This window comes from Nesoenas mayeri, assembly GCF_963082525.1.
Source record: "Nesoenas mayeri genome assembly, chromosome: 6".
NCBI classification, from domain to species: Eukaryota; Metazoa; Chordata; class Aves; order Columbiformes; family Columbidae; genus Nesoenas; species Nesoenas mayeri.
Genome location: NC_137545.1, coordinates 32,374,162 through 32,662,519, shown reverse-complemented (window position 1 = coordinate 32,662,519; position 288,358 = coordinate 32,374,162). Strand labels below are relative to the sequence as shown.

General features: G+C 43.2%; 1 protein-coding gene across 1 annotated transcript; it reads left to right on the top strand.

Annotated features, from left to right (window-relative positions):
• Window positions 1–139,350: 139,350 nt before the first annotated feature.
• Window positions 139,351–272,376, top strand: SEMA5B (semaphorin 5B; the record flags this gene model as incomplete). Its single annotated transcript, XM_080346504.1, has 21 exons — window positions 139,351–139,504; window positions 153,808–153,907; window positions 168,991–169,036; window positions 193,372–193,434; window positions 203,028–203,126; window positions 203,875–204,088; window positions 206,516–206,801; window positions 210,997–211,132; window positions 215,197–215,404; window positions 217,558–217,765; window positions 231,889–232,006; window positions 238,057–238,238; window positions 241,322–241,465; window positions 242,941–243,088; window positions 244,447–244,672; window positions 245,325–245,543; window positions 247,473–247,643; window positions 248,519–248,668; window positions 249,562–249,606; window positions 252,794–252,999; window positions 270,916–272,376. 21 exons carry the CDS (start codon window positions 139,351–139,353, stop codon window positions 271,069–271,071), a joined length of 3,279 nt encoding a protein of 1,092 aa, XP_080202630.1. The 3' UTR covers window positions 271,072–272,376.
• Window positions 272,377–288,358: the final 15,982 nt, after the last annotated feature.

The following is a 288,358-nucleotide window of genomic DNA, read 5'->3' as shown; positions in this document are numbered from 1 at the left end:
TGTGATGTCTGATGTGCCAAACAACAAGTCTTTAAATTATAACTTAATTGTAAAGGTATCTATAGTCTCCAGAGAAAAAAATCCCACTTGTATTTACAAAGGAAGTTTTCAGTCCCTCAGGTAAGATGTATCTAGGAGCACCATAAAGGTGTTCAGTGCTTGGGTTTATATTCCAGTCTCAAGGCAGAAGTAATTTCCAATAAACACAGCCTCTAGGCTCAGAGCTTGAGTTAGAGGAGCAGGGAAAGCAGTTTCTGATATAGTATCAAAACTCCTAATGGTGTTGTTGAAAACTAATTTTTCACTGCTCATTTTATTTGCCAACAAATAGGTGACTACCAGGTGCTGTGTATCTTACCTCTGTGTGGATGCTTACTGGGCAACAAGAAGTGTCTCAGCTTAAGATTCCTTCCCTCCTGGTGTATCACAGAGTTAACACAACTTTTATGTTTCATAATTCTTTGTCTGCAAACAGGGAACTTTCTACTTCTGTGAGACTCAGTGGGTATACTCAGGCCTGCCTCTATTAAGTCTGATGACATCTGCTGACTTTGTCGAGTGACATATGAAAACTGGCAATTAATAGTACCTGGCTTCAGGGGGAGAAACAATTGTATATCACTTGTCTGTAGGCAGCAGAGGCTTCAGATGTAATTCTCGGAAAATAAAGCAGTTGTTCCAATTTAAACTCATTTCATTTCTTCCCCCAAAAAGTGAAATACAGTCGCTCTGGTGATAGTGTCAAGTCATTCCTCTGTATTATTCTATTTGTTCCATCACAGCCTCTTCTCTCCAGGGAGCTCATTTGTGTTCCCTTGCTTTCAGGTCATCTGACTCTTACTTCATGTCATGGATTTAACTTTGCCTTCTCTTTACTATAAATTAAAATGTTACTGTTGCCACCAGACTGAGCCCGGAAACCACAACTGTGACTATTTAGCAACCTATTTTAAACTCAAGAAAAAGCCTATGTCCCTAAATATTTTATGGCTAATTTCCATTTGGCTTCAGATCTAGATCTCAGCATTCAGGATAATGCTTACTATCACCATAGCTGCATGCCAATGCTTTTGAGTATTTGCTGATATTGTATTTAGAAAAGCATTTTTTCCCTTTGAGAAAACATTGCACCATATAGAAGGGCAGTTTGGTATCCACTTGACTCACTCACCTGCATCAGCATAAAGATGTTCTGCTGCCTATATTTTGACTGTTTTCATCAGGGCAACCCTGCTTCTCCCCTTGCAGCAGTACAGGGAAATAAAAACTTGAAGCAGGCTTGTGTGGTTATTGGCTGAACATATGTACCCAGCTCTAAATTTAAACATAATTTAAAATTTTTGCCACTGATATGTGCACTTTCCCTTTCTCTCAGTCTATGTGAAGTGGTCTGGACATTTACAGCAAAATTACTTTTCTAATGAGACTGCTACTACTGTGGAATGGTGGTGGAGAAATCAAGCATGGGTGAATGTTGTCGCCCTGCCTCCAGGCGATGAGGCCAGAGTCAAGATTTTCCTCCAGATCTCCCCCTAAGACATCTACCAGTAAAGTTTAACTGAATGCCTAGAAAAAGCTCAAGTTCGAGCAGGTCTGCTTAGACAGTTCAGTCATGAACAGATTGATTTGCTGTGTGAAATGCAGGCTAACGCAGCCTACTCTGGTAAGGCTGCAAAACACGACACTAGCTGCGATTTGGGGTCCTGTCTTTGGATGACTTGACTCACCAAAAGCCTAGGTCCGATCTCTTCTTACCCCATAGACCTCTGTTCTACAATTGCATGTCCTTGTCCCCACCAGCACCCAGCAGTACCTGTTATCCTGCCTTCTTATGGCCTATAGGCGGAAGTCCTTCCATCCTCTGAGTTTTTTTCCTCCTCCCCGCAACTTGATCTCTGCTCTGTTAAACCCTTCCCCGTCCCTCAGTGATGTGCGCCGCTGTGTTTCAAGGCACCCAAGGTGGCCTCTTTCCTCTGTAAGCAGCGGCATTCATTCCCACCTGCACAGGCACTGGGAGCACTGGGTTCTGCCCCTACTCGGTCCACTCTCTGCTCCTCCAGCCAGCTCCCCGGCGCAGCGCTGCCAGACCTCCTGCAGCCTCAGCCGCCGGCGGGCCACGCAGCCTGCTCACCCGTGTGCTACACCGTGTGCCGGCACCCCCGTGGATCGTTTCGCCCGACTAACGGGGTACTCTCCTGGCCCCGGGTCACCCTGCGGGTGGGGTGGCTCCGTGCCGGCCCGAGCCGGGCTGTGCGGGCCCGGCCCGCTTGCGTTCGGTGCCGGCTCTTCTGCACTCGGTAGCGGCCCTCCTGCCCTCGGTACCGGCCCGCCTGCGCTGGGTGCTGCTCCCGGGCGCACCGGGAGGCACTAGCAGCACCTAGTGGTAAAAGCCGGCCTGAGCGGCGGGGAGGGCGCAGCGGGGACGACGGGGCCCCGCCAAACATCCCTTTGTTGAAACTGCACTTTGCGGTGGCTAGAAACGACCCCGAGGGGGAAAGAGGGAAATTGCGTCTCTTCTTCATGCGGGACGGGGTGACAAGCCAAGAGAAAAGCAGAGTAACAGGCCTTTCTCCAGCAGAGGCGGCTCCGGACAGAGGTGCAGTTCAACGCCTCTGCGAACAACTGTGATAAGGTCACAGTTTCTGCCAAGCCCAGAACAGGAACCTGGTACATACTCTCCCTAGCGAGGCTTAGGATTTGGAGACCGAAAACAAGTTTGTTTTTTTTTTTTTTATATAGATGACTTCTCTTGCAATACCCTCACTTTTCCCATGGCATTTCTCTCTTTTTCAACTAATCTGAACTGTACAGCTTTGCGTCACAAGCCCTTTACTAAAAGGATTTGAGTAGTTTCCCTGTCTGGCCAGTGATTTTGGAGATCTCATGCTGTGTAATGGTGTTAAAGCATCAGGACCTGAGTGTCCAATGAAACATTACAGGACTTTAATTTATATGCACCTTTATTCATGGGTCTCTGAGCAATGCAGGTGATCAACAGAAGTACTGCTAGTTTTGGGAAGAAAACAGCAAAATAGAAGGAAAATGCTTAATATACTCAAGCTTTAATAGAAAAGTGTTACCCATTAGGTCTTTAAATGTTGACAGATACTGGAAAAAAACTTAGTTTATATGGTGTCATGCTACTAGATCAGTGCCTCATCTGAAGGTCTCAGGCAGAGGAAAGGTTGAGCTGAGTCTTCAGGAAATTACAGTGGCCCCAGCAGTGCAGAACACAGCACAGGGCTGTTCCACTTCAAACACCCAGGCTGCTGTACACCATTATTTAAAATTTAATTTACTAAATTGAAAGATATCATGCTGCATATTAGGGAAATGTAGGAGCTTGACAGTTATTTACTATTCACGTGCAAATTAAGACAGTACCCTAAGAAGATGCTATCACAACAAATCAGCTAGAGTTTTTTTCTGTAGGTTTTCAGATGAGATGAGGGTGGAAAAAGAGGGGTAGATGCAATGCCACTGTGCACGGGGCAGTCCACTCAGCAGCTTCCATGCTATGCCTGACTTGAGGCTTATCCCAGAGTTTGAGTTTTGAGCAGAATACATAGTCTCATTGCAATTATTTTGTTCCCATTACCTGTCCTAAACTTTCCAGTGAGACTTTTAAAATGGAAATGCTATACATATAAATAATGTATTGAAAGTTTCATACAAGCTGTATCCAAAAATGCACTACTGCATGAACAGATGCAGTGATATAGCTACCCGATTAAGGAAGAACTGATACATTAAGAACAGGCAAATAATTACGTACTGCATAATGATTATTGCAGTGGATGTATGCTGTTACTTCTCTGAGACGTGAATTGGGAGAACACCCACTGCCACCACAATGCGCTGTCATAGCATTCATGTGCCATCATACAATTACACTGTTGTTATATAGCTGTAACGTACTGTCAACATGAATGAGTGGATCAGTCTACAGAAGAAAAAAATCCCAGCCTCATTATGTACATACACATACATATGCAACAGCACCAGTGCAAGCCATTCTGTCTTGGGATTCAGTTGATAAACAACTGAGGCTCTTATCTTGCGATTTTTAAATGTCACAAAACTATCCCAGATGTATTTTTATGCTTTTTCTTCTTGTCCATCAGCAGAAACCCTCCTACAGCTGTATGCGGTAGCCACTGAAGGTGCTCTGGCATGGTGCATCCCCGTAGGGACACGGCGGCACATCAGCCACTTGAAAAACACGATTGATACAGCCGTCCCTCGCAACACACTCCCAGCGATTCCCCGCGGGCGGTCCCGGCCGGCAGTGCCGGGGAGGGCGCGGGGCTGCGGGCGCTGCCGACCGGCCCCGGGGCTCTGTGGGCCGCAAAGCGGTCGGCGCTGCCGCCGGGCAGCGCACAGCGGCGCTGCTTCTCTCTTGCGCTACGCGCAGCCTACGCGCCTCGCCGCGGATTCTCCGCCGCCGCCGTTTCCGCTTCGCCGTGAGAAAACTTTGACGCTTCCCTCCCCGAGGTTCATTTTGACCCCGTTCCTCCCCGGCGAGCAGGGGGACATGGCCACGGCGAGATGCAGCCTCAGTCCGGGCCCCGGATGAGGGGAGCAGCCGCGGGCAGGGGACTCGCTGCCAAGACGGTCCGCACGACAGCCCCGCGACGCGACTCCAAGCCCCAGCCCGGTATCTCCGTTGTGCCCCGCTCCCATCCCATCCTCAGCCACAGTAACGCTGCCGGCCCTGCCCCTTCCAGGAGGGAGGGAAGAGGGTGGATTTAGAAACAAACACCGCTCCGCCGCAGGCTTTTATCCTCGTTCTCGGCTGGTGCCTCTGCTCCACCCTCGGCTCTCCTCACGCCGGCAGCACTTGAACCTGCCCGCCCGAAGGGGAGTGCGCCATCCCCCCATCGCCGACCCCCCGGGCTGGCCCCGCCGGCCCCCCTCCGCAGCGAGCCCAGCCGCGGAGCGCCACAGTGCTTTGCGGACCCCCTCGCCGGCCCAGGGCGGCCGGCTGCGAGCAGTGGGGAGAGCGGCGAGCGCGATTCGCCTGCCAAGAAATGCCCTGTTGAACTTTGAATATATTAGTTGACATCAGTGCGAGTTGGGGCTGCCAGCCCCTAGCTCCCTCCTCCTTTCTTACCTCCTCCTCCGCCTCCTCCCCCTCCTCCTCCTCCTCCCGGTCTCCAATGGAAAGAGTTGAAGCCGTGCTGATAGGAGCCGCCTGGAAGAAACAGCGGAGCGAAGGGGAGGACTTCGGTCCCAACTCCGGCTGCGCTGCGGGGACGCTGCCCGCAGCCGCTCGCATGGCCCGAGGCGGCGCGCCCTAAGCGCCGGGCTGGGAACAGCCGCCGCTCCGCTTCCCTGCTCGCCCCGCGCCGAACGCAGCCCAGCCGAGCCGCGCTGCGGCTGCCCCCGCTCCTGCGGCAGCTGGAGCCCGATGTGCCGGTGAGCCCCGCTCCGGGACCTGGGGGCCACCCCGTAAGCGCAGCGCGGCGGCGGGTCAGGAGGCGGGCGGCGGGCCGGGGCGGGGGGCGCGCAAACTTCCCAACTTGGAGGGGGGCCGGGGCGAGCGGGCGGCGCTGGGATGGGGATCCCAGGGCCGGGGAGAGTGCAGGGCTGCTGCGCGGCTCCGCTGTCCCCCTGCGCAGCCCTGCGGCGGGGTGATGGAGAGGCCGGGGGCACCCTGCGCGGCGTGGGTGTCTGTTTGTGCACGGCACCCGGTGCGCCGTCCTCCTGCCTCCCGCGGGCTGTGGAGCGAAAGGGGCTTTTTGCTTGCCTTTTTTTTTTTTTTGTCGCTGTTTCTGGGTCCGGCAGTGCTGGAGAGGACATTAGCTAGGAGGTGGCAGCGGAGGTGGTTTTCTTTACTCTCTCTCTCCCCCACACCTTCCTAGCTCTCCCTAAACCCGCTGAGCGGGGCTGTAGCGAGAGGGAAGGGGGTGCAGTAGTGGGAAGCCGGATAGCCTAGACGGAGAGATATTAATGGTATTTTCTTTTTTCAGATGGTAATTTGTCTTTGTGGTAGGGGGGGTGGCCCATTAAATTTCAGCTCACGTCCTGATGGAGATCAAAAGCGAAGGGGAGAGGGAAGCAGAGAGCCTTGTGCGGCTCCTTAGCTTCGTGTATTGTTAGAAACTTACGGGGCGGGGGGGTGTTGGGGATTCCCAGAAACAACCTTTGTCGATCCAGCTCCAACACCCACACCAAAAGTTGGGAGATCTGTATTTTCCAGCACTACCATCTGCTCCTCCGTGCTACGCAGGAGCACGCTTACTGTTACGCCTCAGAGGAAACAAACAAAAGGTGTGCTTGCCAAGTCGATGCTGAACCTGTCTGTTCATGGGCTTCTAGGTGGAGTGTAAGTATAGAGGAGTATCTATGTCCTAAAGGTTCACTTTCCTCTGTTGGCTCAGTTTAGACTCTTAGATAATTTCCTGTCCTTAAAAAAGGTCTCCAAAACATGGTAGATGCCAGGTCCTGCATGGATTTTTTTTTTTTGGTTGTTTTGTTTTTATTTTTTTTTTTCCCCCCCTTCTTTTTCCTTGAAGTATTTATGCATGGGTATATCTGTTTGGGACCATAGTGAAGTTTCATTTTTTGTTGTGCAAATGTTCCCTCTCATTACAGAAAATACTTCTTTTCCTAAATTATAGCCTAAGTGGCAAGAGGTTAGCTCCCTTTGCCTCTGGCTGGGTTCAGTGGTAGGCTGAGACCCCAAGCCGACAGCACTGTGAACAAAATAGAAACCAACTAAGCTAAAAGTGATAATGGGCTTTGATTCTTTGATTCTTACTGCTGTTTGAGATCAGGACAGATCGCGGGTGAGTGAAGGCAAGGAGGAAGAGTGAGAGTACCTCCTCATACAGAAAAGTGCTCTCTTGATTATATGTGTGATTTGTAAGCATCCAAGGGAGAAAACTGGTCGTAAACTGCAGAGAGGAAGGTAATGGGAAAAAGAAAAATCCTGCTGATATTTAACCAGGTTTTTAAATAGAGTTTTCATTTTTAAACAACCACTTGAATCATCTATATATTTTCTCATTTTTTTTCTCCCTTTTAGACTAAAACTTCCCTGTTTGGATTGGATTGAATGATAAGTAGGCTCTGCACTAGGCAGTCTACAGTAGGGAATCTCTGTATTTTATGTCCCTTGCATTTTCAGTGAAGTGGAGGCAATTTCTCTCTCTCTCTTTTTTTTTTTTTTTTTTTAATTTTCCTTTTTCCCTCTCTTTATTTATTTATTTATTTATTTATTTATTAAAAAAATTTTAGCTCCCTATCTTGCTCTCTTTCCTTGGAGAGATTAAGTTTTTGTCCTCTCCTGTCAGGGACATGTCAATCTTGAAGTCATGGGAGGGGGGGAGATCCCACTATTCAGAATATATATATTTGCTTTGTTCATCCTCCCAGCCCGTTAGGCTGATGGAATTGGCAGCGGCTGCCCTCTGTGACCTCCCTCCCTTCCTGCAAAGAGCTGGGGCAAACAGGGAGGAGAAAATGTGTAAACTCCAGTGAGTGAAAAAGCACAACCCCAGAAGACAAAAGGCTTGAACAGAGAGATGTAGGGGTGAGAATCTGTGCAGAATAACTTGCAACAAGGTGGCTCAAATCAGTCATATAGACTCGAAAAGATGGCACAGGGATGTGTTCAGTAGGAATGTGTGTAGTGTGACAGAAACTCGATACGTAAGTGGTGCCATGGGATTTTAGTTCCTTTGCAGTAAGATGAAACAAGTGCCCGAACAAAATAGCTTGAGTCATCCAGTGTGATTGTCCTTTATTCTCCAGGCAGACAACTGACTTTGGGGAACATCCACCCAGACTTTATAGTCTTTGCTTCTTACTTAGTAGTCAGTTGTAAAAGTCCTGCTTGACTTGGGCTGAGACATGGTGGGTCTTTGTTTGAGGAAACGTTCTTGGAGAATGGTCTCATTCTGTGATATTAAACATGGCTTGAACAATGGGTTTTCTATTTTAACCAGGATTAGTAATCATGTGAGCAGTCATGCTAGGGTTAAATAAGACCATCTGCATGGGTATGTTTTTCCTGAAACATATACATGACATGAAAAGTTTCTGTGAAGTCTAGGCTGTTGACTTGCTGTTTGGCGAAAGGGGGCAGTATCAAACAACACCACAAAGCATCCGCCGTGCGGCTGCCTTTCTGCCTTGAGCACTGACGTGTGCTGCATCTACTGGGATTTGGGAATTTAGGGTGCTATCCGGTAGCTCTTATTCAGGTGATTCTTTGTAAAGACATCAGGGAGGTTTACTGGCTGCATAAAAGATGCAGGATCAAAGCTGTCATTGTTTTACTTCGTGGTTGCATCACTTCCATATGCCAGTTAGACCAGTGAAAGCTTGGAAATTAAGGACAATGCTGTATGATTGCAAAGCTTCTTTTGCTCGCATTAAGTAGGCTTATAGTGGTAACCTTACCCAGCCCTTACTCCACTGATTTTAGGGAGAGTGTGATGAAGCCCTAGTTTTGGATTGCTGCTCATATAAATGACCAGCAAGGAACTGTCATCACTATTTTCTGTACTAGGAAAACCAAACATTTTATTTTTTGAATTTAACTTTCTTTGAGAACTCACTTGTTTCTAGCCTAGAGAAACCTATTGATATGTCTTATAAAATATTGGTTTTAGAATGCATTTTAAAAGCCTTTTTACCTTTTATTTATCTATATGCCTGGAATCATTAGATTAGCATTTGTTAGCTCATTTTTTACTGAGAGCCATGGGTAATTTTGCTGAGAGTCTGTCAACGGAAAGCGATGCACTGGATTGCAGCTTGGTCAGGTCTCCCAAGTGTTGCTCACCGACTGCTCCCATGGCAAGAGCTGCAGCGGTAAGTGCAGAGCAGCCCCAAGAGAGAGGGGGAATGGTGAGGAGTAAGGAGACTGTCATAGTAATGTGAAGATGTTCCGCTGCTGGGACAGTGCCAAGACTTAAGAGTTCAGGTGAGGTCCAGTGTGAAGTCTGCAATTTGGTTTGCCTCGCTTCAGACCATGCCCAACTTGATAATTTTTGGTGTAAAGCTGAAAAAGGGAAATGTAATCATCTGCAGAGAGTGCTGGAGGCAATTCAGAATGGTTCTCTAGGGGTGACATTCACTGGTGCTCGCTGTGCAGCAGATATGTGGTATCAAGTCATGCTGAGATTGCAAAGTCAGTCTTAAATGATGGACTTACCTTTTACAGACTGAATACTGTGCAGGTGAACTGAACACTATTTTAGGTTGAATCCTTGTGATTTAGGCCAGGAGACAAACCATGGAGTACTACAGCACCATCCCTGCTGTGCGTTGAAATGGGCTGTGTCCGAATATGATGTTGTTGACTTTGAGGATCAAGTCAATAGCTCTTTGTTATGGTTCTGTTGCCTTATTTTCTTTTCAGGGAGGAAAAAAAACCCCAACCTCTCTGAAGGGAGCATGTCAGCTAGTCTTATTGTAGGGATAATTTCTGTTCTTTTTACACTTTGAGCTGCTGTCTCTTCCAGCATGTCCAGTACCAGGTCTCTTCTATGTCTGTCCATGGTGGCAATTTTCATTGGTTTCAGTGGGAACTGTGTGAGTGTGAGATAAAAGACTTCCACAGGTATTTGAGCTTGCAACTTGTGTGGACAGTACCTCGCTTGCTGGAAATTACTCTTCAAGTACAGTTAGCTTTAGTATTTATTTCACCTCTTTTCTCTTTGTTGTTCAAAAAAATACTGCATGACAGCAGTCATTCCTTACCCCAGACTCAAGTGTGTGAGCAAAGTGCAGCACAACTCCAACTGTGACTTTCAGTATGCAAGATCTCCTTGACTACAGCGCTGCGACTCCCAAAGTTACCTCTGCTTCAGCACTCATATAAAGCACAAATTTTTAAGGTCCACACAAAATCACTCAAAGTGATTTTCTGATGATGAGTGTATGGGTAGTGATATTCTGGAAGTATTACTGTTATCAAATATTTATCTACAAACCCAACGGGTTTGTTTTGTTTCGGAATGTGGTAAGTCTGAGAGGTAATTTGCATGTGAAGGATGTTACCAAGTTACAGAGTATGACTCTGAATTGGTGACAGGGCTATTCATGTGCTTATAATTAAGCATATACCAAAGCACTGTGCTGGTTAAGGATTGGTGTGTCTTTATTTACTTTTTAGTGAGCTTTAAATGAGATCATAGGTAAACATGCTGATTACTAGTCATAATCCGCAAATCAATTGTGAACACATCGGGAGTTTATAAAGCATCTGTGTAATTTCATTGTTTTTCAGTAAGGGGTCATTTGTGGAGAGAGCACAGGATATTTTCTTCCCAGAAGCTGCTGTGAATGAGCTTGGTCTTACAAGGTGCTACATGTTCGTTGTTCTTGTTAATGTGTCTCTGGGAAACAGCACCCTGCATGATCAGGACCTGATAAATACAAACCATAGCAGTGTCTGACCTCTGTGGGTCACCTGCTTTGTTGAGCAGGCTAAATACTTATGGGCTTGCTAGTCTCAATATATAACATACTCCCTATTAGGCTGCTGCTGGAAACCAAATAAATTGCAGAGTGCCAGTTTCAAAGGTTTAACTTTATCCATTGTGCAGCAACACGTGACCAGCCGGGACGTGGCAACCTGCAGAGAAGAACTGTAGTCATCAGTTTTATCTCTGCCAAATATTGTGCTGCACTCAAAAGCTTAATTGTAACTTCAAACTCATGAGGCAGCCTCCATGATTGGGAATAGCATCTGAGGATCTGGTGATGCCAAATGGATCCTCCTGTAGCCTTGAACCCTCTTTGCTGTTGAGGACATACCCTGATGCTGGATATGCTCAGAAGTTAAGCAGAGATGCTGTCTGCAGTCCTGCAGAACAGACAGGCTCTTACATAGATGATATATAAGCCATTTGCAGTTTAAGGGTTTGTGGCTTCTGAAGTTTGTGTATTTCACAGATTGCTTGTGCCATAGTCTTCAAAAACTGTTAGCTTTCAAGACAAGCAGATGGCTTTAACAAAATATATTTGTTGGCACCTGGAACAGGTGGATCTGGAATCAATTTATGCAGTGTAATTTTTTCCACACCCCTTTTGGAATAATTTTATACCATGGAGCTACCTAAGATGCTTATTATGTAGCCAATAGGGAACAGCTTCTGTCTGACTATATAAGATTTTACACATCTTTTATAGCTAATGCCTAGATTGAAATGCAAAATTTAGTGCTGGGAGTGCATGTGAATTTGTGCAACTCTCTGGAGAAAATGTGGGTGCTTCTATCAGTAAATGAATTACATTCCTCCATAGAACGAGAGGACTTTTTTTTAGTGGTAATGAATGTCCTGTGTTCAGTGTTTGTCATTTTAAAAGTAGTATTTTTCATTTCAAGTGCAACCTTGTGCAGATTACTGATGTAGAGTAAAAATGAAAAAATAGCTTTAACTTTATGTGAAAGGATAACAGAATGTGGTATGAAAGTGCCCTGACGCAGAGATCGAATTGGTGCTTCCAAAATATGGCTGTGACAACTGTGGCTAGTTATATGAGAAAGGAGAAGATCCTGCCTGTCTTCTTGAGGGGCAGGAAACAAACTCCAATGAGATCTTAGCCACATCCTCGTTCTTGCAACAGAATCGGGACCAAGAAGCTTACCATAGTAACTTCAAAGAGGTTTTGAGTGGGTGCTGGGACCATCGGCACAACTCAGAGGTAGGATTAGCAACTAAAGTTGGGAACACTTTAGGGCCAGCCTCTTAAGTGAAGAGAATGCTGGCTATGGATGGCCCATTGGGCAGGCTTAATTGCTTTGCTGTGTTGCCTGGCCACGTGGAAGTTGTTTAGCCTACTGTTTCAGCTAAAGGTTCCTTATTTGTCTCCTATGATGCTGATTTACAGTAGATCAAAGATTAGGGGAAAAAAATAGGAAAGCAAAGGGTAGGAAGGTCACTCTGGCTAAGTCCATTTGACAGGATATTGTACTAAATTCAAGAATGTAGAAAGAGATGTCTTTTGGAGCCTGTATATTTAGTGCAGAGAAGGAAAAATTGGCTATGTCTCAAAAGTTTGTTAGAGTGATTACAGATCCCCCTGCCCAGCCTCATGTTCCTTTCTCTGCTCTTTCTTCCTGATTGAAGATGATTGTCTGCCAGAAGGAGATTTTCAAACACATGGTTTGGACAAAGCAATCAGTCTATATTTATAAACCACTTAATATTTCACTCTCTGACCTTTTGGGGTCAGGTCCACATATGAAGGGCATTTTCATTAAAAATACAAACCTGAGGCTCCATTTCTGCCTGTGTTCAAGGTGCTCCTCCAGTCAAGGAGCGCTTAGCTTTTAGTTGGAATTGCAGCTAGTAACCACCTCCTTAAAAGACAATAATAATAGTAATAATATAATTAGTGGCTTGTGGTAGGATAAAGATACATTATTAAAGGTGAGCGAAATAGGACTGTGCACTTTATCTATGCACTGTTCCAATACTGTTGAAAGATGATGTCAAGTAACACATAATACAAATTATGAAGAATTCCACAGTTCCTGCTTTGTGAGGACAATCAAGTGATATAATAGTACAACATACCCTTATTTCTGTTTTGACAACCATGCTCAGCAGTCAGAAGTAATAATAATCAGAGAGTGAAACTGAGGCATAAAAGGACTATGGACTGGAGAATTCTGTGCTCATCTGTTAAAGATATCATGAAACATAATGATGCAGACAGGCGCCAAGTGGGGTTGCCAGCAGCTGAAATCAGTACGAATTAGACTTTGAGGTCTGTAAAAAGTCTCATCTTATGTGACTCGCTCAAGGTCATAGAGTGCATTAGTGGCAGAGGCAAGGTTACAACCCCTGAAAACACTTATTCATGTACTTAATCCTAAATATGTAATTAAATCCTATGAATGAAATGTTTCTTCTCATTGCTTTCCTGCATCAGAGTCCTGAACTTGTGCTTTACAAGACTATGCATTTGTCTCGTTGCCAGTAGGTAACTTGATTGTGCAAATCCTTTACTCACCTAGGCAGTTCAGTTTGAGTTAGTGGGACTACAGTCTGAGGAAAAAAAATACCCTGATCACAAATGCACAATTGGTCCTGACATTTTGAAGATGAACTAGGGATCTTTCCTATGTTTTGTATTTTTATATGCACACCAGACCTGCATCTATATGGACTGAATTAAAACAAAAGCAAATGATTAACATCTTTAAAATTTAATGTTTTCCCCCCTTAACCAACAGAAATTGTTCCTGAGAGAGTAATTTACTAGATACCTTCTGTATTTGTCTAGGACTGTACACCAGGAATACAAACCATGATATTGCTAATGCTATGTATTCCTTCTAACAGGTCTTTGAAATATTAAACCAACTTATATTTGGAATGAGCTTTGTGCATCTCCTTGTCTATGGTTGCTTTGCAAATCCAGGCTTCACTGCTTTGCCTCGGAGAATTATGAGTTTATTATACTCCTGGAATGCTAATAGCACTTCGTTTTTTTCCCTAAATTTCTTCTCATATTTATTTATTGATTCTTCATTTGAGCACAGATTCACAGATAATGATGGTACTACTGAGAATAGCTGGTGTGAGTTAATTTAAGAAGGTTGAAGTTACAATGCCATCCTTCTTTGCCAAGAATCTCTCTGTAAAGTTCATAAGCTAAGGCATCCAAAATGGTAAATTAGTTAAGACGACTGGATAAGATTACTCCCAGTGTTATATTTCATTCCTAGTTTCATAAAGACTAAGTGTATCAAGGCTGACAAACCTAAATGTAATTTTTCATTGAAAACTCATTGGCAGATTTGCAGCTGATGTACTTTAGGGAAGCAGGCTTTTCTGTGGTTACTTGGTCTTAAATGAAGTGCATTAACTTGTGAGAGAATATATGCGAACTGCGTTTTTAGCATTTCACCCTTTGGTTAGCATTTTACTTTTGATTCCTGGGATTCTTCCCCCTCTAGTCCCTCCTCCCACAGTGATGGATGGTAACTCCAGAAAGGTGCTTTCAGTCATTTTGTCTGTCTTCCCTGAAGGCACAGAATTTCCCTGAGCTGATTCATGTTTGAGCTGGTCAACTATTCTAAACAAGCATTCAATTTCGGTTTAAATATTTCTGAAGGAAGAAAACATCTTGGTTAGATGTTTAAAATTCAGCAGCCTTTGTGATTATGTTGCCTCTTAGTTTCTCAGTTACAAGGTTCTTGGTTCTCTTACGCTCTCATCTTTAGAGCATCACTTTTTCTTGCTGTGGAAGTACTTATGAACTGCAGTCAGGTCATCTCTTAATTTCTCTGTGATATTTCAGTATGGTACTGGATTCTTCTGTGTTTTTTTCAGTCCTTATTGCCTGATGGCTGTTCTCTGCATGCTTCCTAAGGATGCTACTGGCTAAAGAAGACAGTAACGCTGACAGCTGACAGGTTTGGGAGAACTGGAACAGCAGAGATTGCAGAGCAGAACTGAGTGGATAGATAGCAGGGAAGAAGGACTATAAAGTCATAAGGCAGAAAATAGGGATAGTGATATAGGAAGCTCTTGGCATGCAGAACCTGGTGCGATATGTGCCTGGTGAGGAACTGTAGTAGCTGTAGTGGTAAAAGGCAACAGCAGGTTTGTAGTGGCAGAGGAGGGCGGCTGGGAGGTGGGCAGGGACTGCAGCAGCACTGCTTGGAAATCAGAGCAGCGCTGGATCAGAGGAACTCTCTGCAGGGAAATGTCAAAACATCTGTCTCTGCTTTACCTGGGCACAACCAGACTGTCTTTCGCTCAGGAGATCTGCGATGTTGGCAAAGAGAAAAGACACACTTTAAACTAAGGGCAGAGTTCAGGTTGAATTTCTGGTGCGGAAACCGTTCCGTTCTTGCAAGTGTAAGATCTGAGTTTGTAGAATAAAACTCACTTTTGTAATCTGTAGAAATGCATGAAGTGTTACTCATTTCACTGAAATGACCTGTGGGTGAGAATTTACCAGCCTGAGTTCTTGATTGCTAACAGAAGGCAAGCACTCTTAAACTATTTCCAAACATTATACTAGTGTATGGTTGGGCTGCACTAACCTTAACTGTGATACTTGTGGTCTGAGAGGACTAGAACCTTCCCATAAGTAATACCATTTCTGTTTTTAGTTTGGAAAGATGTTATCATTTAATGAAAACTCTTTGTTTTCTGGCAGCCTACTCTGCTATCCATTTACAAAGCTCTCAAAGGACTTGGACATCCGTGAAAAGTGCAAGAGCCTAATTCTACTCACAGATACACTAGTGCAGCCTCATTGAAGAGCTGCGGTTTTCCTTAACTGAGGACTATAAGTACGAGGCCCAAAGCTCAAAGACAAGTTTGTACCTATGGGAAAAGGTTGCATAGGGATGGTATTTTTCCAGAATTAGGTCTGCAAGATTGTATTGTTTCAAAACCCAGCATCAAGAGGAACATTCCAAGTTTAAATTTTTTAAAAAGCCCAAACAACAAGATCGCTATTTCTAGTGAATTTTAGGCTTCCCAAATGTTTGAGCATGGGCTGCAGATGCAATTGATTAGAAACAGAAATAAAATAATGAGGTTTGCCTTTTTTTTCCTTTCTCAAGCTGATTCAACTCAGGAAGGAAAAAAAAACCCCAAACCTCTGAAGTTTTTACTTGGCTCGAGTAAGACTTTTCTCCACAAATAGACCAAATGAACTACTGAAGTGCTCCAGTGAAGTTATCGCAAGGACCTGAGCCGGTGGGATTATTTGCATGGCAGACTTCTACCTGGTAGAATCGGGGATTTGAATTAATAGTATAAAGGATTGGAAATAATCTGATGTCTGCAGTTCTAGTGGTCTAAGATATTTCCAGAAGAGATAAGGGCCTGATCCTGCACCAAGGGACACCAGTAGCAAAAGTTCCATTTATGTAAGCTAAAATCGGATTTTTCATTAAAAACGAACAAACGAACAAAAACCCCAAAAGTTCATGTCTTGCAGTTTTTATCCAAGGACGATTTGCTTTTGAAATTGGCAGATTACCTGAGTCTGGGCTGCGGGAGTTGGCCCCAGGTTTTCCACCTGACAGTACCTCTTTAAAATACAGCAGTGTAATTTAGGCATCTCTTATTTGTTTTGAATAGCAGAACTAACATGTCTGTCAGTTACAATGACTTGATAGACATGATTAAAAGGCAGGAGATCAGGAAAAATGTGTGCTTATCACAGCCAACCCTCCTAGATGAAAAAGTAAGTGGCTCAGTGGCATATTTGTAATTGAGGTATAACTGAAAGCGTTTTTGGAAATGTGCTTTGTAGACTGCTTTGAAATGGTGTTTTCTATTATGACCAGTTTCTGGAACAGATTATCATGATTGTAGGAAGCACTTCAAAGCAGATTGATGTAGGAAGATCTTTCCCCGAAAACTTTGGCTTCTCTGTAAGACAGAAAGCTACAAATGTGTCTGCAATCTGTGTTGTTTCAGCTACAACAGCATTTATTTGATAAAACCGGGCTGCTATTAATTTCCAAAATGCTACAAAGCTCTTTGTATTTTGCTGGCCCCTCTGTTTCACAGAGGGTTTCAAAGGTTGTGTTTCCTTTCTCCCATATCCTTCTAGATTTCTGGCTTGTATTTTTTTTAAGAGCTGAGATTTAAACTTTGTAATGAAATATTGAGCTGCATCTGATAAACAGCCAGACACTAATTTAATATATCAGTAGCCAGACTTCCTAGAACAAATCTTGACACATTATCTAGTCCATTCCCCAACCTGAGCATCAACTATACCATCAGCATTCAGCTGAACACAGGCTCAGCTGAATTCTGCAATAGCTAAATCTTGGTAGGGGCTGGAGATTTGCTTAAAATATATTCACCTCTGAATTTTCACCCGCAAGACTAGATATATTCCATGTCAACAAGATTCCTAAGAACTTTACTTGTAGGCTGTATCTTCAAGAACTTCAGTCTTTTACATACTTGCAAACACAGATGCAAATGGGAAAAGCCAGCTTTCTGATTGATATGGAACCAGGTGGTAACAGCACATTGAAGAGTGGTGGGATGCCAGTAAATTTTTAATGTTTTTTAAGCATATTGAAAAAGGAGAAAGCTTCTGCAGAAAATGAAAGGCAGCAGTAAGAAGAAAGACAAGAATCAACTAGAACCGTATTGCTCCTCTATATTTAGTAGCACATGTAGAGGACAGGAAGAAGAATTTACAGAAAAGTTGTCATATTTTTTTGTGCCTTATCCAGCTGTAATATATCAAACCCATTGCATCATCCTTTATGATTCCTAAGTGAAAAAAATTCTGAGGTAAAGAGAAGTTGGGGTCCTTGCCTAAGCCCGTAGAGGGAGGCAGTGAATGAGAGCCCTGCAGTCAGTTGCTTTTTCTTGTTTGACAGCAAAAGTATGATGAATTCTTCATGTTAAAGCAGAAGGGCCTTGAAATAGTCCCTGCCCTTTCTGGGAAATTATTTTTTCCTATAAAACAAGGCCAAATGCTGCTGATGGATACCTTATGAATACTAATGGTAACTGTTAAAAAAGATGTTTTTTAAAAGTCCACAGTATCATCAAATGAACAATTCTGACAAATAACTTTGATACTGAAATGTTTTCTTGCTTTTCTCTATCAGCTCTTTCAATAACTAAAGCAATACACTCGGTACACAATAATCCGTGGATTCAGTTCAAAGTTGCCATCTTGCTGTGTGAAGCCCCACCAGCACCTTCTCTGCAGAGTTGTGCTCAAGCGTTTGTCACCTTCCGGAGACCGGGAGTCTGTCCTGTTTATTAAAGGAAACAGCTGTTGGTAGAGAGACTCTTCCACACAACTCATGTTGTAGTTTGCCTCTTGCTTTCCTGTAGTCACTCCATGGCTGGTGTTCACTATAGAATGTGGGAATAGAGGCTGAATGTGCTGCAGGTTCAAGTATCATCAAACACTCTTCAGCCCTGGCCCCTGTAAGGGCTCTCCTTGTAATTCTGCTTTGTGGTGCTTCTTTAACCTGGTCGTCCTCACTCAAACATCATGTTGTTGTTTAAAAACCTGCTTTGTTCCTTGCTCAAGCTGCTTCACTTCTTTCTTGCTCTGGTATTTAATTCCATAAAATCTATTCTTTTAGTCTAGAATACAATTTATTTTTAAAATGCGGTGAGTAAATGAAGTTATCTTATGCAAAGGAGTTATTCTGATTCTTTCTGAAATTAATGCAGATCACTTTTAAATAAGCTTCTAAAGCAGACAGCTCTGTGAACTCTTTCTTACCCTTTCTTTTCTCCAACATAGAAGATTAATAGCCAAGCACCAATTTTGCCTGTAATTTTAGTGAGCATACATTAATCTACTTAATATGTAGTATGCTTCTTGCATCTACACGTAATTAAATCATATTTGTTCTTAGAAACTATTCATCTAGTATAAACCTGCTTCCTGAGTAAATATTCCTTTAATTAGTAGAACAAATAGATTGCGGGATTTGGAGTTGATTATCACAGCATTCCTTTCCCTGATGTCTGCTTCAGATCTGCACAGCAGAGGGGTCTGCTAAATACAGCCAGGGAACGCAGCAGCAAGCTTTTTGCAGTTTGAAAATAAATACATCTTATGAATACTTCACACCTACGGAACCCTTCATTTGGGGATTACAAAGTGCTTTGCATGCTGTGTGGGTATTATTTATTTCCAGTTTAGAGGAGGATAAAGTAAAGCAGAGGGAGATTAAGGCCAATACGCAACATCCCCATATTGCATTAATAGGCGTAGCTGTACTAAGATGTGTGTGGTTGTATGCTGCTTGTGTAGAACAGCAGAAGACATGGCTTTTTATACAGGCTAATGAAGTACAGCCTTCATTTTTGGATGCCTGGTTGTGCATTTCTGGTCTCAGTGCTCCTGAAAGCTCAAAGCAGATGACAGTTACGGACACTTAGAGACATGGGGGATCTCAGAGCTGTGCCTCTTTTCAGATTTGACCACTGGTGTTTAGTGGCTCAGGACTGGGGTGTGTGGTCAGTGGCAAAGCTGGGGTAGGAGTGCAGGTGTCCTGCTGCCTGGCCGTTCTGTGCCAGAGCAGAATTTAGTCACAGATGCATATCCCTGTCTTCATTGCACAACCCATCTAAGAGGCTGGAAGGTCCATCTGAACATGCATGATAACAAAGCCATGTGCATGTCCTCAGTGTTTCTGCACTCGCCTCTGGGAAGGTGTGTGTGTATGTGGGTGTCACTGTTTCCCAGGATTTTTTTATGTTGAGACTGTATAGGAGTAATTCCCTAGAAGTTATGGGAGAAATACATTTTCTGTGGGAGGAATGTTGAAGAGTTGTCAGCAGCTTCATGTTTCCTAACTGCAGGGTAAGGAGTTTCTGATAGAGGAGGGTAGATATGGAGCTCTAACTTTCTCCTGCTGAGTTAATTAGCTGGAGTTTAAAGCACTTCCTCTCCTCAGCTGCAGTTTCTTATGTGTGAAAGTGAGGTAAGAGGCCATAGCCAAATGAGAGCCCAATTAAGGATACAGGTGAATGGGGTTTGTAAATGGCTGTCTTCAGTCTGAGCAGAAGACCGTGTCTGCCAGTGAAATACTGTTTGGACATATCCTTAATGAAAAGAAAGGGTTTACTGTGGAGTGAGCAGCCAAAACATCCTTTCTGCTGTTAAAGAGCAGTATGCCACACATGCTGTGCATCCTCCTGGCTTTGCTTCAGGTTTGTGGGCAATGGAGGTGGCATTTGGAGGAGACTTGGGAATGTTAGAGCTGAGAAGGCACCTGGATGCTGTGTGCTACCACGTTAATGGGGACAGCTCTTCGCATCTCATTCTCTTTGGATGAGTTAAATTCATAAAGCCATCCCCACTCACACACATACTGACTTAAAAAAATCCTCTCTTCTTACAGTTGCTATTTTCTTTTTTTTTTTTTTTCCCTCATTGGACCTATTAGATGTAGCTGAACCTGGTCAGATCATGGACTGTGAAAGAAAGAATATGTTGCTTAAACAAAAACATCTTTAGCAGCTAACAGGTTTAGAGTTTGTTTTTTTTCTCTATGTGCTTCAGCTCTGAAAGCCCAAGGGTTGTTCCTCTATGGCTCTGACAGCTTTATTTTAAAAGCAAAGGTGTCACCTCCCCAAGTAAGTACCCAGGATGTTGGTAGTGGTAATGCATCATCAGCCAGTGCAGGTGTGCTGACCTGTGCAGAGGTTGCATCTTCTGCCTGTGGTGGAATGATAACTAGAGAGTGCCTTTATGTGGTCTAGTGTAATTCTCTTAACCACAAGAAGATGTTCTACCGGTATAATACAGTATCTGCTTGGGGAGTTAGCAGGAAATACCTATTGCAATTTAGATTTACATCCTGGATTACTGGGCAATAATTTCATTTTTGCAGGAACTTATAACTCACGCAGAGGTCAGATGGTGCAGGGACAGGAAGTTTAAAACAACTCCAAGAGGATGTCTGATGAGCGCTCTCTGAGTATGAGAGTACGTGTAATTTGTTTTGTTCGTTGAGATGAAAAGTTCTTTTGGAATGAGAAGTTACTCCATGGATAGCAACTTGTGCCATGCCACTCATGTGGAACCTCTACCTGTCTCTTTAACACAAATAGCACTGGGAATCCATCTGAAATCCAAGTGCCTTGTGGTTTAAATGCTTTCTCTTTGTTTTCAGATAACAGTCTCTTTAGCTCTTTGAGGCATTTAATGAAAATTGTTTCCGCAGGACTGCAGTATCTTAGAGAGCATTGTGTGTGTTTTTGTGTAGTTCAGAGTTGAAATCATACAGTACAGCTGGAGCTGTAGTGTTTTACTGTGCTGTGACAGGTGGCATTGATTTTACAGTTAGGTGAGACTGATTTCAAATGTTCCTTATTGAGTTTATTGGCACCTACAACTAACAGTGTTAAAAGGTTAAATGGTATGCACATTACACTGCACACAGCCTAAAAATTTGTTTAGAAAACCAAACCAGTAGTGTGTTGTGACTGGTCTCTTCACCCTACAAAATTTCTGTGTGTGGAAATCTAGCTTTGATGAGGTTGTTCAAGATCACTGGACGTGATCTTCTTCTCGCTGAAGACTGAACTGAAGGGGCAGAATGGGCTGTTGGGCTGAACACAGGTTGGAGATGCAGAGTGTTCCTGAAATATCTGTGAACAACCTGCCATCCAAGGCTAGCAACAAGTCCTGTTACAAGCTTACTGTGTGAACATAAGTGTGTCCCCTAAACACCCCATGCTTCGTTACTCAGCTCTGTCACAAAGCAAATAGTTCACAGAGATGTTGTGAGGCTGTGGTCACTGGGATTTGTGAAGCTCTGGGAACACTTAGTCTGGGTCAGATACAGAATTACAAGTGTTAATATTGCTTGGAATCAAGTAATCCTGTATAGATGTTACCTGCTTTGGTCTGTGTTAATTGTTAGAAAGGGACATGAATTGACTTAGAAAGAGAGACATGTGCTGTGATTGCTTAAATACAAACCTGGGAATTGCCAAGTTTTAACTTCTAAACTCCTCCCTACCAGCAGCTCACTCATGGCCTTGGGCAAACAATGGGATGTCAGCGTCAGGTTTCTCAGTTGAAGTAATACTGCATAAGAGGAAAAAAAAAGACAGCAATTTCTAGAGTTGTGAGAATTAATCAGATATTATTTTAAAGGATTGCCTGAAAAATGCTTTATATTTTAAATGCTTTCCCATCTCTGCATATTAGTCGTACACATAGGAAAAAATCATCCTGAAGCACAGCTCGCATTTGGTGATTTCCATTTGAAATGACCCTTTCTTTCATCAAAACAACAGAAAGGACAGATGTGTGCTATTAAAAACAAGATGTTCAAACTGGCAGCATTATCTCTGAAACCCACCCTGCTGGAGCAGTGCTTGAAGAAAAACTAGATTCCCACCAGTTAGCTGCTGCTAACTCTTCCACTCCATTCCCCAAATTACTTGCAGAGCAGCTGGTGTTAGCCACCCTTATTTCCTTTGATGTAAGAAGTTTGCATTTCCCCTTCTTAGATTCGGCCACACCTGAGCTTCCAGTAACAAGCAGGGATCAGTGGTGAGTCACTTGACACACTGTGTGTCTAGTCTTGGCTTTGCTCCTAGTGACATGTGCCAGCCTGGGCAGAGAGAAAAAGAAATTAAAAACCCATAGACCCTAAAGGCATGATAACTGGAATTATTTCCCTTCAGCCTTTCCCTTCCTGAAGTGGAAATCCAGCTTGCGTACGGAGTTCATGAACTGGAAACAAGCTGCTGACTCTGTGGCTGCTGTTGGCTATGATCCTCCAAACCTCAGCATTCATATTGAAAGCCAGACCTCTCTGGTGCATTAAGGCTTGCACACTAGTTTTAATTGTTAAGCTTCCTTCTTAGGACCAAGAGATAATAAAAGAGTTGCCAAGGCTCTCTTGTCAGTGGTCCATGTTCCCATGATACCCTAGCAAACTTGACTTTGAAGTGGGCTGCAAATGAAGATGCTCCCCATTCTCTCCTCTACAAGAGCACATTGCAGGGGTCCAGCTGTCACTGAAGCTCCCATCAACTTGATTATTTGGCAGAAGCTTTGATGTGGACTGAAACGCAGAGAGCAAATTGTCTCTTGAGAACAGTTACTCTAAAAGTTACGAAAGAAGTTACTGTATTTGTTCCTCCTGAATTTAAAGCCTATGAATTGGCTCTGAGCCTCCTGCTATGGACCTGATCCAAAGATCACTGAAATAAAAGTGGGAGGGTGTCTTAAAATTCCTTCCATCAGCTTTGGGTTAGGCTGTCTTTTAAAGGTACTTGTCTTCTCTTCTAATCTGAACCAAGTATTCTTGAGGACTGTGCATATCTTTTCTGTTTCAGAAGTTTTTGCATTTTGCTCCTACTGGCATGCCCAGTTCACAGTTCCTCTCATTTAGTATGACTCGTGGGCTGTAGAAGCAGGTTGGTTCTCATTACTGCGTCAGACATGGATAGCTACCAAGATTGTATTTTAGCAGAAGGTGGAATATATCAATGTTGTACAACTGAAGTTAGAGCCAAAAGCATATTTTACCTTTAAACTAGTGAGTCTACCAAAGCCAGTATTTTTTTTTAAGCTGAATGGGGACTGTGCATCTGTTGCGGTACAGCTGGAACACACGTCGTTAAGGGCAGAGTGTCCTCTCCAGGGGCTGGGTGTAGTGCTTTATGTGCTGTCCACCTGCAATGGACTGTTTTCACTTGGCTGCGCTGAACTGTGGTCATGGTTGAAAATAAACAGATTTGTTATTTAATACCTTTGGCAGTCTGACAGGGAGTTATAGTAAAAAATCTAGAGCGCGCTTGGTTGGCATCCTGTTCCCGTCAGGAAGGGCTTGTGTAACAACAGATCCCCATGCTTGTTGTCTTCTGCTGGGACTGTTGTATCTGCTGGAGAGAGAAGGACCTCTGGGGCATTGCTGTTCATTGACACCAGTCTGCAAAGGATAATTGTAGTACCACTGCTGCTCAGAAAGAGCCTTCTGGCCTTGGCTGCCCTCTTTGGCAAGGGGGTTGGAGACTGTTTTGCAGCCTGGAGTTCATGGATTCCTGATGCAGGGAAGTGCTGCTGTGTTCAGTTGTCCTTAGAGGTCATGGATCTGCTGTGCTGAATGCAGGAGGGCAGGTCTCTTCTGTTCTCTGTCAGCGATCGCCCCAACGGCAAGAGCAAACTTCAGCCGAATTGCTTCTCTTACAGACTGGTAAATTATGTGGCTTTTTTGGCTGGAAATGGGCTGAGCTCCAGCCTTTCTCATGCTGTTTGCCCTGTAACCTCTGTTCCTTTCCCGATTCCCATCCACATTGTCAGAAATGGGCAAGCTCCTGTCTGCCGCTGCCGGGCTGCTGCTGACCCGGCTGCTGCCCTGCTGGTGGGACGGGGCTGTCCTGGCCCCGCACGAGGTGCTGGCAGCTCCTGTCCCTCCCTCTGCCCAGTCCCTGCAGGCTGCCGTGCTTGGATGTCGTCCTTTGCTTTCATCCTCATAACCATACCTAATCCAGTGATTACAGCTGTTTGTGCTTCACCACAAAACCTCCGCATCTGCCTGATGGGCTGCTTGGGGTGGTAAAGGAAAGATGAGTTTTCAGCCACTCCAACCTTGGGCTGAACTACACTGACTTTTAATGACATTTTCAATGGAATGCTAGCAGTAGCTGTTTATGAAGCCAAGAATGTGTCTCTTCATGCCACTTGAACACTTTACTGAGGGCGAGGGCACGATTAGTCATTCAGCAGGCAAACATCTGGTGCTTTTGCGTGCCCCGCAGCTCTAGTTAGCAGGGCTCATCTCGGCATGGCTAAGCTGGGAATGTGTTAGTGCAGGCATTTTAATTTTATGCTTTTAACCACCACCATAAATGGGCAGGGGGTAAAACTTGGTTGCTTATGTGGTCTTTTCCAGTTCTGTATCCTTGTGTTTCTAGATACCAGCTCATTCTGGACAATAATTTATCTCTCTAGCAATATGCGATAGATGAAAGAAATAGGATTTTCAGAGGATTTCTAACCCATTAACTCCATCCTTTCAGGAAGAATAGGAGTCAAAAAAACAGGGAAAATAAAAAATGCCCTTATGCAATCTTTGCTCCTTTTTTCCCGTGCTTGGCTTCCCTTCTGAATCTCAGTGTCACCCTTTGAAAAAGGGCCATTCATAGCTGACAGCTGAATCCTTGCAAAACTTCCTTTTGTTCGTTTTCCCTGCCCTTGTTTCCTTTATGTCTGGCAACCCACCTAGTCTTTTAATTCGAGAATGACAACGTTTCTTTGTTTTCCACACTTCAGGGAAAAGCCATTTTCCAAATGCTTCTCTTTGTAGCCCACCTGCAATAACTGGCTTCTTCCAACTCTTAGCACATCTTTTGTCCCATCTGAACATAAAACTACTCATTTTGTCCTTTGTTTGTCTCGTGTCTTCTTCCAGAACTGGTATGAGATGTGTGATGGGCTGCTAGTCCACCTAGTCTATGGCTGATGCAAAGTCTCTTGAATTTTGGAGCCTGAGCTGAAAGTGCATTACAGCTGCTAGGAATGCAAACAGTATTTGTAGACAGAGCCCTGAATTGCTTCAGGTATCTCAATAGATCTTAATCACAACCTGTTTGGTTTTGGGTTTTTTTTGTTTGTTTGTTTGTTTTAATCCAGGCATAGCTTTCGGGCACACTCAGTCTCAGAGAGACATGGTGCAACTGCACTGTTGTTTTGCAAAGTGCAAGAGGACGTTATTGTTAAAATGACCCTCAGCATCATTTAGAAAGTAAAATCTCCGTGGTGAAAAGAGTTTGCACAACATTTCAGTACCTGTAAGGTGACAGATACAGCATATTGTACAGGGAAAACTTGTGCTCTCTGTCTGTTGTGTAATATATATATTTAAGGAGACTAGTAAACAGAATTGTGGAGGGTCTTATGACCTTATGAACCAAAGAAGAATTATTAGTAAGTCATAAGCTAATTAGAATTGGAAAAGGGCTGACAGCCTATCCAGTTCATCCCTTGCTAATGTGGGACTGTTCCCTTGCAATACATTTTCCCCTGTTGGCTACAAATAACTAAATATCTATTGCTTCCCTTGGTAAAGTGTGCTATTCACCAGTAGTGAACTCCATCTAACAGCTAGCCTAAATTTCCCTTATTTTCCCTCTCCCAACTAAGTCTTTTTAGATTTTTACACTTTTCCAGTATTTCTAGATAGCTCTGTTGTTACCATATGTCATGTCAGTGATCAAGGATCAGTGTAAGCTTCATTCTTATAAATTGCTGTTTATGCTGCATCATGTTTAACTCTGGAGATGTACATCTTCTGGTGCCACTAATTAATGCCCAGCTGAAATTCCAACGTGTCCTTTGATAAACACACTTGTGCATCTTATGTGCTCTGAATAAAACTGCATTTCTGGATACCTCTGAAAATATGGCACCACAGGCTTGGAGCAAGATGACTCCATGCAGTGAGAAGCCACTAACCTCCTTTTTCAATGTGATGCTAACATGTGTTCATGTGGTAGCCTTAAGAAAGTGATTTTACTTGTCAGGATAAGTCAGGACAGCTTCTGAATGGAGGCTTGTGTATGAGAGGCACAGATTGCTTTCCCCAAAAAAGCAAAACAGGGGCATAGGGGAGATATATTCTGCAAATGAACTGAGATACCTCAGCCTTCCCAGCTGTGAGTTAGGGGTAATAGCACTTGTAGATGCTATAGTAAAACCTTCAGAAAGCGAATGCTAATCACGACTGTGTCAAATGGTGCCTCATCTTTAAAATAAGCTCACCTACCACCAAATCCTAGATGAGCCCTTCCTTTTGTCTGTATCAGGTCTGAACCTGGACACAGAGCAAAAGGGTTTCAGAGGAAAATACTCCTTTTTGGACTACCCTTGCCATCATTCAGTTTGATGATTAGGCTATCATTTTCTTTCATTTCAGCTCAACAACCAAGCAGCAATCTGGAATTATACATCAACCCTGTTTCATACATTTTATGATTCATTGTAAATTAAAAAGGATCCTTTTTTGGAAGTCTGAAGTTTTACCAGTGGCCAAAGATCCAGAAAATCCATTTAGAGGAAAAATACTAGTAAAAGTAACAGAAGATAAAAAGCATCACTGGCTGTGTCTTTTGGTGTAAATCACATTCATCTCATAGAAGTCTTGAACACATCCCTTAAACTTTAATGCCTGAATTTCAAGCCCAGCAGTCAGTGGAGTTTTTAGCACCAGCCAGAGAGTACTCATAGTTGGCAGGCAGATGGTCCTTTCCCCTCTTTTACATTCTTTTAACGCACTAACACTGCCAGTTGGGCATTTGAAAGCCTCATTAATTTTCCTCGCTGTTTGGCAATAAGACCTTGCTTGTTCCTTGCTGTCTTCCATTACTGAAACCTGTGCAGTTTTCAGGTTGCTCCTACTTGTTGCTTTGATGTGGGGCTGGATTATTTGCCTTGCTCACAAACCAAACGGTGGAGGTGTTGAGTGACATAGAAACACGCTGGGATATGATGTCAAAAGCACAAGTGGTTAGAGTGGGAAGAGGAGAAATTCGGTGTGTGGGTGCAAGAAGGAATTAGAAATGAAAGGGAAAGGGTCATGTCAAGACAATGTTGGTGTTAGATCCAGCAAACTCAGAGGAGACTGTAACTTTCTCTGGCTAAATTAGCTGTGTTTTGATGTGGAGTAACCAGCGATGTTTCCCTCTACCTTCTGTAGAAGTCTCAGGTTTCTGTGGAGCTCTGGCAGTATGTGATGCTTCTAAAAATACTGGTTTTGCATAACTTCACCCCCCCAAAAAAGGGAAAAGCTTTACAATGGAGCTCTGCTTAATAAAGGGAATCTGCAGAAGTGGCAGTGTGGAGCTGCATGTTGAGTGGTTTTGAATGGCTCCATATCTCATTATCCAAGCTACAGGATGGATTTTTTGGCTGCCTGGCCTGCAAACTCATTTTGAGACAGGTGTGTTAAAAATGCATGTGTCCTTGGTTACCTGGAGAGAGCAGAGGTGCTTTGTAGCTCTGAGGTAAGTTAAACGGATAAAGCCTGTATTATTCATCAAGACAAAATCATTTTCTGAATCTGAAAAAAAGAAACTGTCTTGTCTTTGAAAATCATTTATCTAGCCTTGATTTTCCGGAGGGCACCAAGTAGAAGTCAAGTTTAAAGCAGAGACTAAAACTCTTTTTCTGTGGGATCAAGAAAAGTAAATTGCCAGCAGAACCACTTGTGATCGAATGAGTGTCTGCTGCAGGAACTGACTGTGCTGCCTGCGCAGCACAATGTTACGGTGATCGTCTGCTGCTCAGTCAGTTAGCATTGCTTTGTGTGCTTCCTCTTGGTGTGCCTGGCAAATTGAGAAAGATGGATGTGTAAAAGGTTTTGTCTTTCTCATGTGGACTTCTCGAAGGTAAAGAGTTCGCTGATAGATCAAGAGTAGTTGCATCTGTCAGCACGTGTACAGAGAAGGCACTGGCGCCAGGAATTCATGGTAACAGCCCCTCTGCTGATGGTGTGGAAGAGCATTGCTTGTCATGTCACAGCTTAAAGAGGACGTGACCAGCATTCCACAGATCTCGACCTGGGTCTGGATTCTCACAAGTTGAGAAGTCTCAGATACAACCAGATCTTTGGTGCAGAATTAAGGGAGATAATTGTGATTCATGTGCTAAGTTCCTCTGCCAAAGGATAGGATGTTGCTGGGGTCATTATCTTTAAGGTAAGAAGTAATTCTGATATCCAGACTGTCTTATCATGGTCAGTATCCATCCATTTCATACCTCAGCGCACTTTGCTTTTGAGCCCCTGAGTCTTGAACAGATTGCAAATTGGAGCAATTTATATTCTTGCTGCCATGGTGAGTTACAGAGGAGAATAAATCTCCAGAGAAAGGTGTGTTGGGCTTCTGTGTGAGTAGGCACTAAGCAATGTCACCAAGGGGACCAAGCCACAGCTGGGGAGAATGTATGTGTGGAAAATAACAAAAGTAATATATTGATTGATTTTCTTGAGCTTTTACACTAAGAGAGAGGGTCTGTTGAGAAATTTATCCATACAGAGAATTAGGATTGATGAGTTTGGAGAATATGGATCCATATTCCCTTTTGGCCTATCAACTAACTCCCCTCTTCTAAATTACCCTCCTCAGAGTTGTAACAAGCAAGCTCACCAGCCAGCCAGTAAAGCAAAGCAAAAAATGATATATATTTTCTGCCCTAAAAATACAATCAGTCCTTTTTAATCCTTGATGCCAATGGTATTGTTATAATTTTTTTACTGATTCTCTCCTACCATAGTGGTAGGTAGTAAGGTAAAACCTGAACAAGATACAAGGAATATTTAGGCTCCTTTCTGGGAGGAATTGTTCCAGATGTTCCCTATACAAAGAATGTTCAAGACATCCCATATTGTGTCTGCATGTAATTCTCTGTAGCATTTCAAGTGTCTATAGTATTCTTTACCTTCTTTCCTAAAACATTTGTGCATCTGCATGACATGCTGTTTCCCACTCCAGATGTGACTGTATTGCTGGACAGTGTGGAATGTCTTCTAAGGATAGTTCACAAAATACTTCCTCGCTCTAAGCATGAGATAACTCTACCAGTAACAGTACATATCTTGCCTCCTTAATAAATCTCAGACTTATTTTCTTTAAAAGGTTTAAACAAAATCTACCATTTTTCTTACACTTGTAAACTGTATTAGTTTTCACCCAGATTCTTGCAATAGTAGTTTGGCTGTTTTCTCCTCTCCATTATACAGCAGAACTTAATTGAACTGAATGAACTATACATGAACATCAAGTGACGATTACTCAGCCCTGCTCCTGTTAATTCACAAATGTAATTTAACAATTTAAAAAACAATCTTAACTTCACTCAGTAGTTTTAGAGCATCGATCACTAAATTAATTAGAGCTTTCTAAATATGTCAGGCAAATAATGCATTACACCCCCAAATATATATACCGTATAGAATTTACAAGTGTCAGGGAAGGCTCGTTGCTGCAGCTGCCTGCAGTGTGCTGGTGTGACTGCCCACATCATGGGACCACAGTGTAATGACTTGCTCTTTGGTGGCTGATTCTCTGTGCAGTGGACGCTGCAATCAAATGTGTTGTTGGAGTTGAGCTGCAGTTAGATGTTATCACTCCAGCTGCTCATCTCCACAATCTTGCTGGAGGTTGTTTTGTTTAGGTTAACGTGCTTCGCTTCTCATTTGCAATGGCCTAGGAGCACCCATAGAGTCAATGTTTGTGTTCATCTGACAACAGGTATCATGCTACCACAAGGTTTACTTTTTTTTTTTTTTAATTGCCTTAGCCCAGTTATTCCTTAGATTGTAGTTGTTGTAGGTTTTTATTCGTCCTGTATTAACACTCTGGGTTTTGAAGTATTTTCTTCCTCAGCTTCTACTCCCCTCCAGTTCTTCTCAATTCCTGTAGTCTTGACTTAAATTTTGGCCAAATTGTTTTATTAATTTTTAAGTAAGAGTCTCTTTGAATCTGTCAGGTAAGACAAGACACAGAAAAACTACAGTATAGTAAGAGTCCATCATTTTGTGATGAGTGCATGTGTAGTGCCAAGCACAGTGGGACCCTGGTGCCTCACCAGGGCTGTGGAGTCTCAAGTACCTCACAGAGATGCAGGACTCGGATGACATCTCAGGAATATTCTCTGCTCCCTGGTCTTGGAAGATGGTATGTTGTAGAGCCCTTAATAAATCTAGCAAGAGCCTTTTTTAAAGCACGTGGGTATCCTGCCCCCACTATTCTCATTGGAAAACTGTTAAAGAAACTCAGTCCTCTGGTCAGAAATATTTTCCAAGGTCTATACTAATTCTATTCAGAGATAGTTTATATTATTTGGTTTTGTGCATGAACACTTTCTTTTAACCTAAAAAGCTCTTTTATACCTGATATATTTATAGTCAGTAATCATCTCACCTCTCAGCTTTTGTTTTACTAGGCTAAACAGTCTAAGTTCATGAGATTCATAAAGTGTCTGATAGCATAAGTAGCTTTTCTCTGGATCTACTCAAGTTTGAATTCCTCTTTGGATATGAGAGAGAACTGTACTGTACAGCTCCATTAATGCTTTCCCACCATTGCCAGAAAAATGTGTTTTAATACAGTGATGTAGTTTAGTTTGTCCTTTTAGCGACTGTGTCCTGTTAATGGTTCATGCGCTCGTGAATACAGCTATAAACCCAAGTCTTTATTTTCCTCTTTCTAGACAGTGATATCCACAATATTCCTGCTGTTTTCTAAATACGTGATCTTGCCCTTTGTGTTATTGAACAGCTTGTGCCATACCTCTTGTGTCATGTATGATACCACTGTTCTCTTCTGTATCAGCCATTTTTTTTGAACTGTGAATAAGCATCACCTTTCATGAGAAAATGCCAACAAATTTAAAGCATGTGAAATGTAGAATTCAGGCTGCAAGTTGCTTGTGTAGCTCTTGCTAAGTGTCTGCCTCATCTTCAGGGACTTGGGCTGTAATGAAGCTACAGAAGTTGCAGTCAGAAACTTTTCATCTTTCAGCTCATGGTAGCAGGCCATACATCTAACACTAAATGTCTTTAGTTAAATCCCTAACGTACTTGTCATGTTGGTTTCCACAGTGTTGTGAGATCTTGTGCTGTGCTGAACTATTTCAGTGTGTGCACACTTCATCAAGGTTCTCAGCATTTGCTGAGATAAAGCTGCTTTGCTCAGGACAGCTTTTTGACAAATGTTTCAAAAGGTACATTTCTAGATGTGCCCATGCAGAATTCTTTGCAGGACTGTAGCCTTTCAGTTTGATTATGATAGAGGTGCAGTCTATGTCAGGCTGCATATGGGTATTTATGCTTCCCTGTGTGTGTAGGATTCAGAGGCTGCCTGCTGTGACCCATTATTTTTCCATTAATGAAAATGGAGCAAGCATTATTTACTTCAAAGCAGTGGGACTCTATATGAACAAAATATATGTCTATGTGGAGCTCCTTACTGGAGCAGAATATACTAATCTAGACATCGATTGGAAATTCCACTTACAGGCAAAACGTGAAGCAGGTCAAATTCCATCTTCAAATTGTCTTTTGCAGGATCCCACTGACCTACTCAGTGATTCAAGCGAGGTTACACCAGGGATGAGTCTGGCCAGTTAATTTACCCTTGATGACAGCAGTTGTGCTGCTGATCTACACAATCGGATTGTGTTTTGGCATTGGAGGGACTCTGGGGAATCTCACGTGATCTGCACTGTGAAATTAATTTGATAATGCACCATTGTTTTCCCTGAGCTTGAGCATTCATTCCCTGCTGAAGCTAAGGCCCTCTGGATTGGATTCATCATGTTTAGAAACCAGCTACAGCTTTCCATTTACAGGATGTCAAAATCCCTGTGTGGTCTTTCTCTTAAAAACCCCAAGCACAGCGCTGCGTGCAAAAAGAGGCCTGACGGAGGTTTCTGCCAGTGAGGAGCACATTATCATCCCTCAAGCTTTACAATTTATTAGGAGCACTGTAATCCATAATCATTGCCCCCTGAAAAGCTGGCATTGAGTTTCTTTAGAGCTGATCATGGGTGAATCTGCAGGTGCTTATTCATGGAGGAACTGATGCAATCCATTCTGATGAACATGCATCCCAACAGGTTCAGGGGGAAGCATCCAGTCTCTCCAGGCTGCCGTCTTTCTGTATCACGCCTACAGATTTTAGCTGTGCCAGCTAGAGGCATTGGGCCAACTCTAGCCTTGGTGTAAATACATTAGCATCAGTGGAGTTGCCTGCACCTACATAGGGCTAACTTTGGCCCACTGTGGTTAAACTTCTGTCAGTATTTCCGCTAAGCCCTTTTCTTTATTCATGGGTTTAGAAGCTGGCTGTAAAAACGTGCTCCATGCTGACATTTGGCATACAGCACCTCCTCATTCTGGGAGCACCGATTTTCTTCCTCTGTAAAACAAAACAAAACAAATAGAAAACCTAAACCCCATTGAGGAATTTTACCCTGATTTCCTGGATTAGAAATAAGTAGGAGTTTGTTTCAAATTCTTTCCTATTCACCTGTGTCTCGGGAGTGGATTTGTGTTAAAGATTATCATAGGCATCTGTATGTACATCCAGAGAATCTGTTCTTACGTGTGATGTCAGCTCATATTGCCTACTTTGGTAGTCGGGGCAAGATGACCCTTCTAGGAAATAAAATGTATTGCTTAGACCCCTGTGTCCATAAATCAGTGGGTTGTGCTAAGAGGTACCTTCTTTGAGGTTCTGTATCCCTTATATAAATCACAGCAACTACTTTCAGTAAATATAGCTCTGTTTTTGTCTTCACAAAAGGATTTGAGTCTTGATAAATTTATTTCTTACTCAAAATAACGTACACTTAGACTTTTAAGCAGGCAAGTTTCAGTTTTAGAGTTGCTTGAGAGGAATTCATTGTGGTTTTGCATAGCCATAGTCTGTTGGTGGCCAATGGTGTAGCGTAGACAAGTCCCATGCAAGTCTGTCGAACATCAGAGTGAATGGCAAAGTGTTCAGTAAGCGAGGGGGGGGCTTTAATGAGTCAGTTGTCCAGACTCTCATGTCAAAGCGCATTTACATGAGCATTCATGAAACTGCTAGGACTTCCTCTGTGATTTATTTATTTATTTATTTATTGATTGCAAATGCAGTCTATTTATGGACAACAATAAAATCAGCCTCACAGCTGTTTGTAGACAAAAATGCAGTGTTTGTCAAGAGGAACTTGCTGGGGGGAGTTCAGCTGAACAGGGAACCTGCCTGGTGCTGCTGCCAACACCCAAAGGAGAGATACTGGCTGAGAAGTGGGTGCAGTACAGGAAGACTTTGGTTACTGCCCTCAGGTCTGTCCTGGATCCCTTATGGCTACAGCAGACCACACAAGGGTAATTAAGAAATCTAGGTGTGGGAGGGGTGTATCTATTAGCATATTTATCTGTTTCACAAGGATACAGCAAATTTTGAGAGATAGTCATGCCCATGCCTTTTAAACAGCTGTACTGATTTAGGTTGTTAGTGTCTCTCAGCTGTTCATTATCTGCTGCTCAGCTGACTGATCATGTAAGTATTCCTAATTTGTTTCAGTACAAAGTGAAACAGTTCATTTAATGAAGCTTTTAATTAAGCTGATAGCAAGAAGGCCAGATCTTAAAGCACCATTGCTTTCAGAAATGAAGATAGGATGATGGCCGCAATATTTGCAAAAGCCCGTGAAGGTGCAGAGGTAGTTCAGTTGTTCAGTTCATATCCTTAATATATGTCTTACCCTAAATCTATAGGATATACTGTTTCTAAAACACTTTATGTACTGCTTTCTGTGCTCTGTATCAAAATACAAAGGCCTGGAAAACAGAGCCAAAGAAAACTGGAAAAGAAAGTTACGTTCATATAAGTGCGGGCTTACTGGAAGTTAAATCCAGGCATCACAGGAGAGCTGTAGATTCGGACATAACAATACTCATGTTCTTATTGCAGCCGAGTTTATATGGCCAGCAATGGAAAAATCCCAACATTCACAGATCCTCTTTTTTAAACTAGAACACCTTTATAGTTTTATCCAGTGCATTGCCTTTTTTAGCACGTAAAGCATCGGTCCTGGGGAAGCATATGTTCGGGGGCCTGTGAGCAGTAGGACCTTGTCTGGTTCTTCATAATGACAATATTGCAGCCCATCTGCTTTCCCAGTTGTGGAGCTGTCCTGGTTGGTGTCTCACTGGCAGACTAGGGGCAGGGAGCACTAGATAGATACACATTAAGTATTAATTTAATGTACTCTATACAATCTAGTACATTTTCACTCACTCCTTTGATAACCCTTATGTTTTAGTTTTCAGTGCTTCTGGGGCTGGGGAAAAATCCGGCCCTGAGGCCATGCTGGCTCTGCTTTTGAAGACTCTGAGCTTCAGACGAAGCTAATGGAAGCTGTGGGTGCTCAGGAGTTCTTACAGCTAAGCCACAGGTTGTACTGTATTTGCTCATGCAGAATTAGTATCTCATCTACAAATAGTTCTGCACTTGCTTCAAAGCAGTCATGAATCGAAGAAGGCATTACTAGTAGGAGTGAGCTTCAGAGCCAGATGACTGGAATCATTAGGATAAAGGAGCAGGAGCCTCCCAGGAATGCTCAGCTCCTTTTGAACTGGTCGGTCCAAGGGTGTCCTGGATCCTGCTGGGACTGACATTTCTGCGTACAGCTGACTTGCACCAGCTGAAGATCTGTGGGCTGCATGAAGACCTATTGTTGCATTGTGTTATTGTTTACAAAACAGAATGTAAAACCAATGTTACCATTATCTTTTCCATATATTTTTTGGTTTAGACCAAAACCTCAAAGCTAGTTTTGCTTTTATCTTAAATCAATTTCCCTTTCCACCTCTGTGTTTTCTTCTTTATGGTCTTCTCTCTGCACTCTTGGAATGATTTTTAGGTATTTGCACAAAACCAAAAACAAGTGGAACTGTTTCTAGGAGTCTTCCTTGTAAAGAAAAGCTTGATATTGTTATAATTGTTGGATGAATAACAAGTTTATCCTTTAACTTTGAAAGCACTTTGTGATGCTCACCGTGTCATAGAATGTATATTTGTTAAAACAATACAGCATTTTTCATGGCCTCTGGCTTTTACTGCTCTACCCTCTGTACATCCTTTACTGAGCCTCTGATCATTTTGGTACCTGAGCACAATTGGGGATTGATGCATTAGAGTATTATGGATTTGTTTCTCTGCTGCCTATTAAGTACGTGCCCTAGTTCAACCTGAAATGATGGCCAAAATGCAGGAATTACAGGTGGTATTCTATAGCCAGGGTAATTCAGGAAGTCATAATGGCTTAATCTGGCTGTAAAATATAATAATTTGTCTAGACCTTTGCATGTAGCTTAAAGTACTGCAAGGTGCAAAATATTCCTAACAGAGTGAAAAAACATCATTAGAGAGGAAACGAAAATAGCCTGGTTTGCTTATCCCAGCAAGGCTGAGGTGGAAAGTGGATATGAGTGCCCATAAATATATCATGAGTGTTAATACCAGGGAAGGAAAAGAACGATTGGAGCTTAAAGACTAAGTTGGCACAGGATTAGATACATATGCGTTGGTTGTGAGTAAGTTCAAACTGGAAACTGTAATGTTCCGGCCACTAGAGAAGTGAGGGGCAGGGTTCAGTCACAGCTTTTGAAAAGGGGAATGTGTTTAATGTGGATCATGGTTGTTCATGAAAGGGATCAATGGTGTGGTTGTGTGCGAGAGGAAGAGACTGGATGACCCAGCAGAGTTCAATAGAAGAGCACAAACAGCTCAACTTTTGTTGTATGCGTGTTTAAGTGTCCAATTCAAATCAACATCAGCAAACCCCAGCAATCTCACAGTTCGAATCGTCCTTACTTTACCCCATGGCACATATTTCCATGTCTTTGTAAGGGGTGAGATCTGGATATTATGTGTAAACTCTTGCATAAAGTAAAACTTGACATACTCACGATGGCCAGCAGACTGCACGGTAGGAAAAGAAGTATGTTCGCCTGCTTGTCACTACTCTATTTAGACATGACTGGCTATAATAAATCTCTTGAGTTATCTTCCATATGCAGTATTCTGTATCTTATGAATCCCTTGAGTGAAGTTTAATGAGAAAGCAAGGTCACAGAGCAGTAAGGCAAAATTGCCGTTTCCAGCTATGAAGACAAAAAGATTGATCCGGTCAATAGTCATTCAAGGCAGAGGAAACCTTTTCATTGATTTCAATGGAAACTGGATCAGAGCCTTAATGAGTAAATTATTGTCTGGTCTCAGCACCGTGTCTGTCTAGTATCGTGATATAACACAATTGTATCTGTGAAGACATTTTACTCTGTGTCTGTACTGTAAGGCATAAGAAATAAAAGAAATAGTGATCCCAGTTGGAGCATTCTCCACAACGCAAAGGTCATTAATTTTTATCTGGAGCTGTGAAATATAATTCAGAATCCTATTGAAAATGCACATTGGCATTTGTGATCTCTTCTTTAGGAACAGTCATTTCCCTTCTCAAAAAAAGAGCAGATAATCACTTTTCTTTGATCAGTAAGGATTGCTCTGTACGTCAATGGTTTCAATCAAATGCTGAATTTTCTTTCTTGGTGATTTAAACTAAAGATGAGTCCAAGATGAAATGTCCCAAGACTCTGGGACAGATTTCAAGATTTACAGCTGGGTTACTCTGGCAGGGGAGTGACTGTCTCAGCTGGCTTGTTATTCTTGTTAGTCTAGCAAAAAGTTGAATCCAGAGTAAGATCCACGGAGTGGTATTGTTAGAGTTGCCCTAAATTATTAGTACCCTCTAGAACTATCTGTAGCACATGCACAAATCATGTTGCTGAAGACCTGCTATGAAATCAATTTTGGAACTCCATTTTCAAGGTGATGACCAGGGGCTGAGACTGAGGGACTGAGCAGGTATCAGAGGCAGAATCAGTATTGAACCTGGATTGTCTACATTGCCATATTTAATCACAGAGACTGTCCTTCAGGTTGCTGAGCTGCATTTTAAGTTTTCAGCTTGCTCTAAGGTCAAAGGGCTCCCATGTCTTGTGAGTTACATGTGTGGAGAAAATGGCATTTTTCAGAAAAGCCTCATTAACCCTGAACATTTTTAGAATATGGTGTATGTTGGGGGTTGCCAACAGAAATTTCTTTTTCATCTCTTGTATTGTCAGAAAACAGAACAAAGCCAAGCAAAGGAAAAAGATGTGGAAAACTGCATGACAAGTGAAACCAGATTGCAATTCTGAACGTTTTAGGTATGCTGGTTCATTTTCCAATTATTCAGACACGACTGTCCCTGTATCTTCTGCTATATAAATTGAACTAACAGGTCTTCAGGGATGGGACCCCCTCATTAGAACACTGTTTGGTGTGTTAGTATTTTGTTTCAGAGCCATCCACAGAGAATAATTGAATCTGACTATCATGTTTGTCTGTGCAAATAGACACCTCATGCTTTCTGTTCAGTAGCACTGCAAAGCCTCCACTTAGTATGCACATGCTGCAACGGCAGCTTAGCCTGCCCTCCTCTGCATGGAATATGTATGTATCCTGGATGCATTTGCATGCGCTTATATCAAGCTGTGCTGGTAGTTTTTCATTTTGCACCATCACTGTGGGCTTTCCAGGCCACACAGAGATGGCTCTGTGAATGAAGGAAAGCTGATATTCTTTCTACTTCGTAGCAGGTCCTTAGATATGTTTAACCATTGCTAATTTGGAGATGCAAAAATTTTAGGTGCTGTGTACTTGGACCAGTATGGAGTGTGGACTGTACTGGTCACATTGATACTGGCTGGGCATGTACAGAGAGCTCCCTTAGTCCCTGAGAGCCATCTGCCCTCCGCTTGCTGTGGAGCTGTCACCGCTGTCCCCTTCCTTTGATGAGCCCCTGCTGCAGGTGCAGCTGGGCGGTGGGTCCTTCAGCTTCCCACGGGCTGTGCCTGGAGCAGGGGGTCAGCACAGTGCTGCACCCCGGCATAGGTGAGTGCTTCCCAAAGGCCTCCAGAGCTTTTTCCTGGTGCGTGGTCCATTGTGTCAGGCATATCCCCTGTGTTAACTGCTGGAAAGAAAACAAGAAGTCTTCAAGTGCCAAAGTTAGAGGCACGTTCTGTCATATCGCTCAGAAATGTAGAGGACATTCCCGCAGTACTGCTGCTTCCCATCTTACACCCTCCTGAGACATTTCAGAAAATACAAAGCTGTCTTCACCATTTTCATTATGTTCTTTCCAGCTTGTAAATGTCAAATCTGTGTTCCCATGTTCTCTTTGGGCTGTAGTGGTGCTGGGGTTACTGCCCTCTTAGGTCAGCTGCTCATTAGGTGGAGGAAAGCTCCTGCTGGTTTAGTGCAGATGAACTGGGATAGGGTATATACTATTTCAACTCAAGTTAAATGACTTTTCTGCTTCAGCTCTGCTCTTGTTGTTGATGTAAGGCTTTGCATTGGAAACTCATGTTGAGTTGCTTGCTTGCTCTGACTCCCTAAATCCTTTCCTGGAAAGCTGTGGCTCTGTAAGCAGTTCTTTAGCCTTCAGGTGTGGACTGCATTGTTGTCTCTAGGTGAGTGATCTCCCCATTTGACTAAATTAATTGTATTTTTTTTGAGTGGAACCAGCATATAAAGAAGTCTGGAGCACATTGTACACTTGCCTAGACCGTGGAGAGCAACTGAATACATCCCTTCTTAAAGGCAGCTCCTATTTTCCTACCTAGCTAGGTTCATTTTTTGACTTTGGTCCCAATCTGTTCCTCAAGAACTGGGAAGATGATCAAATTCAAACAGTATCTGTGGACCTAAGTGTTACTATTCCAGGTAAGGGCCTAAGCTCTATGTGCCAGGGTCCTCTTTGGCATATCTTATCTCTGCAGATATTCTCTCTTGTCATTCTTTGTCAGATGTCACTTGTCACCCCGATCAGCTCTGGGCTGTTGGGGTCAGACAGCTCACATGCTGTGAGGAGAGCAGAGCTCAAATGCTGCAGTGGTCAAGAGTGCATCTTTGAGATGGGCAGAATCAAAACCGTCAGGGAAAAAGAGACCTGATGAGTGTTTAGATTTGGGAGACGTCTGTCTCCTCTCTCCATATTGACAACTTTAGCTCTAAATTCTGCAGCTCTGATGTGTCTCTGGCATTTTCACAGTGTGACAACAAAGTTGGTAAGGTAGGAGTTGGAGGTGAATAGTATTCCTTTGCCCAGCTGGCACTGAGCATACTCAGCAGAGATAACTCACAGGAGCCTTGCTGTTAATGTGACCAGAACTGGAACAGATAGGACATATTTGCCAATCAATTCCTGACTTCCCCATGCATGTCCTTATCCCCTGCCAGCTCAGCAGTGTGGTGGAAGCAGATAGTATCCTGCAGCTTTTTTCTGCTTTCTGTCTAGCATGAACCATGCAGGATATTATAGGCATCAAATCGGAAAAGCATACTAGCATATTTTACGCACAAGCTAGCCTGCGTACTCTCTCCGAGTAGGAGTTATTTAAAATAAACCCAGCCCATTCAGAAACACTAATGCAGCACTTGAAGGGAGTTGACCATAGCAGCTTCCTGAGAGACAAGTGTAGCTTAGCGTATTTGGCTTTGGCCTGGGACTGGGGAGCTGAGGGACTATTTCTGGTTCTGCTATCAGTTTTTCCTGTGCGCTTTTTCCCATTTTGTAAATACAGGCACTTATCTCCTTCAGGAGAGCTGTAAAACCAGTTGAGGAAAGTTGTTGGAGAGGTGTAGGAATGAAGAACCCCTTGGCACTGGAAAGAATCTGTAATTTTTAATTTTTGTGCTAATATCTAAGCAGGTTCCTGTTCTGCCTGTCAGTAACACTGAGAGGCCTCTGTGAGGAGTGTGGCTTCAGCATATGGGATGCTTTTCAAACACGCAATGTAGGTCAGACCCAGCCCTGAACAGATGGCAAAGTGCTCTGTACAGCTAAACCTTGTGCCCTGTTGCAGCGAATGCGACACTGCAGTTACAGGCAGCTTGGGGGATAGATGCCTAATTCAAGAGAAGAGGCAACAAGTGAGCATCACAGTAATGGGGAAATGAGGAGGTAACTGGAGTAAGTGGGAGTGGTGGAGCAGTCTAGATTGCACACAACTGGATTTCAACTTCTGGTTTCACTTAGAAAAATTCAGCTCTCTACGCGTGCGCTTCTGCTTCCATTTAAAACTAAAACTATTTTTTTAAACTCTGTTTATCTTCAGAAACCTGTTTCTGCCTGTTTTCATTTTGTTTTTAGAAATTACTAGTTTAACCCAGTAAGACTTAGCATAGATTTTCTTGAGAGGAAGAAATGGATTCTGCAATTTCAAGCCAATAATGATCTGTCCATGTGCAACATGAAAAAAAGAAATCGAAGGAATTTTTTGACAAGGAACAGACGTCTCTGTAAACTAATCTTTTCTAAGCCAACTGTGGAGAGCTTTAGCTTTCTGGTGTTTCCCATGAAAGCATACATAACTCAGGGCTGTTCAGCAATTTCAGGTCACTTGATGGGATGTAATTAGCATTCTGTAATGAGCTGGCGAGCCCACTGATGGTCTTGCCAGGGAAATGTTTAGGAGTCTGCAAAATGTACTTTGTACATCACATGCAATTGTTTGATCCATTAAGACATTTCTCCTCAGCTCACAAGGTGCATTGGATGCATAAATAGAGATGTGCTGTGTATATGGGGTATGATGTGGCTGCTTAGAAATGTGACCATATCAAAATCAGTGGTTCACCAACAATTTGGTTTTTGTGAGCTGCAAGTATTGTTCCTGTTGATGACCTAGAAAGGAGAAGCTGACAGTTTGGGATGGAAAGGAGAGAACCTGGTGTATAGAAGAGCTGTGTGTGTGTGTGTGTGTGTGGCATAAAGCCTGAGATAAGTGATATAAACCCACTGTGAGCACACAGGGAATGCCTGATTTCTGCCCAGCATTAGAGGGAGATGCTCCATGGGAGAGCAGATGTCTTCTCCAGAGCTAGTCACTGGAGCTGGGAAAGGATCTCAGGGAAATCTGCTTGAGACTTGGAAAGCAGTGGGGAGCATATGTGTTCTGAAATACTTTCTGACTGTGCGTGTTCAGCACTAGCAATAATTTAGGCCCCAATCCAATACCCACAGAAGCTAATGGGTGTCTTTCTGTTAACTTATTTTTAATAGACCAGGCCCATAAAGAGAAGGCAAGCGCATTTTTAAGAACCTGCTAATCTGTGGAGCATGTGTTACTTTGAGTGAAATCCCCTAGCACGCTGCAAATGGAAGAATAAAAAAAAAAAAAAAGGAAAAGAGTAAATATCCATATCCATTTGTGGAAGCTGAGAAACTGTAATGGCTGAGAAAGGAAAGCTCAGCTGCATTCCAGGCTAAAGACTGAAGATCTTCATGGTTATGAATGTGCTTTTTCCATCTGTGAGAGTTTTGCCTTTATATTAATTGTATGAGGAAGAAATTAATAATAACAAGAAATCCACCCAAACAAATCCCAAACCTTCTCACTTTACCCCAAAATAAATTAAATGAGTGTAAGGAATGAGGGAGCCAACCTCCTTACAGACAAAAAGAAAGGAGGTCTTACCTACTGTTTCATAATCAACACATCTTTTGTAGTAAAAATATATTCTAAATGTCGAAAAATTATTTGATTAGTGGCATTATTATATTTCATGTTTGTATAACTGTTTCTTATTGTTTGTATAACTCTATTTCATATTTATTTTTAAAGCCAGAACAGCCTATAAGCATCTAGCCTGATTTTCTGTTAAACTACAGAACACAGAATTTCACCTGCTAATTCCAGCATTAAATCCAATAATGTATGACTGTGCTGGAACTTATCTATAGTAGGAAGAAATTCAAACTTAGAACATGCAAGAAATGGACAATCTATGACATTCCAGGTTGAAGGGCTAGGTGAACAGTAAAAAGTCTGCTTTTTCCAGTTTGTTTGTCTAATTTAAGCTTCTAGTGTTTTGATCTTGTTATACCTTTGTCTGCCGGATTAAAGAACCACCTAGGATCAGATATTGTATAGGTACTTACAGACTGTGATGAAATCTCCTCTTCACCTGCTCTTTCATAAGCTAACAAGATTGAATACTCTGAATCTCCCACAGAAAAGTGTGTCTTCCAGACTGTGACTCATTCTTGGCCATTTGATTGATACTGGTGCACCGGTGTGAAATTGGAGGTGTCCAGTGGAGAATCAAGCTCTGTTGCTTTATTTATTTTGTAGAGGATCTTGTTCTTTGAAAAAATATTAGGCTTTAGATATCTTCTAAAATGTGACCAGCTCTGTACTGTATTTTTGCCAAAGAAAAACAGACATTAGTCTAGAAGCATCTCCTCTTCTTGTGTAAACTCAAAATTTTAAGTATTTGCATACTGGTAAATGTTTCTTTAGCACTTCAGAGAGGCAGTGATGGTGAAGAAATGATCACCAATCCCCAAATAGTGCTTGAAAGCTTCTGAAAGAACCAGGAAATGTTGTGCTTGAGACCAATGTGAGAGCAACGCCAATATCAAGTTTTTATCAGCTAGGTAACTGGATTGTCTGCCTTCATGATCCTGTTGCCGCTGGAATCAGCAGGGAGTCCTCCCCAGGCTCCCGTGAAAGCGCAAAAGTGCCTAAGCATGGTCATCTCCTTGGAGGCTGTACCTGCCCAATCCAGTCTTCTCTTTTCTGTGGCCACTGCATTTCTTGGGATATCTGAGCATTACAGTAAAACTGTTCTGCAAGTAAGTAATGACTTTCAGCTGAGATCTGGCTGCAGATTTTGCTGGCCCAGAAGGAAGGCCCTTGTGTATTTGTTCAGTAAAGAAGGAAAGTTGGCTGTCGGCTGCAGTGACACGGGGTAAAAACTGACAGGCATCAGAGCCATCAGAGTTTAGAAGTTCTCCGTGTCATTCACTAGACCTATCAATCACACTGAAGCCGCATTTCTCCTGATGTCTGCCTTTGACAGCAGACAGCTGCAGATGCTTATGGTGGAACCCATGGAGCATTCAGTGCATCAGTATATAGAGAATTCATCCCTACAAAGCTCTCCCTGCATCCAGGGCTGACATCTTCTTTAATATTCCTAACTTATCCATTTTAAAGCTATATCATTTGAGTCCATCTTCCCCAGAACATAAATCCAAATTTCCTAGCTCATGCCAGTCTTAGATTTAGGAATACAGGTCTGTCCAAGCTACCCATAGAGAAGTAGGTTAAAATTTTAACTCGTTTTTGTCTAAACTCAGTGCCATTGGTGTGTGGTTTGGAAGCTTATGCGTTCTGAGTGAGGAGAGGGATTAATGGCTTATGGTTTAGCCAGCAAAACACAGTATGTCTGCTTCCAAGTATGTTAGGTGGAAAATAGCTTCTGAAAGGAAACTCAGATCCCCTATCTGATTCAATAAAGTCAAAGTACAGTGTACAAAATTGTGCTTGTGATTTCCTTGTTGCAAAGAGGAATCATTCAGCTAGTGTCAGGGAAGTCATACCTGATTGTGAACTGAGTAAACGACAGTAAAAGCTAGCTGAGGACCTCCTTCTCCTCCGGACCTGTTACCTAGAGGCCTTTCTTGAAAATCTTCCAGGGACTAGCAGTCTGTGAGAGCTGAAGGCATTCATCATGTTAAAACGTATGTTATATGAGCATGAAGAGTTTGGTCAAGCCCTTAAGATACAGCATAATTATCTGTGCTAAAGAAGTTTAAATTTTCTCCCTGTAGGCAGGAACCTGTGGTGCATAACACGTGCGTGAACATTGTCAAAATCCAGCTATTACAATTAGTACAACTGTAGTTGAAGTTGTATTGATCCTGAATGAAGAATATCTGGTTATGGCTGGCAGAGGCAGCTTGCCTGCAGGATTCACTGGGGTTGGCACATTAAGCATTGTTCAGCCTAAACGCATGAACTTCAGCCTCCTTTGCTCCGCTTAGGTCTGCTTATATTTCAGATAAACCGCCAGCAGTTTGATGTTTATAGTGGAATGCAATCTGAAAATCAATGTTCCCTTGTCTGCTTTCGCCATTGTGCTCCATTGCTCTTTGTGGTCTTATGTTATTAAAATTACATCAGGTGTGTAGCCGTATTGTATGATTTGGTAGTTGGAACGCAGATAACACTTGGATTATTGGGTCAGATGTATTTATTATCCATTCAGAGAGGATGAATATCTGATGTGAATTTCTGGAAGTGTCTGAGTCGATTTTGTAAGCTGAGAACAGCTTCCCCATCATTGGCTGCTGTGTGCAGACAGTCCTCTGGCTGCCGCTTACCTTTCCTTTATTGTATGCTCCACTGGAGCGTAATGAGCACGTACATTGGAAATTGCTCGTTGTGTGTGTGCTGAGAGGAAAAAACCTGTAGATGGAATCCAGCATCCGCTGATTCCCTGGCAAAGGGAGAGGGGAGTGAGTGTTTCTTGATCCTTTGTACATGCTGTGAGGGGCTAGCACTTGGCTTTGGGGTCAGACGCTTCTCTGCGGCTGTCCTTGAGTGGGTGTCACGGTTCAGGGAGATGCATGTGTGGACAGAGGAGAATAGCTCTGGTGAGCAAGACAGTTGTGAGCACTGAGTGACTGGGTGTGTTATGACTCCTTACTACAACTAACTGTCTTACTGTTGCCTTTTTGCCATCTTCGAGTTGTACTCAGTGTCTCTGGATGCTGCCTGTCTTCCTGCTGGGTGTGTGGATTGGGGTGGGTGGGATAGCACGTACACCTCTGCCTGCACTTCTGTTACGAGTTTGGAGCTGTGGGCAGGAGCAGGTAGCACGTTACACCACACTTACGTGTTGCAGAGCAGTGTTTCTCATAAATGCCCACGTGAGCCCCTGAGGTGCTTGTTTAGCAATCTAGAGCCAGGTGATGACACTAGTATGATGCCTTTTTGGGTTAATTAGTCTTTCTTGGAAGCAGGTTGCATTAGGTTGGCAGAGTGGTTAAGTTACTTGCAAGTGCCAAAAAAGATGTGGTTATGTTGCTCTCGAGGCTCAGCCTGGCATGTTGAGAGCTGTCTTGGGGGTCTGCCCAGCAATGCACTCCAGACACCTACTCTTGGGGATGGAGGCAGGTTTAAACAGACTTGTCCTTGTGTGGTGAAGAGAAGGGAATCATCCAAACCAGCTCCACAGCACATGGCTGGGCTTGTGCGAAGAAGAAGTCAAAGTCAGGATGAGCAATCTGGCCTCACTTGGAAGCTGAATAATTGAGAAATACATCTGCCTGTGGTGGCCCAGAACATAGCAGCCAGCACATAAAAAAATCCCTAGCCCCTACCCTCTCTGCAGTCCTCAGTTCTTAGGCACAACTGTGCCTGTTTGGTTTAGAGAGACTGCAAGTGAGTGAATCCCCTGCAAACTCCCATTCAATCGCCTTCCCCTCCCTGAGAGCCAGTTCCCTGCCCAGCCTTTCCTTGTAGAAAGACTCAGGGTTGTCCTGCACCTCAGTTCCTTCACTCAGGTGCCTACAAGCTGAAGAGGAGAGGTTCAGTGCCCTTCAAGTGAGTTGTGCTCAGCCAGCAGCTGCTGAACTTCCCTATCAGGAGCTGGAACTCGTGGACATAAATTGTTGAACCCAGGTTCATCTGAAGTCTTGAGAATATTTTACAAAGCTATATGCATATTACTCAATAAAGCAGATTGCACCTGGCCAGCCCTTGCAGCTGTACATCAAAGGGATGCACGCACAGAGGAGGGGAGGGAGGAAGGGAACAGAGGAGAGATTTCTCATTAGATTGTTATCTAGGAGATGATGTTTGGCTCAGCAAGCCTGTTTCTTCCAAGATTATAGTTGAGAGTTTATTTTCTTCCTGCCATCATAAATAGCTTCAGGCTCCTGAGTCTGACTTGTCAGATCTTCTCCCTAGGATCAAGTATGGTCTTTGTCATACACTTATCTGGCTCTTCTCTGGTAAGGTCCAATTTGCAGAGCAGCTCTTTTTGTCTGAGTCAGTTCATCAGGAGGGACTTAGCTTCCTAAGGGTCTCATTTGTAGGGAGCTGTCAAAATCAACTGCGCTCAATCCATTCTTCGGCATCTAGTCTGCCTGGCACTTTGTGGTCCTTCATATGCTTCGTTCAGGATTTTGTTTCCTTTCTAATTTGGCCTGTGTACAAATTGTTACTGATTCTTTCCTTCTGTGGTAGTTCAGCTGAGTTCTCCTCAAAACCGGTTTGGTAAAACCATGAAGCTCTTGGTGCCCTGTGGCGTTAGCACTCATCCCTGGGCAGCTGCAGAGCTGGGTGCCCATGGCAGCTCTCAGTGTCGGGGAGAAAGCTTGGGCTCCCATATCCCTGTCTGCAAGCACCCGTGGTACTGACAAAAGGAGGCTTACACATGTCTGGGGAGAGTCTGGATGCTGCAGAGGGGATGACTGGCAATAGTGTGCCATACGCTTCCATGGACTTTTCTGTAAGCAGCAGTGCCTAAATTCATTTTGATCTACCTTGGTTCTGGATTAAGCTTTTGCAGAGTCCCAGTTTTCTTCTTTCTCTGAATCCAGATTTCCAAAGCAAAGGGAGCACTTGGAGTTGAAGATACTGCAGCTGTCAGAGATGGAGGCTATAAAGTGATGTGATACCTTATTTTTCTCAGTATGGGGTTCATCAGCAGCTACACATCCAGGTATTTATTTTAAACTATTAAAACATAATGTTGATTTGCAGCACTATTTTCAGTGTATATATTTTAGAAAATATTGAAATTTAACAGAGCTCTATATTCCTTGTTACAGAATAGTTAAACCTATGATGGCAGTTTCTTTCTTTATCAAATCGTGTAGAATCCTATTAGCTGCTGAGCTATAAAATCCCATCAGCCTTTTTCCCGTAAGATCAGCTGAGAAGATGCGATATAAATTCAAAATATTAGCGCAGACTTTAGCCTAGGGCAAACACTGTTCTCTGCAAGGATATAGGGCCTTCACTGTACTTACACTAATATTTGTGACATACCCTTTACCCTCAGTTTGAAACTTTGCTTTCCCAATCAACAAACCTGTCCGCTTGAGACTTATTTGATGAGGCAGTTCATACATCCTGCTGGGAAAGTAAGCACAGCATTCAAGGGTCATTTGAAGTCCAGCTGCCCAAGTCCTTTCTTTAATACCACTTGAAGAGGGGGTAAAAATTGGAAGAAAACTCTCTGAAGAGGAACTTTGCACCGAATGAGCAGTTTGGATGAGAATGTTATGCAGCCCCATGAAGCCGTGGGAAGAGCTGACCACACAAGGTTAATTGCATCTACCAAGTGTTTCCAGATTTAAATAAGAAAAATGTTAAATCCTTCACATTTTCTTGTCTGCCCAGTCCATGAGTAAGCTTCTTAAACTAGCATGTAGCTCTGTGGATTTTTTTCAGGCCATAAGCATGTTACAGGTAGTGTGGCCCAGAAGACACTTGGGTTTCCCATGGGAGACGGGGATGTGCTGTGACCACCACACTGATTGTGGGGTCAGCGATGGCTCTGGCACAGCTGGATGTCATAAACATAGCTGGGGCTGGGTCCAAACCACTGGGAGAGCAGCCCCAGGCTCCAGCAGGATTTGCTCAGGTGCAGCGTGGAGCCTGAGCACATAACCTCTAAGCCTGGTGAGAGCTGGGGAGCTGCTCAGATCAGGCAGGGCTTTTCAGCTTTGTCTCAGAGCCGGCCATGCTGGATCTGTGCTGACTCACTGTAGCGAGGTGTCTCTTTACTATTTGCATTGTCTTTTTTTTTTTGTTTGTTTGTTTTATGTTACCTGGGATATTCTGATTTCTCATTACTTTGGATAGCAAAGCATGGATGGTATATGTGGTCTGTTTTATTTCACTTAACTAGAACATAGGAGTTTAGCACACGCCTTATAATTGGCATCTGTAATACCACTAAAAACATCAATTAACCTGTTACCCTTGTCTGAAGTTGACAAAACAAGGAAGAAAGTTGAATACAAATGAAAGTTGTTGCCCAGCAAAATGACATCTTTTTCTCTCTCTCAGTAATAGGAAAGTTTCAAAGGCAATTCACTGAGAACAAAAGAAAAACTAACCATCCAGGGGGCTTGTGCCAAGTAACCTGAGAACACCTTTATTGCTTTATTGTTAAAAATCTTTTCATTACGTTATGATGTAGACTAAATATGTAAAACCAGGCTGAATTGCTAAGCTTCTTACTCAGTGAGTTCAGTAGCATAAACATGGCTCAGTACCTCATGCTCTACACAAGGTTTGGTATTTCTCTGGTTGTACGCACTTGTTGGAAGCGATGTGGCAATCAGAGCTGGTTCTTGTAGGAGATTGTTACTTCTTTGGCAGGATGTGAGTCAGCAACAGGTAACGTCTACAAAGACATGACTGGAGGGGTGAGTTGGGCCATTTTGAGATACCAGTAGGACAGAAAGCCTCACCTATCAGCAGCACACAGTCACAGCTTCGGGCACATTATGCTCTTGACAGATCTTCTATAGGAAATAACGCTTGAACGGGATGGTCCTAAAGAAAGACCCTTAGGGTTGACAGATGGTGACTTGAACAAGAGAGTTGTTCCTCCTGATTCGGTCAGGCATGGTGTCACTAGCCCTTCAGGAAAGATATTAAATGAAGTTTCTGACATTCGAAATCATTAATTATCACTTGGCACTTTTCAGAAGTGAAGAGTGCCAGTTCCATTTTGCATGGTTATTTCTCAACAGATTTAATAGAACAAGAAGTCATGTAGGATTTTCTGCTCTGTACCCTTAAACAGCACCTGTGTGCATTAAGCAGTGGCCACAGTGACCTCTAGCCCCAATCCTCCTAAAATTCATCCCCTTTTTCATACATGAAGCCTGAACAAACTCAGTGAAGCATTGTGGCCATAGTGTGTAAGACACCATTATTTTCTCCCAAGAAGAAAAGTACTATAGAAATTCAAGACCAGCAATTTAAACCACCATTCAGGTCTAGACTATTGCCTTAAACACTATCAGAAAATAAGCAGAAGTGCCAGACGCTGCCTGTTTCACCCTGCTGCTGGCCCCCTTCCTTCAGAGCAGATTAGGAACAAATGTGGAACTCACTGGCTTGCTTAAGCACTCCAATGAGTGCTTTGAGAGAGTTTGCTTTAAAAGCAAACATGATGATAAAAAATCAACAGCCTTTTCATCAAGTTTTAACTCTCTCTGACTCATTAGTAACAATGGAAAAGTATTGCATAAAATAGAAATAATTTCTTCATGCTTTTATTAAAACTCTTTGTGATATTTCTTTGTAGTTAGTAAAAGAGTAATAGGATAATTGAGGGGAACTACTCACATATTGTTGGAGGAGGTGAACAAACTTTTTTCCTCATTGCTATTTCCTCCTGTGAGAGAAAACACATTCCTTCTCTGATGATGTTGTGACTTTTGTCATGCTCTGCTTCTGAGTGTGATTGTTAATTGGCACCTCTCAGATGAGCCTGTCTGTCAAAATCACATGTAGCACCTGGATGCGTAATGTAACAAAATACTCTCAATATTTGAAAGGAATTCAGATTTAATATCACATTCTATAAATAAAGTCTTCTTGTTGATGTGAGATTGATGTGATATGCCTTTAATCATAAAAATGAAGTCTTCTGTGCCTTTGCTTTTCAATGCTGAAGCTTTTAGATTCCAAATCAAGACATAACTTAGGCCTTGAAGTTGGTGACCCTTAGGCAAATGCTTAAATTTGAACACATGCTTCTTAAATGCTGCACAAAGTCAGACCCCTCTTTTCTTAAAATCAATCCTATTTTCTTCTCAGACTTAATTGATGCTTTCATTTCTGTGGATCTGGGAATGTTGCTAAGAATGGCGATAGACTATTTGGTTTCTGTAATATTGCTTTGGCCACAGTCCTGCAGCCAGATCCAGAAGAGTGCAAGCTATTATCATAGCAACAGAGGTTTCCTGTATTCTGTGCAAGTTTATAATCCCCTTTCTTTACTGCTAGGAAGCTAAACTTACATCCAAGGACAAATGGTGATCATGCAACTAAGTTCATGGAAAAGATCACTGACATTGAAACAAGGGATCTCTATTAGCATGTTAAGTTTCCCAAGTGAATTACATTGTCTCTCCTCATGTGCTGTGTTCCACATTACCAGCTTTGCAGGTTGCAAGGTATACTCAAGCGTCTTGTAAGAGTAACTAAGTAATGAAACACAGAGAACCCCATCTGGAGCCCACTGGGGTCAGCAAAAAGGTCCTAACTGACTGGTTTTGATCATGCCCTTGTTTTCTGCTCAGATCAAACACCTAGTGAAGAAGGAGCTGGGTTTAGGAGAAAATGTTCAGCACTTCATGCTGGACGTAGGAGTGAGTTTGGAGTCCTTCTCCTGGGAGATGGAGATGTATGCATTTTGGAAACAGAAGTATTCCACATTCTTACAGTCGCATACACAACGTGGGAAGCCCGGAGAAGCATGTGGCCAAGCATAGAAATGAAGGATAAAGTGCTTTCCTTGCCGTGCCGAGGCTGAATACACAGACAGAGAAATGCGCACAGACAGAATGTGCCCTTTCATGCAGGGAGTCCTGATTTACCGATGTGCTGCCTGCATACCAAGTGCAGCTGGGTGACAGGAGCAGGGCTCTGCCCCTCGGGAGGCTGGGGGTTCTCACCCCAAACACCCTGAATCCTGCTTTTTTCTTTATACCAATATTGTTCCACTTACTGCATGAATTTACTGCCAACCTATACCAGTATGCATGTTAAGATTTAAGCCCCTTCTCATCTTCTCTTCCCTCTGTTTCCAAACTGGTGTATAAAGCTGTAAGATGATATCAGCAGTTTGCATTGGGAGCACTGGGCTGTCAGCATAATGTGCTTTGCTCAGGTGTGAATGACTTTGGTGGCCGAGATATGGGCCTATTTCCTTTAGTACTGATCATCACTTACATTGCTATAGCCCCCACTGGGTCCCATTCTGCTGGTTATTGCAGCAACACCGAGGAAGAGGCAATCCCTTTGCCAGATCAAGGGCCCAACTCTGATTTCGTGTCCTCCGTGACAGGGTAAATGGGTTGAAGTCAATGGAGCTGTGTGGGGTGAGAGGAGAACAGAGGATCGAGCGTGATGGATCTGCCTGCTTAAGGAGTTCTTATGGCTCCCAGGGCTGTGATATTTGAATGCCTCACAAACTTTAAGACCACTCCTGTGAGAGAGGGAAGCAGTGTCATCCCTGCTTAACAGCTGGGGAGCTGAGATACAGTAAGATGAAATACCTTGGCCAAGGTCATTCTGGAAGTCTGTGACAGAGCAGGGTCTGCCAAATAAAACCTTGCCAGATCTCAAGCTGGTATGTGGACGGCTGGGCCAGCTTTCTTCCTCGCATGGGGCAAATGGGCTGTCCTTGCCTTCTGTCCTGCTCTTCCCTCATCTTCTTCCCTTTCTCATGTTGCAGTGGTGGGATTTGCTTACCTGTTGGCTGGGATGCTCTCCCCAGCACAGGCCAGCCGCGGTCCCTGCGGTGCAGAGGATAGAATCCAGGGTCAGCGCAGCACTGGGCTGTTCATTAGCAGGGTCTGAACCGTAGCACCTTCCCCTCTCACATCTGTATTATTTAGGGTGACTAATCATAATAACAAATTGATTAAGGTTAACTGGATAAAGTCATCTAAGTCATATTTACTGCTAAACTAACTGCCCAGGGAGGTGAATTAATGATCTTTACAGAAACCTTTTATGGTTATTTGGCCACAAGGTGCGATCTGGTTTGATCTTTTATGCAACATAAATCAGTTTAATGGTTAAATCTGTGCAGCTAGCTGTAGAATTTAAATGAGGGCTTTTTAAATGAAGTATGATGCTTTTCCACACACAGAGGGACATTGAGCAGGTGTATATTGCAATTAAATGGGAAAACTTACAATTAGATAATGTTAAGTTTGTGACACTGGCTGACAGAAGCCTAGAGATTCATGGTGAAGGTCCATGATCGATCATTAATTCATGCCACTGCGGAAGAAGTAAAAATGCAAATGGTCTCAGTTGAGGTCAAAGCAGTGTGGGAGAGCAATGCAGGTCGTGCAGTGGATGGCTGATACCAGCCATTCATTTCAATAGCCTTGGTTTCAAATACTCTGAGTTTCAGATGAAAATGATTGGGGCTTAGCAGGTGGCTTTTGGCCTTTTTCCAATTATGCTTTTTTCAGCAACATCCAGGAAGATCTGTCAGAGATCAGGGACCTGTTGTAACAGGCAGGCTACAAACATGTCCTGCGAGGTGGCTTCAGACAGTTGCAGATTTTTCAGGGTGGGAGAAAGCTCAAAGTGCATTAGCAGCTCTTCTGGCCTCCCTGCACTTTAACACCGTGCTCCTAAATCACCTAATGTGGTCACAGCTTCTTCTAGCCATTTAGACAGCAGTGGCATCTCTCCCAACAGCTTACTGCTTAAATGGTGAATGCACTTTGGGAGCTGGAGTCTGACAGACTTCTGCTAATGCATCCCAGATCAACAAACCAGGTCTGAAAATGAAAACAGTGTTTCTGATCCACACAGCCATCTGTGGGAGACACAAGACCACACTGCCTGTCAAGTCTCCGGTATATCCTATCTTCACCCAAGGATGGAAAAAGGGACCAACTATTAGGCAGGACAGCTTAGCCATGAGCTGCTTCCCAGGAGATTTGCTAAACTTGAGAGCAGTCAGTTAGACACACCTGTTTACTAAGGTGTCTCCTGAAGAAAGGGAGAAGTGTTTGGGATGTTGATTAGGCACTAGGGAAAAGTTGTTTGTAATTGGGAAGGCATGGAGAGGGGTGAATGCTTCCTGTTTGGTTGACTTCTGTTCTGGGTGCTCCCATGTCAATGTTTTACTGGTAATATTAAAGAATAGGCAAAGAGCCTTGGGGCAGGTGGTGGGTTGGGGCTGAGTGAAAGGATTCATGAACACTCAGGGAGGGATGGGCTTAGGCAGCCTGAGACATGTTTGCCCATTCAAGTCAAAGTTGCTGATGGGTTATGGTCGTCCTGATCTCTCCTCCTTGTTGAGCAGAAGACTGTTGCCTGTTTTTCCTGTTGGTCTTGTTCCCATTGGGTGAGGGAACTCAAATGTTCAATGATTCTGCGTGTCTGAACTCCTTGGTGTGACCCAGGTGAGGCAGCACAGCCACACACTCTCAGTGTTGAGCTGAGTCTTGGAGGACTTGGGTCATCCAGTTACAGCCTTGAATCTTTTGCCTGGATGACTGTGCTTTCTGCATGTTTCCCATCCACCTCCCATCACAGAAAAAAGATCTAGTAATGCAGAGCTCTGCTTGTAAGGATGAGGATGAAGATGGCTGTAGAAGAGTTAAGCCTACTTACTGTGAATGTGCATCAAGTTTACTGGTTGCAGTAACACAGTCTCAGTAGAATATCCACCTACGTGCAGGATCAGGGCACATCATGGGCGCTTCTTGGGTTATGGCTTTTCAGAACCACCAGCCAGGTTGTTTTGTTCCTCCCTGGTGGATCACCTGTGCTGAAGTTCTCTTCCAGGAAAGCTGGTAATAATGTTTTAACCCTTATAATAATAATTCGCATCTTCAAAGCTCTTTGAAAACACAAGCTAATTGAAGAAATGTCATCAATGAAGAAATCACAATTTTATCTTTTTGATTTTGGGGAGCTGGAGGCTGACAGACCATATTACAAAAAACACCTGCATGTTGTAATAAATTCTGCTCATAGAACAAGGAAAGGAAAGGAATGGAATTTTTAGTGGATTTCTGTCTTGTTTTTCTGGTCAAAGCTGTGATTGATGAAGTTTTAATTCCTTTTTCTTTATTAACTGGCCTGAATCACGGAAGAACAGGAAAAAATAGAGCTACCTTCCTTCCAACCTCTTTCTGCAGTATTTGCAGTATTGGGAACTGTGGCTAGTTGGATTCTAATGCTTTTATCTTTTGTTTATTACCTTTTTGCACAGAACAAAATAGAGAGAACATCACAAATATATGTGATTTTTAGAGCCTTAAAAACAGAACACAGGGGTTCAAGATAATGCCTGAAACTACTTCAGACAATATCTTTTTGTAGCACATTAAAATGCAAGTCGGCACATTAAGTCTTCCACCACTTTGGTGAGGTAAGTAAATATTATGATCCTATTTAACATATGCCTCAAGTCACATAAAAAGCCAAACAGAGACTTGGCATACGTGGATGTAAATCATCAAAATGGCAGCTCCTTAAATGAAGTCTGAATTCAGTCCAAAGAAGGAACATTAGGACTGGAATTAGAGTGGGTCCTTAACCCATCTCCTGTACACCCAGCTGTGATTTAATAACATAGTGACATATGAAAAACTGTATTGATGACTTTGATGGCTTTTCAGGTTTTCACTGCCATGATTGTTTCCCTGTTTTTAAATCAGAGCTCGTTGTTTCTGCTGTAAATGGGCTTATATAAAGGGTGATAAACAATCTTACATCTGGAGGGGCTGTGGCCTGGAACCCTCGTATTGTATGAAGTATCTCAAAACAAAGTTTGAAAACTTGCTTGGTTTCAAGTTCAGTCTGTATGATGAGCAGTATAGGATTTCCACCAAAGTGCATAAGGAGGCTTGGACTCACACAGGAATTTTTTAAGGCACGAAGCAGTGCTGTTGTGGCAGGCTTGGAAAGTGGTTTTGTTTGGAAACAGTCTGTTTTCTGTAGAAAGAGTCTGAGACTGAGTGGAGAATGCAGGATGCCAGTTTCTTTAGTCAAGTATTGTTCTTTACCCCTTCACAGAGAAATCGGCTTATTTATTTTTATTATCAGAACCTTGGGGATTCTGAAAATGTACATTGTGATCACCCAATACTGAGCCTGCACTGATCTTTCAGTAACTTTTATCATGTTTCAGGATGGAAATGAAAACAGAAATCAGAGAAGCCTTGTTTCATTTCCAGACTATTAGAGTAGGCTTGTTTCTGTGGTTCTACTGTGGGGCTTACATTTGATAAACATCAGCTTAATTCTGTCAGCAGAGAGAGTGGTTGTCATCTGAAATATCTGGCCATAACACAGGTTACTCAAGGATGCGCAGGTCAGTCTCTGCTCTGCTTTTATGACTTGATTTTCTTGATTTGATATTTCAAGTCTGGTTTTAAGAATAAGCTGGGTCCATTTTGCTGGAGGAGAGATGAATTGTAGCCTTCCAATTTAGGAAGGTCAAATGCATCTCCTTGTTTTTGTCCCACTGCTCAAGGAGGTAACTGAGAGGTAAGGACTGCATGGGGAATCGCTCTCAAAGCACATGCAGAGTCTCAGCAGTTACTTGCTTTGGTTGTGCTTTTGGTTTTGCCCTGGCAGAGTTGTCCAATTAGGAATAAAAATAGTACTGGAGCCTGACTGTGGTACCCAAAGAAAGAGCCGGTTACTGAGCACTCAGTATTGCTCCCAATTAAAGCTGCTATAAAACATAAAGCAGATGTTCTGTGATGATGCAGGCACTGGTGAGGAGCAAAACAAGTGGAGGTAAATCAGCTCTGCTGGCCCAAGTGTCCACCTCTCCGTAACTCCACCAGACATACTGCAGGGAGGGAGTGGGGAAGTGGTCCAAACAGTTCAGGAGGTGGAAGCAGCTTGCAATGGAGAGAAAGGAGGTCTCTGGCTGTAGCACATCTTCATTAATTGCCAAAAAAGATTACCCACTTGGCACTGCTGCTCCAAGTGCTCCATCTTCAGTTCCACCTGGCTATGCCATAACTCCTGTTTTCTGCTGATGCTGTAGGAAAGAAACAAAGCAGCATTGCCATCTTCCCCGCTTTGCCCTTGAAAGGTGAAGACACTCCTTCACGGGTGGGCAGGAAAGGCACTAGCATGGGACTTGGAGAATTTTGGTTTAATTCTTGTCTCTGCCACAGACTGCTTGTGTCCCTCTGAGCAAGTCAGTTAATCTCCATGTCCTGTCTGTACTGCAGTTGTAGGATAATCCTCCCCCAGCCTTTTCCTTTCTTTTCTAGTTTATGTGCTGTTCAGGGCAGTTGTCATCTCCTTTTGTGTAATGCAGTAACTGGACAGTGGGACTCCATGGGCTGCAGGAAAACCAGAACAATAACCCAGGCCACCCTGAGCTGATTCAGGCCTGGGGCAAATGAAATCAGAGGGTGGAAGGCTGGTGCTTGCCAGGTTTGGGAGCTGGGCTGTGCCTCATGGGTGCCTGCAGGAGTGGGACACTCATGTCTCCTGGGAGAGCTCCCACAGCTGTGCGAAATGTTTCTGTGCTGACGTGTGCTGGAGATGAGGACTCTGCACGGTGACGTTGTGGTGCCGCATCAGCCACGAGGGATAACGACGTGCTCAGCTGATAGGAGAAAGTACATGTGTGCTGTGCAAATTCCAGTGGGTCCAGAGAGCAGAGTCGTTTCAAAGCAATAACATTCCACTTGCAGTTCTTGTTTCATTTCCTAGAACTGGGACTTGCTTTGCTTACCTGAGGTTCACAGCACCTCTAGTAAGGTTCAGAGGAGCCTAGCGGCTGAGGTGGGATTTGTAACTCTCTAGGACAGTCACCATTTGAGTCCAACCTCACCACACCAAGGGGCTGTGCGTTCTTAAGGCGACAAGCCACCCCCAAGCTGGAACCAGAAACAGTTTGTCGCAAATCCCTATGTCCTGCTGTGGCTGAATTTTGAATGGTCCAGTGATTCTAGGACACTCTCACATGTTGTTTTACCTGTTACGACATCATGGGGCTGTCAGTAATTTGCTGCTGAATACTTCTGAAACAGAAGAAAGCTCTGCAGGGTGCCTCCTCCCCAGCAAGGTAAAGCAGAGCACAGAGGATAGGAGAAAAATGACAGCACAGAGAGATGGCTCGTGAGCAGGTTTGATGATACGATTTTTAGGAAACTGTGAGTGTGTAGAGAAGATTTCTGTTTTCCCTGACAGCCTAATGATTCTTGAGGCTCCGAGGCATTTGAGTGGAGAGGCACCATGAGAACTGCTATTCAGTTCTGCGGGAATAAATGGAAACCTTGTCCTGCTGTGTGACAGCCCAGCCCTCCTTCTGCAGGGGAATCGCTGGGTCAGGGTAACGAACCAGCGTGGCCCAAGCACATGCTGCGAGCTGGCGGACCCAGCCCTGCTGAAAAGCCGTTGAGCGCGTTTTGAGGAACCTCCAAAAGGTTTGTGTGTTTGATTCAGATTTGGCATTTCTTCTGTCACAGCCTCGATCGGCAACGTCGCTGCAGCAACTGGGGCCCGAGCAGTGTGATTTACAAGGGAAGTTACTATGTTAAATAAAAGTTACATAAGGAATAATTTACCCCCAGCCGCTCACAATAATGCTGCTGTAATTCCATCAAGGCGCTCTGCCGACACCAGAAACCGCCCGCGTGAAGCTTCAGTGTCTTGTTCATCTCCCCAGGCCTCATGAAGGGACTTGCAGCCGCAGCTCATGCTCCTTCATCACCCTCCCTCCCCTTGCAGCAAGCAGCCGCAGCGCGGGAGGCATGGGCACGCAGCCCTCCGGCACGGAGCCCTGTGCCTCCCAGTACAAGTCATCCCCCGCGCAAGTTGGTGTGGTTTGGTGGGAGGAATTACCCCCATCCCTCCATGCTCCCGGCTGGCTGGGTGCTAGCCACCTCCAGCCCGGAGGCTGTAACCAGAGCCTTGGCATGGCGCGGGGCTAAACGCCTCCTCGGGGCTTATTAACTAACTCTTCTTTGATGCTCTCTGCAAAAACACTTCTGTGGCTCCTGGTTTGCATCCAGTGAGCCCAGGGCACAGGTAGACACGGTAGGAGTGTGCACACCTAACCTGCAGGCACGGTCGGCAGTGTGCCAGAGCAACAGGCTCACAGGCCCGGAGAGCAGCTCTGCTGCTGGGCTTGCCAGATCCTGACATCTGGCTGCAAGTCCTGCAAAGGGCTGGGAGCGTGAGGTGGGAGCACAGCCGCCCCGTGCGGAGAGTGGGGCGAGAGTTGCTCAGCCTGGAGAGATTTACATGGGGCCCTTGTACCGTTCCCTTGCTTGGGCCCCTTGGACTGTTTGAGTGCTCGTGACCCCCCAGACCCTCTCCGGTGGGACTGTAAGCTATAACGTTTCAAGTGAGAGAAGGATGACAGGGGGGATAAAGAGAAGCGAGGGAAAGGCACCTAATACGATTTCAGAGAGCCCTCTGGCAGTCTGTCTGTGGGAGGCTGCCATGTATAATAAGGAAACGATTTGTCTGGGAATGATTCAGCCTGTAAAACTCTCCCTCCCTGACCTCTTCCGAAGTCTCCAGCATGGGATTGCGGGAGGTTTCCAGCATAGGAGAGCCCGTAAGGCACAATAGTTTTCATATGCTCAGAGGAGAGGTCGAAGTGTCTGTGCTGAGGCAGCATTCTCACTGCCCCGACGGGCTGTGTGGAGCCACATTTCACCTTTACTCCGTGGAGGGAGGTGGATTTTGCCCAGCCTGAAGACACATTAACCATCAGGGAACTGTACTTTCCTCTCCAGCTGGCCCTCAGGCTCATGCTTCCCACAGCCTCCTCCCCACCCCAGGGACCATGGCCAGCAAAACCCCTCTGGCAGCTGCTCATCTCCTTCCCCCCAGATTTTCATGGGGCTACCTCCACATGCTGAGCTGGCCCACTGGTATTTCCCCGAGGTTTCCAGTCCTTCTGTGGGTGACCACGTGGAGGGTTGGAGGCTGGAGCAGCTGCCATGTGGGAGCCCAGCGATGGGGGCTGGTTTTCAGCAGGGGAGATTTGTGTGAATTTTCTGGAGCTTGCTGTAGGCACGAGGGTTGAATCATTTTTGCTTCTCAGGTATTCTGGGAGTTCCTCCTGTCCAGCACTGTAAGCTTCTACCTGACTTGCACAAATGATTACAAAACTGCTGTTCCTTGGGAATTAAACTGGTTTTATAGGTTGTCAGGCTCTCCCAGCAAGTGCGGTGCATGTTTCCTGTTCAACATTCACTGCGTGTGGAGGGGAAGAGGAGAGACAGCAACAAAATAAGCTCAGCAGCATCGAGTTTGCAAATGCTGACTTATAAAATAGTAGCCACCTGTGCATGCTTCACTGTCCCCTTATATGCACCCTGACATTTTTGCAGTTTTTTTTTCCTTGAAAAGCTTTATTATCTCTTGGGGGGAATCCTCTTTTGCTGCTTGCTTTCTGCAGTTAGTTACACCATTCCAACATGGATATAAGGTGTAAGCAGATCAAAATGGGCAGAGATTTGTGGGCAGCCTGAGGGGGCTGCAGGTCGCTGCCTGCTGCCACTGTCACATGGGTGAGGAGCAGCTGCGCTTCTGTGCACTTCCCTTCCAGAGCAGCACAGCTGTCTCTAAATCTAGCACTGCTCCTTTCGTTTTCATTAGCTGAACGTAGAGATGGCCAAGATTCCTGACCCTACAAGTTTTGAGCAGTCTAAACTCTTCATGTGGCTGAAGGCCATGAAATACATTCAGCATCCCTTGGGGAGCTAGAGGGGGAACTGAGCCTAATTCAGAGATGGGAGAAGAGACAAGCTCTGCAAAGGAGTGACCGTTCTGCTGCGGGATGAGGCTGGACTGGGCATGCAATGGGGTTTCAGGGAGAGACGTTAATGACCTTTATCAGCTCACTTCCCCTACAGCAGTGACTTATGTCTATACCTGCTATACTGCTGGCAATGCCTCAGCTCAGCTTGGGGGCTGCGTTTGAACTAGCTATGAGTGTGCAGCTAAAAAGCTCCTGGTGAGCACCACAGGCTTAGTGAATTCACAGGGTGCAAGGCCATGGTGAATGAGGCACCCAGTGTTAGTCAGCAGTGAGGCTAATAATGCCCAGCAGTGAAGATGTCAGAAGTTCAAACCAGTACTTAGGGTTTGTGAATGCGCTTTCTGAAGGCATTGCTCTCCAGGTCCTTTAGAGATATCAGCATGGGTTGTAAGTGAAATAACTCCTTTCCCTGTTATTAGGCGATACCTATTAGCAGACAGCTCATTTTCTGTTCCTGGCGGGAACATTTTGGCCAGAAGCAGTTTCCAATCTGGCAAGCACAACGAAACTATTACAGGAAGAGAGAGAAGTTGAGATCTGTGGAGGAAATATTTTTATTCTCTTTTTCTCGCTGACTTCAAAATTGCCCCTGAGCGGGTTATGTCAGCCAGGAACTGAATTGTCTCCAGTTGCCTGTTCATATGTATCAGCTAGTAACAAGTCCACTTTGCACTTCTGTCTCTTTTCTGATTTTGGTGGGAATTTTGGGAAAAGCAGCCTTGACTGGGATTCTCACCCAAGCTGTGTATCTGCTGGGTCTGACATTGCCTGAAACCTGCTGCTGTGTGGGGTCTGTGCGTGCAAGAAGCCGTCCTTTGTGAATGTCTTGTCCTAGCTCCTAAAATCCAGAGATTTGCTCTGAAATGTGTAGTATTTTGTCAAAAGCTTTTGCCTTTCAGCAGCTAGAGTTTGTTATCACAATGCTGAATGGACTTGTTACCAATATGAATGCCCAGTCCCCACTTTGTGTGTTGTACTTTCTCCCCGTAGCTGCCAGTATGAGTGCATTGAAGTCTGGCAAAATCAACAGTGGAGATAAAACAGGGACTGTGGAGGAAAATCAGCAGCTGTCTGTCAGTCATCATCTTCCTTGCTCTGCTGTTCACTTTTGCTGCGTAGAACAAATCACGTAACCTTTCTGTGTCTCGGTTCCTTCACGTATAATGAGGACAAATATTAATTTGTCTCCTAGTGACAGGCAGAGGTTGCGTTCATACTTACAAAGTGCCTTGGTAATCACTGGTGTTCTGTCAGTGCCACACATTGTTATCCTGCTGTCTGAATGATCAGTGTTCCTGATGTCTGGGAGCTGGGTCTGCAGGGTGCTGCCTGGCAGCTTCTGGCTCTGCCCATGTGCTGAACATGAGACGATTGAGAAACTGTGCTGGATGTGACACTTGGATCTGCACTGTTACTCCTTAGTGGCAAGGACAGCGTGTAGCTCCATGGAGAGAAGAAGCTTGGTGTCTCATCACCTCCTCTGAGTAGCTTACACATCCTTCTTTCTCTCCCCATCAACCAGCCTGAGAACCTTTTTCACCATCTGCCCTATGAGCCCCCTGAATTTTCTGCTCTCCACCCATGGCTTGTGATGGGGTCGTCAGCAAATCCATCTGCTCAGGCTCTGTGATCCTGCGCCTTGGCATGGTGGGGGGCTAGCTCAGCAGTGATAAAAATGTGCACTTCATTAGCACCTCTGCCATGACTCTTCTGAGAAGTCTGTAAATGCTGCACCAGCCCTTTCTTCATTACCTTCCCTCCACTTCATTGTTGAATTAATTCTTTCAGACTTTATCCCAGATGAGCTACTGCTTACTCTCTGATGTATAAGCACTTCTTATCCTCTGGCTTTCTCTGGTTTTCGTACCTGGAATATTATTTCCCATCTTGCCCTGTGCTCCCTAGGCACTTAACACTTTACTTTTAATTTATAGTCTCCTCCCTGCATTTTGTTTTGATCTTGTTTGTGGGTGTTGTTGTTTTGTTTTGTTTTGTTTTTTTTTCCAGTCTCACTATTTTACACAGCAAAATAGAGTTTGGAGTCTTTCTAAATCATCCTGTAAAGCTGAGCAGAGCACAAGCTCCCAGCAGCAGCATTCTAGGTGCTGGCTAAGACATATTCCCAGAAGCCCTTAATTCTTCTTGAATACATTTTCTGGGTCCCTCCTGTAGTACATGTTTACAGTGCTGCAGAAGCCATTGTTACATTTCTGTTGAGAAGCCCAAGACTCTTCCACAAGGCCAGCTGTGCAATCACAAGGGAAATAATACTTTATTTTTCTTCTCCTAAGAGCCTTACAGAAGTTAGTATTCATAAGAGCCCGGGCACTGGAATCTTGCACAGATTGGAAAGATGGCACATAGTCACTTAACCAAGGTCACAGGAGGAAATCAAAAACAGAACTGATGTTGGGATTTTTGCACTGGTGCCTCCAGGTATGTTCTTGGAAGGTCTTCGAGAGGTCTTCTGCTGCCTCAGTGCACGCACACCACCTACCCTCTACCACACGCAATGGGAATTGCCACCAGGCATGGACAGCTGCCAAACTTTGACTCAGGATGAGCAGTAGGACTGAGGCGTGGGTTTGGGAGGAACATGGGTGTATTATGATACATGGTACATGTTGTGACACGTGACACATGGGATATGTTTTGTGAAAAGTCCCATTTGGCTGACTGAAAAAGCAATTACTTGCATTGGAGATTGCTGCTTGAAGTCTTTCTGTTTGCAAACAGCCAAACAATATAAAAGTAAATTGCTGTGAGGTGGTCAGCTAGCTGTTTCCCCTCACAACCCACTGTAGATATAAAGCATAGTGACTTTGTACAGGGTGGAAAATCCACGTGGATCATTTTTAGGACATATTTGTCATTGCGTGTGCAAACCCATCTCAACAACCCAGGCAACAAGGCATGACTGTGCTTTCCTGGGCTTTGTCTCTCTGCAAACAGCCCCACAACGCAGCAGCAAACCTGGGCTTGCTCTGCCCTCGGCTGCGGGCAGCGTGTTACACTCCCAGCCTGGCCCTGGCTTGTCTGTCTGCTGTGTAGGGTATGGTGGGGGCATCTGGAGTCCTGCTGTGCCGTGGCTGAACAAGTGTTCCTGCTTGTTCTGAGAGAGACCTGGGACCTGGGCTAGCTTCTTTAAGGTCACCTTGGACACTTCTGATTGTTGTTGCTGTGTGTTGCTCTCTGTCTGTGCGCCAGGGGTGCCAAGCTGCTGGTTTGTAGGCAAGAAGCTGGGATGCTGCTGCTTGCTGTATATTTTCTTCTGAATCTTACTACTGAGGCGGGTCTGGGCTCTCGGAGGGATGCTACTTTGGTTGGGGAAAAGTCCAGAGCATCGATTCTCTGACCATGTGACATGTGGATTATTACTTCTTAATCATAAATGAAACAAAGCATGAAAACTGAGATGTGATGTAGAACATGAACACCCAGAAAGCCTGGATGTTTGACTGTTGCAGCTCAAGCCAGTATCTGCAGAACGTAAAGGGTTAGTTATTCTAGCAGTAGCATGATTAGGTGCTATGAACACTAATGATCCAAAAAGTTCAGTTTTAGCTTACGTGAGAATTGTATCCAATGTTTTCATGCCTGTTAACTTTTCAGACAGCAGGTTTCCTACAGGAGCCAGAAATCCAGGCAACCACATGAAAAGTTACTGCAAATGCACGTAGTGTCTGACTAGAGCTGTGGTCCATACTGAGAAGTTAGACAAGGTGAGACTGTAAAAGGCCGGTAATTGTACACAGGAGATGGCTGTGATTGCTTTGAATGTGGAGCCATTGTCAGGAATACAGAGGGAAAAGCACAGCCAATTTGAGCGCTCTTACCTCAAACTTGTGGCTAAGTGAAGTCAGGAAATGATTAGGGATTGCTGTTGCTCTCTGTGCATTTTCACCTCTGGGATTTGTAGAAACTTGGGATTTTGTGCTGCCTTTGGCATGGCTTTGCCACCCTTTGCCAAGTCTCATTAATCACCAGCCCTGGGTTACATGAAGGGTATGGTGCCTACCCAATGGGAATTCAAGGACCAAAATGAGAGGTTTTGATTATGTTTGTTTAAAGGCACTTCAAGTTTGGGGTTTGTTTTTTTTTTTTATTTATTTTTGGCTCCTGAAACATAACTGCCATCCTTTAACTATTATCAATGGCATTAGAGCTTCTCATAGTAACAGCATGCTGGGATCCATGAGAGAGTGTCAGACTGGCTTGCTGCTACATGAAAAATGTCAAATCTTGTAGCATCTCAGCTCTTGATTTTTGTCTGGTTTTTAGCACTTTGGAATTTGAAGCCGTCATCTTATCAAAGGAAAAAATGTCTCAAATTAGAGCTGGCTTTAAACAGATGCTTTGCAGTCTCAAGTACGATTTGTAGACATGAGAGAAATTTAAATGTTGAAGGCAACTACATTCACCAAATTGCTGGGATCCAGCTAAACAGATGAATGTTTACTCCAGCTTCCCATCACCCCTTGAGCAGACCTTTTCCTTCTGAGGTATTCCTCTCAATTTTCCCTTATCCCCAAGACTCCCATCTGTCTTCCACACTGAACAGCACTGCTATCCCCTTGTTTTTGTGTCTCTTAGGCATCGCTGTTCCTGGTTGTGTGACAGTATTGCACTTTGTACGTCGCTGTGTGTGTACAAAAAGCCTTAATTATGGCACATTAAATGAAACAGTATGTAGAGCGTGGGCTAAGCTGGGATATTTTTAGTGTTTGTTGGCCTTGTCATGGCCCTCGCTGTATTTCTCTGGGAAACAGTTGCTGAGTAGCATCATTTAGCTTGTCCCACATAACTCTGGGCTCTTGGAAAGCCGGAGTTTCCTGCCAGGCTTGAGACTTCTGCGATGGATGTTTTCCCACTGGGAACATGCCCATTTTAGCATATAAGACCTCATGCCTTATTAATTTTGATGAGTGTTTGGGGTAAAGGCAATCTGAAGACTAGATGTTAAGTGTTTTATTTGGAGGGGCTAAAACCCAAAGGTGGTGAGTTTAAAGTGCGGGTAGGTTAGGGGTGACAAACATCTGTGCCCCCTCGCTCCTTTCGCAGAGCAATTTGAGACCCGCTGCATTATTGTTGTCAAAGGTTCTTAATGCATAGATATTTGCAGGAAAAGGGACAAAATGCATTACTGGCACTGGTGGATGAAGATATTGTGGATGGGTGGAGAACGAGAGGCAAATGGACACCTCCATGGAGAAGCAGTCACCCGAGGCCCGCGGGGGCTGAGCGCTGGCTGGACTGTCACACGGCGGATGGGCAGCGAGTGTCTGACTGCTAGTGAAGGCGTATGGGGAGAAAGTGAAGGTTCTAGCCAGTGGTATAGGAGAGAATTTGCAATGTGGGGGTGTCAGGAGGTTTGGAAGAAGGGTGTTGGAAGGCCAAGATGGGATTACAGGGAACATAAAAGAGCTGGGATTACAGGGGTGGCCTGGTGGGAAGGGACACCTGACTGGATCCTGTGGCAGCATTAGCATTACTGCTTCCAAACCAGCTTGCCGGAAATGCTGGGGTCCAACATGAGGGCTGATGGACCTGAGGCCAGAGAGGTGGCCCCAGCTGTCTACCCTGTCAGTGTGTCGGGTCCCTGGTTCACAGCAGAATAGGCAGATAAGCCTGTGCTGCCTCCAGCTCCTGTGCAAAACCCATGTTCTAGCTCAAACCAGTGAGGGTAATGGGCATGAACCCAGCTCTTTGGCTGTGAACTGTTGTGTTTAAGTGCAGACACATGTTCTACTCTGCCCGTTGCTTCAAGCCACTTCAAGCCACTCTGGCAAGTGGTTGAGGCAGACATCTGGGAATGGTGATGCCTTAAACTTCTGTAACATGATTAGAGAGGGCTCATGTGGTTTTTGAACCTATAGTATTCACCTTTGCAAATCTCCTCTTTCCTACCCTGAGCACTAAAAGCTTCTTTTTTTTGGTGCGTGTGTGTAATGAGAATTTTATGTAACAACATGGCTCCAGGAACTGTGGCTTTATGAAGAAGAGAAAGTTATGAGAGACTATATAAAATCACCATGTTCTATTATATTACATAAAAATTAAATAATACCATACTTCAGAGACAGAGAGAAGCGCTTTTATTAGCTGAGAAAATACACATGAAATTCAAGCTTTACATGCAACAGCACAAAAGGTGCGTAGCAAGACAGGGAGCAGAACTGACTTTTTTCATGTCTTAACACAGAGAGGGGGGAAAAAAAGGATGGCTGAAGGTCCTGAGAGTGGAATTCTTCTGCTGGGTAAAGTATTACATTGAGAACTAGAATAATTTATTTTCTGTAGTCTTTCTACTTGATTAGAAAGGGAAAACCTTGGTGTATTTTCATTTAAAACTAATTGTTCACTTTTAAAATTGCTAAAAGTCTGAGGAGTGAATCTAAGCATGAGGTTTTTTTGACGAAAATACTGCTGGTCCCAAACTGAACCAAGGCTTAGATTAATCACAGTCTTCTGTGCAATAGAAGGCATTTGAGAATCCATCAAGTTCATGGGAAAGTGATCTTGGAAGAGCAACAAATAAATACTGTGACCTTTTGACTCTGCTGGCCCTGGAGCTGTGGTAAGTTTGCAGTCAGGCACTTGGTTCCAGACAGGAATTTGCATTGCTGCAGTGAAGTAAATCACCATGAGGAGGAGGCCTCACTGGCCCTGTCTGCTTGGAGATATTTTCAGAGCTTGAATTCCCTGCAGGTGTCCCCTCCATCAGTGACAGCATAAATGGGAGCCAAATGATAGATCTGCTTGGGAAGACTGAAATACCAGCATCTTAAAGCATGCTAGTTAATGCAGTACCAGAAATGCCAGTGTTATCACTGGCATGGTCTGCAAAGGTGGTTCTGGCTTGATCCCAACACCATGGGATGGATTTGATCCCAAAGCAGGTTTAGTGAGGGGACAGAGGGTGCTGTAGTGCTCCACAATCTTGGTATGGCACGTGTAGAACACGTAGGGTTCACCATTCCTATCCACATCTCTTCAGCAGTTCAAAGAAGCTGAATTAATGATGGGAAGTAAAATAGCTTTTGGAAAAATAATTGTTTTTCATGATTATTAATTTAACGATCCTTAGAAACAAATGCTTTTTAAACCTTATGTTAGGGGAGGGGAGTTTCTCTGCAATTAAATTGGCTTATTTAGTTTTCTTGGCTTTGCTTTCTTTAGCCTAGGCAGAGCTCTGTGTACTCTGGTTTGGACTCTTACGTCTCATGTTTTAATTGCAGTTAAGCTGCAGACATTGAAGCAAGTGTCATATTGCCAGGCTGGTTTTCAGAACTTGTGAGATCAGGCCTGGAAGGGTTTGATTTGTCTTATGGAGCCTGAAAACTCAAAAAGTGACTAGAGGTTCTTTTTGTCTGGGCTTAAATATTTTATGACAATGGGGGCTAATCTTGTATTATTCAGCTTTTCAGTCTTTTCTCTCTTAGTTCCTCATGAACACTAGAAGTTAAGCCTGGTTTCCTGCAGATTTTTGTCTTGTAATTGGTTGTGAACCCTGATGAATGTAGTTAGGTTTCATATATAAGGCTGTTTCCTATGTGGTTTAGTTTAATGAGGCATGTGTTCACATTTGAGCCTTTCCTGGAGCTGCTAGGTCTATGTCCTCTCTAGAGCTTGTGTTTGTGAAGTTTGTAAGAACTTGTCCTGGAAACCTCCCGTTTTCTCAGGTCTGGATTAAAACTAGTCCATGAGTTCACAAGTTATAATATTAGGAAGAAAAGGCATTCAGTCTGCATGTGGGGGTCTCATTTCCTTAGGGACCAGAACAGCACTGATTTTTGTGTAACTATAGGAAATAGCGCTTTAAAGAAATGACCGATCAGTGCAAGACTTGGGATAAAAGCAAGAGCTGAAAATGATGGTTTCTGATCGGCCATCATGTACAAAGGAATAAAAGGCCTGATTACCCCTGGGACTGCTTGGGCAGACAATACCAACAGGCTGGACATTGTTTTGTTCTGCTTGATTGCCGCCTTCTCCATGTGAGCTCAGCGTGGCGTGTCATGTGAGGAGAGTAAGAGAAGTTTGTGCTCTGTGCAGTCATTATCAGGCTGTCTATGGAGGATGTGGCTAATACAGCTCTTCTCAGTGTTGTAGCTGCTGCTGGGGGGCATCTTCTGCACCAACAGGCTCCTTGCAATTGCTCACTGATACAGCCACATGAGCAGAAGTCTGCAGGGGATGATCTGCCTTTGTCTTTGCAGTCTGTGTGGGCTCTCTCCCTACCCTCAGTGAAAGGCTAAGCATGTCCAGCATGCTGAGATCCATTAAAATGAGTCCTTTTCCTCTAATGCTGGCAAAATCAGTGCCTCTGAGCAGAGAGTCTTGCTGTCATGGTGCCTAAAAGGCTGTTATGGAGCAGTGCATGGGACTCGGCTGTGGAGCAGTAGAAGCCTCTAGAAGAAAATCACAGGCTTTCCTGTTGGGTGGAGAAAGCTGAAAGCTCTTCCCCTTCCTCAACCGATGTGCTCGGAATAAACCTGTGAAACACCCAAGAAACAACACCTATAAACTCACTTCTCAGAAATACTTTCTATCCCTTTTTTCATCCTCTCCCATCTGCTCTTTTTTTTGTGTTTCTATTCCTTTGGTGATGATAAAGATCCCCCATATCCCATCCCTTTCAGGCAGCCAGTGAAAAATACAAATGGCATGTGATGTAAATCAGAGTAAGATTCTGCTGGGGTTTTTCCCCTTGTTTTTATGCTTCAGGCATTAGTACATTCTGTGATTCTTTGAGAAGGCAATGATTCTTATTTAATTGACATTCTTTAGTGCAGATGCCTTTGACGTGTGGGACAGGAAAAGACTGGTCAGTGTGGCAACGTGAGCAAGTAATTCTGGACGGAGTGCTGATCTTTCATTTATTTAGGCAAAGACAGGAATGTGCCCCCTGCCCTCCTCCTGCAGATCACCCTCACCTTCCATGCCCTCCCTTGTCACCCCTTTCTGATTCACAGGCTCCCCAAGAACATAGCAGCTGCAGGGTATCCCATTCCAGAAATGGTGACGACAGCCATGATGCTGCCCCACCACCAGCTGAGAGACTCTCCCGTAACTGGCCAGAGCAATCACTCAATGAAGGAGACATCTTTTGGCTGAGAGCTGTGCCAGGGACTTGTACGGTACACAAAAAAGCCAAACTAGAAGAGCTGGGTTGGCCTGACCTGTCCCTGTGCAAGGGGGAGTGGAGCAGAGTCCTGTCCCCCACTGTGCTCTACACACTATTTATTTCCTTCTGCTCTGATTCATTTCACCATGACAGAGCAAGGGGAAACAACAGGCTTGGTTCTGCCCCTTGTTTTCCCTGCAGGTGGCTGCACACAGCCTGGGGTTTAACGTTTCTTACAGTGAAGTGGATACAGCTTTTCTTCAGCAGAACTGAAGGAACTGGAGGTGCCTGAGCCACAGTTTGCTCCCTGGGTTTGCTCACTGGGATAACTGGTGCCAGCCTGTACTCAGAACAGATGCTGTCTTACAATCATGATTTAAGTGACTGTACTATTGGGATTTTTGTTTTTCCAAGTCAGAAATGGCTCTCCAATAATATAAAAGTTTCATCCCTGATCATACTATGATGGTCATGTAGTTTCTCTGCTCCCCCTGCTAATCATCCTTTCTGATAGACAATTAATTTCTTTGCCACTTTTTCTCTCTTTTAAAAACTCCTTAAATTTCCATCACTGGGAAAACATTTAACTGCCTTAAGACCAACCGCACCATAGGTTTGAGTCTGATTTGCTGAGGCTTTGAGTCCAGACAGCTTTATTAATGACAGTGGGTTCCTTTTCAGATAAATCCTCCTTTTCAGAGGACATCTTTCCTAAGGAGCTTCACAGCTGATTATGAACTCAAATAACTCATCAGAAAAAGTTAGTGATACTCAGTGCTTGGCAAGCCCTGAGTTATTATCCAGTTAATTCTGCGGCACTGTGCATTTCCAGCTGTGTTGCAGTGGCATGCAGACCTCAGCAGCTGTTGTGGAGCTCATCAAATCGCTGTTGAGCATCATCCCTGATTTGTCATAAACCTAAAGGTTCCTCTGGGGAAAGAATGTTATCGGCTGCCACAGCCCAGCTACACTACAACGCTGCTCCGGCACTGTCGTTATCATAGGGACTCTGCTTGTTTGGATTCTTCTCATCTCCCCTTTGCCTCTATTATTTTTCCTTTTTCTGGGTGGGAGAGTTGCACTCATATTGTTCATAGCCTTATGCTTCTAACTGACTTGTCTAGAAATGCAGTTTGGTGTACGCTTCAGGGCTACCTGGCTTCATTTCTTGCTAACCAGCTGATTTTACATTTTAAAAAACTCTTTAGATGCCTAACAATACCAAGAGGCAGAGAAGAGAGGTTTTTTTGTTAAAGTGATTGGGTGCATTGTCCCTATAGAGAGGAATGGATTGTCAGGTGTAAGTTGTGGGATAGACAAAAGCTATATTTTACATAGGATTTTAAATGTTTGCACTTATTCTGATTAGGAACAAAATCAGAAAACACCAAAGCTGGAAAGGAAACTCTGAGGGGGAGAAAAGCTTTGGAGTTCACAGAAAAGCTTCATTTTAAGAAATCTTTATCTTCAACATGTTCTCTGTTACACATCTGAAGCAAAATCATATTTCAGAATATTTTGTGCTTCTCAAAGTTTTCCATGTCTGATTTGCCCATTTTCAGTGTTTCCCAGTTTTCTTCCCCCTTTTTTTTTTCCTCCTTTCAGACACAATTTCAGTGGAACTGATATGATTTCCCAAAATGTTTGGCTCAAGGAAAAAGCTTCCAAAGATTTTCTGACCCCTTAAGTCTCAGTGCTGCTGAAATCCCTATTTGGTATTCATGGGCTTCCTAGAGACTTGAACAATCTAGCCCATGGTCTGGAAGGTGTTATGCAAATGCACGAGATCACAGTTAAGCTCCTGATCCTGGTGGCCAGATCACTTAAATTCTCTGTGCTTCACATGGTTTTGGTATAATGTGAACAACAAGGAAGTTTTTATGTTTTCCATTCTATGGTTGTTTGGACAGGGTCCAACTTATTGCAGCCGCTAATTTCAGAGTCCAGCTCTTTAACTCAGCCGACACCTCTTCAGGGTTTTAGTTTGGAAACACCTTGTTCAAGTCACAGCTAAGTGGCCCTTATGCTTGTATGGAAACATTATCAAAAGAGACATGGAAATCACTCCTGGCCAAATCCCCGTTTGGCTGTCTCTGAGAAACACCTTGAGGACAGTATTTTTCCTTCCCTAAATTGCATGGTAATCCCAAAAGATTTGCAATGACCTCTTCCAGGGACACCCAAGTACAAGTGACAGGTGAAAGTATCTGTGCATTTTCACAGAGAATTGCTCCATTCCTGACTGCGCTTCTTGCAAAACTTGCCAAGTCCCTATGATTGGGCTGTGAACATCCCAGTGACTGTGCTCTATAAATATCCTGGATGGGCAGAGACACTGCAAAAAGCAAACAGAGCACTTAAGCGGTAAGGACTTTTCTGTTGGGCCTGCCAGGTTTGTGTGAGTTGCCATTGTGACTGTTTGTCACAAACAGGCTGCAAAAAATATTTTCAGCTGCTTGAGATAAAATGGACTGAGGTGGAGGCTTTGTGTTGACTCAAAACAGTGAGGTGCTTTGGGGACAGAAATGTTCATTCTGCTGCCAGCCCCCAGAAGTCTTTTTTGGCCCGAAGGCTCATGTGTAACAGCTTATATATTAGTCCAATAAAAGATACACATGATCTACCTTGTCTCACTATCAGTCCATCACCTAAAATGTTGCTGCAGCTAATGGCGGTTCATATTTGATTTGTATCCCGTATATTTTAAGGCTGCAAAACCAGCCAGCCAGGATAGATATCTGTCTCAGTGCTGTCCTCTGCCTGTTATTATATATGTTTGTATTAATGATGAGCTGTGTGTAGCGTTAGTTGATTTAAATATTGAAAACAAATGTTCTCCCATTTCTCTGCCTTGGGGCTAGGAGTGATTATTTCAGCCTCTTCAGCATATATGAATCTGCAGCTGTTAGAGGTCTCTATTCTGCAGTGAGCCCAACATGCAAACTCAGTTTGCAAATTCGTCTGAGAAATGCTATTAATAAAATTGGCACCTAGTTCTGCAAGTACCTGTACCAATAATGTATCCAATGGTCTAAACACCGTACTGCTTTAAAATTGCAGTTTTTTAGACTCAGCCACTTGGGTCAACATCCTTGTCTCTTTATTGTTTACATCTTGATGTTTCAGTGTCACCAGGATACATTATTATGACCCTGGGATGCAAACAGCCCATTGCTGAGGGGTTTTTTTTTTTAGTAACTTGGCAACGTTGTCTAAAGCAAAGCAGACTTGAAGTTGGGACATACTGAAATACACAGGGACAATGAAAAGTATTTGTGGTACAAAGCATTTCTTGCACATTTGAAATCTCTGTTATATCAATCTGTATCAGAAACGGAGTGGCTGAAGCAAAAAGTAATTTTTTTGCTGTTTTATGTTTCTGATAAAAATAGCATTTGCAAAAAATACACTTAGAAATGTTATAAGAATTTCACACAATAACCTTAACAATGTTTATGGTGCTGTTTATAAATATGTATTTAGGGAGATATAAAATTGTAGATCATTGACCTGAGAAGTCATAGTATCATTTTCAGAGCTATTTAGGTGTGCCAACAGAATGAATGTTTAGAATCGGTGCAGCACATGTAGTAAAAATTTGCATGAAAACCGTATTGATTCCAGGTGCAGAGGAAGGATTTTGATGCCGAATAGATGAGCCGCTGGATTTGTCTGTATTCTAAGCCGGGAGCAGGCAGAATTTGCCCAAGGGAGCCCTTGCAGTCCTAATGTGAGGTGGTGCAAGGCGGTGGAAGGCATTGCATACGGTATGCAATGAAAGAATGTGAGCTGCAGCTCCTGGGTTCAGCTCCTGGGGCTGTCCCGTGTACCCAGCGGGGTTGGTTTGTGGTGGACTCCGTTGATATCCCTCATTTCTAGCCTTTGAGATGAGAGAGAGCGGCTCCCATGACTACAAGCAGAGAGACAGTAGTAGATGCTGCTCTTCATGCCTCTATTGACATGAGTCCAGTGATCAGTCCCCAGCACACTTTGGCTGCTGGATGCTGGTTTCAGTGTTTGGGGGCTGCAGAGCTGGGATAGCAGCAGCAGCAGAAGGCTCAGCCCTTCCAGATCAGCGGGTTGAGGGAGAACCTACATCCCCAGTGAACAGGCACTGGAGAAGGCAGAAGGAAAAGAAGAGCTTGGGACACATTGCTATGATTTACAGAAAAATAACAGCTATTTCATAAAACTAATACTCAGTGTGGTGATGTGCCTTTTATGATGAAGGGCCTCAATGTATCCAGATAATTTTGAACATTTTGTTTCTTCAAGGCAATGTCAAGGTCTTTTTGTATCCTGCAATCTGGAGATCATTAAGTGCATGACGCATAGAAAACTGTGTTTGCCTCTTAATGTAATACTGGGGCAAACAAGCTCTTAACCCCATTTTCTGTTGGACACCTTCTGCATTCCAGGTTCAATCAATTGTATATATGTGCACTTGAATGTTTGTATGTATGTCTCACTGTGTCCGACTGGGGATTTGAAAGTCACGCTCTGTGCAAAAATCTCCCCTAGTCACCCACCCTTGGTTAGAAGGCAGAAGAACAAAATACATAAATTGCAGTGCTTCATCCACCCATCATGGCCTAAGAGATGGCAATGCCCCCGTACTGCCAGTGTTACAAACAGGTATTTCTCCAGAGAGAGATATTGAAGGATGCAGTGCATTTAGGAGTTTGTTGTTGTCTGCTTCAAAGTGAGGAGAGAATCAATAATTTGTTAGGCTGAGAGCTGACGGCTTGTCTGAGTGCCAGCTCTGGTGCCCTCCAGGATAAGCTGCCAAAGTGACTGAGGGAGCAAAGTGAGATGTAAATTCCACAAGTCATTTTCCTGAAGCTGTTACGTGGGAAACCTTTAGAAGCCTCTTGGTAAGGACAAAATCCTTACAGGCTTAATTCTTGTTTGAGCAAAATTCCTTCTGAGGCCAGTAGACCCAGTCCTGAAGACCTTTCACTTGTTTACCTCGATGGGATTTGAGAGTGTGTATGTGGAGTGAACAGAGTGAGAGACGGTCTCGGGACAGGGGGTGCTTGAAATGCTTTCCTGGGAGGCTGGAAGCAACTTGCCAGGCTTATGCTCTCCAGAAGTGGCTGCACATGTGAAAAGAAGGCTTGCTTTGATTAAAAACAAACTTGGCTTCCCACTTTCTTAGCAGTGGTGGAAAGAGCAAGTGAGGATCCCTGTTTCCTGAGGAGGCTCTTTGGTGCCTGGTGGTGGCCCAGCTGTGTCTTAGGGACAGTACAGCTCATGCTCTCATCTGTGTGCTTCAGAGGTGGTTTGCATCTGAGACCTTCCTTCTTGCACATCCTGGAGGGAAAGCAAGCACTCCTAAGCTGGCAGCCTCCTCTTCCCTTTTTAATTGCAACACAGTCCATCAAAGTGATCAGGAGTGTCAAATACAGGAGCACACGAGAGCTGGGACATTGTTTTCTGTTATCCTGAAGCTGGGAAACCGACTCTGGGTTTGCTGTGTGGCTTTGGGTTAAAAAACGTTGCAGTGGGCTTTGGAGCAAGTCCTGGCTCTGCCTGCCCCATGTGCTGTCATAGCAAAACCTCATGAAAGGCCCCTGATCCCTGCTTTGCCAATTTTGGCATGTCAACAGTGCCCTCAGCAGCGATTTCTGCTGGCTGTCTTTTTTTTCCTCCCTCTTTCTCCCTGCAAGTTGAAATGTATCTCCTTTATAATGAACTCAGCCTTTATTAGCCGAAGATCATGCCTCTTTATTAACCTTCCAATAAGGCTGCATCAGCTGAGTGAAACACCATTTAGTGGGGCATAAGGTATCATAAAAGTCACTGCTGGTGTCACACAGCTGTGTACGATGCAACAAATGGAGATGCTGCTTTTTATTTGGTTTGAGGCTTTTTGCTTTTTAGTAAAGAAATGGAGATTGTCATTTTGTGCTTTCTTGTGATTTATAAACATCCTATGTAAAATTGGCTCTAGAAAATATTATCGGAAAAATATAGAGACTGTTGCATTGTTTTTATGAATCCCAGGTCATGATATCGGGGAGATTCCATGGGAAAGTTTCATTAAAAGTAAAGGAGGAACACTAAAGTTCTGCTGCTGATTCAGGGAGAGTAAAACTTCGTCAAGCCAAGTAACTCTGGGCCATCTTGTACTTTATTCCCTGCTGTTTATCTAAAGCACATTTCTTACGTTCAATAGATTTCTGCTTTTGGCAGCTTATATCTCCATGAGTTTAAGAGCTTTTGACTAATTAAGAACAGAGAGATTTTCACCATGCTGCCACAGCCTCACTGAAAGAATAATCTTCTAGTGTTTTGTTCTCTGGGTGCATATAAGGCCAAAATTAGAAATAAATAGGTGTCTATGTTCATATACACACATATATTTAGATGTCCAGATGATATTGATATCCACGTACACAGTTGTTTAAAAAAGCCTTAGAAATTAGCATCTTCAGAGGGCAGAATGTGCGTACAGTGAGGCAGTCTTCGAGGTGGGTCTCTGGCTGTCTTATAACCTATTTGCAAATTAACTGTGGAAGAAATATAAGAGGCTTGATTCTATGGGTGAAGAAGTGTATGTGTTTGTGCGACTGCATGTGCACGCACTCAGAAAGCGACTGTGAGGGATGCCTGCGCTTAAACTGATCAGACAAGTTTTGTTACTTCTGTCCGTTATGTTGTTTTGAAATATGGCAGCCCGATCCTATTAAGGTAGCTTAGAATTGGCTTTCCAAAATGGCTTTTGGGCCCCGGTCCCCACACTAATTTACTTGCTTGATTTACTTCAAAAATCTGCTCTCCTCAGCTTTTGCTGTGTTTGTTCACACGGATGCATTGAAAAATGGATTGTTACCCAGTGGTTTTCTGTAACAAAAGGTGGGTTTGGTCTGGATTCAGAGAAAGACATACAGGAAAAGATCACAGCTGAGGAAATGACTGTGTCAAATTGCATGTGAAAAGTGAGAAGGTAGTAAATATATGAAAGAATACAACTAAGTTAAAAAAACCATACAAATGAAGGGAGAGGTAATTCAGTTGAAACTCACAACTACATTAGCCCTACTGATGTTGGGTAGTGCCTGCCTCCACAGCAAATCCCATAAACCAAAGTTCCAGATTTAGATTCAGGAAAATGCATGAGTTCTTAACTTCATCCCTGTTTGGCAGCGCAATCCACTGTGAACCGAGTTGCCAACTCTCCAAGACTTGGGGCATCACTGAGACCCCATGGATTTTTAATGTCAGGTAATTCCAGGTATAGATGTTTGTGTTACCACAAGGGGAGAGTCTGATCTGAACCAAAGCCTTTTGCAAACATAACCTGAGTGTGAGTGATACAAACTGAAAGCAGGCTGGGAAAGAAGGTTTGCTGATGGAAGTTAATAAAACACCTCTCATCGTAGTGTGATGTGTTTGAGAAGAACAAAATTGCTCATAACACCTGAAGGCTGAAAACCAGCTTTGTCAGGATAAGAGAACTTACAAATGGTTCTTAGGCTGTTGCTAAGATCACACCTGTAGTATCATGCACCAAGATCATGCTCTAAACTTTGGAAACCAGACTTTGAAGGAAGACCACAATATTAAAGGAGGTAACAGAGCAGGAATGAATTTAGCCAGTTTCATCTAAGGAGATGTCTAATGGCAGGATGATCATCTTAAGGGTCATTTAATACCAGGAAAAGGAAATGACACATAACACAAGTTGTAACACAGAGAACAATGAATGCAATTTACTAAAGGGCAAATTCAAATTGGAAATGAAGTTAAACTTCTGTATTGTTAAGGGCAGGCGGAAAGGCAAATGGTTTGCTGGTTTTGGAATTCAGCAAGTGTAGAGGTGAATCTATCCTGCCTGAAACAGTGGGTTTGACTGGGGACCCCAGCGGTGTTTTGTCAGGCTTGTTCATCATGACCATTAGTTGCATTAATAATGCATATTTGAATAAAGGCACTACAGCAACATCAGTACATGTTGAGAATCCTTCTTTTGTCTCTAACAGTGAAGAAATAAATTAGGTTTTTTGTGACTTTGCGATATGAAGTGAAAAGTTATGTGTGCTGTGGTTGTACAAGCGGATATTTCTAGACCGCATGGAGATTTGCAGCTTTGCAGCATTTGTATCTGGTCAGAACCGCGTTACAGAAAGGCTGGTGAGGATTTTTCCTGGGGCTGCCTGGAAATTTAGTACTTCGCTCTTCACTGTGTGGTGGCGACATCTGGGCATCTCAGAGATAGCAATTTGAAACCCGACTCTTCTATTCCACTTCCACTGCTTCCCTGAAGCAGAGCTGACCTGATGGCCATTAGTGATGCAAGGGTTGGTCTTAATTAACCACCTACAGGTTTCGCTGCTCCAAATGGGCTCTTAGTCTCCCGCATGCTACAGCGTTTCTTAGGAGCATGTCTGAAAACAGCCTCGTATCTGTGTTGCCAAGAAGGCTCTTTGAGGAAAAGACTGCAAATTCATCCTGCCAGAACCTCATGTCTGAGTAAAAGTGGGCGAAATGTATTTCCACTGTAAACTTACTGGAATTCGTGAACAATGCAAGAACTGATACTGGTATTTTAAGTCAGTGATTCTAATATGATGAAGACAAGTGATTAACAGAAATGTTTATCTCTCTGTGGCACAGATACAGTTGATATTTCTTGTTTTATTTGAAATACGTTGACAGGCAAAAAGTAGCTAATTAATGAGGTTTCATAGGGATCCCAGTTAGCAGCAAATGATCACCAACTGGTGGGTTTTGCAACGTCTGAAAATGAAATTAAATGGTAGCATTCGGTGCATGGAAATGGCTCTTATTGTCCAACACAGCTAATGATTACTGTGTTTAAGTAATAGAATTCTCTTAAGGATTCAAGCTGCTCAAAAATTAATGCAGTTTTTGCAGGATATTGATAATGATCAGGAAGTGAATGTAAAACTGTGATCTTGTGTCATTTGGAGAGTTAATGGGATACTCTGATGGGCAGAGCTTGCTAGACATCTAAGTGTACATGGAGAAAGAAAAAAGTCTCAAGGCATTGATCTCTGCCAGCACCCGTGGAAGTGGAGAAGACAGTAGATTTTATTCTGTAATTTATCTGAGATGAAAATGGGTGGTGTCCCAAAGAGCAGTGTTGCTTTTTGCAAGGAAAATAAGTCAACCTAAATACAAGCATTAGTTGTTACATGCTGCTATAGATGTGTATGTTGGAGAGCTGGTTGGAAAATTAATTCATCCCTGTAAAAACATTACTTTTATAGAAATATCTCTTTAAACTTTGAGATTTTCATTGGAAAAATTGAAAGTTATCAGTTTCTCAGCTACCAGACAGTTTCAGATGGAAAGTTGGCTTCTGGTCAAGTTTTTTCCCCCATGCAAACACATAAAAGCTTGCAGGAGTAGCCGTTTTTACTGCCTCTATGGCAGAAATCAATCAATTTTTTCAATCCATTCTGTTTTGTCTCCTGGTTCTATACATCCCTTACTGAATGTTCCGTCTACCTCAGCTGCTAGCTCATTCCAACTGCGAGTTTCTAAGGCTTGGTTTCTAGATTCCTGTTTCAGCCAGAAGTTTGTAAGGTGCTCGGAGGGCTTGTCATCCCAGTTGCTCTCAGATCTCTGCTCTTTGCAGATGTGCTGAAAATTAGTAATAAAGTGTTTGTGATGTTCAGTGAAAGCAATGGCAGCAGTTGCACTGACAGTAAATGTCAAAGAAAGAGGCTGAGGAAAGCAGATGCAAATTATCAAGAGTAAGTGCAAGCCATTTTTCTGAATCAACTCAGTCTTTTTGGCTGGGGTCAGAGAATGACAATCATGGATTTAATCCATCCCTCACATGAGTCATTGAAGCTGTTGAATAATAACGCATAAAATTTATAGTAGCAGAGTTGTTCCAGGACCCTAGGAAAGGTAATGCTCCCTGGGTGTTTCGTGGGAATATTTTTTGGACCTATACAGCACATTACCAGTGCTCATCAACTAATATGTAGCACTTACTGGACTCAGCTGTGTAACTGAGGAAGTTGAGTTGTCAGCAGGAGGCCAGAGAAAATGATCTGTTGGTTCCTTCTTGCCTTCCCTTCTCTGAATCACGGTCCTAGATGCCCCTATTAATGCCCACAGGCATGTGTGTGTTCGCACCAAGCAAAGGCAAAACGGAGCTGCAGAAAGCTGTGTGATTAGCATTAAAACATGCCTTCATGCAGACAGTCCTCTGTGTTGGTAAGAATTGAAGGCATGGATATTTCAGAATTTCTTGGAATATTTTATATAGCTTAAGCAGGCTGGTGTCATATGGTATTAGAAAACAGAGCTAGTTGGGAATGTGCTAGTAATTGCAAGTCACTATTTAAGATGCACATACATACATCTCTCTGGACAGCCAGTAACTTTGTGGCTTAGGCTTTTGGCTGAGAAGTGAAAGACAAATGTTAGAGGGTCTTGTTAAACTAGGCAATGTGGAAATTCAAACTTCAGTCTCTCATGCTGGGCATCAGGTTTTTTCTTGGGGTGCAGATGGTTTCTCCCTAGAAGGTTTCATTTTTATCCCCATGTGAGAAATGGGAGAAGCTTTATGGGATGAGAAGACTCTTTCCTATGTTGTTAAACAAAGGACTTACTTCCAATATCTTCCCTTCTTCAAGCAGGTGTCAGACACCTTTTTTTGATTAGGTACCATAAACTAATTCCTGTCTCTGCTCTGGGTCTGTAGTTGAACAGAGTAGTTCATCACCAAGAGAAAACAAGTCTTTCTTTATAACTGTTTTGCTTCATTTTGGCTCAGCTTGTCAGTGTCTGGCAGAATCTCCATCCTTCACGCCATTCCTCTTCAGGTCCCTAACAGCGCCATCCTTAGCTCTGCATATAGGGCAGGCTCGGGGATTTTATCACTTCTCTGAAGTTTGGTTCAGTCTTTCTTGGGTTTTCTTTGAACTTTATTTTCTCTATAGGTGAAAAAGGTGGGATTCTGCTTGGAATCTGGTCTTCGCTTTGTACGTTCTTAACACTTGCAGTTACTACTGGACTGGACTGACCTGAAGCTGTGCTGTAACTGTGCTTAACATTTCTGTATGGAAAAACATTTATGATGTTGGCTTGTGTATCTCATTTTTTTTAGTTTACTTGTACTGTTTAGAACAATCTGAGCAGATTTGTAATTGCTTGTCTTGTAATACAGCCACGAAGAATTGAGTAAAGCCTTTATAAGTAATCCTCTTTTCCTCTAGCCAAAGCAACACTGTAATGTTTTCATATATTAGCTTATTTAGGGTCAAAGTTTGGCGTCTCTCTGCACTTTGATTTTTAAATGTGGTGCTAAACATGTGGAGAGAACAGTGTAGCTTGATTAGAATGGAGCCCATGCAACAATGGGAGGTATATTTTCAGCAAAAATTACTGTAAGAGATAGAGACTAAGGAAACCAATTACAATTAAATTTGTAACAACTGCACTGATACTGGAGATGGATAACTGCTAGCTTTACATATTTGCTAGCAAGGCAGAAACTCAGAAAATAAGCATTTTCTGAGAGCAGAGATACAGAGGAAAGATGCCTTTATGTTTAAGGCTTTACACTGGGACTCAGAAAATTGACTTCGGTTCCTTTCCTGGCTGCCTCCCAGGATGCCTCTGTAGCATTGGGGATGATTACAAACTTTTTACCATATGTTTATGCTGCATCTAGTGATCTGGAGACCTCATTTTAGTTTGGCTTCATGAAATTCTAGCCTACCAAATAATATTTACTCATTAGTCTCTAGCAGAAAGTAAACAAATGACCTTTGGAAAAATTAAACTGAGTCACATATATACTGAATAGGGATTCTGTGTGCTGGTCAGTGATGGATAAAAAGTAGAGCCTTTGGAGATGATGACTATATCAGACTCCATGCTCAGACCAGGCATGGGATCATTTAAGTTGTTTCAAAAAACATTCTGAGGAGGGAGAAAGGAAGGTGATGCTGACCATGAAGTCTATGAGCTATGAGCTATTTTCCCAAGATCTTATTCACGTAACTCAGGAAAGAACAAGGACCTGACAGGAGGAGAGACAGCCTTCCTCAAAGGGGACTTTATAATAGCATCATTGTGTCAGCCAAATGCAGGCACACTTTTTTTTAATGAAGGAAATAAAATGCCATTTTCTTTTTTTTATTTTTTTTCAGATAAATCATCCACAAACAAGCTTATGAGAAAAATAGAAGGAAGGAGGCCAAAGAGGGATGCGAGAGAAAGAAGTCTGCAGAATCCAAGGGATTCAGAGAAGGCTGCAGTGGGACTGGCTCTGAGAAGGAGCGTTTACGTCACTAATTCTTGACGGGTTTACCTTCTGGAGCTCTGACCTTGAACTGCTGCCGGGATATTTGTCTTGGACTTGGCCTCTGGGCTGGTGAGTTAGTGATGGAATGACACATGTCTCTGTTGTGCTGAAACATGATCTTTTCAGATTGCTCAGCACGAGGGCTTTTGGTCCCTGATCATTCTGGTTTTTGTCCTCCAGTGATGAGAGGATGTGTCAAGTAGTTAAGGCACAAATCTAAGAGCTGGAAGACTTGGCCTCGATTTCTGAGGCTGCCACAGCCTATTTGTGATTTTGGACAAGGTAAAGGATGACAGACATTAGATGTAGTGTTTTCCAGGACTCTCTTAGCTCTGCTGTCATTGAACTCAATGGGACTTTCTCCCTTGATTTTGTTGCGAACAAGGACTGTATATTTCAGTCTGTGTATGAAGTAGGTAGGTTTCTGCAACAATTTGGATATTAAAAAAATGTGTGTCTTCTGCAATACAGGGAACTGAGGCAACTTTCGCACGTGCTGTTTAGTGGGTGGGGGAAGCACAGTTTAACTAAAAAGGTAGATCGCATTCAGGGCCTAGTTAAAATCCAGTTAAAATCCAAATTGATGTTGCTGGTGTGTTTAGTCAGAATTCCTTGTTACACAAATACCTACTACTTCATCATCACTCAGTATGGGTGCATGTGAAGCAGAATGGGCAGGGAAACAATGAATGGAAATTGATCAGTTTGGTCCCAGATTATATTTCAGACAAAGTAAACAGCATTGCAAGGAGTTACCTTTGTAATATGACTTTTCCGCTGTAGCATTACAAGGAGATACTATTTACTATTTGTGCCTAGTTTGTGCTATCTGAAACTAGGAATTGTTTCCACTTTGGAGAGGTTAGAACTTCTGTTTGGAAAATAGAAAGACATTTTAAGTTCCTTATAGAAAAGTATTTTTAAATTTTGACAGAAATATATTCTCTCTGATTTTGTAGAATGATGGACTCTGGAGAAAGCCTTAAATTAACAGTCATGTGTATATGTGGAACAGGCAAGAATGACAATAGTACCTAACTCCATGGTGTTCTCAGCAGAAACATTGCAAGCGATGGAGACCAGCCTTTGGGAGGGACTGGCCCATAACTCAGGGTTCCTCCCTTCCCCCAGCTGTGCTGTAAAATCCATTGCAAATCATTCACCTTCTCTGGAGGTTCAGTTTTCTTTTGTAAAGCAGGAACAATGGTTCCTTTCAGCTGCTCCTCCACAGCAGCGACTGCGCGGGGCGAACAGGCAGTAATGAAGCCTTCAGGGAGCCGCAGCGCTGAAGCTACTCGAGTGAGTGTTTTGTACTACGAGAAGAATGGGTCCTTAAAATATTTAATCAACAATCTCTGCATACATATACCCCCACTCCTGCATTAAATACTCTTAGTGATTTAGGGCTTTATTCTGTCTTTCCCTCTTTTGTTTATCTCATGTTCTCATCAAAAGGAGCTTCACGACCATGATAAAGCTTTTTGACTATACTTTTACTGGATATAGTCATTAGGAAATCTTCTGCGTACTTTTTTTTTTTTCCATAGTGACCCCATTCTCACTTTCTAAACTATCTTGACGTTTTTTAAAGGGAAGCAATAATGAATTTCCATATGGACTATACCTTGTAAAAGGATTATCTCCATTTATTCTTGTTATAAAGTTTTCAGAAGGGAAGGCACTGTCCCAATGCACAGAAGCAATTTTTCTTTTCAATGGATCCTGTGACTCAAATCTAAACCTTTGCTCTCAGAGGAACATTTTTCAAATGTTTACTTACTGCTTGATTCCTGATAGGCAGACTGGAAAAAAAAAAAAACAGATGAGGTGTTGCTCCTGAAAGTTTTACTGCTTTATATTGTTTGAAAGGCAGAGATTGAACAGATTTGGCTAGCAGCTTGCCTTTTCTCAACTGGGAGAAAGAGTTCCTTTGTAGCTCAGGCTTTTATCAACAGTCCAGTAAAAGTATTTTATATATATACATTAAAAAATCATACAACATTTATATAAAGCCTTTCATCTTGATAGCTCCAAAGTAGTTGACAAATTTGTCAAGTAATTTGTCAACTACTTTGCTCAAAAGTTATCTCTTACTCCAGCAGAGAAACTGAAGTATTCCTATGCTGGGTGAAACTGTTCTTGCTACCACTGTCTTTTTTAAAGTAGCTAGCAGACTTCCAATGTTTGCATTACAATATTTTAATGTAAGAATTTTAGAAACTTTTTTCATGGTCATCTAAGGGGATTTAATTAAACATGAAGCCGACTTCTTGTTCCAGTCGAGGCCAGGGGGGAACTGGTGCATGAGGTGTGCTGAGCAGAAGAATCAGCACTGCGTGTGAGCTCTGGGTAGCTAGGGGAAAAAAGATAAATAATGCAACACTGAAGACAAAAACAGGTCTTAGCAAGTTCCCCTTCTGACAGCCACTTGGTGACAAATTCCCATTTTGACAGCCACTTGGTGACAAATTCCTGTTCTGCAGCACAGCTGGAACAGATTGTTGTGTATGGGCAAAAACTGCATGAACCGCTGGGGATGCCCACTCCTCTTTGGTACTCCTGTGCCCACCCCAGGCCTGGAGAGCAGCCTTTGTGCCAAGAGTGGGTTGTCTCCTCAGGGCTGGGGTTGTTCCTTACAGCAGTTTGCCCTTTGCCTCACTGGTGACACCATAACCTTCAGTGGACAGTATTTCAGTACAAAACCTTTATATGAGCAGAGTTTGCCTTTTCTCACATCCCACATATGTACACACTCTGCATCTGTAAGGTTTCATCAGAGGATGCTCTTGGATGCTGAACTGTCCCTTGTGGAGGTCATTGGCTACCTCATGAGCAGACACATTGCAAGGTGACGGAGGGTTTCGTGATGGGATCCATAGCATGAGTGTGTTAATGGAGTCAAGTGCTATTTATTGGCTCCAGTGTGTTTCACTGCGCCCTTGGCGCATTTGTGCTTCCTGTATGAAACTTGGCTGAAGGAGTCAGAGCTGCAAGACATCATCCCAAATTCCAGCTGGGATGCGTAACTTGGCTACATGACACTCTTCCCCTCTTTGCCCCCCCTTAGCCACTTCCCATGTTAAATAGTTTCTCAGGACTCAAAGGGGAAGAGGGAGATAATCTACAGGCCAGTGGTTCTAATAAGTAGAAAAACTGCATAAATAAATTAGCCATGATGAATAGGAAGAAATTGTCACTTGTCTTACTTGCCTGGAAGTTGTAGCTTGCTGAAATGACAGTCCTTGTCTTGCTGTTGGGGGGCTGGGATGCAGAGACTGAATGCTGGGGGTAGGAATTTATTTTACATGTATTTTCAAATAGAAAAAAAATGTTTGATTTATTTTTCTGCTGCTGCCTGCTCCCAATTTTCAGTTTACATTAATAGCTGTGGGAACAGCACTTCTTATTGCCATATACTAGCTATTAACACTGTGTCTGGTTTGACAGTACATCTCTCTTAATTTTTTTTTTATTCCCTTGTGATCATAAAATATGTATCAGCCATCCCTTTTAATCTCCTTTGGCATGTCCAGCTAGTTAATTTGCATCTTTCTTCCTTGAGAATTTGATTTTTCTAATGTCATATACTTAACTAGAAGAAACAAAACAACTCTCAATTAAAACTTTTTTTTTTAATTAGAAATTTGTTTGCATTAATATTTAATGGAGTGATTCCTCCAGTAGCCCCTGACAGTTTTCTAGCCCAAATGTTTGCTTCATTGATATTTTAATTGCTGTAATAATCAGCATTCTGAATAAGAAGTCTTTCCTCTAGCTCAGTAAATCCATACTGGCTGAGTAAAGCATGTCTGTGATTTATGTGCAGATAAACAGCTTTGGATCCTATCCAATCACTTCATCAGTTTTAATTCGGCTGCCTAATCAGTAGCAAACAGGAGGGTTGTTTTTTGTTGTTTTTTTTTCTTTGTTTTGTTTTTAATGGGGCGGGGGGGTATTAATACAGAGTTTGGCATGTTCCCCAGAATGGCACAGATAGCTCCTCATTTCTCATCGTATTCGTGTCAAAGTCAGCTCTAACTTTCTGAAAGAGTTTATAAGAAGGGGATGAGATGCCAAGACCTGCCTTTGGGCTTTCGTTGGTATCCAAGGAACCATACAGATATGCAGCCTGAACAACAAGTCTGCTCTTATCTCATGTTTTATAAAGGACATCCCTCAGATGCCTGGGACAAGTAAAAAGGCTCATATAGAAGCAGATTTTATTTCCTGTGTGTGTTTAGGGGCTGATGTCTTCAAAATTATTTTCACAGCAATCATGTTACTGCTGTTGCTGTTTCTTGATAGACATAATGACTTTGATGGAGTCCAGGAGGCAGAGGTGCTGGGCCCCTGGGCAGTACAGCTGTGCAGGGGCAGGAGCAGTATAGCCCACTCTCACCTTTGCAACTCCAGCCTATAGGTTCCTGTTCTGTGTCAGCTATGTGCACTATGCCAGAAAGGCCGAAGTGGTCCAGATGACCCCAGACTGAGGCTCTTCTAACTTAACGCTCATGACCAGAGTTCTTGACCTCATTTTTGTCTACAACAACTCAAGCAAATGCCTGTTAAGGTTAAAACATTGGACCATTTACATTATTATCTATTAGTGCCATGTGTCCAGAGGTGAAGTGTTCTCCGATTTATAAGCAGCCTCTGAAGGATTATGGAGAGCAACCTCATTTTGGTCAACAGATCTAGGGCAAGCAATACCATCTGTAATAATAAAGCTTACCTAAAGAGCTTAGCATGGTTTGAGTAATAAACCATGGCTGTGTGTCTTTGAGCATTGTCAGCTATCGGGACTGCCCTTCATTTCAGCATGTAACTGTGCCTGGCCACTGGGAGACTGCAAGAGATATTAGTAGTGGGTCTTCTGTATCATTTTTTTCCTGTTTCATAGCAGCCCTTGCTCTGTAAGCAAGCAGCAGGCTTGGGAAAGCTGTGCTAGGCTGGCTGGCCACCACTGGGCTACTTAGGAGATGGGTTAATTTGGAAAGAGAAGACATTGGCATTGCTGCTGTATCTTCTTGGAGGTTTACATCACCACCCAGATGACACATGCCACCTTTTTTTCCAGTTCAGGTTAAACCCCCACAGCTCTGTGTTTCACTATTAACAAGAAGAATCCCAACCAGAGCTGCTGAATTCAAACTTTTTGGCTCAGCCTTAATTCCTTGCACACACCCATAGTTGTAAGGGCTTTAAATAGAGCTTTGAATCATCGTGAAATTCAGAGAATTAGGCTGGGCTGGAGGGAAGGGCAATAGACGGGGTTTGTGGCATTTTGAGATCAGTTCACAGTGCAGATGTACATGTCCCGACGGACCTTGGGTGAGGTGTTTAATCCATGTGCTCTGTTGGGTTTTTCGTAGTTTGCAAAGGGGCAATAACACCTGCCTGCCTTAAACTGGGGATGAAAACCCATGAGTGAAGAGAGGACATGCAGGTCCTGATTCTGGTGCAGCTCCACCTCTACTATGCCAGTCAGAGGGCTTTCTATTGGCACTGCTTGGAGATTTTTCACAAATTATTGTGAGCTTTTTTATATTCTTTTTCTGCATGGTCAGAGGAAGGCAACATGTCTTGCCCAGGGCTGGGCAGCAGTCAGGGACAAAGGGGGCAGCTGTGGCCTGGCCAGCAGATCCCACTCACCAGAGCTCAGCTGGCAGCCCCGGCGAGAGCGGGGAGACTTCTGCTGCCCCGCAAAGGCTGGGTGATGGCTGTTACATTGGTCTCACAGGCTCCTTGCCTCAGGATGGGCAGTTTATTATTCTAATTTTGGAATTCCCTGCTGTTGGCTGAGACAGCATGGGTTTGGATGGGTGTGTGGCGGGGGAAGTTTGACCATTACACTGTGCTACTTATTTTATCCTGCTTGTTTGTAATTGATGGCAGCGCTACTGAGGGACTAGCAGGTTTTCCTGGCTTTGACTGAGCACATGCTACAGGTCTGGTTCTTTTAACCTCAACGGGAACTCTGAGAGTCCTGTTTACATTAAAATTAATGTGAAACAAACTTCCAGAGTCCTGAAAGATGAAGACTATCCCATCTATCTGCTGCTTTAATGGAGAGATAGGAAAGGTTTCATGCTGTAACTTGAGAGGGAGTTCAAAGATTTGAGAAGTAATTTCAGGAGAAGGCTGTTTCTTGCAGATCAAAGGGTGAGTTTAAGGAATCCTCTATTCTTTGGTCAGGAGGGAGCTATTATGTTTAGAGAGTTAGGCAGTTTGCAGACCAGAAATCCTTCTGATGATCAAACCTGAGAGTTAGTGCTGTCCAGTGGCTTACTTTGTAGGAAAGACTATCAGTCCTGGAGGTTTGAGCCAACAGATGCATCTTATTTTCTTACAACCAGGTATGCTGGGCTCTGAACTGCCCCCTGGGATATCACCAAAACAAAGCATTTCCACGTTTTAAAGACCAAGAGTGAAGTGGCAGTGAAGGCTGAGTCCTTTTGTCAGCTGCTCTGTCACCCCTGGGCTCCCCTGGGTTTCCCACCTTCGGGATTCAGCCCTGGCAGAACAGCTGCTGAAATTTTCAACATCTTCATCCCTTTCCTATGATTTTTTTTTCTACAAGGGAAGACTGATAGGAGAAGGAAGGAAATGTGAGAGTGTGTGTGCATGTTAGTATTAAAATGTTGAAAGAAGGGACTGTGGGAGCATTTTCTGGGTTATGGAAATGCGATGAATGAAGCTTTTGTAGAAAACAATTGCTTCAGTTCTATCAGTGAACTGGTAAGCGGTTACTCTGTTGCTGCAGTTTGCTACATTTATTATGACATTTTCTTTATTATTTTATATTTTCCTTTTCTCTCTCCCTTTGCCTCTTTTCCTTTCCTTTTTCTTCTTTCTGCTTTTCCCTTACCCCTTTCTCCTTTCCTCTTCCTTTTCTTTTTTCCTGATTCACACAATTTAGAAGCTGTTGTTCAAGGAACAATTACCAGGGTGGTGAGAGCTCTGCCTATGGCTAAAGTCTGATGGCCCATCCTTGAGTGTGGCACCCATGGGAGCCCTCTGGCATGATACAGGGTTTTGGCAGATCAGATTTTAGTTTCCCTGGGCAAAAAAAAAAGGTATATATATGTATATATAAATTTCCTTTTTAGCGTCTCTATTCCTTGTCCGTGATGAAGAGTTAACAGCATGTGCTCCTTCTCAGGAGTGCAGTGAGGAAAAACCCATCTGGTTCATGAATGCTCAGACATTGCTCTAATGGAAGCCATGTAAATAGCTAGATAAATGATTTCAGTGAGATTGTCTGTCAGGCATAATAGGTAGCAGGGTCAGAATCTCTTTACAGTGAATCATTTCTTACTGACTGAGTGGGATTTGTGCTCACGAGCTGTTGTGCAGAAGCGTCCTCTGATTTTTGCCGTCTCTGTCTCTTCCCTGCCCACTCGTTCAGCTCCTTCATCTCTTGCTGGGCAGCTCCAGGGAGCAGAGACTCCGCGGCCAGTGTCCGCACAGTGCTTAGCACAAAGGGGTCAGGCATGGGGTGGGCTTTGGGGTGGTGCCATCATGTGAAGCTAAAGAATAAATGATCAGAAAAGAATCTAGAATTTGTTATAACTTGTTACAATTTTTGCCTCTTTCATCAGGTTTTGGTGGAATTGGGGTTAAACTAATGAAAACAACCTTTGAGGTATGCAGTTTTGAGCAAATCTGTTCAGTCTGTGCTTTGCTTTGGGGTCAGTACCCTCGGTGTTTGAAAGAGGGGGGGTATGGGCTCACAGCGAGCGTACCAGCTGTCTGCCCTGCCAGGCTTGCGGTGAGACCTGGGACAAATCCTGCAGGCTGTGTTCACACATCTTCATCTGGCTGCAGCTCCTGGATTCACTGGAATGGTTTAAATAGGTCTTACTAACCAGTTTCTGACTGTATTTGTGAGTAGTTCTGCTGACAGAATGGAGGGTGCAGTGAGCTGGGCAGGGCTGAATGATGAGGCAGGGTGATGGGTGGTGGGGACAGCAATGTCCCCAAGCAGGGTGCTGCAGTGAGGAGTAAGATGTGTGTTCACAGCCTACTTTTCTCACTGGTGCAAATCTGTCACTTGGAAACTTGGACAAGAGCGATTCCTTGTCTCTTCCATGAGGATGAAGCTTTCAGGATTGTAAAAAGTTCAGGCAGGGCTGCACAATTTCTAAGTTAGATTGAGTGTGTTAAAATATTTATTGGTTCTACGAACATTTGCTGCTAGCAAATCTGCAGGTTAGAATTTTTGCAGAAAGCAAATATTGAGAAAAAAGGTTGCAGCTGAAGCAAGTTTTGAAGCAACCTGTAGATGAGCATTAAGGAAAATTTTTACACTGTTTTGTGGTTAAACTTAAATGATACGTTCTTTACATTTTGTTTCCAAAATAATGCCAAAATGTGACGTAAAATTCTCTTCCCCATTGAACAGAATATGTAGTTAGAATTATCCACTGAAGACTCTGTTTTCTGATGTTTCTACAGGTTACTAAGGATTTTCCCTGGAGCGTGACTTTGAATATGACACTTCAGTAATGCAGAGGCTGTAAGTAAATAAGATAATGTTTGCGACCCTTCTTTAACAGCTGTGTTTACACTCCTTCCAGAGCTTTGCTAGAACTCATCTTTGCTGGACTTGACCTTGCAGTGAGCTTGCAAGGAAATGACTGGAAGATGACACAGTTCTAAAGTGAATTGTGCCATTTTATACACTTTGCTGTATCAGCTTCTTGTCTCATTTAAGAACTCCAATAATGGTTGCTTAATCTTCAGGAGGAAAGCCAAAGACATCTGTCAGTATTGCAGGAAATGCCACAAGCAGACAAAAATAAAAATACCTCATTAGTGTAGATGAGCTGTGAATAAAATGCAATGATACATTACCAAAAGCTGGCATGCAGTTGGTTCCCAGGCACAGAACAAAGGCCAAGAACCCTATTTTGCTTGTGATACCACTAATTAAAAAGGCCTACTAAAGCTGAATGAATGAACCCGAGGGGTTGCTGCCCTGGTCATGTATTTGTTGGCCTTTGGTAACTTGGTGTCAGAGTTGGGTATCTGAGGAGTCTTATCACAGAGACAAGCTTTTGTGCAATTTCTGGTTGGGAATGCTTGAAAAACCTACAATTTCCTTCTCTTCCTCAACTTTTTACATCTTTTTCTAAGGTGAATTAGTGAGCTGTTAGTTTTGGTAGCTCTTTCCTGAATTCTGCTTTGTTTTTCCTAATCAGTTCTCTCAGATCTGCTCAATCTCCATTTAATTCAGTCAGCTACTCAACATCCAAACCTTTGTAATAAAGAGAGTGCTAATTTTTCCTTTTATTTCAATTGTAGTTGATGACTTCCAGCAGGTGTTATCATATAACTCAATCATCCATCCACCATTGGAATTCATAATTTAATCAATAAAGGAGGCGATTTTTCTCAAGGAGATAAAAAGGGAAAGAGCTCAAGGAAAATGCACAGCAAAAGGAAACTGAAGAACAAAAAAGGGTGATAGGAACTGTGGTTTGTCCTTAATAGCTGCCCACCTGGTGGCTATATCTGCCTGGCAAGTAGCAAGCAAAAGGTATACCACTATTTTAGAATTAATGAATCTAATGATTACACCTGTGCATTCATCTTGCAAAATCTAGAGGGAAAATCATGGATTTTACTTAAGTTGCTGTGACAAGTACCTTGTATCAGCTCTGCCACAACCCTGTCTGTGAGCAGGAGTGTTCACATTGGCAGTTTGGTATTGAGAGAGACACCAAGAGTTGAAACTGTGCTGTGCAGAGATTGAATGCCCCACTGCACAAGTACTTGTGCTGGGTCACAGCTGGGAAACTTTCCGTGTGTCAGAGAATAGACCGCCCTAGCTTATTGAATTATTTGGTATACTGCTCCTTATAGAACTTTAGAGACTGCTTATATAGAATTTGCTTGGCAGAAGTTTGCTTAGCATTAACCTCTGCTGAGGGTCCCTCTTCAGGTGGCACTCAGCTCGAGCTGCTCTATGCTCTACCTTGAAAATAAGTTATTTATTTTACAAAAATACTTGGAATCCATGTCTCAGTCTCCGCTAGGGGAGACCTAGGGAAAAAGACAGGTCTCAAATATCAGGCCTCTGAAGTGTCATCCATGGTTTTATTGATAAATTGATGATAAGTATTATGGTCTCAACTTGGCAAGGTCCACAGAACTCAAGATGAAAGGTATAAAATTTATTCATTCAGAAAAATGTTAAGATTTGAACCTACAGGAAATCATTTGGTCTTTAAAAGACATCATTTGCTCATGTCCCTCCCAAAGCCCTGTTGCTAGCGTCATAGCCACATTTTCTGCAAATTTTCTGCAAAAGCCAGCCATTGAAATACACCCCTTGGGGGACTTTTAGAACACGTTTTTTAATTGAAGCAGGCACATTAGTAAAGAAAGGCTTAAGAAAACAACATTTTGGGGAATTTTTAACAGGCAGTGTGTGACATTTATCTCGGAAGATTTTAGTACTCCCCTTGAGTACTACTCCAAAATGAGTAAACAGATATTTAGAGAGTCTTTAGGTGCTTATTTTCAACCTGGGTTGACAAACTTTTCCTGTGGTAAGCACATAATGTTGCAAGACAGTAAGACTGATGAACTCTACATTGAAAAACCTTAAAAAAAATCCACTGCAAACACTACAGCAGAAGCTATTGCTTAATTATGATAGACGTTTACCTCAAGGTTTGTTGAGTGTTGAACATTGTGAATTGAAGAATGCCTGGACAAGTGCTGCTCTGAAATGACGTTGTCCTAATTTCTCAGCAATTTCACCTTTCTACAGCCTCTTGAATTCAAGTCCCGTTCCTGCTTTGCACAGCTGTACCAGAAATGTGTGGAATGTGCTACAAAACCTACAAAACTGCAACTGGCCAACTTCTGACAAATCACTCCCACTGCACTTGGAAAATGCCATAGAAGCCTTTTCTTATATGAGCTATATTGTAAATATTGGTTATTATTATTTTTTTTTTCCTAAACGTATGTCTAAGTCTATTCTCCAACCTGTCAACAGTGACAGAGGATTACCAAACATGCACCATGTGATCACTTATGATCTCCAGTTCCTTCTGGTGCACACCAAATAATGTCAGCAAAGTCAGTGCTGTTCTGCCTGCCGTGTTTGGCCAAATATGACAGCAGAATTTCTCCCACTGAGTAGCTTAATGTGCTCTATTTGAAGACTGACTTTTTGGAACAACCAGACTTTGACTGGCCAAAGCAATCAGTGTTCTGCCCAGCCAGGCAGTCCAGGGAACCAGCTCTAAGAAGGGAAAAGCTTCTGATGAGAACTGAGGTTGAAAGCATTTCTGGGGGTTGATTTAGCACTCAAGAGCTCAGTGCTTTGTGGAATTAGAGAATCCTTAGAAAGAAGCAGTAGCACATGCAGACTGCCCTTCTGTCCTTCCCACAATAATGACTTCTTCTTCTCACCTAAAAAGGAGAAAACAAAAGATTATGCTTTAGGCCTGCTTTTCATTGGTATTTTGCACAAAATCCCTCACACAGAGCAGAGTAATGGGAGCTGAGAATCATGCATGTGTATAGTATGTCCAAAAAAATGTTTACTTTTATGTTCATTAATTTTTCCCCCAATATCCATTGCTTTTAAGCTGCTAAAATGTTTTGAAACACTGGGATTGTTTTTTTTTCTGTCCTGCTCCTAGAATTAAATAACCCATTTTAGTGATTCCATACAGATTAGGAATTGCAGCCACTTTTAGCTCATCTGTTAAGGGACACTGAGTTTTACTTCCACCAGTTTTGAATTCAACAGGCTGCCAAAGGGCTGGATGTCATTTAGGTATTAAAGATTTTTGTTTTCCTGATCATTGTGAAGTATCATCATTAACACAGGCAAATTACCACGCTTCACTGTGCTGTGTCCATGGTACATTAGAGGCCCTTTCCCATTGGTAAGGCTGGGTCTATTCTTCTGTAAAATGAGGGGCCCATTGGCAGTTCTTTGGCAAGTGAAACAGAGGGACTACTTAAAGAGAAGGAGAGTGGTCTGATAAGGGGGAAGCAGTTGAACATGACAAGTGCATGGAAAAATAGCAGAAGGCTGGTTTATAAATCACTGCATAATTGGCCCAAAATATTAATCCATTTTCACAGGGCCAGGGAAGAAGGGGGCTGCAGTTTTGGGGTAAATTAGCAACATGATTTTTCCAAAGTGCATTTTAGAAAAGATAAGCACACAGTTCCATTTATCTTTCCCATACCAAGTGCTGTACTTTCAGGCTAATGGAAATGGTTTATGTTGCTTAATTTTCTTCTTTGAAATGGCGTATTGGTTTTTGGTGAAGAAATTGGACTTACGCTTGAATATGTCTGTATTTTAAAAATGGGGTTTTAGTTTAATAAGATGAAACCAATTAACCAGAAAAGTCATTGCCAATGGATTTTACAAGTACATTAAAAATATTGCTTTTTCTTGAAACATTTCATCACCCTTTTAAATGTTCCTTTTCCTTTCATTTGCCACCAGTGACAAAGCACTGTGATGAATTTAGCCCTGCACGCCTTTTCCTGAAGACATTGATCTCTGGCCCTGATCATGTGTGTGTGTGTGTATGTGGGGGGTTGCAGGCATGTGCATACCCATCTATTTATTTCTGTCTCACTTTGCCCCTGGTGCTGTTCAGTGCGTTTGACTTATGGCCTGAGGAAAAACAGAACACACAAGCTATAAAAACGTGTTCTTAAAATGTTACTTGAAGTAGCACAGGACCCAAGGGCTAACGAGCAATTTCTCAAAACCAGGTGTTAATGCAACTGCTGAAACATGTTGCAGCAGAGATGTTGAGGAAGGCGGTAGCACCTGGTTGTTACCCACTGAAACCCTGGGAGAGGAAATGTCTCCTGGAAACTCTTCTGAGGTCCCTCATTACTCCAGCTTCACCTTGCAAGTGAGGGTGGGGACAGGGGCACTCTGTCCTGCAGCAGCACGGAGGTCTGTGCAAATGAGGTCTGCTCTCTGAACAGTATTGCTCATTTAATTGCTTCTAGCAGTATTTTACTTCCATGCTGCATAATTACATTAGAGGGAATTTTCATGTAAGGCCACACCAGCATCTTCTGCCCCTAAATTTCCATCACCCCTCTGCCTGTGAGTGGTCTGCATGACACACAGGACATGAGCGCACACTGAAGAACTACAGCATTTCTCTTTCCATTACCTCAACCTTCCCAGTTCCCTCATAGCCTTGCCTTCTGCTGAAATGGATATGAACTTCTATGAGCACGGGGGGTGTAACCCAGGCAGGCATTGCCTTGGGGTGACGTGGTTTTCACTGCTCTGACCAGCTCTGTGTAAACTGAAGCATAAAGGGTCTGCTTTGATCCCTAATAACTTTGCTAGTTTGCTGTAGTTACCATCTGATACAGAGATGACGAAAACATGGTGCTTTGGGGTAAAAATAGGGTGTCTGTCCAAGTACATGGCGTATGACGCACAGAATTATCTGTTGCAAACGGACATCTCTGTTCATACCAGCTTCACCCAGTCCTTCAAGAAAACATCTGTATCATCTGAAAGAATAACAAACACTAAATTTTGGTCATAGGAAAGGCTTTAATTCTCATCTTCTGCAAGTAGTGGGAGTGCCCTTCAAGGCAGTGCCCATTTTACATCCTTGCTTCCATTTAGCGGTGGTTCTCACATTTTAAAAATAAGTCTTGATATTTTGTCAGCGGCCTGGCATTATTACTAATGCTCTGCGTATTTACCATATAACTGGTGATTGAGTTAAGGAAATGATTACATGGTGGGCTTTAAAGGAGCGTGAACTTCAGCACAAACCAAACAGTTGTTTCAAGTCCTTCTGGATTTGTGAAACTCTCTCAATTACCCACACCAAGTTGTGAATGGAGCTGCCCTTTCAAAAGACAGGACAGCCCAACACCTCCTTCCAGTAGCTGTGGTGTGAGCAGCATGTACTGGTTTACATCCAAGCTCTTCTACTGCTTATTTAATTCTCATTTTTTTCTGGCCTTTGTTGAATTCCTAGGCTGTCCCTCATATTAAAATGGCCTTGTTCCTCCAGGGAAACCTCCCCCCATTCAAACAAATGGTACCAACACCAAATAACCGCTTTGTGGTATCCAGTTTTGTCCTGCATTTGTTTTAAAGCTTCCCAGGAACCCTTGGCTACTTCGCGCAAACTGTTAACTTGAGGGTAATAATTTTGTCTGGGTTTTGTCACAGAAATTCAATTAAGGAGGATTATGAACACAGTTGTAGGCCTGTTTCATTTACAGTTGCAAATGAAACCCAGGCCACACACTGATCGTTTATATAGGAGAGGAGATGCTGTGTAGTTCTGAGTGGCTGAATTACCTGCATGTTCCTTTGTGTGGCTTCACTTATTGCAGAAGGGAGGGGAGGGAGACTTGCAAAATGAATAAAGGAGTGATGGGAAGGCGGGAAAGAAATCAGCAAGGGAAAAACTACCCCTGTTGCTTTTCCCTAGGAGGCACACTTCCCGTCTACACATAATAAACTCCACAGGGCATTTCTTCCTCCTTAGAAAACATATCCCAAGAGGCAAGAGCGAGTAGTCCTTTATTTATTTATTTATTTATTTATGGTTGACAAAGAGCAATATTCTGTTTTCATGGCCTTGGTTTGGCTCCAAGTCCCAGAGCCACTGGGGACAAGGCATACGGTTTCACTTTTTTTCAGTTCTTATTTGTGGGCCATGCAGGCCAACTTTTTTATTCCTTTTTTCTCTTTTCACGTTTTTTCTGGAAGCAGCTGAATTCCCCAGGTAGAAAAGGGGGAGCGGGGGAAAGGGAGGAGAGGACATTTACCAGATGGGAGCAGGATGATGGCTGCTGCAGAGGCTGGCTCCTGGCAGCGTGTTTGGAGGTAATGAAAGAAGGGATTTTGTTTATTTTGTGGGATGTCTTTTTTAGTTATGAAAGGCAAAACAAAGGCAGAACATGTCTTGATGTCCTCTGATGAAACGTCTGTGTTTGTAAAGGAGCAATATATCTCAGCTTCGCTTTGCAACAACAAGCTTGGGAATTACTTTGCACCACTCCGGAAATATGTGAAGGGCACGGCACTTGGTCATCTCTTCTGCCTTATACAGGCTTTGTCCCACAGCTCTGGGCTCTGTCCTCTAACCTTTTGACTGGGAAATCCCACACTGATTTCCCTGGGGTGTTGCCTGCCCGAAGACACATAGGATGTGGCCTCCTAATAAGGCTTATCTCTCATCTACTAGATTTTATTAATAAAGAGTCATCACCCTTTTGCAGGTAGGGAAGACAGAGGTACCCAGGGGTGGAAACGCAGCCCCAGTTGAGTCAAGAACAGGAACAGCCCCAGTTCTCAGTCCCTGTTCTAAGTGAGTGCTGGAATGTCTGCTGAGGGACATACACAGCTTATCACCTTTGATTAAGGCTCTCCTCAAGTATACTCTATTTAACAACTCGTTTTCCTCATGTTTCTTGCTTTCTTTCTGATCCTTCAACTCCAGGAAGGGTTTTACAGTCCTTACTGTGGTTTCAACTTTGTGCCCAAGAGGCTTACTGGATTCTTCAGCAGATAAAGAGAAATAAGGTCTTTTGTTTCTACTTTTAGATCAGATAGTGTTTCCATACACCTCTCTGTATACAGCCTTGACACTGTTAAAGTCTGAAAGAGAAGCAGGCAGCTTATTAATCCTCAAAAACTTCAGCGAAATTCACTGGAAGTAATGCATTGAAGTGTGAACATTATCTGCCTTTGCTTCATATCCAGGGCAATTCATCCTGTGGTGAGGGGCTTTTACAGCAATTTATATTTCTCAGTTGTTCCGTGGTAGAGTTGTCTTGTGTCACACCAAATTTGTTGTGAGAGCTTGCTGTTGAGGCAAAACCTGGATGAAAAAAACGAAAGGCCTTATATAAAGGATGATCTGTAAGTCTTTTACCTTTCAGGCACTTTTTCTGAAGAAGTTAGGAAAATTGAATTCAGTGCCCTCAGCAGCTTTCAGTCCAGGTGAACACGACTTTGGAGTCGGAATTATGATTAGATGGATCGGAGTCTGAATAACCTTGCAAAAGTCAGCGGGTTCATGCTGGCACAAAACCGCTAGGGGAGGAAAGAAGGAGGATCAGGATTTTGCATAACTATCAGGTTACTTTGTTACAGCTTGTTGGGACAATCTATCATAATCCAGTTTTGCTGTATGGTGGAGGAAGGAGACGAGCATCTTCCGAGAGTGACTCATGAGAAAGATGTTCCCACAGGCAACAAGCGCTGACTTTTGGGCACACTGATCTTCTCCCGCTGTAGAACCACGTGCCTCGCTGCCTCGCCTAGCGTGGCTTTCAGGTGAAAAAAGCAGGATGAGATGAATCTCTGCCTATGTTCCAATCACATGTCTTACATTTAGTAAAGCATGTAAAAATAGCCCTTTTTTAGCCTCTTCTAGTCTGTAGATAGTGGAGTTAGAAACTTAGTCAGCATAAATGAGCTAAACTTCAGTTTTTAGTGGAATAACTACTGCTTTGCTCCCGTTCAAGCAGTTTTGGGGGGTTGTTCCAGCAGTACCCCTGAGCTTGGTACCCAAACCTCAGCAAAGGGACAGAAACAGGCTGCAGGGTATGTAAGGTACATGGGATTTCATATGTTGCCTGATGTTTTGCAAACAGTGCTTTTAGATTCACGACATCTGGCAGCATTGCCCGCTCCAAGTGTAGCAGAGAAATAATCCTTTCAAATCAGCTCTGATGGAGAGTGAAACGTTTTTCACTATCCTAGTTTAAAAATCATATCCGAGTCTTTCCCTCCTGTGGCTGCTAACGGGTTTAGCACAAACAGTAAACACAGGCAGTAGGCATTTCAGCAGTTTCCCTGGAACTTGCTATACATTTTTCATTACTTTCTTTTTTCGAACAAGCTTTTTTTACACAGAAGGAAAAGTGTGTAGTCGAATCATAAAGCTAGATAAAGTATTGTGAGCCTGTGTTGGGCTGAGGTCCTTTTCAGCCAAATAATGACCTTATCTGCTTATAATGGGAGAATTGAAAGATGTGGGAAAGTAAGACTGAAACACACTTGGGAGCCTGTATTTCAGCAAAGAGGGGGAGGCTGACCACTAATATGGGAATTAATAACCCTCCAAACTCACCTCTTTTGAGCAGCTGCAGTAGGAACTGGCAGTGCAGAGTGCACAGAGTAATTCTCTTTCACAGCATCTAAAATGAAATGTTTGTTACAGCTTTATGTACGTACACTCTCAGCAGGGGCCGTTTTCCTTCCCTTTAGGCAAACTCGGAGGAGGAAGAACGTTTAACAGCCTCCAACCACCGGCTCTGCGTTCTGTACGGATGTGCTGCTGAGCCGAGCCTGGGCTGTCAGCACCTCCACCCTCCCCGAGAGCTGGGAGCTGGGCTGGTGCTGCCAGTCCGTGGCGTTAGAGGCTCTGGACCAAAAATGCTCATGTTGATCAGGAGGGGAAGGTTTGAAATTGTAAGCAAACAGAGGAAATGCATCATGCGTTTTCACAGAGAATAAGAGGCTGACAGTGGCAGTCTGCTTATCAAATAACTAGATTTATTGAAATAGCCTATACTCTCATTAAATAGTTTGCTTTTTACGTTTTCATTTTATTTCATCTTACTGAAGGTGTCTGGGGATTTTTTTCAAACCTGCTATTACTGCCATGGCAAACTGGCTAATTTAGATTATTTCTTCTGTTAGTACTTAAAAAGAAGCATGAATTGCAGTGTTCTCACTGATGTAGTGGGACCTCACTGCAAAGCCAATCCCTGTCATGAAATCTGAGCTTCCTGGAAAATAAATTATAAAATCAATGTAATAATTATAAGTTTGCTCCTTGGACGATGATAGTGCTAGTGGAAGTGTGGCTACGCATTTCATTTAGCATAAGCCTAGTGTCATCAGCTATACACAGAAAATGGGGTAGGATCGATCATTTTTAATCACTAGAGAGAAATAAAACGCAGAAACAAAAATGTTGCCAGCAAGATATGGCACACCTGTGCTGAAGGGACTGTTTGTTTCGTGGCTCAACAAGGTACTGCATTTTGTGGTTTTGTTCCCAGGGGAACAAGCTGCTGCTTTCCTCCTTTTCTGAAAAAGTTTCAAAGACAAGAAGTGAAATATTAATAATTGAAAACGCAAGTTGCAGTAATACCATTTGCATAAGGATGGCTCTTGACCCATGGAGGATATTCACTGTTTGTTGGAGAAAATATCAGCAGAGGGACTGTGGGAGCCTGGGGGATCTAAAGGGCTACCTGACAATAAACACATTTCTCAAATGAATCTTAATGTGGTTCCCAAGGCTGGAGTTCTCTATTTATAGCCTGCCCTTTTTCCTGGAGGACCTGAGAATCAATTTTCCCCCAGTACAGGGTGTGGTGGCAGCGAGGGTGACATCAGCATGGAGAGAGGGTTTTTTAGCAAAGGACACAGAGACGAATCCTTCCTCCTGCAGAATTTGCCTTGTGAAGTTTAACAGTCCCTGTGACCTTCACTGACAAAATCCTTCTCCAAAGACACTTTCACAGTGAACTGGGTGGAGTTCTCCCATCTGCTGCAGCAGGGGTTAAGACTGAGCTGAGTCTGCTGAGATTTTAACCTATAGTTTCAGGAATTGCGCTTCTTTTGTTTGGGTGTTTGAGGGTTTTGTTTGTTAAGCTAGATGCTTATGCTGCAGAGCCATCCTTCCATGCTGTTTTGAGCGCTAGCAATACCGGAACATTACTCATAAAGTGCACACACTGTTACGATTCCTCACTTTAACTCTTAGCATATTTATAGGCCTCATTTCCATTTTTTGTGGTCTCATTAATAGAACTGCAATAATAAATGGAAATGTTAATGTGGGATCATTTCACCAACAGCAGAAGGTATTAATGAACTTGACAAGATAGTTGAAAGGAAAATAACTTTTTAGTAGTGTAATTTTTTTTAGCCATAGTCTCTGATTGTCACCTTCCAAACATGTGTAATTGGGACAGTTTTGAAATTATGAACATAATTTCATGTGGGCATTTTAAAAATACATTTTGTCGATGTGTTTCATGGGAGATGGACCATCTGCAGAAATTCCAGTGGGGGCAGCCATTCTGGAAGCTGAAGCATAAGCAGACTTTGCTGTACTCATGGCAGTAATGATAGAAACTCAGAAAGCACCTTTTGTCATTGGGAGTTAATGACCTTCATTAACACGGTGTGAAACAGTGGTCCTCCTTGTATGAAGTGGTGCATTCACATCCTGATGTGAAATATTTAGAGGCTGCATTCAGTTGTAGTCTCATATAGGTGTTAAATTCCCCAATAAACAAGGGAATTGTACCTTATAGTCACAGTTTGTGGAAGGACCCTGAGAAGTCCCTTGGTGGCTCTGTACCTCACTTTTTCCTCTGGTGAAGTGGAGAGCTTTGATTTGATGTAACACAGTATGATTTTCAGGTTTGGTCAGTTAATATCTGTGGAGAGTTTAGTGTCTTCTGAAGAAGAGGTGGTACCTTGCGGGGCAATCCTCAACTGTCAGTAAGCAGCACCAGACGCTGTCCAGGACCTTTCCCAATGCTACACATTGTTGAAGATCTCTGCGTTGGAGTTAGTTACAGCTGCGAGGACATTTATATATGCGTGTTTAGAAGCTGGATGCTAAAATTAGTAATGAATTTGCAGTAACTTTGCATTGTGGCCTCTTGCACAAAGCACCTGTTTGAGTCTTTTGCTTCTTAGTTCTAGGAAGTTTGTTCCTAATGAGTTTTAATCTTTCTGAGCACATATATTACTGCTTTTCGCACTTTGTTTACCTACGAATATAGTTGATGTTTTGAAGTAGACTTTTCATCCAACTTTCTTTCTTTTTGTTAAACAGTAAGTTTAAAGGTACTAGAGTGGGTCAAGAATTACATGTTTGAGCTGGTTGTTTCCTATAAGAGAACAGAGATTGGCGTTTAAATATGTCATTCAAGATAATCGTCTCATAATCAGGTATTTAGTGACCTAGAAACAATGTAGTCTTGTACCTTCAAATTTATGCCATTGTTTGAAAAAATAGAAAAAAATTATCTTCAAATGAGGGATGTGATTTGTCTAACTCTCTCTTTTTGTGGATATCATTAATTTGAAAATGAGTTCCATGCAGTGTCATTGTCTTGCTTCTGTGCAGGCTAACTGCATGAGCATCAGCCCACTGAGCTAAGCATGGGATGAGCAAGAACATATGGAAGTGGACAGATGAATGCCAATGCAAGGATGCATGAAACAGGAAGGAAAAAACCAAAAAAGAAAAAAGAGCAGATTCTCTGTCTAGCCTTATTGGCAAATAATCAGAAAAGTGACTAGAAGTATTATATTGCATTTTTTTCTTGGTTAGGGCTTGATCCAAAACTCACCAAAATGAGTGAAAAACTCTGTGAGATACTTGAGCTTTGGGCTGTGATACCTGATCCTCACTTATTCTGTCTCACTGCAACTAATTGCTAAGTGCCTCAGGCAGGTAAAGGTATTTTCAACAGCCAGGCTACCAACACTACCTGGCACTGGCAAAACAAACTTAATCTGCTGTGGCTGTAATGACTCTTCGACATATAGAGAGGAAAACAGTTGCTTTGAGTAATATGATATGGATATGGATATGGATGTGGGTATAACCCAAGCACATGGCATAGGGTTATGTGTTCAATAAGGTGTGTTTTTTATACAGACAGGTGACCTTAAAATGCTTATTCCAATTTGCTGTGTTGGCACCTTTTAAAGTTCTTACGCTTTAGCTTTAGTGCAATTGTATTTAATTTTCTCCCTGTTTTTTTTATGCTACAAAGTTCAGTGTGTGCAGATTCAGTTTGGGGATGGAGGTGGAGCACAGCTGGTGGAGTGGAAGAGCAGGGAGGGAGCAGATCTTTAGCAGCTAAACTCGTAGCCAAAAAAGATACTGCACTTATAATGTTCCCATTCTTCTCAATACTTAACAAGAAAAATGATTGTGTGTGTGTGACGTGAATATTCAGCACAGAGCTTTGGTAGCTGACCGCTCTCTTTTCACAGCCATCCAACCGCACACACATTCCTGGGGGATTACCTCACCGCCAGGCTCCTCAAAGTGTGGGATACGCCGAAGCCGACCAACTGCAAAGCTCCTTTCTGCTCACTGCCGTGCTGGTTTTAGGCAATGACCTTTAAAACCACAAACTTGACCCTACATCTAACCCAAAAAAGATTTTTCATCTGTTAGCTAAATGGAAGAGATGCTGGGAGTGGAAATAGGGTAGAGTCCATAGGTTACGTGTAGAAATTCCTCCCCGAGCTTTCCACTTCTCTTTGGCTCTAAACACTCAATAACTTTCCAGCCAGAGAATGTTTGTCCGTTCTTTCTCTCTCTCTTTTTTTGTGTTCTTCCCTTGTTTTGCATATTCTGACAACACTGTTTACTTCAGCCTGCAGCTCCCACTGCTTTGTGTGCTTTCTGCCCACATCACAACTGCATAAATAAATCACTGAGGAAAATTTACATTTGATGGGAATTTTTAGGTGATAATAAGTTTTATGGGTGGAATATAATGTATGTGAGTTGGCTTAATTAAACTGAGTTTTCATTTGTGACACAGAAGTCTTTCTCTGTACAAGACTATTTTTGTCTTTCATCTTTTTTGCTATAAAACATGCCTGTGGATTTGAAAACCTGAGGATGACAGGTCTCAGAAAGTATTGTTTCTCTTTTATCTGAATATCTGCTTATGGAAAGTGGAGCAAATCAGCATCATCACAGAGCTGAACACTTAATTTATGCCAGGAATTTCTGAATGCCAGTCGGTCAGAGTCTGAGGCCCCTGTGTGTTGTAGCACCCTCTAGTCGCTCTGTTGGCAACTTCTCTCACTTTAGAGTAGGGGTGAAGCCTGACAAAATAATTTGGATCAAATGTGAGGTCTCACCTGAGACCATTTTTTCATGCTGAATCACCCCAGTTCCCTTAGCCACTCCTCACCCTAATCTTCCTGACCTGGAGGAAGGGACAGAAGTGCCATTACACCCTGGGTCACACACCTGACTATAGCATATTCAGTGCATTCTGCTGACCAGGAACTTGTTCTGTGGTGTTTCTCCCTCCAGGAGCATCAGGAGGGGCTGTGAGCCTCATGCAGGATGCCCAGATCCGGCCTCTCGGTGCACAGGTACCTGCGAGGGCTCCATATGAGTTCTGACTTTTTGACCATTTCTCATGAACAAGACTGGCTTGAGATTGTCACACTGATTAATACTAATAATACTGGTGCAGCTCCCCAAAGTACGAGATGCTGATGAAAGTGCTAGTTTCAATTTATTTATTTTTCAGGCCAAAGATTTCCACACTTGCACAACTCCCTTCGCTGCCACTTTCCATGCAAAGGGCCTGTGTGCCCCTGAGACTGATAACGCATCTGCTGCTCTGTGAAGACAAAGATAAACTGGTTCATGGTGTCTTGTTATTTCACTTGCTCTTCAGCATAAGAACAAGCAATAAGAATGCATTTAAGATGTTAATGAAATTAATGAAAGCCAGATCTCGGAAACAGCTGAGATTGTTGACTGTCTCAGGCAGATTTGTACTTCATTTTAATTACAGATGAGCCAGAACCAAAACCCTGATTAGAATTGCTCCAGATTTTGGATCCACATCTCAGCTTTGCAGTTTGGACCAGTTTCCAGTGTTTAATTCTCTTCCCCTTTCATTTTTCCTTCTGGTTTTACTCCAGATGTTTTAATGGTTTGATTTTGTCTCTCTGGAAACTGGTCTCAGTGGCAGACATGAGACCTGCTGCCACTGGCCTCACTGGCACTGCATAGCTGTGATTTGGTTGCAGGATGCGCTGGTACATGCAGTGGAAGTGTGTGCTAGACTTTGGGTTGACAAACATTTCTCTGGCATTGACACAGGCAGGTGACTGACCTCACTGGCATTCTGGCAGCTCAGTAAACACAGTCCCTGGGAAGTCCTCCTTCGTTTGGATGGCAAATGCCTTTCTCTCTGGCCTGAAACAGCCAGGACTCTACACCAGTCCCCCAGTCTCCAATCTGGTTGATGGTTTGTTACCATGCCTTAGCCTGTAACGCCGGAAGACTCCATGGATGATGCGGTGTTCTCAGCTTTCACATATATCAATTCCTTTGCAGAATTTATACTTTGATTAAAAAGAAAAGCCTCTTGGAGACAGTGTATTAATAATGAACAAATTCCTTTTGATGTCTCCTGGATATAAGGGGACCTCGAGCCTCTCCCTGGGGAGGGAGAATGGTCTGAGCAGCCGAGTTAGAAACCTCAGAGGCAGCAAGCACACAGGAAAAGCTGGTTTATTATCTTTGTTCTTTTGTTGCTATACTCAAATCTCAGGAACAGCGTTACTTTGAGCCATAGATATTGTGCTATGCATTTTTAGGGTAGGTTGAGAAAAACACCTGATCATAATGGCTTTAAAAACAGCGATAAAAGAGGGAGAGGAAAAAATAATTTACATTAAATGCTGCAGTGCTTCATTTACGCAATATAATAAAAAACAAATTTTGTGATTCAAGTAATGATTGCAGGTTATTAAACTGGGCTTTAAAGACTTTATAAATGAAAGGCTTTTAATAAGTGATGAACATGGATGATAATGTGCTTGAAAATAGAGAGAATCTTTATTACGTTTGACACATTTGTTCTCCACCCACCCACTTCCCTGCTACTTTACTTGGTCCCTGGATCACTATCACAAAAATGCGCCAGTGAGACAAAGCTTTAGCTGGGAAACTACATGAGAAAGCACCACCTTGCATGGCTGCCAGGGCCTGGAGAACATGACATTCCGGGGGGAGACGCTGTAACACTGTGGATTCCCACTGATCGGAGCAGGGGTCGTGGGGCAGCTAAAGGAAATTCCATCTACGGTGTAGATCTCTCCTACACCGATCGTTGAAAGATCAAGCAGAGGCCACAACGAGACATGAAAGTTTCTCTCGCCAGAGAGCTGCTCAGTTAGAAAATTGGCAGCTGGTAATGCTAGGAGGCATTGAGGCTGATGGGCAGAGCCGAGCTGTGCTTCGTTAGGGCCTGATTCGGGGCATATGGACATCAGTGGATGCCTTCTCATCAGCTTCAAGGATCTGGCCTGGCCAGCACTGGAGTGAGAAACTTAGACAGTCATTTCACTGCTTCTTTATCTTTTGAGGGTTAGTCCTGGCTGTCATCAGGTGGGGCTGTGCTGCCCTGGAGGGGGGTGGCGGAGGGAGGGCAGAGCTGTGCTGCCCTGCCCTGCAGCAGAAGGCAGAACCTTCCTTCTCTCAACCCCTAATAAACTGATACTGGTGTAAGGGAAACTATTCCCGCAGGTGCTGCCTTTTGGTTACATATCTGAGAGTCGACAAAAACTTCCTGCTATGAGGGTGAGTGTATGAGACAGCCCTGCCCAGCTGCGGTTTTGATAACTTAATTTTACCTGCTCAACTTGCCTCTTCATTGCAGTGGAATATTCTGCTGTATTTTGCCTAAATTATTAAAGACTGATGAGGCTTCCAACCTAGAAGTGGCTGCATTTCAGTGATGGATGAGTTGATTCTTGTGTGGATATAGTAATCAAGGCATTTTTAAGCATCTTCAGCATGAAAGGCACAATATAAATGTGAAATATTATTTTGTGCCATGCAGCTGCTCAAATCTGAAATAGACATTATGTCTCGGTAATATAGACAGTGCTTAAGACTGTTAAATTAAACTATTAAAGCCTATAGAAAAAACAGAGATGACAGAGTGCAAATTAAATCTGAATTATCGTTAAATTGCTGTGCCAGTAGTTTTCAAACACATTCATAGTGACCTGGAAGAGAGCACGGGGAGTGGAATGACATTCACGCCTCTTAATTGGAGTCGTTATCTATACTTCCTTATCGTGCTGCCCACAACAAGGGCATGTTTGGGACAGTGGTGACACAGGTAGGGCAGAAGGATGCCTCAGGAGCACAAGGGATGTAGTGAATGTTGTGCCGTCTTTCTGATTTAAAGCCAGGACATGGCGAGGCAGTCACTTTGTCAGATAGTTACTTTTTAAGGATGATAAATGACAGCAGGCTCTTTTCTATGTGGGGCAATGGAGGTGGGAAAGGGGGACATGGTGCATGGCTGGGTTGTGCTTGTGAGCAATGTCAGTGTCCCCGGGACTTGCTGGTCCTTCCTTCCATAATCTCTCCTGCGCTAGTAGCCCTGGCTCACTGTGGAGCCTTGCTGGACTAGGAGCTCATAAGAGTTCTAGCTGTGGGCCTTCATGGAATATCAGATGGCAAAAGAGCTTTTTAGGACATCAGCCTGCCAAAACATGAGCACACCTGATAGTATGTTCTCAGGCGCTTTGTCCGGTTCTTTTATATCCAGTTGCAAGCAATGAAATTTTTAGGGATTCCTTTGGAGGTTTATCCCTGCCCCAGTCTCTAAGAAAGACTGCACAGTGCATTTTTAATTTAAGATTTTGCCTTTGTTTTCCTCATTTCATTACTCATGATGGTATCTCCATGTAACTCTAAAAAATCCCTTCCCATCCTTAATCTTTACAAGTACTTGCAGTCATAAGGTTTATTGTGAGTCAACCTCATGCCAATCCATCAGTTTGCCTCTTGAAGCATTTTACCATAGCAGAAAGTGATTAATTTTCCACGCAGAAACAACCTTTAATCTGCAGAAAAGGAAACAAACTTTCCCCCGCTCCTTTGCTGATTGAATCTAGAAATGAATGAATGATACCCGAGTCAAACGTGTTTCTAAAATAGTTTTCATTAAATATAATCAGTCAGTGCTGATCATCGAAAGTGTCTTGAAGATTGGCCTGTATATGCATATGCTACTAAAGTCGGCTTGAGCTCAGTGATCGATATTCATCCAACATCTTAATCTGCTCAACAGTATTAAATGGATTTTCCTAACGTCTCCGCAAAATGGGGAAATAATCTAACTCTTGAGCAAGAATATTAAAGCAGGGAGGATAAATGTCATGTCCAAAGCAATGCTGAGCAGCTCCTGACTTGTATCTTTGTACCTGTCATCCTGCTGTTTGTCATCATTAACCTATGCAGTTACAACTGGGGAAAACTTCCAAGGACAGCCAAGAAAAGCCAGGATTTGGCGAAACTGGAGGAAACATCTCAATGTGGCTTCACTTGTAAGTGGTTTGTATCCCCAGATATGTCAGCTGCTTTTGCCAGTGGCTGAATTGGGCCTGAACCCATGTGCACACACGGCCTTAGTTGTGAGTGTAGTTCATTGTTTGCTGGGTGGTTTGGCAGTTGTTGGGCTCCTGTACAAATGATGGGAACACAGATCCCTGTCTTTAAGTCCATCTCTCGCTACATTGCTAAAGTACATTTCCTGCTTCCAGTATGGGGCTGAACTTTGTTCAACGAGAAGCTAAACTTAAATATGCAAGTTATTTTACATACTTCTGCACTATAAAAATCATGCAAACTTTATATACAGGTACAGTAATGGCTAGAGATCTGTGTTCCTCCCTAGACTTACTGTAGGAAATCTTTTCAATTTCCCTGATACAAAATGAAAGGGTAACTAACAGTGTATTTAATTTAGTTATTTAAGGCCAAGCCTGTTATGGGACATTTGTCTGTGGCTATGACTTCTGGAGAGATTTCAATGAATGACCAAGAAGAATCTGAATCATCCAGTCATGCAAATTAAACTATTTCAATAATATGAGGGCTACTTTTCCTGATCCATAGTAATTGATGAGGCTCATTATATGTTAATATCACTCCTTTTTTTTTTATCTTACATGTAATTCGTTACAGTGTTTCAATGTGAAGGTATAATTAAGATTCAGATGGCAATTTCATTCTAGACTGCTCTCTACAGTTACTTAAGTAAAAATTAGCGCTTGGGGTGCTATTTTCTCTAGAGGCAGAAAAAAATGTTCTTTCTAATACTTTAGATATAAATCCATTCAACCACTGCTGAGTTTTCTAATTGTGAAAGAATGCAAAGTACTGCCTCCTCCAGGCAAGCGCTGCTTCTCTTTCCCCTCCGCGGTTCAGCGCCCCGATGGTCTTGTGTTTTGTGCAGCGGACGGGGCTCAGTTCCTAAATGCCCAAAACCTCTGACTTTCATGTTCACAGCTGTGAACAGAGAGCAGTTCTGCACCTCTGTGTTAACATTGATTATCAGTGTGCACCGCGCTGGTGGGCGCAGCCACTCCAAGATCTGTGTAACCAAGCTGTTGATGCACATGCTTGTATGAACCTTTGTGAAATTTCATTGAAAATTTACCGGACTTGTTATACACATTAAGGGTTTATGTGGGGCTTAAACTGGGCAAAAAGCCTTGGTGGCGAGGGCAGGAAAGGTGTGTGTGTGTCCATGTGCATGTGCGTCTCATCGCTTTGCACAGATCCTTCTCTTTATAGCCGGCTCTGGCTGGATGTGGGATTTGATGACGCCTACCAGTTGACTACACATATGAGCTTACAGGGGGAATGCGGTTGACAGAAACACTTTGGAGCTTAGTGTATGAAAAGAGCAAAATGAAATGTTTCTGTGATATTATGTGAGGAAAGACAAATGTGGGTGTACAAGAAAGCATCCAGGCGAGGCTGCTGACACAGGCAGAGAGAGGGGGGAGACAGGAGTTTCTGTCCTTTTGTGAAGTGAGTAAAGTAGTCACCACCTCGTAGTGGGAATTTCTGAAGAAATTTTTTTCAGCAACCATTTTTTGGAAGCGCTCATTTTGTTGTTATTTCATTTAGGCTACCATCAGGTGCTTTATGAACCCCATTGCAGAGGTTTTCTTTGCTGACTGCATGAAGAGGGCGAGATGGTGTGTCTGGAGCACAGACCTCGTGCTGGCGTCAGCTGCGGCTGCCTGGCAGCAGTTTGGCTGCGCAGGGCAGACCAGGTCGGTTCTCTGCCCCAAGGGAGATGCGCATTTTACAGCACTCTCAGTGTGAGGCCCCATGGGGGTTCATAGGCTGTAATGTACAGAAATCATACCACTAAAGTGCTGCCCTGGGGGTAGGAGAAGATCAGAAGGGGAAAGGCTGCCCATGTGGGGGGCTGTAGCCATCATATGGGGAGGGGGCAAAATCCCACCTGTGTCCCACTGCTGGAGTGAATGGGATGATGTGCAAACAGCTTTTCCAGTGAGGTAAGTGCTGGGGTGTCTGTAAGAGCCAGGGTGATCATCAACGTCCTCTGCAGTGGGGAGCACTGTGCAAAATCACCGAGAGGCTTTCTCATTCAGTTTCTTCTCCTGTAAATTGGAGGAGATCTTTCTCAAACATGCTGTAAAAATCATTGTGTTACAGCAAGGCTGTGATGTGAGGGACTGTGTGAGTCCTTCGGAGAGACAGCTTTCTGTCTGACAGCTGCTCTGAAGATGTAAAAAGAAATGCAAAGATTTGGCTTCACTTTGCACCATGTGGTAAAGCAGGATGTGTCTTTCAAAAAAGGAATTTATCAGAGTGTTGTAGTTTTGAAGGACTGCAAGTGGTGTGTGTCCTGCTCTCTCCTGGTGTAACTGCAGCTCCCGCTCCTGACTCACAGTATTTGGGGTTTGGGATTTGCGGCTGCCCATCCATGCAGGTAGCTGCAGTGGGAGTGTGTTGTCTCTGTGCCATGTGTTGTACCATAATGTGAGTTTTGGAACTCGGCCTGTTTTTAATAAATTGTACCTTTTCCTCAACTGCTTCCTGTCTAATACTGTGTGCTAACCCAAAAATGAGCCACCATCACAGCAGCTGTCAGTAGATTTTTGTATGTTCTCAGCAAAGACCCTCTGAGGAATTTCCTTATTAAACAGCTGAGCTATCAAAAGCGCCTTTTCCTGCCAAAGAGGGCAAAAAGCACAGAGAACCGCATGAACGTTCAGTGAAATTCTGTTGCAGTTTGACGAGATCGGGCCTTGGAAGGAGATCTCTCCTGGCTGGTGGCTGCAGCAAAGTGAGTCCAAATAATATGCTGGAGTCTTGAGCATAAAACCCTGATTGTCTTTACTTTGACCCTTTCAGTGTATGCTGGTACTTTAGACATGTTTCTAATGGATACTGTCACCCCTGGAGCTGAGCTGGGCTGGGGGATGTTTGCAGGGCATCATGTGTGGTGAAGTCTTGGCCACCCATAGACAAACTCTAATCTGGGTGTCTTGGGGGTGTTGCTCGAGTCTTCAATGTGTTTCAGGTTTGATCTCAAGGGGAGAAAATACTGACCTCAGCTGTAAGAAAAAAAGTGATGCTCATCGCCACGTGCATTTGTAACTTTTGGTGATTGAATGAAAGAGACCAGGACCAGCGTGGAAAAGAGATGAACCAAGTGGGCATGTGGTGGAGATCCAGCAGATAGGAGGGGCTGTGGAAGCAGGCAAGGAAGGGGCAAAGGGGAAGGATGTGACTTCTGTGAACACATCTGGAAGTCAGTGCTGCTCGCTGTGTTGTTTTATGGCTAATTCTAAAGGAGCATTGGTTAGATAATTGCTGATAGAAGGAAATGTGTGAGAAGATCAGGGCCAGGGGTGATAGTGAAGGAACTGGACTAGAAAAGCATTGAGACAAGGCATGAGAGAAGCATTAGAAAAGCAGAACCTGAATTTTTGCGAAGAAGGGAGCAAAATGATCTGATTTGAGGCAGAGGGTGATGTTAAAGAGAATACCATGTCTGAAAGGCAGACAAACTGATCACATGAATTGAGACTATTCATTTCAGTGGCAGCACAGCAATGTGCTGTCTGCTTTTATTCCATCTCATCATGGTTTTGGCCATTTTTGTTCTGAGTCACTGCCAGAGGGTGTCCTTTTATGCTGCCCCCCTGTACAGAATTCAGGTACAGGGCTCTTTTCCGGATCTAAGGCTTTCCATTATCTTATTTCTTTCCTAAGGGAGCAAAATTGATTCCCAATAAAGTAGCTGGTTGATTTTTAAGATTCTAGTACTTACCTATTTGTTTGATCTTTTGGTTTTCCATCTAATGGGCTGCTCTGTCTGTCACGCCTCTAAATGACTTTCAGCCGTGTGTGAGCATGGACTGCAGCTCCAGGGCCAGGCTGTTCCGCACTGCACCCCTTCTCTAGGGATTCCCACCACATTGTCGGATATGAAAGCTAATAAAAAATGTTGTTTCTCCCTTTCCTTCACTGGATTTGATTTTTATTCATTTTGTCCCTGCCTGTCGGGACTTGGTGAGTGGAAAGGAAGGGGGAATCAGCAAAGCTCTTTCATCACAGACCCTGAGCACAGTCTGCTTTCCTCCCCCCTTATTCCCCAGATTATTTTTTTCCATATCCTTACTTTATAGAGATATTTATTATTATTATTATTATTATTGTTGTTATTATTATTATTATTATTTTTCCTCCCATCATAGCTTTTTATACTTGTTGCCTCAACTCCTTCTTTGGTGCTGAGAGATCCTCACCTTTGAGGCATTTCCTGTATTCTTAAACATGTTTCACAGTAATAAACATCAGAGCATGGCCCAGGCCAACAGTGCAATACATAACTTGATATTTCTTATTTATTCCTGATTAATGCTCACAGACTCAAGCCAGACAGTTTCCAAGTGAGAACATTTTTTCCTCCACCTCTGGCCACTGCAAACTGTATGTAAAAGTAAAGGAGAAAACATGTTTTCCTCCCAGTTTTTAAAGGGGTGCAGTACCAGTGAGGAGGCTGGATTAGGAAGCTGGCTGGTAACTTCACTTCTAATACAAAGGGTTGAATAGGACAAAGTCTATTCCCCAGAGTTACTGTGGTTGTGCAGCACTAGGCATTTGTTTGCAAATGATGCAAATACTATGCAGATGAAAAATGGAGCACAGCTGAGTCTGTATCCAGCATGGTTTTGTAATACTTTTCTGAAGATAACTTTAATTCAGCAGGAAGCCGGTTATTTGACACACCGTATCCTTGTGGGTAGTACATCCCCACAGGGTTCCAGAAGGCCACTGGCAGAACAATTAAGGGTGCATATTTTAAGCAATGCTTTTGAGAGATGCTTGCAACTCTTGTTACTTGTTAGGAGAATAGGAATTTCTACGCAGATAAAACTGGCAATCATTCCGTTCTGATGTGCTGTCAGTGACAGTATCCAATGTCCGATGCTTTAGGGAAGGTGCATGAAACTACATTGTGCCATAAAGGAGCTTCCTCTGACTGGTACCCATCAGAGCTGCCTGCTGCCCTGAAGCACAGACAGTGATTTTTAGCTCGTGGCTGACATTGGCAGTGAGTTGTCGATGGTACAGAGCAGAAGCAAAGATAGCTGAGGCAGTATGGCTTGGCCAAGTGTGGAACCAGGGAAGGGCAGAGTAAATTGAAATATTGCGGTGGAAATTCTCAATTTTCATTACATTTATTACTCACAATCCATACAGTTTAGTCCTTTCCTTTAATTGGATAATTTAAGTAAATCATTTATGCAAGTCCATAGGCAAATATTGCAATAATGTGTGCCTTAATTTGCTCAGAATTAAAATAAGCTTCACTGATGAGTTCTTATGGTCTATCACGAAGCAGTGAAGACTTGTGAGCCTCTGAATTACCATAGAACTTAAATGAAAAATAGGTGTACTACTTTCTCATTACTTAACTAACCTAATTCTGCTTTCACTTTTAACTGCTTTTATATGTTTGAGTGACTGGGATTTTGCTCTTTCCCTGTGTATTTGAGCCAGTGGAGCTATCACTCAGTTTTGATCTAATAAATATGTGGGAGATGAGGGCCACCTGGCTTCCAGTAATTTCTTGACCCGCTGCCTATTGAGCAGAGAAGTAACACAGAATTGATACAGATGACTTGGCTATAAGTTCTCAATATGTAGGATGTCAGCATCAGCCTGAAATATCCTGCCTGGAGAGTGTCAGATGTGAGCATTGCCAACCCTGACATCACCTGCCCAGGGAGCCTGCGCCGGATCGGTTATCCGGGCAGGTGGTTCCCTGCAACAAAGAGAGATTAAATATCCCAAAGAATTTTACTCAGCTGTGTAAAACATTATTAAAAAGAACTTTCAAATAAGGTTTGTATGTTACTTGCTCTCTGGCTGCATAATGACAGGACGCCAGGCGCTGCTGGCTGGTGTTGTAGGTGAGGGAGGCACAGATGCTGGCGTGGTGGCGAGGCTCTGTTCCTGCGTTTTTAAGAGACTATTTGCTGGAGAAAGACCTGCAGAAGCTGCAGAATTGTGTTAGCTGTGCTTAGGTGGACAAATCCATTTTGGTCCAGCGCTGTCGGGAGAGGGACACTGTGTAGGACTGCAAATCGTGGAGTGCGCCGGCTCATGGTGGGGTGGCCAGTGTCATACGGCTGCCCCAGGGACACGCTGACCCCGCTGCCAGGTACTCACAGGCACTGTGAGTCCAACTCTTGCTCTCTGCAGAAAATTATCAAGTTGATTTTGGGGGTTTGGATTTGTTCTCTTTGTGTTTCAAAGCTTCAGCGTATCTTCTGTTTTTTATACAAAATAGTCTCCCTGTAGAAAACTCTGTTAACACAGGGACAATGCTTTTTGCCCTCTACATCGAACTCTTATATTCTGTTTTTCTGGCAACTTTGCTGTTTGGAGGAACCACTTCAGTAAAGCTGTGATAATGCAGAAGTCAGCTTGTGCTGAATTGCCTGAGTTTGGTGGCTAACCTGTACTGATGTCCATGCTGTCCATGCTGTCCCAGTTTGGCTGCTTTCCTTTGCAGATGAGAGCTGGCCCACCTTTGTCTACACTGTGCTGCAAGCAATCTTGCAGTTGCATTAGAGTCTGTGATGATGATAGCACCTATTTTAGGTGCAAAATGATGCTTAAAAAAATAAAAAGGCAACTTTCAAAACAGGAAAGAAAAAGGAAAGAACAGAGAAAGGATATAAAAATAATATACCTGGATGAGCTGCATGCACAATTTGTCACCATCCTTGGATGCAAATGGCAAACCTTTCCGCTGTAATTCCAAGATGCTGAATTGCTCTGGGATCTGTGATTTACCTGAATATCCTCTCTTACACTCAAATCAGACTCCAAATGTTGCTTATATACCCGTCTTGCAGTTGAAATTCCTAAGTCATTTCAACAGTTCATCTACTGTCTTTACTGCATTGAACAGAAATAATGGAAAGAAGATAGAGTGATAAAGAAAAACACCAAAGGGAAATAGAATGAAAACTGATTGATGAGACGTAAGGTAGTTAAGCAACAGATGTTAAGCACTGTTAACTGATTGTCTTATTATATTCTTCCAAAGGCTCATCTCCCGGACCCTCGCAGGCCGAGCGATCTGGATGTGCGTACTGCAAGTCAATGTGAATCAGCAGCAAAACATTTGCCTGTAGACTTATAAGGAGCTTTTCAGTGAGACAGTGGTGGTATAAATGCCAGTCTGGTCTATCAGTGCAGTTGAGTCTAACCTCTCTAGCCTTTTAAACATGGAAAAACAACAGCTCTAAGTGGCTGTGAGGTTTCAATTACATTTGCACCCCAGGGGGACGCAGCAGTGACCTGGTGCTGATGGATTTATGAGTATGTTATCTGACAGGAAGGCGGGTTTAAAAACAATTGCTGCAATGCGTGCTTAGTTATTACACTAAACTACTTTCCTTGGTTTGGAAGTCTCTATTTTTTCTTCTCGGCAGGCTTAGGTACCTGAAGGGATTCCTACCATTGATATGAAGATTATTTTCTCATAGTTGTTTCAGAAATTGAAATCAAAACTAAAGTCATTTTAGACATTAAAAAAACCACATCAACATTTGAATCACCATCATGGTGAGGAGCCTTTTACTTCAGATTTTATTTTTTTAAGCTGAAAAGATTATTTTCCCTGACTATTCCGAGCAAGAGTGATTTTAAATGTAAAAGGATGAGTTAAACTTTTGTGAACACTTTTACATTTCAATCCTTAGAATAAACATGTTTCATTGATATATTATCTTGCCCCCATTATATCATGAACGCATTTGGTTTACTTAGCTGGAAGCCATAGAAAATTATCCTTGAAAGTTACAAATTGCTTTCCTTGTTCCTCTGAAGCCTTTTATTCTCTTTTGGCTAATCATTATCAAACAAAGAATTAAATATTGATGGGAAATAATGAAAACCTTTTAAATGGGCTGAAAAATATACAATTGTCATGACTATTAAAGCGTTCAGATTAAATAGTAATATTTCAGCATTCTCTCGTATGCCACAAAACTACAGCTCAAAACAGCTGTCCTCTGTAATGGTTTCCGTTTTACAGATGTATTCACTGTTAGCCTATGTGTGAAGACTGCTAAGCAGTTTTTAATTAACTTATGTCAAATGTTGCATAGCGGTACATCAACAAGAACTTACAAGAAGAACAAATCTTCATTCAGCTCAGATCAATACATGTACATAATTCATTACACCTGTACAGAAATATCCTACGAAGACACCCTAACTCTGCCCCATGAGACTTTGCAGACAACAGATGTCTATTTTAATAATTATTGCAGTAACAGGGATGAATAGGAATACACCCTCAGATGCTTTTGCACGTAGTAGCACTTAATGGTGCCTATATGTCATCTATCTGCTTACATTAAATTCTATGTTACCCCTGCAGAGCTAGGAGCCGAACCAGGTGTTTCAGCCATATTAGCCCAAATTAAGGACCTCTTTGATCTTGTAATAGCTGGATGGGAGTGAATGACATGGACCTGAGCTTTAGATTCATTTGAACTTGTTTCTTTCTTCAGCAGACTCTAGCTTTGCCTTTTCAACTCCTCAGAACCCATCCACCAGGAAGTGTCAATGTGTAGCTATATACCGTGAATCTTTTCAACAGCATTATGGCCCAAATATTCTCAGGCAAGCTGTGCAGCCACGCTCCATTCTGCGGTGACAAAGTCACTAGTGGTACCTGTAGTACACGCTTGGAAGGTGGCGTGAGTGCAAGTGTAAGTGCATCTGGCATGGGGATCGCAGGGTAGATCAGCCGGGAAGTGTCAGGAGCTCCTCACTCGAACTGGTAAGACTGCAAAACATGACTGGGCTGTCTGGAAAAAAGTGGTATTGAGAGTTCATAAGCTATTACTTTTCTATTCCAGTAAAAACTACACTTGGGGAAGAAAAAAGCTCAACTACTATTCACTGTGTAACTTTATTTTTCTTTTTTTTCATACAGTTTTGTCTTTACCATTTGCTTTTTCCTCTAGTGGAGGACAAATGAGTGAGTCTCTGACAGTCTCAGCTGGTTCACATGTCCCTGAGTACCACCACCAAAGTTCTTGCAGTGGCCTGGGTTCCAATACTTAGCAAGTGAAGGTTTCTGCACAGAATTAAGAGTTTGATGCCTGACACAAGTGGCTAAAGAGGTCCATGGGTGGGCATTTTGTGATGGGAGTTCACCATCAGCACTGCAGCAAGAGGAGGAGAGGAGAGAAGGAATCAGAGCGCCATGGCAGACAGCTATATGGGCTTTGTCTCCTAGTTGCACAGAAAGTAGTTTGTCATAGCCAACAACTTTCCTGCATAGCAAAATTTGCCTCTTAGCAGTCTGTGCATGGATCAGTCAGGAACATGATGTCTGCTTTAATAATTTTTCCGTATTCCTGTTGCCTTTGAAGTGGTCACTGAGGTACAAGGACAAGAAAATTTGAATGTGTGAGTGGCCAATAACAAGCAGCTTTTACAAAACTCACTACCTTGATATTGCTGTGCAGTAGCAGCATTTCCAGTCCATTTTCGCTAGCTGATACCTGCTGCCAACCCTACTAAATAAACTAAACCAGCTTGGGATAAACAGGAGTAACTTATCTGTCCTTGCACCTCTCCAGCAATAGCTACTTGGTGCGTAAATCAATGGACTATTTTCCTGATGAGGTGGAGAATATGAAGTCTGGGATTTTCACTTCACAGTGTGGCTCCTATTTGAAACTTGTGTGACCTCCTTATGACTGCCAGGTTAGTGGCAATAACACATTTTACTGAGAATATTTGGCAAGGACGGGTTTTATTTTGTGCTTTTCCTGTATGACAGATGGCTTTTGGTTGAGGCAGGGGTAGAAATTCCCCACAGCAGTTGCAGGGAGACTTGGCCACATCCACTGGCGTTAATTATAATAATTGTCCTTTGTAATTAGCCGCGTGCCAGAGCTGGAGGCACAACATCACGTCTCTGCTGACTCCATCTGATTGTTGCGTCCTTTTGCGGATTGCTCTCCCACAACTGGGAAACAGATTGTTTGGGCTGGAATTAGAGAGTTGTAGGTAGGCAGCAGCTGCTCTTGAGCTTTTTTTGTATGCTAGTTAGATGTGTGAGATCAAATTGGTTTTGTTCATTTAACAGCCTGTTCAATGCAGGAAAAACAACATGAGCCCCTGTAACTGGTAACACTCTGTTCTGACAGAGGTGCTGCCTTAGATGACACTTAAGTGTATTTATGACTCTACATTTTCAGTTCCTGTTCCCCTGCAAATGTAGGAAACAACTCTACACATACCTACTTCTGGAGGAGAAACCCTTACTCATTGCATGTCATACCAGCCTGTGCAGGTGGCGTTTGGTTTGACCTGAACTTGGTGCAAACATTTGCTCAGTGAATACAGCGCTACTGAAATTACACAGGGATTTTCCGCTTTGTAATTGAAACCTGGAACTGACTTCACTGTCAAGACCCTCATATTTAACATGTAAGCCCACGTACAAAAAAAGCGGGCTTTGCTATGAGCCCTGAGCCTCACTCATGGTGAAGAAGCAAGGCTTACACAGTTCTTTAGCAGGGTCCCCCACTTTCTAGGTGCAGCACTCAGGTAGTCTAAAGCTTAGCGACTTTTCATAAAAGGATTTCACATCAGTGGGAAGAGGGGATTTACTTATGGGGTACCTCCTATACAGAGCGATAATCTCCACTAGGAAGCGTGACTATTGCAGATGGGTTGCTGCAAGAACCCACCGAAGCTAATGCCAGACCTGCACCAGGATCTGCTGATGTGAATGACACATGTCTGCTCTTGTCACTGGACTTGGACTGAGTGACACATGTGTGAATCTGGCTCCTACAATATTGTGTGCAAATTTGTATTTTGTGTTCAGGATAAGGCATCAACGCAGTATTGAAATGAAATCCAGTTTGTGTTCAGCAACCTTGACAGGGTCGATATTGCCGTGATGCTGTAGTGAGTGAACAGGTAACCAACCCTGCCCAGCTGCAAGATGGATGTTTTCCAGAGACACTCCTATGCAGTATGTTATGAAGCTTCAATGATAAAATGATTAACTTCTCAAAGCAAAACAAAGATACTCCACTTTATCTGGAGAAGAAATGCAAAGTGGCTGCCAAACCTGAAGTGTGCAAGGAAATCTGTGCTCATTGTGCTCAAATAAGTCTTTTAGAAGTGGCAATAAAACCACAGTTTCTTTTTCTTTTTGGCCTCATGCCAAGCCAACGCTGACACCAGGGATGAATCTGACTCTTTACTCTGTTCAGTCTGGGGATGTGGGAGCAGAACGATGCAGCTTACTGTGGCGCCAAAGCTAAAACTTACAGAGAAAGCGAGAAAATCTACATTTCCCTCCTGTATCAAGTGCATCAAATGACTTCAGCTTATGATATTGCATTACATTATTAAAGCTGAACTCCAAGGAGCAAGTGGCCTAGTGATGTTATTTCATCTCCCAAGTCTGTTGGCAAATCTGTCATCTGAACATCAAGTGAGAATAAGTTTTAGTGGCTGCAGTCTAGGGGTTTTTCAAAAGCAGGGAGTTGTTAACGGTGATGGTAGTGTTAAATGTTTGCTTTTTGCAAAGGAGTTGACTATGATTTGTATTATTCACTGTAGAGAGGTAGAAGAGACAATATTTTATCTGAAGACATTAATTCCCACACGATTTTGAAGTGTGGGGGAGTTGGGACTATCTCTTCTCTAAACTGTAGGGGATGTGTCTATGTCCAAGCTTAGAGGGTTATTTCTGCAGGCTTGCCGGGAGGAGAAGGCATGGATTAGAGCAGGAAATCCTTACTTGTTGCCTGTCTGCAAAATGCATAGTTTAAATCGGCTCCAAATAGAAAAGAGAAATTTAAATAGAAAGAAAACCCATATCCAGTGTTCTCAGTATTCAAGAAAAAGAAAAAAGAAAACACAACAAAACAAAGAATCTGCATCTCAATCTCATCGTTGCGTTAAAGGAGATGTACTGAATTTGCAGAATGGCTGCAGCAAGTTGTGAATAATGTATGAAACAAACAAAAAAATGCTTCCCTGTGCAGAGAGAATGCAAACAGCTGTGCTGTGTGCTGCGTGCTGGTGACACAGTTACACTGGCAGTGCTGGGGACCCGCGAAGACAAGTGCAGCAAATCCTGAGTACCTGAGTTTTCCTCCTGCTCTGGCACCAGTCCTTAAGAAAGTTTGGAACGACTTTTATGGCTTATAATTAATTTTTTGTTGCTTTTCTGTTCTTTTCTCCTCTTTTGGCAACTGTCCAGTTAAATGGAGGGAGAGAGAATAAGAAACATACACACAGAGGCCAAATAAGGAAACGTGAGTCTAAATACATTGTAGCTATTTTGTTTTCAAAGCCTATCTTTCTCTTTTCAATGTTGTTATTTATTTACTGTTGATTAAAGATGTAGATGAGTAGACTTGGCAAAAGTCAATGTCTTCTTGTACTTTGGTTTTGTAAACCAAACCTTGATTTGTATTGCCTCTGTGTTCACCTACTACCTTGAGTAGCAAATCTAGTCCGATATGACAAGACAGAGTCTGATCAAACGTAGTGTTTGTGCTTTGATGCATCACAGGTCAGATCTTCAAATATTTTTTTGTCTTGATAGCCTCCTGGCCAGAAAATGAGACCTGTACCCAGTTATGTGGCATCTTTATAGTGATGTCAAGTAGGGTGTAGGGCCAGCAGGACACCAGTCTTTTTCAGAAGGTTGTTTGAACTCTGGTCTTTGGAAGAGAAGGGGAACAAATGCAAGCCCATTACTTACTTATCGTTCATTTAAATGAAATAAGCTTTTAGTAAAAATGTAAATAAGTCTTAAATCCTACACTCTGAAATTAAACAAATGAGTGAGTAGTGAAACACAACACGAAGAGCTGCTCTGCATTGCCAGGAGAGCCTTTTGTCTGAGAGGAAGAAGAAAATACAGACAATTAGTCATTTTTATGCTTTCAAAGCATTGGTTTGATGGTGCCAAACTTTTTCTGACAGATCTCACCTACTTCAGTTATCTGTCACTCCAGCTGATGAGGTTTCTAGGGCAACTGACATCTTCATAGTGAACCACGCAGCGTATTCTGAGGATTCACAGAAGGCTGCTCTTATAGGCTCCTTTTTCTTTAGCATTCCTAGATTTCATTAGCTCCATTTCTAAAATCACAACAGCAAAGTATTACTATTATTTATGAGCACAGGTGAATGATTTCTTTTCTTGGATTTTTCCAAGGCTGGTAGTTAGGAATGCTTCAGCTTTCTCCTCTGTCAGGTGTGTTCATGGGTGAGGGGTCTTGGCCAAGTAACTCCCATAACTTTGTTGGGAGTAACATTAGCTTCACTGCTCTGGAAGAAAATGCATTTGTCTCAGCCTGGGAGCTGGGCTTCCCATCTGGGGAACAGGAGAGGTGAAGAGAAAGGCAGTGGCAAGAAAGAGCTCTGGGCTGAGGCTGCAGAGGGGAGGAGATTCTGCAGACTGGCTGTGAAATTGCTTCTGTTAAAGACTCAGTGAGTCTCAGTAAGCTGATACAGGATTATTTGTATTGATAGGACCTGGTCCTAAAAGGAGAAGAGCTGGTTTCCGGGCTTAAAAGAGGTGGGAACCTTTACTGTGTAAGTCCATAGCATGGGTGGAGTTCAACGGGATGCTGTGGCTGCAGAATGCTTGTTCAAATATGTTTATTCTGTGGATCAGGAAGATGGTTAACCGTGCTACTTGGAAGAAACGAATAATCTGATTAGTCTGGAATTTCAGATTCTGGGGGATAACGTGTATACAAGTTATGATAATTAGCTGTGTTTGGCTCTAAAGTCAAGTCTCTATTCTTAAAACACTTTCTCATGAAACAAGATCATTTTATCATTCTGGGTAAGATGAATGGCCAGTGATAAAGAGATGCAGGGAAGCTGCACCACAGCTGGGTCCAGTCAGGGCAAGAGGCATGAAGTTGCAGCGATACATTGACAGAGACACTTGCCTGTGTATTAATGTTGTGTTCCAGCGATGTCTGAGAGCTCTTTGACTTTTAGGCTGGGTACTGAGTATTTGAAAAGCATGTAGCATGTTGGTGGCAGCTATTCTTCCTCGCCCATTGGTATCATTCTTCCTGCATTGCTGGCTGGGTAGAGGCAGAAGCTGAACAGCGTTGATCATTCAGGTCTGCTCCTGGTTTCCAGGCCAAAATGTTAACAAAGAGGCTTCCTGGCTCATCAGCCAGCCAAGGATAAATGGGTACCATGCTTTTCTCCAGACGTCTAAGAGGTGGTAGAGGGGCAAGGAAATGCAGAATTAGCTGTTGAAAATAAATGATAAAGTTACTTTTAATGCTTACACTTCCAGCTGGAGCCTGTTTGCTAACACCGTCTGCCCCAGCCACTAATGCTTCCCGCTTCCCTGATGAGTGTCCATTTTCTACTGCTGGCTTGGTGTAAGAATACCATGAATAGGATTTTTTATTTATTAGCTGTGTTAATGTGGCACATAGGAGCTGCATTACGCTGGGCACGGTAAAAACACATTTATTTAGGCTTGTGTGAAAGTTAGTAATGAGAAAAGATGGCTCGCCAAAGCTCTAGGCGTTCTGACACCTCTGAATAAAACAATGACATCCCAACAGTGTTTAAAGTGATGATTCCAGCAGAAACTCAGCCAGCTGCTTCCAGAAACTCCTACAGCATACCATTAGCCTTCTCTAAATAGTCTATAAAACAGAAGACTTGACAAATGTTAGGAGATGGTCTTTACCCTGAAGTGTTTACAGTCCAAAGCCTCCATCCTTCAGCAAGGTGTCTACTTATATGAGAAGTGAGAAGATGTTACTTGTCTTCTTCAAAATTACGCACAGCTCTGGATGGTCAAGACAGAAAGCAAAGGGAGAAGAAAGGAAAACTCTTATTTGCTTGAAAATAAAAAAGATGGATACTTAAAGCTGAAAGGACTTGCCTGAGGCCATGTAGCGAGTCAGTGGCAGAGCCCAGAATAGAAGCCAGATGTTCTGAGTTTGTGACAATAAGCATTAACAGCAATCCAGCAGAGAGATGTTTTCCTTCAAAGTCTGTTTTCATATCACTTTTGAATTGTTTTTTGGTTGTCTTTTTATTTTTTGAAAGGTTGTCTAAAGAATGGCATGGGGAGGTTCAAACAAAAATGATACACTGAGGTGTCCAAGCTTTGGGACATTTGCTTGGGTTCTGATTTACCATGGACAAGAAGAGCTGTTCTGATCCTAATTCTTAGGCAGGAAGCTCAAAAATTGCAAGAGTCTATAAATATTTGCTTTATTTGCAGTGAAGAGTACAGGAAGTTCTGTGTTAGCCTAATTTAGGCTTCAATATAGACTATTTATGTGCTACCTCCTGGGACCACCTCTGATTACTGAAAGAGTGACCTTATTGGAAACGAAGAAGTAGATCTGCAGTTAATTATAAAGGGTTCAGAGCTTGCTGCAGAACCCTAACAAAGGTATTCTTGTGGATGATGTTACTTGGTTTTATTTAACAGCTCAAATGAGGAGAGCTAAAACAGATGGCATACTTGTTACTGCTCTCTGAGAACACCTACAGAAAGACACTGATAATAACTGAGAGGCCAAGCCTAATAGGTCAGGAGTAATGGCAAAGATCAGGCTGTCTGGGCTTACTAATTACCATCTGAAAGCAATAATGAACTGGTCAGTGGGATCAGGAACAGGTGATGCTGTGTGGAGAGGAGAAAGAGGGTTGTGTTTGTCTTCTGCGTTTGGAAGAAGTGGTTTAAATGGTGTTGCCGTGTTGCCTCTTTTTAAACTTTATGATAATGCGAGTGACTTAATCTAATCTAAATGTGGCCTTTGGAGAAAATCTGCTGCAGGACTTTTCCAAAATAATTTCCTGAAGGGAAGAAGAATCTCTCTGAGTAAAGTTCAGAGTAATGTCTGAAGAGAGAAATGTAAAAGGCTGACTTATGGGGCAGCAAGTTTATACATGGGATGATGCTCCTCTAGGGCATTATAGAAAATGATTATACCAGATTTTGTTCATCAAGGCAAAGTAAGCTAAATCAGATACAAGGCGAAGCCCTTAGGAGGGGGAGGAACGTATTCAATTTAGTGAGGCAACTGTGATAGTAATTAAAGCCCAGATGGAAACCTTTGAATGTGTCTGACGTCTGTGTATCTGCTGTGTTTTTTCTGTTAACTTGACATTATAAAAGGAGCACCCAAAGAATAAAGAGATGGTGTTTGAAATTTCATCAGTCAAGTACTGTCCCAAATTTGATTTATTGTAAACAATCTTCAAAAATTGCTTTGGGTGTATATGATACAGGCAGGGAGTTTTCTCAAGTGGTAATTCACAAAGAGAGAAATTGTACATTATTTCTAGATTTGTCTTCGATGAAATGCAGTCAGGATTAATCACACCATTTGCCAGCTCTGACTGTGAACCTCTTGTACTTCGGACATATGGATAGAATTTTATTCTGCTGTTATATATTCTTTCTGAGGCAGAGCGCTATGCTGTTTACTTTATGAGCAGATATACTGCAAGATTTCAGTAAAAATACCCTATACAATAAAAAAAAATAATGTAAAAATCAAGGTTTAAAAAAGGAAACCGTGTCCTACTTTTTCCCTGTAATACACAAGCCAAGAGCAGAGGATGGTATTGTATGGAAACGCTGTTAAAAAGTTAGAAAATGTAAGGAATGATGTGCTGTTCCTGCTGATCTGGGGCGGCTTTAGCTCTGCGGGGCTGTCGCACACCCGCAGCCTCAAGTGTCTCCTGCCTGTATTTGACTCATTGCTCGTCTCTGGAGCAGACAGGCTGCTGCTAGCCCCACATCCTCCAGCATATGCACTACTTGCTGTCTAGTACAGCCATGGATGTTTTGCTCAGATTCAGTGTGGTCACTGGAGTACCTGGGTTTGCAGCCCATGCTCACATCGCTGTGGGTTGATGGGCCAGGCTCCGGGTGCCGGCACCACTGACCAGCCCCTCGGCTCAGAGCCAGGGGAACAGCTGCTTGTTTGGAGCGAGTCAACTGTACCAAAAAAGAAAGAGAGGAGAGGAGAAATATTCTTCTTCAGGTGCATGAGATCACTTTTCCCCATATAATCTGCAAACACATATTTAGGGGCTTTTGAAGAAGTCTGTTATTTCCTAGACCAACCAGTTTATTGGCAATATTGTGATGTTAAGGTTGCAGGCAAAGCTGTAGTTAAGCATATGTAATTAGTGTCAATATTAATGGCCTTTAATGACAGTAAATCCAGGCAGTGGTGTTTTCTCTGAGTTTTCATTACCTTTATGCTGATAATGGCTTACAGCCTTTGTACCAAATCCACATTGCCAAAATCCTTCTGGTGGTGTTTGCTTAAAAGTGTATCTCCATGTGAGCCTATTTCCCCCATATATCATGTCAGTCTTCATTATATATACATATATATATATTTATTTTTTTCTGGAAGTGTACAGATCCTCTTTTGAAGTCTGTATTCTGAAATAACAACAAAAAAGCCACTTCTTAAAAATATGAAGGTTTCTTTTAATAGAGATTTTTTTAAAGAGCTCTGTTCTTAATCCACCTGCTCTGTGTCTACGTTTGCTCCTGTGCTCTCTGCAACTGGTTCACTGCTCATTGATGAGAACGCAGAACCTGAGCCCCACAGCTCATGAATTTAAGACAGATTAAGTTAAGTTTCCGGTCTAATTTTTTCTTAATCTTCATTTTACCTCCACATTTAATATTAGAGGGCATAACAAGCATACGTGTCTGTGGAAGGAGTTTTTTACATAAGTCAGGTTGCCACCTGTTATTGTAGAAGCCGAGTTGCAGCATTCGTTGGCTCTGTGATCAATCCTCCAGAAGGGATAAGAGACTTGCACGTCAATAAAAGACCTGAGTATAGTGCAGAAGAGGAGCCTGATCACCTTTTCAATCAGCTTTTCACTTGCCACCCTGTGACTTTGCTTAAAGCCAAATTAATTGTAATTAAAAAAAAAATCCTCTTTTATTTCCTAAAATCAACATCCTGTAAAGTTTATAAGACCACTGGTTATATTTATGGCTCTTATACCTCCAAAGGGGGGCCGTGGTGCTTTTGTCTGCACTTTCATCGCTGCCACGGGACTAAGGTCTGAATCTTGTATCAGTGTATGTAAGAGCAGACTTGGGAGATTTGTAATGGGAGAATGCTGACAGCTCCGTAATTTATTGCAAGGCTAACGGGCAGCACTGTAATTCCTGACAGCTCCAAACCCTTGTTCTGCAGGACAGTTTGTTTCTTATCCACTCCCTTTGCTGGAGCTTTCCCCCTGCTCTTTCTGGATGAATGGACCTGGGCTGGTGAATATCTATATTGCTGCCTTTTCCCTTGGTACTTTAACAGCCTTTCACTTTTAGGACTTGCTCTTGTTAAAATTTGTAAGAGGTTTCAGGAACTTCACAGCAGAAAGGCTTTTTCATATAAGTTGCCTTTTTTCTTGTTGTTCTTTCCCCAGCCTGGAGTATCTTACATATTCATTGTCACACCGGATACTCCAGCTTTACATTTGCGAGCTCTGGTACTTTGCTGCATCCAAAAAATGGGTTGACACCGAACAATACCTACTTTTTAACTTATTTGAGGAGAATGTTGTGAATCTGCATAATGGTCTCACACAGAAAGTGCTTTATCTTCACGAGTTAGTGAGTCAGTTTAGGGGTATTCTATTGGCAAAAGCTTTCAGAGAAATTATGCATGGTAAATTAATGAAGGCCGTCTGAGGTATTATTGTGTGTGAATGCACATGCCATTAGAATCAATGGCTGGCTGAAAAAAGTTAACGGTCATTAAGGGACTGTTAAAAAGGCCAGTGGACACAGATTTACTCTCTTGCAGGGCTCTGGCTGGGTTAGGTGAAGACAGAGATTGCTATTTGCCTCCAGGTCCCAGGACAGCCCAGGCTCTGTGCTCTCCAGTCCCCGTTCCTCTTGGATTCTGTCACTGGCAGATTTACAAGAGCCTGCAAGAGATCCTCTTCTGAGCAGGTAAAGACCTTTGCATCACTTTTCCTTATTTTATAAGTGGCTGGTAACAGAAAGTCCAAGTGGATGTGCTTGATAGGGCCTAAAACAATCTCTGTGGGGGTGTGAAACTGAGCTCTTTTTAATGGAAAAGTTGCGAAAGAGAGGATACTGTTTGGTTTTGGATGATGCCACCCTATCTGATGGTTAATCTTTAAAATATTGCTCATCTGAGTAGTGGGGTGTTGTCTCCAATTTATGTTCAAATAGCAAGAAGATAAATCAAGCACTGTGACAGATCTAACCATTAGCCAATGAAATGGGAAATGGAGTGCTAAACGCCAACCAAAGATTAGACAACTGTGTACCATTACTGGCAATTCAGCGGTGAATTTGTCGTACACAAAATGTAAGTGACGTGAGCTATTTCCTGGGCGCCTGTATGCCCCTGGGCTGTGTCCTTTCCCTTGAGCACTGGAGATTTTTTTTTTGTACATTGTATTTTGAATGCAGTGATTCTGACAGAAATGAAATTAATGGAGAAAATTAATGATTTGATATCTTCTTGCTGCTGCCAAAAGAAATATAAAAGACTCTTTGATCTGGGGGCTTTAAAAAAGTGAGCTGGACCAGTTACTGATACTTACTTACTGACCTAAGTAAGTGATAAAGCGACTCTGTCAAAGTTTAATTAGTCTTGATCAAGATACGTTTTTAAGATTTAGACCTAGTGACCTTTTGAAGAAGAAAGGCTTCTGGTTGTCATTTATGCCACAACATGTCCTTTTATCTTCCTTTGTACGTCTCCAACAGGAACAGTTTTCATTTTAGAGGAAAAGAGAAATAGCTTATTTGATGGAGATTAGCATGGACAAGCTTACTAATATTTGAAGACAATTTCTCTGTCTTACCTTTTTCTCTATTACATATCCCACAGAGATTACCTCAGACTGCCGTTGTTACGCATTGTTATTTATATAAAGATATGTAATGTGTTTGTGCTTGAGCGGTCATCTGTAACAGGGTATGCAATTTCAGAATGTAGAGACTGGCAGGAATTACTGTGAAGAATTGCTTTCCAGTGACAGCTTTATCCTGCCCGTAATATGTCATTGTGTGTGACTTTCAATTAATCACGCAAAACCAAAACATTGCATCTGGCGACAACGGTGTGTCCATTAATATCGTGAAGTCTCAGCTCCGTGAGCACAAGTGCTGTTGCGGTCCCCTGCCCACTTGTGCACTTCAATCAGTAAGTGTTAACTCAGGAGGAACATTTCTCTCTTCCCCTCTCCCCCATCATCCATCCTCCATGGCGATCTGTTAAGCTGCAATCCATAACGTCTCGTGTCTCTGTAATGGTCTGGTGGTGTGCGTTTTTAAATGATTGTAGGAATTTGACTTTGTCTCCCTCTGCCTTGACCTTGGTGTCTTCAGTGGCTTCCTCCTCTCTGTTTTCATATCGGGAGTGGGGAGTTGGGAGAGAAAATGGAACAGTGACAGAATGGATTTTGGAGATATTTCACAGGAGTTTTAATGTTGCTCTTTGAGGAAATGGGGGAGAGAAGAGGTAAGAGAGAAACCATTACTGGCAGACAAAATGCACTGATTTGCAGATTTCCAGGAAGAAGCATCCTGCTGTTGAGCATAACTGGCTCCATAGACTGGAGCCTGCCACGTGCTGGACCTCATTGGTAAGCACAACGGAAACCTTGCAGTAATTCTTCCTCTTGCTCACTCTCCCATTTGTAATAAAATTGCTAAGTAATGTATCAATTTAACCAAGTCCCCAAAATCTCACTGTGTTTTACAGCTATATCTATATCCTGAACGGAAATATAAAGAAGCACTTGGGTGCTCTGTGCTTCGGCTACAAAGAAAGATACTCTGGTCCCAGCCGCCAAGTGTTGTATCCAACCAAATTCAGGAATAGATTCTCACTCCACTCAAAGCCGTGGTCTTTTTTTTTGGTTGATTTATTCTGAGTTAGTATTGAGGGTTTACACCTTGTGCAACATATTTAGTAGTAGTAGTAATAATAATAATAATAGCAGATTGTAATAAACATATAATAATAAATAGAAAGCCTGGTAGTGATTAGTGCCAATGCTTTTCTTTCTCTTTTTCACCTAAGAAGAAGATGAACTTAATTTTTAAAAAGTACTTGGCTAGACAGTGTCAGAAGAATCTGAACATCCTGAGAGCTGCTTTACAGCAGAGCATTGGCATGTTAGATGAAACAGAGAAAACTCAGTTTTTATATCTCTTCCCATGGATTAATACTGTTTGCGAATTTGTGACACATTTGACTGGTTGCCTTGAGAGGTGAGCACTGAAAGAGGCATTTGTGTTAGTCCTGGACTTTGGCAGTGGTATGTTGGGTGCATTGGGCTGCTTTCACTTTGTGGAAATAAAAAGCAAAAGTCTTTGGGATTCTGAGGAATAACAACAAGGCTCATAGCTCCTTGGGGAGTTCTTCATGCTCTGGCTTGCTGAATCTCCTCATTGTCCCAGAATTATGAGCCAGACAATAAAACAATAGTTAATCAAGGTTTTATCTCAAGCATGGTTATTCTGGGGTAAATGCAGCATTATACCAGTGCCATACAAGGTTCTTATTACCTCTGGGCAATGTGACTTCTTCCAGTTGGCAAGGGTATTGGTTTTGGTTCTTTAATTAAGGCTAACCCCATCTATCCTGCTGTGTGAACAGTAGATCTGACAAGAAGCTGAACTTGCTGAATTACATAAAATAAAAAACACCTGCCCTCACACAGACTTGAGGGCATCCAGTACCACAGCAGGTGAGCTCCTGGCTGATCCCTGGTGGGTGCAAACCAGCACAGCTCCATAGAGCCATTAACTGCCAGGTGGGGGCCAACGACTTACATCAGGCTTTTCCATCAGGTGAAGGCGGTTGGTGTGTGTGTTAGCATCCAAGTGCACACAGGGGAGGCCTCCAAGAAGGAGGGTTTGTAATCAATATCTCATTCCCAAATTATTTTTCCAGGATCCCCACAGTATGGTGTTTGAGTAACAGAATAATTTCCTAGCTATTAAGTGCCTGAAAATCAGCAGTAATTAACTCAGCACAAATTCTTCTCTTCCTCTCCCTCCTCTTTGCTCAAAAAACAAACAAACCCCCTTTCTCAGCAGAGGAAATGCAGATGGAAGCCGTCCCTTCTGCCTCAGTGCAGTCGTGTACAGACTACATCTTTTTCACCCCTTTCAGTTCTGTGAATAACATAATTGCTTTGTTATCCCTCAGGGGATTTGTAATATTAACATTGGTTAATGCCATTAATTCAAGTTTTTACCATTAATAAAATGGCATTGCTTAAAATTAAGCATTACATTTCAATTAGTAGTCCATCTAAGACTTTAATAGTCTGGAGCATTAAAGTGATATTTTTTTTTAATTTCTTATTAATTTTTTATTGTATCATGCTAATTTCCAAAGAGTGATTGAAAGCCCAGCTGATCCAACGAACGACCCTATCTGCCATGTTTCTTGAGGGAACTTCTTTCTTTTATGACATTATGCAAAAAGGTCACATTTCCACAAAGCAGGAATCTGTTTCAGTCACCTCCTGAATTTGTTATCATCCTTTTTACTTTTTAACATGAGGCACATGATATACAGGCACCCCAGGTGGACATGTTTAAATTAATCTAGTAATAATTGATTCAGAAGAGATTTGGAGGACAGAATTTGCATAAAAGCCATAATGAGAGCAAATCCTCCAAGGCCAGACTGAACAGCTAAGTCCCTGAATAACTTATATCTCCTAAACTAATTTGGTTATATATTCAGGATGAAGGTGTGGGGGCTGGAGTGCCATGTGATTGGAATTCATTACAAATAATTCATCTTTTCCAGAAAGCCTGGCCTCGGAGTGCATTAAAATGGTATCAGCCCCCAAACGCTTGCTCAGACCCTGCCACTGGGAAGATGATGACGAAGTTTCTGTCTGAGGGCTTGTTTGGGCTATTTAAAGCATTTCTGAGGAGGTGAGCTGGCACCTCAGGGCGGGGTGTCCACTGGCAGGCTGCATCTCCCGCCTGATGGGAGAAGATTCTGATGTCCTGTTTTGGCTGGACATCTGAATTTGCCAAAAACGTGAGTATGGAGGATGGTGTGAGCTTTCAGTCCAGATATTTTTTCCTTCCATTCCAGCAGGGAGCTGCCTAGCTAAGTCTTAGATCATAGGGATTGTATTAAACCCTGGGTCACCTTGGTGTCTTTGGGATTTTAGGGAGAGGGACACCTTACAGGATGGGGGCTGTACTGTGTCCTGTTCAAGTAAAGTAAATCTATGGACAGTGAAAATGACGAGTGCAGTTCATTGAAAGAATGCACTAGAAGCTTTTTGAAGGTCACCTGTCCTGCTGCACTTTCTCTTTTACTAAATATCATTTTTTGAGAAAAGCTGTAAAAAGATGTTGTTGTGACCCAGCATAGTAATACCTGTGTTCTTAGGCTGGTTAGCTTCAGTTATCAGGTAACAGAGCACTGTGTTCCTGGTATTGAAGAAGTTGTGTAGGATGTTTGAAGGAAGAGGAAAATTCAGGTCAGCCTTTTCAGAAACCGTTGATCACTGGAAGTTTTTTGGTGGAAAATTAATGTCACTGTTGTTTTCAGCAGATGAGGAATCAGTCCCTTTTTGTTCACATACAAGAGTCAGTAATAACCTGTTGTTTGTGAGCTGTATATTTTCTGCTCTGCGTCCCTTCAGTGCTGTCCTGCAGCCGCTCTCTCTGCAGTGTCCCAAGTGCAAGGCCAGAGCTGGGCAGAGCAGAGCAGCCCTCGGCTCCAACGAGGGGGAGAGTTAATAGAGCCCAAGAGGTAACTGCTGCTGCAAGGAATATGAAAAAAGCTGGGCAAGGCAGGAGAAAAAAAGAGTCTGCCTGAGAATTATTATTTTGTCTGTTCAGATTTGGGGCATATGTAGACCGTTTGAATGCCTTCTAGCCAAAGGTTTCCACATGATAAATGATGCAGTGTGGTGCCAAGATGATGCAGTGAAACATATTCGTGTTTCCAAGCAGGCTAAACTTGGAGTTGCGCTACAATGATGGTTTGTGCTTGTTCTCCTAGAGTTACAATCGAACTGTGAGTATGTGTTATGTGGCACAAGGTAATCACAAATCTTTGACAAAAACAAACAAGCTGTGGCTTCTGTCTCCTGCATGGACAAACATTAAAAGAAAAAGTTTTTCTCCTGCTGTTGTTGGAATGTAGCAGTAGAGGAAGGAGCTGCGGGGAGGGATGAGACGGGTTTGTGACGTACAGCAGCTGCTTTGGACCGTGGCACATGGGGCTGCGTGAGTGATGCAGGAGGATTCGCGGGATGAAGCAGAAGTGGGGCGGGTGGCAGGAGCTGTAGCCCTGGAGACAGTGCCGGAGTCTTTAAGCTGGAAAAACAAGGCTCTAGGGCAAGTCAAGCCCATATGTTATGGCTGACTGTCAGGCGGAACGTTGATTGGTGTGATGATTTCATGGCTCAGTTTTAATCTGCTGGAGACTTGAATCCTGAGATTGCTTCAGGTCAAAGGAGAATTTATTTTTTTTTTTAATTTCATCTTACTGTTTTCCCAACTGTGCAGTTACAGAATCACCACAGTGGCTGTGACATAGCTTGTCAGGATCACCTGTCTGCTTGACACAATCTGAGACTGCAGCTGGACCTGACTTGCCCTCATGGTGTTGAAGAGAGTTATTATACCAACCCGTATTAGGTCTGATACAATTTGGAACTATTGTCGGTAACTTCCTTACTGAAAATCCCATGGGATGTTTCCAGTGGACCTTCTAATTAGAGCTGAATAAAAAACTAGAGTCAGTAAAACAATGGTTAGTACTCTGAGAAGTCAAAAATGCAAGAACACTTACAGTTTTTGTATCGAACTGTGAGACAAAAGAAAGCCCTGTACCAAAAGCATTTGGAAGAGTCGGGAGGAGTTTACTTCTCTTTCTGTCTCTACCAAAAACTGCCTGCAGTTACTGGTGACCGAGTCACAGAGCTCTGTCATGCCTCAGTTGCCCCGGCTGTAGTGTCAGAGCTGCAGCAGGGAGGTGGGTGACCAGGAGCACCACACCACTGGCAGTCCCTGCAAACAGAGGAGCGTCTCCAGACTGTCAGGCACCAGTGCTGAAATGATATTGGCTGTGCAGTGTGCTGTTAGGGGCTGTGACTCTGCTAATTTGCAGATTTACAAACGATTCACGTGTTGTGCAGGGGAGCAACTTAAAGCAAAGCTGCTGTGTTAAGCATTTCTACAACAGATATAGGCTTAGGGCATGGGTCTGTGGGCTTCAGTACCAAACCTCATACCAGAAAAAGCTCTTGCAGCCAGGTGATGATTTGCAGTAAGTCTGATGCTGAATCTATTGTATGTGCATTATGTGGCTGATCTGCATGTAAACAGCACACCCGGCACCTTGGATTTACAGCACCCATGCAGAGGACTCTACATCACGTGTACAGAGAGAAAGGCAACCGCACTGTGAGGGATGTGAGCCCTGGGCGCGCTCCCCTGCTGCGGACAGGGCCTCTGGAATAGTTATTCTTGATGTGTTGCTGCTGTCTCCTGAGCCCTGGGCTGGGTCCTCTCCTGGGCTGTGTTACACTCATTCATCCTCTCCTTTTGATGGAGCATCCAGAGACTTTGACTGGGAGCCAGGAGCTCCTGATTTCTAAACTAGGCTGCAGTAAACTTGGTGTCTAAATTGCAGTTGTGCTGAGTACCATAGCATTCGTTGCGTTCTGCTGTTGTGTTAGTCTCTGCCTTCTCTGTGTTTCACAGATGGAGGACATGAAAAATAATTCCACAGTCAGTTCAGGTCCCAGAATTACCAAAAATACTTCCACTTTGACATCTCTATTGAGAGCCTCTCAGAGAGACCATTCTGTGACCAGCAAATAGAAGGTCTTCCCATCCCCACTGTAGAGGTAGTCTTCTAGAGAACAGGGCAGGCATACCACTGGGGAAATAAATGAGTGTAAGCCTTCATTGCCAAATGTGATCTCTGGATAAACAGAAGACTTCAGACACCAAGGCACCTTTTCACAAGTGCTAAATTCATACCCCGAACAAATGCTAACAAAACTTCTCATGTCTTTATATTATGTGTAGCCAGTAAAAAAAAGAGATCTAGAGCCCTCTGGGGAGACCCCCTTGAAGCCCTTGGGGACGCACTCAATGTGTGGTCAGGTTAGCTTGATTCAAAAGCAGGTCTGAGTATCAGCAGAGCACGTATTTATTTATGCCCACTGGGTCTGGCAGTAACCCAGAAGTACAGTATATTTTGCTCTGTTACACAGACTCTTATTGTTGAATCAGCTTTTTTTCATGGGAGCTTTCTATAATAGGTTCCTGTTCTGGAGGGGCCTCCCCAGAGGTGAGGAAACAGTTCAGTTTCCAGGACCATGCAGCTGCTGACTGTGCTCTGAGGCCAAGTAACCAAGTGGTGGCTGATGGTGGCTCAGCGAGGGCAGGTACAAGTTGGTAAAGAAGTGGGCTGACACCAGCCAGTTTATTTTGTACCAAGCCATTATTAGAAGTTTTGCCTCTGTTACCTGATCTGAATGAGTACATCCTATTGCATTTTGTAGGTTTCATTTGGGACCTCGACCAGTCCTGGATGGCTTTGAACAGCAATGAGAAAGCACTCTAGCAATAAAATGCTCCAAAGTGCACTGTCAATCTTTTGTGGGAAGTACTCCTAAGATCAAACTGCAGACTATTACTATTTGGCTCTACTACAGGCTTCACAAGCCATGAACCTAACAGTATATTAGGTTAAACTGATTTCTCCTTTGCAAAGAGTTACCTGAATTGTTTAAATAGATAACAGAAAGGTTGCAATGAAGTGAGCTGTGCTGTGAGATCTCGATTGTTTGTTCCTGGTGGACAGGCTGCTGTGATGCTGCAGCTGGTGTCTTGCAGAGTGCAGGGCAGGAGCTCTGGGAGTGCCCAGTGGCTGGCACGGAGCTCCAGCTTCTGCTTTGCTGCAGGAGAGCGTATTACCAGCACACTCTTGTGATCCACCCTGCTGCTGGATTCTAGGGTTTTTTTAAAGTTAATTCTTGGATTATAGGCATGAAAATGTCGTCTTCCTGGGGTGTTGTGAGAGTGAGTTCAGTGTGTGGCTTTTAGATGCTGTTGTAGTGGTGTCCGTGGGAAACTGGGAAGCCCTGAACAAAGTGGGCACAGGAGAGCATGGTGACACCCAGCCAGAGCCAAAGCTGCAGGTGTAAGCTGTTGCGAAGTTAGAGGTGAACTCACTGATTCTTCAGGAGACCGTGGGGTGATGTAACTAAAGCAAAACAAGATCTCTTCACAGATTCTCATTTGGACAGCACTTTGGCCATTCCCATAGGTTTTCCTCAAAAGTGCATAGATGAGAAATCCTCGTTATGCAGGAGCCCAGTGTAAGGGTGCACGTGAGGTCTGGCATGTGGACGTGCAAGCGCAGCGTGCTGTGTTTCAGCTGTGGGACAGATCCGTCTCCCCAGTGCGGGCACGGCCGAGGGCTGAGTGTGGCCAGGGGCAGAAGGAAAGATTGTGCCTTTTCTTTGACAGTGTGGAATGGCCCTTGGAGCCAGTCCGGTAGGACGAATTCCAGCTGGTAAGGGTGGGAGGGGAGGGCAAGGAGCGGCAAATGAATAAAGGATCGTGGTTTTGTTGGCCTTGGAGTTTTCTAGGGCAGCGCTGTCTGTGCCAGCCTATCATAGCTGCATTGCTGAGCTGTCCTGCTTTGTAATGTGTGTATTTATTTATCTTATTTTTCCAGTACTTTCTTGAATATTTTGATGTCCACCTTTTCCCATTGCTCTTCTTCCCTCTGGTATCCCATTCTAATAAGAAGTCAGCTGTACCAAACACAAAAGATCCTGAACAGAAGAATTCATGCTTTTATAGGAGGTTCCTTTTTTAGTCTTTTTTAAAGGCATCTCTTTTCTTTAAAATGAAAGATGAAGCATTTTCTTTTATCCTTAAACTTTACTGTCACATTTTATTAAGTTAAAATGATAGTTACAGTCAGAGGAAAGCAGGATATGAATTCCTGGTATAGCCATTTTTAAAGTGTGCTTTGTTTTAAAGCCCTGAAGATTGATTGAAGGTATTTTTCCTTTAGACGTGGAGCTTTAGTCAAAGGGGGCCTGATCTGAGTTAGCCTCTGTAAATCAGGATTAGTTCCTGTGAAATCAGTGGAGTTACAATGATACAATACAGGGCGAGTTGGAAAAGACTCATGCCCCAAGAATGAATAAGGGAGGGACTGTGGGTGATCCCCTGAATGCTGCGCTTGTGCGAGGGGGCGAAGCCACAAGGCAAAGCAGAATTATATGCTGTCCCTATCGGGCTGCTGCAAAAGGGACTGGGTGAGAAATGGGCCAGCGGCTGTGGGTTGGTGCTCACGTGGGTGCTCGGGTCGCAAATCTCGGCTCCGGGGACGCCCTGAGCCTGCAGATCTCCGGCTCTGCCCAGCAGAGCAGCTCTTGGCCCATGAGCTTCGAGAGCCTGATTTAAGAGACAAGAGGATGGTGGCAGAAGTGTTGCTCTACAAAATACCTCTCTCTGGAGCATATTTCACTGGATCCAATGGAGCCTGATTTTGTTGGCCTTTCTTTGGCAGAGGGCCAGAGGGGTTCACTGTGTGCAGCAGAAGGGAGGGAGATGCCCCATTGCTGGGTCTTGGCGCTGTGTGGGGGCACAGAGGACAGGCTTTTGTGAGGGGAGGACAGATACACTTGGACAGATAATCTTATTGGGCATTTTTATCCTTTTTTTTTTTTAACATGTCTGCATTGTGGGTGCAGGGGAGATAACTCAGATGGTAAAGATAGATCAAGATGAGCAAATAAAGAATTGAAACGATATGTCCTGTCTGAGATTTGAGTTTAACCGAGGATTTGAGCTCTTGTCTCTCATCTGCACTGAAACCTTGACAGCTGATTTCTTGAGCCCTAAGCCATTTTGAGCAGAGAGTCTAATAACAACTCTTTTTATAGCTTTTAACTGTATCTAACCGGCTTAATGCTAGGGCAAGTTCCAGCAGTGCAAACCACCACTAGCCTGGGCTGTGCTCAGGATGTGCAGTGTTTTAGCAATCTGGATGAGCACTGGTCCTAAACTCTAGCCCTCACAGGGAAAATCTGCAGCTTGGGCAAAATTGGGGGCTTGAGTTTGGCCATCTCCAGTAGAATTAAAATGTTTACTCTTAACTAGCTGCTGGACTACGCAAGCAATTACTAGTTTGCTTTTGGCATACAAACAGGATACTGCTTCATATTTGGAGTATTTTTTATTTTTTTCAGAAATAAAGTTGCAGCAGTTGTCAATAGCAATTACTGAGTTAGAGTCTCTCTTAAAATATTGAGGAAAAAAATGAGCAAGGAAGCCTTGGGAAGGGGCAGGTTGAAGGAGTAACCTCTTGCCATGCTGTCCGCTGTCTGAATCTTGTTCAGCTGATGCTCTAGGGCTCTGATGTCTGTTGCCCGTGGTCAAGCTGGCATTTACCCATTGACTCCAGTAGACACCAGTTCATGGCTGCATATGACACTGATTTTGTGCAGCTTCCCAGCCCATGAGAGCTCCACACATTTGATGGATGCAATTGGATGTAATAGATAAGGGACACAGGGAACGATACAGGTGGTTTTTAATGTTTCTCCTTCATCTTTGTTTGATCGTCTATTTCTACTTCATATCAAGTTTGGAACCATTATTTTCATGCACACTTTGGATTTCCCTTTGACAATAAAGAAAAAGAAGATGGAACTTTACCCCAAATATTGGTTACAGCTTTCTAAGGAACATTGAAGTCTCTTGGACTGTGGTAAAATCTCCCAGGGAAAGTGGCAGAAATCCAGCTACTTGGCACATTTTACAACTAGTCCAGACAAAACACTAGTAAATGTACTCTACTTTGGCACAGAATAGGCTGTGGGATGTTATGAAGCTTTCCTCTATGCAAGTTCATATAATTTCATTACCTTGATGACTGTGAAACTTGAATTCACATATCTGCTGATTCTAGACCACATAAGCCTTTAGAGGAGTGTGGGACCCTACCGTATGTCTTTGATTTAAGAATTTTTTTCACCTCGTTTGAGATCATTGTTTGGTTGCATAGTAAATGAAAATGGCCATATTGGCTCAGACCAAAAAATTGTCTAGTTTAGTACCTTATTTCTAAGATTAGCCAGTAGTGACTTCACTGGGAGGAGTAGAGCATTCATCATGTGAGATTTCCATGACTGTCTCTTCCAGTTTCCATTAATGACATCTGACATTAAAGTTCTTTTGCCATTTGTGCATATCCCACAAGAACCATCACCCACCTAAGGAAAGTTTGGCTTTGTTTCTTTTGGAACTTTTAATGGATCCGAGAGCTAAACATAATGGGTCTCCCTAGGGTTCACATCTCTGTGCTGTGTTTTACTTCTGGATCTGTACTGAAAAAAAACCAACGATCATTTGAAATAGTGGCTGAAAATATAATCTGATGCTTCATCATCAGTAGTTTTCATTACAGTGTGAATTGCACAACATCTCCATCATCTTGAGATGCCACAGTGCCCAGCTGTATACACCCTGCAGTGTGCTTGTGCTTAATGACTAAATGCTGTGCTGGCCTTAGCTTTGAGTGATTTCACATCTCTTACTTCTGCCAGTCCCATTTTTTTATTTAACATGATATTTGCTGTATTTTTTTTTAAGAAAAAAAAAAAAACAACAACCAACCCTGCATAGCTAAGTGCTGTAGAACCTCCTTTGGAAAACTGGATGGGGATTTTACACATCCCTGCATAAAATCTTCATGTATTTGGGGCTGGAAAAAATGTGAAATGCTGTAATCTCTCACTCAAACTAGCTAAGAAACCAAGTCCCTAGAGCTACCCCAAATCCTGAATGCCAATGCTATTTTCAGTCAATGGTATGTAGCTGCTGCTGAGGACACGCATAATGGATGCACTGGCAACTCATCTTTATGCCAGTGTTTAAAATCACAGAGAAATGTAGATAAGAATAAAACATAGGATCCATCTTTCAAGCCAGCTGTCTCCCATTGCTGCTGTAAGCAGCCTCTTCTTGGTCCTGTGATCCCCAAAAACATTTGCGAACTTCTTCCAGCTTCTTGATGTTGCGATGTTGTCCCCTATATTTGGAGTTCACTCCATACCATAAGCCTGTGATTGTGTTTTGGTGCCTCATGTTATCAGCCACCAGCCTGGCCACTTCAGCTCACCGAAGGTGCTTTGGAGACTCTGAACAAAAATGGATACTGGGCTCTGCAGGTGTTGACTGTTATGCTACCTTTATGAATCACTACACCCGTAGGATTTGAAAATCTCATTATGAGTGAATTCAGTCAGAATCAGCTTTATCGCTAGATAAGATTTAAGGCTAGGAGACTCCATTTGTTTGAAAACACGTGTTTGCAATAATTTAACAAAGTTACATATGCACATCAGTAAGATTAAATTTGGCGACACATATTTTCCTAAGCTGCAGCAGCATCTTGGGGAGCTGGTGGCGTGGGCTAATTAATCCTCCATCTCCTGCCTCAGGCCTGGTTGACCCAGAGGAGTTTTTAGAGCTATATCTTTTCTGGAACTGTTGTTAAAACCTGCTCACGTAGGAAAGCCATGACTTTCCCCTCTCCTAGGCTGGAGAGTGAAGGCTCCTCCTCCTCAGCTCTTGTGACTAGGAGCTACAGCATCCCATGGTAATGCAGGCAATTGACTCACTTCTCACCATTCTCCCCATTAAGAAGTTTTAATTTTTATGTTACCTTAATTAGCACTTTCCTACCAACACCTTTTAATTGGCTTTTCTTGTTTCAAGACATTTAAAACAGCAGTGCTAAAATGTATAAATCCCCTATTAGAACAGTATTAATTGCACATGTGTTTCGGCGATGACTGACGTTGGCCTTTCCTTAGCAATCTGTCAAATGTAGCATGACGTTTTAACACACACATCAGGAAACTGAGGAGGGAGGTGTCCACACTGGGGAACACATTTACGTCTGGAGTATTTGAGCTTTCGTGTTGTCAGCACTGGCCATTGCACACCAGCTACTGTATAAGGACATACACCCCAAAGCTACACAGAGATGTATATTTAAGGAGCTGCGCACTTCCATTCTGCTTGAAATTAGAAGCCCAAATACAGTTGTAAATTGTGTAGTTTTTTGTTAGGTGCTGTTTGTGGAATATTAAGCTGAATATTTAGCACAAGTGGGATTGGTATGGAAGGGGAACCTCCACCCTTCTCTACCCATGTTACGCACTCTGGATGAGCATTCGTCTTTCTCAAAGTGGAATTATTTGTGTTTCAGGTATCCTCCCTGGGCCTACCTTGGAAGCTAGATCTGCAACCGCCCTTCAGTCATGGTTGTTTCAAGATTAAAGGCCATCTCCCTGTCATTGCCAAGCCTTTTTCTTCTTGCTTTTCATCTCTCGGCATCACAGAATGTACTTGAATACTCTGAAGTTGAATATCAGCAATGTGTCAGGAAAGAGCACCCCACAATTGCTTTTGAAGGTAAGAGCTTCTATTCCTGTTTCAAGTTCCAGTAGGATGATCCATTTTGAAGTCCTTCCTGGTGGTGTTATGGATGATGGTTTAGTCTGTGCTGTTTTCCTTATACTTGCGATCCACAGGCCACTGCAAGTGGCCTAATGAATCATATTCCCTTTGATGCTTTACAGTCTTTTAACTCTGAGGTTTCACAGCAGTCACTTAATTCTGGCAATTTTGGTACTACTGGTCTAAGAATCCCGATTTTCAATTCTGCTACAGGGTCCTTGTAATCTTGTGCCACACTGAAACTCTGTTTCAGTTTCCATTTCTCTACCTGGAATCAGTAATGCTTATATACCTCACCTGGCTGGCTGGATCCAGACACTTATTAAGTGAAAAGTGATAAGAGAATTTGAACATACTTGAATGCAAGAGAAGTAAATTGTTTTATAATTGCAGGGAGTGTCTGATCTTTGTTGCTTGTTTTGTTTTGGTTTTGTTGTGTATTTATCACCTCTGCTAGTAGTTTTTCTGTCTTTCATCTGGGCAGTTAATTTGACAAGATCTTAAGGAAGTGAGAGGGGGCCTTTGTGCTGCAGCATCCTGCCAAGTGTGAGCAATCCTTTTACTGTTCTTCTGCAACATGGAATTTCTGCTGTCCTTATCCCAGTTGGATTTTCCATGAGTGTACATGTACTCCTAAGTTGCTGTCTGCCCAGTCTGTCCACTTATCCACACAACAGTTTGATCATTATATTGGTACCACTATTTTTTTCTGCGTTCAGCCCAGACTGGTGTGTTAAGCTCAGGGTGGCAGCTCCTTGCTAAAAACGGTTTCCTCCTAAATGTTGAAATATCGATTTTGGTTTCCATTTAAGGCTTTGCAATGCATCTCCAGTTACATTCTTTGCTGAAGGCAATTAAGTACCTTGCAATGTGTCTCTAGTTAGGTTCTCTGCTAGAAGCAATTTAGTTGTGGTTTTGTGACCTTTGAGGTAGGATTTCCAGGAAGAAAGTAGTCAAAGGCTTCCTTGCTGACCTTTCAGGGTTCTTCTAGAGAGCTTTACTCTTCTTCACACAGGATGAAACTCTTATCTCTTAATTTGGAAAGTGTAAGAGATTTCTTGTCTGTTTTCCATTATCTGTACTTTAAAGGTTTAAGTGGATTAAAATAAATTAGCAAAATCTTTAAGCCTACATGATATGGCACTGGCTCTAACCTTGCTCCAGTGGAATGAGTAAATAAACCTTGATTTTATTTGCCAAGTCTAACCATCTGTTTGACTGCGGAGGGCTGAAAGGAGAAACCTGTGTGCTTAAAAATGTGTTGTAACTCAGTTGGATATTTAAATAGATAATACAACCATGAGGATGTTGTAGGTGCAGAAAAGAGAAAAAATGTGTGCTCTTTCTATTAGCCAGGAGCACCAAACTTTGAGTTTACAGAGGGGGGTTTAGCAGGATCCAACACTGAGATCAATCATTCTGCAGGGAATATTAGAGCCCTAATTCCTCATGTTGAGGAATTGGTGGACATTTTTTGGCACTCAATATGCGTGCTCTCTGCAGAAGTGATGGCTGTGTCAACACACTCATCGTCTGCCAGTTTGCTTTGTTTTAATCAGGCATGAATTTTTCACAGAAAAAAATAATCTCTCCTCCCCTTTCACTGTTTTTGTTCCCTTCCTCTCTTTAATGATAGAGGGCAAAAACTGGTGTGAGTTAATTAGAACTTCACAATTATACAAAAGCAATAAAGATTGAAATTGCAGGCACATCAAGAAAATTACCTAGATTATCATTTGGGTCTCTTAAACCCAAGTTAGATTCAAAGTTTTGGCTTTTTCTCAGCACATCTTTCCTCATGGTTGCTCATGATACAGTTTAATGCTATATTTTCTGCTGCAAAACTCATCTGGAAAATACAGAGGAATAAAATTAGAGGCACCTTATTTCTACTGCACATAATATTTAAGTTCTATGAAAGAGGGCTCAAATCTCCAAAATACATCTCATTTCATAATATTATAAAGTTTGCACTGCCAGGAAAGATGTGTTCTGGTAAGGGGCTGTGAGATGAGTGATTTATCCTATCAGACTACATAGGGATCATGAGGGACAGGTTAGGAATTTGTGCTGTGAGCACTGTCCTGTGTGTTTGCACAGTACCAAACTAACACAACAGCGCCCCAGTTTCCCTGGGGCTTATAAATGATGCTCATTGTACAGTTCACCAACAATAATAATGTACCCAGTTTGGGCTTCTCATAATTTGATTGTTCTACTCTGTGCTTATAGTAAATCCAGTTAAAGTTTGATTTCCCTTGTCAGATCAATAAGAAAATGATCTTTTACTTCCCAGGAGCCTGTTTCTGGTGTCTTATTAGCTATTTGGTTGTGAGCAGATAGCTACATTAAGGATCTCGAATGCTTGTTTGTTTTTCAATGAGTTAATAAACTAGTGAAACAAGTCGGATATATTCTTAGTGCATCCTTTTTTATTCATACATACATGTACACATGCGTACAAGTCCTGTTTCACCGAACAGTATGTCATGTCGGCACAGATCCACAATGGACCACTCTGGTAAGCCACTGTTTCTAGTTCCTGTCAGTCATGCTCATCTTTCTTGTCTTTCCCATATGTATTTTAAAAGCAATAGATTAGTCCCTGCATTTGCAGCTGGGCTGTGCCCTTGCCATACTGTCCTGGTTCCTAGCAGTATCCTTCATTGCTCTTTCTTAGACAAAAAACACCTTTGCTGTTCATTAAAGACATTTGGAGTGCCTTTGTAACGTGCCTCTTGGGAAAGCCAGAACATCTTCTGCTATGGCAACACTACGTATGGTTCATTATTTCGAAAGCCAGAGCAATGACTGACAGGCGTACGTGTTTGTAATGGGTGCAGAGTGCTTAGTTTCTGCCTGTTTACCAAGGAAGTGCTTAAAAGTTTGCAAACTCACCTGTGTTGTACGAATCACTTGCATGTTCACAACTTGACTGGAAATGAGTTGTAGACAGGTTTCCACTTGCAGTTTCTACCATTATTTATTTCTCATTAGTTTATCCATTAAATCGCTATGCTCAGGAAAAAGTATGATAGACTTCCCAGGTCCTTCGCTGTTCTGTCTTCTAGGGCTTTCTCCCCTGAGCCATGGCAGGTAGTGTAAGCTGGAAGAACATCATTTCACAGAATCACAGAACGTTTGTCCCTGCTTTAATTATTGCAGCCTATCTTCATCCACAAAACCAGCTCAGCTGATCCCACGCTGAAGCACAGGAGAGAGGCAGACTTGGTTAAAAAGCTCATATCCCAGATCTTCTCAGGACTGCAAATCTCAGCTGCACGGACTGTATCATGACAGCTGGTGCGAGTCCTCAGTGTGTAGCATTTGACCCATTGTCTAATCCTCGGTCTTTCCTGGATGCAACAAGTTGCTCTGTCTGTTGCTTCAGGTTTTCAAAATGAATTAGTTTGGAGTGTATAAACTGGGTTTTCACTTCAGACTGTCTGTAATTATTACCTCCTACCCGATGAATATGATTCAGGTTGCTTGAATGCAGCCTGCCATATATTTTCTCAATATTTTCTTCCTTTAAACAACATTTTATTGAAATGTGGCCAGCTTCAAACACTGAAATCTGTGGGGAGCAGTTAAGTGTTCACTTGTTGTATTGAAAGCAAAAACTGTTTTAACTTTGTGGGCTGAAGGATAATAGGGTATGATTTATTTCTTTTGAAGGTTCTTGACATTTTACCAAACACCCTCACTATTGTTGAATTGGTCACTAATACATTATTCACTTTACCGTATATTGATGGTAAAAAGCACATTAGCATCCATCAACTCTGAAAGCCAACTAGGAAAACCCCTTAGGAAATTCTGATAAAGATTTACAGTTTTCTTGAACAAGTGAGATTTTGACAATCCAAATCGAAATTTTAGTTAACAAAGGGTGAAGATTGTGATGCAAAGTATGAGACATATATCTGCCTAAATGTCAAAGGGAAGGCAAAATACATTGTGGGAGAATTGCCTTCTAGCTCATAGCCTTGCTGCCCTTGAATTGCCACACAGGGAGCCCAGACATTAACTGGTGATGAAGTGTTGACTGGAGGGTGGTGGCATCCTATGGGTGCTACAGAATATTTGACCTTCAGTGCATTTCAGTATAGGTTTTGTTTCTATTAAGAAAGCCTTGTGGCAATTTTCTTTTTAATCTTGAAAAATGGAACTGTGGCAAATGAAGCTGATATTTTCTTCCTTAGGGTTGATATAGAATTTGTTTGAAAATTATGACTAATAATGTCATAAATATACAGTGGTTAGAGAATTAATTTGCTCTCAGGCAAAACTTGTGAAAATTACACAAAGGAACTCTCAATGTATTTTTCATTCCATAATAATAATTATAACAATAATGATGCTAGTTCTTTGACACTTTCCTATTAATGGTGTCCAAGACACTTCGCAAATAATCACAGTAATATTTGATTGAAAAAATTGTTCAGTGTTCTGTTCCTTGGGGCTTCAAAAAGAAAAGGTGTCTTGGAAGAGTGCCATTCATTCATAAAATGCTTTGGACAGAGCAAATAGTGACAAACAGGAGAGAAAAGGAAGACTTTATGGTGAAGCTTCAGGGAGCAAAGTGATTGAGTAACTCCTACATATTGGAGTGAAGGAAGGTAAAAGTTTAAAGAGGTATGATAGCTCAGGTGAAGGAGCAGCCTCTGACCATGAGTGGTGGTGATGATGAGGGGCAGCGTATGCTCAGCACCAGGATTGAGTGAGGTGGACTCACAATGTGTAGGAACAAGTACTTAGGTCACCAGTACAATATGCATGGGCCAAGGCCATGAAAAGCTCTGGTCAACAGCAGAGTAGCTTGTTTATATTTTCCAGAGGTACTGATGGTGTAACTGAGGCTGACAGCAGCAGGTAACATCAACATGTGCGTGGTCCTTTCTTTGGAACAGTGGCTGGATGTAGGACATAGAAGTGGGCTGTCTCTTCAGATCCCAGGCAGCATCTCAGAGAAAGGAAATAGGGTGGAAAGCAAAGCCAGCTGCTTTTCTTCTTTTTCTGTAGTTCAGTGCAAACAAAGACATGCCTTATGGAGATTTCATTCTCAATTTTAAAGTTTACTTAGTTCCCTAACTGAGTAAGTTTGTGAACCAGTGATATGGCAGACCTCATTTATTTAGCACATCTGCTTCTGATGAGTGTTAATATATCACATTCTCCTAAAACCTTCCATTAAAGGGTGTCATTATGCCTTGATAAAGTTCACTTTACTACTAGCAATCTCATAAGAAATATTATTGTTTAATCATGCGGGGTTCACCCTGGAAAGCCGCGAACAGTCTCGGCTCAGTCAAGCACTTAATATGTACTTACCTTGAAGTGAATGGGTTTGTGTACTTGAAACCAAGCGTAAGCTTGTGTGCTGAGCTAGGCCACAAAGTGCACAGCACTGAAACATCAAGTCTGTAATTGGGAATCCCAGCATATCATATTGTTTCTAGTGAGTTCTGCTGCCATAGGTCCAGCTGGCCAAGTTGTTCTAACATGGTTGAATGAAGTGGTTATGAAATCTAACATGTTCCTGGCCTTAGTATAGGATTAGCTGGATGGAAGTCTGTGATCTGCAGTGCACACTAGACTGGGTTAGAGATTTTCATGATCACTTCTAGCCTTGGGAGGTGCAGGTAAAATCCTGAAGGAACTCCTGTGCTTTGACTTAAAAAGCTCTGACTTCATAGATCATCCATTCTTTCCTTTTTATAACATTGGACGATCTTTAGAATGTGTTTTAATGGAAGTGCTTGAGCTGCAAAATTCAGATTAGTGTTTTATACATGGGGATTACTCTGTTTTACAACACATTAATAAAAGAGGTCGAGGTCATGGGTGAAATGTGGTCTTTGATAATCCTTTTCTATTATTAGCCAAATTCCAATTTAAAAACACTGATCTTTATGAGAACAGGTTCATTTCAAAAGTCTTTCAGGATTTTATAGCCTGTGCTCCAGTTCATTGGTGTAATTGACTCATGGTGGGACCTTTGTCCATGGGAGTCCTCATAGGCCTGGCTGGCTAAAAAGCTGTGTGTTTGGCTTGGAGTCTCCAGTTCAGTTTCTGGTGAGCCAGTGAAGAGGGTCACCTTCTGTTTCAGATGTTCATCAAAATCAGATGCATCTGCTTCTGTGGCAGGTCTGGGTACCTGCAGATGAAACTCACAGAGAGTTCAGCCATGATTTCTCTGCTCCCTCCTGCATTCTCACTAGTGAAACCAGTTGTCCTGGATCTTCCACTGTCTCTGCTGGCACAAGTGGCTGGTGTAGATACGTAGCTGTAAGAATAATAATAAAAAAAAATGCCTCCAAATATGGATGGTTGAACAATGAGAAAGAAGCGTTTTTTCCATCAGACTGCAGAGGCTGTAGAGCCAAGATGCAGCTTGCTTTCCTGTCTGAAAAAAGGGATTATACTGATCAGAATGTTGTAGGAAGCTGCAAGTGATGCATGAGCACTCACCTTATCTTCCTCAGCAAGGGAGATTGTGTGACAGCTGCAGGGCTTGTCTCAGTAAACAATGGATCCTAATACTTGAACACTCTGCAGTGTCCTTAAGAAAACAATAAAACTCTGGGTTTCCCAGCTGTGTGTGGCACTGGTCAGCAGTGTTTCAGATGGTGGTGGTGGGGCACAGGGCTATGGCTGTGTGACATCGTGCAGTGCCATGTGGGGTAGCTGGCAAGATTTTGGAGGAAGGTTATTGAGGAGGGGAGGCAGCTTTAGGGGAGTGTTTGCCCCAGTGAGTAGCCTGCTGAGGAAACAGTCCTGTGCTGTGTAGACACACACCTTTGGTCCTGTCAATCCAAGTGTGGCAAATGGAACTCATGGATGTGCACCTGTACGCTATACTCTTGCAGCACTGTGTGATGTCCTGTTGCTCTTGATTGGCCATTGCCAGTGAGGATCTGTAGTGCTGTACGTTGAGTCACCATCCCTAGAGGTATTTAAAAGATGTGTAGATGTAGCACATAGCGACATGGTTTAGTGGTGGATTTGGCAGTGTCAGGTTTATGGTTGGACTTGATAATCTTAAAGGTCTTTTCCAACCTTAATGATTCTATAATTTTATGGTTCTGTGTTAGTTGGGGTTTGAGATCTTGTGAGGATCTGAGCAACAGGAGCTGTGCTGAAGAGGGAAGAGTGTCTCTCATGTTACATGACTTCTTTCCCAGTCCCCCAGCCTAAGGCCTTGGCACTCATCGAGTGGAAGCCTCCTGGATCTTCCCTGGGGTAGGTCTTGATTTAGCTTCTGCCTGCCCTTCACTATGTGCAAATAGGAACCCAAGTGAAACAGAGAATGGGCCAAGACTGACCTCTCTGGAACAGAAATGCTGAAGAACTATAGAAATGTGCAGTACTGGGAATGTGACTCACAGTCCTTTGTTCTCCTTCCTTGGGGGAGCCCCAGGACAACTTAACAGTACGCTGTTCCATACTGGGAGTGAGCGCTAGTTCGTGCTTATTGTCTGGTGTTTTCTTCATCTGGGATTGAATCCCTCGGTTCTTCCCCATATACTGGTGTGTTTTGCCAGCTGCTCCACATTAATAATAAAAAAGTAAATAAGCAGTCATAATTGTACTTTTGCAAAAATTACATTTGGACTAAGTTCTTTTTTCTCCATACTGAAACAATTTAGCAACACTTGTTTTGAAGAAATGATTAAAATTTATGAAACAGAGTCAAGATGCTCGGTATGCATCAGCAACAGTTAGTGCCTCCTGTGCATCGCATGCTTTACAGATAATGAGGCCTTGATGCACTCTCCAGTATCCCTAAACTTATTTAACATGTGGAAGCCCTGAGACACTAAATAGTTTCCTGATTTGCCCAAGACACAGAGGACTCCAGTGTCATTGCCACTGGGCATTTAGGACCACATTGCCTACATCTCCAGATGTCATTTCTCTCTTGAGATGGATGAAGCTCAGCAAGATTAGTTCAAGGAGGAGCTGTAGACAGTGATGGGAGAGGTGCAAAATCATCTAGATTTGACATAACTTTAAATGATAACATGTCTAGGTTACTATGATTATTGTGATTCTTGTGACGCTTTGAAGGTATGACCTGAGTCTTTGGTTCCTTGTTCGATGTTTGTGTTGTGTTTTTTATTTGTTTGTTTTTACCAGGGTAGTAAAAAACAGAGCTTTTTCTTATGTCTTCTTCCCTTCCTTGGTAGCTGAGAGTTGGCACTGTTCCCTCTTTCATGATAACAAGAGAGAAAAAGTCTTATTCTTCCTTCTTCCAGTTATCTCCTATCCCCATGTTCTTGGACAGGCCGGAGAGGGTCATTAGCAATTATTTTGGTTCTTGGATCTCATTGAAAGGGGGTGGCTTACTGCAAGCAGCTATCACAGTGACTCTCAGGACACTCATGGGTTGCCTCATTGTTTCTCTCATCTGAGGAGGAGTTTCGTAGTTGGCCAAGATGGGAAGAATTGATTGAGTGCACAGGAAATGAGGTAGAAACATGGCTGTAAGGTGAAGACTGCTAGAAAAGAAAGCAGGAGTGGGAGGGGAGGTGAATGTGGGGTCAGAGGGGTAAACTGAGTGAAGCTATGAAAATGATACAGCTGGAAGAACGTCTGAGTTGGATTTGGGCATTGAGAGGAGAAAGAAGAAAACTGCTGGTTTGGCCCATTTTATAGAAAGAGGTGTGCTCTGCCAACAGCCTTCTGAGTCCTCACAACTGTGAGTGGAGATGAAAGATTTAAGAAGGCAATGAAGTTAGAAATTGCAGCAGTTGGGATAGGACATATTTAATGTACAATTAAAGTATTCAATGGATCAGGTTAAAGAAAGAGAGAATACCAGTAATGAGGTGGAGGTGGTGATGGGAAGACAAGACAGCAGGGTGATATGTGTGTGTAGGAGGACTTTTGGGGTAAAGCCAGCTTGAGTTTTTAGGCCTCATGAGTAAAGCTGAGCTCTGAGTGCTGACACATTTGTTTGCTCAGCTTTGCCCGCACAGCAGAAGATTTCTCCTTCCCCTAATAAATTTACCGAATTGTGGAGTGGTTTTGTGTTGTGGAGGCTACTTTTGCATCTCGGCATGGAGTAGGAGTGAAAGTTATTTTCCAATGACTAACCTGTGGTGTGACCTACAACAGAGAGCTAAAATTTAAAATGAGGCTGATATTAAAAAATGATTCATTGTCAGTCTAATAAAGATAACACTGTAAGTAGACTTTAGCTTCTGTATATCCTTGGACGTGTCCACACTTAGTACATTTGAGAAGAAAGGTAGTAGCATGGGTGGTCATTGGCCTTCTGATGTTTGGGTACAGCCTTCTTTGCTTTGTCTCTGATGGATTCTGGTCAGTGGCCCACACAGAAGAGGAACTGTGGCCTCAGACTTAGCAAGCAATTGTCTGCTTCATGAAGAATGCTCTGAATACGGGAATGATTGAAGCAGAGTATGGTCTGAGATGGTATTAATAGATCTGATTCTGGAAAGGGGACATTTCGTCAGTGTCTACCAAGAAGACAGCCTGAGACCTTACCTTGTGCAAAATGTTTTGCATCTCTTGGTCATTGTTGCGATCCAGCACTGAGAGTCCTCCAAGCTATTGGGCAGCCTGAAAAAGATTTAAGTGGTTGAGTACTTGCAAACTGGAGTATCTACCAGTCACTAAACACAGTTTGCTCTGTGCCAGGGCTAAAGCAAACCAGGAGAGGAGATTTTACAGTTCAGAAGTCATGGCGGTCATCTGTGCCTCCCCATGAATGGTTAATTACTCAGTAATTAAACACGCCATGAATGAGTAGGCTGAGTTAAGAGAACGTATTAGAGATCATAACAAGGGAATAAGAGAAGCACTCAATGTGTCGCCAAGTTAACATTGCACAAAAGTAGGTCTGAATATCTGCAGAACAGGTATTTATTTATTCCCATTGAGTTTGGCAGGCCTTGAGTGTTACGTGTATGCTCTACTTCATTGCACAAGCCTTTACTGTTGAATCAGCTTATTTTACAGGGACTTCGTGTAATGTATGTGGTTTAGTTTGTATTTTCTGGAATGGTGTCCCTGAAGCTTCCTTCTTGTTCCCAATTTTCCTCCCTTAAGGTCTTTTAATGGAATCTTTGAATATACCCTTGTTTTGAACAAAAAAAGAGAATTATTCGTCCTGTTTAGTTTAGCTTCTTTTGCTCCAGACTAGGAAATCCACTCTGAGAATTACTCCGGAAGAGATGTCCTTGGATAACACAGCGGTTAGCCGTGCTCCGTGCACTTAGCGATAGCTTTGCACTTTCAAGGCATGGGCATTTAACCTCTCTGCTCTTGTGTGGTGTGTGCTGGCTGCACAAATCTGTTCCAGCCTGCTGGAGCTGGGGCTGCCAGTGGGCTCGAGTGAGCTGAAGCAGTAAATGATGTCCCTCAGACAGAGAAGTCTCAACTCAATTTTACACACTTCTTTCCTCCAAAACACACAGGGTAAGGGAGAGGTGGGGAGCAGCTGGTTTTGAGGAGATGAAGGCTCAAGTATTACCAGGTTTACCACATCTTTAGAAGCTGATCCAAACCCCATCAAGCTCAGTGGAAAACTGCCAATGATTTGAAGGGCCGCTGGATCAGGGCCTTAAACCCGGCTCCTGCCATTTGGCACATCGTTCTTTGTGCAGCTGAGTAATCCTCCTTGCAGCCCTGTGCTCTCAGGAAGCCGGTGCAGAGCAGCGTGCAGGCTGCAGGGACCACCCTCTGAAATGGCAGAGGGCCTCTTTTCACCTTGTCTTGTGCATGCACAAAAGCCTGAGCACAGCTGTGTTGGCAGACTTACATTTCCTGAGAAGCTTTGCTGCCCCTGCAGCTGGTTACCTGAGCCACCTTGAGCTGTGGAGGGACTTGCAGAGCTTTAGAGGCTCTGAATCAGATGTCTGGTGATAGATGGTGTTGGAAACTATTAAACTTTTGTTCATTGGTCCTCATGTGGAGGAAGTGAGAGCATGGATCTTTAACCCCCTGGAAATGATTAGGGATGAGGAGCACAAAGGAGGCCTTGATGAACATTTTGCCCCTAAGCTGTGTGATTCCTTTCTTTCCAGCTCCTGCTGCCGACATGCAAAGCCAGGGCCTTGGTTTCTAATTTTTCATACTGTTTTTAAACAGATACTTTTGCAAATGTAAACATGCCCCAGCACTCAAAGTTTCCAGCCAAATTAAAGAGTCAGCACTGGAAAAATCAGCCTTCTGAGAAAGGTCAAATACAAAGAAATGCTGGAGTTCATTGGGTCCATATGTGTAAACTTCAGCTAATATGGGATAGACCCAGGGCAGCACTTACCTTGGAGAACTGAACTAGTTTCAAAATGAAAGGCTGGAACTGTCCTTAGGGATGACTGTGGCCTGAGAGGTAGATTTGAATGTATCGAATGAAAAAAGACCCATGTCCTGACTCTTGCTCGCATTTCCATTCCACTTTATCCTTTCCCTCTTAGCAAGAAGAAAAAAGGTTGGGAAGGAAAATGCGCTGTTTGGCATTAATTCTGACAACTCACGTTTAGACATTGGTAGTTGGGATCGTGCTGGGTTTAATAATCTCCAACTACATGCCTATAAAAGCTTAATTTTGCTATGAGGATGCATGCCTTGCAGCCTTTAATTTAATAACCGGGAAGGGTTTCTTTATAAGTTGTACCACCTGCAGTAGTAATAGAAATCAAGACAGTGCCTGTTATTTCTTGGGCTTGATTGACATTTCAGCCAACATGGAAAGATTCAAGCTACCTACTGCCTTTAATTTTTTAAAATTTTTTTTTTAACCTGTAATTTATCAGAGCTTGCCATTAAAAGGAAGAACTGATGAGTGAAGCTTTTGCTTAGAGCAGCAGATGAAGAAATATTCTTCCTGCCACTGCCCTGTAATAGTGGTTTAGTTAGTAGGAAAGAGTCAGTAGGAGAGGAGGTAAAATGACAAGAGAAATTATGGCCTAAAAGCAGGATTCTTAAAAGGTATCATCATTATATAGCAATCCCCTAATCCCACCCCCATCAGCCAACAGAAGTGCCAGGAGATCTGTAGCACATGTCAGCCAGCTAACTTGCCTGAAAGGTGTTATTGTTGCTGGCTCTGCTGCTTGGCTCAGAAATGTCTCTGCAGCTAAAGAGCTACAGGAAAAGAAGACAGAGCCCCATTAGGTAGGAGAATGCCAGGGGTGAAACTGCGGTGTCTCCCTGGTGCTGGTACATCATTAAAGGTCCTAGAGGAGTGTAGGAGGTGGAGATGCTAGAAGGTTAGATGGGCTGAATTATTCCTTAACTCATGCCTTTTCATTGAAGAGCAGAGGAGGGACATGTGCCGTGTGTGGTTCCGCAGTGTGACAGCAATGCTGAGAAGGGCTGGAAGCCTCCAGCTCTTGGTGACAGGGTTTTTAGATTGAGAGGGTGGAGGACTCATTGTCAGAGAGGCCCTGGCAGTGTCCAGTTAGGTGAGGCATGGGACTAGGCCTGATGATGTTCAGCTCCATGGTGAGGGAACTTAGGAGATGTTAGAAGACATGGTGGTGTTCAGGGCAGAAGCAGAAGCTCCGTGGCAAGGTTGTGCTTTGGAAAGGGAAGCACGTTACTTTGTAGAATATAAGGACAAGTAGAATATAAGGACTTTTATATGGTTTTTTCTTAGGGTTTTATAACTGAAGGGCTTGATTAGGTTTCACCCGTCCCTGGAGGGAGAAATTGCTCAACAACTATTCTTACGTCAAAGACTTTAAACCGTTGTACTTCTGTAACCCTACAAAGCATGCCAAAGTGCCAAAGACCTAAATGAGATTCCTCATCAGCACTGTCATCTTGCCCCTGGGGAAAGCAGAGCTAATGCCTACAACAAAACACTGAAACCTGATGGCCTTCAGTGAGACTTCTCAGTTTGTCATTGGTGATATAAAAGGACAATGGAGCACGATTTTTGAGAGCTCTTTTGAACCGGTCTGGACTGCGTCATTATTTTTATGAGTCATCAAGTCATTGGCCTGTGTACTGGTATCCTGTTGGCTCGAGGCCAGAAGATATTACCTTTCATGTTGAGCCTCCTGGATCTCCAACATCCAGTCCTTGAATGCAGCAGGTTACTTGTCAACAGGTCACAGAGGGATTACAGAAGTACTGATTTGCTGTCATTTGTGCCTTGCTCCCTCAGATACTTGGTATTCTCCATGTATTTAACAGCCATAGCAGTTAACAGTTGGAATAAATTCCCAAGAGAATTCTTCACTGTAAAGCTGGATGGCCTTCTGGAAGATACATATTAATCTATCCCGTTATTTTGTGCAGTAAAGGTGTAAAGTGGGAGGCTGAAATTCTGTGATCTGTGAGACATACAAGGTCAAAGCTGGTAACTGTTGAAAGCTGGGATTGTGTGAATGCCTTAGCATCATGCCTGAGAGTACTCTAAAAATAATAATTCCACTTTTTTTAAAAAAAACAGGTGCATTTTTTATTACACCAGGACTATCTGCCATAGATCTCTCAAGAGATATTGTGTTAATATACGTAGCTTCTGGAAGATCTTTGTCTCCGTGAGCATAGTGTAGCCCAATCTATTGCTTTTCATTTAACCTGTGTGATTGTAGTTTGGACAATTGCCTAGATTGGCAAACCCAAGCTAGTTGATAGAGCCAGTCCCAAGCTTGTGCAATCTCTCAGCCACAAAAATGCTGTGATGGCTTCCCACATCTAAATCAAGGAAAGATTTAATTGACAGGGATCCCAGATGTTAGGTAAAGTGAAACCTAGAAGAGAACCTGAACTCTGAAAGAGAAGGTTAAACTTGTCCTTGGAGCAGCCAGGTCTTGAGTACAGATCACCTCTATGGTAACGTGGTTTTTAGTTGACCCCACCATCCCTTTCTGGAGGGCAGCAGTTTCCCATTGCTTGGCACGGAAGGAAAGGCTGTGGAGGTGTCACGGCAGGCAGTCCTGTGCTTTACACCGCTTAACCCTGGCACTGGAGATGGTTCCCCTGCTTTAACAGAAGTAAAATAGAGCTGCTGTTGTCTTCGAAACCAATGCTGACACTCCATCCTGGATGTGAAAATAACTGCTGAGACAGCCCTGTGTTTATGTGCAGGGTTTTTTTTTGTTTTTGCATGTTCTGTGGAGAATCAGAGTAAATAGAAACCCTTTAAATAGATTATTAATTAGCCTTCCCCTGACAGGTAATGCGGTAGGAAATCCATTAGTGGATGTCCGGGTGAACTCTCTTCTTCTAGAGCAGCCTTATTGTTTTCTGCTTTCTCATTTTCATTGCAGATCTGAAGCCCTGGGTGTCGAATTTCACCTATCCAGGTGTGCAGGACTTTTCTCAGCTTGCACTGGATGCCAACAGGAACCAGCTCATTGTGGGAGCAAGGTAAAGATATTCTTTTAATTAGTCCAGAGTTGCCACTCAAGCTCTTTCCCTTCAGGTTCTGTCTTCAGAGAAGAGTGTGTTTCTATCTTATGTGGCCTGTCTCTCCCTCAAAAAGAAAGTTATAATTCATGTGGAGGGACTTAAACTCCTAGTATAATTGCAAAGAAGAGAAAATTGCTAGAATTAAAAAAACAAACAAAAAAAAAACAACAAAAAAACCAAACCCACAACAAAAAAACAATCAAAATGAGTGGTTAATGAAGCAGAATGCTGGCATCTCCCTCTGTATTGTGAATGTTACAAGAGTTATAGTAAATTATTCTGCACCATTCCTCTGCCAGGACAGAATTTGACTTTACAGTTTATTTGCTATGGCCAGACTTGCCCTCTGTACCAGGTTCATGTACTCACCTTTGTGTAAGTCATAGTCAGACTTGGGCAACGTAAATGACTGCTTTCTTCTCTCTTCTTTTAGAATTCACTCCACAGCCTGTTTACGTCATCTTGCTGATATAGCCAGATCCTCACCTAATGTGTTTTGGTGCAACTCTGTTGTTCTGGCCCATTGTATATAATTAGAATATATTTTCCTTTATTTTTTAATATTATTTTTATTCAGGATATCATAAGAAAAGGGTGGAAACACACAAGGTAAGCATAGGCAAGCTCTAACAAATTTAGAGCTGCATTTGTAATAGGGAAAAGAGTTCAGTGAAATAATATACATCAGGAGGGGTTGAATCATGAGTCGCAGCAACAACTCTTTTTATTGTATAATAAACAGATAAGACAACCCAAAAAGAAAAGACTAAGCATGCTCTAACAAATCTGTTTAAGTATAACATTTAGAGTCAGATAATGTTGTGGTAGCAGGCTGTGCTATTAATGAAAATGAAGGAAGAGAATGCTTTCTTCCTGGGATATTCAGCGTTTGAGGACAGGGATGTGAGGAGCAGAGCTGGAAGAACTTATGATATGAACAAAAGAAAAGAGCAAGATATGTAGCAGAGATTTTTTTGCTCCAAAGAGGCAACCGAAGTGTGATTTAATATGCATTTTGTGTGTATTTGTGCAGCAAATAATAACACTTAAATTCCTGTAGCTGTTCAAATTGCCAGAGGCCCTCCTGCTTTTCATACCGAAACATTTCACTCTTCAAGCCATGGCTTTACCTGTGCTGGAATCTTCAACCAGCAATTATTAATATTTATTACTTGAGAACGGCATTGCTTTGGGGATGGCTGTGAACAGCGCCTTCTGCCAGGCATTGCACAGACACAGGCACGTCGCTCTGAGGAATTGATGGTTTACATAATTCAGCTGCATGGCAGGTTTCCCCCCACGCAGCCGCTGCCAATGCCAACACGCTTCCCCCTGCTCAAACCCCGGCAACACGTCCTGGAGGGAACCACAAGAGCTTGTACGAGTGTGGTTAGACATGAGGCTACAATATCACTATGAACAGGGGAATGACAGCAAATTTTATTACCTGCTGGAAGTACAGTGTAGTATATTGCCTCATGAGGAAGCAGTGACAAGTATTTACAGAATTTACTTGGAAAAGTCAGTTTTCACGAAGCACTACCCACCTGACTGGGAGACTGAAAGTTTAGTTGGTGCCACACAGCTCTGCTGAGCAATTCTTGGTAGAGTTAATGGAGATCTTTTTGGGTTGGTTGTAGGCTTGGTATGGGGAAAGTGGGGAGTGCTGAGCCCTTTCCCTCTTCCCCATCTCATTTCTACCCTGTGTGGGGTGACAGGGAGAGGTGCATGAATGTGGGGTGTGGATGGGGCCCGCGGTGCTGCTCAGCTCTGGGTGTGCTGAGCTCCCGGGGCTGTGCCAGAGAAATGGGAACGGGAAGTAAAATCTTTTCTGTTCCTTCCTTCCCTGACAAATCCACACCTTGTTCTGGACTATTTTTAGGGGTGATTTTTTGAGTCATTAGTTGCTCGTGCACCATCTGCTTGAATTTGCAAATGAAACAATACCTCAAAGAGATAGGAGCTGTCTCTATCCATCTCTACAGGGTGTAATTTATGAAACCTAAATTTAAATGTTAACCATGTTTAAATGTGCTACTGTAGATCATATTAGTAGTAATGCCAGCTATTCTGGGGTTGTGGAAGGAGTTTGGGATCAGGCTGGAGTTTATAAGTACTCCCGCTTCTCAATTTCCTGGTTAACATCATTCTCTTAGATGATAGCACTATGAATTATTTCAGACTAGTTCTTTCTATCTCTATTTAAAAGCAGTATGACCTCACCACAGCATCTCTTTGGCTTAGTTCATCCTGTGTTTCAAAGCTTCACAGGAAATGCTTCCTAGAAGAAAGGAAGATCCTGGGGCTCATGAGGGCTTTTGGTTTCAGGAATTGGACACAGCGTGACTGAAAATGTAAAAGGTATTGAGGGCATGCCGCGCAGACAGGGAGCTGCAAGAACACGAGCCTCAGATTTTTAAGCTTTATCCTTATCTGAGAGCCCTCCCCAAATGACTGTACTGAGTGCAAACCAGAGGAGTTTGATAACTCTACTGCACCAAACACCTGCCAAGCCAAAATCCCAGAAACAAAAGAATTAGTTTCAAAAGCCCACCATGGTTTCTAAGCAACATATTTACTTGTCATATCATTTGTAAAATCCAAACACTTGCAAGTAAAGGATATGAATAGTTTAGAACATTGTAAATCTCACACTACCCATATTATGAGCCACATTTCATTAAGCATAAAAACACACATTTCAAAAATTCATAACCTTCATTTTGACTCATAGTTTGCGTGTTTTGTTTTTGCTTTAAATGTAATGTTAGTATTTTAATGTACTGTTTTTCTTCTATGAATGAGTGATTGTTTTGAAATATTTGCTGCTTTTTTCAGCTCTTGAGCACATGTGATTACTATTTGAGCTTATTTTAATGGGAGGAAAAACAATTTTCTAGACCTCATTATTACTGAGAAAAAACTTGAAAATATGATCTGAACAGCTCAAAAAAAAAGACACATAAATCCTCCCATGCATTAAAAAAATGATTATTATGGTAACTTGAATCCTGCTTTTTCTGTGCTAGCTATCAGCAGTGCCATTTCTGTCCAATTGTCCTGCTCTTTTGGAAAACACTTTCTTCTTTTCATCAAGAATAAGCCTTGAATTTTTCAGACCTGAGAAACCTTCCAAGTCAAAGCCAATAAAGCAGCTGAAATAGAAACCGATTGCAGCCTTGACTATGTAGAAACCTCCATCCCTCTCTAATAGCATGATCTGGAATACTTATTGTCTTCACTTTCAACCTCTCTCCCATTATTAGATTTCAAATTTAACTCTACTATACAGCATTCCTACCAAGCAGTTTGCTTTTATTAACTGAGGGTCTATTTGCTCTACCTAAACATCTGAAATCAAAGAGTAATGGTGAGGAAATGGGTGGCAGTTTCTCGTAGATTAGTGTCACATAATGAGCTATAGTTTTGAATTATAGACACAAGTTGTACATATGCCGCCACGGCAGAAGAGCCACAGAGGAGATTATTCTGGTACCAGAACAAAGGCTAGGAGAGTGGGACACTGCTCTTTTGTCAGTAATACAGCTGGTGAATGGGCTGGGAAGAACAGCTTGAATGAGCTGCTGTATAACAAATGGTTTAACAAAGGAGATGAGCTGAATTTCCTAACTCGATGGGCAAGCAAAAGACACCTGTGTTAAAAAGTGGTGACTTAAAAGATGCAACTGTTTGAATTGCTGGTATCTGCTTGCTGTAGCTCAAGGTCATGTCTAGATGCTGTCAGAAAGCACAGAGAGCAGCAGCCTGCCTGGCGCAGCAATGTGCCTGCGCTGTGAGAATGGGGATGCTGGAGGTGATGGTGGTGGGGGAAGAGGAAGCCTCCATCCCCTTCCTGCAGGATGTCCCAGCTCCCAACTCTCCAGCGTCCTTCTTTTGCCCCTTTCCTTCCTTCTCTTCCAGCAGAGACGTGCTGGCCTTCTCCCATCCCCACAGCTGTGATTTCAGCCGCATGTTGGAGAAGCAGAGCTCTGCTCTCCCACCGTGCTGCAGGCAGGGTGCCCAGTCCCCAGGGAGAGTGGATTTTGCAGAAGAGATACCATGTGTAGCTGTGACATCCCACCTTCTTGAGGAGACATACTCCTTGAGACTGTCTCATTACTGGCTTGGCAGAGACAGAGGCCAGTAAAGAAATGGTGATATGAAAGACCCTGCTTGAAGTCAAGCCAAAAAGCATGCTTCACAAGATCTTCCTGGCGAGGACAACACAAAAGGTTTAAAGGATGGTGGTTGAGACACCGTGTGACAATCTGGCACGACAGCAAGCTGAAGGGCAACAGCTTGGACAACAGGAGGATGGTACCCAAACAAATGGCTGCACAGAGAGTGGCCGGGAAACCCAACGGGAAACATTTGACTTTTCCCAGAAGGAAACGATGGGGGTGTCAGCTCGGGCGGTGGCCTGCTGGGGCTGCCGATGAGGGGCATGGCCATGAGGGTTGGCCGTTTGCAGCGAGTGGAGGTGTTACTGTAGAAAACCAGCCAGAAAGCATCACGACCAGAAGTCCTTGTAGTTCTGCCTGCCAAGGGGACTATCAGCTCCATCCGGAGGTGGGAAAGGATCATCTCTTGTGGCTGTTGCACAGGGAACTGCAGTTCAGGAGCCCTTGTCATGAATAGTCATTACCAAGAGGAGCCTGGAGGTAGAGGGCAGTGAGCAAAGGCTGCATGAAAGGACTCAAAACTGGCAAGTAAAGTGCACATGATTCTGGGCTGCCAGCCTTCTCTGCAATAAACGTGAAACTACAAAGCTGCTGGTGATTCAAGTCTGGATGCTTTGATGGGAGTGATTTTCAAACTAGATTTAGAGCCGAACTGAATGTACCTGTTAATGCCAAGTAGGTGCGTTCAAGAAAGGAGATATGGTTAGTTTGGGGAGCAGGGAAGGTGCTATATGAACCAACAAAGGTTGTTTTAGGGGGAGCACAGCAGCCTGGGCACACCCCTTCCTGGCTATTACTGCGTCTGGCTGTATAAGCGTTAAACCACCTCTGGATCATGCGGGCTTAGCTGAAGAGTGAATGGAGTGACTGATGTCTCAGAAGAGTTGCGTCAAGTTGCAGCTTGCAGAAATATGGCAAATTGTAAATATACTCTAGGACCCTCAACCAGCAGGTTTGGCACCCTGAGTTTATTGAAAGTCTCCGGTGTATGATAGATTAGTCTGTCAGATACCAGGTTTCACGCAGGTTTCTGGCTGAACATGGGCTCTTTCTTGCCTGCTTGGCAGAAAGCTCCAGAGCACTGCAGTAAAACTCTCAAAACCTGTGCTGCTTGGAAAGTAGCACTGTTACCCTTGGGCACCTTCAATCTGGACTGCCACTGAACTCTGAACAGAATAAGTCTCAGCAGATTATGTTGCCTGGGCAAAAAGCATTTTGCAAAATGGAAAATTCAGTGGCAGAAGTTGGGTCAGAGCTGATCCAGAGATTTAGAGTATCAGTGTTGGGTCCAAACTCTGTCAAGAATACTTTCTGTTGCCAAACGGCCAGGGCCCCTCACCAACATTTATACTCACAGGGCTTCTGTGAGGCAGGAAAGCGCTAGTAATTTAACGCTATAGATGGGAATCTGATGCCCAGAGGGATTAAAAGCAAGCCTGCCCTGTATAAAGGCTGTGGTGTTGAGACATGAGTTTATAGTAGATCCATAGCTACTCCTGCAGTGGGACTATGCTGTCTGAAGGTACCAGTCAAAGTCTGCAGAACCTCAGAGGCCTCTGCTCTTGGCTAATGTGGACAGCCAAAGCTCTTCTATGGATGGACTCACAGAAAACCTGTGGCAGAGGTGGGATTTAGACCCTTTACTATTGTATTTCCACTTGGTAGTTTAATCACTTGCCCTCAGCCTTGCATCTCCAAAGAAGATGTAACTCTTCAAAATGCTCATGAAAGTGTGAGTCCCACACACTTACACTGTGACAGTTTCAGCATGACTGAAAGAGTCATGTTTTATACAGCATGGAGACACTAACATGCAAACAAGTTAACATTGCCCACAAGCACACAGGCATAGCCAAAGGTTAAATAGTCCACAGACTCGTGCTGTTATGAGCCAGGAATGACATGCCATTTGTCCCTGACTACAGGATTTGATTCAGTGCTTTTCTGAGACAAAATGACTGAGCAGAGTTACTGCGGTTTCTGATGGCTCACATTTGTATCGCACTGTCTTACACCAGCTTTACCCCCTACTAACTCGTTTTTGGCTGAGAAATTACCTTGCCGGTTGAGGTATTAATGAGGACGTGAGCAAGCAAAGAGCATGATAATGTTTTTTATTATATCCAGATCATAGGAGGGTAGCTGAAAGCCCTGCTGCAGAAAAACCTAGAAAAACAAATACCACCCTTTCTCACAGTGATTTTTCCTATCAGACGAAACAATGCTCTAGTTAAAGTTACATCCTTGTATTGGAGAGTGGAGGGGGGCAGATAACATGGTGATGTGAGGAAAAAAGGGAGAATCAGTCTCTGAAATTAACAAAAACCTTTGAAGGACCATTAATGTTTTTTAAAGAAGCTGCCTGACCTGCATGGTAAAGCATATGGTGAGGTGAGAAACCTGTAATTAGACATTGCAGCTAGTTAAATCCATAATTGGGAGTGCACAGTTTCTTTACACAGGGAACAAAAGTGCGGGGTTTAATTTTTCTGGTTGAGCCTGGGATAGTTCAGAGGGAGATTTTCCTCTCTGATACTGTGCCAGGTGAGGTCAGCTCAGCCCTTGTATAAAGTGTGGAGGGGTGAAGCCCCACTGGGGTGTCTGGCTCTTACCTATAGAATTTACTTTCCCCTGCTGGTCTGTAGGGAGTCTGAATTTGCCTTACCCCAAATCTGTGCTGTCCCTGACTTATACTCTTGGGGAGGAGGAGAAGAGGTGTGGGCAGGAAAGGGCAGAAGAACTTTAGTAACTGTGGGATTCTGGGAACTTTGGAGCCTGCCTGAGATTTTGTCGAAGTGTAATTTTTTTTCCTTAGTTAAAATTTGTGCATGTGCTTGAGCACAGAATGCAAATTTTAATTAACTCAGAAGAAATAAATCAAATAAAATACTATGCTGCAGCACTGTCAGGTTGCTGGGCCAGACCAGTGCACAGCAGAAGCCACAGCTGTAGCAGCTGTACCCCAGATGTTGTGTGTGGAGAAGAGGGTGAGGCAATGGCAGTCTCTGGTCTGTCATCTTTGTTGGCAGAGAAAACAGTTGGTCCTTCAAATTGCCTGCAAGGCAGCACCATCTACCTCTCTGCAAATGAACTCGGCATGGTGGTCCACCTGCTTTTGGCTGTGGTCAGAGGAATGGGGCTCTCGACTGACTCGGGGTCAGTGCCCGCGCAGCCAGGGCGGTGTGAAAGGTAATCCTGGTGCACTGCAGGCTGATGAGAATCATCCTTGCAAAGCAAATTGCAGGCCTGACTGGAAAAATATCTCGTATTCCAGATAAAACGAAAATTGGTGATACCCTATCAGAAAAGCAGCCACCCATGAGAGGCTCACTTGCTTTAGTGACACACTGAGAATAATTACGTTTGAAGGTTGTGTTTCAGAGAGTGAGGTGTCAGCAAACACAAGGTCAGGATATTTTGGCAAATGCCTTGGAGGCTTGGACCTAATGTGTTTTTACAGCATCACAGGATGGGGCTGCAGAGCAGTTTCCTTTTGCATTACTGAAAATACTCTCTCTTACTCTGGTTCAGTTGGTGATATGTCAGTTTTATAGGGCAGGGCTCACCACAGTGACTTGCATATCACTTTATATCCAGATGTTTAGGTGCTAAGCCTACTGTTCTGTGCCACTGCAGAGGTATAAAAACCACAGCAAAGAGAAGGGATTGGTTGGCAATAACTTAAGTTCAGCAGCCAACTCTCAGTATTTGCATACAAGTCATGTTGAACTCATCCAGAGTTTGAGGAAAGCCTGACAGAACTGAGCATGTTTATCAGCCTAAGTAGGCAGGTGGGGGGCACTGCCAGAGAATAGTTAAACAATAATCAGTGCATCAGAAGAAGAGGAATTTTACAGTTTGGCTCATGAAAGCATAACTAAAAGTGATGGGCAAATAGGAGGTCAAAGGTGCCCATTCGGCTTGGGGCCATATCAAGGTGCTGTAAGTGCTCTGTGACTCTGCCAGCTGGATGAGAGGGGGAGAGAAGAGCTGTCAGTCGCATGTCAACAGACACTTGAGGTGGCATGTGGGATAATATGTGATGGTCTGAGAGATGGACTCACTCTTCCAGGAAAACAGGAACAAACCCACACATGAGTTTTGAAAATTTGGCTCACTTTCCATCTCTGACGTTTTGCAGAAACTTATCTAGTGAAACAGAGGGAGGGAAATGTAACAAAAAAAAAATGGAAATTGGCCTGCAATTATAAATATGTTCAAACAATATTACAAAAAAATGTCCTGTTCCGGTTCTCTGAAGTGTGTACATATGGCTTCCCTCCAGAAAAAAGCCGTTTCAAGGTGTCTCAGTAGCATGGTGAATACTGTCACCCTCAAGGAGGTGGGATCACATTAGAGCGAGTCTGTGCCTCTCCTGCCCTGGGCAGAGAGAAGGGCCAGATACACCAGCTTGCTGCTCTTCTTCCAAGCTGATGGAAGAGGGGACACGGCTGTCTGTCCAAGGTCTAATCCCCATCCTGCTTGTCTCTCCCGTGGCAACAGTCATCCATCTAGATTTCTGAATATTGGGATAGTCCAGGGTGTCACAGCCATGCTGCTGTCCTGCACGCTCTGCAGCTATGAGCATCTGCCTCTTTTGACTCTTCCTAGAGCTGACCCTGAGTGTATAGCATCGAGTCCGAGCAGATCTGTGTCATGTACCCTTTGCCATCAAAGCTGATGACAGCTCTCCTCCATTGACTGGAATATAGAGGATTTGATTTTCATCCTTGTTTCCACTGAGAAATACTGAATGGGCCTCAGTGGCAAACAGAAATGGTAGTTGAGGCCCTGGCTTAATTTCGAAGCTGCTTAATGAGAATGATATGCTGCTTGCATGAGGAGCCTCTTTTAAGAGGATGCTCCTCTGGCTCTGGCTGGATTTATCACTGAGAAATGTTGCTTTGGGGAAAGCAATTGCTCATGCAGCAACTACATCATATTACTGTATGCCATTTAGTATGGTTCTCTGTTGAACACCTATTGATTTTTAAGGAAGAATGATGTCCCAAACAAGTGTTTCTTCAATAGAAACAAAATTACTGGTGAATAAGGATCCAACTTGTAAGAGAGATGCTGGCTCTCCACCTTTTCTCCAGCATGTGCATACCAGGCCCTTCAAATGATTCACTGGAGCAGCATTTGCAAACAGATCGTCACATCACACTCCAGAGTGGACATGTAATTAACTCCTTCTGAGAACAAAGGCCGAAATCACCCTTCAGGAGCTGGGTTGCTTGGGATGGTTGACTAGTTCAGAAATGTGGATAACCATCTGAAAAGTTCAGCCACAGCTAGACCTGCTTAGAGGCACTGTGCGTTAATCTAGCATGAGATTTGGTAGCCAAGAGCCCTGGGGTCGGATCTCGATTCTATCACTGACATGCTGTGTGCTTTGGAGAAGGTCATTTAAACTTTCTCTGGCTCATTTTCTCCATTACAATAAGGGGGGAATGATACCAACCAGTTCCCAGGGAGTCATGAAGCATGACTAAGCTGTGTTTGTCATGTGCTGTGGAAGTAAAAAGTATATCTAAGGCCGCCAGGAGCAGGTAGGAAGAGCTGACAGGAGTTGCTGGCTCCTAGCCTGAGACTCAGCCCCAGCACGTGGCTTCCAGAAGTGCCAGAAGGGAGCATTACGTTTGTTATATGCATAATTCCGTGTCTTGTCTTGCATTGCCCAAAGGACCCTGTTCTGTTAATTATTTTTCTTACTATCTATGCTGTGACAGTTGTGAGTCCCTCTTGCAGACCTGGTTCCTGATTGCAGCAAAAGTGTGGGGAAAGCCTTCTCAGAGCACCACCAGGCTCCCTGAGCCTCCAGTACCTCACCTGGGCTGTGCTGGATGCCTGTTTCAGTGCAATAATCGTCCCCTAAAGGGAAGAGCAATTCTTCACTTGCTTCTCTTCAGCTTTCCCTAAACATGATCAGACATTATTATCAGCCTCTGTTGGCTTTGTTTCTACTTGCAGGGTAATTGTCTGTGTACAAAGAGAGGGGGCTTGAGAGAGCCTGCCCTGTCACGAGGAAGAGGTGAGCTTTGCGTGTCTGATATAAGGCGCAGGAAAGTAGCAATATGGGAGTAGGTGTATATGTCTTATAGGGACACAAAGCAGCTGAGATAAGACAGTGTATTGTCGATATCCGTGAATGTCCCAAGAGGTTCTGTTGGTGGTCGGCGTCAGGGATCTCGTAGCTCCCAATTTGCTGGCAGGGGTTGTGCTGAAGCACAGAGAGGTTATTTGACCTGCTTGGTGTGTGTGAAGGGGGATAGAGGTGTGAAATGTGAACAAACCTTGCTCACCTAAATGGAAGAAATAATCTAAAGCTAGAATAGCCTTTCATTTACATGTGTTCATTCCATCGACTGCAGGGATGTTCCTCCTGATCTACCACAGCAGAAATTGAAAGCGTGCACTCTTTTAATTAGAAGAAAGCACCTTTTAATCAGCCAGCACAGTGCTGACAGATGTAGTGCCTTAAAAGAGGCTCTGAAAAAGAGGCCTGAATGAGTGTCTGAAGCACGTTGCAACCCTCATAATTTCAGTACAACTAAGAGAAAGGGCTGCAGTTTTTATTCAAGCACTCTTGTTACGCGGCTTTCCATTGGAAAGGCTTAATTTGTCTTGTATCTCTGTTGCTCAGTGGCATCATAGACAAAGTGTTTCGCCTTCTCTGTAAACTGTTTCCAGGCCAGGCGATGTGTGATCAAGTGCATGGGCATCATGTTACAAAGTTCATCCAAGGTGTGCTTGGCTATATGAAATAAACACTTAATAAGCAGCTTTGACTTGGGAATGTCATGGTAAGCAGATTTAAATGGATATATTCCTCCACCCTTTCTTGAAACACATCTCAGCTGCTCTCCTGCTGTTCTGGTACGTACGCCTTGTGGTACCAGGCACGGTAAGCACTTAATCGTTTTACAGGGCAGCCAAATACAAATTATGAAGCCAATTAACAAATACTTTCATCTTCAGGATTTATACTGCAGCTTGGCTCTGTCCATACGCAGACTAGCAGAGAGAGAGAGCCCAGTTCAGAAAAGTAATTCAGCATCTACCCAATTTCTATGAGTGTAAAAGGCACTTCAGCACAGGGTTACATGCTGTGCACCAGCTTTGGGGCCAAATTATTCACCTAACCAGGGCATAGACTAATGGACCAGGAGCTCAGCTCTTGGTTGTGCTGCAGATATACCTGTGATGTTGGCTAAATCGCTTACTCTGTGCTTTAAATTTAAATGAGAATGAGGTCTCTTTTTCGATCTTTTGTATATATTTAGATGACAAATTCTTCAAAACCAGGTTGTATAGAGCAGGAAGGTCTTTACAGCAGCTAACTTCACATATCTGAGCTGGGCGATAATGTAACCCTGCAATCAGAGGTGACGGAGAGAAGGTCCACCCTCAGGTTGTTTAAATAGGCATCTACTATGAGTCAGTCTCCAGAGGAACCACCATCAACCCATCCTGTGTCTTAACATGACCAAACCACAGGCTTGGCTGAGACTTCAGGGTATGACTGTTTAACATGGGCATTTTCAGAAACACACTTATGTTCACGTTAGTAGTAATAATAATTAGCAGTTTGAGGCACCTTTTAATGTATATAATACCATTTGCCCCAGAGTACTTAGGAGGAGTGTAGTCGCTTGCTTGGGAGATGGCTGAAATGCAGCCAATTTTGGGATGAAACAAAACTTGTGTTTTAATACTGTGGAGTGATGTTGCATGACCATTTAGGACAGAAAGTGAGTAAGAAGGTTGTCCTATCCCTTCACATTCATGCACCAGCTTTTCAAACAGGAGAAGCAGCTTATTAGAATAGCTGGTTGCACCAGGCAATCACTCTTCTAGCCTAGTCCAGATGGGTTTAATTTAAGAGAGAAAGGAATTAGCCAGCATTCACTTACAGGACAAAATGGGAGGAAAAAAAGGAAAAAAAAAACCAAGAAGGCACCTCATCCATTCATGCAGAGATCTCAGTGTTCTCATATATTTCTTAAAGCTACTATTTCAGCTGCTTTAAATTATAGGCCAGCAAGGTATTAAACAGACATAACTTCAAACACAAGCAGAAGAAAGGACACAAATGGGGCAATTCTAGGTACAATAAACCATGACTGTCATTCGGAGACTTTTCTCATTCTTGGACTGAAATTGCAGTTAAAATGCAATTCATAAAAATGGCACTGTCTTATTCAGCAGCTCCTTCCCCTTGGCTTTTTACTCCTGGTATAGCTTTACAGAAGAAGTCTGGTTAAAAGAGCATGTTATTAATTAAGGATTAGTTGGTTCTAGCTGGGCAGGTCAACCAGAGTCTGGAGGAGTCTCCAATAGCCTGGTCTGCCTACCGGTGTTCATATTGCTGCTGCTGAGATGTGAGAAGGATCAAATAAGCAAAAAGAAACTGCCAGTGGCTGTGCAAACACCAGGTGAGGCAAGCTGATGAAAAATGTAGGCAACCCCCCATTTCTGCAGGAAAGCCACAAGGTCAGACATAAAGAGCTGAGGTTAGTATGAAGGCTTTGGAAGATCATTGTGCTACTCACGTTAGTACTATGTTCCTGTCTGGTTTAGATATCAGACACCTGAGATCTCACCGCTAATGCTTTGTCCAGGTGCTACACTGGGAGGACAGACACTAGCTTTATTTAAATGGACACTATTCCCATCTGCATCTCTTTGGGGTGAGTGCAATGAAAATCATGTCCTTTAGATTTGTCTCTTCCATTAAAGATATTTTGGTTGAATTTGCTCTGCAGCACTATCAGAGAAAAAAACCTAATATTAAAATTTATTAGTCAGTCAAACTGTCCAGCTTTTTACAAGACTAAAACAAGGAGCTGAAATCTGCATTATAAGGTTTCCAAAATCAATGCATTTAAATAGCATGCTTAACAACAAGATAGCAACTTCAAGTCTCTAGCTATGAGATTTTCTCCTTAGGGTGTTGTAAGATCGGAGGCCAGGAACATGCTTAACTTCTCCAGTAGAAAGCTTATTCCACGATATCTCATGTCCTGGAATTGCATTAATATTTTGGTGTGAGTAGCATGTGCTTTTCTAAGGGAGCTATGTCAGATCAGTCACTGGATGAGAATTTACTTCCAGTTTGAAATTCTATCTGTATGTAAGCTTAGTGCCTCTGGTCTGCTGCGTGTACCCGCAGGACGTAATATTTAACTCTTTAGCATTAGCTACAGAGTTAATAACAAACGACTTGGGAAAGTATGCAGCCCTTTGAGACAGAATAGGGTCTCAGACCTTGTGGAAGAACTGCTGGATCTCCAGTGACAGGACCAGGAGAGAAGATGGAGATGTTGTATGTGTGCATACTTCTCTGCATACTTACATGAGATATTTTGTTCAGATATTGCTAATGGCTCTCATTCTTCTCCAGGTAACCACTCTCAGTATAGAACAGGATGGTGCAAATCAGAGCTCCATCAGCTGAAGATTGGAAACAAGAGTGGGAATTCTTGAGTTACCCATCATCCTTATTCCCATTTTTCTTTATTGACAATCAGCAGAAGTTGAGACCTTTCTGATTTATTTATAGAACTGGGACAAAATACACAGGCAACTCTATGATTATGACCTAGGAAATACACTAGAGAGAGATAATAGAAGAAGGAAAAATTGCTCAAGCCTTGTAGTGGTCATTGTGGCTCAATATGAATTTCTCATATGTTGAAGCTTGAATTACTTTCTTTGCTTGGACATAGTGTGCTGCTGACTACATACCCTAAACAAGGCTCTTCAGAAGAGTCCTTGGGACTTTCTCATCAGTATAGGAGCTTTCCAGTGACTTCTCTGGCTTCACTGACCTAAAACTGGAACTTGCATTTCTACTAGGTAGGGGAATGTCTGTATACTGGCACTTCCAGAGCAGATGACGTTATATGATCAAAGCTGCACTTTCTACAATTCAAATAGACACCTCTGAAAACACAGTTCACCTGATATAATATAAATGTGTCTTCTCTGGGAGTTTGTGGTGACAAGGATGTTGGAAAAGGATCACAGCTCTTTAGACCCCCTGACAGATGGGATGCAAAATTCTGAAGTGGCCAAAACCCTCAAGCACACAATCAAGTCCGTATGACTTAATATATCACTTGATTCCTGGTAACTGCTTTGTCTTAGCAAGCAAAAATGTGAGGTAAATCCTGTTAACTAAGCTTCATTAATAGATGTTTATGCAAATAGGTGTTCCTTTCTATTTGTGATAGAATATGAACATGCAAAAGGAGGGTTGCAGGAGCTCAGCTGATGTGTGGTTTCTCATGCTACAGTGACTTCTGTCAGGAATTCCCTTGCTTTGCCTGTGGAGATGCGATGACAGGAGGATTGGGAGTATCTGCATTCACTGTCTTGATTTCCCTGCTGGTTTTCTGTGCAGAGAGGTTCTGCTGAGAAGTATCAGTCCTCTTCTCCTTTTCCACAGAGTCCACAAGGACAGGCTTGGGAGGAACATACTATAGGACTCAGCTCTGCTCCAGCTGGCTTCTGTCCAACCCCAGTTTTCTCAGAATGCAGACAAAAACATAAGTGGAGCCCATACAGAACTTCAACTGAAGCCCTTTGAGGGTTTGCAGGCAGTCTCTGTTTTCCTGGGATTTAATTGTGGTTGTTCCTTGTGAGTTCTGGAATATTTTACCCCAGACCTGCTCAGAACATTATTATGAGGTTCACTAAGACACCAATGAACAAGGGGCATATAACTGTTTTTGCATTCTGTGGAGAGGGGTCCAAGAAAATCTTATTTGCAGAAATGAATGACCAAAGCCTATGACTTGCTTTTCCCTTCTTTGATAGCCTAACAGTTTGTAATTTTTCTGCTTGTTCATGCAGGAACTACCTCTTCAGACTTAGTCTACACAACGTTTCTCTGATTCAGGTATGTTCACTTTTTACTCTGTTTTGTTTGACCTGCTAATGAATGTTCTGTAATATTTGATATACATTTTCAAAAGGCTGTATAGTGTAAATTTGCCCAGAGTGATGGAGCAGAGAGAAGCAAAGTCAGAAGCAGATTCTTATTCCCACTCCAATGATAATTCTGGCGGAAGGGCTTTTCTACACTTGTCCATTTGGATAATGCTCTCTGCTCTTGATTCTTGAGTGTTTGCATGGAAACTGGATCTGCCAAAAACATGGCATGTTAAGGAACAAAGCAGGTAGTGTGGCTGATACAGGCTTAAACACAACAATCAAGAGAAATCCTTGGCTTTCGTTAGAGGAGATGTCAGCAACATGTAGGAGAAGCTTTTACTGTTCTTGTCCATCCTCATTTTTAGCTGTTGTTGGCCTTTGTGAACATGGATTGCTGAGGAGCTGTGTTTTGCTGAATGCATTGCTATAACCCAAGATTGGACTTAAAAGCATTCAAGAGGCAAAAGTGGTTGAAAAAGGTGTGTTACCCGTGGCAGAATGAAGGCAAAGCAGCTGAAGTTTGAAAGAGCTGGCAAATATCCAGCAGTATTAGGACTTTCCTCCCACTGCACTGACTCTGGAATTGAAAGATGCAGCAAGAATTGTTAGTGAAAACCACAACTGCCTATCTCTAAACAAATAAATACCTATTCTCTGGGATATTTACCATCTTCTACAGCTGCTAGAGTACCAAAGATGTATCCAGCATTTTTGAGACGGATTGAAGTGCCTTCCTCCTATACCTGACCACCAAAGAAGCCATTGGAGCAGTATTGCCAGGCATTCTGATATGCACAAGCCTTTTGCTGTTAGTAATAGTTACAAGTATAGCTGGAGAGAAGAAAAGAGGTTTAATGGTTGTAGAGTGCATTGAATCTTCCTTTAAAAGGAAAACAAAGTCCGGAGTTACCAATGACAACAATAAAGAGTTAGTGAAGCCGATACTCCCCTTTGGCAGTAGTTTCCCCTTGCGGAGCCATTCTGGCATAGCTGGAAAGCTTCCAGTAAGCACACGGGAGAGGGAAGTCTCTGCAGTTATGGGAGGTGTCATACCATCTAAATGCCTGTTATCACCCTGCCCGACACAGCCTCTTGTGCTTGTCAGACGAGGGATCCCCTGCCATGAAACCCGATTGTGAATCTCCCTCACACGCTTGTGAAGCCGGGCTTGGCTTGGGCCCTTTTCAGTGCCGCGAGTTTCCTTTCCTACACTGCAAAACATGGGAAGTCTGCTTCTATGGCACTGGAGGATGCTGTGGGATCTCCGGTTAACATAATGAGCTTAGTCTGCTCCTGCTTTCTGGGTGTATCCGGTCACTTTGCCAAAACTTTTTGCATGACAAAGAGAGCATGGAATTATGTTGACACACGTGTTGGGAATGATGGAAACGATTGTTTCCCGACCTAATGGTTGCCTAAGTAGCTGCTTGGCTTGTCGCCATAAAGCACATGATGCAGCTTAGAGGCACCCCCTTCCACCTTCCCCTCTCCATGCATCATTTTAAAGATCAGATCAGAAAGCAAGACAAGAAATGCAAGGAATTTGCAGCTAGTTCTGCAGGGGCTGCAGTTTAAGAAGTAATTGCAATGCTAATTTGGGTTGGTTTGTGTATGCTCTTTGCTTGTAAAATACAGTGTGGATCTTGTCAGGCCTGATCTGGGGATAGTTTTTCATCTTGAAATTGTGGTCTGATTTATTTCTGCTCATGGGACTTACTCTTCAGGTTGCCAGTGGTGCTAAATCTGCTTCAAGGTGCAGGATTGTGTTGACAGATGTCTGCTCCCTTGCAGTTGTACTTCCGTGAGGTGAGGGCAAGAACATGAGGAGCACACTCTGTAGAGACAGCAGGATACCTTGGTTGTGGGGCAAGGCATGGCAGTGTGAGGAATATACCTCTCTGCAGGAGGGTTAGGCCGAGTATAAAGCTGTTTTTCACTGAGTGTTCCTGTGCAATCAGCTATACCCCTAGGCTGCAGTGTCTCTGGGGGGAAAAGACACATTTCAGCCCCACAGCTGTCATGGAGAAGAGAGGCCAAGGTGTTCCTCTGAAGGAGATGACTCCTATTTGTCTTGTCAGCAAGGGTGGCAGCAGCTTCTCGCAGGAGCAATATCCCCACACCATCACTTGCTAGCACAGCAAATTCAGTACTTTAGTCTCTCATTCTGTAATGGGTAGATTTACTAGCTCACTCTACCTAATGCGTGTTTTCCTTGACAGTTATCTGTTCTTTAACTAGAAAATGAATATTTCCTGCCATTGAGCAGGCCATAATGTTTTTTCATCACAGCATTACTTTATTCACTGCTTTCCAATGGGAATACATTCTTCTTTTTCTGGATTATAATCTCCGTTATGAATATTGTGTATCACAAACCCAGTGTTAACCGTGTTGTTACTCTCTGATTTTAGAAACCTTTTCAGCTCCCAGACTTTTTAAAGACTGCACTCTTTCCTTCTACCTCTAGAATGACTCTAGAGGCCTTTCATTTAAAAAAGGAAAATCAACTAGTATGAGCAAGAGAGAACTAGTGAGTGGAGTGGAGCAGAAACTGAAGCAGAACAAGCTCCTTTCCTGCTCTGCAGGACCAAATGTCTCTGAGATTTTTCCCTCCTCTCTCTTTGTCTTGGAAAAGTGTTTCAGAAATTCCATTTGGGACCTGAGAAACCTTTCATCAAATGAGTTACAGTTGCATGAGAAACTTCGGTACTGGTGGTGCTGGTTGTTTTTTTTTTTGTGAGAAACATTTTTGGCTGAATGTCAATATTCAGAAGGAAGTTGAGGCCAAGATATTTTGAGTATCACTTGTGATTTTTTTTCTACCTGGTTTTCTTGCCAAAATTGAGCCACATTGTTCAAGTATTTCTGAAAATCAGCATCTCGAGATGCCCCAGGTGGGGTATGCAAAAACACCTGTTCATTTTGGAAACTTTTGCCTGTAGCATTCAAATTCTTGCTGCAGACAAGAGATATAACTTTAAAGTGGATACTGTTCCCAAAGTCTTTTGGCAGCTTTTTAAAAGAAAATCCCCGAAACATGTTTCACCTCCATCTTTAAATGTCCTCTTGTATGCATTATAAGCTCTAAGAATTAGAGAATTTATAGAACACATTTTAAAAATGACGTGCACTTGGAGCACATGCTTAATTTATGCATGGGTCTGAAACAAGGTTAGCTCCTAATCTGCAGCTTTCACAGTGAGGCCATAGAAAAGTCAGTTTTATACTGGAGTTTGTAATTAACAGAGTAGGTGGAAAGGTCATTTTAAAATCATAAGCCTTTGAAGAAATTTTTAAAAATGCACAATGCTGATTAGGACTTCTTAGCCAGGAATGCTATTCTCTGGTGTGCATTAAAAGCAGGCTGCTTGGCAGGCATTTCAGAAATCCCACTGCAGTACCTACCCCCTGTTCACCCTGATTTTACCTGGAACTCAGAGTTCTCAGGTGAGCTGAATGGGAAATGATTTTTCCAACCTTTTTGAGATGCCAAGATTTCCAGTCTTTTTTGCACTGAGATGAAAGCAAGACTTGTTGATATCTTTGTAAAATCTGAAAGAGAAGGAGGTAGACACATGGTTACTTGGGATGGAAATATTCTGGGTCAAGCTGTTTTCTCAAGCATCAAGTGAAATGATTTGAATGTGTATTTCTCTCATCTCAAGCAATTGACCTGGTTTGTTTGGGCCATCTTTTTTCCTTCTGTTTATGAACAAAAATTTCCCTCGGGATCCAAGGTTCCCTTCTGGACTCTCATCTGATAATTGTAATAGATATTGTTAGAATTTCATAAAATGTTTAGATTTCAATTATTTGTTTTAATGGAAGATCTCTTGTGAAAAAGTTTCTAACCAGCCCTGTGAAGTTTGTATGCTGACCAGTTACGTTACATCAGGTTAATAGTATTTGAAGTACTTGAAGAGTCTGTACGTATTGCCTTTCTTAAAAATAAACTGTATTTTAACAGAATATGAAAGAATAATTGGGTGAACCTATTGCAAAAGTATTTGGAAGACATAAGTTATTTCATGTGTTAAGAAAGACACAAAAATGTTGAGATTAAAATATACTTTAATTAGCAATCTAATATTTTTTGCTGAGGATGAAATAATTGAGGACTAGGTTCAGAAACAGAGTGTATTGCTTCCCAATAGTCATAACCCTGAGTTTGGTAGGGTTGCCTGTGGAGATCCGCACTGTCCAGAACCACCTGGGCTGCCAGAGTCTGCAGCTTCAATTGCAGATCTACAGTTACCCCACTGCAAAACATGAAAATGCTACAAAACTCATGACTCTATTTGATTTTGAAATTTTGCTCCAAATTCATAAATAAGAGCACCTACATTCATGTGGGCACCTTGGAGAATGTTACCAAGTCTCTAGGGCAAAACTTGATGAACTTCTCAGGCCTGCTGGAGTTGTTAGACTTAAACCCAAGCTTAAAGTTAGCAATGTGCTTAGGCAGCATCAGCTCTCTGAGGCTTGAGCAGAAGCTTGTTGAAATGAATTTATTTCTGCTGGTATTGTGGGGCTTTGGTATAGGCATTTTTTCAAACCTGAAATAGGGACAAAACATTTCTGGATGGTCCTATAGCAGATGAACCATGGCTATGTACCCAGTGTATTCCTGGTAAGTACAGTTTTACCTCAGTTTTTCTTCCCTCAATCTAAGAAGCAGAAACATCCGTGGTACAGAGATGGAGCTCTTGAACTGCACAGCTGCTCCTAAGACACACTTTCCTCCCTGCTAGTCCCTGGAGGGATCTTGAACTCTGTAGCACAATCACCAGGAAATCAACAGTACCTATCAACAAAGTATACTTAATAATAAGAAAACTTGCCTATCAGTCCTCAGTATGTTACGTAGCAAGAAATAGAACAGGTTTCATATTTTGCACTTTGAATCAAACTGAGCATTAAATGCATTATTTTCTACTTATTTAGGTCTCAGTAGTGCCACATTTACGTGTGCTGATGAGAAACATGCTCTGCAAGTGTATAAAAGTGTGAGGAGAGGTGGCAGAGTTTAACTTGGTTGTTCTCTGTATAGTTGAATAAAATATGATAAACAAACCCAATGGGGAACAGTGAGTAATATAGTTTATAGCACAAATTGTCACTCAAGTAATCTTATTTGGTGAAAATACTTCACTAGGAAATTTTAAGGATTCAGAATATGTCCACAAAGCCCTGGCACTCATCAGAAAACTTACAGATAATACATGAATCTTGCATCCCCAAGAGATGCTGGGCAGGTACCAGATGGGGCTTGGAGGGTCCAAATTGGTACTGCTGGCTCTGCCTGTGGATGCCTGAGGGAAAGTTGATCTGCCCGTTTTATCTGCCTGCTGTTTGCTGGCCTGTGAAATAGGGATATAACACTCCTTTACAAAGTGCCGTGAGTTTTGTCAGTAAAAAGAAGTATCATATTTCAGATTTACTTGCAGAAACATCCTCGAGCCAGAGCCGTTCCCATTTTACAAAATACCTTTTCAAAAATCATGAGGCAACTGGATATTCATATGCAGTGCAAACACATGGCCCAACTTTGCTGAAAATATTTATTTCTTCAATCTAGTTGGAGTGTCGAGATTATCATCCAATTTAAAATCCAGTTTGGGAAGTAATTTTGGGAAGGAGTGAGAATACTTTGCCAATCTTTATGTACCTCTGACCCGCCTGACAGGAACTCTATTTTGAAACGTTCAGGAATAAGCTTCACTTTCCAGAAGTAATTTTCTTAAAAGCAGTTTATTATTTGTTTCTTGCAGATTCCCAGATAGATCTTTGAATTATTTGGCACCTATTTCTAGATAAAACATTTATTTCTTTATTTTTAGGCCAATGCAGTTCCTTCATTTAAAAACATAATCAAAACCTCTACTAGAGCAGATGCAGTCTTTAATATGTGGCTCGTAGCTGAGTTATGATTGTCACATATTTTATCAGTATGCTACATTTTTTATTAACAGATTAACATATAAATCTATTCATAAATCACCTTCCAAAGCTGCACCTAAAACCTCTCACTCTCAGCCTAGAGGTTTAAAGCTATTCTAGAATAAAGCTTATATTGGCTGAACAAACTTTTGGGCAAAATCAGCATTTTATTCTTATGGTTTCAGGTCCCCAAATAAAATCTGCTCTCCAAATACACCTTTCCTTGAAATGACCGATCAGGAGCTCAGTTGGAGCTTTCAGGTGCATGTCTCCCTTCCCAGGATTTATCAAAGAGAGACATTTGTACCTGGGGTTGGAGATGGGGGAAGAAACCAAGGCATGTCAGTCTGGAGGTGACCATGTCTGAAGGACACACTTCTCCAGCTCCTTGCTGCAGGGACCTGTGCACTTTAACAGGCTCCAGTCTCTGCTGTTGGGAACCAACCTGGTGCTGATGTTACTCATCAGCTGAAATCCAGAGAGCAGAGGAAGCAAATCTCTTCTCACACTCTGTAGCATCAAGTGATTTCTGAACACGACATCCCCCTTGTCTGAGAGAACCCAGCTCAGGAGTCCATTTTTGCCAGCAAAGCTTTTAAGCCCAGGTTTAGCTTTAAATAAATGCCTGGTTTCCTTTGAGAATTGTCCGAGTTAAGAACATGCTGCATGCTCTACCGAGTGAGAATATGTCTCAATATGTGCATTCGTAGATTTGCTGAATTGGCTCAGAGTACATTGCCTGTTGTGATCTGCTTAATTTCCCTCTGAAGTGAGTGTTTAGGTGTGGTATAGGGAGTTCTCACTTTTTTTTTTTCATCTATATTTATATATATACACATGTATGTACCCATAGACAGAAGGATCATGTACATAAGATTGTGTAGCATGTTGGAGCTATACCTGTTTGGATTCATACTCGGCATGAAGCAGGGCAGCCTTCTTGGAGCAAGTGGAGGCCATGGAGCTGATTTACATCTATGGGGGAGCTACCCTGTTATGCTCACATGGTGAAGTGAGGTTTGCATGATGACTGTCAGGTGTGGATTGCCAGCCCATGTTCTTGGGTAATTTGTTAGTTGTCATTCCCTTCTTCCCTGCCTCACCTCACCTGAAAGCCAAAATTACTACAGGGGTTTTGGTCTTTGTCAGCAAACATTATGAGCAGGATTCAGAAACTGAGAATTTAATTAGGTGCTGAAGTCACTTACTGATAACAGTAGCATATTGGGCTCTTTATTTGATAAAACCCTGTCAGGCATTTTATGTGTAGGGAATGAAGACTAATGTTCTTATTCCTTGTAACTTACAGTCAGGACCATTAAACTCCTTTAGAAAGAAGAGGGGAAAAAATGAAAAAAAAAAAATCCCTTGAACTCCTCATTTCTTATCATCAATGTTGCTTCTGTATATTTGAAAAATATATTTAGGTTTGCCTGTTTTTTTCACTTTCTCTCTCTGGACTGCTTCCCACTCCACCAGCGCCAGGAGGCTGTTTGGGATCCGCATGTACCTACACCCTGGCTGTCCCCTGCCCTGACACACACATTCATCCATGGCTGCTGTTAGCAAATCCAGCTCTGCAGATGTTCCCAAGAGGCAAATCAGCCTCTTGTTGTAGGCTGCACCTTAGCTAAACTGACATTTCTATAAACTGAGATTTATATAAAAATATGCTGCGTTTTTGTTATTATTACTTTAGGGATGTGGAGTATTTTAAGAAATGATAGAGGTTTATTCTCTAGCTGCAAATGCTGGTTTACCACAATGCCAAGAAAGCATTTCTTCATTGCTCCTGTCCCAATTAGGGTGCCCCGATGAAGGCTGTAATGATGAATGCATCTAATGATGAAGGTGTCAGTGAAGGCTCTAATGCAGGACGGGTTCAATGCAGCACCTCCGCTAAGCGCAGTCCATATGGCAACAGCAACATACTGAGTTTCACATGCTGAGCGCAGGGTTCATGGACTCAGCTCTTGCTTCATGTTCTCCTGAAGAGGAGGTGACACCTCCCACAGGTTCTCCCCTGGTTCAATAAGCCCAGCTTTGTGGAGGTGTGAACTGCACACTGGGGAGCCAGGGGAGAGGTCCCAGCACCCTGCTGCTGCCGGTGCTGCCTTTGCTACTTCTCGGGGCTGTGTGCTGGGTGAAGTGAGGGTCTCTTCCGACTGAAATTATTATGAGTCTATGATTCTATGATTCTGTGAATAATAAGTGCTTCTCAGGGTTGTTGGGCACTGGAATACGCTGCCCAGGGAAGTGGTTGAATCACCACCCCTGGAGGGGTTTAAAAGATACATAGATGTGGTGCTTAGGGAGACGGTTTAGTGGTGGACTTGGCAGTGCTAGGTAAAGGTTGGGCTTGATGATCTTGAAGGTCTTTTCCAACATAAATGATTCTATGATTCCTACCTGGGACCCAGCACCCTGACCCATCCCTGGTATGGGAGGTGAGCTGCACGTGCTGGGAAGTCAGAAGTGTAGTCCTTGAAAACACAAAGCTCTGCATCTCACAAGATGAACAATGGAGTATCTGGGTCAATTATTGAAAAAAAAAAAAGCAGTAGTGCTTTTTTTGTTTGGTTTTGTTTTTTAGACTGAGAATACAGAGAAATATCTATATTTTATTCTAAAAGCAGAGCTTAAGAGATCTAAATGATTCACGTCCCTTGCATTGGCTCACTGCACAGGATTAAGTTTGACCCTGATAGCATCCAGTCATTTATGATGAGAGCATTAAAAGAAAAATCACCATTTATTGATTTGCACCTCTCTAAAAGGGCCCATGAATGACCTTATATGTTTCCTGACTATTGAGGTCTTAGGAAAAAAAAAAAAGAATTATTTTATAGTAAATACATTTCATGTCAATGCGTGTGTTTTTTCCCTAGATAAATAATCCTACTTTGCTCTGTTAGCAAGAGTTTAGCTGATGTGTGTTTTACAGCTTCTTTTAAACACAAGAGTTCTGAACGGCTAACATGAAGGGATTATCTGAGCCTGGAGCTGCACAGCAGAGTCACTAATGTGCCCTACACAGCTGGGACCAGAGACCCAGACCTGTGGAGCAGAGATGGGAACGGTTTGCTCATTGCTCCCACAGGACATCAGTCCTGTCTCAGCACCGCTTGCCTGATCCCTTGGAGAGCCCCAAAGAGCTTTGGCCTCCTGGGTCTCACCTGACTTCCCCAGGCTGAGGAAGGAAAGCACAATCCATGTGCTAAGAGGATGGATGAGTAAACAGTCACAAACTTGACTGTGTCTATGGTATGTCCAGCTGCCTTGGTTGGATGAAGATGGCAAGTATTCAGGCTCAGAAGCTTTTCTTCAGGGCTCACAAGAGGAGTAGCAAACCTCCAGCTAAACAACATCAGTCAGTCACAGGTGCTATGAGTTACCAGCTAATGGGTAGGCAATAGGAGAGGAAGGTTGGGTTGTCCCACTGGAGGAGGGTGAGGGATGTGGGGTATAAATGAGTTGCTGGGTGCCACCGTAGCTTGAATGGTCAATAGGAACAATGATCTTACAGGTATTCTACTGTCACTGAAATGCTTCTCTCATCTAAAAGTTGCTGCACTGTGGCTATAGCTAGGTCTGTTCAGCCTGGAGAAGGCTGAGATGGCACCTTATCAAACGTACCAATCAAGGGTGGGTGTCAAGAGGATGGGGCCAGGCTCTTCTCAGTGGTGCCCAACAATAGGATGAGGGGCAATGGGCACAGGAGGTTCCATCTGAATATGAGGAGAAACTTCTTTTATTTGAGGGTTTTGGAGCCCTGGAACAGGCTGCCCAGAGAGGCTGTGGAGTCTCCTTCTCTGGAGACATTCAAACCTGCCTGGACACATTCCTGTGTGATCTGCTCTGGTGAGCCTGCTTCAGCAGGTGGGTTGGACTAGATGATCTCTAGAGGTCCCTTCCAACCCCAACCACTCTGTGATTCTGTGATAGCTACCTGATATGTTGTTATCATTAATGTGACTGAGGAGAGGCTGTTCTGAGATTGAGAAGACCAAGCATGGCAATTCAGTGGAAGGAGATACACTGAAAAAATGCATGTTCTCCATGAGGAGAGTTTGTATAGCATGGGCTAGTTGCTTCCCTTGTACAGCTGTGGGGAGGGAAGGTATTTGCCAGCCCTCTCCAGTCAGGGCTTTCATTTCTCCACATATGAACCTGAGATAATGATATTTGTCCTTTTGAAGTGCTTTGAAATATGTGGCTGTTTTAAGACCTAAGTATTACACACGGTGATATTCACTTGTAAATATAGGGATTTTGCCTTAATCATGAGTCTGCAAAGTTGTTATATTCTGATTCATAGTGCATGTAATATTAAGCAGATTTTCTCTTCACCTCTGCTTTCTAGGTAAGCAATTATGCAACTTCAGCGTGTTCACATTTAAAATGGACCCATTTTTCACTACTTTTGTCTAAACTTCTGAAATGAAAACCTTTTAATGTAAAAGTAGAGTAGTTGGTGTGTAGTAGGGGAAAAATGAAAAAAAATCCCTTCAGATGAAAATACTTAGAATATAAATAATTCTGTAAATTTGTTTAAAAAAAAGAACAGCTTGGAAAGAATTTGGGGGCAGGGTTAATAAAAATATGTTTTCATGGGAAACACTTCTGTGGCAGGAATGTGAATCAAGTTCCACACAATGTTTTAATTATTAATTAACCACCTCAGGAGACAAAGCATGGTTTTTGAGGTTTTTGAAAAAGAGTGTTTTAATTCCTTATAAGTAAAGAAGAAGGACTATCAGGGCTGCAGCCATTCGAATAGGCTGCAAGGCTGTTCTGAGAGAAGTGATTTAAGCTTTGTTAAGGATGACAAAAAAGTTCTTAAATCAGCCTGGAAGTATTAAGAGACAAACTGCAGTTGCCCAAGAGGAGAGGGATTTGATGCATGGGGCAGGAAGGAATGATCAATGGTTCATAAACATAGTAGTGGTAAACACAGTGACAGGAGAAAAGAAAGTATGTGGCTAATATAATTGTTACAAATTTGGTGGCTTTTGCTGTGAGATCAGTTACTGAGGGTTTAAGAACAAGGCAGAAAAAAGAAAAATATATTTTTTTAATACAAGATAAATGTGAAAATGCTGAAAACCACTAAAAAGAATTTAGCAGAAGCACAAAGAAGTATGCTGTATTAGTCCTGTTAGAGAATCATTTTGTATTCCCTCATCTTAATTATAAGGTATATGTTCAAAACTAATTTGTGGAATCTTTGACCTTGGTAGAGGTCAAATGCAAATGTGCTGGAGAGGAAGTGAGAGAAGAGCCAGGTGGCAGGAGGAAGGTGAGGGCAGGACTCAGACTGAAGGAAATTGGAAAATAAATCCTGGGTTGGCAGGAGAGTGCAGACTGGAGAAGAGAACAGAGGAGCTGGAAGGAAGGAATAGAAGACACTGCATCAGAGGCTTCTTTGCAGGAGAAGGAGCAAATAAATTCCTTGTTGAGATGAATCTTGGCAGAGCTCACTAAGGCATCAGGTGCTGACGTCTGGTGTTGGAAAAGAGGAGGCAGAAGCAAGGCAAACTGTGACAGACCAAGCAGGGTGGCTGAAGGCATCTGTTTCGCAGCCTGAGGAGGAAGCCGGGTGGGTTGATGCTCCACACAGCTTCCAGCAGCAGCAGCAGGGACCGTGTCCAGCTGGGACAATAGGGCTTTGAAACACTTGAACTAATAGTGGCACAGGAAAGGAGAACCATTGTTCCTAATGTTGCAGTTCTCTTTTGATTTTAAACTGTTGTGCTCTTCTATTTTGTAGCAGTAAACATAAGACTTGAGGAATATCTTTGGGGTTTTGATAAATCAGCGCCGTTGCTTTTTTCCCAAATTGACTCCTTGTGCTTCTCTGAGACAAGTATTTGATTTTACATTGATCAAGTGCTGAACTCTAGCCACTGCATGTATTGCTGGCAATGTGATAGTATTTGAAATATGAAGATTTTCATGTAAAGAAATGGAGAGATTCAGGTCCTTTCTGGCTTCTCATTTACCCATTGACAGTGTTGCTGCATCCGTAGACAACTGTAGGCTGCTCAAAACCTTCCAGTGTGTTTGGGACTGGATGGATGTTGGCTTCACACTTAATTGGAAATGCTGGGGAGAGGAGTTGGGGGCAGTGCACAGGGAATTCAGCACTGTTGGTTCTTCATTTTCTCTGTATTTAAGTGTTCCTTGCTGATGGAGCACAGATGGTCTCAGATTGAGGAAAAAACATGCCAGAACTGCAAGCTAGGCTCAGACTGGGGAGTTAAGCTTGACATGAAATAAGCAGAAGGCTGTAATTAGCTTATCAAGAGCATTAGGCACCTGGCAGAGGAAAGCAGATATGTAATGCACAATGTAGCCATAGAACAATTAAAAAAATAGCAAAATCTGTTTCATCAAAAATATGGGGGACTTTTCATCACTGACTTCTTCTTCCAGCCCAGCCTGGTAACATTGGAAAGATCGTACTTATTCTTGGTTAGTAGTGATTTATCAGAAATGACATTTTCTGACAGTTTGTGATACTGAGCACCAAACCCCAGAGAAGCCAGAGAGTCTAAAGGTCAAAATCTAGGTGTGTTGCCAAAAACTTCCCTGGGAAGCTTGCACCACTCTTGTCTGTGCACCATGTGTACTCTCCGATTGCAAATACCAGTCATCTTGCTGCTCCTTGTTCTTTCTGCCTGTTTTTCAGCCATACGTTGTCTTTCATCTTAACCCTAGGATTCAGGCTCACTAGGGCGAGGACTGCTATTTAATTTTAAGCAGAAAAGCCTAGCAAGAGTGCAGCTGAGTACTTAATGTGCTTCTACAGTACATGTAAAAATCCTGGTATCTAGGAAGAGGAGCCTGGATCCTTTCTCTAGGCCTGAAAAACAAACGGAAATTCAGACATACATCTGCTGTATTAAACAGGCAAAGTACAAAGACTCCTTTTAAGCTGAGGATTTAGAATATTTTGCCCATGTTCTTGAAGCTCAAAAACTATTACTTTAAAATGGGGAAAAACAGGAGAGAGAGTCTAGTTTCACTGAAATTCCCGTGGTACAGGCAGGCTCGGGCAGGATCTCTGTTTTCAGCCTGCCTTGCAAAACTTTCCCAGTTTCTTTGGCTTGCATGAAACTTGCCTTGGCTAATTAAAGTAATCTCAAAGCTTTCATTTGATCTCAATAATACATCTTTCACTTAATTAAAGATTTCCAGTACCTTTTTTTTCCCTTTTCGTTGTACTACACCAAGCTAAAGTGCATGGCCAGAAAAGAATATTGATAGGATACATTGAATTGTATGCACATTTATTTGTTTAATTGTATGCTGCCTCCTTTTTTCAAGCTAAGACGGGACTCAAACCATGTTCAACATCTCACACAATTTTAATGAGAATATATTGCAGTGTTTGTCATCCGAAAGTGTATTAGGCCCCCTCTAATGCAATAGATGTGATTTCCCTAAAGAAAAACAGGAGGCACAGAACAGTGAAAATGTCATCTTGAGTTCTTCATTAGTCTCTTTAATACTGCAGGATGTGCTGATATCGATTCCTGAATCTCAGCCTAATTGTTGGGAGAATCAGATCCAAATTGGGCATTTCCTCAAACTTATTTTAGCTCCTTCTCAAAGCAAACAAATAAATGCTGAACAAGTATATTCAATGATGTAACCTGGAGAGGAATAAAGAATGCAAGATTTCCCCACTTTAGAAAGCTGATAATACACAGAGGTTTCACATGTGCTTCGGTGATTACATTTTTGGTTTGAAGCATATATGGGAAGCTTGCTTTCTGTAGCTGAACTCTGAACGTGGGTGCACAGAAATGCACTCAGTTGACTGTGCAGGATTTGTCCGGTCTGTTTCTGAAGCAGCAGGGGAGGGAACACAAAAAAATGTATAGTGGAGAACCCCTAACATCTTTACATAGCAGTGAGCTTCAAAGAGGCACAATGGCAAGTAAACCCAGAGCAGAAAAATGAAGGAGAATAAAATCGCCTTGCTTGATGCAGAAATACAAAGGGGACTATAGCCATGGTAAATTGATTTTGTACTGAATATGGGCTGGTCCATTGGAAGGGTTTTTGAACCTCCTACTCCAGAAATCATTGTACAAAACAGTGAGAGGAGGCTGCTTAGAAGTCTTGTCACATCCATCAGTGGAGCCCACAAAGGGGAAGGAGGGATTTAGTTCTGAATGGCGACTCTGCCAAAGAACATAAAGGGGTGGAGATGGACATCTTTTGGCGGTAGAGGAGCCTCGAAGGAAGAATTGCCTCTGCTTTATCAAGGACGACCATTGCTGTGACTCTGTTCTCTGGCTTGCTTCTTAGAAATAGCTTGTTGTGCCGTGTTTGTAGCAACTGAATTAAAAACAGTGTGGTGCCCACCTGGCCAGTGTGAGCTACACCTGCATGTGTATTTACTGTGCTTGTATTCCCAACTTGTGCTTGACTGCAGTGCAATTTTTCTATAATTGTTTTTTTACTCAGTGTATTTTAGCCTCTTTATTTAGTTATTTTATTGATTTATCATATAATCTTATGTCTCTGTAATCTCCAGTACATTTAGTAAATGTTTGTTGTCATAAGCTATAAACTGAATGTGACATGGCAAGAAACCAAATTCCACTGTGGCTGTTAATTACCCAGTATGCTAGAAGTCTTGTCTCAGTTTCTGTGTGCTTTTGATCTTCAGTAATAGTAAATGTTGTAAGTCATCCTTCCTTAACATCCCCTGTGCCCTTCTCCGGTTCTGGGTGTTGTCATTCATCCTAAACTGACTATGGGTGGGAGCTTTAAGGTCTTTTATTTTACCAGCATGCCAAATGTCCCAGTTAACTAAGACTATTCATTTGCATTTGGCCCTGTCCATGCTTTTGCATGCTTAAAAGCAATAAAAATATCAAATGGGTTAAGTTGTTTTTTTTTAAAAAAAGCATTCCCATATAGTATTTTGCAAGTAAATCATTGCAGTGTTAAGCACTTTCAAGCAAAATGAAGTAGATCATCAGCAAAATGAAATCATTGTCACAGACTGATGTTTTTGTTTACATAGAATGATAAAAATACAAACACTAGATAGTGGAAACAAATCCAGTGCCATCTTTATCTCTCTTCTTCAGAGCTATATCTTTCTTCCAAAGTAACATGTTGGCGTGTTCATCTAACATTGCTGCATAAATACGTAGCTGTCAGTCTAAGCATGGCACATAGCCACAGCACAGTGTGTTCTCCTTTCTTTACCCTTAAGGACAGCACTACAATCCAGTCTGTTGCTAAAACCTGTAATCTGGGCATCTTTCCTGGCTTCTGCAAGCCCTTCTGTTCAGGTATAGCATCACATCCATAGCTCCTTATGTTACTGGATCACCAATGTCTTGCGACATTTCCACCCCTTTCTTTGGCCATATCCTTGTTGCATTGTGGTAGTGCTTGTATTAGTGTTAAGGGTCTTTCACAGACCTGCTTATCACTTGCTGTAAGAGACTCACCCCACTTGGAATCAGCCCATGAAGCCCATCTCTCCCCACCCTTGGTTAATATCTGCTCTACTCTTGCTTTCTCCCATGTGTCCTCTTTGTGTCTTGGAAGAAACCCATCCTTAGTATACGAAAACTCTTCCAGTTACCAGAACCTCACGATGAGTTATGTGGCTGGTGAGCTGAGGCCTTTCCCTGTGGTTTGGTTATGCTCCGTTGTCTCTGAGCTCTGCCGTCCACTGCTACCTGGTGCATTGTATATTATAATAATGCATTTTGGCAAGGCTATACCTACACAGGCTTGCACAAGGAGTCCTGCGCTCACAGACGCTATGAAAACTGCAAATTTGGATGAGAAAGAAAGTTCCCTTATGCAAAAAAGCTCAAATTCTCCACTGTGTAGAACTCAGCATGGAGTTACAAATGTTTTACACCAGGGTTATTGAAAATATGTGTAAAACACCAATCTTCTTGCTTCAAATATGAATTTTAATTTGACAGTAACTCCTCAAGGTTGAGCCAGAAGTTCCATTATAAGCTGACCTTTGCACACTAAAATACCCGAAGAGCTGAAAAGTACAGTTTGTAGCCTGGATGTGACTATCTATATTTATTGTTTGTCTTAGAAAACACCATTTTAGTTTTAGTACTTGGCATCAAATGCTCTTTACTTTAGACAATTGGGTTTAATAGTAAAACTTTATACTTGTACAGCGCTTTCTATTTGGATACGCTGTAGAAACCGTGATCTGTTAAGCCTCATACAATGCTCCTTTCAGATAAGCAAATGCATGGTCTGGAGTTGTAAATTCCTACCAAACACTGCAGAGAGAGAGGAGTGTCCGATTTACAGACTGTATGTTGTTAATGGAATCTCTTGCAGGACTAATGGAAGTTGAAAACACCAAAACTCAAATTTGGTTTTGTACATTAGCTGTGGCCATGCCCCAGGAAGTCAGAAAGGACAGGACATGTGGCATCTCACCTTTTGTTCTGCTCTCTAAACCTACTTGCTCTGTGCACCACTGAGCCAGTGGATGCATTTTGTGATGCTAGCAAAAGAAAAAATGCTCTCTAAGAACTCATTTTGTGCTAGACAGTAAAGTTTTTAGTCCTCAAGAGAGCAAAGTTCTGTGCTCATCTCTGCCTCTGACATGCTCCGTGGCTTTTCCTAGTCAGTTGACCTCTCTGTGCTTCTGGTTTTCCTTTCCTCCCATGTGTCCGTGTTGTCTGTTTAGTTTGTAAAAGCCCTCAGACAGAAATTCTCTGCCACAGCATGTTTGTCTATTGCCTAGAAATATGGGGTCACAGTCTCGGTTCATGCCTCTACGTGCTCCTATAATACAAGTAAATAACAAGGGATTTTGAAGTTGTGTTTGAGAGAAAATCGGGAGCGCTGGCCATCCAAGAAGAACTCAAAGCAGCTGCAAACTTGTCCTCAAAAAGGAGTTGATGACATCTGCAGTTTAAAATGTGTTGGCTTTGTAGGCACAGACACTGCAGAGGTGCAGGAGCTTGCTGCCAGCCGTGGAGCTCGGCTGCGGGAAAGTGCTCTCTGTGCAGGAGGAAGACTCTGCAGGATTTTAAAAAGCATTTTACTTGCATCTGGGGTGAGACAAGACCACAAACAGAGCTGGTTACCATGACTCAGCTAATGTAGAGTAGCTCATGGGGCTGGGATAGCTTGATCAGAGGATGCAGAACTCCCATACCCGGCGGCTGAGCCCCTGTTCTGCCTGGTGTTGCTTCATCTGTCTGTGTGGACAGTCTGAAAACAGGAGGTGGGAGGACAGACACTGCTCTAAATCAGTGAGACTTAAGAAGGAAACCAACAGAGAGAATGTAATCAGACTTTCTGGAAACTCTCCTCCCTGACTAGTGGGACAGATGTACAGTATTTCTGTAATTTTTGTGAAACAGGTGAGCTACGGCTGCAGATCTTCATTCAGACTTTTGCATTTCTCTTTCTAAGGATGTGGTAAGAGTCCCTGAGATCGAGAAATATGGATATCTGAAGATGATATTATTTGGAGCTGAGCTAAAGATCGATTCTTAAAATGAGAAAGTCCTCCTTTCTGATGAATTATTCCATCTTTACTGTGCCAGTATGTAACATCTACTTCTGCTCTGACATGAACAGTGTGAGCAATCATCTGCAGGAGCCAATAAATGCCAGGCCAAAATCAGTCCCAGTATAGTAAGGGGCTGACTTTTGTTTCCAGAGCAAAGCTCTAATTCAGAGATTAAGGTTATGGAAACTAGAACTCACTGATGGACTTCTAGTTTTTTTCAGCATGTTTGCAGCCCCCCATCTTTTAAGTGTTGCATTTTGAGGTCTTCCCCAGCTGACTTACTGTCCAGCCACTCCAGAAGAGCTGTGCAAGTTGGCCAGCCTGTTGATAGGCACTATGGGTGCTTTGTTTAAACTAAGTAAACAGGTTGAGCTTTACCCTATCTCGAAGGATCTGAGATCTCTGAAGGGAAATCAATTAATAATTTGATAAAACACAATGCAATTCCCTTCATCCAAGCCCGCTCCCCTCCCCGCAATGAATTGACTGAATCCTGTGATCATTCCTCATACCTGTCACTGCACACAGCGGTGATCTGTAATTTGTATGCTGCAGTATGTAGCAGAACTATTTATTGAAGCTTGGCATTATGTTCTTTCGGTATTAGTTATCTGTTTATCAGACATGTTTATCACCATTTTAATAAATTATCAGTGTTGGAGCTTCAAAAATGGCCTCTAGGGTATTAAGCTGCTGTGCTTTATTATTAAGAAGTTAGATTTCAATGAGCTGTTATTTATAGAGCACTGTAAATGTGCCTTGTCCTTGTGAGATAAAAGCCAATGTTTCAAAAAGGGAATTTAACTTTCTGCTTTTAGGCTAAGGCAGCAAGTCTTTATAGAGAAGTCTTGGAGGATTAAATAGGGAAGAAATAACTAAAATGTTTTAGAAATGTTTTTACAGTATACATCATAGAAACCTAAGTTAAACAAGAACCTTTTCATGGATTTTATGGATCCAACCTATAGAACTGTCTTTCAAAGATTTTTTTTTTCTTCTAAGTGCTGTAAGACCCAGGAGTTACCAATTCTTTTAAATGCTGTAGAATTTTCCCAGGGAAGGGTAGATTTACACTGGTTCTGTCTTGTGTAGTGACTGCAAAGTATACAGAAACAAACTTATGGTTTTGTCATTATCAGCAAGAATCTACGGGGGATATTTTAGATGTCTGAAATCTGTTTGTCAGTATGGATTAAAAGACTGAGGCTGACATCTCGTAGGGGAATGAGCTGGCCTCTGAGCTGCCACTGCCTGAAGGACTCAGTCTGCACCCCGATTGAGCGAAGTCCTTAAGCATGTGGTTAAGTTAAACTGGTCCAGTAGGGTATGTAAATATGTGTTTTATTTCCTTAAAGTTGGCAGATATTAAATGCCATGCAAAAACGTGGTCCCTCCATGTTCCTGTCTCCCCAGACTTGGATAAAATTCTCTGTACCTTGCTGTGAAATGAGCTGATCCAAAAAAAATTCAGTAAATGTAAATAAGAAATGGAGATTTTTGATGCTGGTATAAGGGATCCAGGAAGCTGCCTTCAAAGCAAGTGTTTTGGTTGGTGCTTGTTTGTTTTGATTTTGTTTTTGTTTTTTTTCCAAGAGGTAAATTTCTCTGAACATACTAGTGCTTTGTACAGTTTCTGGAAGGAAGACGTAAATAAATACACAGCGAAAGAAATGATGCTGCCAGCCTGGGTCTCTGGTGCACAGAAACTGTCACGTCACATCACACCACCTCCTGCCCTCCTTCCTCAGGCAGAACTAGCTCAGCAAAGGCTGATGTGACTGGCAGGCTCTGCTCGGGGTGCCCTGCGCGGCGCATGTGGAGAACTCGGGTCACCTCTGGCTCCGTGGGCAGATTGAGAAGTCTCCTATGGGCGCTGCAGAGGGTTGATGGAAATGGAAGCTCCTGCCAGTAGCAATCCCTGCAAACCCAAGCCTGGGACACAAGGTGCTGCTTCTGCTGATGTTAGCAGAAACCTGAGGAACTCAGTGCCTTTTAGGAAATGCTGAACATCTCACACAATCAGTCCCTGTATTTTTGGTTATTTTTTCAGTAAGCCTGTACTTGTTTTTTTTTCATCTCCTTCCAAACATACACAATGTACATTTTTGTGTTATACTTTTTTCCCCTAATAGGAGAGATCAACATGATTCTGGGTCTGTTGGCAAGCACACAAGGCCTCCAGTAGCTTGCACAGGGTACTTGTTTAATGGAAGTGAGGTTGGCAACTGGTAGGTTGTTTGTAATAGACTTTAGAAATTAAGAACAGGTTTAATTTACCTGATAGATATGCATATAACCTGTTCTCTTCCGGTCTTCACTTTCCAGTTTTAAAGCAATATTCTGGTTTTGCACTAAAACCTGCAACCTCTGTTGTGCAAGTACAGTGCAGGGATTAGTGTCAGCCTATCTATTAAATTCATACATGGTGTTTTAAGTAATTATAAATTGCTGGTGTCAATGTAAATGCTGGTCCATAGAAGTCAAAGAGATTTTCGCATCAGCATTTGAGGATGCACATAACTATTGATAACAGGACTTGCTAGTTACAGACAGGTACTTTGGATGCCAACACTGGAAAGTGCAGATAATTAAATAAATGTATCTAGAAAGCTTCTCCCAGCAGCACATGCTGAATAACTGATTTGACAGCACATGATGAGCTAGAATTTCTGAAGTACTGTTGATCTGCTGTCTGAACTGGGAGCAAATTGTGATGCTTGTAATTTATTAGAGGAGGCATTAACTCTTTCTGTGTCTGAGTGTGACATTTGAATATCCAGGTGTGCACTGAGGTTAGCCATTGTGGCCCATTTCAGTTAATTTCTAGTTGGGCAATGTTGCCCCAGGTACATGTGATTGTACACATGGCTGCTTCTCCTGTGATTGTTCTTCTCCTTGTGACTTCCTAAAGATACAGAAATAACACACAAACCTTTTTCTCTTATTGAGAAAATCTGTCTGTATAGAACTCAAGGACAGAAATAGAGATGTGAAGAACCAAGTGTCCATGCAAATAGGCTGACAGAGGGCACATAATTGCATTTTCAGTTCAGGGACAAAGTTGCTGGTACTCTCGTACCTGGCTGGGCATTCCTGCTTGTGGTTTGCATGGCCCTTGTCCTTCATAGCAGCTGCATCTCTGAGCTGGTTGTTTCATTCAGATGGCAAATGAATGTGGTGTTCCCCCACTCTGCACATGGGCCACAAGGGAAGCCTTTGAAGTGTTTGAGAACACTGTTAGAAACTACAATTCTTCTGAAAATGCAGGAGGGAAGAGATGCTGGAGACCTTATAAGGAGGTAGCATGAGGAGCTGGGGTGCTCTTGTTAAGGATATAAGGGGAGGAATTGCTGACCTACCAGTCTAAAAACTGTTTGCTTGGTTGCTTAAGCACAGGGCGAGCAGGGAAGCAGCTAGGAGAAAGTACATACTGTCCGGTGTTTATGTAGCCTTGCTCTCAGGTTTGCCACATCTTCATCCAGGCTCCCTTTTCCATGACCCACAGCCATCAAAGGTGGTTTATTGCCACATGGGTCCAGAAGTGTCTACTGCTCTCGACTGCCATATATAGCAGGAGGAACAAAAATAATCCCGGATATGTTTTATGGAGCTGGGAAACTTAAATGTCTTGGACAACTGAGAAAATGAATAATAAATTCTGAATGATGACCCAACTGAGTGACCAAAACCTTCTGATGGATACAGTTTGTACCTCATCCAAGCATGCAAAGGCAGCTTGCGGCAGTAAAAAGAAATGGCATTAATTTAGGTTATTGAGGAAGATGAAGAGTGGGAGGGGAGGCACCTAAGTCAGTGTGGAAGAAGCTAGCTATTGGGAAGCACTATGACCAGGTAAGGAGGCAAAAGTACAAAACATCTTTCAGTGCTGTAGTGTTCGGCGGGTGTCTGCCTCACTGAGAAACATATGAGTACACAGATATGTACTCTGGAAGAGAGAGATCTTTCTGAAGGTTTCTCTGTCAAATGTCCAAGATGTAGTTTGATACTGGGGCAAAAATAATCTAGGGCAGAGAAAGAAAATTTCATCTGGGAAGGAGGGGCTGGGGTTGGACATACCAGTGAGATGCAGGCAGCAGAACACCAGTATTACACAGGGATTTTGCACAGAGAAGCCCAACACAACAGACATGAGAAGAGTGGGACATTTTGATTTGAAAAGTCAGCTGATCCATCAAGTGAATAAACCAATCAAAGCTGGAATGCTTAGGCGAAAGTCCCAAGCTCAGAGGTCTGAGCCTGCCCAGGACCTCTCACCTGGTCCAACCCAAAGGCCATGACCACAGATGTGTGTGGGCTCCCAGGAGCACAGCAGAAGGACCTGTGTAGGCGGTATGTCAGCTGACTGGTGCGTATTCATGCCTTGCAGTACAATTATTGAAATACACGTTAGCTCCTTGGCTTTCAATTACATTTTTATTATTGACAAGAAGTTCTGCTTTACAGAGTCATTAATATTTTCTTTGAGTCACTAGGGGTCATTGAAGTTACTCAGCCCTCAAACTAGCTCCTTCCTCTCCCACCAAAGACATGTGTGGGACTTATAAAACATGCTCTGGAATGCCATATTGCGTAATTATCCTCTTAGCTCTAATGAAGTGCACCCTGACTAATGGTGCAGTCACAAACAACATGTTCCTATAATTTGGGCCCTCACCAAGAACTTCTGTTTGTCACTAGACTCATCAAGGTATTGCTTCAGAAAGCTGAAGGGCACTGTTACCTAATAAACATGTAGGCACCAAGAACACAGCCGGAGGGGACCTGTGCTCTGACATGAGCTCTGTTTACAACGTGCCTCAAAGCTCTGGGATGCAGGTGTCTGGCAGGAAGAGCTGGGTGTCCTCTGGGAGGCCAAATTCTTCCCTGTCCCATTGCTGCAGTCCCAGAAGATCCAGAGTATTTGCAGAGAAGCAGCATTGATTGCTGAAGTAACCAACAATTTTTTTTTAATTTTCGTTTTACCTTGTCAAGCACCGTTAAGGTGAAGCGGGCTGTATAATGGAGAGTGCTCTGCCTCTGTTTGAAATGGAAAGAAGAGCCACCTAATAAGCTGTCTTTTTTTTTTTTTGCAAGGATATTGTTGTTAGATGAATATGGGCCAGAGCTGGGGCTGGGGTTCAAAATGCTGCTGTGCGGTTGTTTTGCAGATGTCAAGGGCTTCTGGGAGTCACCAGTCAAAATTCCTAGCTCTCCTGTGATGGCTTATCGACATGAGCTCTCTCATCCAGTGACTATCCCGTCTCAGGATATGGCTAAATTATATTTTCCAGGAAGGACTTATCCCAGCTCTCACAAAAACACTTCTGAGGCACAAGCTTTTGGCCTTCAGCCTGGATTGGGCTGCAGTACATGGGAGGTTATTTCCCAGGTGACTCCCAGGGAAAGATCCATGCTCTTCCCTTCCCCCACCTGTGCTCCTAAAGTCTTTCTTCATACCAGATTGAACTGAATACTCAGCTAATACTGAAGATACCTTTTTTTTTTTTTTTTTCTGAATGAGGTAGAGCTATCCCTTCCCCAATGTTGCCTATAAATGCGTTTCTTAGGTGCTGGCATTTCTTGTGGTTCTGAGAAAGTGCCATCATGGACCTGAGCTGGGCGTGGGAAAATTCATCTCCTCTTCTTACTGGTCTCCCACCTTTCTTCTGCAAAATCTGGGAATTATCATGTGTCAAGGGGACAATTTCTATGGAAGCCCAGAGTTAAAAAATACATATATTGGCTGCAGTGAGAAGGTTCAAGAAGAGTTCAAATCCAGACCAACCATTTAAGCTGTTTCTTGCATTGGTAATGCACTGGGGGAAGAAAAGAAATCCTGTCTCTTTTAGGGGGGATTTGGATCTGTATCTGAAGTTTGCGAGCCTGGCCTTTCCCTATGTAACAGAGCTATTTGTCTTGTACCCAGAATGATGAATTATGTATAGTATGGGTGTTTATATGTATTTTCACCTCCAGCTAACAATACCTGCTTGAATTTGTTAGGACTATTTTTAAAAAGTGCTGAAGGGGGGAAAGGGCACTGAATGGCTGGGTACATTGGTGAATATTTCAAATCTGAAAGTTCTCTCTAATGCAGCTTTGCTGGTCTTGAGTTCTCTTGGGAAGGAAAGGGCCTTTTCAGTCCAAAGCAGCTGGTCAGAGCTGACTGGGATCCCTCATGCTCTCGTCCCCCAGTCGATAGTGCCTGCAGCCCTAATGCGTTTCACTCCACCTCAGGGCATGACCCCACTTGTCTGGTATCACAAATCGCCATCCAACATTTCTCCCTGCTTCCCGTCTCTCTGGGTTCTCCCTGTCTGCTCCCAGTTGTTGTTTTATCCAGCTCACTTCACCGCAGGATTACTTAGAAGGTGATAATCTTGTGGGTAAGTTTAAGGAGACCAGCAGATTTGTGCAAAGCTCCTGGACTGTGCTGTAAGGAAGGTTTTCATTTTGGTGATGAAAGCTGGTGGTTTTATACAGCACTGTTCTCTTTGAAAAGGTGTTGGCTTGGCGTGTGGGGCTTATGTCTTGGACCTGCCAGCTGAATGATGATCAGGAGTTGTATTTACATGTAAATTAAAGTCTGTCCTCTGATAACATTCCAGTTGCTTCTGCCTCTGGACTTCTCATCTATTTACCATTTGTGTGCCCTGTGAGCACAGTGGGAGTGAGCTACATGTTTACTGTCACAACCGTCACAATGCCGCTTTTAAATTGGGCTGTGTAAATTGGCTGGAGAGACTCACTCTTGCTTTGGGAGTCTCCGAACGTGGTGGTTGGTGCCATTGTCGTCTGACTTGTGCGTTTTGGTTTCTCAGGCAACAGCATGGGGTTCAGATGAAGACACCAGGAGGTCCTGTCAAAGTAAAGGGAAAACAGAGGTAAGTTTTGCTTGTTGCAGTGATGCTATGGGTAAATTTATTTGCATCATGTGAAATCCACACAGGGAGCATCTGACACCAGCTTGAGCTTGTAAATTTGCCACAGTTTATCTAGCACCACAAGTGTATAAGCACCACAGAGCAACCCATTCCAAAGGCCCCCCGTCCAAGTTATTAAACTTGCTCTGTGTGAAATTTAAAGGTGATTTCACTGCTGGAGAGGGCACAGTGTGTGACACATGAAGGAACACAGTGGTCACAAGCCAGGGACAGCATCTTGCAGTGGCGTCTAAGGCTGGGCAGGTTGGCTTAGTTTTGCTACTCAGAAGTGAGACACTGGCATTCAGCCACGTGGGCTTTGATGCTTGTTTGCAGGTACAGATCATCTTTGTTCATCTTGAACACGAAAATTGTGTCTGCTGGCACACTGCAGTCTGTTCAGGTGGAATATCACAGAACTCCGTCAGAGGCAGGTGCAGTCTGCTGAAATGCAGCTCAAAGCAAGAATTGCTTGAACCAAGACATGCTGTCCCAGATGTCTGAAGTTCACAGACATTTCTGGTCCAAATACAGGTCCTTTCTGCCCTTTTTCTGGGATGCTAAAACAAAGCTATCTGTCTAAAAGCAGGAAATATTTTGAATTTTCAAATGTGGTGTTGGTACTGTCTTCAGACCTTAACTGAGAGGATGTCCAATTGTCCTTAATACTACACTGCAAAGAGTTCCCAGTCTAAACCAATGGAGTTGGACAAAAGATAAGAGAGGATAAGCACAATCTTTGCTTAGACATGGACAGTCAAGCAGACAACGATTGTGGGGCTGGCCCAAAATGCTGGAATTCTGCTAAGTTCCAGTTCAGTGCTTTAAACACAGGATTATATGATCTTCCATTGACCACATGCATTTTATACAACAAACTTTATTTAATTAACCTGTATATACACAAAAAAGCTAGCCTGAATTTTGCCAGATACACAACAATTTGCCTCATGTACCTATGGAGAGCAGCAGTTTGGGTACCCTAGAACATCTGTTAGTTCTGTGTAGGATCTACTTTGTGCAGGAAAACACCAGGGAGGCAAATGGGCTGGATTAGGTGAACACCCAATATGGCCAACTGGTAGAAAAACCCAACAGAAGTGGGACAAAATTAAAAAGTTCCAGAACCCGGGGCATGAGGAATTTTTGAATTTGCAGTCTTTGTACTTTAACATATGTAAAGGAAGGATTTTGCTCTTTTCTTCCATTGTAAAGTTTGTGAGATTTAATTTGTATCCCATTGTTCATAAAGAGTTTGAATTTATAACCCAGAATTATTTTGTCAACCCTGAATAAAACCATGCGTTTGACTGAACAAATTCTAGGATAATTTCCATTTATCTTTTTTACTGTCATGGCAAAAGAAAGCGATGGTCTGAGTATCTTTGCTGCTGCTGCTGCCTCCTCACACTGCAAAAAGTTTGCCAGAAATTTCATGAGGATAATGTTCTGAACATCTGAGTTTGTGATCCAGAGCTTGAAACTCTTTGGTGGGCACAGTGGCCATGGGTGTGAAGTTCTGAGGAACTATAAGCAGATTGTTAGGCGCTTCTTGATATGCAATTAATGTCAAACCAGAGGTGTTGACTAGGAGTCTGACAAGAAGACATGAAGCTACAAACAAAGGCAGAAGGATTTTGCAGTAGCTAAATAAACTCACATCTCCCGAGCCCATATCTACTCTAGCCTGTGTGTCCTCAGCTGAGTCCCTCTAAGGGTGAGTCTACACATTTGTTGCTTGTTACACTGCAGAGAAATGACTTAGCACTAGCTCCAAAAATACTGAATTTAGCCTTGCCAGCTGGGGAAGTGCTCTACTGCAGCTCAGAAGTGTAGCTCTGACCCAGCATCTCTGCCCTCGGCTGGGTAAATGCAGTGAGTGAGGGCAGCGCTACGGTAAATATTTCATATTTCTGATTCTGCTGTGCAATGCTGGTGCAAGAACCAGAGCTCTGCCTGCCTCAGCTCTGCTTTGTCAAAACTTGACTACTGGCAGTTTTTTACCTAGCACAGATGATTTGATTATAAATATGTTATGGATCGTCAGGCACTTAGATATGTGGTGATAGAGGTTAGAAATAAGGAGGAACTTTGGCTCTTATATTAAATCATAGTGTAGATTGTATAAGTTATATGACTGGTCCATTTTCCTTGCTGATTTAATGATGTATGTATTTTAGGGTGAGGTTTTCAAAGCCACCTAATGTATTAAAAGGCCCTTTCCCCCTCCATTCCTAAATCAGTTTATTCGTGCTTCTTAGAAAATACCTTCTAAAATTCTTAGAGCTTTACCATAAGGAAAATAAAAAGTGCAAGAATAAAAGCCACAAAATGCATATCACAGAAGTATAGTTATTACAGTGTGGTGGATGTTGCACATTTGAATACCTATTGGCCAGAGAAAAGGGACATGAGAAATCTGAGTCCCAGATTTGGGGTTAGAAGGTACCATCGGGTCATTTCTTCTGAGACTCTGTGTAGCTCTGGCCGCAAATTTCACCTGCTTATTCCTAAATTGAGCTCAATAATTTGTGTTTCTATCTGCTGCATCTTTTTGAGGAAGGCAGAAAGTTTTGAACTGAAGGCCTGAAGCAAATGGGCTGACTGTGCTCTGCTGCTGTGTTCTAATGGTAGATCTTCTTCTCTGTTAACAACATATACTTTATTTCCTCTTTGGATCGGGCTTTGGTTTTGAGTGGCTGGGTCTCATTTTGCCCTTCTCTGCTAGATTAAAGAGTCCTTTAGTTACCAATATTTATTTTTTACAAAGGCACTTTATATGTTCTTGTCAAATCAGTACTTAGGCTTTTTGATAAAGCAAAAAGCTGAGTTCTCCAAGCCTCCTTCTCCAAGTCATTTTTCTATTGCCCTTGAATATTTTTTGTGTCTGTTTTTTGCATGCTCCAATTTTTCACCTGTATTCCCTTGTCGATCTCTCTAATGCCTGAGTGTGATTAAAACGGTCTTCCCCATCTTATTCACCCTCTTCTGTTCATTTACCTGGCAGTTTTGTAAGCTCTTCTGTCATGGAGATCATGCAGAATTGTGTAGCCACTGTGACCGCTAAATCCTTTTCACAGTTGCCAGTCTTATGATGTAATCTTCCAGTCTTTACATAGAGCCCTTTTGTTCCTTGCTCTTTAATGCATAATAACGTACAAAAATGTATTTTGTTTGTTGGGTCCAGCTCATGAGCCTAGCGTATATCACTATATATAAATATATATATATACACAGCCGATGTTGGCCTCACCGGTAATTACTGTTTTCCTAATATTTGGGTTATCCACAAATGTTCATTAAGAATAATGTTGATACTGTGCTATTACCATCCCATCTGGGATCCTTCTAGAGTAGCAATTTTGTGAATGATTTTACTCTAGGGACATTTTCAGTCCAGTGATTTATCAGATTTTAATCCATTAATGTATATGTTCTTGAACCTGATTTTAAAATTACCTCTCCACGATATGTCATAGGATATTAAAACAAACACCTTAGAAAAGTCTCTTTCATTTATGTCATATTTATCAACCAAAACCTGTGGTTTCCTGAAAGAATTTTATATGCTTTATTTGTCATGTCTCTGGAGATCCACATGGGCTTCCTCTAGTAATCAGTCTTATTTTTGGAGCATTTTAAAATATATCCTGGTCAGCACCTTAAAACTGACCCCAGAAAACTTCTGCATTACTGGCAGACAATGCGGAGAACAAAGTCAGTGTTATGCTGACTTTCTTTCTGTCTTGCAAATGATATCACCCAGAGGTTGTAGCTAAAATGAATGATGGATGTGGCAGAAGAAGAAGAGGTGTATTTAATTTCATTAGGAGTTGCTCAGCTTCTAGTCTGTAGTTGGTTTGTCTCTGCATAACGTTCCACATCTGCCACATCTAAGGAATTTTGCCTGGCCGGGAAAGTTGTGGCTTTCTAAACAAGAGTCTTTTTCTTGTCTAAGCACAGAATTATTTGTTAACTTTCCAAAAGCAGCACAATGTCATTTCAAAAAGTGAAAGGAAACCATTTCGTGAAAACGGCAGCAATCCAGCTCTCACATGCTGTCCTAAGAGCTTTGTGTAGCCAGGAGAAAGGTGATGCACTAATAACACTTCTGGAGGAAGAAAGGATCAAGAAAAATGTCTGAGAGACAGTTGTTCCACCATATAATTTCATCCTTTTCTAGTTCATGTCTGATACTGAGGGGATCTTATGATTGACGCAAGGTTACAGGCAAATCCTAGCCCAAGGGTAGAGCCCACCTAAATAGGTTTGGAGCTAATGGGGAAATCTGCTGTTTCAGGCCTGCAAGTGGCCCCGAGTCACACAGAAGCTGTGCCCCCTGGTTATCTAGTGGAGCTGGGAATCTCCACTCCACTTACAAATAATAGGCATCTAGGTAGGACAGACACCATATAAATCCCCAGGCAAACAGAAATAACTGGGAGGTGGTCAGATTTTGCCCTCCCCTCACCCCGCTTTGTAACTGCTACTGGAGATCTGAACCTAGTACTTCTGCTAAGCTATCAATGTGGAATCAGCCCCCAAATTTGATTTGAAGTCCATTAAAGAAAGCTTGGCTGGAAAAATCATTAGCAATTCTCTTCGCTATCTGTTGCACTCAAAGGAGAAAGACAGCTTGGTCAGGGTAGTCATTGAAACTGATTAATATAATTGTTTGTCCAAAGAAATAAATATAGATATCTGAAAATATGTTAATAACAGTGCTAGAGAAACATTAGGTCTTGATTTCTTTTTAATAAATTGGGATGAACTGCAACAGATAAATCAAATGTTTGTTGCACTCTACAGTGTCAGTGAAGGGGTAACATGGAGTTCTGCTGGCTGATCTCCGAACTGCAGGTTGTGCTCCAGGGGTCTGAGGACAACAGACCATCTGAAACAGCTATTTCTTTTTCATACAGCATGTAACTCTTTTGAATCTATGGTAAAAATGTATCAGTATGTGATGAAATAATGTTAGCCTGGGAAAAAAAAAAATGAAGGAGATCTCTGAAAACAGGGCATGAGTGGTTTATTCAAAGTAAAAGGGCAATTAAAGTGGTGCTTACATATGGTTATGTTTTCAAAGAAAAATATACCTTTACAATGAGATTAAGGGCTTATAACATTTCAGAACTCCAGTATTCAGAGATGACAGATGAAACGACTGAAGATGCACCTCCAGCTGGCTTAGTCACAGCATCCTCAAAATGTCTTTTTGAATTTTACCTCAAACCAAAGCCAGCAGGAGTTCAATATCTTTATTTGCTGATCTGTCCACATGAATGAAGAGAAGAACAGGGCACCACTCTTGGTTCTCAGGTTTGAAATGTGCTTTGAAATGTGCTGGCAGCTGTATGAGCCAGAAGGAGAGTTGGTCCTGTCTACAGTTGTGGACATTACAGCACTCATAGACAGACTTGTTTAAATCTGAATGTTGCAAATACTGCAATAAATGAGGACAGGCTCAACCTGTGAGGGGTAGGTGGGAGCAAGGGCGTTGAAGAAGTTCATTCTCTTAGGGACTGTGAGACCCTGTGCCCTGTAGGGTTTAGCATTAGAAGTTACATACTCTTCCTTTCTAGGAAAACAAGGGCCATTAGACTGGAGAAAAGTGGTATCTGCTCAATTTAAGGCCTTATCTCAAAAAAAGGGACAAGTACCAGGTAATTTTGAGGAAGGAGCAAGAACCTGAAGTGGGTAACATGCAATTAATAGGAAAATTGGAGATATGCTTAATGCTCTGGCTGTGAGCCACAGGTTTTTATCAGCTCTGCCATATATTTAATAATAATCCTAACTAATATAACTGGGTTATTCTCATTAACCATATAAATATCCAGTCTTCCCCCTTTATTTAAATCCTTAATCTCTTGATCCAAATAATATCTTCTGGTGATGAGATCTGCAGGCTGATCATACCCAGATTTAACTGTCTGCTTCATAATGTGAGAGCAGGATCCAAATATTGTCTCGTCTGGACAGAGCTGGGTTCAAGCTTGCCAGATTTTCCAGCTATAATAAAGCCTGTCTGAAGTTTGCCTCCTGCACACCTAGACTTTTCCAGCCACATGGAAGAAACTGCACTAAATAGCCCCTATTTTCTTAAGGGTTTGTGAGATCAGGTTACTAACTGGTTGTCTCAGTTCTGAATTGTTGCAGAGAGCAACATGTTGAATGCAACATGTTTCAGAGCAAATCCAGACTGGTTTAAAGAACACAGAGAGAAGGTTGTTCTTGCTAGTTATTTTGAGAATAGGGTACAAGAGGATTAAATGTAAATCTCCCCGACAGTGTCTTGAGAAAAATCCCACAAGCTGGAGCATTTGAGTGGTTTGGTTTCTTCTTTGCTTTTGCTGGAGGTTTTCATAGACTGAAATGACTGGTAGTGGGTACAGAAATAAGAAATGCCAGATGAGGACAGGACTCCTCTTTAGGCCAGGCAAGCTAGAGAGGTGGGGTCTGGTTGTTAGATCTTTGTTGCTGTCCTTCAGGATCTCCTCTGACTCAGTGTGTCACCATGGCAAATCATTTAGCACCTGTGTTTTCTGATGTCCCCAGCTGAGGAAACAGGGCAGGTAATGCACATCTGTTGGAGAACATTACTTAAAGCTGTATGAACTGCTTGGAGATCAGTGGATGAAAGTACGTATTATCATTGCTGTTCCTTCAGGAGCACAGAATGCTGTTACCCCATCGGTGAGGCAGCGTCAGGGAAAAGGCCTGCTCAGCTAATTCATAGGGATAACTGTGGCTGGATATGGCCCATGCCTGGAGGCATCGTTATCTAAGCAGAGTGGAAAACATCCACTGGTCACCCCAACTTCTGCCTCTTACAGCCAATGAAATAATTAGTGGGCTTTGGTGCATCTAGATTAAATATTCTGGTGCAGGTTCAGACAGCAGCAGATATGTTTGCTCAGTATGGTTTCTCCTCTGTTTCAATAAATAACTTCTGCTTTGGACTGAATGAGTACAGATAAAACCATGCTTAATTAGGCTAAAATAACACAATATTTTACCAGCGTCCAGCATCCTTACCAAGCCAGGCTACTGAGCCTTGGAGTGAAGTGTGCAACAAACGTATCACTGACGGTAGACTCCAGAAGACCATCCAGCAGATGACCTTGCACAGAAATTCTTTTTTATGTACTATCTTCTCAGCTGGGAGGATTTTTGTAGAAATTGATGTTTGTTAACCTGTAATATAGCTCTGTACAAAGAAGGGAATCCTGTGAATTAGGATTTTAGATTTCTACAGGACAGAATTTTAGATAGGAATATATTGAAGTACCAAGGCAGGAGAGGGTCCAGCCACACAAATAGTATTAGGTGGCTTAGGTCAGAAGCTATGTTCAGACTCTACACGAAGCAAAGGAAGGTGGCCATGGAGGGGGAGCAGATGGGTACTCTCTTATTGTGTGCTTTCTGGGTTAGATGCCAAATCAATCATATTCTAAAGGCAAAACCATTTTGGGAGAGGAGCCCATACCTTTTCTTTATAGCATCCTCTCGAGTTTCTAGTACTTTGCAGTTAAACATATAGTGGTCCTAATACTATGTGGGATTTAATCACTGTGCTCTACAGAAAGAGGAATTATTTAACCTGCCCATGAAATGCAGACATCTCTAGGGCAGGGAAGCTAACAGGGCTTACAGCAGCAGGTGAAAATGGTGGGAGAGGGCAGAGAGGCTGGCAAGCCCTTCGTCTTGTTAAAGGAAGCGATGAGAACTCTTTTCCCAACACAGAGCAGGTGGGACGGTGCTTCTCAAGGTCCTGTTTGATAGACTGATGCCCACATGTCACCATGACTGATCCGCTTCTGAAATACGAGGTGCTGAATTGACCCAGCTATGAATTCAAGCTCTCATTTTTGGGTGCCGGGCATTACGTATCTGATCCCAGGTACCCCTGTGGAGGCTCCCAAGGGGCAGCAGCTGCCCTGTGGCACTCTGCAGCCTCTACCTGGGCTGGGCGAGGGCTCTTAGGCTGGCTCTGGAGTGCAGCCCTGGTGATCTTCTCCATGCAAAGCAAGCCTCATGTGTCATACCCACGCAGTTGCTTGTCTGTGGCTAATGCTCAAGGGGTTTTCCTAAATGCCATCCTTCAACAAGATGATTTCCATACAGCAAAAGAAAGGAGATAACACGTAATCCAGCTAAGCAAGCCTTTTCCTTTCCAGATGAGAGGGAGTGTTTTTAAACTGCTGAATCTTGCAAATGAAGTCTTCAGGGAAATGATCAGCAGCGTGGAGTGCTGTGGGACAGGGGAGCTCGCAGAGTGATTGCTCCTTACAGAAGGAGAAGCGGTGTCTGCAGCTGTAGGCTCAGCTTAGTGGCAAATTATGATCTATTGGAAGGAGGAAAGCAAATCAGCCAGGCTAACCCAGCTGAAGTTGTTATTTTTTAACAAGTTTCCTTTTCTGTTTGCGATAGTATATAACAGACTTTCTGTGCTTGGACCCCTGTGGGTGCCAGCCATTAGCCGTGGCTCATGCCCTCCCCTCCGAGGTGGCCCCAGAGCCCAGGGCAGGCAGCCTGTGCCAGGCTTGCAGGGCTTTTCTCATCGGGGCAGCTGGGATGAAGCTCAGGGCAGGCGGCTCTCCAGCCTCTTGCACTGCCTGTGTGAGCTGCACGTGAGTGTCGCGCCTCCCGTTCCCTGGGTGGCACATTAGCGCCTGCTTCATGTGAGCTCTGCCTCCCCCACAGTTTAACTCCCCAAAGATGCTCGGTCAGCCTGATCTGCAGCCCACGGGTCTCTGGGTATGAGTCTGCAGCAAAAAAGAGAGACTGTGGCCCTCCCCAGCAACACAAAGGAGATTTTCTGGAAAAAAAAAAGCCTCAAGTGCAGCCTTGTGCTGCCACCTGGGACAACGGGAGCCCCACAGATTTTGGGGAGTGTGGAAGGAGTTGTCTGTTTGTACCAGCAAATGGTCCGGTAGTTGACAAGAGGACATTTACTATTTCTCACTGGCCTGTCCTGAAAGAGAAACTCCTTCTACCGTGGAAAATCCTGAGCGCACAGTCCTTATGGGAGGCAAGAAGTAACAGCCTGTTCAAGTGGGAGATTCTCCTGACCAGCCTGGTCTGTTAAAGAGAAGCTCCTGCTGTTTTCGTGCTGGCAATGGTGTGAATTATACTTCAGACAGACCTGCTGTCCTTCACTGGAGTTTGTGTCTGTGTGATGTTTTCTAAGCTGCTGCATTGCTGGGAAAAATAGGTCAGAAGTGCCATCATGAAAAGAAGGAGAATTCTTCCTCCAGTCTAAGCACAGAGGAAGAGGCACTTGTGTAACTAATAGAGTCAGCTTGATGGATAGCATCCTATCCAGGGATGTGCAGGGCTATGATTAGAGAAATAACCAGCAAACTGGGCTTGCTCTCTTAGACCGCGGGCTCCCTAGAGCTGTGCACTGCTTGCTGCAACAAACCTCAGTCTGAGTTAGAGCTAAGGAAGGTCTATTCCAGCTGCAATAAAGGTAACTTTTTAAATGTAATAATAACCTCACTGTCTTCTTTTTTAAAAATCTTTGTCTCTGTCTTATGTCTCTATAGGAAGAGTGCCAGAACTATGTCCGAGTGCTGATTGTTTATGGCAAGAAGGTTTTTACCTGTGGTACCAATGCCTTTTCACCAGTGTGTTCCAGCCGACAGGTCTGTTTTGCCCCTTTTGCGGTGATGGAGAGGGCTGGATACGTGCTCTGGGGAAGGCCATTCATTTGGCAGAACATCATGGCTGCAGAGAATATGTTCCAAATGTAGCTGAACTGAAATGGTTTTGGTTTTCTTCTTTGGGTCCCTTTGGTCTACTTTGGGGCAGTGGGTCTACCTGCAGGTGGGGAACAAAAAAACCTGTGTTATGGGTGAGCTGGATCTGGACGAAGTGCTACTTGTGTAAACCTTAGGCATGCTGCTGAAAATGCAAAATATAGACAGGCTTAGCTGTGAGCACCTCCTGAGCTGAATACTTAAATTGTTTCCTTAAACTAAACAGCAAAACTCCCTTTGGCTTCAAGGGATACAGGAGCAGGTCCAGAGCAGTGTTTATTTTTATATTTTTTAATGCCAGTATATATTCAGGAGGTGTCTGTGGAAGATTAGAAACCTGTGCTGGCAGCAAGAGCATCTGATTACAGCGAGTGGGTTGGGACCTACAGGCTTTGTTGGCAGGGGAATTATCTTACAAAGCAATAGGATCAGCGAGGCTCAGACACAACTTATGTTGGCAAATGGTGGATGTAAAGATAAAGTTGTAGTCTTTGCTGACATTACTTTCTTATAGCTGCCTGTTTTTTCTAAATCAAGGTTTTGCTCATAGGTACTTGTGGGCAAACTGAATTCTCTGTACCAGTAAAAAAGCCAGATGCTGTTTAAATTATCTCCTCTCTCCTTTTAAATACAGGTAGGAAATCTTAGCAAAATCATTGACAGAATTAATGGGGTGGCTCGGTGCCCGTACGACCCTCGGCATAACTCGACAGCTGTGATTACATCACGAGGAGAACTCTATGCTGCAACTGTAATTGATTTCTCTGGACGGGATCCTGCTATTTACCGCAGCCTTGGAAATGTTCCCCCACTTAGGACAGCACAATACAACTCCAAATGGCTCAATGGTAAAGTCATGTGGGTCATATCTGAACAAGAGGTGTATGAAAGTCAACTTGGTGGGCTTGTAAATCTTTCCCTCTGTTTTCATGTTGGGATCCAGAGTTACGGTGGGGAAGGGCTCCCTGTGCAATAATCAATCAGCTTAGAAGACATTTAAAAATAACATGCACATATTTCAGAGAAGTTGATTTAGAAATGGAAAGTGGGTCTTACAGGCTACTTAACATATATATGGGTCTTGTGAGGTGACCAAATACAACCTTCTAACAATAAAACCACTCGAAGATTTGAGGATCAAAACAAACTGAAAGCATCATTCTGTTGACCCAGTTCTGCACAGTGTTAAGCACCCTGCACTTCTGCTGACTCAGCTGAAGACAGTTGGTTTCAGTGCAAGATCAGTCTGAAAATGAGAAATTTTACAGCGAGTTATGTTGGATGTAAACCCACGCTGTTGTGGATTTATAGTTATTTAAAGCAACTATTGCCCCAATGTGATAATACCCTACATCAAGCAAGCTATAGAATTGCAACCAGTGATTTCTGCACTGAGTCCACATGTTCTGACCGTGGCAAAGCAGGTCTTCTCTGAGCAGACTGGAGTGATGGAGACCCTGGTATTCCCCCCCCCCTCTCTCCTTTGACTCAGGTAAGTTTACAAGTTTACAAAATCTTTCCATTGGATTTCACAACTTTTCAATCAAAAATAAGAGCAGTGGGATTGTGGACTCTCTGGAGCTTAATGAAATCGAACTAGACTTTTCCAGACATATCAAAGTCAGTATGGAGACACGGAGTTGTGGAAAAAGGATGTTGTCAGGCAAGACTGTCAAATAGGACCAAGAAGCAGCATAACCCATATACACTCACTAGAAATACATGCCTCTTGTTTGTGGCCAAATGAAGAATTCAGAAAGAAGTCAAATTGGAACAGGGGAGTTAAGGAAAGACAAACTGAGTTTCTGTTCTGTGACTGGAAAAGCTAACATGCCTCTTGGATTTTTAAGCTTGTGCGGTGCTGGTGACATTGGAGTAATTTCATCCTATTCTGGCCACTTTTCACCAAGAAACAGAGAAGATGAAGATGATTCAGAGAAGAGCCATGATGTGATTTGAAGCTTGGAAAGCCTACCTCACAGTGAGAGACTTAAGGAGCTCAATTTATTTATCTTTCTGAAAAGGAGATAAAAGGTGTTTTGTTCATGATATGGAAGTACTTATATCAGGAGAAGATTTCAAGCAGGATAAAGTTCTTTAATCTAGCAGACAAGTCATGACAAAAGCCTGTGATTGGAAGCTGAAACCAGATAGTGTCAAATGGAAAAAGAAGTGCAGGTTGCAGCTGGGGCAGTCTTAAGTGATTTGAACGAGTCACTGAGGAAAGTGGCATCATCTACTAAGATCAGCTCTCCTTCTGAAGATGTGGTCTAATTCACCTGTTAGTGGTAGAGTTACAGGGTGAAATTCTCTAGTTCATGTTAGACAGAAGGTCAAATTGGTGATCACTACAGTTCTTTTAAGATTCACCGTTTGAAGGAGAAAGTTTGATGGGAGATGCTTTGCAGTGCCCTTCCCTCTGTACCATCATCTGCCTCCCAAACCTGCAGCAGCATCAGCCTTCCTGTCCCCCCGCCACGACTGTGGTCTCATTTCCCTCCTGGACTGCAGTGTTAAAGGAATTCTGTACTTTCCTTTTTTTTTAATTTTCTTTTCTTCCTTTGAGCATTACTCAGGAACGAACATCGTAAAAACACCCTATAAAAACAGCAGCACTTTTTTTGTTTAGTCAAATATTATTCATTGGCCAATCTTTTCCCCTGTCAAAGAAACTGTTGGGATAAAAGACCGTACACTTTAAAGCTTTGTTAAATACCCAATTAAAATATTCACTACAAACCAATTTCAGGTTCTTTTCAATTCTTGTGAAAATAATAACAATAATTCTAGGAGGAAAAGAATTAAGAAGAGCTTTCTTCAATACTGTCAGTCTGTGGCATGGTTTTGTTTTACAAACGTAAGATAATCTTTTGTGCCTAGAAACTGGAAAGACTTAATGATAAAAGCCAGATGTGATTGCGCTGGGAGAGTAGGTTGAATGTTTCGATGCAGCAGTCTGGGGAATCGGGCGGATGCGCACAGCATATTTAACACACCATAATGTGCACTTCAGAAGTAAATAGGTGAAGGAATCCAATGGGAAGGCTTTATGTTGTAAAATTAGTATAGGTACACAGTCATGCATATGGAAAGTGTTGAACTGTGCTTTCACTGAAGTCAGTAGCAGCTTTGCCAATAAAGTGGGGAAACAATGGGGTCTTTCCAACATCTGAAAAACTGAACTTGAGCTGTATCCTGCATATCATTAGTATCATCTGCTGTTTCTATGTCATCTGCTGACTCCAAACTCCCTCTTCAAATGTTTGTTTTTTCAGAGCCTAACTTTATTGCTGCCTATGACATCGGCTTGTTCACCTACTTCTTTTTCCGTGAGAATGCAGTGGAACATGACTGTGGGAAAACAGTGTATTCTCGTGTGGCAAGGGTTTGCAAAAATGATATTGGAGGGAGATTTTTGCTGGAGGACACGTGGACAACATTCATGAAGGCCAGGCTGAACTGCTCCCGTGCTGGAGAAATCCCTTTCTATTATAATGAATTGCAAAGCACCTTCTACCTTCCTGAGCAAGATCTGATCTATGGTGTCTTCACTACTAACGTGTGAGTTGCACTGGTTTTACTGTCCTTCTTCTATTCCCAGCAGTCTGAGACTACATATCCTGATTTCTTAATCTTAGCAATCATTTTGTAATGATTCTTTGGTTAATGTGAAGGAATAGAATGGTCTGTGTTATCCATTGTGGCAATATAGCCTTTAGGACAATGTTTTTAATCCATGGTTCATAGATTCCTGGAGTCCATGACAGGTGACTGTGCAGTTCTAGGGCTGTGACAGACTTCTGATGTTTTGTAGTGGCAATGCTACTTGTGTAGTTGAGAGAACTAGTCTAAAAATGACTCAACAGAAAAAGGTAATTAATTTTGAGCCAGGTTAACTGACACAATTGTGTGAACATTGGGGCTGGCCCAGGGGGTGGACAGGTACATATGCTTGGGAGAGAAGGACTGGAACAAGGAGAATGAGACAGATGGGATCCCAACAGCCTAGACTGAAATGAACAGAAATTGCTGTAGAACAAGGCTTTATATAAGCCAGGTCAGGTGGGCTGCACAGCACTTGACATTTCCAAGGGGGACTGCACCTCCACCGCAGGCTATTTCAGGTCCACAAATCAAAAGCAGCATTGGAACTCCAAGGGGAAGGCATGATTTCTGAAACTTCATAATCACCTCTTGGCTTGATATTGAAAAAACTTGTATTGGAATGATTTAATGTAGCTGTGAAAGCAGAAAGGAGAAGAGGAGTTAATTAAAAAATATATTAAAATACTCATAATGTATACTTTTAAGTCAGGAAAGCTCAAATAACTTTCTCCCTGAAGCCCAAGGCTAGGATGATAAGTTTCGAGCTATAACCAGTCTGTGTGGTATTGAGTTTCAATAATACATGTTCTCCAAGGGGGTGTTATCCTCATGTGTAAACTAGAGAAGGAAAGCCTGAGTTAGTTACTCCACACGACGAACACTCAAAGTGCCTTTCTCATGCTGAGTAGCCAATTTCCTTGGGGGTTTTGTGCACAATGAAGTCCTGTGCAGTATGAATAAAGGTCTTGACCCAAGAAGCCTACAGCAAACCAAAGAAGTGAAGGCCCACTGAAGTACAGGCATTCCTATTTTATTATAATGTGTTACTTGGTGGTGTGACAGAGCTTGAACTTCAGCCCTTGAACTCACACAGCATCAGCCCCAACTTCTTGAGCTAACGCACTGTTGGGTGTTTCCCTGTGTAAAGCTCAAATGTTATTCCCACTCTGTAAATACCAAGAAGTAGGTAAGGGTTTGGCCACCCTCATCCATCTCCTGTGTCTTGTTTCTGCACCAGCATTGCCAATGTCAGCCAAAAGTAAGCAAGTGGAGAAACAACTAGAAAAAATAGACGTGGCTAAGTATTGTACCTTGACTGTGGGCTTTGGGGAAAATCTGTCCTGGGATTGAAAGGAGCATGAGTTGTTCTCTAAAAACATTTAAAGGATGTTAGCCAAACTTCCTGAATGTTAGAAAGAAACTTGGCTACTACTTTTCTGCTTTGGACATTGGAGATGACAATTCTTTTTTTTTAAATCAGAGGAGACTTCTGTGTCCATAGTGACAGTGTTTTATCTATCCATTTGTCCATTTATTCAGCCAAGAACAGAAGTTGGAAATGGGAAAATTATTAATAACTGTATCGTATTTATCAAATTGATATAGCTTTTTGAATATAGGTGGGAGACATAAGCTACCGGAGTTGGGAGAGTTCTTGTCTGCTATTTCTGTTTCCCAGATACAACGTAAGACATGATGAGTGCTACCCATCTCCTCTGCGTTACTCTTAAGTTACTCTTTATAGGTGATGGGTGTATGTTCTCTCTTGTATCTTTGGAGGACAATATAATATGTAACATTTGTGTAATTGAAGAAATGAGTTATTGATAATAGCTGAAGTTAGATCAAGTAGCGCTTTGGGTCTACAACATGATGTTCTTTTGAGAGTTCAAAGAGAAAATGTTCCAATTTGTCATCCGACTAGGGAAATAATGGTAATTATTCTTTTAACTTCCACTGGGGCTTATATCATGCTGCATGAGCTCTGCATGCCAAAGAGGGTTGATATATGCTCCAGTCTGAGTTTCTTGATAATAGAATACTGACACACCACAAAACTCTGATTTTTTTTTTGTTTAAAGGTATTTTTATTTTGGAAGGATCATTTAGGGTCATCTTATAACAAAGAGGTATTAGTGGTTGTGGTAACACTCACGTATAAATGTTTTGCTTCATGTTATGTTGTATCCAGCTGAATCAGTGGGAGAGCTTTTTAGCGAAGCTACTGATGAAATATTTAAGAAGTTTTTATTCCTTTTTTTTTTTTTCTGAGAGGTAATAGAGATAATGTTAAAACCTCCTTGAACTTAACCCATTCCCTAAACTACCCAGTTACCCACAGGAAGCAGGAGGCAGGAACAGAGGAGGTTGCGCTTAACAGCAGGACCATGCGCGGGCCAGCTGTGCAAGCTGATGTCGCTGGCTTGATACTGGGATCCAACTTTTCATAGGGAGGGATGGAAATATGCCAGGCCACAGATGGAAAGAAAAATGGGCCACAGATTTAATGGAAAACCTCTTTCCTTTCTGCTCTCTAGCAAAGGGAAAAGGCTAAACTATGGAGTGCATAGCAGGGTCCTAAAAAGATCTTATTAAAAAAAAATTGGTTTTGTTAGTCTAGTGGGATTTTATTCTTTCTTTTACTTTTTCATTTTATTTCTCATTCTCTTTTTTTTTTTTTTTCCTGTGTGTGCCTCAAGGCATTTACTTGTCATCCATCATTAGCTTTGTCTTGAGAGCCGCCGTCTGTGAGCATGCACTGCATCAGCGGTGTTCAGACACAAGTGGAGAAAGGTTCGCCTGGTGTTGGTTTGACATGTTCGAAGTGAGCTACTCCATCACTGCAGGGGTGGAAGGGGCAGGGGCAGGAGCAGAGAATGCCAAGGCAAAGCAAGGAGTTCATCCCGGTGTTGTGTTGCTCAGAAAAAATATGCTGTGAAAGAATCTGTTCTGCTTTCCAGCCTGGGATTGTATAGCAAGGCTTTTTTTTTTTTGGTGCAAGAGAGTTTAATTATTGGTTTAGTAAAAAAAAAAGTGTTCTTTTCAGAGAATTCAAATTGCTTTAATTAGCAGGAAGATACATACAGCAGCGCTTGGGTTATTTAAAAGGCACCATGAAGAGTCAGTCTCTTGTGCTAACCCTATTTTTAGTTTTATTCTGATTTCTTTTTCTCTAAATGTTTTTTTTTCCTCTAAAAAAAAAAATTAAAAATATGGGGGAAGGAGATTGCTGGGAGCAGGTTTGAATTCCAGGTTACCACTTAGCAAAGGTCCATCTTTGGGCTGGCTCCCCTGAGGTGCCATCAACATCTGGGAAGCACCCTCCACCTCTCTTGAGGCAAAAGGAGCTGAAACTGCTTAGAACCTTGCAGAAATAGGTCCTCCATGACTGAAATGGGACAGTAAAGGCCGACTGATCTGTGTGCAAGTCTGACTGGGCAGCCGAGCATCCTTAAAACTAATTCCTGTCCAAAGAGTCCTTCCTAAAGCGGCATTTCCCTGGTCATGCCTCCCCTGGCTGGTGGGTGCAGCTGAACAGGCTACCCCAGGCAGATGCTGTCCCCCCCTGGGAACACAAAGAAGTGAACTGTGGTCATTGAAAACAGAGCCCTTCATGTATCAGCAAGACCTTTTCGTGTGCTGAGCTGCTCTAACAACCAGTTTGCACTGTCACCCTCTCCCTTCTCCTGCATGCACATGTGTATTTATACTTGCATATGCAAACATTAGGGGATATATTTTATACCTGAAGATTTCAGGAGCCTGTAGAAACAGAATTTCACCTTGAGAAACACCAAGAGATTAAAAATTAGGTTGTTTGTAATCAATAAAGATAGATGGGTTGTTAAAAAAAAATAAAAATAAAGCCAGACACAAATAATCCATGCAAATTAAACTGTATTCACCTTTCTTGTCAGAACTGCTTTCATGGCCCTTAAATCACAGACATTTTAAAACCAAGCTTAAAATTAATTCTCAAAATCAGCATGCAAGTCATCTGCATTTTACAATTTATTTATTTTTCTCCTTGTGAGGTAGGTATCACTGTACCTCTACCTAACATCTTACCTGTATTTTGTTTGATGTCTGTTATGTTGAAAATGCCCATGTTCTAATGATTAAATTGATTCTTTCTTCTCCTCTTTTCCAGAAACAGCATAGCTGCCTCAGCAGTGTGTGCCTTCAATCTGAGTGCCATTACTCAGGCATTTAATGGCCCTTTCCGTTACCAAGAAAACCCAAGATCAGCCTGGCTGCCAACATTAAACCCCATTCCTAATTTCCAGGTAATGCTTCTGTCCTTCAGTTTACTCCAGTCCCTTTTACCTTCTGTCACTCCACTGGGCTGATTTGTGTGGAACTAACTTTTCTGGGTAGATCTACAGTGCAGATAAATTGTATTTCTCCACATTTATGAGTAGTTCAGTCCGTGGAACTCCTTTCCACTTGTTCTTGAGACCATGGGATTTTTGGCAGAAATTTTATATTTTTACAGATGAAAAGAGTGTTCACAGTTTTAATAACAGTGAAGAACTTAAAATATCTGTGGCCTGGAGGTGTTGTTCTAGGTTAAAATGTTGGAGGAAATTTTTCCTCAGGATGCATCACTGAAATCCCCCCACTGGAAAATCTTGGAAACAAGTGTCTGACAGAATCAATACTGGCTATGGTAGGAACTGTGTTGGGCTCTGACACAGTAGAGGAAATCCACTCTTCTGGCTCTTGTATCTCTGTTATGCTCATCACTGACATGTGAGCTCTGAGAATGTGATCCTCACAAAGGGGCACAGAGGTACATCCCCACCAAAACTGGGAAGGACTGAAAGCTGAAGCTGGACAAAGTCAACCTAGAATGGAGAAAACCTACATTTTTAAACAAGACATGTAATTAACCACTGATGCTGTGTAAGCATGTGATGTATCTTCTGTCACTTGAGAGGGCCCCTAAGGCTGCCAGTGTTTCAGTGCAAGTGTCCTTCCAAGACACAGTGTCTCAGCCAGAAGTTCTGGACACGTTGCAGCAGGAACTGGACACATAAGGACGGTCACAGTGGTTCCTTTTCATGTCATCTCAAAAAAATATTTTTATTTTTATTTTTTTAATGAAAGAGTGGGTTTGGGGCATTATGAATTAAGACCAATTTGAAAATTATAGAACAACTTGAGCCACTTTATGCCCAGATTCGGTCAGTGCAGGGTATGCATGTGACAGCCCCAGCAAACCTTTCTTCCTGAGCCCATTTTGCAGCTCAGTCCCTTCCCACTTGGAGAATCCTAAGGTGGATGGACTTCTCTCCCTGTCCTCACTTCCCCATCCTTTCAGCCTGATTGTGTGAATCTGGCTCTCCTTTATTATGGCAAAGGTGCTGAGGCTGCCAGCAAATGCCATCTGCCTTCAGCCTAGTAATGTCAGGGACCTTCCAAAAAAGGACTCTGCAGTCACCTGAAATCACAGCAAGAGCAGATGGGAGGCAGGTCTATGCTGCAGGCAGGGACCTGCTTGGGTTGGGTTCCTGCTGAGGAACCCGAATTCTCCCCTTGAATTCTCTCATGGCACCTGAGTAAGGGCTTCTGCCTGTACAAGGTGAGACAGGTTTGGGCTCTTGATCACCCCCTTAGCTTGTTGTACTCTAAACCAAGAAACGAAGCTTCACTGAAGACGTAGCCATGCCAAACATGGCCAGTCTTTTTTTTTTTCTCTCTCTCACCCTCTTTTTTTTTTTTTTTTACTTTAAAAGGAATATTAAGGTTACCTGAGAATCAAGGACTTTCTGTGCCTTGCTGGGCTAACCCAGGAGAAATAGAAAAGGAGTCTGGAAAGCATTTCCATGTAGTGAAAAGTATCAGATAAAACGTGGAGTGCAAAGACTGAAGCAGCAAGATGAAAGGAAAGGGTCAGAGGAAAATAAGGAAAGGAAAAGGAGGTATGTGGCAGACAAAAGGAAGATTGCAATAAGAGATTAAGATGTTTTTCAAGTACAGGAGGTACAAGGGGTCAGTGAAGGGCCTTTAGGAGATGACAAGGGTAATTTAGTGACAGAAGAGGCAGATATTGCAAAAAAATTAAATTAATTTTTTTGCCTCATTGTTCACAAAGGAAGATGCGGGAAGGTTGCCAGATTTCTTTTTTTTCTTGCAGAGAGGAAGGAAAAATACTGAAGGATATAGAGGATCAGGGCAGCGCAGATAATCAGGAAATTAGAGAAAACAAAATAAAACCAAAGCAGGGGGATGCTGTGTCAGCATGTGGGCTGCCAGTAGACCAAAAGGATTATCTGTGACTTGATGAGAACAGAAAACAAAACCAACAATGACATTTCTGCCTCTGGGACTCCTCCTTCAGTGATGGTCTAGAAATGGAAGTGAACAGGGAGAAGAGCATCTGAAGCAAGACAGTAGTGTAAACCAGGAGGAGTATAAGAGACAGAAGGAAGAGATCTGGAAACTCTTTAGAAGTTGGGATGAGACAGTGATCAAATAATAAAGACCATTACAATAGAAAAAGCATTAAAACCCACCTGAGGGCACATTAAAAAAATCACTAAAGTTTCCTTAGTCTGGCTACACAGGAAGATGCTAAAATTGATAAAAGCTGGCCATGTTCGTAGGTGGTGGGAATTAGTATCACCCTGTTCACCTAGTTCATACAAACTCCAGAATATTGTAGGGCATAATACACCAGCTGTTAGGATCCATATTGATTGTGTAAATGTGAACTAAATTCCTGACAACTCATTTTAGCACAGTGTAAGAGAAACTCTGCAAGGTGCACCTTGGCAAGGCAGCCACACTGCAAAGGATTGCCTTGATGCATAGCAAGAGTGTGCACATGGGACATTTGTACACTGTAGCTGTAGTGCTGTACATCAACATCCTAATTCACAATATGCTAACTTTTCTTCCAAGGAAAGCCCGAACACCTGGGCCCAAAATGCAGGAAAAGAAATTTGTGATTTTTTTCTACTGAAATCAGTCAGATGTGAGCATCACTTAGTGAGGTCATCTGTCTGAACGTTCATAAGGTCTTTGACATAGTCACCCACAACATCCTTCTCTCTAAATTGGAAAGATATGGTTTTGATGGATGGGCATTCAAGACCTGCCTGGACGCCTTCCTGTGTAACCTCATCTAGGTGTTCCTGCTCCGTCAGGGCGATTGTACTGGATGATCTTTCGAGGTCCCTTCCAATCCCTGACATTCTGTGATTCTGTGACTGCTCAGTGGATGAGGAAGTGGTTGTATGGTTGCATTCAAAGTGTACTGGCCAGCAGCTCAATGTCCAGATGCTAATCGGTAACAAGTGGTGTCCCTCAGGGGTCCATATTGGGACCAGTACTGTTCAATACTTTCCTCAATGACATAGCCAGTAGGATTAAGTGCACCCTCTGTAAGTCTGCAGATGACATCAAGCTGAGTGGTGCATTTGGCACACCTGAGGGATGGGATGCCATCCAGAGGGACCTGGACAAGCTGGAGAAGTAAGCCCATGTGAACCTCGTGAGGTTCAACGAGGTCAAGTGCAAGGTCTTCCATCTGGGTCAGGGCAATCCCTGGTATCAATACAGGCTGGGAGATGAAGGAACAGAGAGCAACCCTGACGAGGACTTGGAGGTACTGGTGGATGAAAGACTGGACATGAGCCGGCAGTGTGTGCTTGCAGCCCAGAAAGCTCTCTTCTTCCCTGCTCTTTTGGATGGACAAGGGTATTGAGTCCTATCTTAGTGCACCCCTTGGTGCTGGAGGGCGAATTGACGTCGGTTGATCTGCCATTCACTGTGAGGACAGAAGAGCTGCGTGTGGGGAGAGAGGAGGTAGTGACTAACTTGCCTTGGTTAAGATGAAGCTGAGTGGTCTGTATAAAGGGAAGCAGAAAAGCAGTGTGGTGAGTTGAGTTCTTCAATGCAAAATCAACCAGTTTTTTTAACTTCTAGGATTTGTCTGTTGTACAGACTGGGATGCCAGGTAGAGTCTGAAGATGGTTTGAAATGCTTCAAGGATTACCACAAAAACTCTCTTTCCACTGCTAGCTTTACATCTTTCTACAGCTAGCTTTAATTCTTTCTTTTCCTCCTTGGTTTGTTAATGCCTTTTGCCCTTTTGGTGTGCTGGCTCCAGAGTACCACAAGGGAATGAAACACAACATCAGTGGTCAGTGGATAAGCTGGGAGAAACATTTATAAAGAGTGGGCTACAGGCCAAAGCTAGGCTGGGTGTCTGATCCTGTGACCCTCACACAGACCCACTCCCACAGAAAATCAACAGAATGTGGGTTTCCAGAAGAATTTCAGGGTTTGGCCTGCTGGAGGGGGGCTAAAATGCAGGTACTGAAGTTCAATCTTCCATGTTTAGTGTGGGACGCTGAGTGATGACAGCCCTAACGAGAACCTGACGGAGAGAGTCCTGCAGGATGCGCAGCGCTTGTTCCTGATGAACGACGTCGTGCAGCCGGTGACTGTAGATCCGTACGTGACCCAGGACAGCATTCGGTTTTCCAAACTGGTGGTCGATATTGTTCAGGGGAAGGATACTCTCTACCATGTGATGTATATTGGGACAGGTAAGAGCACCAGGACTTAAGAAAGTTCCCTTCACTTGCTCACAGACCTGGTAGGCCAGTTGTGACATCATTACATGGTTGTCATCTAATATAATTTTGGCACAGAACTGCGTGGAAGGTAGTTTGCCTGAGTAAATTAAAAGCAGGATGGAGGACTTGAGGTAGAGTCCCAAGTGAGCAGACCATAAGTCTATGTCGTGTTTAAAAACAACAATAACATTTTTCTCCCTTTTATAAAAACATGTTTCAACTAACCAAGCTAATACGTAACAGTGGGGAAGAGCAAAGGTTGCTGAAGTGCTCTGTGAGTTTGTGCACATAAGTTGCCTCTCTGCAGTAAGACATACTCATCTCTAAACAAGCAGTAATAATATTTAACCTCCAGACTTGCCTAGCGTTTTAATTATTTCTTTCTTTGCGCTTCCACGTGCCTACTGCTGTATGACTCCCAGTGCTTTCGGGAATGGACATGCCCTGAAATATAATGCATATGGGGAAGCTGAGGCAAGTGATTTTTTGTCATAGCATAGTGAGCCAGTGGTAGAATTAAGTTTGTGATTTAGTCTCTTGATTTCTACTGCCATCCTCTAATTAGCAGGACACATTGCCTTTTCTGAAAAGCACAGATATCTTGGATAAATGAAAGATGCTGAAGAAGAACAAAGTGTTACAAATGGTTGTCTTAGCCCATGTTCATAGTAATGATAGAGGTTAAATTAAGTAGTTTGATTAATCAGAGCATATGGCCAGCCTCATGGGAATAATGTTGTTATCCTCTATTGCAGAAGCTTTGACTTTAGAATAAGATGGATTGCCTCCGTAAGTGTTAGCTTAATCTCATATCTGAATGCAGAGTCATTGCCTCATTCTCATGTTACCACCTTCCAAGACTGTGTCATAATTTATCTAACTTTTACCACCACTTACTTCAAAAGTAATCATCTTGGATGTGTTCTAGTAACATTCCCAGTGTGGGAGCCTCCATGGGCATTGATTATGAAGAGAAGATGATATTTAAATTGAAGTAAACCACAGTTCTGCTATTTTGATACCTTGATGCTTTAAGTGAGGAGTCTCAGCTACAAAACCTGAGAGAAAGCTGGGATACTTTCTGCCTCATATCATTTGTGTACAAAGGTCTGCTGCCACAACTTTACCTTCTTGTTTGTGTTTGCTTTCTGGCCCTAGTTAGAGGTAACTGAAGAGTAAGCTCTGCTGGACCTGAAACATTTAAACCAGTCAAATGCGTCAGTAGAGGCAGCCCTGAGTATAAACCCAGTCCTCAGACAAACTGAGTTCAGACTTGAGCCTCAGTCTTGTTTCACACTTAAGGCCCTCCTAAGGGAAAGAGAAGCTTCGCGTGGCAGCCAGCCCCACCACTGCAACTGCTGAGCTTTGGCACCAGTACAGACATTATCGGGATGGAAAGGTCAAGCTTCAGCAACAATTGGGGCTAACAGACCTCTTTGGGATTTTAATGAAAAATGATGTGGTTGCCCCCTTTTCTCCAGCACAAATCTCCCACAGTTTGACAGATCTTTAAATTGTTTAGGTAAGAGCCCTGTGAACGCAAACATATCTGTTTCTTGCTATGCACTGCTCGTGCCGTAACATCCCCTTGTCAAGCTGGCAGGATGGTTTCTTCTAGGAAGAGGATCAATTAGATCTGTGACCCATGCAATCATTACGGAGACCTCTGAGATTTCCAGCAGGGCCACTGCATCTGTTGTCATTTATCATGGCATCAAATCACACTGATCTGCTCTGTAAACCAGAAGAAATACAGATTTGAGGCACCAGAAATGATCCCTGCTATCTTGGGTCACCTTGCTGTATAACTCACTGGTGACAGGACCAGACTCTTTTCTGCCTCAGTGCTCCAACTAGGAAATATTTCCAGGTACTCGCTCTCCAGATAGTTCACATCCTTCTGGGTTTCCATTAAATGCATTCACAGACGGTTTCTGTAATGTCTGAGAACTGCTGAGGGTTGTAACCATGTAGCTGGAGCTCTCTCTACCATGGGCGACAAGAGACCCAGAATTAGGTTCAGAGAAGCTGTGCAAAGATGACAATATTTCACTCTTTAGGCAGGTATGAAATTAAGTCAATTCCTCTAAGATTTACTTGTGCATTTTTTCTTGTTCCATTAGAATACGGCACCATCCTGAAGGCCCTTTCTACCACTAACAGGAGCCTGAGGAGTTGTTATTTAGAGGAAATGCAGATCCTCCCTGATGGACAACGGGAAGCAATCAAGAGTCTCCAAATCCTGCACAGCGACAGGTCGCTCTTTGTGGGCTTAAATAATGGAGTTCTAAAAATTCCTCTGGAGAGATGCTCCATGTACAGAACAGAAGGGTAAGCAAATTTACAACTCTGATATATTCCACTTCAGCCTAAAAAGAAAAGCATCAGGAAAACATATTCCATCCTGATTTGGTTTAGAATGCTTTTTTTCATCACTACAAGACAAAAGACACTGTTGGAAGTGCATCTCCAAATAGATACATTCATGACAGGAACAATGAGAATGAGCAATATTTTTTTGGTATATATTAATTAATCCTTATCAGAAATTGTGTGTTTACCATAGAAGGACTTCACAATATTTACTTTTTTTTTTTTTTTTAACTTGACGTTTCAGTGTTGCTTTTGGTAACACTTCTTGTGTTTTGCTGGTAGTTCTTATGGCGACAGGTTTCTGAATTTGGGTTGCAGCCAGCCTATCCTGGCTTATTGGAGTGATCACCTCTCAGACGTCTGATGAGACAGGGCTGGGCTGCGTGGCAACTTGTTACTGCTTTTGGAACCCAATACCTCATCTCAGTTGTGTGTGACACCTCTTACACCTGGATAGATTCCGTGACTTGATTGTAGCTTTTAAAGAGAGCAGTTTTCCACCCAGAAATGGATGTAGAAGGTTTTTACATCCAAATGGTATCCCCCTTGTAAGCAGGTGAAAGAGTGTGATACCCACTGGTTGACATATGCTCAAATAATCTCCTAGAGTGTATAGCAGGGTCTGCTGCAGGTAATTGCTTGTTTAAATCTCTTGGAAATACTTATCCTTCTCCCCTCTTGCTTTTCCCTTGCTTTCCTTGATGAGAGTTTTGTCTGAAACTGATGTCCTCTGTGCCAGAGAAGAGGAAGGATTTTGTTAGCAACGTCTAAACGGATTCCCTCTTTCATGGCCTACTGCAAGATGGCCCTGTTCTCTTGCCAAAACTGATATAGAAAATGTCACCATCATTTTATTTTCAACAAGTAGAGTTTATCTATCAGCTTGAATTCATGTCTGTCTAAATATAAAAATGCCAGCTCTATTTTCACTGAACCTCTTCATCATCCCTTTCAGAAAATATAACTTGGTCGTTACTGCAAGTTTGACACAGAAGTGTTTAATGTGTAAAGGTTTAGTTGTTTATACAGACAGGCTGACACAGAAGTGTTTAGTGAGAAAAAGAGAACTACAGCTGGAAAATGCCATCCTGTCCTTAGCACTTAAAAGCAAAGATTGAAAAAGGTAGAACATAACAGCTGTCCTCTTCAGGCTGTGCTGGACAACTTCAGTGGGATAATATTTATGTGTGTATACATATATATGATCCATTTTCAAGAGAAATGAGTTCTGCCTTTTCCTAATCTTGAGTTCAGCTTTCCGGTAATTTATAGATCGTGTCCCAGTTTCAGCCTGCATAAGTACTTTGTATGACACTTCCATTAAAACTCAAATGGTGGAGGTTTGCTTAACTGCCTAAAAAGGGGACAAGTAGAGAAAAAGCAGCAGTGGCTGGAGGGCAGACAGGTGGGGGTGCCTCGCAGGAGCACCTTCCACTTAGGACCTGAGGGCTGGCACAGTCCCCTGTTAATATAAGCTTTTCCCAAAAAAAACCAGAAACCTGGATCCAAAGAGGTGGTCACAAGCAGCCTCAGTTTTGTGTATTGTACAGCACTGGGTCCTGGCTGAAATTGCTGGGAAGCTTGTGTACCAATGCTGGTTTTTTCCTAAAACAAACTTTCTGGAGGCATTTTTTAGTGAAATAAGGAAGCAGCCCAGCTCTTTGGGGGATGGAAACTCAAGCTGTTCCTCCATTGACTTGTTTCATGGTACTTTTAGACAGTTTAAGCCAGCTGCTGGACTATACCAGAATGCACAAGACAGGGTCTCCTGACAGCGTGGTGGGTGCATACGTTTGGCAACATGGGAGGTCAGAATTTGCTGAATTTGGGTGCTGACCAGCAAGTGTACTTGTGTATATTGTAGTGGATCCTTTGGTCCATGGCTGAGTCCTGTAGAGTGATTGAAAAATGGAGTCAAGAAAGAAGAAAACTTAGGAAAGCCAAGAAGGCCATTATTTATTTGTTTAAAAGGATGTTTGTGACATTATTAATTTTAATCTAAGGGGCTTTTGTAGGAAATTATTCAACTGCAAAGTTTTCAGCTGCAAATGTTGGAACCCTTTTTCCCCTTAGCATCCTGGCTATGTTGGTGATAAGTCCACTTGGCCTCCTTTGTATTTCTTTCAATACTGAACTGTATCGAGAAGGATGTTTTAATTTCCTCCAGTGCATTCCACCTGGCACTTCTCCTGGGCCGTGATTTATTGCTTATTGTTGTGTCTATGTTTAATACATGCCAATATGCAGCTACCACTGGAAGAAGGGCTCCCACTCCTACAACACCCCCCACTGACTTTTTTTGTTGTGCTGTGTCTGGCCTCCCTGAAAAGATCCGCTTTCAGCAGATTTTATAATCTAATCATTTTGTGGGGCGCTCATGAAGCTTTGAGGTGCTGAAGAATTTGTGCCTCCCGGGCAGGAATACCACAACACTGTTTGTTTTTTTTGGCTCTGCCTCATGTTATCAGGAAACTTTGCAGCCTTTTACACCCTTGGGGCTGATGTGGGCTCTCTGTTGCTGACTTAGAGCTCTTGCCTTCACCCTCCCTTCTCCCCGGAATGGGCGATCATGTATCGAGAGAAAATTGATCCCAGCATTGATCCTCTCCAGAGAACCTTGCTGCTCTGCTGCTTTAAAACCTTGGGGCTTGGTACCGAGGCTCAGAAATGGGACAGAGGAAGAAGCAGCAGCAAAGGGAAGAGAAGGGAAGGGGAAAAGGTTTTTGCCATCTCCTTTACTGTTTGTTTATTGACACAGCACCAATTTAATCTCTTAAATGGTGACCGGTAGCTCAACCACGTGTCTTGATGTAGTTCATTGACCCAATATATTTCTGGGTGTCTGAGCAGTGTTTTGTGTGTGCCCACTGACCTGTCTCAATCTGTCTTTTCAGAACAGCCAGGCTTAGCAACAGGGCAATGGGAAGACGTCTGTAATGTCAGCTGCCCAAATTTACAGGCTGGACTTGGCTGCAGGGGCCTCGCCTTGTGCATGTTTTCCCTGTTGTACTTCAGTGCTGCCATTCCTCACTCTTGCTGGAGACTATTAGGAAGGTGTCCAATGTGAGCAAAACCTACAGGCCCTTTGAACATGCAGAGTGTTTTGAAGGCTGCTTTGCTGGGTGGTAGCTTGGCTGTGCTTGCTGCCGGATTTTGCATGGCTTTGAAATCTTTCTAACTCCCTGCAATTTTCAAATGAGCTTTTTTGTTTTATTTTGTTTTGTTTTGTTTTTTACCCCAAGTTGCCCCCAACCTTTGGGGAGAGAAATTTGGAGAGCCAGCCTTGCAGCTTTATCACTGACACTGTTGTATCTCTAGAATATGTCTGAACAAACCCCTCGATCTGAATTTTAGAGGGGTGAGGACTTCAGATTTGGACCATTACTTTCAGGTGGGGCCTATCTGTAGGGGTAGTTTAGTAATTTTTTCAAAGGATGGGGTTGCACTGGTCAGTTTAGGGAGTGCAGTCAAACATGTAGGAAAATGAAGCTGCTTATAGAGAGCACTTTGTGATGTCTCTGTATTGCAGCATCAGGGCTGTGAGCCTCTGAGCAGACACACATCTGAGACTGGCCTTGCAGTGATTTTGTAGCCATTTTTTGATTACACATTCAACTGAGGAAAAGAAAATATGTTTGGGAATGAGACCAGAGTCTCTTGAATGCCCACCTTTTCTGATCTCTCTGTCCCGAGCGGTTTATTTTAATGTATTTTATGTTGATAGTCATTCATTCTTTCATCTTCCTCCCTCCAGTTTTCTGCATAAAATCTGCAGTTCACGTGATGCAGGTTGCAATTTGGGATGTAGAGTGAGGTTCTGAGAACAGTTTCGCTTGCTTGTCCTCTCCCTATTGATCTGTGCTCAAGTATGGGTATCTCATCAGCTTGTATGAGGACAACGTCAGGTAAGTCTCATGCTAGTGGAGATACTCTTGCTTTCTGAGGCTGTGAGGAGAGCCAAGTCCTCCTGCGTGCAGCTACAACATGCTCTCATTTGAACTCTGCCTGCTTTTTTGACCTGGTTGGAGCAAGCTTGCTGTTGAGTGATGTTGAGATTTTGCCCTTTTACTTGGCCTAAATTCTGCCATACATCCCCTCCAGCCATGGTGCTTAGTGCAAAGCTAGCAGAAATGACTCAGCTGACAACTACTCATACTTGCTGACTAGAGATCTGCATGAGAAACACAATTCACCTCTAAATAGCTCTGGGCCAATGATCAGACAACTAAGTACATATAGGTGAGTAACTTCTGAAATGGCTCCAGGGAGTTTTCGCAAGAAAAGGGTCAGCAGCCACAGTAAAGAAGCAGAGTTTTTTGCCCTCTTTTCTCTTTCCTGCCTGCCTTCCAGTGTGCTGAACTGGAACTCCAAGCACCATCCCTGTACCACTGCCATACCAGGCTTTAAGGGGGTCGAGATATCACATGGAGGTTAGCATTTCCCAGTTTCCGGGAGTGAGTGGAATACAGGCTGGAAATCCTCTGACCTCTTCATCAGAATGACGACAGTTCCTCAAAGAACAAACAAGGAACTATTGTTGGGTAAAAAGCACAGGAGAGAAAATGTTAAAAGAGGTAGAGGAGGGAACAAAACAGAGACTGTTTTTGAGCGGAGCCCAGCAACCAGCAGATCACTGAGGCGATGTTGATGGCCAGATTGTTCATCAAAGACCCTGAAAATCCAGCCTCTTCTTCCAAGCTGAGACTGTTGAAAATCTGGCCCAGATTTTGTTTTGAAAATCTTCTCCCTGAGAGTTAAAAAATATCCAGCACATTGAACATCCCTTTAAAAATAGAGGCAAAAGGAAAGGTAACAGCCTACAAAAATGTGATAAAGCTTAATCATCAATTTCCATCTGCTTTGGCTGATATGGCCTCTCCAAAACTAAGGGAATTAGCTAATTGTTATAACACCAATAATGCTGAAAAGCTTTGGAAAACTTCATAGGCAGGAAGGAGAGTGTTCGCTCAATCTTTTGTCATCCACAGTATCCAATAATACATCAGAATAAATCATTAAACATCTGGTTTGGCATTCTGGTTGCATTTAAGTAAATAGCAAGACTCCCACTGACAGAGAATTAAGACATCAAACAGAACCACCATCACTAAAGCTCTTGGAAAGAATGAAGTTTGGTACATGAAGTGGATCTGTGTTCCTTAAATAGAAGTACAAAATTATACCCTTTTCTCTATCCTGAAAACACATTTGCATCTGCTGTAGCGGGCAATTACTCCCATTTTCTTTAATGTAGCTGCTCATATATGTAAAGTTAAGCACATCCATACTATTTGCAGTATGTGGACCTTTAAGATTTGAGGAGATGGTACAGGTCTAAGAAACCTGGATCTTAGGATAGCAATTGAAGAGCTTCATTTGAATGGTCTGGGAAAGGGATGTCACAATGTGTGTCTGACATTGGAGAAAAGAGAAGGCCAGGGTAACTGGCAATGTAGTGTGCAGGACCATGTTTCCAGTGAAATGCCAGAGAGATTGGTTTTCAGTTCCATCTTATTTGACATTATCTTTAATGGCATGGAAGAAAGAAAATAGCACATTTTGTGGATGGCATTTAAGTATGAGGGAATCACAAATAACAGTGAGGAGAGAAATGCAATGTGGTGCCGGTAGGGAAACCAGCAAGAGGCCGAGTTTGAGGAATAAGCCTGCGCTGAGATTGCTGGTGTTTGCATCACTGAAAAGGAGAGGAGAGGATGAAAGAGTGGAAAGGGGCTCTGATCTGAACCAGGTGAATTATTTAGTTTTTCCCATTTCTTTTAAATGCTCCAACCAATGGCAAGCTTTAAATTGATTTTAAGCTGTCTGTACACTTTTAGGCTTTTACTAGTAGCACCAAACTGTGCAAATGGCCCCGAGTCAATGGTACTGTGGCAGAAGGGGAATTTAACAGTAGCCAGAGTTGAGGCTGAAACAGATGAAGGTCGCTGCAGAAAAAGCCAAACAAAATCAACTAATTTCAGGGCTCACTGGCTTTTGTCTACTTACCATCATGACTAGGTTGCCAATTTGTTTCAAGGGACTTTGGATTTGCTGCAAAGGAGGAAAAAGCAGGAGGCTGAACGTGCTGAGGGCTTTTGTTTGCTCCTTATTTTTGAAGTGTACTGCCAACATGACCTGGCTCTCAATATCAAGAATGGTTTAGCGTGTGGATCCTTTTACTTCTAGCAGGCTGGATTTAGGCCAGCTCAGATCAATGATGTCTAAAAGTCATTACCATCTGATGCCTGCTAGGTGGGCTATGGGAAATTAGTTTCGACACAGTGGCAACTGACAGGAAAGCAGGTAGTTTTCTTGGAATATGTAATGTTGGGATGACATTGATGCTATTGTTATACAAACAAGATTAATAACTAAAGCTACCAGCAAGCCCCAGGGAAGATATCCATTGCATCTGTCAATGTTTGTAATTTGCTACTATTATGTCATAAGATTTGTATTCTATGCAATGGTCACGTTCAGCAACATGGCTCCTGATGCAGAGTCTGCAGCCTTACTGCTGCCATGGCTGGTTTGCTTCATGTCTCAAGCTTCCAGTCAGCGTACAACGCGGATGTGTCCCATGTTAATACTGAATTAATATACTGCTACAGATGCATCATTAACTTTTTATTAGGAGATGAGCTGTTTTACCTATTTGGGGAGGAGGAAGTATCTGGAGCCAGAGCAAATTTGTTATTGTTGGTTTAAGTTTAAAATTTAAGTACTTATCAGTACATAAAATATGTATGGGTTGTAGAAAAACATAATATTGTACTATCTGGTGTCTTTTACTTGTCAAAACATCTAAGTACTGTAGATCTATGGGAACACTCCGGTCTACAAAGGGTTAGGGCTGAATTTCAAGAATATCCATTTACTTAAGTGATGTTGTCTCTTGTTATGAAGTGAATGGATATCATTTGATAGCATTTTTATAATTACATGGGAAAAAGTAGTGGATAATATGTTGGCAGGATCATTTCCCCTTTATGCAATGTTAAAATAATGCAGCACTGGACAAGAGATGTCTTGGATCCTCGGGATGTAGTAGGTGGTCTCATGTTTATTTGCCTTTTCCAACATACATTCATCTACAAAGGCTCTGTCTAGTTGAATCTACATCTTGTTGAGCAGAAAATAATTACTCAGAGCTTAACAAAATCCTGCTTTCACAGAGGAACTTCTTGAATATGAATTACTTTGTGCAGCCTGGGTGACAACTGTAGACTGTTTTCAGGTTTCTTTATCATCACTCACATTTCTTGCTAAGTCTTCTGCCTTTTGCAGTTTTCTTTCCCCTAAGCTCCCCTTTTAGCATAATTTGTGGTTTTTTAATCATCAGCATCTCCCAGAGGCTGCACAAAGCACCTGTCTGTGTCCCTCGCCATTGATTTGCTCTTGCCTATACCACCCTTTTTCCCATATCCACCTGCGCCACCAGACTACAGGAATTTGCCATATTTGTACAGAAGTCTCAGATCTGCAACCGTAGAACAGAAACACAGGAGCAGAGCACATCTTAATGTGACAGCCACCTCCAGACAGTGACTGACACAGAGCAGAGACAGGAAAGAACACTTGAGTGCACTGATTTGCCCAAGCTGCCCTCCCAAAGGGATGTTTGGTCCCCTCTGCCTCTTTCCATATGGCAGCCCTGGGGGGCATGTTTTCTTAAGGCTCAAAAGCCTTCGGAGACTAGGAAGGGTTGTGCTTTGCAATCCAGACAAAGATGCCCTGCATTCAGGAATTCCTTCTGCCTATTGCTTTCATTAGGACTTCAATAGTATCCGAGTTTTCTTCTGGAAGACTGATCCCGTCACTGGTAGCCAGAGGCCCTCTGTACTTCTGTTGTTATTAGAGGTCAGCTTTGTTTGGCACAGTGACAAGAGTTTCTAATAGTGTTTGTGGAGGAACATTTACTCATTTTTTTTTATTAACCTGCTTTACTGATGTAAACATAAATCCAGATTTAATCAGAATTTTTCTCAGGATGGCATTAATCTTCATATTTGAATAAATCCAATGTTATTTTATTTCATGACCTTAAAATAAAAATAAACACCTACCCAATAAAGAAGTGACTGTTGCTAAAAGATGATGGAATGGAATGTCAGAAAGTAAGAAATGGAATAGTTTGTTGTGTAGATTGTGCGAGGCCATAATCTATAAACCACAATTGATTACAGTGATATTGAAAATGGTAAGGCAGGAGGTGGAAACCAGCAAGCCAAGGTCCCTGATGTGGAAAAGAAAATGAGCTGAAACTTCCTCTGAAAATCCTCTGTCTGTGCATGCTTTCTGTCAAATAAGTTACATGTGTTTGGCTCGTAGATGGACTTCAGTTTTAGAGGTCGTTTTACACCATAGCTTTAATTTATGCATTCAAAACAAGTCATGTGTGGAGCAGCAACCACTGATGCTAAGCATGTGTGGATGATAAATTACACACGCACTCAACACACGCACACTTCAGCTTTTCCACCTCTGCGTCCAGTGCCAAGTGCCAAAATATCAAACCTTGTCTGTCCAGATTAACATCAACTGCAGCCCTGCCAGTGGTGGCACCTGTGAGCTACAGTGCGCTCCTCCTGAGCAGTGCCCTGCTCCTCAAATAGCCCCATTAATTGCTTATGAAGTAGGTGGCTACTCGTCTTGAGCAAAGGGCAGTAGCGTCTGGCACGGAATATGTTGTATTCACCAGCTGAGAAATGAAGCTTCTACTTGACCAGCGTCTGACTAAAGCAGCTCAGTTCCACTTGGCTTCTCTTCTCAGTGGGGAAAGATAATGGATTTGTACAGATCACTGGCTCATCTCTGCAGTTTGAATTTTTAAAGGTATCAAAAGTAGAGGTATTGTTTGAAGGTCTGGTGCTTTTTTCCCCCTTTCTAATCTTATTTTCTTAAGCCACGAACATCCTTTTGATTCTTCTTATTCTCTTTTCATGCCATCTGGCTTTAGGGAAGACAGAAGCCCGCTCTTCCTTGCACGGGCTATTGAGGTTGTCAGTAATTATGATTTGGTTGGCTGGAACCTAATATGATTATTTGTTTAGTTCATCCCCTCCGCAGGTTGATAGCAATGGGACAGTAAGCTACAGGAAATGTCTGTATGCCAAACACAGCCTCACGCTTGCAAATAACACAGCTAAAACCCCCTTATTGCTTGCAAATGGCTGTTCCCTTGGAGGTGACTGCTCGAAGATTGCAACAAACCAGTGGGAAATTCTAAGATCTTATTCCCCAAAAAGAGCAAGATGAGCCCTTGTGCTGCCCATGCTCCTGAGATGCTGGGCACAGGTGAGTGTAGGTTGCTCAGTGCCTTGCACGATCAGGCTTATAAATATTTGCAGCGCTCCAGCTGATGGCACTGCTGGGGAATGCGCTGGTGGTGCCCATCAGGGTTTAAAGAGCTGGTTGCTTATGGGAGTTGTTGTTTCTACCTGGTGAAAATGATGTTCACTGCGGGTTCTAAACTCATCAGCAAAAACACAGAACCCTCTCTTGGCATGATGGCCAGGTTTGGTGAGGAAATGCATTTTGGGAAGGAACTTCTTGGTCTTTGGGTTAGTTAACTGCCCTGCCTCTGCAAAGAGTCACATCTTATCGTTCCTTTCCTGTTTGCTTTTAAACACCAAAATGCGGGAGAAAGTGGTAAATGTAAAGAGAAACAATGAAAGTTAGGAGAGCAAGCATATCCTGGCAGATGAGAGGAGCAGAGCCCTTCAGTGTGAATGCTCTGGATGATAGTTTTGTGGCTTTTGGTACAAAAATGGCATGTTTGTATGTCTTCTGTCTGGCAGTAAGAGCAGGAAGAAGATCTAGTAATTCCTTCTTTGGTCTGTCAAAGCTTAATCTCTTTGGTCTGGTTCTGTTGATTTGATGTTCCATTTATTACACAGTCTGAAGCTTTTTAACTCTCAGGGAAAAAAGATGAAGTTATCTAGACCCAGCGCAAATAAAAGCAGGAATGAGAAACTTTTGAACTGTAGACATTTAAGCTTTAATTAAGATTATGAAAGAAGACATCATTCAGGCTATTACAAAAAAAGAGATCTTGGGCAGGACCAGTATCTTGGAAGCAGATGCCTTTTTACAGCACTGGCTATTAGTGAAGGCTCAGCACCACCAAGCTTCCAAGACCCCATAAAAACTCTCTGGAGTCATAGGTAAGATTTTCTGTTGGCTCCAGTAGGCTGTGGATAGTGCCCCACTTACAGCATCTTAATCCTTTATATTATCCCAGATCACTGCTGTAGAAATGATTGCAAGAGCCAACACCAAGGAGGCTCACAGCTCCCAGACAGCAGGCAGCAGGTGAGCTCTTATGAGTAAGATCTTATTTTCATGCAAATGTCCTTGGTAAGTGAGAATAAGGAACTGGAGGTAAAAATACCTTGAATAGGAGACACAAATGGAATTGTTTTTCAATTGAGCGTTTTCAGTGTATGCCTTTATGCCTCAGATAAGACATTTATTGTGAGGCAATGAATTAAAGTGAGTTGCTATTGATGGTAATGTCCTGTCATAATAAATCCAACCTCTTAGAAAACTGTCAAGAGCTATTCTCCAGATTCCTCACCGAATGTGGTTACTGGATGCCCAGAGGGGAACTGGGGGCACGTGTGGTATCATCACCATCTTACTTCCACAAACATCCCACTTTGTGGGATTTCATTAACTGAACCATTAGCATTAATGTAGCCAGTGGTAACCTGCCATGCTTGGGTAGTCTTCTGTGATAATGGGTTCCCTCTACCTGTGTGAATTGTGATGGCAGACGATAGCACGTTGTTAGTTCCTTGAGGCATTCCCAGCCTGCCACTGAGGACACCCAAGTGTGCTGTTCCCTATATCTGTGGTATGAAATCTGGCCTCACTGACACAGTGGCAGAAGTCCCATTGCCTTTGAAACATCAGAATTTCATTATAGCATGTACACTCCGTTGTATCTTATTTCACAGTGTTTACATACTGCCCTGTGAGACTTCAGGTCTCCCAGCCTCTGTGAGACTTTTCGGTGGTATCGTAATACAAAATGGTATTTACACATCAACATTTCAATTTATTTTGTGTTATGAGCACAGGGAGATGCTGTGATATATTTACATTTTCCACACTGTGGTGCCTGATCTACCAAGAACAGCAGCATATTTCTGAAGCATTTTGATCTGTGTGTCCATGTATGCATACAGTTATTTGTCTTTTGGTGTGATCTGCTGGTGTGGTTTTACCTTTTAATGACATAAATAGGGATATATATTCTAAAGATGTTGTCAGGATATAAATTAGGGTAGATTTGGAAGTGTTCCCTTGAAGTATTTGCCAAAAATGTTGTTCTCTTGCAGTAATGCACATTGTAATGCTTTTCCTGCTTATAAAAGGAAAAAAAAATGAGCAAATTGTGTGTAAGTAAATACAATCCTCCTCACCCGTAAGTGTGTTGCTGTCAGCCAATATAATAGGTTTCTCACCAGAGTCGAGGCAGATGAGTGGGCTCCGAATCCTGAAGGGAAGCAGACAGGATGGCTATTTTGGTTTTAGATTTCAAGTGGTTTGGAGGGCCTGCCGTCAGGCAGGGAGAAATCCCAGGCTGTGATGGCTGTTAAATTACAGAGTGCGCATTTTGACAACTCAACAGAGCCCAGGATGGGCAGGAATTCATCACGCTCAGGACAGAGAGCACAGAGGTGGGATGGCCGTAGCTCCCCACCAACAAGCACTGCACTGGCTTTTGCCGGCAGCCATCGCTGTGGCCTCCTGGTGGCTCTGCATCTCGGTAACCGATGGCCCGTCAGTTGGGGGTCAGTGGTGGCAGCAGGGGACTGTGGGCTGTGATTCATGGAGTGCAGCGCTGGGGATCTGTCGCTCGCTGCTCCCAGCCCAGAGCAGCACACGAGCTACATGACAGACGTGACGATAGTGCCAGCAAAGCGGTCAGTGCCTCACCGGGATGGATTGCAGCCCGCGGAGCGGCTGAGGGCTGCGGCACAGAACATATGGAGATTATTTCCTGAATTTATGCAGCACATGTTTTCCTATAAATTAAATTCAGAGAAAATGTGTATCATAATGGGGTGATGCTCACAACAGCCTTCCCTGTTATGAATTACAATGACCCCTCTCAGCTCGCTGGATGCCTGGTGAAATGCCTTTATGCAGTTGGAAACAATAGTTGGTATGTGGTGGCAGGGTCTGGACGCCTGACCAAAAGGCTCTCTAAATAAAAGCAGGGGCTTTTTTGCCTTTTTTCTTTTTTCTTCCCTCCCCTTCCCCTCTCCCCCCCAATTGCTTCTCTCATTCTTCTCTCTACCACCCAGTTTCCTCCTGATGGGCCAAGTTACCAAGAGGGTGGGCAGATGCCCCAGTGCCTGCTCCAAAATTAACGAGTGCTGCCCTTGCTGCGGGGCTGCTGGGTCACCAGGGCAGCTCTGGGGATGGAAACAGCCCCACTTCATGGGTGAGGGGGGTGTACATTGCCAAAGCAGCAGGATGGAGGTCCTTAGACAGAATAATGAGCAAGGCAGCACGTGTCCCTTCTGTGTCCTTGTACTGAGGATCCCAAGTCTTTTCTAGGCAAATATTTGATGTTCTGTTGCCTGGGGCTGGGACAAAATCATCTTTGCCTTGGGTGTGCTGAAGCAGCTGAAGGAAAAATGCAGTGGAGACACTCATTATAACTGCATCCCTCCCTAAAGCAGGACAGTTAAAATCATGGTCCTTAAAACTCTGTGTGTGAAATCTTTAGTAGAGGAATTGTAGGAGCTGCCATGTAGGACCAAACTGGAAACTCATAATTAAAATATAAATACATTTGTGTGTGTATATATATGTATCTAAAGCATTGAATACCAGACAGCAAAACAATCTCGGCTTTGCTTTGGGGCAAATTGCTGTGGTGTCAGTACAGACTGATAGAGCGTTTTCAGCTGTGCTTAAGGGACTTGCTTTTTCATTTGTGGCTGGTTGGAGGCTAATACAATTTCAAAGATTTCTGGGAGGGAACTATTCACATCTCATTGCATTTGATTTTTTTATATATATATATATATATTTCATTTATCATAGTGATAGCTACCCTTAGAATAAATTTTATTACTATCCTATTTAGTTGCTTGAACTGATTTTTTCCCCTTGGTCCCTTGCTGCTGTCTAATTGGCAGTTTTCAAATCATTTGGGACTTATGGAAAGATCCTATCAGCCTTCTGTGTGATACAAGAGATTGGATCAGTGGAATAAAAAATCATGCTGTGAATCTTTTTAAGTTTAGTCCTCTCTTCTTTGTCTTTCACTAATACATGCATGATGTGACTTGTACTGTTATGTTTTCATAATGAAAATTAACAATTTGAAAGCAACTCACAGGAACAACCAATGCAGCTGAGTTTTTTCGGTACAGACTAATTCTGTGACTGACCTTCTGTTTAGTGGCAGCAGTAACCCTAGTTATTTTTCTTTAGCAGCTCACATGTTGGGAACACACAGCCTGTAAATATGGATTCAGGAGGAAAATGAATACAGCAGTGTTCAAAGCAGCCAAAAGCTTAGAAATAATGTTCTGCTGTAACTTTTCCAAACTGACATCTTGATGTTGGGATTATAAATGAAACCATTGTTCCAGCACAGGCCAAGACTAATAGAAAGCCTTTCTTAGTGGTCCATTGGCTAATTCTGCTTGTCTAACCCCTTTGGATGGACACAGTGTCAGAAAACATACTCACAGAGCTTGCTTTGTGTGAGATTTGGCCTGCTGAGTGATTACATGGGAGCACAAAGATATCTCAATGACAAGTGTTCTTTGACTAAAATTTGTAAAGTCATTTTCTTTCCCTAGGCCTTGGAGAGAAGTGAACTGATTTTTAATCTACAGCTTCTCTGAGTGATATTTGCTTTGTGTCCTATCACCCTTCTATTCAGCTGTTCTCCCCTTCCAAGCAGGTAAACCTCTGCTTAGAAGAAATTGTTTCTTCTGATGGGCCTCGGTGCGCTTGACAGCTGTCATATACAAGCACTATACTTGAATATGTGTCTTTAGAGCTAGGCAGTCTTAAACAGCTTTAATCTTTTCTCTTTCCACGTGCAGGGAATGTCTAGGAGCCAGAGATCCCTATTGCGGCTGGGATAGCAAGCAGAAGCGATGCACCACCATTGAGGACAGCTCCAACATGAGCCTGTGGACTCAAAATATCACCGAGTGCCCAGTAAGTGGAAGGAGTGGAAATATTTTGTATATACTGGTGTGTGAGTGTGTGTGTATGTATAGCAGGAAGAGGGAAAATGAGTGTGTGGCAGCTCAAGAACTGGCTGTCAGGAGCACATGGAGAGCCCAGGGACACACGCTGCCACTAATATCTGTGTGCAGCCTCTTGTTTAGAGCACAGAGACCCAAATGTATTTGTTTGCTCTGAAAGGGGAATCCCAAAGCAAGCATTCAGTCCTCCTCAAGCCTACTCATACCTCGAGTGAAGAAGATTGGATCATGCTGTTGGGTAATTGCCAAGGACCATGTAAGCGGCAGATGAAAACGGAGCTTTCTCAGGGCTGCTCCACTGTCTGCACAATTTCCTTGGCTTCCCTGCAGCTGGGGAGATGGGAATAGCTGATGTACAGCATCCTCAGGCAGCATCCAGCTCATTTTCCTCTTGGATCCCTGAGCTGGGCCCAGTAACCAATGCTGGTGAAGTGTTGCACTGGCAGGAAGAGACTTCTAGGCAGCAGCAGAGGAACAGGGCATGCATGGGTGGATGCAGAGGGAACAAAAAGATAAAGCATGTGCTAGGGAGCACAAGGGAAGGGGTGAGTGCAACCAAGAGAGGGATGAAGAGAAAGAGATTATTGGGTTCTAACCTCACTTTAGCAGACCAAAGACCGAATCTATGTAATATTTCAAGGAGATGGTCTTCTTTCCTTGCCCTGGTCTCCAACAGATACAGCAGTTTAAAAACAGGTGCCTTTGCTTGAATCAGTTTGAGTTGGCTTTCCAGCTCCCTTCCAGTCACCCACCCACCTTCCTCTGACGACAATACCCAGTTCCTGGCTGTGATCCTCAGAAGCCGTCTGGCCACATTCAGTTCCTGCTGCTTGAGCTGCACCTGTGAGGTGGTTGAAGAGGAAAACCAGTCTTATTAAATAAATGGTAGTGTGTGAGAGGAGGAGAAATTCTCATTAATGTCCATTGTTATTATCTAATGTCAATTAGCATGTTAATACTGCTCAGTCCAGTAGATAGAGAGAGAGAACTGGATGTGTTATATCTTCAGTATGCTATTTCTGTCTGGAGGTGCTGCGATGTTTATTCTCCTTATCTTCCTTACTTCTCAGATGTTTTCCTGGGAAATATTAGTCGTTACTTCAATCCATCCTCAGCTTGGCAGGCTTAAGTTTTTCACTGCTGGATTCAGAGGCTTGTGTGTTTATAACCCTCCTGTGTTGAACTGGGATGCAGTGCTTCTTGATTGCCCATGCTGTTATCTCGTCCTGCTTAATGCCTGTGTCTGTTGATAGGTGTGAGGTGTTAATCCTCTAGTTTGAACATGTCTGCTGTGGTGCACACTAGGGAACAGGCTACTCCAGATCATAGTTTCAAGGTCATAAAAATCTAGCGCAGAATGTTTAGCTTTGGCTGTCCTTAGGATGCTAGTTTTACATTTGTTTTAACATTTCCATTGTAGATTGTTTTCCGTTTAGGTGCTCTCATTCTGAAGCATACATCAGCCTTGCGCTCTTCAACTGACGTGCTGCCAAGCTATTTAAAATCCACACACACGTGCTTTCTTTTCTTTCTCCTCTGCTTCTCGCTGGAATGAATTCACCTCTGGCAGGGAGTGGGATGGCTCATTTGAGCATATGCAAGTATTTCCTCGTGTTAAATGCAGGAGAAAGGTCATGGTCAACAGAGCAAGAGTCTAGGCCAGCGTGTGCAAATGACCATTGGACAGGTAGGGGAATGCAGTGACTCAGTGTCCGATTTTGCTGTTGAAAAAGACCTGCATGGGAGTTTAATTGGATGAGTTACTGTCTTAAGAAATCCTGGCTTTTATCACCCCTTTTTCCTGGGCTGAGCACCAGGCGCTCAGCTGTGCTGGTACAGCTGTATGTGAGATCACACTCCAGTGTGACAGGGTGTAGATTAAAAGCACTCCTCCCAAATAAACCTTTCCTACCCAGATCATGTCAGTGAGTTCTTCTGCAGCCTAGCCCACAAACAGATGTCCTGGCACAGCTGAGACACTGGCATGCACCAACTTCTGAAGCCAGAACTGGCATATTATTGAATTATATCCTACAGGGGCCAGGCATTTGTGTGAGTCAACCACAACACTAACACAACTTGACTGCTGCTCTTGTGCAAATATGCTTGTTCAGAGCTGGTCTGAACATCTTTGTACAGAATTGCGTTGTGCCACAGATTCCCACTCTCCAGCTTTAAGATTAAGGGACCTTAGAGGGTAAACCGTGAAATATTAACAGAGTACCTTGGGCAATGGCTAATTTATGTCATCAGCAGGTAACACACCTAGAACCTCCTAAAGGTTTGTTGCTAAGCTTGCGATGTCAAACATTTTAACATTAAGAAATGACAGGAGACAAATCACACATGCTGCTCTTCTTTCCCGTGTGTGCGTGTGTCATATCAGGGAGTCCTGACTACATGACTGCATGCTGTTTCTTCTCCATCTTGGGAGAAGGCAGTGAGGGAGCTTTTTGGTTTTAGGAAAACTAAGAACAGCCACGTCCTACTTTATAGTATCTAACTGGTGCAAACATGAGCCACCACCAGGAAAGGAGCTTTAGATTTGGCTAACAAATTCCATTAACCAAGCTGATGGGTCACTGTTGATGGTTGGCAATTCAGGGACTGAGTATTCCCGATGAAGAGTACAGTCCTCCTTATCCTGAGCCTGATGCTCTTCCTCACAGGTTTTCATCCCAGTCCTACCCTGTGTGCCCAGCAAACCCCTTTCTCAGTCATCTGGCATCTGCTCCATGCTACTCCATTTTCTTGCAAATCAGGGCCGGTCTCCCCACTCCTGTTTTTGGGGTGTCTAGCAGGGTTGTACCCAGTTCTCTATTCGTGTGGACTCAGCCACTCAGAGCTGCAGTGTCTGGGATAATCCTGCTCTGGCCCACACTGGAGCATGTCCAGTGCACAGGGAGGACTTCAGGTGCCAAGATCAAAATGTATGAGTCTGAAAACTTGGCAGATCTGAATCGCTTTTCGTGGAAATTGCAAAAGGCGTTACAGTGACATGAAGTTCAGTTCCTTGCTCTAAACACTAGCTCGTTTCAAGGAAAAGGTTGCTACTTATGGACATTCTTTTTCCCTAGATTTGATTTTAGAAATGTGTGAAATATTTTGACTGAAAATTTGCAAGAATTTTCAGCTTCGATCAGGCAGCCAACATGAAAACTTCCAGCTGAAATAATTGAAGCTTGGCAAAGTTATACGCAGTTGACATCTAATTCCTAAAGAGGAAGCACAGATGAATCAAAAGAACAAGGAATGATTCTAGCCTTATCTGTAATATCAGAATAAGAATTGAAATATCTTGGTAGAGGGAGCTAGGAATGATCAGTGTTGAATTATTAGATCCTGCACTTGAACCTTTAAATGGTACAGGGAAGAAATGAAAAGGTGATGCCTTTGGTGGGAGAATGGCAGTTTACACAATATGACAACTCTGATATTGGTAATATTGTCAGGTGACAGAAGGGCATTTGATCACAAATGTTTTTAAAGATGTCTTCTCTGTCTTGTGGGCACTATGTTGGCTACAAAGGATTTGCCTTGTAAAGATATTCCTGGAAAAGATCAATGCATATCGGTTTTTATTCCTCTTCCCAAGTTTGCTCTTTTGAGGATATATTTATGAATTTAAAGATGGAATAATAATCCATGTGTAATTTCTTAAGCATAAAAACTTCCCACACTCACAACGTGACATGTTTATAAATCTCAACATTTCGGTTATGGCTGCTTATTTGTTTAATTTTTGGGTTGCTTCCCAGTATTACTTATGAGCCAATAATTATTTGTCAGCTTTTTTTTTTAAGCCACGGGCCATATCATACCATTGATTTCTGAACAGAACTCCCTGCTGGAATCAGCAAAGCTTTCTGGCTCAAAAATGAATAGAAATGATCCAATACTTGGATTATGACTTTTGTGAGGCAGGAGGAAAAAGGAGATAAAAATCTAGTATTAAATATCTCAAAGTAGTTCTTTTGTTTTTTCTCTCCCTGACTTTTAGCAACCCAACTATATTGATTTTTCACTACATGCATGTTTAAAACAGCAAATTCAACAACAAAACTCAGTGTTCTCTGGGCATTTTGCCTTGTAACCTGCAGCCCAGAGCAAATTTTTATGACTACATGATAATCTAATGCAAACAAAGGTTTGCAACAGATGCTTGAAACTCTCCAACTACAGCCTGACAAGCGCAGTAACAGATCTAAATTACTTCCATGCCACTGCTACATATTTCTGATGCTGCTGTAGATGGGTGAGAGGGGAAGATGACAGCCCACCAGAGGTGCACCGTGTTTAGCGCAGTGCCAGACTTGCAGAGTACGCACGGAGCAGCGTGTTTCGGAGGATGTATTTGAAAGCACCACTGCTGTGGCTGTGGTTGGCTCCCTGTGTGGCTCCTGAGCAGGCTTGCCGCCTCTCCGCGCCTCGGTTTCCTCATTTGTAGAGCACGAGAAAATATTTCCCCCCGGGGCAGCCCAGGGGACTGACCCTGCTGAGCACAGGGCTCAGTGAAGTATGGCACAGTGGGGTTTGTCAGCAGTAGCTGGCTCAGATTTGGGTCCAGGGCTATTTGCCAGGGCCGCAGCTTCTTCCTTTCTTCACCCCTGCTTGCATGTGACACCAAGGCCAAATCCAGGATTGCCTTTGCCAGGGGTATTTGAAAAGCCACTGAGCATCCGAGCACCCCATGGGTGACACCAGTGGGGATGAGCCACTTGCAGGCAGCTGCCATCAGTGCTTCCACACCTGTGAGATGCCGTGTGTTGGGACATGGGGTGGAGAGGACAGAGGTTGCTGCCAGGGGAGAGTGCATAATGGTGCTGCACTGCAGCAAGGAAATAGCTGCACCGGGGCAGGGCCAGCTTGGATGTCCTTCTGCCTTGTGTTCCTGAAGTCAGGAGCAGAGGGGATGCCAGGGCAGGGGTGTCCAGGGCAGCCTCCCAGACGTGGCCCTGGAGCTGCTGGATTTTGCTGTCAGAGCTGGTGGCAGCGATGGAGCGGGCACGGGGAGGCAGCGGGCCCTGGGAACACTCCCAGCAGGAGCAGGCAGCACCCACCTCCTCTGGGCAGCCTTGACCGCGCAGCTTGCTGCCCCAGCCTTCAGCTTGGCGCTCAGCTAGCAGCGCTGGTTAAAACAAGGAACGGGAGAGCAAGATCTGACACCCTGTCTTCTGGAAGGTCTTTGCCAGTCCTGGGCTGAAATAGTTCCATTTTTTATGCTTTTGCTCTGCCAGAGCTGCCATATTTTTCCTTCTTCATTACTGCGCACTGGAAGCTCAAGCCCCAGCCTGTTCAGGGCTGTACAGGCACAAAGCCAAGGGCAGAGGAAACAGATAGCAGCGTTCTCTGGTCTATAAATTGCCTCGAGATGAATTCTTGCTCTTTAGCCCACTATGTGATCCTCAGCATTAATTCTAGTCACCACCATCTCCTTCACTTTCTATCCTTCACCCAGCTTAGCTGTTTAGGCTACAGCTCTGTTTAGAAAGGGAGCCAGTTCTTACTGTGTGTTTGACAGGGCCAAACCCTGCGAGACCCCAGTCTCAGCTGGTCACTATGGTTATGCGAATGCTAACTCAGAAAATATCCTGCAGGAACAGTCCCAAGCACCGCTGAGGCAGGAGCATAATGGAGTGGGGACAATCAGCACCATCTGCAGGGTGGCTTGTAAGGCTGAAGCTGCGCAGTGTGGAACGGGGGCGCACGGTGGTTTTGTGGCAGGGCAGATGGATGCGTGCGCCTGGTGTGGTGCTGGCTGGGTCGGCTTGGGTGCCTGTGCGCACACGTTAGGTATGCAGGGTGGAATTTGGAGGGTAAATATTGATGCGGCATTGTCTGAGAACAACTCTCTGTTTTGAATCCTACTCGCAAGCACAGACAGCTCCCATCTAAGCTGCATCCTAATCCCCCCAGCAGCTTTGTTTGCAATTTCTATTGTGGGGCTGTCTCCAGAAATGTAAACTTACTATTAATGACCTCTGTTTCTTTTAAAATTAGGTGAAAAACCTGACAACAAATGGAAGACTGGGGCCTTGGTCCCCATGGCAACCTTGTGAGCATTCGGATGGGGACAGCACAGGCTCCTGTATGTGTAGGTCACGTTCATGTGACAGCCCTCGTCCTCGCTGTGGAGGTCGCAGCTGTGAAGGGGCCAGGATTGAGGTCGCAAATTGCTCAAGGTATCTCAGAATCTATGTGCTTTTTAAGAAGGGGACAAGAGTTGTGCCATCCACAGCTTAGCTCCTTCCTTGTGTTTCTGTGACCATGTTGTTGTATCCCAGCCAAACTGAGGTGTGTGAGGTCCAGCGTGAAATCAGTGAGAAATGAAGGAGCGCAGGGGCTCTCAAAGAAGGGCCTTCAGCCAGGTCTCTTGGATGATAAATGCTCCAAATTAATGTACACATTAACTTTTCCTACTCTGTGCCTCAGTTTCCCTCAGTGTACAGCGAAGGAGGTACGGCACAAGTAGCTGTTAGCCAGCTGAACAGCAATAAGCTAAAAAAGTCCAGTAAGTTTATCATTTTTCCAAGTTTGGATTCCGAAGTTGCATTGCCAAAAGCAAACAGATTTCCTTCAGAGCAAAGCTTGTAAAGACAGGGCCTAACCTCGCTCCGAGCAAGGCTTGTTTGCCTTGTTCTGCCAGTCTGTGAGCTGTCTGCAGCACGCTGGCTGGGTGAAAGCAACAGATCATCGTCTGGCAGTGAGCGGCACTTAGGAGTCCTGCCTGCCGGGCACAGCACTCACCAAACTCAGACAGCTCAGCCCGTGTCCAAGTGCTGCCTTTCCAGAAACCCCTGAAGCTGGTGCTTGGGCAGTATGGAAACTAAATGTCCCCTGTTGGGTGCCCAGACGTAGCCACAGTGTTTGTGTCTGTGTTACCCCACCACCCTCAGGCTACGTCATGTCATGACTCAAGGAAAGAGGAAGCAACAGGTTAAGCACTACTTAACCGGGGTGGGGCCAGCCAATATTTTTGTACATATGAGGTCAATACAGTTTTTATCTACTTTATCTTCTCCATAAATGTTCATTCCATTAAGGACAGCTGTCTCTTGACTCCTCCCTGGAGATCAGCACTGGTCTTGGCACCAGAAATTCAGTAATACTTATGTTTTAATTGGCATCTCTCCTTCCAGTTGTGGGCTGTGCTGCCCCAAAGGCGTGCAGTCATTCCTGCCCTCGGGCTGCCACCGTGGGCTGAGCGCAGCCTTCCCAAGGCTGGAGGCTTTTTATGTCAGCGGCAAGTGGAAAACATGCCAGTGGGATGCTGCTCTGATGGCAAAAGAGGCAGGAACAGCTTCTAAGAAGGGGATGAAAAATAGATTATTCAATCTTAGGACATAGGAAAACAGCATGGTTTGAAAAATAGGGACATCTGGTCATCCTACATCCTCCTCAGCCCTCAAATTTCCTTTAATTGACTTCATATGGCATTGAGATTCCTTTTTGCAAAGAGGAAGCAGGATGCTTGAAGAAGAATTCTATTAGAAAGCTGGAGATCTGAAAATGGAAGGTGTCTTTATTTCTGTAAAAAATCCTGGAACACAAATAGATGCTGAGAATCCTTGTTTTTTTGAGGAATATTGAGTAGAAATTGCTTTGCCTTTTTTTCTGCAATAACAGCAACCTTCCATTTGATTTTTCCTTTTTGTGATTTTACATATAGTTTTTCTTTTGGGTTAAGGAGTGAGGAGGTAGTAGGTGGGATAAAACATGGCAGAATAAGATGGAATAGTCAGATTTTTGTATAAGTGAGTTTCTTGTTCTTTGACCTTGTTTGAGGTGGGAGAGGGGAAGGGAATGAGGGAGAGGGATGAGAGAACAAGAGGAGGAGGGGAGAAACATCTAACAGGGTTCTGAAATAAAGCTGCCAAGAACAGGCAAGAGTTGATAACAAAAACAAAAAGTGTGAAGGGCAACGTGGGTTTTAACTTTCATCCTCTGCTCTGATTGGTGCTCTGCCAGAAAATGTTTCTTGCCAGCAGTGTTATTAGTTCAGTAAATGCTTTGAAAATTAACATCTGTTTCATCTGTTTTCAAGCTTAGCTTTCAAGAGCCAGAGAGCACCTGAGTTGTTTTTAACTAGAGTTTTTAGAAAGCTTTTTTTTTTTTTTTTTAATTAAAAAAAACAGCCATAAGAAATGAGATTTTTTGGCTTAAGGCAGTGAAGTGTCAAGATTAGGCAGTTCTGTAAGACAGCGTTGCCACTGGCTCCATACAAAGTGAAACCTGCAGCACAGAAGAGATGAGATACAGTTCCTCCTCCTGCTCCGAGGTTAAGTAGTGCCGCTAAATCCGAGGAAGGTGAGCTTTAATTAATGCAAGATTTTAAAGATGAAAATGTTGGCTTCTGTGCAAGCAGGCGGGGGAGTTTCCACGCGGCAGCACCGTTGCAGCACTGGCCATTCGCACGTGTTCAGCCTGTTGCAGGAGTGAGGTGCGGAGCATTTGCCAACATCTCTGTTGCAGAGGTGTGAACCGAGGGGTTTTACATCACGTTTGCTGCAGGCATAGTTACCACTGCTCAGCAGAGATGCAATCACTCATTAAACCGCGAAACTCGATGCTGCTTCTGAGTTCTTAATTGCCTTCTGGTTTCTACGGATTTAAGGTCACGCTGCAGTGACGTCTGCAGGCGGCCATGAAAGCTAGAAGCAATTATTGTTATTTTTAATGAAATTTAAGATTAATAGGATTCAATGCTGAAGGCTTTAGGAAAACACCAAATATTATGAGGTTTGTGATAAAAGCATGGGAGCTGGTAGTAGTAATGCTGTAAGAGATTTAAAGCATCAGTACCTACTGGATTAGCAAAGGGGTAGGTTTTTTATATCTTTGACACAACTAGCATTGCTGAGCCTCAAAACCTGCACTGCTTGTGCAGAAGAGTCCAGGACATACAACTTTAGGATGAGCCATTGACTCAGAAAAGAGGGTTATGAGACATAGAAGAGATGATGGGAGAATAGTCAGTGAGAGTTACAGCAACAACACTGTTGCCTCCTAGGAGGCATTTTCAAAATCATTCAATATTTGCTTCATTATTTTCCTTTCCAGTTCTTAGAGACTTCAATGGGAGGAAAGTTAGGCCACTGCTAAACACTTTTGAAACTTCCTTTTCTAGATCTCTGCTGACTTGAAGTCTAGTTGAGAGGAATAATCTCTTCTCCAATGAGCCAGTGCCTTATGTGTTTTGTTGTTAAGCATGGCATGACATGGGCAGATTGTTGGGTAACCTGTTCCCTCTCACCCCCTTTGTTAGAAACGGCGCTTGGACATCCTGGTCGTCCTGGGCCCCCTGTAGCACCTCCTGCGGGATTGGCTTCCAGGTCCGCCAGCGATCCTGCAGCAACCCTGCTCCACGGTACGGCGGCAGGGTCTGCGTTGGACAGAGCAGGGAGGAAAGGTAAGAGGCGTTCCCAGTGCTGGGTGGTCACTTCTGTGGTTTTGGTTTTGTCACCTGGAAGCGGTGGCTCTTCTATGAATGCAGAATAAGGCTGTTTGGCTGAATGCACAAAGCAGAAGGAATGTCAGAGCCTGGGGGAGATGAGGATGCTCATACACATGGCCACTCTCTTTCAATGTGTCTATGACCATCAGAGACTTCAGAGCTGTCTCCTCTCTCAGGCAGGTCCTCTCAGACCTTCACAAGTGTTCCTGTCTCCCAAACAGAGGGCTGACCTCCTCAACAAAAGGAGCAGCTGTGCCTGCTGTTGCCAGTGTAGAGTTTATCGATACAGTTAACACTGTTCTGATCCATCCCTGAGGACGCAGATGAATAAGTGCAGCTCTCATTGCCAGTGGCACCAATCCTAAGTCTATATTGTGCTGTTGCACCAAGAGAAGGTCAAGACAGAATATAGCTTAACTCACAGATTCAGTGTTGAGATTTTTCAGGGCTCGCATCAGAAAAACATATTTTTTCCCCCTCAAAACTAAGCAGATTTCATGCAAAATCACTAAAAGACAGTACTTTTTGAACCTACTGAGCCAGCTGTGCTATTACGCATCTTCAAGCCCAGACCCTCATGCTTCAAGGCATGCCAGTTTGGTTTCCAGATTTGACATTTCATTAAAGGCCACCTCTGCTTGGTAGTAAGCTGTTGCATGTCCCTTGAGTGGTCACTTAAGACAGATCTCTCTGTATTTCTCAGAATACAAAGGGCAATTCATTTAACTTCCTTAATTCAGGACACTTTAATGTTTGGTTTGATTTGTGGCCATTCAGAATGGTCCTTTTTGGGTTTTAAAGACTACATCTGAGTCAATTGCAGTCCTGCATGGTTCAATTTGAGAACAGTATTGATTAAAAAGCTGGACAAAATTAAAGTTGCCTTTTGAAATGGGAACATGAAATAGCATTAATTTAGGGCCTGCTTGTAGATGTATCTAGTTCAGCTCCAGTTGCAAACACTAGTTTTTTAGGGTCCCAGCAGCAGTAAGGGCCAGATCATGTGAAGAGAAGATTGTCAAGAGTTTAATGCCTGCCATTAGTGATAGATCCCTGTTGAGTTGGCATCCCATTGAAAATATTTACCATCCACTCTCTTCATGACACATGGGCTTCAGCTTATGAGCTCTTTTGTGAATCCAGTGCATAAAAGTTATGAGCTTATAGGTCTTTCAAAAAAACAATCTTAATCATTTACTTCAGCTAGCTTGGTGAGCTCAGTCTGGTTAACCACTCCCCGTTCTGTACAAAGGGCACAGTTCTCTGCCATGAACAGGAATGTTGCTAATCTGTTGTATCAGCCTTCTGCCGGCTTTCTGTGCCTGCATGAATTTCACCCAAATGCAACTTGGAGTCTCTTATTCACCACCATTTTTTCCCTCAATGTGCTGACATGGATGTTTTTTGAACAATGCACTTTCTTCTTTCAGATTCTGTAATGAGAACAGTCCATGTCCATTACCAATTTTTTGGTCTTCATGGGGTCCTTGGAATAAATGTAGTGTGAATTGTGGTGGAGGGATTCATTCAAGGCAGAGGTCCTGTGAAAATGGAAATACATGTCCAGGTTGTGCTGTGGTATGTATTGTTTATTGCCATTGCTGTTGACACTGGGCATCTAGGGACTTGGTATTTAACTCCTCTCTTCATCTTGGTTTTATTTCTCAAGCTAAAAGAAAATTATATCCTCAGCTTTTGCTGGAGAGAATGCTGAAATGAACTGGGAAGCAGAGAAGTGGCGGATTCCCAGAGTCAATGAAATTGGTGTGTTAGTGTGTATGTGTGTGCATGTGTGTGCAAGTACATGCATACACAGGTAAGGACAGATTGGTGTGCAGAACATTTCCTTTAGGCCTCTGTAAGCTCAAATATCAAGTCCTTTACCTGAAAGCATTTTTTTTTTCTTCTGTCCCACTCCCAAGGATGATCCTGTTGAGTCAAGGAAGGCCCTACATGCATTGGAAAGGAGTCTCACTGTCATACTTGAGTAACCAACAGGTCAAACACCTAGTTAACCCATCAGTGAGGCAGTGGCTACGCATTTTCTCTCTTTATTTTCCCTTTCCTATTCTGGCAGCTGTTACATGCAGCTGTTTTAATTAGTTTTATGGAGAGTTTTCTTTCAGTGTAAGCAGATTTGATCTGGAACCTCCCATCTGCTCACAAGCTGTTTGGCATTTACTCTAGAATCATGAAGTCCTGAAGCATTACTTTTCTTTTCCCTCTGCCAGAAAAGACTGGTTTATTTATTTATTTTTAAACAAGGACACAATGTTTGCCACTGGAATTCCTCCCACTAGCGGCGAGAATTGTAAAGACCCCACATCACCCCATCTCCGTCCATCCAGAATGTTGTCTGTACTCAATGGATGTTCTACACCAAGGACGGCAAATGGTTCACAGCCCTCAACAGAGAGTTCAGAAAGCCAATCAAACAAAAGTAGCTGTAAAAAGAGATCATCTAAACCCATCTTAAAACAATAAACTTTTCAAGGAAGAAAGCTAACTGACATTTTGTTCTCATGGGGCTCCTCTAGGCCGACCTGAGAGCAGCATCTCAGGGTCACAGCAGAAAACTTATTTGCTGTTATTATTATCCATTGCCTGAATTATTCTTTTCCCCATAATGCACCAAGCTTTTGAAACCCCACAGGACTCTGAGTCAGCAAGGAAACACAAACCTGAGGGAAACGTAAAAATAGCAAGCATAGTTCACCCTTGAGGTCCACCTGAAGCTATGCACCGCCGCTGCCTCCACAGTCACCACTTTTTGTGCTGTGCCCAGCACAAACTTGTGTCTATGAGGTCAGATAAGGTGGATGGAGATTGTTTTGGATGCAGAGGGTACTGTTTTATTTTCTGGGGTGTAAATAAGTCTGTCAGTTAGGCTGCTGTTGCTTAATAAGTAAGGAGAAAGTGGATTTCCTTCTTGGCAGGAATATAAGACCTGCAACCCAGAGAGCTGCCCAGAGGTGCGCAGGAACACACCCTGGACCCCTTGGATGCCCGTCAACATCACCCAGAATGGTGCCCGCCAGGAGCAGCGCTTTCGCTACACGTGTCGCGCCCAGCTGTCCGATCCTCATGAGCTGCAGTTTGGGAGGAAGAAGACCGAGAGTCGATTCTGCCCCAATGATGGCTCAGCAGTGTGTGATACTGACTGTATGTCTTGCCGGCTCTTGGGGACCATAGGGCAGGTCTAGATTGGGTGGTGGAAAGAGGGTCCTCTCAGAACAACCAGAACCCAATTGTGCCTACATAAGTCTTGGCATGTATGACTAGTATCACTGCAGAATGGCAGGGATGGAAAGAGCCCCTTGACTTAAAAGTCAACACGGTTGTGAGCTCTGTGCTTATGGTAGTGTATAGATTTTTCTTGCTACTGCCAGGCAGAGAACAGGCAAGTAATGAGGGTGTAGAGAAGAAGAGACAAACCATTCTACAGGACAGTGTGTCTTTATGCTTCTTTCTCTCTGGGGGTCTCCTTGTGAATAACCCTTGGGGTTATTCCCTTCACTACTGCTGTGATGCAAGGAGTGTCCTGAGGGCACAGCCTCGACTGCCACAGTTTGCCCAGAAGGGTCATGTATCAAGGTTCTCAGTAGTCTCAGTTTGTGTGTATCCAGATTTCATTTTGTGTCTAGCTTAGCTATAACCCTGTGGAACAAAACTAGGAGTTTTTGCTAAGAGTTTAAACAGAACTTCTTCCCCAGGGCACAAAAATCCTGATTTTACCAATGAGCTGAAGCCCTTTTTAAAAGACCAACAACTGATTGATTTTTATCATGTGGTATCTTTTTTGTTTTCCTCAAAGCTCTTGTTGATGACCTCCTCAAGACTGGTAAGACCTCTGCACGGATTATCAATGGGGGATGGTCCTTTTGGGGAGCCTGGTCTTCCTGTTCCAGGGACTGTGAGTTGGGCTTTAGGACCAGGAAGAGAACATGCACAAATCCTGAGCCTAAAAATGGTGGCTTGCCCTGCGTGGGGTCAGCGATGGAGTACCAGGACTGCAATCCACATCCCTGCCCAGGTAACTATGATCATTTTGATCATCTTCCTGAGTGAAATTCAGAGGTGTTCTTCCCCATCTTAATGGCTGAGCCACAAAAAAAAAAAAATCAGTATTTCCAAGCTGCCTTTTTTTTTTTTTTTTTAAATTTGGGGGTTTTAACTTTTTTTTTTTTTTTTTTTTTTAATTTGGGGGGGTTTCCCTTTTTTTTTTTTTTTTTTTTAAGCTATTGTAATGACCCATATATGTGATCTTTAGTGCTATGATTTACATTTCACCTAGGCTCAGAGTATAGTACAGCCACATCCTCTGGAGAAAATAGTGTTGTGGCTTGTCTAGTAACTTTTGGCTTCAAGAAGGTTTGATGCTCCATCCAGTGGAGGTCATTGTGGTGCATCTGCACCTAGATGAGGAAATAGACTTAATAAATGTGGCTTAATACTGTGTTGAGATGCTTGATGTGGCGGTTCTTCTTGTGAACACTTGTTTCTTCCCCCTCTCCTGCTTACGTATTGTTCTTGCGATGGGCATCTACTCTTGACATCAGTTACCATTTCCTGCACAGCCAGCAGGGAGTATTCTTGCCTGGTTTCCTGGTTTTCGAGTTTGTCCTCATGTTTATGTTGCACTCCTGGTCCAGAATAGTAATAATAGACCGTTGACTACTGTGTTCTCTCTCACTTATCCTCCTTCTTGCTCTGTAATAACTATCTAAACTAAATTTAAGTGATCTTACACAAATTACCTTGCCTCTTTGCAGTTCTAGGAATTACCTACCTCTGGCATTATAGTTTGTGGCCTGCACTTGAAAATGCTCTATTATAGTAGTATTATTATTATTCTAAAATTCAATAAAAAGATAAAATTCCAATGCAGATAGGAAAATATGATCAGAATGTGCAGCAAGAGCATAGCAAGAGTGTCAAATATTGCACTCTATGGCCTATAAAAAGAAAATAACTCTAGCACTATAAAGGCAGCTATTAGTACTATTTTGGAAGCTCTCAGTGGCTTTTCACTAATGTCTGTGCCCTTCTTCTGTGCTGTTTTCTCCCCTTGGACACTATGATGTTTTACGATCTGTTCTGAGTGCATGATTACTATTTCTCTGTGTCTCCTTCCTTCCCTGCCTCACTCAATGTGTATACACAAATCCTGGGTTTATCTTGCACTAAGTCATCAGGTTATTATCTTCTGAAATAATGGCATGTGGACCTGCAAATCAGGCAGTCTAGTAACCCGACAGAGGGGGTGGGAATTAGGGGTCTTAAGTCCCTCCCTAGTTTTACTATTAACGGGTTGTGGGGCTGTGCTCTGAGTTTCTGTTTTCTGAAGGCTGGGACTAGAGGACTTGGGACCCCCACAGAAGGGTGCTGTGTATAAACTCCACTTAGGTTGTACAGCACTCTTTCCCAAAAAAATCTGATGTTGATGTAGACGAAGTGTCAGTGGACAATATAATAGTAGTGTCAAGTCTGTTTTATAAAAAGAAATATGATGGGATAGAAATAGAAATAGAAATAGAAATGAATAGAATAGAATAGAGTAGAATAGAATAGAATAGAATAGAATAGACTAGACTAGACTAGACTAGACTAGACTAGAATAGAATAGAATAGAATAGAATAGAATAGAATAGAATAGAATAGAATAGAATAGAATATTCCAGTGACTACGCTAAATAATGGTTTCTATTTTGGCACCTCATGATGCAGGGTCTTTTCGGGCATACACTTCATTCTACATCTGCAGAGTGCAGCACACTCGTACCCTCTCTTGATATGAAGATTTTGTTGTCAGACCCAAATGTCCTGGGGTGCAAGAAATTGCTAGCTAGTCTGGGCAGGGTGGGTCTGGAAGTTGAGATACTGGGGCTCTTCAGCTTTGTCACAGTGAGAAGAGTAACCAATGGCATCTACCTCTCTCTCCTTGATTTTCAATGTCCTTCAGTGAAAGGCTCATGGTCTTGCTGGACTCCTTGGTCTCACTGCTCAGCAACCTGCGGAGGAGGACACTACCAGCGCACGCGGACTTGCACCAATCCAGCTCCGTCCAGCGGAGAGGATATCTGCATTGGTCTGCACACTGAGGAGGCCCTTTGCAACACGCACCCCTGTGAAGGTAGCCGGTTCTTGTCCCTGCTCCACCTGGCTTGGATGGTGGTGGAAGCAAGGCACATCTGCAAAATGTTTAAAAAATAAATCAGAAACACCACCAGTTAGAAGCTTTTCTGTTCATTCAGTAAATGTCTATTGAGCCAGAGAAATTCAACTGCAGTATTCAACTGCAATGTATCATGTTTCTCTTTACCTCTTTACTAGCCTATGCTCTGGACAGGCAAAACCTTGTTAATGGCTGATCCATTTAAAGTAATTGAAAAAGCAGGAGCTTGGTTCTTCAGTGTGGAAGCTTAAAATACAAACAAAATGAGTCCTGAAGCATCAGTCTGTAAGGTTCCTGAAGGGACAATCCTTCCTTTTTCTTTCAGATGAGCATGTGCTACAGCTCAGAGGACAGGGTTTAGTCCTGTGCTGGTTTTGAACTGCCTGTGTGTATTGCTGACACAGTGCAGGCTGATTCCTGCCCATAGGGACATCAGCAAAACTAGTTGCTACAACTTGTGCTGGCTGTCAGGGTGCCCCTGGGAGGCCACCTCAAAATTTGAACTCCTCGTGCAACATTGCCCCGTCTAGCTCCTTGTACATCGTAACCAAAGAGCAGATATAGGAGCTTTTAAGACTCTGTGCTGTGCAGTTCTCCACCTAAGGGCTGTTTCAGTCTGTATGAAGAGAACTACAGCCTGACAAGTAGGGTATGATGTTTGTACTGCTATTTGAAATGAGAAAATTAAACCCCCTAAAGACCTCTGGAATAGATGTGTGAAAAAGGCCCGGGCCAGGATCTAGACATCCTTTAGCATGAGGAAAGTTCTCTACAAGGGATCCTTTTCCTTCTTGATGATGTTGTCATTGTGTTTTCCTGATATGGCATTTCAGGTGGCTGGTCAGAGTGGTCGGAGTGGAGCCTGTGTAATGAAGAAGGCATGCAGTACCGCAGCCGTTATTGCGAGGTACACAGCCCAGACTCTTCTCAGTGCGTCGGAAACAGCACGCAATACCAAGATTGCCTGTATAATGAAATTCCTGGTATGTACAGTGTCATCAAGGAGGGAGAGGGTGGTCCAATTCAGGAGAGCAGCTCGTGCCCAGACTGTAAAGATACACTGAGATTTTCTCTAGTATAAATTGGTTTTGGATGCTTCTAGAAAAACAAGCAAACAAACAAACATGTTATAAAATCCCTTGTGGAAGGCACAGGATAACTGGCATTCCTTTAAGGCAGCTTAGCTTTTCTTTAAAACAGAATTACCTAGTTCCATAATAAGTAAATAGTATTGCTTCACCTGAATTGAAGCTTTTAACTTTGCATAGTTCATCTTAGGCTGAGTTATAAAAATTATGTCTGTTTTCAGTATGAGCATGGGCAACAGAAGGTCCTTAAGTACAGGTATCAAAAGAGCAAAGAAATAAGGTGAGGATGATGGAGAAAATTGGTATGTGAAGTGGGGACATTAATCAAAGGTCTAACAGAGTGACACTGTGGATGGATAGATGGTCTTCAACATCTTCCACTCTGTGTTTTGTGGATATTGAATCTTTCAGGCAAATATGTTATATGGCTCTACACTGAATAACACCTTTCCACATGTCCTTTTATGGACTACAGTGCCGTGACTTAAAAAAGTGAAATCTCTCGGCAATGGTACTCTTCTTTTTCATGGTTTTCTCAGCTTTCTTATTTTCCCTAAATCAAAAAAACTAGAGAGCGATCAGGTAACAGTACTGTAACTCTCAGGTCTTTGGAGATGTTTTGTTGCATGTGTTTCACACTCTGAGCTTATCATTCAATTTAGAGAGACTCTCAGCTTGCTGCAGAACACATGAGCATCTTCTTGTGTCTGGAGCACAGGGGGTTTAATTACTGAAAGAAGTAACGTGATGGCAAAATGATGACTTTCTCCAATCTTCTCTCTGTTTAGTGATCCTCCCAGCCTCCAGCATTGATGAGAGCACAAACTGTGGAGGTAGGGTACCATTAACTATATATCTTATTTTTATCTTAACCTGGCTTCTTTTCTCCCTATGCAACCAAACCATTAATCTATACAGCTCATATCCCACTGATAGCCTTAATTCCACTGGAGTCTTGCTGTCTGAGTCAGACTGGAGGAATGTATTGCATGTCCAATTGTCAGTTCCAAGATTTTTATTTATTTTGGGGTTTGGGCTGGCCACTGAGGGTCATTAATTACCAAGGAGCACATTGCTGGATTCTCTACCTACAGGGTAAATGGTGCAGGAGAAAGGAAGAGATATTCCTCATTACACCACTGTAAGCCTCCAGCTGTTTGGAGGCAGGTGTTTTTAAATAACCTATAAAGATTGGAGTGAACAGGGTCTCTTAGATCCTTTCCTGATATAGGACAAGATTAGAGTTTATACTTGTTCTCCAAGCACTTCCTTTCATTCAAGTCCTCACCTCTCACAGAAGTTGCCTTCTTTCTGCATGTAACTTGGAAAGATCCAGTCATTAGTGTCACTTTTCCACTGCCCCAGGACCCCCTATGATAAAAATGTAGACTGAGGAAAATGGCAGTTCCTTTGACATTTTAAAATGCTAGTTTCACACTAATGACCATGTCAATTCCTGCTAGCATCACATCCTTGCTTTCCTGAAATCTAGATGATCTGCAGGCTGCCAAAATCTCTTGTCCCTGTGGAGATCGTGGCAAAAAAAACCAAGGCATGCGACCCATGGCATGGAAATGTGGCCTCTCCATTTGTGACAGCAAAATAGCATCTCTTGTCACTTCCCTTATCATTATTAAATTAATTATCAAATTAATCAATGGAATTAAGATTTCAGCACCTGCAATGTAACAGTTGACTTTCTGCATCACTCCTCCCTCAGAGGGTGCAAGGTACCTACCTTGGTTCAAGAACTCCTCACTAGGGCTTGCACTCTGCTGTTATGAACTACATCCACATGTCCTTCGTTCTCCACCACCATTGTATTTGCTGTTGCAATCTACATTTAACCATAGCTAATATCATTTATTACTTAGTGCTCCACAATATTTGGCAGAGAAGACAATCAATAGAAATTCTGTTGATGCATCTCAGAAAATCTATATTTTCTAAATGATGAACCAGAAAGCTTCCCCCCTAGGGATTCAGATGCTGCAAACAAAATAATTTGGTTTTTTTCCCTAAGATACAGCTAAAAGTAACCTGAAAAATCAGATGGGTCTTTCAAAGGTGAGAGGGAAATGTAAGAGAGCTTTATATTTTAGAAAAGATTTCCTACTGTAGTGAATTGGTAAATGTAGCAGTGAAATGAAACATTCACTGCAATATAACCAAAGCTGGACAGGAGGAGAATGTGACAGTGTCATGTGGCATATACTGTGTTTTAGCTCTCATGAGTGATGTGATATAAAGCAGGCAGAGGTTTTTAGAAAAAAAAATGTCTTTTTGGAACAATCTTGTAACATTTAGTAGGAAATGATCATCTTTCTGCTGCTTTTTGGATGATCATCCAAAACACAATAGAAAGTGGTAATTCTGCAATAGAATTTTACAGTGTGGTTTAAAAAATAATGTAGCTCGTCAGTCGAATAAATTCTGTATGTTCCTTACTGTAATTATGATTGAAGTGCATTATTTTGCTGTAGAACTCCACTAGTTTTGTCCTTTTTAAACTCAGGAGGATATTTTTAAACTACAGATTAGAGGAGAGCAGTAGACTAATGGGCAGAATTCTCCATTTGAAAAGCATATCGGTTAAAATGTAAGATGACACCAAAAAAATGCACACCGTGATCAGACTAAGAATGAAGCTCATTTAAAGCCACTCTCTGAGTAGTCCCTTCCATTTCTCTGCACACATTCAAGGCAACACAGCAGTCTGTCCAAATGAATTGGCTTTTTAAGTGTTATGGGAATTTTACCACTGCGGTCACTGCTGAGCCGATGTGGCTGTCCCCTGGGAGACCTGGCCTGCAGGGCAGCAGCTGGGGTCACCCCCCAGGCACTAGGGCCCCTGTCATTCCTGTTTCACAGGTGATAGAGGAAAGGCAGTAGATTTTGGAGCCATCATCACTCCCCGCTGCACGTAGCAGAAGACAAGGGGGCCATAAAGTTTTGCCATCCAAGATTGCCTCTGGTTGCTTCATTAACTTGGTGACTGTAAAGTTCGCTGCTGTTTGTTCTGTTGTAAGTGGAGATCTGATGGTGGTTGGTTTTACCCTGTGGGTCAAAGTCTCTGAGGTGAGGGAGGAATGAGGAGCACTGTTTGATTTCGTGTTCCCCCTGCCAGCTGGAGTTGTGAGTCAGGTACCTCCCAGCATGGGGATGTACAACTACGGCTCCTTGCAGAGGTCAGCGCTGAGCGTGGAGGGTGCTGCTGCGAACCCGCGTGGAGACATCTCTGCAGGAGGCTTTTATAGTCCGAGGGCTTTCTGTTTGAAATATTTGTACTGTAGCTACCCTGCTGGCACCTGCCTGCAGCTTGCTTCCTATCTTTGCAGGTTGTGGAGAAAGCAAACAAAGAAGTGTTTTTCAAACAGTTCCCCCCTTTCCTTTTGTCCACCTTATCTTTCTCATTCCCCTGAGGACCCCTATTTCACTGCTGGCCGTACAAATACATCTCAGAGGTAGTGCAAACATGGCCAAGGCAATGCCACCCCATGAATAAGCAAGAATGCTGAGCACATTTGGATTACATGGGGGAGGAATGTGTAACTCCCCCAGCCCACATCCAGTCCCACAGGCATTTTGGGCAGCCGACAAAAAGGGCTTTTCCCTCCCTTCCCCTTCCAAGAAACACTGAGCATTTTATCCCCTTTTTTCCGCGACACGTACATGCTTTGGAATCCATTAATGTGCATTGTTTGTACGGCTCATTTCTTTAGCTGTCAGCTTAACATAATGTTTACTTTCAATATCAATAGACGGGAGAGAGGAGAGACAGGGAGGGAGCTTTGAGAAAACAATGCATGAACCCGTTAAACTGCACAGGCAGAGCTGCAGTGGGGAGACTGATTTGCAGGAAGATTATGTCAGTTTATGTTAGAACGTAAGACTCAGGCTTTAACAGCTTATTAATGTTGATCCCGAGATGTCATAGCTCTGATTTGCACCTGTGGTCTTGTCGGGAGAGGGAAAAAGGCTGTTCTTTTAAAATAGCATCTCTTGTCACTTCCCTTGCAGGTTTTAGTCTCATTCATCTGATTGCCACTGGGGTCTCCTGTTTCTTCGGCTCTAGCCTCTTAACATTTGTGATTTACGTGTACTGTCAGCGCTGTCAGAGGCAGTCCCAGGAGTCGACTGTTATCCACCCAACCACTCCCAACCACCTCCATTACAAGGGCAACACAACCCCCAAGAATGAGAAGTACACTCCTATGGAGTTCAAGGTAGGGTACTTGAGAAATACCACAATCGACTTGATATTGTTTGAACAAGTTCTGTATTTATGTCATGGTTGGAATTGGGTAGGTTTGTGCTTCTGTGCCCAGCTGTTGGCATGGCACGTGGGGCTGAAGGGGCATTTGTCTGTACTGTCACAAAGGGGTTAAAAAGTCCCATTACTGCAATGGGATTTTGTTCTGTTTCATAGTCCCGATGAATGCCAGACTGGCAAATACATATCAAAGTACTCCAGCCCATTCTAACTATCGTGTGCATACAAATTTTCCTTTAAGAAGTCAGTAAGAGCTCAGTTTGGTGCATTGTTAGCACGTGGTAAGAGGAAATGGAGGGGAGGAAGAATAAAAATGGAAACTTCGTTAGACAAATAGCTGGGAAAATACTTATTGGTAGGATAAGATTCTGGAAATGTTTTGGGAACTCTCAAAATGGAATGAATGAGAAAGCAGTGAGGGTTCTGCTCCCTCTGTCAGTCCTGGACAGAACTTAGCCCAGGCAGCCATGGCGAATATAATGATAGCAGCAGAACTGGGAGTTGAAGCCCTAGGAGAAGATGAGTGTTGAGTGGCATACTCTGTTGGCATGTCTGCTTGCTAAAAAGAACATCACCCGTTGTCTGAGCAAATAGGACTAAGGGTGCAAAACCAAAATGCTGAGACAGTAGCGCATCATTGTATTTGATCATCAATCTCCAGATGAAGTGTGTGATCAGCAACATGAGCAGTGGGATAGGTGAAGGTCCTTCATGTCACCACAGGAGGAACAGCCCGCCTGAAGTCACTTGAATAGTGTGGAGCATTATTTGTGACATGAACACAAAACAGAAGGAAACCCTGCAGCTGCTTGCTCCTCCAGATAGCTCTGTGCTGTTGACGTTTTGATTGTCTGTTTCTGCTGATCTGGCCCGGCTTCTGACTGAGACCCAGCAATATGATCAACAGTGGGACTGTTGCCAAGGCCTAAATTCCCTGGGTGTTGGGGGCTGTTTCTACGTAGGGATTTTTTAATGCTGGGCACAGGATGATGCCTGATACATGGCCATGATTTGTAATGTGAATACGCATCAGACCTAAGAGCTTGCATCAAATCATTTGAAAAGAGTCAATGTTGTTTTGGTGTTTTAAAGGAAAACAGTTTGAACTGGAAAATAACAGACCAGTTTGGCAATAAGTATGTGCTGAATTCCTCATGTTGGGCATTGCAGCACCTCAGAGGATCCTGCTGCCTATAAATGCAGTCTCGAAAACACCTTTCCTAGTAGCATAGAGTTGCATAGAGTTTAATAAGGGGGCAGCCTCATAATGCGAGTCAGCATGGATTTGTGGAAAGTAAATCATGTCAAGCAAATTGGATTCCTTTTTTAAATTAAATAAATATTGATCTAGATGGGAGGGAAGCAGCAGACATATTGGGATTTTCAGAGGCTTTTAACAAAGTTTCACAGGATGTATTATTCTACACACTCTGCATATATGGCTTAGGTAATAAATTATTAAGACAGGTAAAGAACTGGGACCTGATCCTGGAAACTTCAAACTATGAGAGTAATCCTTCCAGTTATGTGAGCAGTTGTGGTAAAGTCAATAGGAAGACCCAGATGAGAAAAGCTTGCGGAATAAAGAGATGTTTCTTATATAGCAAGCAAAAAAAAAGAATAGAAAAGAGACAAATTTATTTTTGTGACCAAAAGCAGGTAGTTACAGGGTTGGTTTTGTGTTAACATTTTCTTCATTATTTATGTTAAGCTATTGTATGGTATCAGATGATGCTAAAATAGGAGCAATGGTTAAAATTTGGAAGGATGAAGTTGTTCGCAGAATGATCTTGGTCAATCGGGTAAATGGAATATGAAATGCAATATGTGTATACTGAGTAGTGCGGTGGAGTAGAATTAATAATAAAGCTAAGCAAAGTTTGAAATAGCAGCAGATTAATAAATGTAGTGTCGGGAGGGAGCTGACCTCTTTGATAGATCCATCTCTGAGTACTTGATCTAGTGTGTAGTAACAGCGAGCAGCTGTTAGAATCTTCTTTCGAGGGACATAAAGAACGTGGGCATTAGATCAGGTTTTGAAAACTCTAGTTTATTTAAAGGAAAGCATTAGGTAACTGGGACTGTATGAGTTAGGCTGTGGGGAGAAAGGACTTGGACATGAGGAGAGATAGACCAGATGGGGCTTATTTATAGAATGTTAGGAAGTGAAAGAGTTCAAGTACATAAATCTGCAGTCATTGGACAGACCAAAACTAAATGTTTAGGAGCAAGGGGCTACTTGCTGAGAACTCGAAGTCATAGATTTTCAGAGTGGTGAATGAGGAAAAGAGATTTACAGATAGGGTAAAATCTGTTTATCAAGTGAAGCCCCTTTTCTCTATTTCTGTTGAACATTTCCTAATGTTTCTCTTCTCTATTGACCCTCCTTTCTTAAATCCTTGCCTGAAAATGTCTCATTCAGTATTAGAAATTTGTCACTCTGCAGTGTTCCCTTGAAGAATATAGCGTGCAGTAAGAGGAAGGCTCTGTGTGCTCTATGCTGTATAATTACTTACAGAACTTGTTATTAGCCAGCTTTATATTTAGGAATAACTGGCAGATATTTCTAAGGGTCAGGAGGGAGGTTTTAATGCCTTCAAGGAGCATGTGTGATTTTATTGTGATGCTACACAATTAACATTCAAATGATGAAGAAGTTAAAATTCACCTTCTGGAAAATGAGGGTTGGACTGAGCTTGGATATGGGCCCATCTGAATTTAAAATCTGTATGTATGAAAGAAAGTGAAAACACCTGAAATTCCAGATTCTAAACGCAAGTAGGTTTCTATTCAGCAATGCCGAGAAAACTGCCCCCAACATGTTTTAGGTAGAGAAAGCAAAAGAATCATTGTAGGGGGATGTGTTTGTGTGAGAAAGAGTTAATAAATCCATGATTAAGGAAGTACATGGTGTGTAGACTACTTTTCAGTAGCAGAAAATGGTATTACACAGTGACATGATGGTGGCAGAAGGCTGAGCATATGCACAAGTCTATTATTTTCCATTCTTTGATAATAATAAGCCTTCTGCAACCATCTTTAGTTTGTTTTCATCTTGAAATATCTCTGTTCTCCAACCAGCAGGTGAACACAGTAGAAAGTTTGGCAGTGTTACCTTCAAATGTACAGCACTGAATGCAAACTCATAAATCAAGGTGAATTTTATATGAAGGCAGGTTTTAATGAAGGCAGTGCTAGCTGATATGAGCCTTGTTGGACATTTCAGCACAGCAATGCAGTAATGCAGATGAGAGGTAAATATCATACATAATGGTGACCTATTGATCATTTAGCTGATGCTAACGTGCCTAGGCAATGTTTTGCACAAGAACGTTTTATTTTTCCTGGCTTCTTTTCCCTTCCTGTTTTGTTTTCTCAAGAATGCTGTGAGGTTTATTATTAGCTACTTCAGCCATGATGTCTTGAAAGATTTCATGCATATGCATTTACCACCAGCACATTGACTTTGATTAGTTATTCACAGATTGTAGGGGAGAGACCTTTTGGGTCACCTAATAAGCAGTTCATGTTTCATTAATTGGTTAAAGTTCATACAACACTCTGACAATATTGAAGACTGTGAGGAACAAGAGCATAATGAAATAAAAATTATCTGCTTTTCGCATTTTGTCATGATGGGTTACAGAACCACCTAGAGCCTTCCCAGTACTGCCACACCAATTAGTTAATAACTGGCTATCAAAGCAGAGAGGAGATCCTCTTTTTTAACATTTTGCTTTTGCTACTCAGTGACTTACTCGTGTGAGTTACTTATTAGTGTCATGCTGATGGAAAACCAGATGATCCTGCAGTAGAAGTGGGAGGATGTAGAGTCAAGGTTGAGCCCTTGTGAATTCGGAGCTCTTGGAACAGCCACACATGGAGAAAGGGTTTGGACTGAACTTCTTCCTATTGCTAAATCCTCTGCCAATAGAGAGAGCCAACATTTTATTCTACACAGGATTTGGACAGGCAAAGACATCTGCACATTGGTCTGAATCCAAAATCCAATGGCCTTTGGATCAGGCCAGATGGGATTAGTGAGAAATGTAAGTTTGCAAGATGGTTATAGTGATGATTCTGCAGATTTTCTTCTTGATTGTGCTGGATAGGACCTTCCTCTGCCCTTCCTTCCTTAAACACAGCTTTAGTCATGAGTCAAGCAGTCAAACTCTTTCTGTACTGATGCCTCAAATAAGCTGAGGAAGCACCTGAGCGTCGCATCTGCTCTGGGCGTCACCACTGCTCTCACAGAAGCTAAGGGCCAAACACTGAAGTTGTGCTCAAGCAAAACAGTCATTTATGTCAATAAGCAAATTTATTGTGGGGGAAGATGAGGTGACAGCTGAGTGAGATTGCAGGATATGGCAATGAAAGAGGGAAACTAAATACTTGATGTATAACCTGATAATAGAGGTTTCTAGGAGGACATCAGAACAACACACATCACCTTCAGTAGGACGGTGAATCCTGCACTTGCCCACAGTTATACAACAAATATAAATGCAGCTACCAGAAAATTGAGGGAATATTCAGTAGATCACTTGGGACTCTGTATAAATTAGTAACTACAATGAATATTTTTAAATAAAGTGAGAACAATGCTGTTGAGAATCAAAGAGCAGTTTAGAGCAGACACCACCTGCAAAGGACTCCGGACACTGTGATCCACACTTCATTACTAATCCCGAATAATTCATGGCAATAAAATACCGAAGTGGAAGGTTGTGAAACAGAAACCAATTCTGTCTTTGGAAGAAGAATCTTTCTGAATAAAACATCAGGCTGGGTGGTTGTTGCAGTTTTCAACACTGCAAAAAGAAATAAAGTTCAGGGTACAGGAAAGTGGATTTCTCTATGGATTTTAAATGTCTTTCTCTTGGTGATCGTCATTGTCATTGCTGCTGAAAATCACACCTTTCTTATAGCAGGGAGACAGCCAGGGGTTCAAGTTTGAATGAGCTTAAACTACTGTCAAGTGCCCGAGAGGAATGTTTGTCTAAGTCCTGAGAAGGTTTTTTTCTCTATGCCGTGGAAAACTTAGGGCTTCAGTGTTCTATTACTTAATCCGATATGTTGCTACTTCAACTAAAATTGGCTAACTCATTTATTTGTAGTGATCACAGCACATGCACTGATAGCACTGTGATAGAAGCTTTTTTCCTTTTCCTGGTGACCCTTTCACTGTGCATCCTTCAAGTCCCAGGAACTGTCTGTAAAGTTCAGACATAAGCCAACAGCTGATGATATCCAACATTGTCAATAAGATATCAACAGCCTCCCTTAAGTATTTGCTTTAGCTGCATGGTGTTTTAGAAAGAGATTTAGCTGATATAATCAGCTAGGAAAAATAAATATATAGATATATATAAATATAAATATAGTAAATCAGATTGAAACATAAATTCTGATCCCAGTGAATTCCATGTTTAACAAAGACTATTTCCCCTGAACAAAGTGGCATTTAAGAACATTAAGTGCTTGGATGGTAGAGTACATATTTATAGTACTTACCATTAGTATAGTATTATTTGAAAAAGAATAGTAGGGGCAGGAGGTTGTATAGGCACAGGAGCATTGTGCCTTTTCTTATATGATCCTGCAGTTTCAAATATCACTTCAGGGGACTCTCAATTTACATAATGCCTGCTAGGAAGGGAAAGCAAGAGAGCTTACTGATGGGGAAAAAAGGATTAAGTGGTGCATCTCAGTCAAAATCTCTTAGTGTCTTTTCTCTGCTTTATATCTTTGGGTTGAGCCGACTTGAGCAGTCAGGCATGCCTGGAGGTGTGGCTGGCCTAGGACAGTTGTGTCCATAGAGTGACGTATGTCCCTCAGATGTTTCCTCACCCTGTGGCAGCAGTGGCTCAGCAAGTTGCTGTGTGCAAGTCACAGATATCTCCCTCTCATCGATGCATTATTTAAGAGTAGGGGAAAGTGCCAATTCAGATCCGAATGCTCCCTCTGGGATGCTAAGCAGCTGCTGTCGACTGTCCCACAATGGGAATTGGTCCCTGCTCCATCTGCTCTTCATACAAACCCTTCATTACTTCACAGGGCTGTTGCTGCTCATCGCGGGGTGGGAATCTACATTATTCCTCCTTGTCACCATTGATTCCTCCTCCCCAACATTTTGCGAGGGTCCAGCTTTTGGGATGACTTTTTGTTTTCCTCTTTAACCTGTATTGAGTAGTTTTAACTGATACTAGGGGTAGATACTTCATATTCATCCTGTCACGTTTCTCTCTACTGACTCAGCCTTCTGTCTTCCTCCTTGTACAACCAGCTGTATCTCCTCTACAGCCAGGTCAGGGATATGGTCCATGCTTTCCCTTCTTCCAGGCTAGGCTAGTCATCATGGATGCTGACATTAGCCTTTCTGTGGGGTTGTATTACTGCAGCTGTGATAATCTGTGGATGCAGGCAAGAAAGGTTTATAGGCAGAAAAGTTTTGGTTTGGTTCAATTTCAATCAATGAGTATAGCTGGGAAAAGCAGGCAGGTTTTTGAACATGTGGGCTGCTATTTCAGACCTGAAGGCAGACAGATGTGTTCAAAAGTTTATCTGATTTTTCCAGATACACTAATTGATCTAATAATTGATGTTACCTTTTTCTTGCAATTTTTGCCATTCCTAATTTCTCTGAGGTTAAGATGTATCTGCCCTCACCCATCCACCTGTGCTGGAAGAGGGAGAATTGAATTAAGAACTACAGGAATGAGAATAACAAAATCACACTGCTCTGACTACTGTGTATTTACATGACTTCCCTCTACTGGTCAGAAGAGGAATATTACCAATATACCCTAGCCTCATTTGCCAGAAGTTAATGGTTCTCCCTTGGTCCAGGTGCTTGAAGTGGTTCTTCCTTCCATGTTTCTTCCAAGCTCTGGCTGGCAGTGTTATGTGCATTGGCCAAACTGGGAAATCCTCAGTGCTGCCAAGATGTGCAGGAGGAATTAATTTTGTGTTTGCAAAAGAGTTTATAGAGAGCCATGAACAGAGAGCTAAAGATAAAGGGAGAGGATAATATTCGACAAACAATAAATACCAAGAAACCTGTAGTCTTTGTGGTACACTTGGAGGGGAGCTGCCTCGCTATTCTTCTGGAGTAGCTTCACTAGCAAAGAATGGATTTTAAAGCAGAATTATGAAGAAAAGGAGCTGCATGCATACAAAATAAATATAGCTGTGTTGGTATTCAGAACTAGAGCTCAAAGTCTAGAACATTTTGGGGAGCTCTGAGAGGGGATAGCTGAAATACTTGAGCTGTTTTTCCTGAACCATGACTGCCCTGTCCTAAAGAGCAGCTGAGAGCTCAGGGCTGCCCAGGATGTTCTGGTTGCTGCCTCCACAACGCTGCATCCATCGCCACCTTCCCCTGGTGCTTCAGTGGTATGTGCACAACAGGTTTGGCATAGGATAGGCAGGAGTAGCTCTGCCTGCATTTCCCTATCGCTGGGGGAATCCTTGTTAAATCAGCTCTAACATCATCCTGAGATGTGGCACAAAGCATGTGAATAAAGGAAAGAACTGAAAATCTGCGAATGAAGGAATCTGGATGGACTGTATCCCAGAGTCTGTGAGAACCTGTTAATGAACAACTCTAATTACCTTTATAAGTATCATGGATCTTGGGCAAACCCCCGGTGCCATGCAATGCAAAGGTAACACAAGAGTGTTTATAAGAAAGCAGGCCAAATTTCCTCCTAGCTAATAGAGTCACTGTTAAGCTACTGAGGTCTAGTGCACTAAAGTCACACAAGTAGCTCCAGTAAGTCTGGGTGGGAAAAACCAGTTGGATTTGGGGATCTGACAAAACATCTGTAAGCATACAGGCCCACAATCGATAAAGTATGCCTGGACCTTCCCCATTCAACAGAGCATATCAATGGGGTGTTAAATCCCGCTTGGTCTGTAAAATTTGGCAGAGTCGGGGCCATACCAGAGAGTGAAGCCAGAAGAAACAAATGGGATTAACTTGACTATACTTTCAGTTATAGCAATGGAAACTCATTGAAACAAATCTCTGTCAGTGTTAATATGCAAGGCAAGGCTGAATTAATATTTGAGAGGCAACATATCACATACCCTGATGAAATGAAAGGTGGCTGGGCTGAACTGACAGCTGAGCTGGGACCTAATGCTGAGCAGGAAGAAATCAAACCACCTTTTTTCATAGACTTTCAGCTTTAGAAAACATAGACTTTCAGCACGAGACGGAGCTGCATAAGGGCAGATTCTCAGCTAGTTAAAAACATAGCTACACTGGTCCATACACCTAAAGAGAAGAGGATGGTATGGGTGTCTTAAATAATCTTGTGATGTGTACATAGAAATTGGCTTGGACAGGAATGCTGCTGTAGAGATTGAAATCTGGGTAATGGACTGTGAACATTGGGCAATCGTTAATGGGAACATACAGGGCTATAGGGAGGAGTTGTTTGGGGCACTGCAAGCAGTAATGCAAGGTTTGGCTTTATTTAATATCTTCATTATGAGCCTGGAAAGGGTGCAGTCAGTGTGTTTAATTAAACTGGCAGAAGATATTAAATTGGGAGGTGTGTCAGAAAAAAACAGCCACTGGTATAGAAATAATGGAAAATGACCTGAGGAGGTTATAAATGTAGAGTGGAAATAACAAGGTGAGATGCAGCATGTGGAGAAAACAAAGCAATCTTGAGGAAAATAATCAAAAAGCAGCTATTTAGAGGGTGGGAGATATTTGGAAAGCAATAAGACTATAAGAGACTGAGCGGAGTTAGCAGATGGTAAATTAAGCCCAGTTTTTACTTTTATTTCTATTTTACCTACTTTTTTTTTTTCCCCTTTTTTTTTTTTGCACTACTGCAGTTACACCTTTCCAATTCTCAGTCTCAGTGTAGCGCTGTGGGCTGGCACCAGGCCGCATGACTTGGGTAGGCAGTTCACCAGGATAAGCAGCTCTGAGACCACCTGAAAATTTGGGGCTGGTTGCTCAGACATAACTGCAATGAGGCACTGAGCACTGCCTGCCCCAGGCAGACCTACAGCTGGTCACTGGGGTCTACTAGTTACCATCAGATGAAGCCCAGTGTAGCCCAGTTCCTCCAGATGATGATGATCATCAGCAAGTTTGTTGATGATACCGAACTGGGAGGAAGGGCTGGCACACCAGAGGCTGTGCTGCCATTCAGCGAGACCTGGACAGGTCAGAGGACTGGGCAGAGAAGAACCTGATGAAGTTCAACAAGGGCAAGTGTAGGGTCCTGCACCTGGGGAGGAATAACCCCAGGCACCAGTACAGGTGAGGGGCAGACCTGCTGGAAAGCAGCACTGCAGAGAAGAACTTGGGTGTTCTGGTCGACCGACTATGAGTCAACAATATGTCCTATGGCAAATTAGGCCAACAGTACCTGGGGTGCATTGAGTGTGACCAGCAGGTCGAGGGAGGTTCTCCTCCCCCTCTACTCTGCCCTGGTGAGGCTGCATCTGGAGTACTGCATCCAGTTCTGGGCTCCCCACTTTAAGAAGGATACGGATTTACTGGAGGGAGCCCAGCAGAGAGCTACAAATATGATTAGGGACCTAGAGCACCTTTCTTATGACGAGAGACTGAGAGAGCAGGGTCTGTTCAGCCTGGAGAAGGCTGAGGTGCGTTCTCATCCATGTTTATAAATATCTCAAGGGTGGGTGTAAACAGGATGTAAACCAGACTCCTTTCAGTGGTGCCCAACAATAGGATGAGAGGCAATGGGCACAGACTGAAGCACAGGAGGTTCCATCTGAATGTGAGGAAAAACTTTACTTTGAGGGTTCCAGAGCCCTGGAACAGGCTGCCCAGAGAGGCTGTGGAGTCTCCTTCTCTGGAGACATTCAAAACTCACCTGGACACATTCCTGTGCGATCTGCTCTGGTGAACCTGCTTCAGCAGGTGGGTTGGACTAGATGATCTCCAGAGGTCCCTTCCAACCACAACCACTCTGTGATTCTGTGATCTGCACCCCGTGTGAACTATCAGTTTTAGAAGGTAGTGATTCCCCCTCTGGTGAGTTAGTCTGAGTACTAGAGCATGCAGGAGGGCAGATGCTGTAGCTCAACTGATTAGTCTCTGTGTAGTAACGCTGTTGTATATGTGAGGGACCCAGGAAGGGCACACACCAAGGCACAGTGATGCAGCAAGGAGACAGTTTGCACCTTCCCACGCAGCTGAGATCATGTCTGCTCTGTCCTGTGCACCAGCTATATTGGGAAGCAGCTTGGGGCAGCCCTGAATTCCCCTTTTGTGTCTGGACACCACGTCATGGGTGTTGCCAACACTAAATTACTGGCAAGGCAGGGATAAATAGCAAGCTTTAGGCTAGACACCTGCATTTGCCAGGGGGAAGATTTCCATCAACCCCCTTGGACTTTAGTTTCCAGTTCAGAAAAATACTTAAACCTGGATTTAGCTCTAAGCAGGGACTCATTTCAGTTTGCCTTACTATTACATACAGTTTGTCATCTTACTCATGTGCTTAAAGTCAGAGATGTGCCAAAGCATCTTCCTGACAATGGTCCTTTATGTTGCCAACTCTGAAGGTTTTTATAATTTTAAAATGACAGTAATATAACCTCACTCCTTCCCAAGTAAAAGGATAAAATAGCAGTTTTCAAACAGCTATAGAAAACTGTAGCTATTCATTTTCTTATAATTCAATATTAGTTCCATTGTCAACCTGAGCACATCTACAGATGCTGCCATCATTTGGGGGTTGTTTAATTTATTCACCAACAACAGTGAACAAAGCATTTCCAGTCTAAAAATATGGTAAGCTTCCATCCAAAAAGAACATGCAATCATAAGTTCAGTGTCCCAGTGGGATTTTTTTGTATCTCTTTTTGAGATTAAAAGCCTTCTTATATAGAAAATAGGTTCCTCATCTGTACATCTGCACTTCACTGTAAATCCTGCAAACAGCCTTATTGAATTCATCAGAAAAAACTCAATACATAAACCCGGGCAGCTGCTACTTTGACTTCAGTGTAGGCAGAGCTCAAGAGATTGTGCAAAAACATCAGGTGAGATGGTTTGTTTTGTGTAAGACACTACACACGTTTTTAAGAGAGATCAGAAAGAAGAATCATTAAAGTCTTAAAAATCACTCTTAGCTTGCAGTAAATACGTGGGCCTCATAAGGTCTTTCTGGCAACTTTCCTTCTTTCCAGGGTCATTTGTAACACACAGCTCGAGAGGCACAGCGGTGTCGTGGCATCCAGTTGATGGGAAGAAAGGGAGCATGTGGGTGGGCCAGACGTCATCTATTTTCTTGGTGTCAATTATTGCCAAAAGAGGTTATTTTAGTTGTATGGTTTATTTTGTTGAAATGTAATTATTATGCTAATTATTTCCAAATACACTGGTTAACTATAATTCTGAGGTGTCTGCCTTGGTAATTCCAGAGATGTACAAACTGTGGGAAATGTTTCAGAATATTAATATATTTCCACAACACTAAGTCATTTGGCTAATGTTCCTAGAACACAAAAAGCAGCATCCTTTAGCAAGAAGGCATGGCTAGCTCCATAAAACAGCTGATCTGCATCGAAAAGGCATTTTGCTCAATCTGATTTCACTGCAAGAAGCAAACAACTTAAAAGGAGCACAAAAGAACCTAAATGTTGGCTCTTGGCTTCATTACATCATTGCACAACTCCCTTATCCTTCTCTTTTCCTGGGGGATGCAGGCCATCCCTCTGTTGCTGCAGGAAATCTGTCGGATGCTTTTCCAAGGAAAACTGGGAAGGCTCCCTCGGTTCTTTTTGGCTCATTGTGTGACTGAGTTCAGTGGGAATGTTGTCTCTGATTTCTGCAGAGGCAGGATGCACATGGGCTTCATTTGCATCTTTCTAAGAGGAATGGGTTGACTACAAATTGCTGTCTGCTACCTGGACCCTGATTTTAGACCATCACCTGTGTCTGTAGTGGGTGACCCAGGTTAGCAGTGACTGGAGTTGTTACCCTTGGTGCCTTAGTGCCTGTGCTCACTTTGTGACTAAAGGAAGAGTCTTCTTTGTAGTACGCTGATACTTTCAGCATAACAAACAAACTTGCAGGATGGAAACTGCCAACCATGCAGTCAGTGCTGGCACAGGTGACATGTCTGATGAGTCATGCCCCTTGGAGAGGTGCAGACTGCATCACTCAGCCTCCTCAGAGGTTAAATAACTTATCTGTAAATGCTACACAGAGTGATTTGAAGTTGCCCAGGAAGGTCACTCAACTTTTTATTTCTTCTTTTTACCTTTTTAAAGAGGAAAGTGTCGTGAGTGGGAGGTGGAAGAACTGAAATAACCCTTGTCAATGGGGAAATAATAGAGAAACTGTGAGATTGGGAGAAATTGTCCTTGCTGGGTTCACGGGGACTGTGGTGTTGCTTAGTTGGTAAAGTTTAACCTACAAAACTCTTGGGAAACTTGCTGACTGTTCCCCCACACCTTCCCCAAAATAGAAAAGAAAATCTGCAGCTCAAAGAGAATGCTGAGCTCCAGAAAGCTCAGTGTTTCCTGCATGAGAAGATTCAGGAAATCTTGTTATTGCAAGTCACCCTGTGGGAATTAACTTATAGCCCTTAGTTTGGTATTAGTTGTACGTGTATCAGATGGTTTAGAAGCATCCTTTTCACTTTATCTTCTCAAACACTATATGGAATTCCTTCTAATTGGGAAAGGGGGGAAATTCATCCCCTTTTAAGATCAAGTTTTGACATTTTCGTGATTGTTTATTGAAAACTGAAACATTTAATCTGTTTGTGTGTGTAAGAAATGTTTATACAGCTTGTGCATGCAGTTATAGGATGGGAGTAGTACTGAAAGTCCTGTACTGTTATGCATGAAGATGTTTGGATACATCTGGGAGAATGTAAGCAAGTAGGTCAGTGGATTATGACTTAATGATTTGGAGCACAGGCAGAATTTGGGGGAGTAGTGGCAAGACATTGCTGGAGAGAAAGTAACAAATGGAAAATCTGAATGATGACTTAGGCTAAAAATATCAATGGAGAAAGCCAAACAAAATTAAATGTATGCATACGGCACAATGCAGTCATGTTTAACACATCCGACACTTGGCTCTACCTTGGGAGAAACAGCCTGAGAATGAATGCCAGTATTTTGCCTCTGGTACGAAGGCAAAGCAGTGCACAAGGGAGGATATCTGTAAACTTTCCCCTCGGACTCTTCCAGTTCTGACTAATTGCTAATACAATAGCAAGAGTGATAACAATTTGTTTATACATGTCTGTAAATAATGAAATACTAAGGATTCTGTTGTGCTTGGCATAGACATGCAATGCACTGGCAACAAGATTGGACCTTTTGATTAGCTGACAGATCACACGTAATGGAGAAAGTTGCTGGTGTTTTACATTCTCTTAAAACCTTAGTCCATCTGAAAACATCCCTGCTTGACAAAACAGAGTTCTCAGGGAATGTTTTAAAATATATTAGTCATATGCCAACACAACATAATAAAGGGTCTTTTAAAGAAAGCAATTAACGTTATGCCTGCTTTTGAGTGATGCACTTGGTTGTATGCTGGTGGCTTACCTTCTGCTAACAGGTTCTTGAACTGAGGTTAGTGGTGAACTGACCAGAAGAAACAAATTATATCAAATATACCAGAGTGGCATGGCTCATATTGGAAGGGAAAAAGCAGGTGAAAGTATTTGCTTGATGCATGTTGAGTTTCTAGTTATTAGTTGAATGAAGCATTTTTTCTAAGCACATCTCACAGGTTTTCCTATTGGCTCAGGGTCTGGCTTCACTTTTTATGGGGAATATTATCCTTGCACAAGTACCAGAGGTTTCTATTTTCTCAAGGCCCAAACTGAGGGCCTGACATACATTTCCCTCAGTGTTTGTAATGCATCGTGTGTGTGGCACAGGGATTTTGCACCAAGTGGTGCTTCAGGAGTAGAAGTCAATTGGGCTTTTGGTCTTTTCTGATCCAGCTTACTGAGCAACCAGTCCTAAGAGGCTGTAGCTGCAGGCAGGGGGAGGCATTAGTGTTTGATATGGGAGGAAGCAGACAACGAGAAGGGGAAAATACAGGCTGAGTATCAGGAAAGTCATCTTCAGTAAGGTCTGGTGAGTGCCCTGATGACCGGTGTGTCTCCATGAAAGGTGAAGGATGGTGGTGCAGAAGGGCTGAGGCAGCAAAGGCAAGTCTTTCTTCCTTCTCTGAAACCTCTGGTGAGGACAGCCTGGTCTCCAGTGCTCACTGTGCTGCTTTAGTCAGCTTAGTTCCTGCAGACACAGATAAGTCCCTGTAAAAGCACCAAAGGATTGTCCCTTCTAAGAGCACTTATTGGGCATTGTCTTCAGCAAGCACTTCCTGGCCACTGTAGTAGTGGGGACTTGGCTCAGCGGTGGCTGAGGTGAAGAGGCACTTGTAGGAGTTGGGCTGTGAGCAATGATCTGGTCCGTGTTAGGTTTTGTGATCAGCTGTAGTTGTGTGGTGGTGATGTCTCTTGGTCTTTCCCGTTGGGACTGGTAAATATTGGTGGGAGTGGCTATGGGCACAGCAGACTTTTTTCAACCCCACAATAACTCCAGTGAGTTCAAGTCATTGGGAGGCTCTGACCTGGATGGCACAACCCATATAGCGTTGGGGGAATATCTTCCAAAGGCAAGGTCATTGGCCATGTCTATACTGTCACAGTGAAGAATTGTGAGACAAAAGCAAGTTTTAAAGTGCTGTGTAAAACGGCACAGGAGCCCACTCAGAGAGATGCACCTGAGTACTTCTCCTGCAGTGCATGCAGGGGTATGTATGTGTACATCTCTAAAATTCACTGCTGACCGATTTCCTTTTGTCGAAATAGCGACCAGTTTCTAGTGCCAAGGAACCTAATAATGTATTTATTAAAACAAGACAGCCAATAAGTTTGTGTGGGGAAACGTTAAGGCAGTGCACATTGATCACACTGATTTAGGACTGTACTGCCATTGCAGTGTTTCTGGAGACAAATTCTTTGCAGCTAATTGTATTATAAATTCCACTAAATGATTTTCGTAAGGTATTTCCCTAAGATATAAGCCCTTCATTGGAAATAGAACCAAAAAGAGCAGAGGAGCAGTTGTGAGGGTGTTTTTTCCTAATTAAATGTTATATGCAAGAGAGAAAAAAATGCAAAACATGTAAATTAAATGCTACGTCTGCTGTAAGGAACTAGTTTTAAACACTGGGACATGTTGAAATTCATAGAGATTTTCCAACTAGAATCCAAAAAGTAGAGTTCTGAGGTCTTTGTCCTCAGATCAAGATGGTCCTGAGCCATCCCAGGCCAGGATTTTGATGTCACAAATTTCAGAGGGGCTAATGCTGGCACGTCATGAATCTTAATTGTCCCCAAAAGTGACCAGAGCCTGGATGGTGGGCCACTTTCAAGAAAGCCTAGGGAGTACAGCAATGGGGATCAGCCTCATCCTCCTGCTGTGGTGGAGCGTGACTGTGGGGTACAGGGTAACAGTGCTGGCAGTGGGTGTCCTCAGCTGGAGACACCGGTGGGAAACTGTAGTCATCATGTACAGCCGGTGTGAACACCTGTGGTGTTTGCCAGAGAGCAGTTCCCCCAAATACTCAGCAGTAGTACTTAGCAAAGTGCATTTTTACAGGGAATCTCAATCGTTTCTATCAAGTTGGATCAGAAGACACTGAAGCAGAGAGCAGTTAATTGGATTTCCCAAGGAAGCAGAGCAAGCAGCGGAGGACTGAGCCTGGCCTCCTTGTGTCCCAGCTCCAGCACAAAGCAGAAGTCTGCTGCCCACACTATTTTAACATTTCTTTGGGTGACTGGAAGCAAAGCATGCCATTGCTTTTCTTCCTTCCATAGTGAAGGGCACAAAGCCTCATTCCTTGGAAATGTTTGTCCCTTTGAGTGTGCCTATACAAATTGTCTCCTTGGTTCCTACAAGTAACGTGCTGTGAGCTCATTTTAGAGGGTCGAGGCAGGGAAAGATCACAGATCAAGAGGACGCTGAGCCTCCTCCTGTTTTCATCTATGAGATGTTTCAGGTAGTGCTCATTTCCAGAGAAGTTATTTGGTAGTTCAGCAATTGGGAAGTTTCTTTGCCAGGATGCTTTTGCCATAGGAAAGCCTTTCCTCCTAATTTCCTGTATGAAACTGGGAGCTGCAGCTCCCAGGGTAGCTCTAGCTGTGAGCCAGCTATCAGATTAGAAGAAAGCATTTTCTTCCTCCTCCTCTCCCCCTCCCCAGGCAGTCAAATTACTCAGTTACAAAGAAGTTGTAGCTTTGATCCTTTCAGTGGTCACAGCTGGGATGTGGCTGAGCCCTGTCTGTCCCGTGGGCACAGGGTAAGACCCCGCTCACCCAACTGTAGCCTCCTGAAAGTTGGGCACCCACTGTCAGTGGGTCATCCTGCCACTGCTGGGACTCAGGGGGTCGAGGGGTTCCCCCAGGAGGCAATTTTAATCTACACCTGCCTTCTTGCAGGAAGGGGGCTTCTCCCTGGCTTGCCAGTGGAGCCCCAATACCTGAAGTTTAGGTGGCTGAAGTTAGATGGGTTGAGTAAGGCTAATGGAGCTGGGCATTTAATGGGCTTGAGCATTAGTTCAGTAATTTTCATCTCGCCTTGAGCTGGTTGGGTATGATCCGTTTGTCTCAAAGGGAAGTTGAGGTAAAGTGGTTCCCCAGGAGCATCGGGTTGTGGCAGAACAACTGTTAGGTCCCAGGACTAGTTGCCTCACTAGACCTCTCCATGTCTCTGCTCCAGAGAGGAGAGATGCTCATGCTGTCACTAAAGATGCTGTGCCCTGATCATGAGGGTGCTGCAGTAAACACACCTGGTGTTGACTCCCAAATCAAAGGAGTGAGTTCCGTGCATGACAACCATTAAAGGTGCACCTAGGAGCAACATAGGCCAGGAATGTGTATAAGAAATGTAAGCCAGGGGTTAACTGAAAAAACTGTAATAGAAGTTCCTCAGCCAAATTCGTAGAAATTAGATGACTATAAAGATGAAGGAGAAAGTTCTATAAAATTATTGCATCATCCCCACCCCTGAATTTCATACTTGTGCATAGGAGATGGCTGGCATAGCAGTGGGCTTTAATCAGGGGGGAGGGGGACATCTGCTTGCTGGTGGGAAGAGTAACAGTAATTCTTGCAAAAAGCAAAGAATGGGGGGAAGAGGGGAGGGAGAAAAGCCTCATCTCTAAATTTTTATGGTAAAAGGGGCATTTGTGGTTCTCATTTTTTGTGTTGTTGTTGGCAACAATTGTTACGTGGTTGTTAAATATTTTTTTTTTAAGTCATTTTAGTTTTTCCAAAAGTGACCATGATTTGTTACTTACGCTGTAGCTTACAGAAGTGACACACTTAATATCGGGGGGTCCAAACCTGGATATCTACCAATGGAGATGGAGATCAGGTAAATGCACACCTGCTCTTCCAAAGAGAAAAAGCTGCCCTTTGGCATCTGGTTTGAGAGGGAGCTGCAGGCCATAACATGAGCATTTTGGGCCAGATTAGATTAAGCGTTGCCATTAATCACCAGTTTTCCTGTAGGCCCAGCATGGTTTCACGTGACAATGACAATCAGACAACATGCCATCTACCAGGAGACTCTGTGTCTCTGGAGAAGGCTCTGGCTTCTGGCCCTAGCAGTAGCTGAGTACAGGTCCACCGAAGGAGACCTGTCAGGAGCTGTGGTCCCTGCAGACCAGCCCGTAGTGTGTCCGATGGACCGTCTTCCTCTCCCAGCCGGAGGGAAGGCGGTGGTGGCTGCAACAGAGACCATGATGGAGAAGGCAGGTGAGAGGGAGGTAGAAAGGAGTAATTGTGTGGCACCATTGCCATGCCTGTCATCTTCCTCTTCTCTCTTACAGACACTTAACAAGAACAATTTGATCCCAGATGACAGGACCAACTTCTACCCGTTGCAGCAAACCAATGTGTACACGACAACCTATTATCCAAGTACACTGAATAAATATGACTACAGGCCTGAGGCCTCCCCTGGAAGGACCTTTACCAACAGCTGATGATGGACAGCTCCTAAGGACTGGATCACTTCCTATATGATTTTTTTTTTTAATTGATTTTATGGACCAAATACTGGCCCAGCTTCTAGATGTAAATATTGTACAGTAGGGTCTTTTTTTTTTTTTTCCTTTGGTTAATTGTATTTCTCGTAAATAGCACATCTCCTTACAAGGACAAAAATGCATATGGACCATTCTGCAGAGCTTTTGTGGATATTTGGCTGGAGATGGCTCTTACTACTGCAACTGTTTATGGCTGGAAGATCAGCATTGCTGTCCAAGGCCGACATTGTCAAGGAGGTGGCTTTGTGCTGGGCTCGGCGGCCACCATGCAGCAGCACATGACACACGGGTGCACTCTGAGCAAGACAAGAGGTGGCCTCCTGGGACAGGGGTGCCTGTCTGGTGAGGAGCATCCTTCCTGAGACAGGGTAGCAATGGTGCACTGGACGACACGCAGCTCATGGGACAGGCCAAGCGGGACTCCATCGTGCCAACAACTTGAAGAATGTTTTCCTTTTATTTTTCTTTTCCTTTTTTAATTTTTTGAATTTTTTTTATGTTTCTTATAAAGAAAAAAAAAACTTTCTAGGGCAGTGTTCCCTGTATCTTCAACAGAATCTTTTTTGTATTACAGGAAATACTCTCCACAGCCTTCTTTGGCAATATGCAGTTCAGCTGATGAGAAACAACACACAAACAAAGTGCATTACCCAAAGAAGCTTTCCAGAATGTTTCCAGTCTTAATTAAAAGAAAATGATACAGGCAGTGAGACACTGAGAAAAGTAAACGTTGGAATAACATCGGAGACATGAACTTGGAGTGCCTAACAAACAAAGATGTTTATATCACTGGAAAAAAAGATGTGATGATTGCCGCACAAGAGCCATGGGCTTTTTTTTTCTTACTTTCTTGCTTTTTATTTTTCCTGAGAGAGTGTTAACTCTTTTTTTTCTAGCTTTGATCCTGATGGTGTCTGCCAGGAAAGGCAACTTTAGAGGCCGTGCTCTTCTTGTGGGAAATCACCATGCTTTGGGCTAAGTTTCCTTCTTGTTTTATTGTTGGTTTTTAGTTCATTTACTTTCAAAGAATGAACAATTCTGACTTTGCAGGGAGAGGGTATTTTTGTAAGGAATGTTTGCATAGTCTGACATGACCCAGAAAATCTGCTACACATTCTTATAGTGTCTTCCAGTCAGTATTCTATGAAATAGTAACACAGCTAAGTAATGTGCATTGTTTGCCAATTTTTTTTTTAATTTTTCTGAACAAAAAAACCCCACCAAACAAATGCTGCTGCAGCTATTATAATTAATTGGGGCAGTAGCATTATTAAACAATATATCCAGCCTTGAAATGTAATTTTGTGTATGTGTGTGACTGTGTCTATAAGAACTGTATTAGTTTGATGCAGAAGCCATGTTGTCTACAACCAGATGTTTGTCTGACATAACTGTTTGGCAAAAAGGAAACTTATTGCCGGTGCTTAATGTACAATTACATCCAATGTGTTAGCAATGTGAACAAGTTCACTGCTGTTATCATTCAGTGTTTCTAAATATTTATAATGAACTCCTGATGCTAAGGATTTTAGAATGTCGCAATACTGAGCATGAGATAAAAGTACACCCCGAAACGCGCATGAGCTCCACGTGGTCCCAGCGTGGCTTTGTCGTCTGCATCTCGCTCGAGCAATGTCCATGCCCGTGCTTGGCCATTGCCTTGGCTGTGCTCCCAGCGGTCCCGTTTGTCTGTGCTTTGTTTCAGATGTCACTGTAAGCCGACACTGATCGTTTCTCGGTGCTGTTCCTTTGCAGTTGCTTCTTTGAAAGCCCAGCTTGGGCTGTGTGCTCAGCTCTTTCATGTAGGCAGCTGGTAGGAAATGAAGAAAGACCGTGTTGCTCTTGACAAGTATATTGCTTTTCCTGCGAGGAAAAGCCAACATGGCTCTGTAAGTCTGTGTTATGATGGTTTGACTAGAAGGCAAGAATAAAGCAGCCTCCCATTTTTAAATTACTTTGTTCAACTTCAGTTTGCAGTGATTGAAGGCTGTAGGGATATTTGTAATAAAGTGGGGGCATTAGAATTGCCACAAGGATGCCTTAGGCTCAGTGGTGCCCGTCATTTCCAGCTGCTGCTCGTCTAATTTAGCAGCTCATCCTGCTTTCTGCTCTGGTCTCACGGAGGGAACAGAGAAAAAGAAAGAGAGGGGTGTCCTTAAATAGATGTTCTCACATGTGTTGCAGGGAGGAAAGGACGAGGCGAAACAGGAGACACTGGTAGCAGGTACCAGCACCTGTGGGGGCTCCTCCCTGGCCCCCCAAGCCCCATTTGAGGAGCGATGCCTTTGTGCCTTGTGCGGTAACAAGTTCCCTCCGTCTCACTGAATTTCCACGTCCCCCTCAGCAACACTGAAAATCCTCACTTACAGTAGTTCTAACAAGTATGTAGCCCAAGGGTTGGAAATTATTACATTAGACTATCAGGATGGGATTTCCCAGCTTTAATTTATGTGAGTCAGAAGAAAACATTGGCTCCTAAGATCAATCTCGCCATTGTGAAAATTAAAGCCATCTCCGAGCTTCCCCTTCAGAACATTCCCTGCATCGACACACACATTCTGCAATTACCATGCATGTGGCAGGATTGCAGCTGGAGTTTGAGGGGATGCGAGGGAGTCAAATCTTGCAATTATTTTAATTGTCTATTTTTCTTTTTTCTTTCCCCCTCATTAAGCATTTTCCCATGTTCAGTTTTGCAGAATGACACGATGTAAACGGATTTTTTTTTTTCCTGAAGTGCCACGTAGCAGTTGAAATTATTTAAATGCTCAGCTCATCAAGATAGGTCATTGTTGCCATTGCGCTCAGGTGGTGGATGTTTTGAAGGCTATCGGAGGGCAGATGTTTCGAGGATGATGCGTGTGGTTATAGTTTCATCAAGACATTCCTTCTTACCAGTCATCCAAATGGATCCAGCCTCTTTTCATATAATTGGCAATCGCAGCAAGGGTCCGTAAACTCCATTCAAGCAGAAAGTAGAATCCAGGAGAGAACTAGAGAGAATGAAAGAAAGAAATCGGGATGCTTATTACTCAATTAATGTTTGCAGGTGAGTGCAGTTCTTTAAGGACGATGTTAATGTGGTGTGAGAGTTGCATTTTTTTTTATGAACTCTCTAATGCGTGGCAGGTTAACGACATCATGTACAGTGATATTCTTGCGATCCAGGTAATTTGGCAGCTTGATCATCAGGCCTGTAATATCTGTTGCAGCTTGGACTGCTCCTGCAGCTGGACATTAAACTTGCTAAAATTTCCTATTCCTAAGGCCATCTTGAAATGCATTTAGTTTGGGAGCAACTTTCCAAAGGACTCACCTTGTTGTATACATATATATATATTTCTTTTTAATTTTTTTTCTTTCACTTCTAAGACAGAGAAGGGGAACCCTGAGCAGTTCCTGTGTTGGTCTAGAGATGCTGGTTCCCTACAAGCCCTTTGGCTTGAATTCAGGTATACAGCATGTAAAATATGACGGAACTCATACAGCCAAGTACGTAGCGGAATCATCTTTAATTAGGCCATTCATCTTCCATTTTCCATGGGAGAGGCTGCGGTTCTCCCTCCAGCAGGGGTGCTCATTACAGCACTATCCAGGCTGTGTTGTGCCCTCACCATCGGGCTTTACTTGATCAGCTGCCACCCAAAAATCACTTGTGCTGCTCCCTGACAGACAAACTGCTTAACCATCAAACCCCAGCGCTAGAGGTGCTGTTGCTCTAAAGGTGCACTTGAATGTTCAGCAGATGAGCCAGGGCTGCTCTTAAATGTGTGACCTGTACAGGTACTATAGAAGAATACGTATTGTCTTGCCACCACTGTTTTTAATGCCTTACGTTCAGAATATGAGAAGGTTGGTTTGAAATCGGAGGAGGAATGGAGCGCACGTCTGATGCAGACAATTTGACGCCTCCAGTGTTAATCTGATGTTAAACTCACCTGGAGAGGAAATTGCTGTCCACTGAGATTGATTTATTCTTTGTACCAAATGTAGTGGGGGGAGAGTTATATATATATATACATAAATATATATATAAAAAATGTAAATGTAAATTTTGTGCAACAACTTACTCTTTTTTTTTGTAATAGTATATACATCTATCAGTGGATAGATACAGTATATATTTATAATATATACACACACAATATATATATTTAGCAAAATGCCTGCAGAGGAAACTTAGAATAAGAAAGGCAGTGCTGATATTCAAATTCCACAGGGACAAAGCAAAGAAAAAATAAAACTGTAAAAATCTAGTATCCTTTCCATAAGGTTTAAAAAAAACAGTTTTGAGGTGAATGAAATATAATTTTTTAATTGAAAATAAAATTGATTTTTCTAGTTAGAAATGCTGATTCTTCCCTAAATCAGTCTGGTTAAGAATGATTAAGGAAAAATATTCTTGTTACTGTTTATATTTTCTGAATAAGCCTCCCAAGTCTCTCATGTGTATCACTCTATTGTTTTTGTAATTATAAATAGCGAGTAATTGTGGAAAGAAAATGGAAACAGCAAGTAGGAGTAACTAATATTGTACCATTAGAGGAAAAGACATCCTCTGTTAGAACGTGAAAAATCTCATCTTGCATGTTAAAGGAGTTAGCAACTGCTTTCTGAGTTACTGAGCGGCATTATAAGCCTTGCCTTATAGTCACACTAGGGGCTTTAGTACAGAATTTAGGGAAGAGAAACCCTGCAAGCCCATGGCTTTTGGTTTTCAGAGGGGTCCAGAAAAGCCACCAGGCCCTGCATGTCTCTGGAGCTTCCAGCATTACCAGTGGAGGTTCTGCGTCTTGTTCCTCGCCCCGTCCCTCCCGCAGCCAGGACAGGGGCAGCCCCTTGGAGCACAACAGAGAAACACCCGGGAAATGGGGCTGGAAGGACTAATTTTTGTTCAACAGATGACTTTGAAGCCCTGGTGAGCAAGGCCCAGCCTCCCACAGGTGAACCTTCCCCTTAAGCTTGTTAGGAGAAAACTTCGGGCGGCTTCAAGGGCAGATTTGGGGTGGGTGAGCAAATCCACAGATTTTGATGCTGCCCGATTGCCAGGCAGTTCAAAACTGGCCAGAACCCCTCTGGAGAGGAGCCCTCGTGGAACTTATCCAGGCTCAGCCATTATCCCTGGAAATTCCTCCTTTGGGCCATTTGGGAAATTTTAGTGTCTGCATTAGTCCTGGCTGGAGGAGTAAATTGCCACAAATTTAAGTGCTTGATATCATTCAATGCAAGTTTGGGTCTTGAACCTGAGCATTTTTTTCGTGCTCTGCCCCCAGCCCCAGCTGCACATTCAGCCCTGCTCTTCAAGCGGGTTCAGCGCTGCAAGAGCAGCGTTTGGCTCCTGCAAGTCCCAGCCGCGATTCAGTTCTAAACAAAGCTGGTTATGAAAAGTATTAACACTGCGCTCTAGTTCTGAAGGCTCCAGGAGCAGGGAGCTGCTCATTCGCGTGCCACGGAGTCAAGCAGAGGTCGGCATGGATGGGCCATTAATAACCGAAGCAAAAATATTCTTAGTACCAAAATGTCAAACAACGAAAAGCCAGCCAGCTGCGTGACAGTGTGGTTTCCATCCACACACCCCTCCTCAGATAACAGCCAAACCTGCGCATACCTAAGAGCGATGCGGTTCATTAGGAGCATTCCCACAGAGGAAGGTTTAGGGAGGATGAATGGTATGTGAGATGGAAATGATAGGGTTTAGCTCGTAACTGAGGTGGGAGAGTGACAGAGGCAATACTGGATCTTGGATACCTGAGAAATTATTGTGCGAACACAGAAGGCTTGCCCCAAAACAGCAAAACCTGGAGAGTATGATTGGACTCTGCTGTCAAGGCACATCACCGTTCCTATGCAATCGAACCTGATGGTACTTTAGTATAAAGGTGACCTAGACTGTAATCACTGCCTTTAGACACTGTGAATTTTTTTGGGGTACTCTACTCTGTATTTTTATATATTGTACAATGTAAAGAATAATTCAGAAATAAAACAGACCAACCTGGCAAGCCTGTGGGTTATTTCCACTCGTTCCTGATGTGCGGCGTGGCCGGGGCTCCTGAGCAGTGCTGGCAGGATGGGTCAGATGAACACGGAGGAGATTCCTCCTGTTGGTGGTGGCCAAGGGCAACACGAAACTCACTTGGCCGCTGGTGCAGGGATGGGGAATCGCCGTGTCCGTCCTCCCTGTCTGCACCCTGGAGGCCTCAGTTTGGGTTGTATTTCTCATGGCTTGTAGGCTACGTGGTTACAAAATTGTGCTAGTGAGTACAACAGCAAATCTGTCCCTACAATTCAACTCCCCTCCCGCACAAGTGAACGTTGGCATCCAGCTCCACATCAAACCTGGGTGGGGGGGGCATTCGAAAAATGCTGCTCGACAATGTAAGATCAAATCTGTCTGAAATTCAGGGTGCCAAATCCACCTCCAGTACCGCAGTACCCGTCTCACCTCTGCTCCCCACATGCAACACCGCGTCTGCAAGGACAGGACTGGGATGCACCAGCTGCCTCCACAAAAATGCTCATTTTCTGCAGAGACTTTCAGGTCCACGTGCTCACTTGCAATGAAATCTTATCACTGCTCCTTCTCAAGCCTTACAGATCAATGTGAAAAGTTATAAAAAGCTGAGGGACACGTTTGATTGAAGGGTGATCGTAGCTTCATATTAAAGAACGTTATAGCTCTTGTTGCATTTATTAATCAAAGTAAAGACCATGAAAAGTGACAGAGTCAGGAACATTTTAGTTTATGTTCCGATACAGCTCAAGACTTATATTGAAGTTTCATACAGAAAATTACACCATAATGTCATAAAAAATAGATTGGATTACTAATAACCTGAAACGTGCTACACCTGCATACATAATACTTTAATCCTACTAAATCATAAGCTATCATTTGGGTGTTTTCATATTCTCAAGTGTGCATACAGGAATTTCTTTTCAATGCCGACCATTAAAAAGTAATTGAGAGGCACAAGATCAGTAAAAACAAACTTGCTGTGAATAAGATGGATTTTTTTTTCCTAGTTAGTTTGCATGATAACACGAAGAGGCCATTTCCGAATGGTTTTGTTTTGCATCAAGACACCTCTGCACACAATTGGAATACAGTATCATGTTGGAAACTGTTTCCAATTTCCTTAAAATCCCCCTAACACTGTTGTTTTTTTTTTTTCCTAGTTGCTCATTTGATTCATTAACATGCTAGTTTTGCATTTTGTTCTCTCACCTTCACTACACATCCCAGCTGTACCCTTTTCCCTCTTTAGTTCTTAGCTCTGTGTAGTAAACAGTAAAAAGTTGTTACCTTGAGGGTTCCCCACGGGCCGTGCATTAAGCCCAAGCCTTGGGGCTGTGCTGCTGGCGATGGGTTCCACTGCCCATGGGGTTTGCTGTGGTGTACCCACCACTGGTGTCGTCTTCTCCATCAAGGGCTGGAAACACCTGCGGCCTGTGGGGCGCTTGCCTGGGCAAGGGCACAGCCAGCACTTGGTGTCGGAGCAAAGAAGGGCAGGGAAGTGCAGCCCGGCCCAGTTAACATCAGCGCTTGTGAAAACACCAGAGCAAGGACTTGGGGAATGAGCTGCAGCCACCACGGAGCTGCTGAGCAGCTGCGCATTGGCCCCAGGGCCTTGTCAAGAGCAAGCTAATTCAGACCAAGTTAATTCCCTCCCTTGAGCAGCCACCACGTCCTGCAGATAGCGCAGAGCTGAGGAACACCCTGCAGCCTGGTTTTCAGCAAGGCTTTGACGCTCTCGCTCGTGATGCTCACACACTGTGGGGAGCGCTGGCCGGGCAGAGCACCGGGCAGACACCCCCTGAAAGCAGTCAGGCTGTGGCAATGAAAAGCCCCAAGTGGGTCTCCTCCTGCCATGCCCAGCATCCCCACCACTGCCACACCGGTGCCCCCGGTCCTCCGCCCTGGTTCCTACATTTCCCTCTGCCCACGCAGGCGTTTTGCTGAGCTGTACAAGCACGTGTGGCTGTGCTGCCGTGGGACAGGGACATCCCCGAGGCAGCAGAAATCAGCTGAGCCGGCACACAGCAAACAGCTCAAGGTGCATGCGAGTCAACAATCCCCCACAAAAGCATCATTTCCCATGGTGTCTTGTGTTTTTTCCTCCTCAAGCATAAAGCCAAGAGACCACACACTCTCAAACACACAGCTCAGTTACCAGAAGTTTTGGTGGTTCATTAAAAAATGCTCTTTTGCTAACAGCTGAAATGCATTTTTTGGAGTTGCCATTGCACTTCTTGTTTAAAAGAGCTGGGTTTCAAATTAGCCAAGAAGGTGGCAGAGTTGAGCACTGCCCAAGCCTCCTCCCAGGAGCAAAACACCACCACACACACTCACACACACACACACACACACATACATTCTCCCTCTTCCCTCCCTAGCATCAGAAACTGAGAGAATCAGACTATTAGGGTAAAACTTCAGCGCATTTCCCAGGACACACTCCCCACCCTCCGCCTGCCTTTGTCAGATTTCAGCCCTTCAATCCGCTTACCATTTCCTCAAACCAAACTGTTTTCCTCTGGAGAAATGACTGAATCAGGCCAAGGTAATTTTGTTTGCTGAGATAAAAATGTGAAGCCAGCTCAAGGGATCTGAGAGCAGCTGAGTAGACTCTCACTGTTTCTTGCTTCACCCTGCTGTGTTCACAGGGCAGGTTCATATCACCCTTTCCTTCGTTGCGACTGACTCTATGTTGACCATCTCATGGCAGCAACTCAAGTGCATGCACAATTAGCTTGCTCTCATTTAAAAACTACAAAGGTCTGAAGGAAATGTTTGCATGCTGTACACCGCCCGCATCCACCCATCAACGCAAGGTGTGCTCTTGTCACATGGAAGATGCAACTCGTCAGTTCTCGCACCAGCTGAAGCAGGTCTGGTACCCAGCAAATGCTTAAAGCTCCTTCTGGCTGCAGGGCAGAGATGTCTCCTCCCTGAGGAGTTGTGCTGCATCACTGTCACACTTCAAAATAAATTTTCTGGAGATCTTTGTAGGTCAAACTTCACAGTTTATGAACTGGCAATCAGCTGGAAGCAAAAAGCAGCGCTGGTTTTCCATGGCTCAGGAGATGGTGTGGTGTCTTCCAGACCTGGGGTTGGCACTGACCATGTGAACAGCAACAGGCCGTCAAGGTCCAATCCATCTAACCTTGCTGTATTCTTTCATTTTTAAACCTTCCATAGTCATTTCCTTCCTGTCATAGAAATAATGGACCCAGCAATGGATTGCTCCCCTCTCAAGCGCAGGGTAATGAACAGCCATCAGAAACATTTGATATTTCCATGATGTGAAGCGTCAGTGGCCACGGAGAAAACTGTACCCATTTTTGCAGGACTTAATTTACTGTCACGAGCAACCGATCTGTATGAGAGAGCAGGCGTAATGCTGATGCACTTTTATTACCCTGGCAGGAGCCACATTATTGTTTTCTGTTTTCATATTCTTAGCAACAACATTATTTTGTTCATAGGTTTCTTCAGAGGAGCTCAGCCGAAATTTTTATTTTGTACACAATTTACGTGCTGACTTACATCAGCCTGCCCACAAGCGAGAGCCTGGCTTTCTGCTGAAAGCCTCCTGGCAGTTACTGCTGTCTTCTGCTGGTCCGCCGCTGGGACAGACAGACCTCGCTGGCTGCCAGGGGCCAGGGAGCAGCTCAGTGCCGGGCAGTCCCCGTGGCACCGGGTGCTGTCAGAGGGTATGGACTCAGACCACGAGCATCACTTCTGTGCATCAGCCCAGACACCCACAGTCGCATCCTAGACAAGATAAAATCATCTTTAGGTGCTATGTGAGTGTACAGGGTAGGATAAGCTGTGACGCTGTAACACAGGCTAAGACCTATTCCAAAAAATCTCTCTCAAAAGGGTCTTATTTGCACATCTGTGGCTGTTGAATTCATTTCTGTATGAGGTTGCACTGGTTTAGTACATACATCTGCTGCTCATCTGCTCACCACCAACCTTTCAGAACCGCCCTTTGCCCACCAGAGATGTTCTCTCAGCACCAAAACTCAGCTGTGAAGCTACATCCATAATCCCAACGCTCAGCTCTACAACCCGAGGCAGGTTTAGGAGAGCCCCAAGGAGAGTTTGAGGCTCAGGACGCAGCGGGGTCAGTTTGTCAGCTGCCGGCGTTTCCTCTGCCTGCACCCACCTGAGCCCCACTCACCAGGGTCCCACTGGGGTGGCGTGTCCCAGGGGCACGTTTGCATCCCCTGCCCACTGCCTTTTAGCGCCTGAGCTGGGTACTTACCGCGGCTGTAGGGCTGTGGCCAAGCGGACGGCTGGATGGGCAGACAGACGGACAGGCTTGCTCACAGCACAGCCCTTGCAGCGCCAGGGAAGGGATCTGGCTCATCCTGGTGCCACCGGCAGAGCCGCTGCAGCCCTGGCCCCTTCCTGCAGACACAGCAAAGCAGAAAGCTCCCCAAAAGAAACCTCGCTGAGGAACCCGCTGCAAACCTCCTGCGGCGTCCAGGACAAGCCAGGGCTGCCCCACCGCCATGTTCCCCGGCTTGTTTGCCTCCCAAAGAGTTGAGGTGTTTTTTGCAGCTTGTATCCAAGGATGACTTCACTCGGTGACTGGCCTGCACCAGGAGAGGAGAACACGCTGTGTGAGCAGTCCTGCCGCGGCACACGCTGCGGGGCTTCCCCTCTGCCGCCTCAGCCCAAGTCGTAGCTAAAAGAAAAATCCCCCGTTTGCAAATGTGTGTTAATACGGCAGCGGGTGCAGAGTAACACCGGTGCTGTGTGTAAAGGCTCCTGCCTTGGTTCATGACAGAACTCCCCACTGCAGCACAAACCCTGCTCGTGGAGCAGGCAAACGTTGCAGCCACTTGGCCACCGTGACTCCCAGCAGGAGAGTCAGGGCAGGTCCACCTGCATTTGGGTGTTGCCTCTGCCCTTCCCCAATGTCACGGGCCCCTGGCACTGGGCTGCAGCCCAGAGGTGCCAAAACACCCTGTACCTGGTGCCTACCTGTAGCCCCGGCTTTTTTCCCAGACTCTGCTGGTCCTGCAGCCATTAGACACAAGATACCTGTGAGCAGCTCCCCCACATCTGGGCACACCTGGAGACAACACCAAGTGCCTGCATCCAGCCCGGCTGCTCCTGCAGGTCCCATCTGCCCATGTGCAACTCCAACATGGGCAGTGAGGAAGCCACCAGTGAGCACCCAGCGAGGATGTGACAATTGGGAAAGAGAGAATAGGTTTTATTTATGTGCCAGGGAGGATTTCAACAATGGGAAAGATAACATGGAAACCACATAAAAAAAACCTCTTAGAGAAAAGATGAAAAAGATGAGCATAGAGGGATCACCAGACTACAGCAGGGATCTGAGACAGGGGACCAGCTCTCATCCCCCCAAGGACAGAGATTTCTGTAACACTGCAAAGATAAATATGACCGAGAACTGTATCATAAGGAGCCCGAAGCTCCCATATATAGCCTGGAAAGAGACTGTTGCTAAGAATAGTGGGGCCCAGATACTCCACGATATGAGAGCTGACAGATTTCTTCCCAGCACTAATAGGAGGGGAGGCTATTTTAAACTTACCCTGGTAAAGTGAGGGCGTTATTTAAGAGCTAGTCCTAGAAAATAAACATGGATCAAGAGATCTCGGGTTGAGTCTGTTCCAACTAAAAGCAGAATAAACACAAGGAAGGTTATTACGAAGGATCTCATTTCCAAAAGCCTGAACAGAGATGCTAATGATGGGAACCAGCAAAACCAACCGGTTTGCAGTACCTTGAGCCCCAAGCCCAGATGAGATGGGGTGTGAAATCAGTTGGGACGGTGTGATGGGGCAGTGTGATGGGACAGTGTGGGCCACCAGCACCTCCAGTGCCTTCCCCTCCCTCGGTCCCCCGCTTGCTGGGGTCCCTCTGCCCCAGCCCACCCCCTGCACCCCCAGCCATGGGGACCCCCAGCTACAACCCCACTGAAAGTGATGGAAATCTGCCTGTTGGATGGGTTGGGCTTTGTTCATTTAGACTGAGCAACCCCCACGTCACAGCAGTATCTGCAGTGGTTTCTGGCGATATTACAGCAGAAATGAACTATTCCCCTGTATTTTCTGGCAATTAATGAACAGTGATGGCAGCACATCTGAGTAACCTCTTTAATGGGCAACAACCAGTACGTAAAGTAACACGCACTTGATGGTCAGATTCCAGTTTTAAAGAGAAATGACAGGGTGGATGTGTTATGTTGACAAGTACATAGTGGTTTCAACATTATTGTCTCAAAAATAAAAATACATCACATTGGGATATTGGATACAAAAAGTAGAATTTGCTTTAAAATAAAATTCTATCAAATTATTTAAAAAATTACAAAAGTAAAATGCATACAAACTCCAGTAAAATTGAATAGCCTTACAGGTTGAGGATAGTTTACAAAGATGGTCTCCAACATGTAAAACCCTTTTCTACCTTCCTATGTTCACGCAGTTCAAAAAACTCCAACCATTAGGTACGCCACATAATTAAAAGCCATTTTTTCCACCTTATAAAGTACTTGTTCCTAAAATGCACAGCAGCAGCAGATGTTAAACTTGGTAGGGGAAAAAGAAATTTTGATGAAGGAAATACCACAGGCAGAGAAAATACATGTATCTGGAAGATACACCTTTGTCCTGGGGGCAGCAGAAAGGTCGGGCAGGCAGGACAGAGCTGCAGGTGAGGAAGCCAACTCTGTTCTCACATCATGGCTTTGATTGCACATCCAGGGCATCCATAGAGAGCTGGATACAGCCTGGGGGCACCGCAGCCCCTGACTGCCCGGGGCAGACGGGCTCTCTGAGCATCCCTTCCGAAAACACAACCATTTCCTACCAGTTTGTTAACGTGTCCTGCCCGAGGGGCTTTCTATCTATACAGTACATACTGTCTACGCCTCATGGATTATGCCGGCCAGGCACAGAAAACCAGGGTCTGTGCTCCCCACAGAAGTCTCAAGGCTGAGGACACGCAGCCCATTAAACACAGCACTTCCCAGCTCCCAACCCTCACAGGATCCCAAAGCGCTTCCCAGCCCTGACTGCCGTGTGTCCCTGCCTGAGGAGGCACATGGGGCATCCCCTGCCCCTCTCACCCACATGAGCACCTCTTCCCCATGCCCTCGAGCAGCTCTGTGACCAAGCTCAGGCTCCTGCCACTTGTCCCAGCGTCACACAAACCTGCACATCTTCTCTGCAAAGGAAAACATGCGGTTGGGGTTTTTTTTTTGGCTTTTACGAACAGATGGACTAAGGCTGGAGAAGTGGCCCAAGCCTAAAGGGAAAAGCTCCCCATAAAGAAAAAAAGGATTTGCTCATGGCATTTTCTTCATGTAGCAACACAAAGTGAGTGCAACGAGTCTGTCCAGATATAACAAATGGTGAAATCACATGGGGGAAGCGAGTGGTGACGTGCGGAAATCACTTTATAACCTGTGCGGTTATAAAGAAGGTATCAGTGGGGAGAGAGACCATGGAAGAATAAGCTGTTATTGCAGAGACCAAGTCTCATCTGCCCTTGCTGCTGCACCTTGGAAAATCAGCACCTCTACACCACGTGCCACAGCCACAGCTGCTCCTGCGGCACAAATCATCTACAAACAGAAAACAGCGGTCAGAACCTCATCCTTCAGGAAGTGAAAAATGAGACTCTGCTAAAATGGGGCTGCAGGAGACGCCCACCCCTCCCGCATCAATAACCCAGGTACACACCGAGCTCGACCTTCTGTGCACCCGACTGCAGCGCTCCCCTTCCCCTCTGCCCATCGCCCCCCAGCACGGTCACGAAGCGCCCACTGCGCTGCTGGGAGTTAAAGCTCCGGCCGGGCACCAAGTGCTCCAAACACATTGCGACCCCAAGTAAAAGGCAGGCCAGCACATCTGTGCAAATATTTGCTTTTCCTTGTCAAAACTTTGGACAGAGTTACATTTCTTCCTCTATTTATTAGTTTCATCTGTCTTGAAACATAAACGGCAACAATTAAAAGCGGATTGACATCTTCTGACTTCACCGAGGCTGCCTGAAATGTGGCAATTCTCCTCCGCTGCCTGAAATGACACTCCTGGAGGAAGCAAAGCAGATGTTCCTGTGCGGCTGCACGCAGCCTCGCAGCAGGACTGGCTGCAGGGGAACGAATGAAGCCGGTGTGGATACCTCTGACCTCTCCCAGGCGATGGGGCGAGCCCCAACACCAGGACCTACATCCCAGGCCAGCAGAAGTTGAAGTTGTTCATTTTGGCAGGGTCAGCATTTACCCTTGCACGACTATGCGCCCATGAGTGCAGCTGCCTCCCTGCACACCCCACATCCCTCACCCCACACCGGGCGCTTCAACAACACAGAGAACAGCGGCATCAACACTAAATACCACATCAATACCAAATACTAATGTATGCTTTCAAAAAAGCATCACAGTTCTCTTGCCAAGTTATTACAATGATCCAAACTTAGTCTAAAAGAAAACCCCAAAAGACTAATGAAACGTAGAAATACTTTTGTCATAGATAATTATTAATATTTGCAAGTGACGCAACAGAAGAAATTAAGATGAAAATTTAAAACCCTGCTGTCATAGCATTATAGGACAGTTATATCCCCTGTGCAAATTGTATAGTTCTCATTCATATTTCAATTAATTCCCATAATTAAATAGCACTTCACTTTCTTGCAAGAGCCAATGTATGCATCTCAATCAATTCAGCTTGTTTATATTACAGTGTAAGTCTACGCAGTCACTTACTAAGTTTACTGTAGAATAAGCCAGGCATTAGCATCCTCGTCATCAGAAAACTCTGAATTTTATATGGATTTGATGAACTCAAGGCAGCATTTCAGTGTTGAAATGCCCTGTGGAAACCCAACCCCCCTACTCAAACCATCAGCCTCGTGCTGCTCTGAGTTACCAACACAAACACAGACACAGCCTGGGCTTTTCCAGCCCACTCCAAGACTAAAGACGTCCCACTCCTATGCATTTCAGCTCTGTCAGATGGTTGGGAGTAACACAGCGATACTGTGAACGTGAATATGTAACACACAGAGTCTATCAGCTTGGTCTCTCTAGGTGTGGGAGCTAAAATTTTAAGTTTCAGGCAAGCCATAACAAACTATCTGCTCACATACATGCACAATCCTTTGGGTCTGCACCTTTTTCCAGCTTGCGTGATTTTCTAAAAATCACTATTTTATGCATATTAAGCAGACAGTTGGTCAACGCATCCCTCTAGAACTGGCTTGGGAATGGGGAAGCTCCGCTCTGTACCTCCTGCATGGACTCTGGCTCAGGGGAGGGGGCAGCCACGTGGGAAGGCAAATGAATCAAAAGGAAATGAATGGAGAAGAGTGGTGATGAGAGGCAGTGAACAGGGCTGCGTGGGGAGCCTACGTCTACCAACCCTGAGCTTCCTCAGCAGCAGCACGAAAGCCAGCACAGCTCACAAAAAGTAAAAACAGCAGCACAGGAAGCTAAACTGAGAGCTGTTACTGAGGAGGCAGAAACCTGAGGAGCAGCACATACCTGAAACTAAGAACTACTAAGAGACATCAGTCACTACAGAGCATCCTCCCCAGCTTTTTCAATATAAAACTTAGCACAATTATTTGTATGTTAGGGGCTCTGCAACGCTGGAAAAAACGTTCTTCAGGGCTGTGAACTTATAGACCACAAAGAGAAGCAAATATTGTAATTTCCCGGGCCACCTTGCTCTGCTGGCACATCATAGGCCAAGCAGCAGCTAACAGCCGCTACTCTGCAGCAGCGCAAGGTAACGCCTCATGTCGATAAAAAACCCTCTTCCCACTGACTCAAAATTTATAGACTTAGAACTTTCACTAATTAGTAAGAGAAATATTAACTGTTTTGAGCCTGTTCTGTGCTACTGCTAATTGTATCAGCATTGCTGAGGGCTCTCCCTGCAGTCTCTAACTTGCAATAAAGTGTGGTTATCCTGACAGCTTGGACCCTTGGAAAATCCAAAGGTGCATCTGGCGATAACTCATACTGAAAAAACATTTCTACAGGCGCAGTTGGGTTACTGGCCTGAAATGGACTGTTCCTCCAGAGAAGGATGCTGCTGCTGGGCACAGATGAGGATAAAATATTTTTCTGAGATCTCAGCAAGCACATTTGCAACCCCTAAAACCATAAAGCCTGAGCATTGTGTGTGTGGAACGCAGCAGCATCCTGCACGACTTTAGGTAACTTGGGAGTGATGCTCTGGTTGTCATCAGCCTTGCTGGGAGCTCTGGTTGAACCCCGACTGCAGAACAGTGCTTGCCACCCAGAGCAGGTGTCCAGCAGAGCCCCGCTGTGCTCAGCTCTGGATAAAGTCTCTATTGTGGCGCAGAGGCATCGAGGGCTGTAATTAAGACCACCCACTACAGTGTCCAGGACAGACACAGAAACTCTTACCAAAGCACTGAAGTTCTGGAGAGCACTGAGCAATTTGCACCAACTCAGGAAAAGCCAATAAACAAGGTTTAAAACAAGATGTTCACTCTTCTCCCTAGACTATAGAGAGAGTCTGCATCTGGCAGTGCTGGCAAATATTTTGAATCGTTCGATGTTTTCTGGAACAGAGGCAGAATAGGTTATAGTCTGAATACTGCCTGAAGTGCTTCTCCATCTTAAAATAGTCAGAACAGTGAAAGGATTAGAAATCTCTGTCACTCGGGACATGCCTGAACCGTGCAATTTTAATCTTAATATAGCTACAGTAAATTGCAGAAGCTGAGCTCCGAAGAACCATCCGAGCTTACAATTCTGCCATGACAATGCAACTCCAATCAGACTCTTGGCAAGCTATCCTTGGTTTCAGAAGACAATAGGTAGCAGTAGCTACTGGATACTGAAACTATTCCAGGCACTAAAACATAGTAAAAAGAAGCTGGGCAGTTAATACCATTCATCTGAAAAACGGTAAGAGGATGATGCCAGTGGTTCTGAATGCGCTGGTTAGACTGATTTAGTTATCCCGGGGTAGGTTAGCTCCATCGTCTATAAAGAGCCTGTTTCAAGACAGAAATGATAATTTAGTAGCTGATAGGCAATGAGCTAGGTCAATTTTCTGTTACTACAGTAAATACATCCATTGCTCTAAAGACATAAAAGCAGGGAACAGCTCTTTTATTTTACTGCAGAGATACAGTCCTGAGTTGAAGGTGTCAGTGGTACGTTCTCTCTGCAGGAGAGCAGACAGAACG